General features: G+C 38.4%; 2 long non-coding RNA genes and 2 pseudogenes across 5 annotated transcripts; 2 read left to right on the plus strand and 2 right to left on the minus strand.

The window, feature by feature from the left end:
* Positions 1-39,191: 39,191 nt before the first annotated feature.
* LOC133052749 (dnaJ homolog subfamily B member 6-like) lies at positions 39,192-42,213 on the minus strand (annotated as a pseudogene).
* Positions 42,214-45,620: 3,407 nt separating this feature from the next.
* LOC133051945 (uncharacterized) lies at positions 45,621-166,706 on the minus strand. 4 transcript variants are annotated; one of them, XR_009691972.1, is made up of 5 exons: positions 166,500-166,706; positions 102,904-102,959; positions 65,365-65,483; positions 52,288-54,704; positions 45,621-48,898 (listed from the first exon to the last, which is right to left on the minus strand). It is a non-coding gene; the product is annotated as an uncharacterized LOC133051945 (long non-coding RNA). The 4 variants fall into 4 exon arrangements; XR_009691974.1 differs by having other exon boundaries at positions 45,621-51,543; XR_009691973.1 differs by having other exon boundaries at positions 45,621-52,449; positions 54,572-54,704; positions 166,500-166,699.
* A 50,098-nt stretch (positions 166,707-216,804) lies between these two features.
* LOC133051901 (uncharacterized) lies at positions 216,805-235,911 on the plus strand. The gene is made up of 7 exons (XR_009691938.1): positions 216,805-219,803; positions 221,224-221,312; positions 222,795-222,931; positions 224,105-224,314; positions 224,608-224,895; positions 227,355-227,485; positions 228,564-235,911. It is a non-coding gene; the product is annotated as an uncharacterized LOC133051901 (long non-coding RNA).
* A 16,685-nt stretch (positions 235,912-252,596) lies between these two features.
* LOC133051971 (52 kDa repressor of the inhibitor of the protein kinase-like) lies at positions 252,597-254,884 on the plus strand (annotated as a pseudogene).
* Positions 254,885-288,358: the final 33,474 nt, after the last annotated feature.

The following is a 288,358-nucleotide window of genomic DNA, read 5'->3' on the forward strand; positions in this document are numbered from 1 at the left end:
ATTCGAAGCATAGGAGTCCCAGAAGAAGAAGACAAAAAGAAAGGGCATGGGAAAATATTTGAGGAGATAATAGTTGAAAACTTCCCTAAAATGGGGAAGGAAATAATCATCTAAGTCCAAGAAACCCAGAGGGTCCCAAACAGGATAAACCCAAGGCAAAACACCCCAAGACACATATTAATCAAACTAACAAAGATCAAACACAAACAGCAACTATTAAAAGCAGCAAGGGAAAAGCAACAAGTAACACACAAGGGGATCCCCATAAGGATAACAGCTGATCTTTCAATAGAAACTCTTCAATCCAGAAGGGAATGGCAAGACATACTTGGAGTGATGAAAGAGAAAAACCTACAACCCAGATTACTATACCCAGCAAGGATCTCATTCAAATATGAATGAGAAATCAAAAGCTTTACAGACAAGCAAAAGCTGAGAGAATTCAGCACCACCAAACCAGCTCTTCAAGAAATGCTAAAGGATCTTCTCTAGACAGAAAACACAGAAAAGGTTTATAAACTCAAACCCAAAACAACAAAGTAAATGGCAAAGGGGTCATACTTATCAATAATTACCTTAAATGTAAATGGTTTGAAATGCCCCAACCAAAACACAAAGACTGGCTGAAGGGATACAGGAACAAAATCCCCATATATGTTGTCTACAAGAGACCCACCTCAAACCAAGGGACACATATAGACTGAAAGTGAAGGGCTGGAAAAAGATATTTCATGCAAATGGAGACCAAAAGAAAGCAGGAGTAGCAATACTCATATCAGATAAAACAGACTTTGAAATAAAGGCTGTGAAAAGAGACAAGGACACTACATAATGATCAAAGGATCAATCCAAGAAGAAGATACAACAATTATAAATATATATGCACCCAACATAGGAGCACTGCAACATGTAAGGCAAATGCTAACAAGTATGAAAGGGGAAATTAACACTAACACAATAATAGTGGGAGACTTTAATGCCCCACTGACACCTATGGATAGATCAACCAAACAGAAGATTAGCAAGGAAACACAAACTTTGAATGATATAATGGACCAGTTAGACCTAATTGATATCTATAGGAAATTTCACCCCAAAACAATGAATTTCACCTTTTTGTTCAAGTGAATACAGAACATTTTCCAGGATCCTGGGCCATAGATCTAGCCTTGGTAAATTCAAAAAAATTGAAAGCATTTCAAGCATCTTTTCTGATCACAATGTGGTAAAATTAGATGTCAACTATGGGGGAAAAACTACTAAAAATACAAACATATGGAGGCTAAACAACACGCTTCTGAATAACCAACAAAACACATACAAAATCAAAACAGAAATAAAAATATGCATATAAACGAATGAAAATGAAAACATGACAACCCAAAACCTATGGGATTCAGTAAAAGCAGTGCTAAGGGGAAGGTTCATAGCAATACAAGCTTACCTCAAGAAACAAGAGAAAAATCAAATAAATAATCAAATTTACATCTAAAGCAACTAGAAAAAGAAGTAATGAAGAAACCCAGGGTTAGTAGAAGAAAAGAAATCATAAAAATTAGGGCATATATATGACCCAGCAATCCCACTGCTGGGCATACGCACCAAGGAATCCAGAACTGAAAGAGACACGTGTACCACAATGTTCATCGCAGGACTCTTTACAATAGCTAGCACATGGAAGCAACCTAGATGTCCATCAGCAGATGAATGGATGAGAAAGCTGTGTTACATATATACAATGGAATACTACTCAGCTATTAAAAAGAATGCATTTGAATCAGTTCTAATGAGGTGGATGAATCTGGAAGCTGACAGAGTGAAGTAAGTCAGAAAGAAAAACACCAGTGCAGTATAATAACACATATATATGGAATTTAGAAAGATGGTAATGATGACCCTATATGTGAGACAGCAAAAGAGACACAGATGTAAAGAACAGACTTTTGGACTCTGTGGGAGAAGGCAAGGGTGGGATGATTTGAGAATAGCATTGAAACATGTATATTACCATATGTGAAATAGATGACCAGTCCAGGTTCGATGCATGAGACAGGGTGCTCAGGGCTGGTGCACTGGGACAACCCTGAGGGATGGGATGGGGAGGGAGGTGGAAGGGGGGTTCAGGATGGGGGACACATGTACACCCATGGCTGATTCATGTGAATGAACGGCAAAAACCACTACAATATTGTAAAGTAATTAGCCTCCAATTAAAATAAATTAATTGTTAAAAAAGAACGCATTTGAATGAGTTCTAATGAGGTGAATGAAACTGGAGCCTATTATACAGAGTGAAGTAAGTCAGGAAGAAAAACATTAATACAGTATAATAACGCATATATATGGAATTTAGAAAGATGGTAATGATGTCCCTATACATGCGAGATAGCAAAAGAGACACAGATATAAAGAACAGACTTTTGGACTCTGTGGGAGAAAGCGAGGGTGGGATGACTTGAGAGAATAGCACTGAAACATGTATATTACCACATGTGAAATAGATCACCAGTCCAAGTTTGATGCATGAAACAGGGCACTCAAAGCCGGTGCACTGGGACAACCCTGAAGGATGGGATAGGGAAGGAGGTGGGAGGGGGTTTTAGGATGGGGGACACATGTACACCCATGGCTGATTCATGTAAATGTATGACAAAAACCACTATGATATTGTAAAGTAATTAGTCTTCAATTAAAATTAAAAAAGAGAAAAACAAATTTGGTATATTAATGCATACATATGGAATCTAGAAACAAGGTACTGATGAACCTATCTACAGGGTAGCAAAGGTGATGCAGATGTAGACTTCTGGACACAGCAGGGGAAGGAAAGGGTGGGATGAATTGAAAGAGTAGGAGTGAAACATATATATTACCATATATAAAATAGATAGCTAGTGGGATGCTGTTATATAGTACTGGGAGCTCAGATAGGTGCTCTGTGACAACCTAGAGGGGTGGGATGGTGTGAGAGGTGGGACGGAGGTTCAAGGGGGAGAGGATATATGTATACCTATGGCTGATTCATTTTGCTATATGGCAGAAACCAACACAATATTGTAAACCAATTATCCTCAAATTAAAAATAAACAAATAGGGACTTCCCTGGTGGCCCAGAAGTTAAGACTGTTCTCCCAATGCAGGGGGCCCAAGTTCAATCCCTGGTCAAGGAACTAGATCCCACATGCTGCAACTAAGTGTTCACATGCCACAACTAAAGATTCTGCATGTCCAAAGGAAGATCAAAGATACTACATGCTGCAACCAAGACCCATTGCAGCCAAATAATTAAAAAATAAATAAATATATATGATATTTTATAAGTTTCAGCAAAGCAAAAAGCCTATTTGATCAACTATAGTTATATAAATTATTATCAGGCCAAGTTTACTAAAACCAGACTTTTTTATTTGCCAGAATTTAGTTTTAATTTGGATATATTTGGTAGAAATGAGAGAAATTTTAGAGACAAAAAGATTATGTTTCAATAAACATTAAATACAAGTTACACTAATGATGGGGAAACAGTGGAAACAGTGTCAGACTTTATTTTTTTGGTCTCCAAAATCACTGCAGATGGTGATTGCAGCCATGAAATTAAAAGACGCTTACTCCTTGGAAGGAAAGTTATGACGAACCTAGATAGCATATTAAAAAGCAGAGACATTACTTTGTCAACAAAGGTCCATCTAGTCAAGACTATGGTTTTTCCAGTGGTCATGTATGGATGTGAGACTTGGACTGTGAAGAAAGCTGAGCACCGAAAAATTGATGCTTTTGAACTGTGGTGTTGGAGAAGACTCTTGAGAGTCCCTTGGACTGCAAGGGGATCCAACCAGTCCATCCTAAAGATCAGTGCTGGGTGTGCATTGGAAGGACTGTTGCTGAAGCTAAAACTCCAATACTTTGACCACCTCATGCGAAGAGTTGACTCAATGGAAAAGACCCTGATGCTGGGAGGGATTGGGGGCAGGAAGAGAAGGGGACGTCAGAGGATGAGATGGCTGGATGGCATCAATGACTCGATAGGCATGAGTCTGAGTAAACTCCAGAAGTTGGTGATGGACAGGGAGGCCTGGCGTGCTGTAGTCCATGGGGTTGCAAAGAGTCAGACACGACTGAGCAACTGAACTGAACTGAACACTAATGGAGGTCTGTATTTACTGACTCATTTCACAGATAGTTCTTTGATGTTATGCTTTAAGTTAATTAAATTATTTAAAGGACACTCTAAGTTTTGTTTCTGAAGCTTATCTCAATAATCTCTGGATGAAGATCAGATGCCTCATGACCTGCAAGCAGGGGATTATGTATACTGGAAAAGACACAATTTAAAATACTGTCTCCAACCTGGATGGAAGGACTTTTTATCATGTACTCTTAACTAGCTCATGTACAATGAAACAAGGGAAACTGACTCTTGGATTAATTGCCACTTCTAAACGCCCCTGCACCAAACTGGTCTATAGAGAGGACTACTGACCTCAAACTCACCTTGAAACAATGCTCAAAGGAAATGACATTTAAAACAGGCCAAGAAGAAGACAACATCAGAAAATAGCTTACCCAAGATGCTGGACCTGATTCATATGATCATTTAGTTTATAATGTTTTCTTGACTTCTTGGACCTTTGCATATAGATCAAATGTTTTCTATCATGGACACAATCCTATGCTAATTTTAAAAATCAATAAAATTGCGGCTTCTGGCAAATTACCTGTATGTAATACGTATCTGCTCTGACCCTGGCCATAAATATGACTTTTCCTCTAAGTTACTCAAGCTCAATCAGAGCAACAAGCAAAAATTCAGCCAAGGAATAAAACTTCCCACAATTATGGGATGGATTTTTGTGGTTAACACCAGGCTGTGGTCATTTAAGTTTTAAGGCCCTCCTTTATCTGAGAACAATCAAATTATACTAAGGATAACCAGCCTAGTGACACTGGGAAATTGGGCTGGGATCCTTATGAACAATGCCAATGTATAATTTCCCTGAAAGATAAAGATTGGTATAGAATAGACAAAGTTAGATGATCTGAGTATAAACGGGGCTACACTTGGCCACCTGATGTGAAGAGCCGACTCACTAGAAAAGACCCTGATGCTGGGAAAGACTGAAGGCAGGAGGAGAAGGGGAAGACAGAGGATGAGATGGTTGGATGGCATCACTGATTCAACGGATATGAGTTTCAGCAAACTCTGGGAGATAGTGAAGGACAGGGAAGCCTGGCATACTGTAGTCCAAGGGGTTGCAGTCAGACACGACTGAGCAACTGAATAACACCTAATGGAAGTTCTTGGCTTAATTCTTACTTATGACTTTAATAATACTGCTAGCTTTGTCAGTTTTATAAGATTGTTGTTTCTTATATTACCAAATGTGTGACACAGCCTCCTACAAAAATAGCTTTATATTAGATCAATGATTGTAATAGTATAACTCTAGATATGAATACAACAAGAGGGCATTTTTCCTGGACCATAACAAACTGAGTAAGACAGGTTGGCCTAGAACCCTTTGATTACTGTTGATAAGACCTAGTCCAGTAATAGCATAATGAGGGGACTATCAGCAAAACCATCGCCAAACATAGGAATGAGACTCCCTAGGACCATGGAATTGAAATGGTCATGAAATGTCTCCCAAAGTATGGTCAAATTTAGGATCAAGAGGGGGCCCTGTCAACTACAAATTGGCACTTGCCATGGGTACTTGTCATCTGCCTCGACAAGGATTAAATCATGTGCTGCTATAGCTGCTGATCCTCAACACCCCCTGAAAGGAGTTCATTGTGTAGAGTAGAAAATGCGGTACTTTGTGTTCAAGGAAAAACTGGCAGGACAGATTTTCAGTTAGATATTTTCAGGAACTGATTTTATGAACCCAATTCTTGTATCTCTGCATATATAGAAAAGCACTAAAAAATCCCTTATGGAGATGACTATTCCACATGACTAGCAAAAACTTCATGAGACTGGTAGAAACCTTCTAGAAAAGTATGTGCTTAATTGCATGTATTCTTTAATTGCATGCTTTCTTTATAATACCACACAGGGGATGAATTCCCCAGTGAAACATGCCTATTCTACAATATAATTAAACAAAAGAGATGTAATCATCTTATTTAAGGTGCATTCAAGTCTACCAATTTTATACACTTTTATCTCAATTCTATCAACTTTTATATCATTAACTTTACTCTTCATTAGGATCATATCAACAAGCTTTCATCTTACAGGAGGAGTTTTAAGACTTCTTTTTTCTTCTTTATTTCATTTCCTGCCCATTTTATCCACTTTTATATAAAAGGCTCCAGGATCCCCACAGGGGTATTGAGCGAAGGAATTCAGGCTCTTTGGCCTAATTGTTGCCCCAAATAATTGCTGGTCAGGCATCTCAGTGTAAATTTTTTTAGCCTCTTAAATATTTTAAAACTGGGATAAATAGAATGCTCTTGTCTAGCTTTCAATGCTAGGGACCAGTAGGGAGTCACTTTCGGCCCATTTAACTTTAAGTAGTGTAGTAATATTAAAACCTTCTATTTTAATCACATAAACGTCCATTTTGTTTGTCTCATTTTAAATAACCATCTAAAGATTTCATTATTCATTTGAGATAATTCTTTAAAAATTTCTGCCTTGGACACGTGTACCCCAATGTTCATCGCAGCACTGTTTACAATAGCCAGAACATGGAAGCAACCTAGATGTCCATCAGCAGATGAATGGATAAAAGCTGTGGTACATATACATGGTGGAATATTACTTAGCTATTAAAAAGAATGCACTTGAATCAATTCTAATGAGGTGGATGAAACTGGAGCCTATTATACAGAGCAAAGTACGTCAGAAAGACAAACACCAATACAGTATATTAACGCATATACATGGAATTTATTTTAAAGATGGTAACAATGACCCTATATGTGAGACAGCAAAAGAGACACAGATGTACAGAACAGACTTTTGGACTCTGTGGGAGAAGGCGAGGGTGGGATGATTTGAGAGAATAGCATTGAAACATGTATATTTATCATATGTGAAATAGACCACCAGTCCAGGTTTGATGCATGAGACAGGGTGCTCAGGGTGGTGCACTGGGATGACCCTGAGGGATGGGATGGGGAGGGCAGTGGAAGGCGGGTTCAGGATGGGGGACACATGTACACACATGGCTGATTCATGTGAATGTATGGCAAAATCCACCACAATATTGTAAAGTAATAAACCTCCAATTAAAATAAATTTAAAAAAAAAGAAAGAAAAAATCTCTACCTTGTTGGAAATAGCATCTAGACTTTCCTTACAAGTTTTTCCTGTTAACATTAACTATTCTAACACTCTTATTAGCATCTATAAGACCCACTGAGGGGAAGCAAAGACCACAAAGGAAGCTTCCCAAGCCAGTTTTTCTTACTTCTTTTAAACTAAAGAATTTCTTAGGTTAATCATTAGATATATTTTTTCAAAGTGTAATTTGATTTTTGTTTTCATAGGTGCCAAGAAAACAGCTGTTTACAATGAGTGCTCTAAATTCACTGATTTGTTAGTGTTGCCAACATGTGGCCATTAATAAAACCATTATATATATACTATAGTGATTCAAACCACTAAGACGCAAGAGATTTCTTCATAAGAGAGTGATGGAGGACATAACCTAAGTAAACTCTGGAGAGTTTACTTTCAAAAATAATATGGCAGAGGTCAAGTTTTCAAAACAAGTACATACAAATGCACACGTACAAAGAAAGTCCTAGGAAAGTCATTTACATCTCAAAGACACTGAGAAACGCAAGCTCCCCTTAGAAGGCCTTTGTTTAAAGTGAGAATTCTGAAATGATATTTTTACCAAGTCAACTTTTTAACCTTAACTGTGTATGTAATAAAAGAGCTCCCTCATTTTTAGGGCAAAATATCCTTTAATTTCCAAATGAGTAAATACTAATTGATACTGATGGAAAAACCTGGGTTTGAAGGTCTGGATAGTTAATTCAAAATCCTTAGCAAATCCCAATGGATTTTGACTCAGATGGGGAAATTCTTTAGCCAAGACTCTAAGTTCTGCTAGGGTCCAGGGTGTGTATTTAAGCACCAAGGACAGTTTACCTCTCCCTGTAATGGGTTTCACCTTAAAGGGAGATATAATCACTTCTGATTTTTTTTTTTTTTTTTAATATTCCCTTGCTGGGGAAGGGAGCAACAGGAGGCAAAGGAGTTGGAAGAGAAAAAGAGCATCAGAGCCAGGTAATTCAAATAGAAGAGGCTACACAGAAGAAGCAGAGGGACAGTCAGTGCTAGTGATCTTTTTTAGTCTTCATATAGTTTCAAGCAATTTCTTGTTGGTTTCCTGCAAAGAACTTACCCTATCATCTCCTCCTCTAGATGCTTCTAAATGCCAATCAAAATAAGCATTCTATTTAGCCTATTTGATCTTATGGCCAGCTGTTTCTAATTGTGTGTGCAAAAATATCAATTTTGAAATATCAAAAGAATCCCAACTTAGCCATTTTAAGTTGAGATCTCCTTTAGTATATTTTTCCCAAATAACTAGGTACTTGCAAGTATGAGCTCCGTATATATTGTACATGAATCTGGCTGAGGTGTTAGTCAGAGGTTGATTTCCTAGTGTTCCTTGTTTCTCCACTTGAGAGATCCTATTTCCCATTTTACTTGAATTTGTTAGGGATAAACTTTACAAATGAAGTTGTGTGGTGGGCCAATGAGCTGCTGTGAGCTTCACTCCTCTAAGGCACCATAACAGCATTGTTTCAGCTTTCTTATGTGTCTTAGTTTTCTCCCTTTAGCAGTCTAAAATCACTGAGGTTTCTTGGATCGTTAAATGGCCAATTCTTACTTTAGATTCCTGGCAAGCAAGTGTTTTATTTAATGAATGGGTTTCCCTATGGGACCACTGCACATTATAAGGACTCTCCTCCACCACTCCTGTAAATTTCTCAATCATCTGAGAAAGCTGTAACCAGCCAGGAAGAGTCTTGCCCCTTTGCTTCAGAGCAAAGCTCTCATGTAACATCTTCACTTTTCAGTTCAGTTCAGTTCAGTCGCTCAATCGTGTCCGATTCTTTGCTACCCCATGGACTGCAGCACGCCAGGCTTCCCTGTCCATCACCAACTCCCGGAGCCTACTCAAATTCATGTCCATTGGGTCAGAGATGCCATCCAACCATCTCATCCTCTGTCGTCCCCTTCTCCTACCACCTTCAATCTTTCCTAACATCAGGGTCTTTTCAAATGAGTCAGCTCTTCACATCAGGAGGCCAAAATATTGGAGTTTCTGCTTCAGCATCAGTCTTTCCAGTGAATAGTCGGGACTACTTTCCTTTAGGATAGACTGGTTGGATCTCCTTGCAGTCCAAGGGACTTTTAAGAGTCTTCTCCAACACCACAGTTCAAAAATATCAATTATTCAGCACTCAGCTTTCTTTATAGTCCAACTCTCACATCCACACATGACTACTGGAAAAACCATAGTTGACTAGATGGACCTTTGCTGGCCAAGTAATGTCTCTGCCTTTTAATATGCTGTCTAGGTTGGTCATTACTTTTCTTCCAAGGAGCAAGCGTCTTTTAATTTCATGGCTGCAGTCACCATCCACAGTGATTTTGGAGTCCAAAAAAACAAAGTCTGACACTGTTTCCACTGTTTCCCAATCTATTTGCCATGAAGTGATGGGACCTGATGCCATGATCTTAGTTTTCTGAATGTTGAGTTTTAAGCCAACTTTTTCACTCTCCTCTTTTTCATCAATGGGCTCTTTAGTTCTTCTTCACTTTCTGCCATAAGGGTGGTGTCATCTGCATATCTGAGGTTATTGATATTTCTCCCAGAAATCTTGATTTCAACTTGTGATTCATCCAGCCCAGTGTTTCTCATGATGTACTCTGCATATGAGTTAAATAAGCAGGATATTATACAGCCTTGACGTACTCCTTTCCCGATTAGGAACCAGTCTGTTGTTCTATATCCGGTTCTTATTTTTGCTTCTTGACCTACATACAGATTTCTTAGGAGGCAGGTCAGGTTGTCTGGTATTCCCATCTCTTGAAGAATTTTCCACAGTTTCTTGTGATCCACACAGTCAAAGGTTTTGGCATAGTCAATAAAGCAGAAATAGATGTTTTTCTGGAACTCTCTTCCTTTTTCGATGATCCAACGAATGTTGCCAATTTGATCTCTGGTTCCTCTGCCTTTTCTAAATCCAGCTTGAACATCTTGAAGTTCATGGTTCATGTACTGTTGAAGCCTTGCTTGGAGAATTTTCAGCATTACTTTGCTAGCATGTGAGGTGAGTGCAACTGTGCAGTAGTTTGAGCATTCTTTGGCATTGCATTTCTTTGGGATTGGAATGAAAACTGACCTTTTCCAGTCCTGTGGCCACTGCTGAGTTTTCCAAATTTGCTGGCATATTGAGTGAAACACTTTCACAGCATCATCTTTTAGGATTTGAAATAGCTCAGCTGGAATTCCATCACCTCCATTAGCTTTGTTCATAGTGATGCTTTCTAAGGCCCACTTGACTTCACATTCCAGGATGTCTGGCTCTAGGTGAGTGATCATACCATCGTAATTATCTTCACTTTTATCCCCACAATTTCTATTAAGGCAGCAGAATTGAGGGAAAGCATCAGATTGGTTTATCTAAGCACTCAGCAAAGACCACTCAGTCTCCTACAATGGAGCCAAACACTGCTGTCTTTTAACCAGCCCTCACTCCCAGTATCTTCACCTGGGCAGGCATTCCCTGGTATCTCTCAACTGGGTTTCCAGTATCTTTCAACTTGGAGTGGAAAAGTACATGCTATACACTACCCAATAAAACTCAGGATCACTGAACAATACAAGAGATCTGAGAACCAGGGGAAACTTACTCAGTTTGTCTGGAATCCCCAAGGAGATGGAAGAGGGCTGGTACCAAGGCTCTGGTTCCTTGTGGCGTTCAAGTGAAAGAGGGAAGTCCACTCTGGGTCACTTCATTGGTTGCCATAATGGTTGAAAACAAAATTTTGCACAACATGAGAATTCTATTTGGGGCAAAATGAGGACTGCAGTCTGGGAGCCCAAGTTTCAGATAGCTCTGAGAAACTGCTCTGAAGAGGCAAGGGGTGGGGTAAGGTTATATGGAAATTTTACAACAAAGGGCAGGTAGTTTGAACAACAAAACATTATTAAAGAAAACCAGAGACATCAAAGGGCTTCCCTCATAGCTTGTAGCTCAGTCAATAAAGAATCTGCCTGCAACGCACGAGACCCGGGTTCGATTACTGGGTCGGGAAGATCCCCTGGAGAAGGAAATGGCAACCCACTCCAATATTCTTGCCTGGAGAATCTCATGGACAGAGAAGCCTGGCAGGCTACAGTCCATGGGGTTACAAGAGTCGGACACAACTTAGCGACTAAACCACCAAGGAATTTAGTGCTTTTCTATGTATGGAAAGATAAGTGTCTGGGTTCATGGAAATCATTCCTTTGATATGCACATCACCTATCTGGAGCCTGAGTCCTGTGTTTACACATCCTGAGTTTCCTCAGGGCTCACTGTAGCAAGTGGCTACAGTCTGATTGCTGCTAGATGGCAGGTATTTTTTCCTTCCTGAGTTCCCTCAGGACTCACCAGGCTCACCATCTGTGGTGGCTGCATTTGCTGGAGACTGTGACATCCTTGTTTACTGCTATGGCAGGAAATATTTTATTTCTCACTCTAACTCCAGTTCCTGCCCATGTACTTTGAAAGCTTTTCTCCTTGTAGTCCCTAAGAAGGAGCAAGATCAGATTCCCAGGACTTCCTTCCATCCCCTTCCAGAGGGTGCTCTTATTCAGAGCAAATAAAAAACATTGGGAAAACCTCCTGAGTGAATCTTTCAGCTTTTCTTCCCCCAATCCATGAATATATCAGGGATCCTTAATTGGGATCCTGAACTGGCCCTAGGCTCAAGGAGGAAGTAGGGACAGGAGTGGGAGTAGAGGGAAGGAAGCTCAAAGGGCAGAAAGGAAATAAGAAAGCAGGGAAGAAAAAACATTCTTAGTATGAACACCCTTCCCTTCCCACCAGCCCTACCAATAACTATACACAGACATCTATATAACTTTCTATAGACCCTACAAGTCCCAGCCTTATCAGGCAACCTCTTCTCCTAACACTCTCCCTCTTCCTCTTTTTCCTCTCATTTCACAATTTTTGCCATAGAAATGAAGTACACTTTACATTTCTAGGTTTTATTTATACTCTGGCCACTTTATAACCTCACTGAGGGCAATAAGAATTGAACCTTGAGGCTGAGAAGGATGGAGGCCCTGGAGAGGTTGAAAAGTTGTGCCATACTGGTCACACCTCATCCCCAAGTTATTATAGCTAACAAACATCAATTTAATGACCTTGAGAACACAGAGATCATTTTAAGGGAGCACAAGAGTCTGCCTGCAACTTTCTCTTCCCCAAGGAGGGCTCTTTTCTCTTACCACTTCACAGGCTATAGAAGATCAACCCACAGAAAGTGGCAGGGAGCACTTTGGAAGATTGGTCTACTTAATGAGATTCTAGAGTCCATATAGCTGCCATTTTCTTCCTATATGTGTCTGCTGGTAAGCTTTTGTAGTGTTTGAATGCAGATCTTATAATATGTGTTTTCAAATAAGGTGTCATGGCCCCATCCCCTCCCTCCAGCAGTTTCATTTTAAAGCTCTAAACCGCTATGGGTGGTGGGGGAGGAAGGAACAGTTAGGGAATTTGAGATGGACAGGTAGACATTGCTAAAGCCTTTGACTGTGTGGATCAAAGTAAACTGTGGACAATTCTGAAAGAGATGGGAATACCAGACCACCTGACCTGCCTCCTAAGAATCCTGTATGCAGGTCAAGAAGCAACAGTGAGAATCGGACATGGAACAAGGGACTGGTTTAAAATTTCGAAAGGAGTAGGTCATGGCTGTATATTGTCATCCTGCTTATTTAATTTATATGCAGAGTACTTCATGGGACATGCTGGGCTGAATGAAGCACAAGCTGGAATCAAGATTGCCGAGAGAAATATCAACAACCTCAGATAGGCAGATGACACCACCCTAATGGCAGAAAGCAAAGAGGAACTAAAGAGCCTCTTGATGAAAATGAAAGAGGAGAGTGAAAAAGTTGGCTTAAAACTCAACATTCAGAAAACTAAAATCATGACATCTGGTTCCATCACTTCATGGCAAATAGATGGGGGAAAATGGAAATTGTGACAGACTTTATTTTCTTGGGCTCCAAAGTCACTGCAGATGGTGACTGCAGCCATGAAATTAAAAGATGCTTACTCCATGGAAGAAAAGCTATGACAAACCTAGACAGCATATTAAAAAAAAAAAAAAAGACATCTCTCTCTTTTTTTTTTATTAGTTGGAGGCTAATTACTTTACAATATTGTAGTGGTTTTTGTCATACATTGACATGAATCAGCCATGGATTTACATGTAATCCCCATCCCGATCCCCTCTCCCACCTTCTTCTCCAACCGATTCCCCTGCGTCTTCCCAGTGCATTTGAATCAGTTCTAATGAGATGGATGAAACTGGAGCCCAGTATACAGAGTGAAGTAAGCCAGAAAGATAAAGACCAATACAGCATACTAACGCATATATATGGAAATTAGAAAGATGGTAACGATAACCCTATATGCAAAACAGAAAAAGAGACACAGATGTACAGAACAGAATTTTGGAATCTGTGGGAGAAGGCGAGGGTGGGATGTTTCGAGGGAACAGCATCGAAACATGTATATTATCTAGGGTGAAACAGATCACCAGCCCAGGCTGGATGCATGAGACAAGTGCCAGAGACATCTCTTTGCCGACAAAGGTCCATATAGTCAAAGCTGTCGTTTTTCCAGTAGTCATGTACAGATGTGAGAGTTGGATAAAGAAGTCTGAGCGCCAAGGAACTGATGCTTTTGAACTGTGGTGTTGGAAAAGACTCTTGAGAATCCCTTGGACAGCAAGGAGATCAACCAGTCAATCCTAAAGGAAATCAACCCTAAATATTCACTGGAAGGACTGATGCTAAAGCTGAAGCTCCAATATTTTGGCCATCTGATGCGAAGAGTTAACTCTTTGGAAAAGACCCTGATGCTGGGAAAGACTGGAGTCAGGAGGAGAAGGGGACAACAGAGGGGATGGTTGGATGGCATTGCTGAATTAATGAACATGAGTTTGAGTAACTTTGGGAGATAGTGAAGGACAGGGAAGGCTGGTATGCTGCAGTCCACAGGGTCACAGAGTCAGACACGACTGAGTGACTGAACAACAACAATGTACACACTGCTATATTCAAAACGGATAACCAACAAGGACATACTATGTAGCACATGGAACTCTGCTCAATGTTGTCTGGCAGCCTGGATGGGAGGGAAGTTTAGAGGAGAATAGATACATACACATGCATGGCTGAGTTCCTTCAGTGTTCACTGGAAACTGTTACATCATTCTTAATTGCCTATAAGTGCACACATGCTCAGTTGCTCAACTGTATCTTACTCTGTGACCACTTGAACTGCAGTTCACCAGGCTCCTCTGTCCATGGAATTCTCAAGGCAAGGGTACTGGACTGGGTTGACATTTCCTACTCCAGGGGATCTTCTTGACCCAGGGATCAAACTTGCATCTCCTGTGTCTCCTGCATTGGCAGATGGATTCTTTACCACTGAGCTACATGGGAATATCCCAGTACAAAGTAAAATGTCTAAAAAAAAGTAAAAGCTCTGAAACTATATGGTGCATGTACTAAATTCACAAAGTTTTTATCAGGTATAAAACAAACTGTAAGGATATTTTGTACAACTTGCAGAATATCCATGGAAGGGCAGTAATTAAATTGTTCCATTTGCCTGAGGGAAAAACCACTGGTGATCATTAATCTTAAGCCCATACATCTGGTCCTCGGTAAAATGGCCAGGGGTCATGAAAAAGTAAGATGACTTAATCCAAGGATCAAGAGAAGCCATAAAGATGTTAAGTATCTTGACCTTTAAATTGATTGGTTCAAAAGGATGTAAAAACTGCTGTTAGGTCCTGCCTTGGGGGGACTCTTTACCCACTCTCAGTGTCTATGCTGAGAGCTTTATACTTTCCTCCTGTTTAATAAATCCTATTTGCTTGCTACCATGAGTGTTTACATGGTCATGGATTCTGGTTCGGCCCGTGGATAAGAACTTGGATTCCCGTCTCACTAGTAGGGTTACATTTTACTCCTGGACAATACTGCTGACGTTTTTGAAGTTTCCTTGGTTCAATCCCTTCTTTTCCCAGCTATGCTGAATTTGCATCACAATTAATAATGAACCCAAGGTCTCTTCATTTACTTTTGCTTGAGGGAGAAGAGGAAGCCCTTGGGCTGGAAGTGACTGAGTCTCAGGAAGCTTCTATGGAACAAAGAGGCTTCTAAATCTGTGCCTTCACCTGCTAGAGTGTGTATGGGGAGGTGGTATGAAAAAATGGATGGGATAGATAGCAAATCCCTCACCCCAGGTTCTGTTCAGATGAATCCAGCATGACCATTTTAAACCTCAGATTTAAAAAAAAATAAAAAAATAAATGAGAACATACATTAAAAAAATAAATAAATAAACCTCAGGTTTGCAGCAGCAGACTAAAGTGGTGCAGTGTTTTGTGCTTTGGATCTAGAGGAGAAAATAGAAAAGCCTGTGAGGGAATGGCCTAGGTAACTGCTGGTCTGATTTTGTTTGCCTGTTTAGTTTAGCTAGTTCTGGTGAAATAAAAATTCATATTTTAAAGAAAGTCAAGGAAAATTTAAACAAATTTTTTCACTGCCCTTTTGCCTTTTCTCTCCCTTCTATGCATTTTGTATCTGCATTATGCATTGACTAGACCTTCCCAAAGGCAGAAATACCTGCTCAACTATATACAGCAATACTCTCCTAATACTAACAAGATAACTGTTTAGAAGATAATATATAAGGAGTCATGATGACCCACTACTGTGTTCATGCAGATCTTTATTGTGTAAACTGTCAATATGCCATGTGGTATATAACTTTCTATCTCAAAAAACTATGTAACTGTGCTTTGACTTCTTAACAGGTAGAACAGTTTTCAGAGCGCTCTGAAAGACTATCTCCTAGGTTATACTTTTCAGGCTGGCATGAATAAAATATTTCACTTCTTCCATACATGGAATATTGATTACTTTTTCACTGACATTTGCACAGCATTCCTGTCAGGATATCAGAAACACCCACCAGAGAATACCTGGAAGATACCCCTAACTGGCTCTTTATACCAACATGGGCCCTTTGAGACTCACTGGCTTCTCCTAACATTTTGATCTCACTGTTTAAGTGATCCCAAAATTTTTATTTGAGCTGTTTAAAATTAAGACTTCGAGTCTTAAGAGGCATTGGTGCATTTTCTTAGGTATGGACCAATGGGAATCTGGGCAGGTGGTCCAGGGAAACATAGGTTGTTGGTTTTAGTTAAATTTGGCTTAACTTTAGAAAAGCAAGTTGATATATGGCCTAAACAAACCATTTGCTAGTGAAATGAAAGACTGAATTATTCAGCTTCAAAAAACAAGGGACAGTCGCTCCTTCCAGCGACAAGACATCTTGAGGTGATTAAGAACCAATCCAAGTATCTGAGGATTAATCCTTGTGATGTTTAGTGGTCCCACAAGGATTCTCACTACACTCATTAAGTAAATACTGCCCTTCCAGGGAGTATGACAAAGGCTAATCACCTAGTGCTCCAAGCACCCATGGCAGTTTTAGATTGTCAGAGGGAAAAACCAAAACACATAAAAGAATTGAACTGATTGAAGGGTAACTCCTTGAGGAGCTAGACTCAGAAGTAGCACACATCCAATTAAACATATCATCCTCAGAAAGTTTATTCAGTTCATAACTCATGTCTGAATTAGGCCACCAAACTAATAGTGAGTGGGAAGCTGTGCCTCGAAGGCCAAACAAATCCCAAACAAACAGGCACCTATGGGAAACCCAGTTGGGTTCATGTATAACATCCATGGAATTGACGCCTTCAAGTATTTAACCAAATGGTAAGGTCTGACCAAATATAATTTGCCCCTGAGTTGGCCAAGGTGGGGCACTTTAGATTTACCTAAGCCGATTTATTTGCAAGCTCAATTAGAAAAATCCAGCTATAAGATCAAATGGCCAGAATAGGAAGTGTATTTTAATTGGTATTTAATCACTTTGAAAGCCTCAAAGTGAGAGAATGATAAAATGGTCTCACTGCAAGAGACAAACCAAAAATTATTAGAAACAGTGGCCTAATAAGAAAGGAACTCAGAAACCATTGCTTATTCTCCCACTCTTTTTCCTCTCCTGTCTGGTTCTTCAAATTCTCTTCTTTTTGAACTTCCTTGTCCTGACCCTCCTGCTCTTCCACCTTCAATTTAAAAGGAAGAACTTATTGAGTCTAAGGGAAAGGATAAAGACAGCCCTAAAAAACAGCTGCCCCCTTTAAGGAGAAAGATACAAGTAAAGGGGAGCTTGCTCTTATCTATATCCCTTGGACTGAGACAGAAACTAAGAACTTAACTGAGGATTTTCCATATCCTTTATAGGATCCTTTGAAGTTTGCTAAGTAATATAACCTTATAGTAACAACTGAAGTGGCTTGCCATTCCCTTCTCCAGGGGACCACATTCTGTCAGACCTCTCCACCATGACCCAACCATCTTGGGTGGCCCCACACAGCATGGCTTAGTTTCACTGATTAGACAAAACTGTGGTCCTATGATCAGATTGGTTAGTTTTCTGTGATTATGGTTTTAGTGTGTCTGCCCTCTGATGCCCTCTCACAACACCTACCATCTTACTTGGGTTTCTCTTACCTCGGACGTGGGGTATCTCTTCATGGCTGCTCCTTACTTTGGAGGAGGGGTATTTTCTCATGGCCGCCCCTCCTGAACTTGAAGGTGGAGTAGCTCCTCTCAGCCCTCCTGGGCCTGGCAGCAGCCACTCCTTGGAGGAGGGGTTGCTCCTCTCGGCCGCTGCCCCTGCCCTCGGGCGTGTGGTAGCTCCTCTTGGTCGCAGCCTCTGACCTGGGAATTGGGGTAGCTCCTCTCCGCTTCATGAGAAGCCCATGAAGAGTAAGAGAAGGCAAAATGAGGGGATACTGAAAGAGGAACTCCCCAGGTCGGTAGGTGCCCAATATGCTACTGGAGATCAGTGGAGGAATAACTCCAGAAAGAATGAAGGGATGGAGCCAAAGCAAAAACAATACCCAGTTGGGGATGGGACTGGTGATAGAAGAAAGGTCCGATGCTGTAAAGAGCAATATTGCACAGGAACCTGGAATGTTAGGTCCATGAATCAAGGCAAATTGGAAGTGGTCAAACAGGAGATGGCAAGAGTGCTGATTCTAGGAATCAGCAAACTAAAATGGACTGGAATGGGTGAATTTAACTCAGATGACCATTATATCTACTACTGTGGGCAGGGATCCCTTAGAAGAAATGGAGTAGCATTCATAGTCAACAAAAGAGTACGAAATGCAGTACTTGAATGCAATCTCAAAAATGACAGAATGATCTCTGTTCGTTTCCAAGGCAAACCATTCAATATCACGGTAATCCAAGCCTATGCCCCAACTAGTAACCCTGAAGAAGCTGAAGTTGAACGGATCTATGAAGACCGACAAGACCTTTTAGAACTAACACCCAAAAAAGATGTCCTTTTCATTATAGGGAACTGAAATGCAAAAGTAGGATGTCAAGAAACACCTGGAGTAACAGGCAAATTTGGCCTTGGAGTATGGAATGAAGCAGGGCAAAGCCTAATAGAGTTTTGCCAAGATAACACACTGGTCATAGCAAACACCCTCTTCCAACAAGAGAAGACTCTACACATGGACACCACCAGATGGTCAACATCGAAATCAGATTGATTATATTCTTTGCAGCCAAAGATGGAGAAGCTCTATACAGTCAGCAAAAACAAGACCAGGAGCTGACTGTGGCTCAGATCATGAACTCCTTATTGCCAAATTCAGACTTAAACTGAAGAGAGTAGGGATAACCACTAGACCATTCAGGTATGACCTAAATCAAATCCCTTATGAATATACAGTGGAAGTGAGAAGTAGATTTAAGGGACTAGATCTGATAGACAGAGAGCCTGGTGAACTATGGACGGAGGTTTGTGATATTGTACAGGAGACAGGGATCAAGACCATCCCCATGGAAAAGAAATGCAAAAAGACAAAATGTTTGTTTGAGGAGGCCTTACAAATAGCCGTGAAAAGAAGAGAAGCAAAAAGCAAAGGAGACAAGGAAAGATATTCCCATTTGAATGCAGAGTTCCAAAGAATAGCCAGGAGAGATAAGAAAGCCTTCCTCAGCAATCAATGCAAAGAAATAGAGGAAAACAACAGAATGAGAAAGACTAGAGATCTCTTCAAGAAAATTAGAGATATCAAGGGAACATTTCAGGCAAAGATGGGTTCAATAAAGGACAGGAATGATATGGACCTAAGAGAAGCAGAAGATATTAAGAAGAGGTGGCAAGAATACACAGAAGAACTGTACAAAAAAGATCTTCACTACCCAGATAATGACAATGGTGTGATCACTCACCTAGAGCCAGACATCCTGGAATGTGAAGTCAAGTGGGCCTTAGAAAGCATCACTACGAACAAAGCTAATGGACGTGATGGAATTCCAGTTGAGCTATTTCAAATCCTGAAACATGATGCTGTGAAAGTGCTGCACTCAATATGCCAGCAAATGTGGAAAACTCAGCAGTGGCCACAGGACTGGAAAAGGTCCGTTTTCATTCCAATCCCTAAGAAAAGCAATCCCAAAGAATGCTCAAACTACCGCACAATTGCACTCATCTCACACGCTAGTAAAGTAATGCTTAAAATTCTCCAAGCCAGGCTTCAACAATACGTGAACCAAGAAATTCCAGATGTTCAAGCTGGTTTTAGAAAAGGCAGAGGAACCAGAGATCAAATTGCCAATATCCGCTGGATCATCAAAAAAGCAAGGGAGTTCCAGAAAAACATCTATTTCTGCTTTATTGACTATGCCAAAGCCTTCGACTGTGTAGATCACAATAAACTGTGGAAAATTCTGAAAGAGATGGGAATACCAGACCACCTGACCTGCCTCTTGAGAAGCCTGTATGCAGGTCAGGAAGCAACAGTGAGAACTGGACATGGAACAACAGACTGGTTCCAAATAGGAAAAGGAGTACGTCAAGGCTGTAGATTGTTACCCTGCTTATTCAACTTACATGCAGAGTACATCATGAGACACGCTGGGCTGGAAGAAGCACAAACTGGAATCAAGATTGCCAGGAGAAATATCAATAACCTCAGATATGCAGATGACACCACCCTTATGGCAGAAAGTGAAGAGGAACTGAAAAGCCTCTTGATGAAAGTGAAAGAGGAGAGTGAAAAAGTTGGCTTAAAGCTCAACACTCAGAAAACTAAGATCATGGCATCTGGTCCCATCACCTCATGGGAAATAGATGGAGAGAGAGTAGAAACAGTGTCAGACTTTATTTTTTGGGGCTCCAAAATCACTGCGGATGGTGAATGCAGCCATGAAATTAAAAGACGCTTATTCCTTGGAAGAAAAGTTATGACCAACCTAGATAGCATATTAAAAAGCAGAGACATTACTTTGCCAACAAAGGTCCATCTAGTCAAGGCTATGGTTTTTCCAGTGGTCATGTATGGATGTGAGAGTTGGACTGTGAAGAAAGCTGAGTGCCGAAAAATTGATGCTTTTGAACTGTGGTGTTGGAGAAGACTCTTGAGAGTCCTTTGTACTGCAAGGAGATCAAACCAGTCCATGCTTAAGGAGATCAGTCCTGGGTATTCATTGGAAGAACTGACACTGAAACTGAAACTCCAATACTTTGGCCACCTCATGAGCTGAGTTGACTCATTGGAAAAGACCCTGATGCTGGAAGGGATTGGGGGTAGGAGGAGAAGGGGACGACAGAGGATGAGATGGCTGGATGGCATCACTGACTCGATGGACATGAGTTTGAGTAAACTCCGGGAGTTGGTGATGGACAGGGAGGCCTGGCGTGCTGCGATTCATGGGGTCGCAAATAGTCGGACACGACTGAGCGACTGAACTGAACTGAACTGAACACTAACAACTTATGAGCCTGGATATTCAGACTTGTAACATCTTATACAATTACTAGTCTCTGAAAATAATGCAAAATAAAGGCTCCAAGAGATGGGTTAGAAGACACTTACAGACGATTTTCATAAACCTTCACCAGAAATACAGAGAAATTGCCCACAACCTATATTAATCTATATGTAAAATCTTTCCAAAGGAAATAGATTGGGCAAAAATCCATCACTGTAAACAAAAGTCGGAAGAGACTTTTCTTGATTATTCCAAAAGATTTGAAAATATAGTCAAACAGCATTCTGGCACTCACCCAAAGAGTTTTCTAAACCATCAGAATGATCCACTATTTTCCTTGAAGGAATAGATGAATTGATATGACTGGTAAAAAGATATGGACTTGATTGAGCTACTACACTTACTAATACACTTGTCACTGTTGCCGACAAACTCTCCAAAACTTTACACATAAGAGAAAAGGAAAAAGCTGCTAAGATTATGAATATGCAGTTACGACAGCTCAGCAGTCCACTGAGACTACCTAGCCCAAATCTCAGTCAGTCTCAAAATAACCACACCTGCCTTTGGAACCAAGCAGAACCATTCAGGTTTCCCCTCCAAGTACAAAGGCCCCTTTGATGTTCCCTGCTTTTTGTTTGTAGAAAAGCTGAAATCTCCCAGGCCTCTGTGAGTCACAAAAAAACAAGCTCAAGTAGTTAATGATAAGGCAATAAAGACGCAGATTCAGTATCTGATGCACATTCTTGAGTTGTTTTACAGATACTATTACTGCCACCAGAAGGAAAAAGCTGACTGCATGATAGCCAGACTTTAGCCATGGCAGAAGATGCTCTATCTTGATGATGCCCTGAATCTATGTCTACCACAATTCCAAGAATTATCCTTAAGAGAGTAGGATTAATACTGTTGCTCGAGTAGGATTAATACTATTGCTCATAGGTATCACCTCACAACAGTTAGAATGGCCATTGTTAAAAAGTCTACAAATAATAAATGCTGGATAGGTTGTAGACAAAAAGGAACTCTCCTACACTGTTGATGGAGATGTAAATCAGTGTAATCATTATGGAGAACAATATGGAGGTTCTTTTCAAAACTAAAAATAGAGTTACCGCATGATCCTGCAATCGCACCCCTGGCCATATATCCAGAGAAAATTCTAATTCAAAAAGATACATGAAACCCAATGTTCATTCAGCACTACTCACAAGGACTTCCTTCGTGGTCCTGTGGTTAAGACTCTGCACTTCCACTGCAAGGGGCATGGGTCACAGTAGCCAAGACATGGAAGCAATCTAAATGTCCATTAACAGATAAATAGGTAGAGAAATAGGGAGATACACACACACACACACACATAGACACACAGACACACACATAATGGCATATTACACAGTAATGAAAACAGAATGAAATAATGCCATTTTCAGCAACATGGATGAACCTAGAGATTATCATATTGAGCAAAGTAAATCAGACAAAGACAAATACCATGATATCATCTACATGTGGAATCTTTAAAAAAAAAAGGTATAAATGAACTTATTTACAGAACAGAAACAGACTCACAGACATAGAATACAAACTTATGGTTACCAAAGGGGAAAGGTCAGAAGTAGGGACAATAACTTAGGAGTTTGCAATTAACATATACACACTATAATATATAAAATAGGTAGGCAAGGACCTAGTATATAGCACAGGGAACTATACTCAATATCTTGTAATAATCTATAATAGAAAATAATCTGAAAAAGAATATATGTATGTATGCATGTATAACTGAATCACTTTACATTTGAAACCAATACAACTTTGTAAATTAGACTTCAATTAAAAATAGGAAAGGAAAAACAAAACAAAAAACACTTTTGCAAAAAAAAACAAAAAACACTTTTGCTCATGATAAATATCTTTGTGGGTATCAAAATAATTGCACCTTGTTCTGCCCATATAAGTAAATGGGCAAACTAAAACTGTCAGTGAAGAGATGCTACAGAACCACATTGACATCTTCCACTCTAAGAATACAGCACCCTATGTTAGCATGAAGAGATGGACCTTCACCCATAATCCCACAAAAAATGGAATGATGTTCTGACAAGTGGGGATTTGTATGCAGCTTTTGGCAAGAATGAGCTCTTCGCTTGAAAGAGCTCTCTGCAAGAAGCCCCTTTGTTCTGTCCCTTTAACAAAGCTACATCGTAACTAATGTTAAAGCAGGCACCACCATGCTCTACCCATCTCTGGCCCTATCATACCCATAGATCAAAGAAGTAGAAATGAGGAAAAAGTAATTAATACATGCTCAGTTTGTTTCCCTAGCTTCCCTTAACCTCTCAAATACCAAGGGAACTGTGTGAACAAGAAAGCATCTAAATGGCAAAACCCATCACAATATAGCAATTATCCTCCAATTAAAAAAATAAATAATGTTTTTTAATTAAAAAAAAGAGAAAGATCAAGAGAAGTCAACAAGCCTGCATGCATTGGGAGACAGACATGACTCAGACCCATTGTGTCTGTCATTAACTGAATTACTTGCCCTTTTCCCTTTAAAACCTTTCATGGCCATGCAGAATCTTGGGAGTTAGTTTTTAGAGGACAAGAGTCTGCCTTCTCTCCAGATTGTCAGCATTCTAATTAAAAGCAACTTTTCTTTCTACCAGTAACTGCCTCTTGGGTATTGACTTTACAGTTGCAAGCTGCCAGACCTGAGTGTGGTAACTCCTTTATTGTGGAAAACCTGGACATTTTAAAAGAGACTGTCACAAATTTAAACAAGATTTAGAACAAGGCAGGATTAACAAAGAATACGGGTGCTCTGAGGATTATGAGAAGGCATTCCCTCTCCTAACTACCTTAGGGGAAATTAAAATAACAATCATATGGAAAACTTCTAAAGCCCTTGGATACATGGGGGCTACTTTATTTATTCTTAATCCTACCCTTATTCATTGCTATCTTCCTCAAAGTAAACAGTGCATTCACATGATAGGGGTTTCTAATTTACCTGTACAAGTTTTTAAATCAGAACAGTTACTTTTCAGTTAGGAACTATCATTGAAAGACATGTGTTCCTTTTGGTAAAATGTGCTCCAATTCACTTGATGGGATGAGACCTTTCAGAGGCATACAATGCCCATATTATCTTTTCACCAAAGGGTGGAATGATTTTAGATTTATAAAACTTAGATACAGACAAGAACATAATTACCAAGAAATTGAAGGCAGTGAAAACAAGAGTACAGACAGATGGAGAGAAAGTTAACCATTTACTGTTACAAGTGCCTGAGGAATTGAGGTCATCCTCAGGCATTAGGAAAATCAACTCAGCTATTCCAGTGGTTTTTCCAGTAGTCATGTACAGATGTGACAGCTGAGTGTCAAAGAATAGATGCTTTTGACAAGGGCAGCAGGGGAGGAAGGAGAGGGTGGAGGACTGGAGAAAATAGCATGAAGCGTATACACTACCATATGTAAAATAGATAGCCAATGGAAATTTGCTGTATGACTCAGGGAATTTGCTGTATGACTCTGTAGAAACGTAGAGGCATGGGAAAGGGTGGGAGATGGGAGGGAGGTTTGAGGGGGAAGGGACATATGTACATGTATGTACAACATGTGTATCAAATTCATGTTGATGTATGGCAGAAATCAAACCAATATTGTAAAACAATTATCCTTCAATTAAAAATAAATAAATTTTTTAAAATCTTGTTTTCTTCTTCCATTTTTGTTTTTTGTCTTCTGGGACTAATAGTTGAACCTGTAGGGGAAGTTTATTAACAGTTAAATTGGGGTCAAGTTTAAGTAGTGGACATTCTCAGGATTGGGGATAAATAGAACTTAAAGCAGCCTGTTTAGGTGCTGAGTCAGCAAATTGATTCCCTTTAGCCTCTACTGAATCAGATTTGGAATGTCCAGGTATTTAGATAATGGTCAATTGTTTGGATAATTATGGAGTCTAATAATTCTTAGACTAATTTCCCATATTTTTATGAATTGCCCTGAGAAGTAAGAAATCCTCTTTCCTTTCAGAGCATTCCAAAATCTTGACCCAGTCCAAAAGCATCAGTGTAAATATTTGTTATTTGATCTTTGCCTAGTTGAAAGCCCTGATTAGAGCAATTAATTGAGCTTGTTGTGCCAACTTTGGTTCTGATAAGTAAAAACTTCAATTATGTCAAAAATGGACATTATTGTATATCCAGCTTGGTAACGTTCCTGTTCATCCTTTAAGTAAGATGCATCTGTAAACCAAATTAAGTCAGCATTATTGATAGGATTTCTTGTAAATCATTCCTAAGAGTAAGAAGATAATCCATTAGTAAAATGCAGTTGTGGCTGTTTTCTTCCTGTGGTTCTGGAAGCAAAGTTGTGGGGTTAAGATTAACTCATTCAGTCAAAGTAATATTAGGCAAAGAAAGCAACAGTACCTTGAAAGAGGTGAGTGTACTCACAGAATAGCACTGAGTACAATGGAAGTTTAAAGGAGATTCCACTGAATGTGGAACATAGACAGTCAAATGAGCTCTTAAGTAGTTTTGAACAAGACAGCTGTTGTTAAAACAACTTTCAAACAACATAGGAGTTCTTTTCCCTGAATTTAGGTGGTGGCTGTACTATCCTATGGGTTGATGCTGGTCACCATGTTTCTGAGTTAACACACCTCTAGGGCATTTCCTTTATCTTCATGTTCAAAGAGAAAAAACGGTAATTTATAGTTAGGAAGGCCTAATGTCCAAGCCTGAGTCAATGAAAATTTTAAGATATCTATAGCCTTTTCTCTTTTCTATTGTCCATTCAATTAGGCTTGATTGGTTGTACTTAAGTAACACAAAGAGGCTTCCCTGGTGGCTTAGATGGTAAAGAATCCTCCTGCAATGCAGGAAACCTGGGTTCGATCCCTGGACTGGGAAGATCCCCTGGAGGAGGGCATGGTTATTCACTCCAGCATTCTTGCCTGGAGAATCCCCATGGACAGAGGAGCCTCGTGGGCTACACTCCATGGGGTCACAAAGACTCAGACACGACTGACAGACTAAGCAAACACACACACACAAGCATAGACAGAGGAGTTGAGAAATTAGGGGGGAAGTAGGTACTCAATTCCTATAATATCCAGTCAAACCTAGAAATCCTCTCAGCTATTTCTTTGTTTCAGGGAGCAAGAAAGCCAGAATTCCCTTAATTCTTTCACAATCAATTAACAATTCTCCCTTGGATATCAAATGACCCAAATATTTCACGACTGGTAAACAGAACTGCAGTCGGTCTTTGGACACTGTATGGCCCTCAGAGGCTGATTGTTCTAACAGACAGAGTCCTGTTCAGTTTTAGAACAAAAAAGGGAATTCTTTACATATTGAATTAAAACAGAGCCATTAGGGAAGTGAGCAGTCAAATCAGGCTTAAGTATTTGAGAAAAATAAGTGGAACCTTCAGTATAGCCTTATGGCATAACTATCCAGGTATACTGAAGACCTTCCCACACAATGGCAAAACAGTATTGGCTTTCTTCTTTCACTGTAGTACTAAAAAATGCACTACACAGTTCTATTACTGAGAAATAACAGGTAGTTTCTGGAATGGCTGAGAGTAGAGTGTGAGGATTAGGAAACACAGGGTGGCGAGGGATCACAACACAATTTATAGCTTAATGATCACAATGCTATTTATAGCTCTCAGGTCCTGAACAAACCTCCAGTCTTCCTCATTTGACTTTCTTGCTGGTAAAATCAGCCTATTATAAGAATTGGCACAAGGAATTATAAATCCTTTATCAAAGAATTCCTGAATAATAGGAATTCCATTTAATGCCTCCAATGTAAGTTCAGTTCAGTTCACTTCAGTCGCTCAGTCATGTCCGACTCTTTGTGACCCCATGAACTGCAGCGCGCCAGGCCTCCCTGTCCATCAACAACTCCTGGAGTTCACCCAAACCCATGTCCATCAGGTCGGTAATGCCATCCAACCGTCTCATCCTGTCATCCCCTTCTCCTCCTGCCCTCAATCTTTGCCAGCATCAGGGTCTTTTAAAATGAGTCAGCTCTTTGCATTACGTGGCCAAAATATTGGAGTTTCAGCTTCAACATCAGTCCTTCCAATGAACACCCAGGACTGATCTCCTTTAGGATGGACTGGTTGGATCTCCTTGCAGTCCAAGGGACCCTCAAGAGTCTTCTCCATCACTATAGTTCAAAAGCATCAATTCTTCAGTGCTCCGCTTTCTTTATAGTCCAACTCTCACATCCATACATGACCACTGGAAAAACCATAGCCTTGACTAGACGGACCTTTGTTGGCAAAGTAATGTCTCTGCTTTCTAATATGCTATCTAGGTTGGTCAGAACTTTCCTTCCAAGGAGTAAGTGTCTTTTAATTTCATGGCTGCAGTCACCATCCGCAGTGATTTTGGAGCCCAGAAAAATAAAGTCAGCCACTGTTTCCCCATCCATTTGCCATGAAGTGATGGACCAGATGCCATGATCTTAGTTTTCTGAATGTTGAGCTTTAAGCCAACTTTTCCACTCTCCTCTTTCACTTTCATCAAGAGGCTCTTTAGTTCTTCTTCACTTTCTGCCATAAGGGTGGTGTCATCTGCCTGTCTGAGGTTATTGATGTTTCTCCCGGCAATCTTGATTCCAGCTTGTGCTTCATCCAGCCCAGCGTTTCTCATGATGTACTCTGCATATAAGTTAAGTAAGCAGGGTGACAATATACAGCCTTGATGTACTCCTTTTCCTATTTGGAACCAGTCTGTTGTTCCATGTCCAGTTCTAACTGTTGCTTCCTGACCTACATACAGGTTTCTCAAGAGGCAGGTCAGGTGGTCTCGTATCCCCATCTCTTTCAGAATTTTCCACAGTTTATTGTAATCCACACAGTCAAAGGCTTTGGCATAGTCAATAAAGCAGAAATAGATGCTTTTCTGGAACTCTCCTGCTTTTTCGATGATCCAGCAAATGTTGGCAATTTGATCTCTGGTTCCTCTGCCTTTTCTAAAACCAGCTTGAACAATGTAAGTGGATATTGTCAAATATTGAGTAGAGTCTAGGAATTATCAATAGTTACTTTATGGGACTTGTTGTTCTTGTCTTTTTTTAATTAATTTATTTAATTGGAGGATAATTATCTTATAATATTGTGATGCTTTTACCATACATCAACATAAGTCAGCCACAGGCCCACCCATCCTGAACCCCCCTCCCACCTTATCCCTCTGGGTTGTCCCAGAGCACTGGCTTTGGGTTCCTTCTTCATGCATCAAACTTGCACTGGTCATCTATTTTACATATGGTAATGTACATGTTTCAATGCTATTCTCTCAAATCACCCACCTTCACCTTCTTCCACTCAGTCCAAAAGTTTGTTATTTACATCTGTGTCTCCTTCGATGCCATGCATGTAGGATCGTCATTACCATCTTTCTAAATTCCATATATATGCATTAATATACACTATTTGTCTTTCTCTTTCTGACTTACTCTCTATAATAGGCTCCAGTTTCATCCAGCCCATTAGAACTGCCTGAAATGCATCCCTTTTTATACATGAGTAATATTCATTGTGAATATGTACCACACTTCCATATCCATTCATCTGCTGATGGACATCTAGGTTCCTTAGTTACAAAGTCATGTCCAACTCTGCAACCCCATCGATTACAGCACACCAGGCTTCCCTGTTCTTCACTATCTCCCGGATTTTGCTCAAATTCATATCCATGGATTCGGTGATGCCATCCAATGATCTCATCTTTCGTTGCCCCCTTCTCCTGCCCTCAATGTTTCCCAGCATCATGGTCTTTTCCAGTGAGTCAGTTTTTTGCATCATTTGGCCAAAGTATTAGAGCTTCAACGTCAGCATCAGACCTTCCAATGAATATTCAGGGATGATTTCCTTTAGGATTGACTGGTTTGATCTCCTTGTTGTCGAAGGGACTCTCAAGAGTCTTCTCCAGCAAAATTAAAAAACATCATTTCTATAGTGCTCAGCCTTCCTTATGGTCCAACTCTTACATCTGTACATGACTACTGGAAAAACCATAGCTTTGACTATATGGACAAAGTGATGTCCACATTGTTGGAAAAGTGATGTCTCTGTTTTTTAATATGCTGCCTACGTTTGTCATAGCTTTACTTCCAAGGAGCAAGCTGTCTTTCAACGTCAAGGCTACAGTCACCATCTGCAGTGATTTTGGAGCCCAAGAAAACAAAATCTGTCATTGTTTCCATTGTTTCCCCAACTATTTGCCATGAAGTGATGGGACAGGATGCCATTATCTTAGTATTTTGAAGGTTGAGTTTTAATCCAGCTTTTTCACTCTTCTCTTTCATTTTCTTCAAGAGGCTCTTTACTTCCTATTTCCTTTCTGCCATAAGGATGGTTTCATCTGCATATCTGAGGTCATTGATATTTCTCCCTGCAATCTTGTGCTTCATTGAGCATGGCATTTCACATAATGTGCTCTGCATAGAAGTTAAATAAGCAGGGTGATGATATAGAGCCTTGACATACTCCTTTCCCAATTTTGAACCAGTCTGTTGTTCCATGTCCAGTTCTAACTGTTGCTTCTTAACCTGCATACAAGTTTCTCAGGAGGCAGATAAGGTGTTCTGGTATTCCTATCTCTTTATGAATCTCCCAGAGTTTGTTGCGACTCACATAGTCAAAGGCTTTAGTGTAGTCAATGAAGCAGATGGTTTTATGGAATTCCCTTGCTTTTTCTATGATCCAACAGATGTTGGGAATTTGATCTCTGCTTCCTCTGGCTTTTCTAAATCTAGCTTGTTCATCTGGAAGTTCTAAGTTCACGTACTGTTGTAGCCTGGCTTAAAGAATTTAGATCATTACCTTGCTACCTTGCTAGCATGTGAGATGAGTGCAATTGTGCAGTGTTTTGAACATTCTTTGGCACTGCCTTTCTTTGGGATTTGAATGAAAATGGGCCTTCTCCAGTCCTGTGGCCACTGCTGAATTTTCCAAATTCGCTGGCATATTGAGTGCAGTGCTTTCACAGCACCATCTTTTAGGATATGAAATACTAAGCTGGAATTCCATCACCTCCACTATCTTTGGTCGTAGTAATGCTTCCTAAGGCCCACTTGACTTCACATACCAGGATGTCTGACTCTAGTCCAGTGATCACACCATCGTGGTTTTCTGGGCCATTAAGATCTTTTTTTGTACAGGTCTTCTGTGTATTTTTGCCACCTCCTTTTAATATCTTCTCTTTCTGTTAGGTCCATACCATTTCTTTCCCATATGGAGATGAAATTTTTGTGGGCCTTTATGGTGGGTAAATGTATTTTGCATGTAGGAAGATTGTATATAATTTGTGGCCATGTGGGGAACCTACAGCATTTTAAAATTCACATGTACTTTACATGACATAAAATTAATCATTTCTGTGGTTTGGGGGACATTCACTAGGATGTCCAAGTAGCACCACTAATTCCAGAATATTTCTGTTGACAACCTCACCCTCAAAACCAAGCCATGCCTATTAGCGGTTAGTTTTAATTTGTCTCACCTCCCACATCCTAGCCATTACAACTCTATAGATTACTGTCTCTACAGATTTGTCTATTCCAATTATTTGATATAAATAGAATCATATGATACATAATGTTATAAATGGTTTCTTTCAGTCAGCATGTTTTCAAGATTTATTCATGTTGCAGCATATATCAGTTCATTTTATTGCTGTATAAAATGCCATGGTATGGTTATGCCTCATTTATTTGTCCACATCCATTTTATTTGTTCATCCAAAAGTGAATGTGTATTTGCATTGTTTTTATTTTTGACTATTGTGAATAATGCTCTTATAATCAGTCATGTTTAAGTACTGTATGGAAATATGTTTTCATTTCTCTAGGGTATATACCTAGGAGTGGAATTTCTGTATCATAAGGTAACTTTATGATTTTGAGGAAGTGCCAAACTTATTTTCCACAGCAAAAGCACCATTTTATATTCCCTTACAGTGTCCTTTTTAACAAACTGATCAGTTGGTGTTGTTGATTAATTTCCACATTTTTTTTTTCAAAATTTCCTTCTGCTATAAATTTCACATTTTATTTCATTTTAATTACAACACTTATTTTGTGTGACTAAAATCCTTCTTTAAATTTATTAAGACATGTTAATGACCTAAGATATAATCTATCTTGGACAATATTCCAGGTTCACTTGAGAATAATGTATATTCTGATGTGATTGCATTAAGTGTTCTACAGGTAATGATTAGGTCTGTTTCATAATTAGGGATGTTCAAGTTTTCCATTTCCTTGCTGATCTTCTATCTACTTTTTCTTTCCAATATTGAAAGTAAGGTATTGACATATCCAACTATTGTGATTGAATTACCTATTTCTCCCTTCCATTCTTTCAGTTTTTACTTTATATGTTTTAGAGCTCTATTGTGAGATACATATAAGCTTAAACTGCTAATTTTTTTTAAACCATGGATTGATGATTTCATCATTATATAATGTTCTTTCTCTCTATTGGCAATTTTATCTCAAAGTCTATTTTGTATTATATTAGTATAGGAACTTCAGCTCTCTTTTGAGTACTGTTTCCATACACTATCTTTTTACTTTCAAGCCATTTGTGTCTTTAAAACTAAAGTATCTGAAGACAGTATTCAGTTGGACCATTTTTTAATAATCCATTCTGCCATTCTCTGCCTTTTAATTGGAGAGTCTAATCCACTTACATCCTAAGTAATTATGGATAAGGAAAGACTTATTGGATACTTAATGTTCCATATATCTTACGTCTTTTTAGTTTTCCCATAACTTATTTTGTTTCATTTTTTAGTACTGAATATATTCTAGTGTATTATTTTCATTCCTTTTACTTTTAGTCATTATTTGACTGGTTGCCTTAGGATTACAATTAACATCTTAATTTATAACAATCTAGTTCAGGGTAACACTGACATAATTACAATATTATACATTTTGCTTCTGTATATCTCCATTCCTTTCCCAATCTGTATGCTATTAATGCCACAGACTACATTTTTATCTTTTTATTCTTTTATTGAAGGATAATTGCTTTACAGAATTTTGTTGTTTTCTGTCAAACCTCAACATGAATCAGCCATAGGTATACATGTATCCCCTCCCCTTTGAAACTCCCTCCCATCTCCCTCCCCATCCCAGTCCTCTAGGTTGATACAGAGCCCCCGTTTGAGTTTCCTGAGCCATACAGCAAATTTGAGTTGGCTATCTATTTTACATATGGTAATGTAAATTTCCATGTTACCCTTTCCATACATCTCACCCTCTCCTCCCCTCTCTCCATGTCCACAAGTCTATTCTCTATGTTTGTTTCTCCACTGCTGCCCTATAAATAAATTCTTCAGTACCATTTTTCTAGATTCCGTATATATGCATTAGAATACAATATTTATCTTTCTTTTTCTGACTTTATTCACTCTGTATAATAGGTTCTAGGTTCAGCGACCTCATCAGAACTGACTCAAATGAGTTCCTTTTTATGGCTGAGTAATATTCCATTCTGTATATGTACCACCACTTCTTTATCCATTCATCTGTCAATGCACATCTAGCTTGCTTCCATGTTCTAGCTATTGTAAACAGGGCTTCAATGAACAATGGGATGTATGTGTCTTTTTCAGTTTTGGATTCCTTGCGGTATATGCCTAGGAGAGGGATTGCTGGGTCATATGGTGATTTTATTCCTAGTTTTCTAGGGACTCTCCATATCCTCTATCATAGTGGCTGTATCAATTTAAATTCCTAACACTGTAAGAGCATTCCTTTTTCTGCACACCCTCTCCAGAATTCATTGTTTGTAGACTTTTTGATGCTGGCCATTCTAACCAGTCTGAGGTGATATCTCCTTGTACTTTTGACTTGCATTTCTCTAATAATGAGTGATGTTGAACATTTTTTCATGTGTTTGTTAGCCATCTTTACGTCTTTTTTGGAGAAACGTCTGTTTTGGTCTTTTCCCCACATTCTGATTGTGTTGTTTGTTGTCCTAACACTGAGTTGTATGAGCTGCTGGTATATTTTGGACATTAATTCCTTGTCAGATGTTTCATTTGCTGTTATTTCGTGAGGGTTGTCTTTTCACCTTCTTATAATATCCTTTGCTGTGCAAAAGCTTTTAAGTTTAATCATGTCCCACTTGTTTACTTTTATTTCTGTTACTCTAGGAGATGGGTCATAGAGGATCTTGCTTTGATTCATGTCACTGAATGTTTTGCCTATGTTTTCCTCTAAGAGTTCTATAGTTTCTGGTCTTCCATTTAGGTCTTTAATCCATTTTGAGTTTATCTTTGTGTATGGCATTAGGAAGTGTTCTAATTTCATTCTTTTACATATAGCTGTCCAGTTTTCCCAGCACCATTTATTGAAGAGGATGTCTTTGCCCCATTGTATATTCTGGCCTCCTTTGTCAAAAATAAGGTGCCCATAGGTGCATGGGTTTATTTCTGGGCTTTCTAGCCAACTGGTCTATATTTCTGTTTTTGTGCCAATACCATACTGTCTTGATGACTGCAGGTTTGTAGTATAATCTGAAGTCAGGAAGGTTGATTCCTCCAACTCCATTCTTCTTTCTCAAGACTGCTTTGTCTATTCATGGTCTTTTGTGATTCCACGTGAATTGTGCAATTTTTTGTTCCAGTTCTTTGAAAAATGCCATTGGTAATATGATAGAGATTGTATTGAATCTATATTTGGTAGTATATTCATTTTCACAATATTGATTCTTCCTACCCAGGAACATGGAATATCTCTCCATTTGTTTATGTCATCTTTCTTTCAAAAGAAATTGCAACTTCTGTGTGCAGTTCTTTTGTCTCCTTAGGCAAGTTTATTCCTAGATATTTAATTCTTTTTGTTGCAATGACAAATGGGATTGATTCCTTAATTTTTCTTTCTGATTTTTCATTGTTACTATACAGAAATGCCAGTGATTTTTGTGTATTAATTTTGTATCCTGCAATTTTGCTAAATTCACTGGTTAGCTCTAGTAATTTTTGGATACTATCTTTAGGGTTTTCTATTTACAATATCATGTCATCTACAAACAGTGAGAGCTTTACTTCTTCTTTTCTGATCTGAATTCCTTTTATTTTCCTTCTCTGATTGCTGTAGCTAGGAATTCCAGAACTATGTTGAATAACAGTGGTGAAACTGGACACCCTTGTCTTGTTCCTGAGCTTAGGGGGAATGCTTTCAGTTTTTCACCATTGAGAATAACGGTGGCTCAGATGGTAAGGTGTCTGCCTACAATGTGGGAGACCCAGGTTCAATCCCTGGGTCAGGAAGATCTGCTGGAGAAGGAAACTGCCAGGAGCCGGCACACAAGATCCCACCCATGACAAGGTCATGAGGGAGAAAACCTGACAGGCAAGGTGGATCAGGTTTTCAGGGATTTCTAGAAGGCCAGCTCACGAGATCCCACCCATGACAAGGTCATGAGGAGAAAACCTGACAGGCAAGGAGGATCAGGTTTTCAGGGATTCCAAAAAGCTGCCCCCGGTGCTCACCTTAAAGATGATATCTGTCTTTCTGATGCTTGCTCCAATAGACTACTCCCTAATTTATGTGACACAGGCAGAAGGCCTTCCTCGATCTCTTTCCAAATAAGAATCAATTTAGAACTTTAATCAATAAGTTTCCCGGGTGGTGGTATTTTATGATATTATCCAGGGTGAAAGGAGTGTTTTAATTTAAACTCCTTTGCTGGTATTTTAGTTTGTCTGGCAAATGCATTTATGCCCTTGGTACTAATATGCATGACCGCTCATAATACCCTAATCATAAAACAGCATAAAGAACCTGATCATATAAAGGCCCTAATAGACATAGAGCCTTTTTGGGGGTAAAGGAGTCCTATTAGAAAACATAAGAAAAATTATTCTAAAGGTGGTTATTGGGTTAACATTTGCTTGCTGTGTTTTTGCTCTTAATGTGCTAAGGTTGTGTTATGGAAACCATTGTTAATATAGTTAAAGATCTAAAAAAATAAGAGCTTAGCCCTAGTGTAGCAATAATGAGATGGTTTTTAATTGTCAGCCAGGAGTGCTAGGCAGAGGCTGCCTCACTGAAGCCGCAGAGTCTGTGTGGGGTAAACCTCTTAGATAAATTCAATTGACAACTTCTGCAGAAGAATTAACTTTTATGTTAACAAGGTTATACTTCTACTATGTTGTGACATGCTGTACTATTGCCCTATGAGACTGTAACTTTTCTGTTAAGATCACCACAGAAACAGAAAATAGGTTTACATTCACCTGACTTGCATAAAATGTTAATAGGCCCCAAGGCCAGAAGATAATGTACAAGACCCTCATAAACAAAGAAGTATGCAGAAAACACCCTGGTTTCATGAAGAACAAGCTGATGTAATGTTAAACTATCTTCCCCTTAGAAATGTACTAATTTAGGGTATAAAAGCCACGGTAAAAAATAAAGCATTGCCAGACTCTGCCAGACCCTGCAAACACCCCCGTCTGGTCTCTCTCTCTCACACCCCCATCTGGTCTCTCTCTCTCTCCCTTGCAGACTTGGCCCTATCAAGGCTGGTCTCACGTGTCTTCTGTCGCTGACACCGTTCATCCCGAGGGTACCCCCTGGATCCTGCCGAGGCTGGACCCCGGCAGGAAATGGCAACTCACTCCAGTATTCTTTCCTGGAAAATCCCATGGACGAAGGAGCCTGGTAGGCTACTGTCCGGGTCGCAAAGAGTCGGACATGACTGAACGACTTCACTTTCTTTCTTTCTTTTCTTTCTTATCATATATGGCCTTTTTTATGTTGAGGTAGGTTCCTTCTTTGCCCATTTTTTGAAGAGTTTTAATCACAAATGAGTGCTGAATTTTGTCAAAGGCTTTTTCTGCATCTGTTGAGATTATCATATGGTTTTTATCTTTCAATTTGTTAATACAGTGTATCACACTGATTGATTTCGATATATTGAAATCTCTTGGATTGATCCCTTGATCATTATGTAGTGTCCTTCCTTATCTCTTGTAATCTTTCTCTTAAAGTCTATTTTGTCTGATATGAAGATTGCTACTCCAGCTTTCTTTTGCTTCCCATTGGCATGGAATATATTTTTCCATCCTCTCACTTTTAGTATATATGTGTCCTGAGGTCTGAAGTGGGTTTCTTGTATACAGTCTATATGTGGGTCTTGTTTTTGTGGGTCTTGTTTTTGTATCCACTCAGCTAGTCTCTTTTGGTTGGGACATTTAATCCATTGACATTTAAAAATAATTATTGATATATATGTACCTATTGTTATTTTCTTAATTGTTCTGGGTTGATTTTGTAGATCTTTTTCCTTCTCTCGTATTTCTTGCCTATATAAGCCCCTTTAAAATTTGTTGTAAAGCTGATTTGGTGGTACTGAATTCTCTTAATTTTTTCTTGTGTGAAAAGATTTTTATTTCTCCATCAATTTTGAATGAGATCCTTGCCAGGCACAGTAATCTTGGTTGTAGATTTTTCCCTTTCAGTATTTTAAATATATCCTGCCATTCCCTTCTGGCCTGCAGATATCAGCAGAAATGTATGGTGTTTCCCTTGTATGTTACTTGTTGCTTTTCCCTTGCTGCTTTTAATGTTCTTTCTTTGAACCTAAAAGTGGAATTGCTGTGTCATTTGGCAATTCTATATTAAAACTTTTGAAAACTTGCTGAACTGTTTTCCGTAGCAATTGCACCTTTTTACATTCCCACCAGAATCTAAATTCTTCATATTCTTGCCAACCCTTTTCTTAAAAGAAAAAAAAAATTATATACATCCTTTGTAGCTGTGAAATGGTATCTCACTGTGGTTTTCACTTTGCAGTTTCTATACCTTTTTGGAGAAATGTGTACTTAAGTCCTTTACCCAATTTCAGGTGGGTTTGTTTAACTGTTCTTGAGTTTTAAATGTTTTAATCCAAGGTATTAATCTCTCTTCAGATATATAGTTTGAAAATATTCTACAATATTTCTTAGATTGTCTTTCTTCTTTCTTCATAGCTTCTGATGTACAAAATGTTTTAATTTTCATTAAGCTTATTGTTACATTTATTTCTTGTGTGTTTGGTGTCATACTCATGAAATCATTACAGAATCCAATGTCATTAGTATTTTCTGCAAAGTTTTTTTCCTAAGAGTTTTAAAGTTTTATCATATAAATGTAGGTCTCTGATCCACTTTAATTTATGTATATTATATAGGAGCCTGGTGGGCTACTGCTCATGGGGTCAGAAAAGAATTAGACAAGACTTAGCAATTAAACAACAACATATATGGTATATGGATTGAATTTCATTCTTTTACATGTGAATATCCTAGACTGTCCTTTCCCTACTAAATGGCCTTGGCACCTTTGTCAAATATGAGTCAGTCATATATGCTAGGGTTTCTCTTTGACCTTTATATCCTATTCCATTTATCTATGTCTCTCCTTAATAGCAGGACCATCCTGTTTTACCTACTGTAGCTTTGTAGTAAGCTTTGAAGTTTGAGATTGCAGGTTCTCAAATACATTTATCTCCTTCAAGATGGTTTTAGCTAACATGGAGTCTTTGAGATTCCACTTGAATTTTAGGATAGGATTTTCTATTTCTACCAAAAACAGTCTTTGAAATTCTGATAAGGATTGCACTGAATCTGTAGATCATTTTGGGTAGCATTCTCATCTTAACAGTATTAAATTTTAAAATCAATGAACATAGAATATCTTTGCATTTATTTAGGTCTTTTTAATTTCTTTCAACAAAATGTTTTGTAGTTTTCAGAGTAGTAGCCCTTTACCTTCATGGCTAGATAAACTACTGAGAATTTCATTTGGAAATTAATTAATTTAGATTTTACAAGTTGCATTCAGAAAAGAATGCATCAAACACATTCACATTTCCTTTCTCTTTTTAGGCAAATGACACCCAGTATACTGGCTTCACTTTTTTAAGCCTAAACTTAGCATGACATATTTAAACAACTGTCAAAGTATACTAAGTTGCCAGCACTCATGCACAAGTATAAAACATCCTCAATTTATATCAGAAAAGTATTACCATTAATGCCTTACTATCTTTCACTACTAAATACTGAGATCTTTTAAATATTTTTTGGTGGAAGATTCATCCTGGAAATTCTGACTTTAAAGCAGACTGATACTACTTGGTTCATGCTTTAAACACAATGGAAAAGAAGGTCTGTGTTGATGTTAGTGTAGAAAAGAATCACAGCCACCTTATATCATTGGAAGGACTGATGCTGAAACTGAAGCTCCAATATTTTGACCATCTGATGCAAAGAACTGAGTCACTGGAAAAGACGTTGATGCTGGGAAAGATGGAAGGCAGAAGGTGAAGAGGATGAGATGGTTGGATAGCATCACTGACTCGATGGACGTGAGTTTAAGCAAGCTCCAGGAGTTGGGAGGACAGGGAAGCCTGGCGTACTTCAGTTCATGGGGTTCCAAGGAGTCGGACATGACTGAGTGACTGAACTAACTGACTGAAAGAGTATATACCAGCTTCCCAGGTAGCTCAGTGGTTAAAAAAAAAAATTCTCCTGCCAATGTAGGAGCCGTGGGTTTTGATCCCCAGGTTTAGAAGAACCCCTAGAGGAGAAACTGGCAACCCACTCCAGTATTCTTGCAGGGATAATCCCATGGACAAAGGAGCCTGGAGAGCTACAGTCCATGGGGTTGCAATGAATTGGACACAACTGAAGCATCTGAGCACTCACACAAAGTGCTTGTACAGATTTAGAACAATTTTAAAGACCAAAACATATGAAACTATTACGAGGTCCCAACAATAAACTTTAAAGTCTATGACAAATAGCGGCTCCAGTGAACTGTTCATAAATAGTTTAGATTAGGTACAGTTGACTTCATTTTAAATCTTCAACAAATGTTCCTATTAATCCTCAAATATGTATAAAATGGGCTTCCCTGATGGCTTCGTGGTAAAGAATCCACCTGTCAATGCAGGAGATGTAGGTTTGATCCCTGGGTCAGGAACATCCCCTGAAGAAAGAAATGACAACCAAATCAGTATTCTTGCCTGGGAAATGCCATGGACAGAGGAGTCTGGCAGGATACAGTCCATGGGGTCACAAAGAGTCAGAAACAACTTAGCAACTAAACAACTTTAAACAACAAGTTTAATATTTCAGTTAAATGCATGCAATTACTTCTTATTCAAGCGTATCTGCTGCTCCTTGCCATTTTATTGTTAAGGACTTGAATTGACCATCTTTTTCAACTTCTACTCTTTCTTGACCATTCTTGACAATTCTCTTTGTAATGATTTTTCTGTCATTAATTTAGTAGAAGTTGATAAAAACTTAATGTCGCCCATCCCACTGCCACTAAATGATGTGGAAGAGAATAAAGTGAGGTCCCCGTGACCTAGTGAACTGAAGAATGTAAATCTTGTGTCAAAAGAAGAAATTCCACCTCCAAAACTTGGAAATCCACCTATAGCTAAGAAAAATGACCCTGGGCCCGTTATTGTTTCCATGGGGCACCTTGAATCCCCCAAAATGTCTTCAGATGGGTCTTTGAAAAACTTTCCAGGACTCTCCACCAAATAATTTCCTGACGACAAAATTTGGATTATGAAATGTGTAGCCAAACTCAAATGGCCTGTCAAAATGACTTCTACCTCCATCACTTGTTTTTGGTGAACTTGTCATAGATGTCCCATTTTTTACTATCTGATGAGTTAAGTGAAAGTCACTCAGTCGTGTCTGACTCTTTGCGACCCCATGGACTATACACTCCACTGAATTCTCCAGACCAGAATACTGGAGTGGGTAGCCTTTCCCTTCTCCACGGAATCTTCCAACCCAGGAATCAAACCCAGGTCTCCCACATTGCAGGTGGATTTTTTTACCAGCTGAGCCACAAGGGAAGCTCAAGAATACTGGAGTGAGTTGCTTATCCCTTCTCCAGCAGATCTTCCCAACCCAGGAATTGAACTGGGGTCTCCGGCATTGCAGGCGGATTCTCTACCAACTGAGCTATCAGGTAAGCCCTAGTATCTGATAACACCTCATATGCCTCAGGTATTTGAATTTTCTCTCCTCTTCTTTATTCTCAAGATTTTTATCTGGTTGCTATGCTGTTGACAGTTTCCAAGTTGCTATGCTGTTGACAGTTGCCAATATGCCGTTTTAATATCTTTGACTGAAGCATGTTTTTGCATTCCTAGAACGTCACAGTACTCCACTATGTCTCAGCAAGCTGTTAGAAGGAGTCCAAGGATATGGAAGCAGGTGGCAAGAAGAAGTAATGGTGGGGTGGTGGACTTTGGTCTCCTGTTGGTTGAATCTGGCATAGCTGCACTGGTGATGGCAGTGCAGATGGTAGCTCCTCAAGATCTCCTTTCTCTCCTTGGATTTAATTGTTTAGATATTATTATAAATGGAATTGCACTCTTAATTTCATTTTTGGATTATTTAGGCCATACAGAAATACAACTAGTTTTTGTTTTCATCTGTACCCTGCAATTATGAACAACTTGTTTTCTAGCTCTAGTATATTTTTTGTGGATTCTTTTGGATTTTTTAAAGGTTAGGTCATATAATCTGTGAACAGAGGCAGCTTTAGCCCTTCATTTTCAATGCTGATGCCAAAGTTTTGTCTCACATAATAGTAAGAAATGAATGGCAAATGATGAAAGTGCAAATCCTTCTCTTGTTAGCGATCTTATGGGTAAAATTTGCAGCCTTTCAGCAATGAGTATGATGTTAACTGTGGGGTTTTTCATAAATGTCCTATATCATGTTAAGAAATTTTCTCTATGTTCTTAGTTTTCAGAGAGGTTTTCTCATGAAATGATACTGGAATTTGTCAAATGCCTTTCCTGCATCAACTGAGATGATCATGAGGGCGTTTGTCCCTTTGCTGTAATCATATCAAGTACTACATTGATTGATTTTCTTATGTTGAACCAACTTCACATTCTTGGAATAAATTTGACTTGTTCATTATGAGTAATCTATTTAATACGCACCTGGATTTGGTTTGATAACATTTTATTGAGTTCTATATCTATTTTCATAAGGGATATTGAACTTAAGAATTTTCATGATTATTATGCCTTTATTTGGTTTGGTATCAGAGTAATGCTGCTCGCACAGAATGAATAGGCAAGTGTTCCCATCTTCTTAATTTTCGAAAGAGTTTTATAAGTATTGTTTTATGTCTTCTTAAATGTTTGGTGGAAATACCACCAAAATTAATTCAGGACTTAATTTTGTTTTCACATGTTATGTTAGTGATTCATTCTTTTTACTTGTTATGGGTCTGTTGAGATTTTCTATTTCTTCCTGAGTTAGTTAAGGTAAATAGTGTATTTCAAGAATCTATCCATTTCTTCAAAGTTATCTAATTTGCTGGTGTACAATTTTTCATACCATTTCATTTTTTACAAACCATTTAATTTTTTTAAGGTTAGTAGTCATGTCACCACTTTCATGTCTCATCTTATTTATACGTATTCTTGCTCTTTTTCTTAGTGATGGACAGGGAAGCCTGGCATGCTGCAGTCCATGGGGTCGCAAAGAGTCGGACATGACTGAGCAACTGAACTGAACTGATGGAAGTTGAACTGAACTGATGGACATTGTATTCTGAATTGATTGAGGAATCTCCATAGCATTTTCCATACTTGGCTGCACAATTCCATTCCCAACAAAGTGTATGAAGGTTCCTTTTCACTATAACCTAATCAACATTTGTTAAGTCTTACTTTTTTAATAATAGCTATTCTAACAGACATGAGGTAATATCTCATGGTTCTGCTTTTCAATTATTCATGCTGAACATGTCTTCATGTACCTATGTCTTCGTTGGGAAAATGTCTTCTGTATGTCTCCTTTGGGAAAATGTCTATACATTTCCTCTGTTTTGTTCATGATTTCCTTTGATAGGCAGACTATTTAGTTTGATGTAGTCCCATTTGTTTATTTTTGTTTTGTTCCCCTTGCCCGAGGAGACATATTCAGAAAGATAATGCTGAGACTGATGTCAAAGGGCATACTGTCAGCTTTCATCTAGGAGTTCTATGGTTCCAGTTCTTGCATTCAAGGCTTACATACAATTCATTTCCAGTTTCAGTCTGGTTTCATTTTTTTCACCATGTGATTGTCCAGTTTCCCCAACACCATTTATTGAAAACAAGATTGCTTTTCCATCGTACATTCTTGGCATCTTTATCATAAATAATTGTCCATATATGTGGGTTTCTGCCAATACTATGATGTTTTCATTAACATAGTTTCATAATACACTTTTAAATCAGTGAGTGTTATACCTCCAAGCTTGATCTTTCTCTCAGGATTGCTTTGGCTATCTGGGGTAATCTGTGGTTCCACATAAATTTTACAATATTTTTTGTTCTATTTCTGTGAAAAAATGTCCTTAAGATTCTGATAGGAATTGTACTGAATTTATAGACTGCTTTAAATAATATGGACATTTAAACAATATTAATTTTTCCAGTCTATGAGCAAGAAATATCTTTCCATTTATTTGTGTCTTCTTCAACTTCCTGCAACAATGTCTTATACTTTTCAGAGTACAGGTATTTCACCTTATTAAATTTATTGCTGAGTGTTTTATTCTTTTTGGGCTTCCCTTGTGGCTCAGCTGGTAAAGAATCCTCCTGCAATGCAGGAGACCTGGGTTCAATCCCTGGGTTGGAAAGATCCCCTGGAGAAGGGAAAGGCTACCCACTCCAGTATTCTGGCCTGGAGAATTCCACGGACTGTATAGTCCACGGGGTAGCAAAGAGTCAAGACACAACTGAGAGACTTTCACTTATTCCTTTTTTTTTTTTTTCATTTATTTTTATTAGTTGGAGGCTACTTACTTTACAATATTGTAGTGGTTTTTGTCATACATTGACATGAATCAGCCATGGATTTACATGTATTCCCCATCCCGATCCCCCCTCCCACCACCCTCTCTACCCGATCCCTCTGGGTCTTCCCAGTGCACCAGGCCCAAGCACTTGTCTCACTTATTCCTTTTTGATACAACAGTAAATGGGACAGTTTTCTCCACTTCTCTGACAGTTCATTATTAATGTACAGAAAGTCAACAGATTTCTGTATATTAATTTTGTATCCTGAAACTTTACTGAATTCATCTTTTACTTATAATAGTTTTTTGGTGAAGGCTTCAGGGCTTCATGATCTGTGGTTGATGAAAATGGTGTCTTAGGTCTGCTATTATTACTATATTGTCAATTTCTCCCTTTATGTCTGCTAATACTTGCTTTATATACTTAGGTGCTCTTATATCAAATTCATAAATGTTAACAAGTAAAATATCCTATTCTTGTGCTGATCCCTTTATCATACTATAATGTCCTTCTTTGTTGTCTGTTAAAGACTTTGCTTTAAAGATGTCTTCTGATATGAGTATTGCTATCCACCCTTTTCCTGACATTTCCTTTTCCATAAAATCTTTTTTCCATCCCCTAATTTTCAGCATCTATGTGTCTTTAGCTCTGAAGTGAGTCTCATGTAAGCACATATATATGAGTCTTGTTTTTTACCCAATCAGCCACCCTAATGTCTTTTGATTGGAGCATTTACTACACTGACATTTTAAGTAATTATTGATAGGTATGTACTTACTGCCATTTTATTACTTATTATTTTTGTCAGCCTTCCCTGTTTTTTTTATGTTTTAGATTCTTCCTTTTTGGTTTTTTATTTACTTTTGTGGTATGCTTGTTTCCATTTCTCTCACTGACAGTAACACAATAATAGTACGAAACTTTAACACCCCTACTTACATAAATGGATAGATTATCCAGACAAAAAATAAAACACTGGTCTTAATGACACATAAGACCAGTTGAACTTAATTTATATATTTATAATATAATATTAACATTCTTCTAATAATATTAATATTTGATATTAATTAATTAGAAGAATATTAATATTCTCAAGCAGGTTGTTTGTATCAATTTTTCTCTGGTTAATGTGCCATATTTTCCTTTATTAAAATGTCATATAGTTCTTCTTAAAAACTGGATGTTTTGAATGTTATAATATAGCAACCATAGAAATTAGATTGTCACCCCTCCCCAGGATTTATTATTGCTGCCTATTGGAGAAGTTGTTGATCATATAGTGACTGTTTTTTTTTTAATGTAAGAAAAATAATTCTCAATTATTTTAAATGGTAGCCTTTTAATATGAGCATTCTTTTTTCATAAGTTTTGTAAGTTTCATAAGTATAGTTAATTTACAATGTGTTAATTTCTGCTGAACAGCAAAGAAACTTGGTTATACATACATTATTATGTATTCTTTTCAATTACATTTTATCATAGGATATTGAATATAGTTCACTGTGCTATACAGTAGAACCTTGTTTACCCATTCTATATATAATAGTTTGCATTTACTAATCCTAAACTCCTGTATCTTCCCTCTTTTATCCCCTTCCCTCCCCCTTTACAACCACAAGTCTGTTCTCTATCTCTGTGAGTTTATTTCTGTTTTGTAGATGTGTTCATTTGTGTCATATTTAAGATTTCACATATAAACAATATCATATGGTATTTGTTTTTCTCTTCCTAATTTACTTCACTTAGTTAACTTAAGCTTTCTTAATAATGTTTTTTCTTTCTTACTAAATCACATTGTATTATTTTTATATTTTCCCCAGTTCCTCTCAACAGTCATTTGAATCTACCTGTGGTTCTTTTATTTCGTAGACATTAATATGCACGGTTCTCTACTACAGGATTCTGTTCTTGAATTTTAGTCTACTTTTATTTTCTCAATAATAATAATAATATTTGGATGGATTTGTAAATATTCAATCTCCTCTTTATAGCATTAATAGAGATTCTACAGAAACTGAACCAAGTATAAGACCAGGTCCACAGAGCATAGCAGTGCAGGTGGATGTCAAAGATATAGAGACTTGCTGGAATGTGATTAAACTTTTCTTCAGGAATGGCTCAAAGCTGAGATGCTTAGAGAAAGGAAAACATAAAACACCACTCTGTATAGCTATATGATTGTGTTTCTTCAGACTCCACAATCTTTCAATGAGTTTACTAACCACGTTACTAATATATGTGGTAACCTGCTACTTATAACTAGACTTATAACTAGTCTTCTATTAATGTCCAAACTTTTTAACTGGAGCTGGAATGGAAAAACACTGTAATGACCAAGTTACTCAGTTACCTAACTAAGCTACAACCAGCATAGCACTTAAGTAAATAATTTCATGCTTTTAAAATTTAAACCAAGCATGCTATTTTTCCACACAAATTAAATCTATTATCCCACAGTTTGTTGAGTTTAAAATAATGATTTTAAAAAGCTACTAAAAATATACTAGCAAAACTGTATAAGAGCATGAGTGTGTGTTAGGGGGAGGGAAGAGACAGAGTAGTTATATGCATAGCTACATAATTATTTCAATATTCTTTTGATTTTACCAATTTATTTTTTATAGATGTCTCATTATAACAAATACAGCTGACTCTTGAACAATGTGCAGGCTAGGCCACCAAACCCTCATGGAGTCAAATACCCGCATATAAGTTTTGACTCCCTAAAAACTTTACTAATAGCCAACTGTTAACCAGAAATGGTGCTGATAACATAAACAGTCAATTAACATATATTTGTATGCCATATATATAATATACTATATTCTTATCATAAAGTAAGCTAGAGAAAAAAATCTTATGAAAGTCATAAGGAAAATGCATTTACAGTACTGTATTAATGATATCATAAGTTAACATCTGTTTACAAGATGAATTGTCTGTCAGTACCCACATCAATATTGTTTTATATGATACAAAACACTACAGATATAATACATATTGTTAACATCAGACATCAAAAATTAAATAATGTAAAAAAATAAATTCATATTTATAAGTATGATTGATACATTGATAACAGAATCAACGATATGACTGCTTTATGTTAGCCTAGTGTAATCAATATAAGACTATATACTAATGAATGAAATGTTATAAAAATTTCATAGCACACAATATTACAATCATACTAATAATACAGTATTGGAAACATTGTTACACTCTTAAAAAGCCATTTATCTGTGATGATAAATTGATACACGGTTTCTTCAATGATGAGAGATATAAGTATACTGTAATACAATGTATTTCTTTCAAAGTAAAGTTATAAAACAGTAAGGAAAGTAACCAATTATTAACTTTATATTAAGGGTCATTCACATTATGCCTACGTAAGGATAGGTTATCAGATCAATACAAGTCTTGTATAGGATGTTCTATACAATGAATACTTATGGGATGATGACAAAAAAAGGTCTCATATAGTGTTTGCTGTAAGTTTATTAGATATTCATTTGAAGACTCTAATAGGCACACAACAGTTAAGTTTCTATAGAGAATTATGATTACTATCATAAGTGGAAATGGATCATCATAAACTCTTCATCCTCACCATTTATATGTTGAGTAGACTGAGGAGGAAAAGGAGCACCATTCCTGCTGTCTCAGGAATGGTAAAGGCAGAAGATGGAGGAGGCAGAAGGGGAGGCAGGAGAGGTGGGCACTTTACAGGTAACTTTACAGAAGTACATCATAATTTCTGTCTGAAATTTTTACCTTTTCATTTCTATAAAACTGTTTCTATAGGGTACAAATCCTTCTTCCACTGTTTTAGTTTCAGCACCTGTATCATGGAAGGGTCCATGTTATCAGTTCAGTTCAGTTCAGTTGCTCAGTCGTGTCCGACTCTTTGCGACACAATGAACCGCAGCACACCAGGCCTCCCTGTCCATCACCAACTCCCAGAGTCCACCCAAACCCATGTCCATCAAGTCGGTGATGCCATCCAACCATCTCATCCTCTGTCACCCCCTTCTCCTCCTGCCCTCAATCTCTCCCAGCAGCAGGATCTTTTCAAATGAGTCAGCTCTTCACATCAGATGGCCAAAGTATTGGAGTTTCAGCTTCAACATCAGTCCTTCCAATGAACACCCAGGACTGATCTCCTTTAGGATGGACTGGCTGGATCTCCTTGCAGTTCAAGGCACTCTCAAGAGTCTTCTCCAACACCACAGTTCAAAAGCATCAATTCTTCAGCACTCAGCTTTCTTTATAATCCAACTCTCACATCCATACATGACCACTGGAAAAACCATAGCCTTGACTAGATGGACCTTTGTTGAAAAAGTAATGTCTGCTTTTTAATATGCTGTCTAGGTTGGTCAGAACTTTCCTTCCAAGGAGTAAGCGTCTTTTAATCTCAAGGCTGCAATCATCAGCTTAAGTGATTTTGGAGTCCAGAAAAATAAAGTCAGTCACTGTTTCCACTGTTTCCCCATCCATTTGCCATGAAGTGATGGGACTAGATGCCATGATCTTAGTTTTCTGAATGTTGAGCTTTAAGACAACTTTTTCATTCTCCTCTTTCATCAAGAAGCTCTTTAGTTCTTCACTCTCTACCATAAGGGTGGTGTCATCTGCATATCTGAGGTTATTGATATTTCTCCCGGCAATCTTGATTCCAGCTTGTTCTTCTTCCAGCCCAGCATTTCTCATGATGTACTCTGCATATAAGTTAATAAGCAGGGTGACAATATACAGCCTTGACGTACTCCTTTTCCTATTTGGAACCAGTCTGCTGTTCCATGTCCAGTTCTAACTGTTGCTTCCTGACCTGCATACAGATTTCTCAGGAGGCAGGTCAGGTGGTCTGGTATTCCCAACTCTTTCAGAATTTTCCACAGTTCACCGTGATCCGCACAAAGGCTTTGGCATGGTCAATAAAGTAGAAATAGATATTTTTCTGGAACTCTCTTGCTTTTTTGAGGATCCAGCGGATGTTGGCAATTTGATCTCTGGTTCCTCTGCCTTTTCTAAACCAGCTTGAACATCTGGAAGTTCACGGTTCATGTATTGCTGAAGCCTGGCTTGGAGAATTTTAAGCATTACTTAACTAGTGTGTGAGATGAGTGCATGTTATAAAAGAAGTCAAAAGTAGTCGAGTAATTGGACACTTTGCTAGATTGTCTAATGTCAATATGTTTTCTGGCATTGCTACTAAGTCTTCTTCCTTGTCGTCTGGTACTGGTTCAGAAACACTCATCTCCATCAAGTTGTTCTCTGTAATTCTCTGGTGTGGTGTCTATTAGCTCTTGAGTTTCTCCAAGATCCATCTCTTAAAACACTCACCCCTTCCCATTATTTCTTTTTTCTTTTTTTGGTCATATCCACAATCCATTTCATGATTTATTTGATTGGCTCTGTAATAAATCCTATGAAGTCATGCAGAACATCTGGACACAGTTTTCTCCATCAGAAACTTATTGGTTGGGGCTTAATGGCTTTTTATATAACAATGATGACATCTCCAATGGTGTAATTCTTCCACACTTTTATGACACTCTATCGTAAATCTCTTCCATAGCACTGGGAAACTTTTCCATATAGTACTGTGTGTGTAACGAGCTTTAAAGGATCTTATGAACCTCTGATCTATAGGCTGAAGTAGAGACATTGTGTTTGGGGGCATAAATCACTCACTTTGATGCCTTCAGTATTGAACTAATGGGGTTCTGGACCACCAGGGGCATTGCCCAATATCAGAAGAACCCTAGAAGGCAGTCCCTTACTGGCAAAGTATTTCTTGACTTCAGGGACAAAGTATTAATGGAACCAATCCACAAAAAAGGGTTTTCATCCAGTCCTTCTTCCTGTACAACCAAAAGAATGGCAGATGGTGTTTATCCTCTCTTGTCAAGGCTGAGGGGTTAGCAGCTCTATAGGTAAAGGCAGTCCTATTCATAAACTAAAATCCATTTGCACAAAACAGAAGTTATCCTATCCCTTTCTTCCTTAAATCCTGATGTTTGCTTCTGTTCATTACTAATAAAAGTCCTTTGTGGTATTCTCCCCTCAGGATAGGGCACTTCTGTCTATATTTTAAAAACCTGCTCAAGAAGGTATCCTTTCTCCTCAGTGATTTTCTTAATGGTATCTGGGGACTTGTTTGCAGTCTCCTCAATGGCAGAAGTTGCTTCTGTTGTTATCTTGACATTTTTATAAGCTAACCTCTTTCTAAAATGATCAAACCATACTTTGTGGGCCTTCACCTTGCTTTCACTTTGCCATATACTGACATTGCTTTATTTTGAATATAGAGTCTATAGGTGGTGACTTACTAATATCCTGCACCTACACAGAATTTTTCAATATGAGATTAAATTTTCAATTTAATTTTCAATTAATCTCAATTTTCAATTTAATCTCAATTTTCAATATGAGATTTAAAAAAAAGTTATTTCACAAAAAGTGGAAGGTTTTTAGGTTTGCTGTTAGCCACAGCAATGACTTTCCAAATTTCCTTTTTTTTTTTTTACAATGGATTTTTATACTGGATTTATCTTGAAATGGCAAGTATATGTAATGTCATTCTTATAATGTAACAACTTTTCCCTGCTTCTTGGGAGCACTTCCAGCATCACTAGTGGCATTTCAAATCAGTACCATGATGTTACAGTAATACAAGGTTTACAGTATTGCACTAATATGAAAAATACACAAAAACAAGGAAAAATCACTTTTTACTGTGATACATAATTTGTTGGAGACAAACTGCTCACACGAACACGATTAACATCACACAGTGTTTCAAACAGATCCTTCCAACACTTCCCTCACTGCCATAGCAACAGGTGTGTTGTGTGCCCAGTCCCTGAGTCGTGTCTGCCTCTTTGCAACCCTATGGACTAAAGGCCATCAGACTCCTCTGTCCATGGGTTCTCCAGACAAGAATATTAGAGTGGCTTGCCACATCCTTTCCTAGCAGATCTTCCCAACCTAGGGATTGAACCCAAGTCTATGCTGTCTCCTGCACTGGCAGATGTTTTTGTTTTTGTTTTTAACCACTGAGCCACCTGAGAAGTCTGCAACAGGAGGTGGCTGCAAAACAGAAGTGATCGTACACGACTCAGGAGGACTATATCACAAAAGGTATTACATGTTTCTTCCTTGATCTCTCTCTTGGATTATTCACTCTGAAAAAATCCAACTGCTGCACTGATGCCCACATAGAAGGAATGAAGTATTCCTACCAAAAGCAATGTGACTCAGCAATGTTACAAGTGAATCCTACAACCCAGTTAAACCTTCAGATGATTCCAGTCTCATCAGACTTCCTGGCTCCCATATTCTCAGAACTGCTGTGCCAGAGCTATTAGCTAAACTACACGCAAAGTTCTCACACCTACAAACTGCAAGGAAATTAATGTTTGTTGGTTTAAGCCATCATATTTTGGGGCAATGTTTTCTTTTTCTTTTTGGTCGCTCCAGACGGTTTGCAGGATCTTAGTACCCTGACCAGAGACTGAACCCAGACCCCTGGCAGTGAAAGTGTGGAGTCCTAATCGCTGGACCACTGGGGCAAACTTTTACACAACAGTAGATAGCTCATAAACATACTTGTATTGAAAACAAAAGTATTAAAATTTTTAAAGCAATTCTAAAAAATATACTAGATGATAATCCTTTCCAATGGTAACCAGAAAAAGATATTTGTAGAACAGGTCAAAGAGTATTCAAAAGGATTCAAGATATAGACAGCTTCTCTGTTAAAACTCTGACCTCTACAGAAAAGGAGACATTTAAAAGCTTAGTGTCAATTTCTAGCATGAAACTCTGAGCTTCAGGGGGTTTCTGAGGTTGAGGAAAAATATGTGACCACAAGGTGGCAGTAACATACAATGAGCTTTATTTGCGTGCTTCTTTAATAGACTCGTATGAACGATAGGGTATGTGGAAGTTATTCAGAGCATGAGACCTTCCAGAGGCCCATCAATCAGAAGGATAAGAAGGCAAAATAACTCCCAGGAAAAAAAGAGACTAGGAGAAGGGACTTATTGTCGAGATGGTATCACTCAACAGCAAGATGGGGCATCTGGTTCAGAGACCTGTGAAGGGCATAAGTGGCTCGGGCATCATTCATACTACCAGGGTTTACCTTATTTGTGGCCAACAGATTTGTAAGTGCAGTTTTTCCAAGTATACAATCAGGCAAGCCCTAAAAGTCTAAAAAATATGCTTATAAGGGCACATTTAAAGCAATTGTGTACAATGTATTATTTGTAAAATGTGTTAATAACTGAGTTAAACACTGGTGGGCTTTCATGTTAGGTATTCTGGACCGCTGTGAAGGAAAAAATGTAGGGCCAATGTACTGGGACTATCTTTGGCTTATTTATGTAACAGCATACCCTACCACTTCACATGTTGACAATCTTGGTATGTTGTTTAGAAAATGTCATTCAATACAACATAACCTTTTTCCATCTTAGGTCACAGGGATTCTTCATTGGGTTCTCTATAGGTTAAATAAATTAAATAAGGATTAAACTCTGACCTTGGAGAAAAAACTTGAAAGATAGGTTATTTACAATCAACTAAGTTTCACTTTAAATCTTGTATTTGTTTTCTATTCCTGACTAGAATTACCATGAACGTAAAAGCTTTAAATAACACACATGTATTTGATCATGTTATCTGTGTGCCAAGGATCCGGGACACCTTAGCTGCCTCCACTTAAGAGTCTCACTAGACTGTAATCAACATGTTGGCTAGACTATACTCTCATATGAAGGAATAGTTAGGAAAGAATATACTTCCAAGTTCATTCAGGTTGTTGACAGAAATCACGTTATTGAATTGAAACCAAACTTCCAGACATTTTGCTGGCTGCCAGCAGGAGACTGGTGCACATAGTATCTGTTTCCCATGTGTCGCCCCAACATACTGCTTATATTTTCAAAACAGTAATGAGTTTCTTCCTGCAGTCTGATAAGATAGTTTTATATAACATGATATAATCATAGAAGTGATTCTGGATCATATAATATAACCTAATCAAGCCAATGACATTCCATTACTTTTGCCATTGTTTACAATTTGTTATTGGTAAAAAGTTACAGGTACTGTGTGCACACAAGGGGAGGGGAATAAACAAAGACGTGAACACTAGTGGACAAGAAATCATTAGGAGTTATCTTATGGTTTGTCTGCTACAACTTATTTTTTTCTAAAAATTGGAATAAGAGAGGCTGTTACTTACACATGATATCTCCCAGGGCTTCTCTGGTGGTTCAGACGGTAAAGAATCCACATGCAACGCAGGAGACCTAGGTTTGATGCCTGGGTTGGAAAGATCCCCTGGAGGAGGGCATGGCAACCCACTCCAGCATTCTTGCCGGGGAGTCCCCATGGACAGAGAAGCCTGGTTTAAGAAGATACCCAACTACTATGAATTTTATATACATATTTGTATGTGTGTGTGTGCATATATATACATATATATATGCACACACACATATACACTTGTGCCTCTGTGGTTATATGGGCTTCCCAAGTGGCCAAGTGGTAAAGAAGACATCTGCCATTTGTAAGAGATATAAGATATAAGCCCATAAGAGATGGGATCTTTCCCTGGATCAGTAAGATCCCCTGGAGTAGAAAATGGCAACCCACTCCAATATTCTTTCGTGGGAAACCCCATGGACAGAGGAGCCTGGCAGGCTACAGTTCATGGGGTTGCAACAAGTCAGACTGAGTGGTTGAGTACATACATAGACAGTTGTTATATATGACATGTATTCTTGGGAGAGGCCAGTGTCAGTTCAAGCCCTTGCAAGAGACTGAACCATACAAAATGGAGGCTGAGGAAGCAAAATTGCACAGTAGTTTAAATGTTCAACAACATATGAAACTAATCCTCACAGTAATCAACTTCATAATACTATATCTCGTTCTTTATACATTTTAAAAAATACACCAATAAAAGGAATATAGAGAAATATAAAAGTTTGGGGGAACCAAATAAGAAAATGTATAACAGAATATCATTTATAAAAAGTTTGAAAATATAGGATTATGTCATATGTCAATTAAATATGTTTTATATCTATATGATACCTTGTACTGAATCATTTTAAAAAATTAAGATCTCATAGTTGTTAAATTAATTTGACTAATGGAAAACTGATCTTCAGAGGAGCCTCAAGCTGAAGAATAAGTTCTGCAAAAAGATTATTTGTAATGTATTTTTTGGTCACTAATTTCAACAGTCAATCATACAAAAATAACTGAAATTATTTAGTAGGTAGACAGTGTACTAACTGCTTGGATCAAGTTTGGAATACTATTAATTCTACAGATAAATTTGAGAATTGACATCCTTACTATTGATGAGTCTTCAAATCCATAAAGTACGTTTCTCAATTAATTGACTGCTTTTTAGTTTTCCTTCCCATTTATGTCACCACAGAGCTCTGAGTAGAGTTTTCTGTGCAATACTCAAGGTTCACATTAGTTATCTATTTTACATTTAGTAGTGTATATATGTCAATCCCAATTTCCCAATTCATCCCAGACCACCCCTTCACCATTTCCCACCTTGGAAAACATGTCAGTTTTCTACATCTGTGACTCTTACTTCTGCTATGAAAATAATTTCATCTATACCATTTTTCGAGATTTCACATATAAGTGATATTATACAATATTGTTTTTTTCTTTCTGATTCACTTCACTCTAAATGACAATCTCTAGGCCTATGCAAATGCCATTACCTCGTTCCTTTTTTTTTACAGCTAAGTAATGCTCCATTCTATATATGTTCCACGTCTTTATCCACTCCCCTGCTGATGGACATTTAGGTTGCTTTCATTTCCTGGCTATTGTAAATAGTGTTGTAATAAACACAAGGGTACATGTATCCTTTAGAATTATGGTTTTCTCCAGATATATGCCAAGGAGTGGGATTGCTAGGTCATATGGTAGCTCTATTTTTAGTTTCCTATGAAGCTTCCATACTATTCTACACAGTGGCTATACAAATTTACATTCCCACCAACAGTATAGGAGGGTTTCCTTTTCTCCACAAGCTCCCCAGCATCTATTGTTTATAGATTTTATGACAGCTATTCTGACTCATGTGAGGTCACATACCTCTCACTATAGTTTTGATTTGTATTTCTCTACTAACTAGTAATGCTGGGTGATTGATTTCCTCCACCAAAATTTACAATTTGAAAGATTATTTAAAAACAAATTTTAATTGATTCGTAAGTATAGGTTTATTCAAATAATATATTTTGAGGGAGGTTAAACTAGTTGGTGTCTTAATATCTTTAAATGTCTTTACAATTTGTAATAATGTCACTTATTTTATTCATGATATTGATAATTTTATCATCTCTTTTTTTCTTGGAGATTATAGCAGGTAGCTTATCAAATTAATTGATTTTTAAAAGGTTTGCTTACCCTCACTAACACCAATGGACACATCATCTACACTGAAAACTAATAATGAAACACAAGCCTTAAATGACACATCAGACCTTATAGATTTAACTGTGATATAAATCCTGTGATTTATAGGACATTCCATCCAAAAGCAGCAGAATACACTTTCTTCTCAAGTAAACATGGGACATTCTCCAGGGATTACAACCTGGGCCACAAATCAAGCATCTGTAATTTAAGAAAATGGAAATCATATTAAGCAGCTTTTCGAACCACAATGCTATGAAATTAGAAATCAATTACGGGGAGGGGGGTGTAAAAAACACAAACACATGAAGGATAAACAATATGTTTCTAAATGACCAATGACTCACTGAAGAAATAATAGAGGAAATCAAAAATACCTAGAGATGAATGACAACAAGAACACAATGATGCAAAACCTATGGGATGCAGCAAAAGTTCTAAGAGGAAAGTTTATAGCAATATAATTGTACCTTGGCAAACAAGAAAAATCTCAAATAAATAGCTTAACCTTATACCTAAAGCAACAACAACAAAAAAGAACAAACAAAACTGAAATTTAGCAAAAGCAGGCAATTCATAGCAGAAATAAATGAAATGGAAATGAAGAAAACAATAGCAAAAATCAATGAAAAACAAAAGTTAGTTTTTTGAGAAGATAAAATTGATAAATCTTTAGCCAGACTCATCAAGAAAAAAAGGAGAGAACTCAAATCAATAAAATTAGAAAAGAAAAAGGAGAAGTTACAACTGACACCACAGAAATACAAAGGCTCATAAGACAAAACTACAAGAAACTATATGCCAATAAAACAGACAACCTAGAAGAAATGGACAAATTCATAGAAAGGTCAAATTCACAGAAAAGCAGGGAATGCCTTTGAAGGAAAGCTGAGCAGCCATGCTGAGTCACACAATGGGTAGAGCCACCACTGTAGCCTCTCTCTCTCTCCATACACCAGAACCAGCAATTGAGCAATAGTGAAAGAGAAAGTCACTCATTCACGTCTGACTCTTTTGGACCCCACGGACTGTATAGTCCATGGAATTCTCTAGGCCAGAATACTGGAGTGGGTAGTCTTTCCCTTCTCCAGGGAATCTTCCCAACCGAGGGATCGAACCCATGTTTCCTGCATTGCAGGCAGATTCTTTACCAGCCAAGCCACAAGGGAAGCCCAAGAGAAAGATGCTAAAAAAAGGTGGCCCTTGAGTGCCTGATGCACTGAGCAATAGACAAAGATGAGCCAGGGAAGCTCTTTGAGCACCAGCTGCCAGAGGCTAGAAAAGAATCCTAACAGAGTGATACTTCCTGCACCTGTGACCACCAACTTCCCTGTGCTTCTGATGCCACTGGGGTCCCTACAATCCAAGCAGCTCTGCAACCTTCACATCCAGAACTTACTGGGTCAACCCAAGTTTTCCACAGCAGCATCCAGAGGAAACTCCTATGAGTAACCCATGTATAGAGGTAGGAATAAAACTATAATTGAGCACCAGAAGCAGAGAGACTAAGGTAGAAAATAGAAAACTTTTCCATCAGCTGCACAAGCTGCAGACTAAATCCACACGATCAACTGTGTAGACTCTGTGTCTGAAGAATACATAAAAAGACAATCAGTGTTTCCACAAAAGAAAACATTCTAGCTCTGTCACCTACGAACATTGGAGGCAAGCACACATGGGAGTAGGGTCAAATTAGAGTCCAAGCTGTAACCACAGGGACCACAGCAGGTCCAGAGACCAGCCCACCTCAGCACTGAAGGTCTTTCTAGGGAGGCAGAAATGGGCTGTGGCTCACAAAGGGGACAAGGACACTAACAGTTGAGACCCTAGGAAAACATTTATTATTATTTTTTGTTGGGATTCATTGTTATTGATTCGGGATTTCCTTTTTTTTTATTTTTACTCCCTTCTTTTTTCTTTGTTGTTGTGGTTGTTTTTATTATGATTATTTCTACTTAGGCTCTTGGGAACTTTTTTCTAATCACACTTTCATTTCCTTAATATATCTCCGTCTACTTTGGCCTTCTGCTCTTCTATGTATTCAGGGGTGTTCTCTATTTGTTGTAGCTTTTCTTTAATATATATGGCTCTTTTTTATATTCTTCTACTTAACTTCGCCTTTTTATTTTTTTCACCATTTTTATTTATGTGTTTTGTTTTACTTGCTTTATTCCTCACTTGGCACTCGTTTTTCATTTCATGTTCTGTTTTGTGTTTCAGTTTTGTTTTTAATTGGTTGATATCATGTTTAGTTTCTTTTGTTCTCCGGGTCACTCTCTTGTACTTTTGTCTTCTTTGGTCTTTCTTTTCTCTTTGTTTCTATGTATATATCTGTGTGTGTTATGTTCCTTTCTTTTTGTTTCTGTTTGTCTGATTTCGCTTTTACTATTTGGGCTTCGTTTTTTGTTTCTTCTACTGGGTTTATTGTTCGTTTGTTTTAATCCCCTTTATTGATATAACAAATGGCTCATGCGGTCTTGGTACCCTGACCAGAAGTCGGGCCTGACCATCTGGAGGTGGAGTGCTCAGATCAGGAAGCTAGTGCCAGAGTAATCCTGACCTCAGAGATTATTAATCATGAGAACTTCCACAAAGGCTTCCATCTGAATCAAAGACCTGAAACCACAAAACTGCCTGCAGCACCCAGGGCTGAACACATCACTGAAACAACAAGCAAGACGGTAATATAAAACCATTTATGAACAGACAGGCTGACAGAGACACCACCATACACATCACCTCACAAAGTCCTGCCCATCAGAGGGGGGGGAAAACTAACCTCCATCCATCAGAACGCAGGAACAAGTGCCTCCCAACACAAAGCCTACACAAGCAACTAGATGAACCTCACCCACCAGAAGCAGAGACCAAAAGCAAGAAAAAGTATGACCATATAGCCTGAAGAAAGCAGACCTCAAACACAGTAATTCAGACAAAATGAAAATACACAAAAATATGATGCAGATAAAGAAATAAGGTAAAACCCCACAAGACCAAATAAAGACAAAATAAACAAACTACCTGAAAAAGAATTCAGAGTAATGATAGTAAAGATGATTCAAAGTCACAAAAACAGAATGGAGAAAATGAAAGTATCATTTAACACATTTCACAAGGACCTAGAAGAAATGAGAAATAAGCAAACAGTAATAAACAACTTAATTACTAGAATTAAAAACATCTTAAAAGAAATCAATACCAGAATAACTGAGGCAGAAGAATGGATAAGTAAGCTGGAAAACAGAATGGTGGAAAAAACTGCTGAAGAGCAGAATAAAGAAAACAGAACAAAAAGAACTGAAGATAGTCTCAGACACCTCTGGAACAATATTTAATGCAACAACATTCTAATTATTGGGGTCCCAGAAGAAGAATCAAAAGAGAAAGGGTCTGAGAAAACATTTGAAAAGATTATAGTCAAAAACTTCCCTAAGACGGGAAAAGAAATAGTCAATCAAGTCCAAGAAGGACAGAGAGACCCGTACAGAAAAAACCCAAGGAGAAACACACTGAGATATATATTAATCACAGTAATAAAAATTGAATACAAAGAAAACGTATTCAAAACAGCAAGGGAAAAGCAACAAGTAACATAAGTAACATACAAGGGAATCCTCATAATGTTCAGAGCAGATCTCTCAGGAGAAATTCTGCAGGCTAGAAGGGAGTGACAGTATACATTTAAAATACTGAAAAGGAAAACCTACAATCAAGTTTACTCTATCCAGCAAGGATCTAAATCAAAATCAATGAAGAGCTGTCTACAAGAGACCCATCTCAAAACAAGGGACACATACAGACTGAAAATGAAGGGCTGGAAAAAAATATTTCACGCCAACAGAGACCAAAAGAAGGCAGGAGTCACAATACTCATATCAGATAAAATAGACTTTAAAATAAAGGCTGTGAAAAGAGACAAAGAAGGACACTACATAATGATCAAAGGATCGATCCAAGAAGAAGATATAACAATTATAAATATATATGCACCCAACATAGGAGAACTGCAATATGTAAGGCAAATGCTAACGAGTATGAAAGGGGTAATTAACAATAACACAATAATAGTGGGAGACTTTAATATCCCACTCACACCTACGGATAGATCAACTAAACAGAAAATTAACAAGGAAACACAAACTTTAAATGACACAATGGACCAGCTAGACCTAATTGATATCTATAGGACATTTCACTCCAAAACAATCAATTTCACCTTTTTTCTCAAGTGCACACGGAACCATCTCCAGAATAGATCACATCCTGGGCCATAAATCTAGCCTTGGGAAATTCAAAAAAATTGAAATCATTCCAGTCATCTTTTCTGACCACAGTGCAGAAAGATTTGATCTCAATTACAGGAAAAAAACTATTAAAAATTCCATCATATGAAGGCTAAATAACATGCTTCTGAATAACCAACATATCATAGAAGAAATCAAAAAAGAAATCAAAATATGCATAGAAACGAATGAAAATGAAAACAGAACCACCCAAAACCTATGGGACACTGTAAAAGCAGTGCTAAGGGGAATGTTCATAGCATTACAGGCTTACCTCAAGAAACAAGCAAAAAGTCAAACAAACAACCTAACTCTACACCTAAAGCAACTAGAGAAGGAAGAAATGAAGAATGCCAGGGTTAGTAGAAGCAAAGAAATCTTAAAAATTAGGGCAGAAATAAATGCATAAGAAACAAAAGAGACCATAGCAAAAATCAACAAAGCTAAAAGCTGGTTTTTTGAAAAGATTAATAAAATTGGCAAACCATTAGCCAGACTCATTAAGAAACAAAGGGAAAAGAACAACAAAATTGGAAGAACAACAGAATTAGAAATGAAAATGGAGAGATCACAACAGACAACACTGAAATACAAAGGCTCATAAGAGATTACTACCAGGAGATCTATGCCAATAAAATGGACAACTTGGAAGAAATGGACAAATTCCTAGAAAAGTATAACTTTCCTAAACAGAACCAGGAAGAAATACAAGATCTTAACAGACCCATCACAAGCAAGGAAATCAAAACTGTAATCAGAAATCTTCCAGCAAACAAAACCCCAGGACCAGATGGCTTCACAGCTGAATTCTACCAAAAATTTAGAGAAGACCTAACACCTATCTTACTCAAACTCTTCCAGAAAATTGCAGAAGGTAAACTTCCAAACTCATCCTATGAGACCACCATCACCCTAATTCCAAAAGCAGACAAAGATGCCACAAAAAAAGAAAACTATAGGCCAATATCACTGATGAACTTAGATGCAAAAATCCTTAACAAAATTCTAGCAAACAGAATCCAACAACATATTAAAAACATCATACACCATGACCAAGTGGGCTTCATCCCAGGAATACAAGGATTCTTTAATATCTGCAAATCAATCAATGTAATATACCACATTAACAAATTGAAAGATAAAAACCATATGATTATCTCAACAGATGCAGAAAAGGCCTTTGACAAAATTCAACATCCATTTATGATAAAAACTCTCCAGAAAGCAGGAATAAAAGGAACATACCTCAACATAGCTATCTATGACAAACCCACAGCAAACATCCTCAATGGTGAAAAACTGAAAGCATTTCCCCTAAAATCAGGAACAAGACAAGGGTTCCCATTCTCACCACTACTATTCAACATAGTTTTGGAAGTTTTGGCCACAGCAATCAGAGCAGAAAAAGAAATAAAAGGAATCCAGACACCAGCCCAGGTTGGATGCATGAGACAAGTGCTCAGAGCTGGTGCACTGGGAAGACCCAGAGGGATGGGATGGCGAGGGAGGCGGGATGGGGGATCGGGATGGGGAACACATGTAAATCCACGGCTGATTCATGTCAATGTATGGCAAAAACCACTACAATATGGTAAAGTAATTAGCCTCCAACTAATAAAACTAAGTGGAAAAAAAAAAAGGAAAAAGGATAGGAAAAGAAGAAGTTAAACTCTCACTGTGTGCATATGACATGATCCTCTACATAGAAAACCCTAAAGACTCTACCAGAAAATTACTAGAGCTAATCAGTGAATATAGTAAAGTTGCAGGATATAAAATGAACACACAGAAATCCCTTGCATTCCTATACACTAACAATGAGAAAACATAAAGAGAAATTAAGGAAACAATTCCGTTCACCATGGCAACAAAAAGAATAAAATACTTAGCAGTGTATCTACCTAAAGAAACAAAAGACCTACACATATAAAACTATAAAACACTGATGAAAGAACTCAAAGAGGAGACAAATAGATGGCGAAATATACCATGTTCATGGATTGGACAATCAATATTGTGAAAATGACTATGCTACCCAAAGCAATCTATAGATTCAGTGCAATCGCTATCAAGCTACCAATGGTATTCTTCATAGAACTAAAACAAATAATTGCACAGTTTGTATGGAAAAAAAAAAAAAAAAAAACTCGAAAAGCCTAAGCAATCTTGAGGAAGAAGAATGGAACGGGAGGAATCAACCTGCCTGACTTCAGGATCTACTACAAAGCCACAGTCATCAAGACAGTATGGTACTGGCACAAAGACAGAAATATAGATCAATGGAACAAAATAGAAAGCCCAGAGATAAATCCACATACCTATGGACACCTTATCTTCAACAAAGGAGGCAAGAATATACAATGGACAAAAGACAACCTCTTTAACAAGTGGTGCTGGGAAAACTGGTCAACCACTTGTAAAAGAATGAAACTAGAACACTTTCTAACACCATACACAAAAATAAACTCAAAATGTGTTAAAGATCTAAATGTAAGACCAGAAACTATAAAACTCCTAGAGGAGAACATAGGCAAAACACTCTCTGACATAAATCACAGCAAGATCCTCTATGACCTACTTCCCAGAATATTGGAAATAAAAGCAAAAACAAACAAATGGCACGTAATTAAACTTAAAAGCTTTTGCACAACAAAGGAAACTATAAGCAAGGTGAAAACACAGACTTCAGAATGGGAGAAAATAATAGCAAACGAAGCAACAGACAAATGATTAATCTCAAAAATATACAAGCAACTCCTGCAGCTCAATTCCAGAAAAATAAATGACCCAATCAAAAAATGGGCCAAAGATCTAAACAGACATTTCTCCAAAGAAGACATACAGATGGCTAACAAACACATGAAAAGATGCTCAACATCACTCATTATGAGAGAAATGCAAATCAAAACCTCAATGAGGTACCATTATACGCCAGTCAGATGGCTGCTATCCAAAAGTCTACAAGCAATAAATGCTGGAGAGGGTGTGGAGAAAAGGGAACCTTCTTACACTGTTGGTAGGAATGCAAACTAGTACAGCCACTATGGAGAACAGTGTGGAGATTCCTTAACAATCTGGAAATAGAACTGCCATATGACCCAGAAATCCCACTCCTGGGCATACACACTGAGGAAACCAGATCTGAAAGAGACACGTATACCCCAATGTTCATCGCAGCACTGTTTATAATAGCCCGGATATGGAAGCAACCTAGATGCCCAACAGCAGACGAATGAATAAGAAAGCTGTGGTACATATACACAATGGAACATTACTCAGCCATTAAAAAGAATACATTTGAGTCCGTTTTAATGAGATGGATGAAACTGGAGCCCATTATACAGAGTGAAGTAAGCCAGAAAGATAAAGACCAATACAGTATACTAACGCATATATATGGAATTTTAAAAGATGGTAACGATAACCCTATATGCAAGACAGAAAAAGAGACACAGATGTATAGAACAGACTTTTGGACTCTATGGGAGAAGGCGAGGGTGGGATCATCTGAGAGAACAGCATTGAAACATGTATACTATCAAGTGTGAAACAGATCGCCAGTCCAGGTTTGGATGCATGAGACAAGTGCTCGGGCCTGGTGCACTGGGAAGACCCAGAGGGATGGGATGGGGAGGGAGGTGGGAGAGGGGTGCAGGATGGGGAACACATGTAAATCCCTGGCTGATTCATGTCAATGTATGGCAAAAACCACTACAATATTGTAAAGTAATTAGCCTCCAACTAATAAAAATAAGTGGAAAAAAAAATCAATGAAGAGATTAAAAGCCTTACAGATAAGCAAAATTTAAGAGAACTCAGCAACACCAAACCAGCTTTACAACAAATGCTAAAGGTACCTCTCTGGGCAGGAAACACAAGAGAAAAAAAGACCTACAAAAACAACCAAATCCAAAACAATTAAGAAAATGCCAGCTGGAATAGACTTATTAATAATCACTTAAAATGTAAATAGATTAAACACTCCATCCAAAAGTCACAAACTGGCTGAACAGACACAAAAACAAGACCTGTATATATGCTGTCTTCAAGAGACACGGAAAGTGAGGGGATAGAAAAAAAATTCAATGCTAATGGAAATCAGAAGAAAGTCAAAGGAGCAATTCTAAAATAAGACAAAACAGACTGCACAATGAAGAATATTACAAGAGATCAAAAATGACACCACAAAATCATGAACAGATTAATTCAAAAAGAAGACAGAAAAATTCTGAATACTGATGCAAAGAAGAGCATCTCAAAACATAATGCTAAAACTCACAAAAGGGGAAATTAACTGTAATACAATAATAGTAGGGTACTTTAATACTCAACTTACACTAATGGACAGATGATTCACACAGAAAATCAGTAAGAAATTAAGTGGTGTTAGTGGTAAAGAATTGCCTGACATACGAAATTTGCCTGACATATGGATTCGCCATACATACAGACAGACATACAGACCAAAGGAACACAGTAGACAGCCTTGAAATAAATCCACATACCTATTGTCAATTAATCTTTGACAAAGGAGGCAAGAATATACAATGGGAAAAACTCTCTTCACTAAGTGGTGTTGAGAAAGTTAAACAGCTGCACGTAAATCAATGAAGTTGGTGATGCCATCCAACTATTTCATCCTCTGTCGTCCCCTTCATTGATTTACATCACTGACTCAATGGACATGAGTTTGAGTAAGCTACAGGACTTGGTGATGGACAACAGGGAGGCCTGGCATGCTGCAAAGAGGCCTGGCATGGGGTCGCAAAGAGTCAGACACGACTGAGCAACTGAACTGAACTGAATCAAACTTAAAAGCTATTGCACAACAAAGGAATCCATTAAAAAGAAAAAAAAAAAAAAAAAAAACAAGAAGAAAAACCATAGGGAAGAAAAATAAATGCAGGAATTCCCTAGTGGTGCAATGGTCAGGACTCTGTACTTTCACTGCTCAGGGTATGAATTCAATCCCAGGTCAGGAAACTAAGATCACATAAGCTGCATGGTGCAGTCACAGAGAAAATGAAAATGGTTCCTAATCAAACTTACAAGCTTTTTCACACTCTAAGAAAACATAAACAAAACAAAAAGACAGTCTATGAATGGGGAAAATACTTGAAAGAGATGCAAGTGACTAGGGCTGAATTTTCAAAATACAGAAACAGCAAACACAGCTCAACAACAAAAACAGACAACCCAATCCAAAAATGGGGAGAACACCTAAAGAGACATGCCGCCAAAGAAAACACAGAGATGGCAAATAGGCACATGAAAAAATGCTCATCATCACTATGTATTCAGTTCAGTTCAATTCAATCGCTCAGGCGTGTCCGACTCTGTGACTCCATGAATCGCAGCACACCAGGCCTCCCTGTCCATCACCAACTCCCAGAGTTTACTCAAACTCATGTCCATCAAGTCGGTGATGCCATCCAGCCATCTCATCCTCTGCTGCCCCCTTCTCCTCCTGCCCCCAATTGCTCCGAGAATCAGGGTCTTTTCCAATGACTCAACTCTTCGCATGAGGTGGCCAAAGTACTGGAGTTTCAGCTTCAACATCAGTCCTTCCAATGAACACCCAGGACTGATCTCCTTCAGGATGGACTGGTTGGATCCACTTGCAGTCCAAGGGACTCTCAAGAGTCTTCTCCAACACCACAGTTCAAAAGCATCAATTTTTCAGTGCTCAGCTTTCTTCACAGTCCAACTCTCACATCCATACATGACCACTGGAAAAACCATAGCCTTGACTAGATGGACCTTTGTTGCCAAAGTAATGTCTCTGCTTTTTAATATGCTATCTAGGATGGTCATAACTTTCCTTCCAAGGAGTAAGTGTTTTTTAATTTCATGGCTGCAGTCACCATCTGCAGTAATTTTGGAGCCCAAAAAATTAAGTGTGACATTGTTTCCACTGTTTCCCCATCTATTTCTGATGAAGTGAGGGGACCAGATTCCATGATCTTAGTTTTCTGAATGTTGAGCTTTAAGGCAACTTTTTCACTCTCCTCTTTCATTTTCATCAAGAGGCTTTTTAGTTCCTCTTCACTTTCTGCCATAAGGGTGGTGTCATCTGCATACCTGCAGATATTGATTATTGGGGTTATTGATTGATTACTGATTATGGGGTTATTGATATTTCTCCCAGCAATCTTTTTTTTTTTTCTAAAATCCCAGCAATCTTGATTCCAGCTTGTGCTTCTTCCAGTCCACCGTTTTAGAGAAATGCAAATCAAAACTGCAATGAGGTACCAGCTCACACTGGTAAGAATGGCCACTATTAAAAAGTCTACTTGCCTGTGCTATACACTAGGTCCTTGTTGGTTACCCATTTGAAGCACAGCAGTGTATATATATCCATTCCAAATTCCCAAATTATCTGTTCCTCCTAATGTTATGTGACAGCCTGGATGGGAGGAGAGTTTGGAGAAGAGTGGATACATATATATCTATGGCTGAGTCCCTTTGGCTGTTCACCTGAAACTATGACAACACTGTTAATCAGCTAAATCCCAATATAAAACAAAAAGATTAACAACAACAACAAAAAAACAAATAACAAGGACATAGGAACTTACCTGGTAGTCCAGTGGTTAAGATTCCACACTCTGACTGCAGGGATCATGGGGTTCGATCCCTGGTTGGAGAACAAAATTCCAGAGGCTGTGTAGAGCAGCCAAAACAAAACAAAAAACACCTAAAAGAGAAAAAAGTCTACAAATTACAACTGCTGCAGACTACATGGAGAAAATGGAAACCTCCTATAGTGTTGGTGGGAATGTAATGTGCACCCACTGCGCAATATATTATGGAGGTTCTTCAGAAAAGTAAAAGTAGAAATACCATATGACCCAGCAGTCCCATTCTTGGGCATATATCCAGAGAAAATTATAATTGAAAAAGATACATGCATAAATGTTCATGGCAGCACTAGTCACAATAGCAAAGACATGTAAACAACCTAAAGATACACTGACAGATAAAAGTATAAAGATGGTATGGTACACATACACAATGGAATAAAACTCAGCCATAAAAAAAATGAAATGCTGCCATTCACAGCAATGTGGATGCAAATACAGATTATCAGACTAAGTGAAGTAAGTCCGACAAAGACAAATATCATATGATATCTATATGTGGAATTAAAATATGACACAAATTAACCTATCTATGAAACAAAAACAAATTCAAGGACATAGAAAATAGAATGGTTGCCAAGGGAGAGGGTTAAGTTAGGGTTTAGGGGGTTTAGGGGAGGCATAGAGTGGAAGCTTAGGGCTAACAGATAAAGACTATTATATATAGAATGAATAAACAAAAAGGTCCTACTGTATAGCAAGGAGAACTATATTCAATCATAATGGAAAATAATATTTTTTAAAAGGCATGTACATATAACTGAATCATTTTACCGTACAGCACTGTAAATCAACCACATACTTCAATTTAAAATTTTTAAAAAATAAAACACTAGAAAAAAAGAAACTAGCCAAGCATAGAAAATGATTTCAAAAAAGGATATAAATTTGATTTGATTTACCCATTAAGAATGTATGAGAGTTTCAGTTTTTTCTCATCTACCTCAGGATTTCATATGGTCAATATTATGTATTTTAGCTCTTCTATCAAGTAAATGATGGTATCCAATCCTGCTATTAATTTGCATTTCTCTAATTGTTAGCAATTTTAAATACCTTTCCATGTCCTTGGTGATACATCAGTAAAATGTTCCTACGTGCATTTTGCCCAATTTCTAATTATATGGTTTGCATTTCTATTGTTGAACATTGAATATATAAATAGGAACATGCCCAGTGACACACTAGTGGTTTGTGGATATTTCCTCTGAGAATACAAATTATCTTTCAATTTTCTTTATAGGGACTTATGCAGAGCAAAAGTATAAAACTTTAATGTCATCTAATTTATCAATTCATTTTATTGAATGAATATTTTTTTGGCTGTCATCATTAAGAACAATTTGCCAAGTGCTAAGTCAAACAAATATTGTCCTATAGTTAAGTTTAAATGTTTTATACATTTGGGCATTTTACATTTAAATCCATGATCCATTTTGAGTTAATCTGGGCAGATGTGAGGTTTAGGTCAAAGTTCACTTTTAAAATTTATGCCTGTTTAACTGATCCAGAAACTAGTATAAAAAAGTGATTCATAAAATTATCCTTCAATTAAGAAATAAATAAAAATTTTTAAAAGACTGTCTTTCATCCAGTAATTTGATTTTAGACATTAGTCAAAAATAGGCTGAGTATATTTCTGAAAATCAATTTCTGGTTTCTTCTTTTTTTTTTCTTTCATTGATATAATTGTCTCTTTTCCTCCACCAAAACCATGCAGACTTGATAAATGATAACAGTTTAATGACATAAAATCAGGTAGAGAACTGTTGCTGGGAATGAAATTGGTATTGCCCCTATGGAAAATTATATGGAGATTTCTTATGATCCAGCAATCCTGGGCACACAGTCAGAAAAAACATAAACTATAATTTGAAAAGATACATGCACACCAATGTTCATAACAGCACTATTTAAAATAGATAAGACATGGAACCAAACTAAATGTCCACCAATAGATGAATGGATAAAGAAGATGTGGCATATATATGTGTATATATATATATATATATATACACACACACATATATATGGAATATGAGTGAACCATAACAAATAAAACAGTGCCATCTGCAGCAACATATACTAAGTGAAGTCAGACAAAGAAAGATAAATATCATATGATATCACTTATATGTGGGATCTTTTTTAAAAATGATACAAATCACCTTATTTGCAAAACAGTAATAGACTCAGAAAACTACGTTATGGAAATCAACACAAAATTGTAAAGCAGATTTCCTCCAACTAAAAAAAAAGATAAAACTAAGTTATGGTTACCAAAGGGGAAATGCAGGAAGGATTAATTGCAAATCTGGGATTAACAAAAGCAAACTACTATATATAAAATTATCAACAACAGTCTACTGTAAAGCACAGGGAACTATATTCAATATCTTGTAATAACCAAGAAAGAAAAACAATTTTTTAAAAAACCATAAATACACACATAACTGAATCACTTTGCTGTAAACCAGAATCACTGTAAACAACTATCAGTTCAGTTCAGTCGCTCAGTCGTGTCCGACTCTTTGCGACCCCATGAATCGCAGCACACCAGGCCTCCCTGTCCATCACCAACTCCCAGAGTTTACTCAAACTCAAGTTCATTGAGTCGGTGATGCCATCCAGCCATCTCATCCTCTGCTGCCCCCTTCTCCGCCTGCCCCCAATCCCTCCCAGCATCAGGGTCTTTTCCAATGAGTCAACTCTTCGTATCAGGTGGCCAAAGCACTGGAGTTTCAGTTTAGGCATCAGTCCTGCCAATGAACACCCAGGACTGATCTCCTTCAGGATGGACTGGTTGGACCTCCTTGCAGTCCAAGGGACTCTCAAGAGTCTTCTCCAACACCACGGTTCAAAAGCATCAATTTTTCGGTGCTCAGCTTTCTTCACATTCCAACTCTCACATCCATACATGACCACTGGAAAAACCATACCCTTGACTAGACGGACCTTTGTTGTCAAAGTAATGTCTCTGCTTTTTAATATGCTATCTAGGTTGGTTGTAACTTTCCTTCCAAGGAGTAAGCGTCTTTTAATTTCATGGCTGCAGTCACCATCTGCAGTGATTTTGGAGCCCCCCAAAAATTTTTTTTATTGAAGTAAACAACTATACTTCAATAAAATAAATTTTAAAAATCAGGTAAAAAGGTAATGCTCACTGTAGAATTCTTTCAGTAAATTGTTTATTCTACTTACATTGTCTCTCCTATTGAGGGACATCTTAACTGCTTCCACATTTGGTAATTAATGAATTAAGCTGCTAAAAGTATACATGAGCAAGTGTTTCTGGGGACACAATTTTACAACTCCTATGGGTAAATACCAATAACCACAATTGGAGAACTGAGTGTTAACGGTATGCTTACTTTTGTAAGAAGCAACTGAACCATCTTCAAAAGTGGCTTTAATACTGTGCATTCCCACCAGCAATCTACAACAATTCCTGTTACTCCAGGCCCTCACCAGAATGTAGTTTTTAAGTGTTCTGATTTTCATCAATCTAATATGTGTACAGTGGTATCTCCTTTTTATGTTCATTTGCATTTTCCTGGTAACATATTTTCCACCTGTATATTTTCTTTGGTGAGATGTACATTAGTTCTTCTATTTACTATTTAATCAGATTGCATTCTTACTATTGAGCTTTTATTAGAGTTTTTGTACAACCTGGATGATAGTCTTTTACCCGATGTTTCTTTTGCAAATACGTTCTACCAGTCTCTGGCTGATCTTCCTATTCTCTTAACATTATCTTTTGCAAATACAACTTTTTAATTTTTTTTTAAACTTTTTACTTTCTATTGGAAAATACCCAATTAACAATACTGTGATAGTTTCAGGTGAACAGCTAAAGGGTTCAGCCATAGGTACACATGTATCCATTCTCCCTCATAGTCTTCCCTAGTGTCTCAGATGGTAAAGAGTGTGCCTGCAATGCGGGAGACCTCGGTTTGATCCCCGGGTCAGGAAGATCCCCTGAAGAAGGGAATGGCAACCCACTCCAGTATTCTTGCCTGGAAAATCCCATGGACAAAGGAGTCTGGTGGGCCACAATCCATGGGGTCACAGTGTCAGACATGTTGAGTGACTAGCATACATTCTCTCTCAAACTCCCCTCCCATCCAGGTTGCCACATAACAATGAGCAGAGTTCCATGTGCTATACAATAGGTTCATGTTGGTTCTCCATTTTGGATATAGCAACAACTTTTTAAGTTTAATGAAATCCAGCTTTTCACCTATATATTTCATGAATTGGGCCTTTTTTGGTGTTGTACCAAAAATACACTGCCAAATCAAAGATCATCTAGGTTTTCTGCTAGATGACATGACTGAGTGAATAACACTTACTGTTTAGAACACGGAACTCTATTCAATGTATTCTAAAATCCTACAAGGAAAAGGAATCTTAAAAATATACATATATTCAGTTATACATATATATGTATATATTTATGTATAACCATATCACTGCGCTATACAAATAAAACTAAAACAACATTGCAAATCAACTATTTTTCAAGTAGAAAAAACAAAATAGAAATAAACCCATGCACTTATGGTCAATTAATCTACAACAAAAAGGGGCAGGAACATAAAATGAAGAAAGTCTCTTCAATAAGAAATGCTGGAAAAACTGGAGAGCTACAAGTAAAAGAATGAAATTAGGGACTTTTGTGGTGGTTGAGTGGTCAAGAATATGCCTTTCAATGCAGGTTCAATCCATGGTTGGAAAACTAAGATCCCACATACCAAGGGGTAACTAAGCTTGCATGCCCCAACTACTGAGCTCCTGTACTCTGGAGCCTGCAAGCCAAAACTAGAAAGCCCACATGCCACAACTAAGACGGAATGCAGCCAAATAAAGAAGGAATGAACTTAGAACATTCTTGAACAAGACATACAGAAATGAACTCAAAATGGATTAAAGACTTAAATATAAGAGTGGAAACCACAAAATTCCTAATGGAAAACATAGGCAGAACAGTCTGAAATAAATCAATAGTAGGAATATTCGAAGATTTTTGTATTTCCATACAAATTGTGAAATTATTTGTTCTAGTTCTGTGAAAAATACCGTTCGTAGCTTGATAGGGATTGCACTGAATCTATAGATTGCTTTGGGTAGTATAGTCATTTTGACAATATTGATTCTTCCAAACCATGAACACGATATATTTCTCCATCTATTTGTGTCCTCTTTGATTTCTTTCATCAGTGTTTTATACTTTTCTATATATCGGTCTTTCATTTCTTTAGGTAGATATACTCCTAAGTACTTTATTCTTTTTGCTGCAATGGTGAATGGTATTGTTTCCTTAATTTCTCTTTCTGTTTTCTCATTGTTAGTGTATAGGAATGCAAGGGATTTCTGTGTGTCAATTCCACAATTCCAGAAAAATAAATGGCCCAATCAAAGAGTGGGCCAAAGAACTAAACAGACATTTCTCCAAAGAAGACATACAGATGGCTAACAAACACATGAAAAGATGCTCAACATCACTCATTATCAGAGAAATGCAAATCAAAACCACAGTGAGGTACCATTACACGCCAGTCAGGATGGCTGCTATCTAAAAGTCTACAAGCAATAAATGCCAGAGAGGGTGTGGAGAAAAGGGAACCCTCTTACACTGTTGGTGGGAATGCAAACTAGTACAGCCGCTATGGAGAACAGTGTGGAGATTTCTTAAAAAACTGCAAATAGAACTGCCATATGACCCAGCAATCCCACTTCTGGGCATACACACTGAGGAAACCAGATCTGAAAGAGACACGTGCACCCCAATGTTCGTCGCAGCACTGTTTATAATAGCCAGGGCATGGAAGCAACCTAGATTCCCATCAGCAGATGAATGGATAAGAAAGCTGTGGTATATATACACTGTGGAATATTACTCAGCCATTAAAAAGAATTCATTTGAATCAGTTCTAATGAGATGGATGAAACTGGAGCCCATTATACAGAGTGAAGTAAGCCAGAAAGATAAAGACCAATACAGTATACTAACACATATATATGGAATTCAAAAAGATGGTAACGATAACCCTATATGCAAAACAGAAAAAGAGACACAGATGTACAGAACAGACTTTGGGACTCTGTGGGAAAAGGCGAGGGTAGTGAGAGAACAACACTGAAACAAGTATACTATCAAGGGTGAAACAGATCTCCAGCCCAGGTTGGATGCATGAGACAAGTGCTTAGGGCTGGTGCACTGGGAAGACCCAGAGGGATTGGATGGGGAGGGCGGCGGGAGGGGGGATCGGGATGGGGAACACATGTAAATCCATGGCTGATTCATGTCAATGTATGGCAAAAACCACTACAATCTTGTAAAGTAATTAGCCTCCAACTAATGAAAATAAACGAAAAAAAAAAAAAAATAGTAGGAATAGTTCACTGGATCTCCTATCCAAAAATAGAAGGATATAAAAGCAAAAATAAATGGGATCTAAGTAAATTAAAATGCTTTTGCACAGCAAAGGAATCTATAATGAAATGAAAAGACAACCTAGAGACCGGGAGAAAATATTCGCAAATGAAATGATGCATAAGAAGTTAATATTCAGCATGTATAAACAGTTCGTACAATTCAACACAAAAGCAACCTGATTTTAAAATGGGCAGAAGAACTGAACAACCATTTTCCAAGGAGGAAATGCAGATGAGCAACAGACACATGAAAGGATGCTCAACATTGCAAATCATCAGGGAAGCCCAACACAATGCTTCACAATGTGTTGAAACTCCAACACATCACAACCACAATGAGATATCACCTCATACGTTTCAGAATGGCTATCATCAAAAAGTCTATAAATAACAAACATTGGTAAGGAAGTGGTAAAAGAGAACCCTAGTACACTGTTGATGAAAATGTAAATTAGGGCAGACACTAATGGAGAATAGCATGGTGTTTTCTTAAAATACTAAAAAATTAGAGTCACCATATTATTCAGTGATTCCACTCCTAGGCATACATCCAGAGAAAACTCTAATTTGAAAAGATATATATTCACCCCATGTTCCTGGCAGCAGTATTTCTAATAGCAAGACATGAATGCAGCCTGTTTCATTGGACAGATGTACACATAATGTGGTATATATAATACAATAGAATGCTACACAGAAAAACAAAAGAAAAAAATGCAATTTTCAGCAACATGCATTGGCCTAGAGATGATCATACTAAGAAAACTCAAAGACAAATATAATGCTTATATACGTAATGTAAAAAATTATACAAACTAACTTATTCCAAAACAGTAATAGATTCACACAGAAAGAAAACTTATTAAGGATACCAAAGGGGAAAGGGAGAAAGAAGGATCAATTAGGAGTTTGGGATTAAAATATACACTAATATACATACTTTATTGAGCCCATCTTTGCATGAAATGTTCCCTTGTTATCTCTAACTATCTTGAAGAGATCTCCAGTCTTTCCCATTCTACTGTTTTCCTCTATTTTTTTGCATTGATCACTGACGAAGGATTTCTTATCTCTCTTTGCTATTCTTTGGAACTCTGCATTCATATGGGTATATCTTTCCTTTTCTCCTATGTTTTTCACCTCCCTTCTTTTCACAGCTATTTGTAAGGCCTCCTCAGACAGCCATTTTGCTTTTCTGCATTTCTTTTTCTTGGGGATGGTCTTGATTTCTGTCTCCTATGCAATGTCACAAACCTCTGTCCATAGTTCATCAGGCACTCTGTCTCTCACATCTAGTCCCTTAAATCTATTTCTCACTTCCACTGTATAGTCATAAGGGATGCAAAAATGGCAGGGATCTAACAGAAGCAGAAGATATTAAGAAAAGGTGGCAAGAATACACAGAAGAACTGTACAAAAAAAATCTTCATGACCCAGATAATCACGATGGTGTGATCACTCACCTAGAGCCAAACATCCTGGAATGTGAAGTCAAGTGGGCCTTAGGACACATCACTACAAACAAACCTAGTGGACGTGATGGAATTCCAGTTGAGCTATTTCAAATCCTGGAAGATGATGCTGTGAAAGTGCTGCACTCAATATGTCAGCAAATTTGGAAAACTCAGCAGGGCCACAGGAATGGAAAAGGTCAGTTTTCATTCCAATCCCAAAGAAAGGCAATGCCCAAGAATGCTCAAACTACCACATACTTGCACTCATCTCACACGCTAGTAAAGCAATGCTCAAAATTCTCCAAGCCAGGCTTCAGCAATATGTGAACCGTGATCTTCCAGATGTTCAAGCTGGTTTTAGAAAAGGCAGAGGAGCCAGAGATCAAATTGCCAACATCTACTGGATCATCAAAAAAGCAAGAGAGTTCCAGTTAAACATCTATTTCTGCTTTATTGACTATGCCAAAGCCTCTGACTATATGGACAACAATAAACTGTGGAAAATTCTGAAAGAGATGGGAATACCAGACAACCTGACCTGCCTCTTGAGAAACCTGTATGCAGGTCAGGAAGCAACAGTTAGAACCAGTCATGGAACAACAGACTGGTTCCAAATAGGAAAAGGAGTACGTCAAGGCTGTATATTGTCACCCTGCTTATTTAACTTATATGCAGAGTATATCATGAGAAACGCTGGGCTGGAAGAAGCACACACTGGAATTAAGATTGCTGGGAGAAATATTAATAACCTCAGATATGCAGATGACACCACCCTTATGGCATAAAGTGAAGAAGAACTAAAGAGCCTCTTGATGAAAGTGAAAGAGGAGAGTGAAAAAGTTGTCTTAAAGCTCAACACTCAGAAAACTAAGATCATGGCATCTGGTCCCATCACTTCATGGCAGATAGATGGGGAAACAGTGGAAACAGTGACAGACTTAATTTTTCTGGGCTCCAAAATCAGTGCAGATGGTGACTGCAGCCATGAAATTAAAAGATGCTTGCTCCTTGGAAGAAACATCATGACCAACCTAGACAGCATATTAAAAAGCAGAGACATTACTTTGCCGACAAAGGTCCGTCTAGTCAAGACTATAGTTTTTTCAGTGGTTATGCATGGATGTGAGAGTTGGACTGTGATGAAACTGAGTGCCGAAAAATTGATGCTTTTGAACTGTGGTGTTGGAGAAGACTCTTGAGAGTCCCTTGGACTGCAAGGAGATCCAACCAGTCCATCCTAAAGGAGATCAGTCCTGGGTGTTCATTGGAAGGACTGATGTTGAAGCTGAAATTCCAATACTTTGGCCACCTCATGCAAAGAGTTGACTCATTGGAAAAGATCCTGATGCTGGGAAAGATTGAGGGCAGGAAGAGAAGGGGATGACAGAGTATAAGATGGTTGGAAAGCATTGTTGACTCAATGGACATGGGTTTGGATGGACTCTGGGAGTTGGTGATGGACAGGGAGGCCTGGCGTGCTGTGGTTCATGTGGTCGCAAAGAGTCAGACACAACTGAGCGACTGAACTGAACTGAATATACACACTACTTTATATAATGTATAAATAGATAGTAAAGGAACTACTGTATAGGACAGGGAACTATAGTCAACACCCTGTAATAATTTTTCATGGAAAATAAACTTGAAAAGAAAATATATATATATATATAAGTAACTTTGATGTATACCTGAAGCTAACACACTGTAAATGAACTGTATTTCAATATCACTTAGAAAAATACAATTAAAAAAAATTGCCTGTGTCGGATTTTTTAATAAGTTCTTTCTTTTTTCTTTTGAAAAAAAAATTATTTACATTGGAGGATAATTACAATTGGAGGTATTGTAATGGTTTTTGCCATAGATCAATATGAATCAGTCATAGACATACATATGTCCCCTCCATCCTGAACCCCCCTCCCAATGCCATCTACACCCTATCCCTCCAGCCTGTCACAGAACACTTGCTTTGGGTTCCCTGTGCCATATACTAAATTCACACTGGTTATCTATTTTACCTATGGTAATGTATATGTTACAAAAGTATTCTCTCAAATCATCCTGCTCTGTGCTTCTTCCAGTAAGTCCAAAAGTCTGTCCTTTATGGTTGTCTCCTTTGCTGCCCTGCATGTAGGAGCATCACTACCATCTTTCTAGATTCTAAATATATTTGTTAAAATACAGTGTTTGTCTTTCTCTTTCTTACATTGCTTTTCTTTCACTCTGTTTCACAGACTCTAGGTTCATCCACCTCATTTGAACTGACTCAAATGCATTTCTTTCTATAACTGAGTAATATTCCACAGTGTAAATGTACCACAACTTCCTTATCCATTCATTTATCAAAGGACATCTAAGTTGCTTCCAAGTCCTAGCTATTGTAAACAGTGCTGCAATGAACATTACGGTCTATGTGTATTTTTCAATTCTGGTTTCATCAGGGTACATGCCCATGAATGGGACTGCTGGGTCAAATGGTAGTTTTATTTCTAATTTTGCAAGCAATCTCCATACTGTTCTTCATAGTGACTGTATCAGTTTGCATTCTCATCAACACTGTCAGAAGGTTCCATTTCCTGCACATCCTCTCCTGCACTTATTGTTTTCAGTTTTTTCTGATGAGGGCCATTGTGACCAACGTGAAATGACACCTCACTGTGGTTTTAATTTGCATTTCTCTAATAATGAGTGATGTTGAGGATCTTTTCATGTGTTTACTAGCCATCTACATTACTTTGCCAACAAAAATCCATCCAGTCAGAGCTATGGTTTTTCCAGTAGTCATATACAGATGTGAGAGCTGGACCATAAAATAGGCTGCATGGCAAAGAATTGATGCCTTCAAACTGTGGTGCTGGAGAAGACTCCTGAGACTCCCTTGGACTGCAAGGATATCAAACAAGTCAATCCTAAAGGAAATCAACCCTGAATATTCACTGGAAGGACTGATGCTAAAGCTGAAGCTCCAATACTGTGGTCATCTGATGCGAAGACCCAACTTACTGGAAAAGATCCTGAACTGGGAAAGATTGAGAGCAGGAGAAGGGGACAACAGAGGACAAGATGGTTGGATGGCAACATGGACTCAAGAAAGAAGAACTAAAGAGCCTCTTGATAAAAGTGAAAGGGGAGAGTAAAAAAGCTGGCTTAAAACTCAACATTCAGAGGGAGGAGCTAAGATGGCAGATGAATAGGACGGGGAGACCACTTTCTCCCCCACAAATTCATCGAAAGAACATTTGAATGCTGAACAACTACACAAAACAACTTCTGATCGCTAGCAGAGGAAATCAGCCACCCAGAAAAGCAGCCCATTGTCTTTGAAAGGAGGAAGGACAAAATATAAAAGATAAAAAGAGAGACAAAAGAGTTAGGGATTGAGATCCGTCAGAGGAAGGGAGTCTTAACAGAGGAAGTTTTCAAACACCAGGAAATCCTCTCACCGGCAGGTCTAGGGGAAGTTTTCGAATCTCGGCGGGCAACCTAACTGGGAGGAAAAATAAATAAAACCCAAAAATTACAAGCCTAAAAGCAACTCCCAGCAGAAAAGTACCCCAGACGCTCGCATTCGCCACCAGCAAGTGGGGGCTGAACAGAGAGGAGCGGGCGGCATTGCTTAGGGTAAGGACTGGACCTGAATGCCTTGAGGGCAATCTGAGGGAGCTAACAAGAGATAGCAACTTTAACTGTGGGATAGCAAGAGAGACAGACAGAGAATTAACCTGCGAAAAGCCCTAACCTAAGGCACAGCTGGCCCATTCGCAGAACAAAGGAGTGAGCAATACCAGAAAAGAGCTATCCAGCTATGGACCGGCCCATCCCCCACCAGAGGCAGGAAGTAGGAGGGAGGCAGGCGCCAGCCAGAGCCGGAAAGGGGAAAGGGTCAAACTTGGCCCCAGAGACAGCATCCCCTACCAAAGTGCAAACAGGCTTCCAGTTTCTAACCAAAGACTTCCTGAGATTCTGGATGGTTGACATCCGCCGGGAGGGTCACAGAGAGATATCAGCTCCCCAGAAGAGACACAAGGCACACCTGACCGGGCATGCCCGGAAGCTGAGGCAGGGACGGGGAGGGGAGAAGTTGTTCTGCACCTGAACAGAGTGCACTCGTCAAGCTAATGGTTGCCTAAGCTGCTCGGACCAGGGAAGGCACAAAACGAAGGCCCAACCAAGTCTGCGCCTTTGTGGAGTACCTGAGAACCTGAACCTGAGTGGCTTAGGCCTGGGAAGTGCACATAACTCAGGGCCCACTCCATGGAGAGCAACCTGGAGCCTGAGCAGTGTAGATGGGGAAAGTACACATGCCATTACGGGGGGGCTGGGGGGGGGGGTGGGCGCAAACCCAGTGTGGCCAGAACATTGTGAGTGCTCCCCACACACACCAGTGATATTTGCTTGCAGTACCCCTCTCTCCCCACAGCACTACTGAACAAGTGAACCTAAACAAGAGACCACCTCCGCCCCCTAGTGTCAGGGTAGAAATTAGACACCGAAGAAACCTGCAAACAGAAGTCAAATAAACAAGGGAACCGCTTTAGAAGTGACAGATGCAACAGATTAAAATCCATGTAGTTAACACCAATTGCCCTGGAAGGGGCCTATAGATATTGAGAAGTATAAGCTGGAAAAAGGAATTATCTGAAACTGAACCAAATCCAAACTGCCTGCAACAGCTTCAGAAAAATTCCTAGATATATTTTTACTATTATGATTTTTTTTAATTAAAAAAATTTTTCTTTTTTTTAAAAGTCCTCTATTGCTCCTATATTACTGCTTAATTTTAATTTTTTTAACCCACTATAACCATGCAAAAAAAAAAAAGACCCTATTATTAAAGCAAACTTCATATATATTTCTTAAATTTTCTGTGTTTTTATTTTTTTTAATATGGTATTTTTAAGAGTCTAACCTCTACTCTAGATTTTTAATCTTTGTTTTTTGTATTTGATATTAATTTTGGACATTTAAGTATTCAATCTTCAGTACCCATTTTTACTCAGGAGTGTGATTACTGGTTTGATTACTCTCTCCCCCTTTTGACTTTGCTTTTTCTCCCCCAGATCACCTCTATTTCCTCCCTCGCCCTTCTCTTCTCATTCCAATTCTGTGAATCTCTGTGGGTGTTCTGGGCTGCAGAGAACACTTACAGAACAGAGTACCACCTAGATCGGTTTCTCACTTCTTGAGTCCCCCCTTTTCTCCTCCTGCTCACCTCTATCTCCTTCCTCCCACTCCTCTTCTTCATGTAACTCTGTGAACCTCTCTGGGTGTCCCTCACTGTGGAGAATCTTTTCATCATTAACCTAGAAGTTTTACTATCAGTGCTGTATGGATGGAGAAGTCTTGAGGCTACAGAAAGAATAAGACAGAAATCCAGAGGCAGGAGGCTTAAGCCCAAAACCTGAGAACACCAGAGAACTCCTGACTACAGGGAACATTAAGTAATAAGAGATCATCCAAAAGCCTCCATAACTACACTGAAACCAACCAGCACCCAAGAGCCAATAAGTTCCAGAGCAAGACATACCATGCAAATTCTCCAGCAACACAGGAACATAACCCTGAGCGTCAATATACAGGCTACCCAAAGCCACACCAAACTCACAGACCCATCTCAAAACTCACTACTGGACACTCCATTGCACTCCAGAGAGAAGAAATCCAGCTCCACCCAGCAGAACACTGATGCAAGCTTCCCTAAACAGGAAACCTTAACAAGCCAATCGTCCAAACCCACCCACAGGGAGAAACTTCCACAATAAAAAGGAACCACAGACTACCAGAACACAGAAAGGCCACCCCAAACACAGCAATCTAAATAAGATGAAAAGGCAGAGAAATGCCCAGCAGGTAAAGGAACATGAAAAATGCCCACAAAGCCAAACAAAAGAGGAGGATATAGGGCATCTAACTGAAAAAGAATTTAAAATAATGATAATAAAAATGATCCAAAATCTTGAAAACAAAATGGAGTTACAGATAAATACCCTGGAGACAAGAATTGAGAAGATGAAAGAAATGTTTAACAAGGACTAGAAGAAATAAAACGAGTCAATTAAAAATGAATAATGCAAACCTTCTATAGAGACACAGAACTTCAGATGTCTTCAAAGATTTCAAAAGGAGGAAAGGAAGCCAGGTTGGAAGAAGAAGGACGAGGAGGCGGGAAAGGGGGGCAAAAGGGGTGGCCTTACAGACATCTCCTGCCACCTGCAGACACCCAGGCGTTACGGGACTTTTCCCTGGGCTTCCAGGGAAGGGAGGAGTGGAACTCGGCCCTACCAGAAACCAGACCAGAATTCGAGTTCTCTGCCAAGAGGAGGTGATCAGTCTCCAATCCACAGCTCAGGCTGAGGCCCTTCGACCAGATTCCTGCATCCAGGACCGGGGGACTAGAAAAACGGGAAGGATAGGAAGGGCTAAGGAGAGGAAAGAGAGAGGGAAGGGGAGAGAGGTCAATAAAATCTCTTGTTCCTTACTGGTCGGGGCACTCTGGCCAGTTGTCCGCATCAGGAAGAGACCAGGGACAAAAGGGTCCCAGTCGCGGCCGCTGGGTCTGGTTCATTGGCAGGCAAGCTGGCCCCTGAGTACCCTGAGTGGTCAGGATGTCAGTCTCAGCGAAGAAGATGTCCCTTTGTGGTTGCCATTTGTTGCAGGAAGGGGGACCCTTTCCAGGGCCTGAAACTGGACTCTTGTCTAACACTCGGAAATGAATTGTCCGAGGAGACACATGCTGACAAAGCAAGAGATTTTATTGGGAAAGGGCACCCAGGTGGAGAGCAGTAGGTAAGGGAACCCAGGAGAACTGCTCTGCCGCGTGGCTTGCAGTCTTGGGTTTTATGGTGATGGGATTAGTTTCCGGGTGGTCTTTGGCCAATCATTTTAATTCAGAGTCTTTCCTGGTGGCGCACGCATCGCTCAGCCAAGATGGATGCTAGCAAGAGGGATTCTGGGAAGTGGACAGCCAGGCAGTGCCTCCTCTCGACCTTTCCGGAACTCTTCCGGTTGGTGGTGGCTTATTAGTTCCATATTCCTTATCAGGATCTCCTGTCATAAAACAACTCATGCAAATGGTTACTATGGTGCCTGGCCAGGGTGGGCAGTTTCAATCAGTGTGCTTCCCCTAAAACATCCATTTACAAATTTTTAAGTTATTTTATTACAGCACTCATGCCCTCAGCTGTGTTTTACTCCCTCCAAATATTATAATTCCAGTCTTCTGCCAGGGTGAGAGAGGAGAAATAATGTGGAGTGGGAGGAGGGAATTATTTCTCACACAGCTTTCAACTAAATCCTCCCAATTTCTAATTTTAATCTCCCACCTTTACTTTCATTTCTAAAGGTATGTGGTGCCACCATTTCCTGAGTCTTTTGAATTTTCTCCACATTCCCCACTGCCAATTTAGAATTTGGCTTCCTTCTGTTTGTCAAGTTGATTAACACTCATCTGTCTGCTCTCTGGGCTTCCAAGGTGATGCTAGTGGTAAAGAACCCACCTGACAATGCAGGAGACATAAAAGATGCCAGTTTGATCTCTGGGTCAGGAAGGTCCCCTGGAGGAGGGTCTGGCAACCCACTCCAGCATTCTTGCCTGGAGGATCCCATGGGAAGAGGAGCCAGGTGGGCTATGAGAGGGTAACAGGCAGGAAGGCCAGGGGTCTCCAAACAGAGGAAATAGGCTACAAGTGCCAGACATTTTTATCTCTCTTAAGCGGCAGGAGGAAACAAACCAGTGATATTTTTTTTCTTCTCTATAAAAAAAGAAAAAAAAAATTAAAAAAAAAAAAAAAAGAATAATGCAATAAATGAGATCAAAAACACTCTGGAGGGAATCAGCAGTAGAATAATGGAGGCAGAAGATAGGATAAGTGAGGTAGAAGATAAAATGGTGGAAATAAATGAAGCAGGGAGGAAAAAAGAAAAAAGAATCAAAAGAAATGAGGACAACCTCAGGGACATCTGGGACAATGTGAAATGCCCCAACATTTGAATCATAGGAGTCCCAGAAGAAGATAAAAAGAAACGCCATGAGATAATACTCGGGGAGATAATAGCTGAAAACGTCCTCAAAATGGGGAAGGAAATAGTCACCCAAGTCCAAGAAACCAGAGTACCAAACAAGATAAACGCAAGGTGAAACACCCCAAGACACATATTAATCAAATTAACAAAGATCAAACACAAAGAACAAATATTAAAAGCAGCAAGGGAGAAACAACAAATAACACACAAAGGGATTCCCATAAGGATAACAGCTGATCTTTCAACAGAAACTCTTCAGGGCAAAAGGGAATGGCAGGACATACTTAAAGTAATGAGAGAATAACCTACAACCCAGATTGCTGTACTCAGGAAGAATCTCATTTAGAAATGAAGGAGAATTCAAAAGCTTTACAGACAAGCAAAAGCTGAGAGAATTCAGCACCACCAAACCAGCTCTTCAACAAAAGCTAAAGGATCTTCTCTAGACACGAAACACAGAAAGGGTGCATAAACACGAACCCAAAACAACAAAGTAAATGGCAACGGGACCATACTTATCAATAATTACCTTAAATGTAAATGGGTTGAATGCCCCATCCAAAACACAAGACTGGCAGAATGGATACAAAAGCAAGAACCCTATATATACTTTCTACAAGAGAACCACCTCAAAACAAGGGACACATACAGACTGAAAGTGAAGGGCCGGAAAAAAATATTTCACGCCAATGGAGACCAAAAGAAAGCATGAGTCGCAATACTCATATCAGATAAAATAGACTTTAAAATAAAGGCTGTGAAAAGAGACAAAGAAGGACACTACATAATGATCAAAGGATCGATCCAAGAAGAAGATATAACAATTATAAATATATATGCACCCAACATAGGAGCACCACAATATGTAAGGCAAATGCTAACGAGAATGAGAGGGGTAATTAACAATAACACAATAATAGTGGGAGACTTTAATACCCCACTCACACCTATGGATAGATCAACGAAACAGAAAATTAACAAGGAAACACAAACTTTAAATGACACAATGGACCAGCTAGACCTAGTTGATATCTATAGGACATTTCACCCCAAAACAATCAATTTCACCTTTTTCTCAAGTGCACACGGAACCTTCTCCAGCACAGATCACATCCTGGGCCATAAATCTAGCCTTGGGAAATTCAAAAAAATTGAAATCATTCCAGTCATCTTTTCTGACCACAATGCAGTAAGATTCTATCTCAACTACATGAAAAAAATTGTTAAAAATTCAAACATATGGAGGCTAAATAACACGCTTCAGAATAACGAACACATCATAGAAGAAATCAAAAAAGAAATCAAAATATGCATAGAAACGAATGAAAATGAAAACACAACCATCCAAAACCTATGGGGCACTGTAAAACCAGTGCTAAGGGGAAGGTTCATAGCATTACAGGTTTATCTCAAGAAACAAGAAAAAAGTCAAATAAATAACCTATTCTACACCTAAAGCAACTAGAGAAGGAAGAAATGAAGAACCCCAGGGTTAGTAGAAGCAAAGAAATCTTAAAAATTAGGGCAGAAATAAATGCAAAAGAAACTAAAGAGACCATAGCAAAAATCAACAAAGCTAAAAGCTGGTTCTTTGAGAAGATAAACAAAGTTAACAAACCGTTAACAAGACTCATCAAGAAAGAAAGGCAGAAGAACCAAATTAATAAAAATAGAAATGAAAATGGAGAGATCACAACAGACAACACTGAAATACAAAGGATCATAAGAAACTACCACGAGCAGCTATATGCCAAAAAATGGAAAACTTGGAACAAGTGGACAAATTCTCAGAAAAGTATAACTTTCCAAAATTGAACCAGGAAGAAATAGATCTTAACAGACCCATCACAAGCAAGGAAATCAAAACTGTAATCAGAAATCTTCCAGCAAACAAAAGCCCAGAACCAGATGGCTTCACAGCTGAATTCTACCAAAAATTTAGAGAAGAGCTAACACCTATCTTACTCAAACTCTTCCAGAAAATTGCAGAAGGTAAACTTCCAAACTCATCCTATGAGGCCACCATCACCCTAATTCCAAAACCAGACAAAGATGCCACAAAAAAAGAAAACTACAGGCCAATATCACTGATGAACTTAGATGCAAAAATCCTTAACAAAATTCTAGCAAACAGAATCCAACAACATATTAAAAACATCATACATCATGACCAAGTGGGCTTTATCCCAGGAATGCAAGGATTCTTTAATATCTGCAAATCAATCAATGTAATACACCACATTAACAAATTCAAAGATAAAAACCATACGATGATCTCAATAGATGCAGAAAAGGCCTTTGACAAAATTCAACACCCATTTATGATAAAAACTCTCCAGAAAGCAGGAATAGAAAGAACATACCTCAACATAATAAAAGCTATATAGACAAACCCACAGCAAGCATTACCCTAAATGGTAAAAATTGAAAGCATTTCCCCTAAAGTCAGGAACAAGACAAGGGTTCCCACTCTCACCACTACTACTCAACATAGTTTTGGAAGTTTTGGCCACAGCAATCAGAGCAGAAAAAGAAATAAAAGGAATCCAGACAGGAAAAGAAGAAGTGAAACTCTCGCTGTTTGCAGATGACATGATCCTCTACATAGAAAACCCTAAAGACTCTACCAGAAAATTACTACAGCTAATCAATGAATATGGTAATGTTGCAGGATATAATATTAACACACAGAAATCCCTTGCATTCCTATACACTAACAATGAGAAAACAGAGAAATTAAGGAAACAGTAGCGTTCACCATTGCAACAAAAAGAATAAAATAGGAGTATATCTACCTAAAGAAACAAAAGACCTATACATAGAAAACTATAAAACACTGATGAAAGAAACCAAAGAGGACACAAACAGATGGAGAAATGTACCGTGTTCATGGATTGGAAGAATCAATATTGTCAAAATGACTATAATACCCAAAGCAGCCTATAGATTCAGTGCAATCCCTATCAAGCTACCAACGGTATTTTTCACAGAACTAGAACAAATAATTTCACCAATTGTATGGAAATACAAAAAACCTCGAATAGCCAAAGCAATCTTGAGAGAGAAGAAGGCAACTGGAGGAATCAACCTGCCTGACTTCAGGCTCTACTACAAAAGCCACAGTCATCAAGACAGTATGGTATTGGCACAAAGACAGAAATATAGATCAATGGAACAGAATAGAAAGCCCAGAGATAAACCCACATACCTATGGACACCTTATCTTCAACAAAGGAGGCAAGAATATACAATGGAAAAAAGACAACCTCTTTAACAAGTGGTGCTGGGAAAACTGGTCAACCACTTGTAAAAGAATGAAACTAGAACACTTTCTAACACCATACACAAAAATAAACTCAAAATGTGTTAAAGATCTAAATGTAAGACCAGAAACTATAAAACTCCTAGAGGAGAACATAGGCAAAATACTCTCTGACATAAATCACAGCAAGATCCTCTATGACCCACTTCCCAGCACATTGGAAATAAAAGCAAAAATAAACAAAGGGGACCTAATGAAACTTAAAAGCTTCTGCACAACAAAGGAAACTATAAGCAAGGTGAAAAGAAAGCCTTCAGCATGGAAGAAAATAATAGCAAACGAAGCAACAGACAAATGATTAATCTCAAAAATATACAAGCAACACCTGCAGCTCAATTCCAGAAAAATAAATGACCCAATCAAAAAATGGGCTAAAGATCTAAACAGACATTTCTCCAAAGAAGATATACAGATGACTAACAAACACATGAAAAGATGCTCAACGTCACTCATTATCAGAGAAATGAAAATCAAAACCACAACGAGGTACCATTACACGCCAGTCAGGATGCCTGCTATCCAAAAGTCTACAAGCAATAAATGCTGGAGAGGGTATGGAGAAAAAAATGAACCTTTCCTCTTACACTGTTGGTGGGAATGCAAACTAGTACAGCCACTATGGAGAACAGTGTGGAGATTCCTTAAAAAACTGGAAATAGAACTGCCATATGACACAGCAATCCCACTCCTGGGCATACACACCGAGCAAACCAGAACTGAAAGAGACACGTGTACCCCATGTTCATCGCAACACTGATTATAATAGCCAGGACGTGGAAGCAACCTAGATGCCCATCAGCAGACGAATGGACAAGAAAGCTGTGCTACATATACACAATGGAACCTTACTCAGCCATTAAAAAGAATACATTTCAGTCAGGTCTAATGAGATGGATGAAACTGGAGCCCATTATACAGAGTGAAGTAAGCCAGAAAGATAAAGACCAATACAGTATACTAACGCATATATATGGAATTTTAAAAGATGGTAACGATAACCCTATATGCAAGACAGAAAAAGAGACACAGATGTATAGAACAGACTTTTGGACTCTATGGGAGAAGGCGAGGGTGGGATGATCTGAGAATAGCATTGAAACATGTATATTATCAAGTGTGAAACAGATCGCCAGTCCAGGTTGGATGCATGAGACAAGTGCTCAGGGCTGGTGCACTGGGATGACCCAGAGGGATGGGATAGGGAGGGAGGTGGGAGGGGGGTTCAGGATAGGGAACACATGTAAATCCATGGCTGATTCATGTCAATGTATGGCAAAAACCACTACAATATTGTAAAGTAATTAACCTCCAACTAATAAAAATAAAGGGAAAAAAAACCCTCAACATTCAGAAAACTAAGATTATGGTATCTGGTCCCATCACTTCATGGTAAATAGATGGGTAAACAATGGAAACAGTGACAGACTTTATTTTTTGGGGGGCTCCAAAATCACTGCAGTGACTGCAGCCATGAAATTAAAAGAGCTTGCTCCTTGGACGAAAAGTTATGATCAACCTAGACAGCTTATTATAAAGCAGAGGCATTACTTTGCCAACAAAGGTCCATCTAGTCAAAGCTATAGTTTTTTCAGTAGCCATGTACGGATGTGAAAGTTTGACTATAGAGACAGCTGAGCGCTGAAGAATTGATGCTTTTGAACTGTGGTGTTGGAGAAGACTCTTGAGAGTTCCTTGGACAGCAAGGAGATCCAACCAGTCCATCCTAAAGGAAATCAGTCCTGAGTTTTCATTGGAATACTGAAGCTAAAACTTCAATACTTTGGCCACCTGATGCGGAGAACAGACAAATTTGAAAAGACCCTGATGTTGGGAAAGAGTGAAGGTGGGAGGAGAAGGGGATAACAGAGGATGAGATGGTTGGATGGCATCACCAACTTGATGGACATGAGTTTGACTAAGCTCCAGGAGTTGGTGATGGACAGGGAAACCTGGCGAGCTGCAATCTATGGGGTCACAAAGAGTTGGACACGACTCTGTGACTGAAATAAACTGATACTTCCCAGGCGGTGCTAGTGGTAAAGAACTCACTTGACAGTGCAGATGACGTAAGAGATGCGAGTTCAATCCCTGCATCAGGAAGATCCCTTGGCAGAGGGCATGGCAACCTACTCCAGTATTCTTGCCTAGAGAATCCCACGGACAGAGGAGCCTGGCAGGCTATGGTCCACAGGGTCGCAAAGAGTCAGACACGACTTAAGTGACTTAGCATGCAAATATACACACATACATAAAAATTATTTTCCACGATATCTTATTACAAGATATTGAATAGTTTCCTGTGCTATACAGTAAATCAATGTTGCTTATCTATTTTATGGGTAGTAGTAGTTTGTATCTGTTCAGTTCAGTTCAGTCGCTAAGTCGTGTCCAACTCTCTGCGACCCCATGAATCGCAGCACGCCAAGCCTCCCTGTCCATCACCAACTCCCGGAGTCTACTCAAACTCTGTTAATCACATACTATTTTTTCTAATTTTTTAATTTTTAATGAGGTATAGTTGATTTACAATGTTGTGTTAGTTTCTGATATACAGCAAAGTGAATCAGCTATACATACACATATATCCCCTTTTCTGGGTTTCTTTCTTATTTAGGTCACCACAGAGCACAGACTTCCCTGTTCTATACAGCAGGTGTGCATTCGTTATCTATTTTAAAAATTGTTGTTTAGTCTCTAAGTTGTGACCAACTCTTTTTTGATCCCATGGACTGTAGCCCACCAGTCTTCTTTATCCATGGGATTTCCCAGGCAAGAATACTGGAATGAGCTGCCCTTTCCTTCTCCAGGCTATCTTCCCAACCCAGGGATCGAACGCACATCTTCTGCATTGGCAGGTGGAATTTTTTTTACCACTGAGTCACCAGGAAAGCCTATTTTATACATGTGTGCTCAGTTGCTTCAGTCATGTCCGACTGTGCTACCCTATCGACTATAGCCTGCCAGGATCCTATGTCCTTGGGATTCTCTAGGCAACAATACTGGAGAGAGTTGCCATGCCCTTCTACAGGGGATCTTCCCAACCCAGGGATCAATCCCACATCTCTTACATCTCCTGCATTGACAGGAGGGTTCTTTACCACTAGTGCCACCTGGAAAGCCCATTTTATACACAGTATTGTATATATGTCAATCCCAATTTCCCAATTTATCCCACACCCACTTCCTCCCTTGGTATCCATACATTTGTTCTCTATTTCTGTCTTTATTTCTGCTTTGAAAATAAGTTCAACTGCTTTATTTTTCTAAATTAATTTTTCTATATTAGCAATATCATACAATATTTTTCTCTTTCTGACTTAATTCACTCTGTACGACAGTCTATATGTCCATGCACATCCTGAAAATAGCACAATTCCATTTTTATGGCTGAGTAATATTCTATTGCATATATGTACCACATTTTCTTTATCCATCCCTCTGCTGATGGACATGTAGGTTGCTTCCATGTCCTGGCTATTGTGAATAGTGCTGCAATAAACACTAGGGTGCATGTATCATTTTGAATTATGGTTTTCTCTGGATTTATGCCCAGTAGTGCAATTCCTGGGTCATATGGTAGCTCTATTTTTAGGTTTTTAAGGAATCTCCATACTGTTCTGGATAGTGACTGTATCAATTTACTTTTCCACCAAAAGCGGAAAAGGGTTCTGTTTTCTCCATACCTTCTCCAGCATTTATCATTTAAAGATTTTTTTGATAATGACTATTCTGACCAGTGTAAGGTGACACCTCATTATAGTTCTGACTTGCAGTTCTCTACTTAATTAGTGACGTTGGGCATCTTTTCATGTGTTTGTTGGCCATCTGTATGTCTTCTATGGAGAAATGTCTATTTAGGTTGGCCGTTGATTTTTTGATTGGGTTGTTTTTTTGAGACTGAGCTCCACGTGCTGTTCCTACATTCCTAATTTATCCATCGCCAGCCTCCCCTTGCCCTTAAGTAACCATAAGTGTCTTTTCTATGTCTGTGGACCTATTCTGTTTGGTATACAGATTCATTTGTATTATTTTTAGACTGCACATATAAGTGGTATCATGTAGCATTTGTCCTTCTCTGACTTACTTTATGAAATACATTATTCTCTATGCCCATTTGGGTTACTGCAAACGTCAAAATTTCATTCTCTTCTACGGCTGAGTAGTTTTCTATTGTGTATATACCACATCCTCTTTATACATTAATCTGTTGATAGACACCAAGTTTGCTTTCTTATACCTACTGTAAACAATGCTGCTATGAACATTAACTTGCACATATATTCTCTAATAGTTATCATTTTCTTTGGATATATATATATATATACCCAGGAGTAGGGTTGCTGGATCATACAGTAGTTCAAAATAACTGGTCTGACAGTATTTAGTAGCTTGATATTTCAGTAATGAGACATATTTATTATGTTCTCTACTTGCCCATCCCCACTGACATCAACTTACAGCCTATTTTATAAATAAATTTTGATTGGAACACATATGCATTCATTAATCTGCATGCTTTCCATGACTATAGAGTTCAGTAGTATGACAGATACCATATGGTTTAAGACACAAGGTTTAAGACATTTACCATCTGGCACATTAATGGAATAAGTTGTTGGTCTCTCTAGTAAGATATGATCAAAGAAGAATTACATTGATTTATTTAAATAGTACCAAGCATCAGGAAACATTTTGATAACCAAAAAAATCACTTCTTTTTTCTGCTTCATTTCACACTTAACCTCAGGAAAACATCACTTTATTTGCTCCTGTTATACTTCCATGTGCCAAAACATCATCTCTGTATCTGCACTTTCACTATGGACACTTCTATATAACAAAATCCATTTGCGATTCATCTATATTGTTATCAGTTCAGTCGCTCAGTCGTGTCTGACTCTTAGCAACCCCATGGACTGCAGCACGCCAGGCCTCCCTGTCCATCACCAACTTCCAGAGTTTACCCAAACTTATGTTCATTGAGTCAGTGATGCCATCCAACCATTTCATCCTCTGTCATCCCCTTCTCCTCCCACCTTCAATCTTTCCCAACATCAGGGTCTTTTCAAGTTAGTCAGTTCTTCACATCAGGTGGTCACAGTACTGGAGTTTCAACTTCAACATCAGTCCTTCAATGAACACTCAGGACTGATCTCTTTTAGGATACACAAGTTGGATCTCCTTGCTGTGCAAGGGACTCTCAAGAGTCTTCTCCAACACCACAGCTCAAAAGCATCAATTCTTCAGCACTCAGCTTTCTCTATAGTTCAACGCTCACACCCACACATGACTACTGGAAAACCATAGGTTTGAATAGACGGACCTTTATTGGCAAAGTAATGTCTCTGCTTTTTAATAAGCTGTCTAGGCTGGTCATAACTATCCTTCCTAGGAGTAAGCGTCTTTTAATTTCATGGCTGCAATCACCATCTGCAGTGATTTTGGAGCCCAAAAAAATAAAGTCTGCCACTGTTTCCACTGTTTCCCCATCTATTTGCCATGAAGTGATGGGACCAGATGCCATGATCTTAGTTTTCTGAATGTTGAGCTTTAAGACAACTTTTTCACTCTCCTCTTTCACTTTCATCAAGAGGCTTTTTAGTTTCTCTTCACTTTCTGCCATAAGGGTGGTGTCATCTGCATATCTGAGGTTATTGTTATTTCTCCCAGCAATCTTGATTCCAGCTTGTGCTTCCTCCAGCCCAGCATTTCTCATGATGTACTCTGCATATAAGTTAAATAAGCAGGGTGACAATATACAGCCTTGACGTACTTCTTTCCCTATTTGGAACCAGTCTGTTGTTTCATGGCCGGTTCTAACTGTTGCTTCCTGACCTGCATACATATTTCTCAAGAGGCAGGTCAGGTGGTCTGGTATCCCCATCTCTTTCAGAATTTTCCAGTTTATTGTGATCCACACAGTCAAAGGCTTTGGTATCAATAATTCATTATGCTTTTTTTTAGACAGTAATGCTACTCTGGAGAGTAATGGATGGAGAATATTTTATAGATCTACTAACCTGTTGTGGGCCATTTGACTTCTTTCAAGTTTGGGCTGACAAAATAAAGCTACTAATTCTAAGGGTATACATTAATGAATAGTTCTATACGAGAAGAAATGCTGTTATTTCAACTTAGATAAATACATATGAGAGCAATTGCTTGGTTATACCATAGCTATAGAATTAATTTTATTTAAAAAAACTGACAAATTGCTTTTACAAGGTACCTGTTCCATTTGACAAACAATACCTAAAACTTCCATTTATTCTATATCTTTAGCAGCACTTGGAAATACTGGGTTTTTTTTTTACTCAGCCACTCTAGTAGAGATTTATATCACAGTGATTTCTAGTTGGCATTTCCTTACTGACAATTGATGTTAAGTATTTTTTGATTTGCTTACATATCATTTTATCTTTAATGAAGAATATTTCCATCTTTTGCATATTTATTTTATTGTAACTCATGTACAACAAAGTTCAATTTTTAAGATCCTTCTAGCCTCTATAAACTACTCTGTCTTTATAACTTTTTGCATTTTAGACATATCACATAAATAAATCATGTAGAAAGAAGCATCTGAATCTGGCTTCCACTTGAATAGTTTTTTCAAATTCATCCATGTTGAACAATGTATCAGTACTTCATTCTTTTTATTATATTTTATTTCACTTTCTTGACAGTATCTCTTCAAGGACAAACACTACCGTATTTTGATTTTACTGTTTGTGGTTTAGACTTAATATCAAATCTAAGGTCCTATAGCTGTACAACTATGTTTTCTCTTAAGAGCTGTGATGTTAGCCTTAAAATTTAAGTCTTTGATTCATATTTTACTCATCTTTGCAAAGTATGAAGTTGCTGGACCAAAATTATTCATTTCTATGGGGATATTCACTTGTCCCAACATTATTTGTTGAAAAGACTGATATTCCCCACTGTAGTGTCTTGACACTCTTGTCAGGAAATTAATCAATCATATATAAGTGGGTACATTTGTGGATTTTCCATTTCTGTCCTTCCATATACTTATATAACCTGTTTGTTTACCCTTACAATTTTACCATGAGGTCTTAATTATTGGATCTCTGTGCTAAGCTTTTTTAACAGTTTACTGTTTTCTTTTTTTAAATTTTATTTATTTTTGGCTGCATCGGATCTTAGTTGTGGCACACAGGATCTTTGTTGCAGCATGCACGTTCTTTTGTTGTGGCATGGGCTCCAGAGTGTGTGGGCTCAGTAGTTGTGGCATGTGGACTTAGTTGCCCCATGGCACATGGGATCTTAGTTCCCTAACCAGGGATCAAACCCATGTGCCCTGCACTAGAAGATGAATTCTTAACCACTGGACCACCAGCGAACTCCCTGTACTGAGATCTAAAATCAGGAAATGTGAGTTCTCTAATGCACTTTTTCCCCTAGACTGCTTTGTCTATTCTGTATCCATATTTCCATATGAATTTTATACTCAGCTTGCCAATTTCTACAAAAATCCAAGTTGCGACACTGATAGAGGTGTCACTAACTCTCTAGGTCAATTTGAGGACTAATGTCAATTGTATTCATTTCTGAAAGCTGCCTAACAGTCAACAACTGGAAAGCTTAGCATCGACAGTTCTGGAGACTGGAAGTCTGAAATTAAACTGTCATGTTAACACAAGTAAAATTAATTATCTCAAAGTTCTAGAAGTCTGAAATAAAAGCACTCATAGAGTCATGTTTCCTGTGAAGGATCTAGGAGAGAACATATGCCATGTCTTTCTAAGCTTCTATTGTGGCCATCAATCCTTTGTGCCTCTATTATTGTAGACACATCACGTCAATCTCCGCCTTTGTAGTTACACAACATTTTTCCTGTATATCTGTCTCTGTGTGCCCTTTCCTCTTATAACAACACCAGACACACTGGATTAAAATTCCACTCTCCTCAGTATGACCTCAGATTAACTTAATGACATCTGCAAAGTCCCTACTTTCAAATAAGGTAAATTCATAAGAAGCAGAGATTAGAACATTAACATATCTTTTAGGGATACATAATTCAATTGATGATACCATTTTAACATTACTAACTCTTCCAATCCATGAGCATGAGGTATGTTTTGAACTGCTCAATTCTTCTTAAATTTCTTGCAATATGGTTTTTCTGGATCTCAATGTAAGTCTTACACTTATTTTGTTCAGTTCATGCCTAAGCATTTTATTCTTTTGGATATTATTGCAAACTGAATTGGTTTTGTATTTATTTATTCAGATTATTCATTGCTACTATACAGAAAAATAACTCATTTTTCTATAGTTTCTTATATCATGCAATCTTTCTGAATTCATTTTTTAGGTCTAATTACGTAATGTGGGTTACCTAGGATTTTCCATACACAAAATCATTTCATCTGTGAATAAAGTTTTCGTGCTTCAGTACCAATCTAGATGCAATTTGTTTTTCTTGCCTAGCTGACCTGGATAAAAGTTCTACTATAATGTCAAACAGAAGGAATAAGAGTAGACATTCATATCTTGTTCCTAAACTCAGGGGAAAAATACACAGTCACTGAGTACATTAAGTGTAGGTTATTCCTAGATATATATTATCTGGTTAATAATGTGTATTACCTAACTTCTCTTCCTAGTTTGTGAAATGTTTTCAATGTGAATAGGAACTGGATATTTCCAAATGCATCTATTGAGTTTATGTGCATTAAAGAAAAAAAACAGGGTTACTTCTTTTAATGTCATATTTTAAGAGTATTTCATAAATATGTTGGAAATATACTCTTTCACTCTATGACTGCTTTTTCTCATTTTCCTAGCACCTTCCTTTGAGAGAAAAATTTAATTTTTGTGAAATCTAATTTACTTATTTTCTCACTTATGGGTAATCCTTTTGGTGTGCATGCATGCATGCTAAGTCACTTCAGTCATATCTGACTCTGCACCCCATGGACTGTAGCCAACCTGGCTCCTCCGTCCACGGGGATTCTCTAGGCAAGAATATTGGAGTGGGTTGCTGTGTCCTCTTCCAAGGGATATTCCCAACTCAGGGATCAAACGTGCATCCCTTATGTAATACCGTAAATGGTATTAACTAAATTTTTTTCCCAAATATTCATGGCTAGTATACTGAAATGCATGCCCTTTATTGGTTTTTCTTACCTTATAGTATTGGCTAAAACTTCCAGGGCAAATTTGAACAGTAATGGTGAAATGTGATACTCGCCCAGTTTCTGTTCATAGAAGGGGAAACCATTCTGTCTTTAATGATTAATACTACAAGTGTTTCTGAGATTCCACTTATGACATTAATGAGGTTGCCTTCTATTCTAAATCTGCTAAGCATTTTTATTATGAATAGGTTTTAAATGATGTCAAATGCTTTTCTTTTTGCACCTACTGAGATATGCTTTCTTTTCCAGTTATATGATTGCCTTCCAAATACTGAATTACTCTTTCAGTTCTGAACCAAATCATTCTATTCTCCTTTAAATAGGCATGCTCTCAAAGGAAACTATTTTATCACAGTCAAACAAACCTCATGAAAGGGAAATACCCAACTTTTGTTCCCTACAGCCTTTGATATAGAGAAAAGAAAATACCTAACTCCAGAATCCTTGAGCTTCTGACAGGAGGAAGTTCAGTTCAGTTCAGTCGCTCAGTCCTGTCCAACTCTTTGCGACCCCAGGACTACAGCATGCCAGGCTTCCCTGTCCATCACCAAGTCCCAAAGCTTACTTAAACTCATGTCCATCAAGTCACTGATGTCATCCAACCATCTCATCCTCTGCATCCCCTTCTTCTCCTGCCTTCAATCTTTCCCAGCATCAGGGTCTTTTCAAATCTTTCCCAGCATCAGGGTCCTCCAGCGTCTAACGAGAGGAAGGGAAGCACCCAAATCCAGCCCTTTCTAGCCTTCCTGTCCAATCTGAAGTGGGAAAAAAGCAAGAATCATTTGGGAAGGTCACAGACAAGGGATATAGGTCAACTAAAAGACTAAAAGACTGAGACTTTATAATCACTTATAACCATAGGATTATAAACGCTACTCTTCTCCCCTATATACCTCACCAGTATATTAACAAAGCTCCTATTTACACTTCTCAGAGGTCTCCTTGAGTTGCCTCCTATTTCCAAGGATTATAGTATACTTAAGAGTAAAGAAACGGGGGGAAATGTTTCTATGTCACCCTTTCTAAAACAGAAGTCCTGGTACCTGCTTTATAAATAAAGGCTTAATGGAAAATAGTCACACTCATTCATTTACTGTCAAAGGTGACTTGTGCTACAAAAACAGAGGTAAGTAGTGTCAGAGATCAGGTTGTAAAAAGCTTAAAATACTTTTGATTTGGTCTTTACAAGAAAAGCTTTCTGATCTCTGTGTTAGAGGGCATAATGATGAAATCCCAAATACAATAGTAACAAAAAGGATAAAATATTACAAATAAGCAGAACAAAAATGTTTAAAATATATATTAAGATAACTATAAAATACACATTAAAAATTCAAAAAGAGCCTTCGATAAATAAAAAACCATCCTTTGTTTTTGGATTAAGCTGTCCCATGATCTTCAAGACATTATTTATAAGTTTATAAATTTTACAAACATAATTTTATAAATGTAATGAAATCCTCCCAAAAAAAAATCCCAATGAATTTTACAGAGGTACATGAATTGATTCTGAAGTTCAAATGGAAAAATAAATTCACATTAATTTCAATGGAAAAGAACAAGAAATTCCAGAAAGAGATCCAACTATATGTAAAAGCTTACTGTATCACAGTCCATATGCAGTTAATAATGTATTGCTTTACATCTTGCAGTGTTATAAGCTCATATCTCTCTGTTCTTTGTTACTTTTTTATATATAATACATGTATAAATGTTATAGACCTCATAAGACAATGTTACAGTTTTAATTTTTAATAAGGTATCCATCTTATAAAGCTATTAAGAGAGAAAAGGGGGAAAAAATGATTTTATATTTACCCAGATATTTACCAGTTCTAATGCTCTTCATTTTTTTTGAAGATCCAAGTTTCCATGAAAGTTCATTTACTTCCATCTTAAGAACCTCCTTTATCATGTTATAATATAGATCCATTTGTAACAAATACTCTTATAGCTCTCCTTTATTGAAAATACCTTTATCCCATCTTCATTTTCGAATCTTTTCACTGGATATTCATCAAGGGTTGACAGGTTTGCTTCTTTCTTCCCCCCTAACAACTTAAAGTTGCTGTTGCATGCAGTTTCATTGAAATGGCTTCTAATGAGAAGTCAGAAAGTAATAGGATCATTGTGACTGATTATATGTAACTTTTCTGTTGCTAAGATTTACACTTTGTGTTTTGTTTCAGACACTTTAATTATGATGTGCCTCAGGTAGACATCTTTACCTTTATCATACTTAATATTTAACATATTCTATCTGCAAATTTTTACATTTATTCAAGTTTGAGAATTTTTCAATCACTAACAAAAAGTTTTTCCCCATCTCCCTCTCTATCTCTTCTGATATCCCAATTACACAGGTTTCTGTGGCTCTGTTCAGTTTTTCTCACTCTTTTTTAACTCTTTTCTTCACATAAGATAATTTCTATTGATCTGGCTTCAATTTCACTTTTTCTTCTGTCATGTCTATATATATATATGTAAACAAAAGTTAAAGCCCTTCAATGAACTTTATATTTCAGAAATTATATTATTCCTTTCTAAAAATTTCACTTATTTCCTCTTCATGAGTTCCTTTCTGAGAGTTCCCATTTTTCTGCTGAGATTTTCATGCATTGAAAATATGTAGTTTCACTTCTTTGAGAATAGTTTAAAATGCCCACTTTAAAATTCTCAAATCCTAGTTTACAATTTCGGTTTACCTTAGAGTAGAAACTTTCTTTTCTATAAAGAATGTGTAACATTTTTTTTTTTTTGGTTCTTCATAAGAATGAACACTGTAATCCATAGAAAGGCCACTATAAAAATAATGCACAAAATATAAGCTAAATATTAAATAGAAAAACTCAAATAGAATTTTAAAAATATTCAACTGTTCCCAGAAAAGCAAGAAAGGAGAAACAAGGAAATTAATAATAGAGGAAACAAATAAAAAGCCAAAAATAAAATGCTAGACTGCAGCTGAGGCACATCAATAACTATATTGAATGTTAATGGAATAAATGCTCCAATTAAAAAGCAGAAACTGTTAAGAACAGATATAAAAATTAAGATAAACTAAATATGAAGTACAGAGATTAACTTTAAATATAAAACACAAACAGAATGAAATGGATGGAAAAATGGTATCACAAGGAAATGATAAGCATAAGTAGACTAGTTGTATTAACAGTAGATAAAACAAATTTTAAAACAAAACTTATTACTAGAAATCAAGGATTCAGACTGGGACTTCCCTGGCAATTCAGTGGGGAAGACTCTGCACTCCCAATGCAGGGTGCCTGGGTATGACCCCTGGTCGGGGAGCTTGTTGCCATACGCCACAACCAAAAGATTCCACAGGAGGCAACAAAAACCCCAAATGCCGCAACTAAGACCCAGCACAGCCAAATAAATTAAAAAAAAAAAAGGACTAAGGTCTAAAAAAGGACTGATTCAACAAGACAGAACAATCACAAATGTATCTGTACTCAGTAACAGAGGATCAAAGTACTGGAAATAAAGACTGACAAAAGACAATTCCACACTCATGACTGCTAATTTTAAACCCCTCTCTAATGGAATTCCAGTGGAGCTATTTCAAATCCTGGAAGATGATGCTGTGAAAGGGCTCCACTCAATATGCCAGCAAATTTGGAAACTTGAGCAGTAGCCACAGGACTGGAAAAGGTCCATTTTCATTCCAATCCCTAAGAAAGGCAAAGCAAATGAGCACACAATTGCACTTATCTCAAATGCTAGCAAAGTAATGCTCAAAATTCTCCAAGCCAGGCTTCAACAGTACATTAACCATGAACTTCCAGATATCCAAGCTGGATTTAGAAAAGGCAGAAGAACCAGAGATCAAACTGCCAGCATCTGTTGGATCATCAAAAAAGCAAGAGAGTTCCAGAAAAACATCTATTTCTGCTTTATTGACTATGCCAAAGCCTTTGACTGTGCGGATCACAATAAACCATGGAAAATTCTGAAAGAGATGGGCATACCAGACCACCTGACCTGCCTCTTGAGAAACCTGTATGCAGGTCAGGAAGCAACAGTTAGAACTGGACATGGAACAACAGACTGGTTCCAAATCAGGAAAGGAGTACATCAAGGCTGTATACTGTCACCCTGCTTATTTAACTTATATGCAGAGTATATCATGAGAAATGCTGGACTGGATGAAGCACAAGCTGGAATCAAGATTGTCGGGAGAAATATCAACAACCTCAGATATGGAGATGATACCACCTTTATGGCAGAAAGCGAAGAAGAACTAAAGAACCTCTTGATAAAAGTGAAAGAGGAGAGTGAAAAAGTTGTCTTAAAGCTCAACATTCAGAAAACTAAGATCATGGCATCTGGTCCCACCACTTCATGGCAAATAGATGGGGAAACAGTGGAAACAGTGTCAGACTTTACCTTTGGGGGCTCCAAAATCACTGCAGATGGTGACTGCAGCCATGAAATTAAAAGACACTTACTCCTTGGAAGGAAAGTTATGACCAACCTAGACAGCTCATTAAAAAGCAAAGACATTACTTTGCCAACAAAGGTCCGTCTGGTCAAGGCTATGGTTTTTCCAGTAGTCATGTATGGATGTGAGAATTGGACCATAGAGAAAGCTGGGTGCAGAAGAATTGATGCTTTTGAACTGTGGTGTTGAAGAACACTCTTGAGAGTCCCTTGGACTGCAAGGAGATCCAATCAGTCCATCCTAAAGGAAATCAGTCCTGAATATTCATTGGAAGGACTGATGCTGAAACTGAAACTCCAATACTTTGGCCACATGATGGGAAGATCTGACTCATCTGAAAAGACCCTTATGTTGGGAAGGATTGAAGGCGGGAGGAGGAGGGGATGACAGAGGATGAGATAGTTGGATGGCATCACTGACTCAAGGGACATGAGTTTGAGTAAACTCCGGGAGTTGGTAATGGACAGGGAGGCCTGGCGTGCTGCAATCCATGGGGTTGCAAAGAGTCGGACACGACTGACCAACTGAACTGAACTGAACTGAGCTGAAACAACTGAGAGACCCACAAAAGAATTTAGCAATTTATACATGCATAACATATATGAACAATATTATCAATCACCTAGATTCAATTTATATTCTTAGATAATACACCAAAAGTGACATAATGCACATTATTTCCAAATGTACCAAGTAGGTTTACCAAGATGGACAATATTCTGGACCATAATACAGTCCAAGTATAAATAAAAACATTAAGACCATACAAAATATAAAGTAAACAGGAAACCCCCGAATATATGGAAGTTAACCATTCCTTTAAATGAACACTGACTCGGTGAAAAAAATTATAGGAAAAACTAGATGACATTTGGCATTGAACAATAATGAAAGATATTTTAAATCCTTGTGTGTGTGTTAAGTTTCTTTAGTCATGTCTGATTCTGTGCTACCCTGTCAACTATAGCCTACCAGACTCAGATGTCCATGGGATTCTCCGGCAAGAATAGTAGAATGGGTTGCCACTCCCTTCTCCAGGGGATCTTCCCTACGCAGGGAAGACCCACATCTGTTACATGTCCTGCACTGTTGTTACATGTCCTGCATTGGCAGGCAGGTTCTTTACCCCAGCACCACCTGGGAAGCCCTTTAAATCTGCGAGATCAGCTAAATAGAGAAATTTATGACTTTAAATGTCTATGTTAGAAAAGAAGGAAGGTCTCTGATCAATGCTCTAAGCTGAGGGCTAGGGTGGGCGAAGGGCACTGATCTACAACTCCCAGGCCTGTGTTGTCTTTGTAAATAATGTTTTATCAGAACACAGCCACATTCACTCATTTAAGAATTATCTATGGCTGACTTCTGCCACAATGCCAGCTCTAAGCAATTGTGAAAGGCCACATAGTCCATAAAGCTAAAATATTATCCTGTCCTCTAATAAAAATTTTGCTTAAGCTTCTACCTTATGAAAGTAGGAAAAGAAGACAAGTCAAATTCAAAGCAAGCAAAAGGAAATTATAAAGAACAGAAATCACTGAAATAAAAATTGAAAAACATTAGAGAAAATTTAAAAAAAAAACTCAGAACTGATAAACTAGATAAAAAAAAAACAAATGTCTAATATCAGGAATTAAAGAAGGAATATCACTACAGATGTTTCATACATTCGAAAAATAATACAGGGATATTATGAACTGATATGTAGTTTCCAAGAAGTACTATTAAAAGGAAAATTCAAAGTGCGATATATTAAAGAACAAATATATCATGCTACCTATTGTGTGAGAAGGGAAAATAAGAAAACACGTTATCTGTATTGGCAGAATAGAGCAGAAAACGATGAACCTGGTTACCCATAGGGATGAAGAGACAAATGAGGTAGAAAGGATACAGGAGAGAGTGATTTACATTTCTCTGAGTGTAACCCTTTGTATATTTTCTACCTTTTGAAGCACATTACTATCCTAAATATTCAAAAAATAAAATTATATCAATAAGAACATAATGGAAGGAAAACTAAAACTAAACAAATGAACACAGTACATTTTGAGTTTAGACCATAACCACAGGGAAAAAAGGAAAGGAGGCAAATGAGATGGGAAAAAGGAAGAGAAAGAGGAAGGATCACGGCAATGGACAAGGAAAGGGGAAGAATGGAAGGAAGGGAGGGAGGGAGGAAGAAAGGATGGATTCAAGTATCTTATAAACATAGTATCTGATAATATACCCTTAGTCTTGGGGGATGCAGCGGGGTGTCAGGGGGTGAGCAGCCGGAAATGTGAAAATTAACCCTTAACTATTTTTAATAGGTTTGTTTATTGACTTATGTGAAGCAGTTTTGAAAATATTTTAGATACATTGTAAGATTGCACAACTGAGTAAATATTTTTGGTGTTTTAGGAGCCAGTTTTCTCACTGCGCACAGACAGAAAAGACAAACATGGGGTGAGGTAAAGCAAGAAAGAACACTATAAGGATGGATTAGAACTAAAGGTACAGTATGAACACATGAAAATATGTATATGTTTGTGTGTATATATATTTATGTATCTGTGTGTATATATGCATATACCTTCTAACTCTATACACTGAAAGGGCTAAGAAGAAAAGACCTCAAGAGCAATGAGCAACCAAGCACTGAAGTCTTGGTTTGTAAATACTAACCCTCCATTAAAAGGAACCAAGGCGCCTAGAAAAAACAGACAATTGCAGGATGAGTCAGGATAGGTATAAGATGAATCTTATGACAACAAAAGTAAGGAAAGGTTCAAATAAATGTTGGGGACATTGCAAGCACATAATAAACAGTTTTCAAGGGCTCCCACTGGCCATATCTAGAACATTTTGAACACAAAAATAATTAAGAAATATAATGAATTATAAACCATTGAAAAAAGGCTAATTTCAATCCCTCATAATAATAAATAGAGGAGAGGGTAGGTCTTGTTCTTATAGTATTATCCTGAGGCCTGACTGGTAAATGTGAAGGCAGTACTAGAGTTACAAAACAATCACAGTAAAGAATGGGCAAGGAAAAAGGCTACAGGGGGATATTTTTATGGTATGCAAGATATTTTCATGATCTCAAAATGTCTCACTACATTTTGATGGAATCATTAACAATGTGAATATTCTAGTTGCCATACTGTACTATAGTTTTGCAAGGCTGTAGAAATCCTGCCGATTGTAGAAATGCTGCAGATTAAAGAAGACTAAAAAGATTATGACAACTAAATTTAATATTTACCCATAAGCTGGATTTTGGAGAAGGAAAAGGCAACCCACTCCAGTATTCTTTCCTGGAGAATCCCATGGACAGAAGGAGCCTGGCAGGCTACAGTCCATGGGGTAACAAAGAGTCAGACACAACTTAGCAACTAAGCAGCAGCAGGCTGGATTCAGGACTAGATGGGATAAAAATGCTATAAAGAACATTGTTATGAAATGTGAAGAATAGTTTAGAAATATGAGGTTGACAAATGTACTGTAGTTATTAAAAAAAAAAAAAAGTTTGTTTAGAAAGTATCCACTGAAGTATTTAGGGGTAAAGGACCAAATATTCTAGAAAAAAAAAATTATACAGAGTGGAAAGGGAGGAGCACAAAAGATAAAACTAATAGTGGAAAATGTAAACAACAGACAAATCCTGATAAGAGAATACATGTGTTCCTTATACTACTTTTGGTATGTTTCTGTAAGTTTAAAATTATTTTCAAGTGAAAAAAATTTTTAAAAGGAATGATATCCAGAACACTTTTAAAAAACTACTATAGACTGGAATCCAGAATATTAAAAATAATACTGCTACAAATCAATTAACAAAATTAAAAGACAAAACAACCTAACAGATAGCATTAAATGATCAAAATAGAAACATTCAGAAAAAGTAACCAGAATTTTAATAAGCATATGAAAAGATCTTCAACATCACTAATAATTAGTGAAAGGCAAATTAAAGCATGACATAATTTCATATCAATCATATTGGCAAATTATAAAAATAATAACAAAGTTTGCAAAGAATAAGCAGAGGGGAAAGGAGATATGGAGAGGAAAGAAAAATGTTACTGAGAAACCAATATTTTCATATTCTTTGGTGAGAGTGTAAATTGGGACAATCACTCTGAAGAGTAACACATATTTCAATTTACATACTACATAATTTCACTTTAATAAAAACACTACAGAAATTCTCATCTATGCATAAGAAGTCCTCTAAAGATTTTACTATAGCCTGGTATTTCATAGTAAATAACTGGAAACAACCTAAACATCTATCAGTGGGATAACAGATCCACTGTATTTTCACCCAGTGCACTACGATACAGTAATTGAAATGAATTTGCTAGACTAATATACTTATCAATATAGATGAATCCCACAAAAGATACTGTAAATAGCTACTATGGCTACACTGCTCCACAGTTACTGAATATCCTGTATCTCAAAAATAATGATGAGTGAAAAAACCAAGTTGTGGAATACATAAAATATGATAGAATTTTAATAAAGCTTAGTAGCATGGAAAAACTATTACTATATATCTAAGCAGTGAAAGTATTTTAAAAAGCACATGGTAAGGACATACAACTTCAGAAGAGGACTTACTTGTGGCATGTGATGAAGAGGAGGCTTTGACTGCACTGTTTAAAGTTTTTAAAAATCTGAAACAGAATACGATAAGGTTTAAGATTTGTTAAAGAAGGGTGGTGATAACAAGCACTCAGTTTGTCATTCTCAATATATTCTGTTTGAAATATTTCATTTAAAAATTTCACGAAACTCAAACAGGGACTTTGTGTCAACCTAGAGGGGTGGGATGGGGAAGGAGATGGGAGGGAGCTTCAAAAGGGAGGGGATGTGTGTATACCTATGGCTGATTCATATTGAGGTTTGACAGAGAACAGCAAAATTCTGTAAAGCAATTATCCTTCAATAAAAAAAAATTAATTAAAAAAAAATTTAGATGGCTTACTTTCCAGGAGAACCAGAGGGTAGAAGAGATTCAACTCTTAAGGGGCACACCCAAAATCTCACATACTCAGATTCTGGGAAGAAGCAATAATGTGAAAGGATCAGATGCTCCTGCTGATCCTGCAGAGGCTCTGGGAGAGGCATGAGGCAACTATAGCTCACCCTGGGGTCACACATGCTGGCAGTAACTGTTTTGGGGAGCTCCTTCTGTCAGGAGGATACTGGTACTGGAGAGTACCATTTTTGAATCTTCCCTCTAGCTTATTAAGGGTTGAACTGGCCCCACCCACCAGCCTGTCACCATCAATACTGGGATGCTTAAGGTCAAGCAGCTAACCAGATGGCAACACAGACCCACCCACCAGCAGGCCTTAGGACCCCTTGAGCACCTAGCCACCTTCAGACATAGGCCACTCACCAGTGCACCAGCACTAGTCCAGGCACTCTGAGGGCTTACAGTCAGCCATAGAGACCCAACTCACCTACCAGTGAGTGGACCGACACCAATTCTGAGACCCCAGGTTCCTGCTCACCTACCAGTGAGTGGGCAGACACCAACTCTGAGACCCCAGGTTTCTGCAGCCAGATACCAGGACCCAGCTCTGGCTATCAGCAGGCAGGCATTAGCCCCAGGACATCAAGGGTCCAGGCTGCACCCACCAGTGGGTGGACACTAACCCTGGGATCCCCTGCACCCTGGTTGTGCCCACCAGTGAGAAGACATGAGCCTTAGGACTACCACAGCCCCACAGACTATGACTGTCAAGACTCACCTATGGTGCACCAGAGGTCGCACCAACTCTGGGACCTGCTGGGCCCCAGCCTTATGCACCAGAGAAGTTGACATCAGCTTCAGGATTTCCCAGGGCCCTGTAGTCAAAAACCGTGGGACATGGCTCTGCACACAAACAGATTGGCACTAGCCCCAGGAAGACTGGGATCCAACCTCGCCTACCAGCAAGCCAACAGCTGCACTAAGACACTGTGGGCCCTTCAGTCAGCTACCCCAGGATCCAGCCCATTCATCAGCTGACCAACACCAGGTTTGGGATACTCCAGGCCCTTCAATGGATGAATGGATAAAGAAGATGTGGTATGTGTACAAACACACACACACACAAACACACACACTAAACAGACTATTACTTAGCCAAAAAAAAAATGAAATCTGACCTAGAGGGTATTATGCTATAGTTCAGTTCAGTCACTCAGTTGTGTCCAATTCTTTTTGACCCCATGGACTGCAGCATGCCAGGCTTCCCTGTCCATCATCAATTCCCGGAGCCTACTCAGACTCATGTCCCTTGAGTAGGTGAAGCCATCCAACCACCTCATCCTCTGTCATCCCCTCCTCCTCCTGCCTTCTATCTTTCCCAACATAAAGGTCTTTTCAAATGAGTCAGATCTTCCCATCAGGTGGCCAAAGTATTGGAGTTTCAGCTTCAGCATCAGTCCTTCCAATGAATATTCAGGACTGATTTCCTTTAGGATGGACTGATTGGATCTCCTTCCTGTCCAAGGGACTCTCAAGAGTCTTCTCCAACATCACAATTCAAAAGCATCAATTATTATTATGCTAAGTGCAATTTAAAAAATAAAACAAATGAACAAATATAACAATACAGAAATATAAATACAGAGAACAGATGGTTGCCAGAGGGGAATGAGTGGGCAGAAGAGATAGATGAGGGTAAGTTTAAAGGGGCAAACTTACAGTTTCAAGATAAATGAGTCACAGCTATGAAATGTACAGTGTGGGAAATGTAGCCAATAATTAAGTAATAGCTTTGAATGGTGACAGATGCTAAGTGAAGTTATCATGATGATCATTTTGAAATATACAGAAATATGAAATCAGTATGTTTGCTGTACAACAGGAACTAATAGCATTGTGGGTGAATTATACTTCAAAATAAACTGACTCATACAAAAAGGCACCAGATTTTTGGCTACCAGAGATTGACAGGATGGTGTTGGGGGGACTGGATGAAGGCAGTCAAAAGTACAGTAATTTAGTACTTATATAAGATAAATAAGTTCTAGGGATGTATGTTACAACAAAATAAATTAACACTGATATATGTTATACATGGAAACTCTTAAGAGTAAACCAATCCTGAGTCCTCAACACAAGAAAAAATTTTATTTCTTTAATTTTGCATCTATATGAGGTATGGATAGTCACCAAATTCACTGTGGTAATCATTTCATGATGCATGTAAGTCTAATCATTATGCTATACACCTTAAACTTATATACAGTGCTATAGTCCATTATATCTCAATAAAACTGAAAGAAAAATATAGAAAAAATAAAACAAAAATGAAAAATATTGGTAAATCAAAAACATTTACAAATAATTTCATTAACCTAGAATTAAATCACTGCTGTTAGGTAGGGAGAGGTGAATTGATTGGAAAGGAGCACAAGGAAACTTTCATAGGTGATGGAAATGAAACACTTAAGATGCAAAATTTGCCACCTCAAAATGTTTCTCTTTGGCATGAGGATTAATTTTGGCTGATTATTTATAAATAACAGAAGACTCTGGAAGACTTTCTTCCTACCTATCCTGAAACTACCTAAAGAACATAGATTAAGGGCCTGTTCCTGGAATAGAGCTATCACCAGAAATATCTGCAAATAATATGGACTAGCTGTGATGGGAGGAAATTCAGCAAGACCTAGAGATCAAGGGTCTACTCCTTGTCAGGTTGTCTGCATTTACATACCAAATGTTTGCTTTTCCATGTGAATTGCCTTCCTTCCCTGTGAGGTCCCAAACCACTACCCCCAACAACCTCTTTTGTCTTTAGCTATGAGAAACTGGGCTGGAAGAAGAACAAGCTGAAATCAAGATTGCCAGGAGAAATATCAATAACCTCAGATATGCAGATGACACCACCCTTATGGCAGAAAGTGAAGAGAAACTAAAAAGCCTCTTGATGAAAGTGAAAGAGGAGAGTAAAAAAGTTGGCTTAAAGCTCAACATTCAGAAAACTAAGAACATGGCATCTGGTCCCATCACTTCATGGGAAATAGATGGGGAAACAGTGGAAACAGTGTCACATTTTATTTTTTTGGGCTCCAAAATCACTACAGATGGTGATTGCAGCCATGAAATTAAAAGACGCTTACACCTTGGAAGGGAAGTTATGACCAACCTAGACAGCATATTAAAAAATAAATAAAACTTGTAGAAACAACATTTTCACCTTCTCTAAAAGATCATAAAATATAGTTAACACTCATTTTGCTAAGGGGTGTGAAAATGATTAAGTGATTAATCAAGCCAATGATGCAGTAATATAGGTGTATGCTACCTGTCTTATTGCATTTTATCATTTAACCAGTAAAAATGCACTATCACACTATGATACAAACTTTTTTTTATCAAAATCTTTCCTATTTTCCTTTTCCCTGAGCTTGCAATTGCTGTTACAAACCATCCTGAAATAAATATCTCTCATTGAAGTCAACAACAACAAAAAAAAAGGCAGAGACATTACTTTGCCAACAAAGGTTCATCTAGTCAAGGCTATGGTTTTTCCAGTGGTCATGTATGGATGTGAGAGTTGGACTGTGAAGCTCAGCACTGAAAACTTGATGCTTTTGAACTGTGGTATTGGAGAAGACTCTTGAGAGTCCCTTGGACTGCAAGGAGATCCAACCAGTCCATCCTAAAGGAGATCAGTCCTGGGTGTTCATTGGAAGGACTGATGTCGAAGCTGAAACACCAATACTTTGGCCACCTCATGCGAAGAGTTGACTCATTGGAAAAGATCCTGATGCTGGGAGGGATTGGGGCCAGGAGGAGAAGGGGACGACAGAGGATGAGATGGCTGGATGGCATCACCAACTCGATGGACAGAGTTTGAGTAAACTCCAGGAGTTGGTGATGGCTAGGGAGGCCTGGCGTGCTGTGATTCATGGGGTCGCAAAGAGTCAGACACAACTGAGCGACTGAACTGAACTGAACTGCTATGAACTGAACTCAAGATGGTATTCAAAGTGAAGGCTTCAGCCATTTTGACCAGTTACTCAATATTCCTGGCTCTGTCACAAGTACACATATTCTTGAACTTTTGATTTTCTCCTGTTACTCTCCTATAAATGAATCATGTCAATTTAATTATTAGACAGGCCAGAAGAACCTATAAGGTTACAGAAAAATTTCTTCCCTATATTTTAATATATGTAAACTATACTTCAAAGTTTAAAAGTAGGATTATATGAGCTTTTATTTTTTTTCAACCTTACTTTACTTGTTTTAAAAAAGAAGAGAAAATGACACTGAAGGACTTGCTGAATTTCAGATGTTGTTTCACAAGAAATGTAACTTTCAAAATGACATCTTAAAGTCTTTTTGGATAAAAAAGCATTAGTGTATAAAACATATTTTTATCACATATTAAAGTTGTCAACTATAAATTGGCACTTGCTATCTACAAGGATTAAATCATGTGCTGCTGCAGCTGCTGACTTTCAACACCCCTTGAAAGGAGTTCAGTGTGGAGAGTAGAAAGGAGGACAGGACTGAGCGACTGAACTGAACTATGCCGGTGGCGGGGCGGGGTAAGGGTGTGGAGACTGGTAGGACAGGTCTTCAGATAGGTATTTTCAGGAGCCAATTTTATGAGCCCAATTCTTGTATCTCTTAATATCTAGAAAAGCACTAAAATCCTTCATGGTGACACAACTGTTCCTTGTGACTAATGTTTCACGAGACTAGCAGAAATCTAGAAAAACAGGTACTAGATAGCACGTACTCGCCCTTCACCAAAAATCACGTATATACTGTCCATCCCCTGAACTCTTCCTTCTCCCGGAGCAGTCTCTTGAGTTCCCTGAGGTGCTATCTCCTGGGCTGCAGTCCTCATTCTACTCCATATAAAACTTAGCTCACAACTCTTACATTCTGCATTTTTTTAAAGTCTACAAAGTACTGACACCATACAGTGAAGAATGAGGATAATTACTTCCACAACTCCTCACAAAAGGACAAATTTCGGTGACTCATGCATTTCTATTTTCTTTTATAACACATTTTGTTGTGTAACCTTAACTCCCTCAGTTTTTCCTCTATTTACCATGGATTCAATGTTTACCACCAGCCCATTTATAACAGTTAATTCTATTCCTATTGTTGACCAAAAAATCAACAGTCAATCTATGAAGGGAAAGGAAAATTTTACTCAAATCAAATTGAGGAGTATAACCCAGTAACAGCCTCTCAGAAAGCTTGGAGTACTGTTCCAAACATAAGAGGTCAAAACTTTTGGGACAGAAAGGTGTACATTAAATGACATACATAGTTTGCACAATTCAGATCTCTAAGCAGGGGACACTGTGACTCCATACAAGATTAAGAAGGAATGTTATCTTTTAAAGAGTTATCTGGTTGGTGCTAGGAGAATGTTGCTCCTTATGATTAAACAGGTATTTCTGCTGATGGAGAGGTTTGGTCGATGCGTCATGCAGATACACAATGCACAGCAGACAGGAGAGAGGAGGCCAGACAGCAGAGAAAAAGTTTTAGTTTTAAATATTCCTTGACTTGCCTTAAAATACGAATTTTTATATTTTTATTTACTTCTTGATTGACTATATTTCACTGTTAAATATCTTTTCCAACAAAGGTTCATGGATGCTAATTTCATGAATTACTTTATATTTTATTATTTCTATCTCCTTAATACTTGAAAAGACAGCTTTCCTCTTTTGAGTGATATGGTAACAAATTTGGCGACATTTTTAAAGATGAATTCCAATCACTATGGTGAACTTAAGAGTTCTATGGGAAACTGTCCCTCACACAACTCAAAGTAGAAAGTGAAATGGAAAGTCGCTCAGTCCTGTCCGATTCTTTGCGACCCCATGGACTATACTATTCTCCAGGGCAGAATACAGGTGTGGGTAGCCTTTCCCTTCTCCAGAGGATCTTCCCAACCCAGGGATCCATGTCTCCTGCATTGCAGGCAGATTTCTACTCAAAGTAGAAATGCTGGATAAAACAGAACATACTGATAAAAGATCAAAGAGAAAAAAATAAATTCCTCAGATACCAGTAACAAAGACAGAACTCAAAGCCACTGATGTGAAGTCTAGGTAAGAAGTGTGGTCTCCAGAAAGTAGAAGAGCTTGGGGCGAGGCTTCCTGAGTGGAAGGTCTTACAGGTCAGACAGTGACAATTCACAGTTCCACAGCCAACATATAAAAGTACCCTTCTCCCACCACTGCCATTACTAGTTGTCTATTTAGTTTTATTCCAATCTAGCAGGTAAGAAAGTATCGCACTTAAAATGTAATTTGCATTTTCTTCAGTATATTTTCTATATTTACTATTGATTTGGACAGGCACTTCCATGGAATTATCTACTCATATCTTTTACCCATTAATTGACTATTTTTCTTTTTTTTTTTTTCCAATTTAAAACTTATGAGTTTATTTCTGGAATTTTCCTAATTGACTATTTTTCTTACAAACTCTTTGAAATAGCAGAGATAGAAACCCTTTATCTTTTATGTGCAACACAAATTAGTTTTCTTTCAAATTCTGTTTAAGGTGTATTATACCATAAAAGTTATTTCGGAACTTAAATTTATCTTTTAAAAGGGTTCAAGTTCTGCTTTAGCTGGGGTCTGTAATTTTCACAAGTGAAAAAAGCTGAATTTTCCTATATATTAAAAAATTCAAAGGCCTCATATCTTCATCAACTCTTCTACTTCATGCACTCACAGCCTAACCTTAACAAGTTAAATATCAACAATCATCTGGATTGTATCCTCTCCTCAATTTTCTCCAAGTTTGTTTTTTCTTCATGGCTCAATTTGCTAGAAACCAAGGACTTTGGGGCAGACAAAGCAGACTTCTGACTAAAGAATATTCCCTACCATAGATGAAAGTCATCTCATAATGATAAAGGGGTTAAGAAAGACTTAACAATGACGAAAGCCTCAAAACAAATTAAGCAAAAATTTACAGAACTTCAAGAAGAAATGGACTGACTGCAACTATATGTAGAGATTTCAATATATTTCTCTCTATGATTGATACCAAAAATGGATAGGAAATCAGTAACATATAGATTGAACAACTCAATCAACTAACTTGACCTGGCTGATATTTCTGTAACACTTCAGCCAACAGCAGAACACATGTGCTTTTTTTAAGTACATACTAAGCATTTTAAAGATAGATCATAATCAGGACTATAAAACAATCTTAAGTAAATTTAAAAGAATGCAAATAACATAAAGTTTATTTTTTGACTATAAGAGAGTTAAAATAGTTAATAATCCAGAAACATCTCTGGAATATCTCCCAAATATATGCAAGCTAAACAGCACACTCATGGATCAAAGAAGAAATTAATGCAAAAATTAGAAGTAGATTAAACATAATAAAAAATTAAAATAAATAAAAAGTTATGGGGTGCAACCATAGATGTACATAGGAGAAAATAGCATAAAACCCCTATATGAAGTCTTAACTCAGTGACCTGACCTTAACAAATTATCAAAAGGGCAAATAAAACTAAAGGTAAGTAGGAGGCAAAAATCAGCATAAAAACAAACAAAAAAATCAATGAAATTGATAACATAAAATAATAAAGAAAATCAATGAAACCAAAATGTAGATCTTTGGGAAGATCAATGAAATTAATAAACCTCTGGCCAGGCTGATTAGAAAGCAGAGAAAATGAGAGAAAGCAGGACAGCATTACCACAAAAGAGAAAGGTGACATCACCCTATTATATACATATAAAAAAATGATAAGTGAATTTTAAGAACAAGTTCTTGTAAATAAACTCAATGACTGAGATGAATGGTCATATTCTTTAAAAGATGCACACTATCAAAGCTCACTCAAATATAAGTATATAACTTAAAGATATACCTTAAATGTTAAAAGTCTTCCCCAAAAGAAAACATCATGCTAAAGTGAATTCACTGGTGAATTCTACCAAATATGTAAGGATGAAATAATATGGATTCTACAAACATTATTTCAGAAAATTAAAGAGGTATTTCATCCCAACTCATTTTAATGAATTAGGCCACAATCATGTTGATACTAAAACCTCACAAAGATATAAGAAAAATACAAAGGAATCTCCCTCATGAAAGTAAATGCAACAATTAACAAAATTTGAGCAAATCTAATCTAACAACATCTTGACAAAGTAAAGTTTATCCCAGAAACTCAGACATGTTTCATAATTCAAAAATCAATATACAGAGTGAAGTAAGCCAGAAAGATCAAGACCAATACAGTATACTAACACTTATATATGGAATTTAGAAAGATGGTAACGATAACCCTATACGCAAAACAGAAAAAGAGACACAGATGTACAGAACAGACTTTTGGACTCTGGGGGAGAAGGCGAGGGTGGGATGTTTCGAGAGAACAGCAATCGAAACATGTATATTATCTAGGGTGAAACAGATCACCAGCCCAGGTTGGATGCATGAGACAAGTGCTCGGGCCTGGTGCACTGGGAAGACCCAGAGGGATCGGGTGGAGAGGGAGGTGGGAGGGGGGATCTGGATGGGGAATACATGTAAATCCATGGCTGATTCATGTCAATGTATGACAAAAACCACCACAATATTGTAAAGTAGCCTCCAACTAATAAAAATAAATGAAAAAAAAATGTATGACAAAAACCACTACAATATTGTAAAGTAATTAGCCTCCAACTAATAAAAATAAATGGAAAAAATAAAAATAAAAAAAAATCAATGTAGTTAAATACATTGAATTCCAAAAGAAAAACCACATAATCATCTCAATGAACATAAAAATAGCACTTGACTAAATTCCAAGGTCATTCAATACTTTAAAATTCAAAAATCTAAGAATGAAAAGAAACCTAATAAAGGATATCTACAAAACAAAAACCTATAGCTACTAATATCCTTCAGGTGAAAGACTAAATGCTTTCTCCTAAAGGGAATAAGACAAAAATGCCCACTCCTACCACTTCTATTCAACACTGTATTGGAAGTTCTAGGCAGTAAATAAAGGGGAAAAACTAAAGAAAATGAGATTAGAAAAGAAGAAGTAAAATTTTACTTATCTGTAAGTGAAATAATCTTATAAGTAGAAAGTTCTAAGGAATCCATAATAAAACAAAAAAAAACTAACAAAAAAGATTAGGAAGCAATAGATTACAGGATTTAAACCCCCAAATCAATTGTATTTCTATACTACAGTAAGTCATCCAAAAATGAAATTGAGAGCTCTGTTCTGAATAGCATCAAAAAGAATAAAATATCTAAGAATTTTAACAAAAGAAAAGATTTATACTTAAAAACTACAAAACACTACTTGGAAAAATTGAAGGATATATACAAATGGAAAGAAAGTTATGAAAATCTATGTTTGGATTAGAACACTCTCATCAAACTGATCTACAAAGTCAATACAATCTATGTCAAAATCCCAACAGGCTTGCTTTCTTTTTTCTTTTTGGTAGAAAATGGCAAATGATCCTAAATGCAAAGAATACAGAATACCTGAAACAATTTTGAAAAACAACAAAACTATCAGGTCTTTCATCACAGATTTTTTTTTTTTTTTTGTGACTACACCCCAAGGCATGTAGGTCTTAGTTCCCCAACTAGGGATGGAAGTCTTACCCCTGCATTGGAAGCATGGAGTCTTAACCACCACTGGACCATCAGGGAAGCCCCTCATTACCAGATTTTAAAACTTACCTTAAATTTACAGTAAACAAGACAGTGCAACATTGATAAATGATTAGATACAGAAAATAACTGCTATATTGGGCTTCATCAAAATTAAAAATCTTAGTGCTATGGATAAACACTATAGAAAATGAAAAGACAAGCTACATAGTGGGAGAAAATATTTGAAAATCTTATATTTGCTAACTTTGTGTTCAACTTCTATAGATACAATAAGAAAAAAATTAGAAATGCAGAAAAGGTTTAAATGTTATTCCTTCAAATACATATAAATGAACAATAAGCAAATGAAATGATGCTCAACCTCATTAAGCTTAACGAAATGCAAAATAAAACCACAACAAAACACCACTTCACACAAACTAAAATGGGTATAATAAAAAACACAGGTAGTAACAAGTGATGATGAGGATGTGGAGAAATGTGAACTTTCATATATTGTAGGTGGGAATGTAAAAGAGTACAGACAGTTTGGAAAACAGTTCACAGTTTCTTTAAAAGCTAAATAAATATGACCCAGATAATCTACTCCAAAAAAATCTACACAAGAGAAATGAAAATATACAAGAAGATATACATCAATATTCACAGCAACATTTATTAACAGACAAAAGAAAAACAAAAAGGGGAAACAAATGAACTTTGTCAAGTGCAAAATGGAAAAAAAAATGTAGTGTATTTATAAACTGAGTAATAGTCAGCTCTAAAAAAGGAATAAAATATTGTGATATGCTACCACAAGGATCAACCTCAAAAAGATTTTGAGAATTCCCAGGCAGTCCAGTGGTTAGGACTCAGTGCTTTCAAGGCCTTGGTCCCAGGTTTAATCCCTGGAGGAATTAAGATCCTGTAAGCCTTGCAGCATGGCCAAAAAAACAAAGAAAAGAAAAAAGACTTTAAAAAGCGAGGGGGGTCAAACTATATAAACATCATATAATTTCATTAATATGAAATATCCAGAAAAGGCTCATTTTAGATAGATCAGTGGTAGCCAGGGGCTGAGGACAGAACAGGACTGATGGAATTTTTGGAAATAGTGAAATGTCCTAAAACTGGATTGTGGTAACAGCTGCACACTGTACACAAATTTAATGAAAATAAGTGAATTGTGCACATAAGGTGAATAATTTTTTGGTATGATATTATATCTCAATAACACTTAAAAAGAACCAAATTGAAAATTTTTTAACTAAAAAAAAAAAATCACCTACAACAACAAAAAAATTCACTTAAGATCTCAATAGCAGAAATGGAGACAGGGAAAAAGAGTCACTGAATTTGAAGACAGAAATTACCCAATCTGAACAACAGAACAACAACAAAAAAAGGCTGAAACAAAACAGAGACTCAGGCCCTTTGGGGCAATATAAAAAAGTCTAGTATACAAGTCTTCTGATACCAGAATGAGAAAAACAATATACTGCAGGAAAAAATATTTGTAGGAGCCAAAAATTTCCCAAATTTGATTGAAAGATAAATATATATATATATGTATGTATGTGTGTGTGTATATATATATATATATATATTCAACCACCTCAGTAAGCCCAAACAAGATAAGCTGAAAGAAAAATCATTCAAAAATATTAGTCAAACTGCTAAAAAAGAAAAATAAAGAAAAATCTTACAGGTAGCTGCAAAAATCAACACTTTTCCTATGGGGAAACAATGATTCTAAACAACTGCAAATTTCTCATGAGAAACAATGGAGGAGATAGATGGTAGAAAAGTATCTTTATTTAAAGTGCTGAAAGAATAGATTAATGGTTTCCTTATCTAATATCTCCTTATCCAATAAAAACGTCCTCCAGGAATGAAGGTGAAATGAACACATTCTTAAGATTCAGGAAAATGAAGAAAATTCATTTCAAGCAGCGTTGAGATGAAATGATACAGTTCTTTAGTCTTGAAGATAAATAATGACCAGAGGGAGCTAGGATCTTTAAGAATGAAGGAAGAACAGAACTGGTAAGTGACTAAATGACCATTTTTCTTCTCCTAAATAAGTTCTTTAAAATATATAAGACTCTAAAATATGAAAGGAATCATAATACAGTCTGGTGGGTTTTCAAAACATATAAAAGGAAATCAGTCCTGAATATTCACTGGAAGGACAGATGCTGAAGCTGAAACTCCAATACTTTGGCCACCTGATGGGAAGAACTGACTCATTTGAAAAGACTCTGATGCTGGGAAAGATTGAAGGCGAGAAGAGAAGGGGATGACAGAGGATGAGATGGCTGGATGGCATCACCGACTCAATGGACATGAGTTTGAGTAAACTCTGGGAGTTGGTGAGGGACAGGGAGGCCTGGCATGCTGCAGTCCATGGGGTAGCAAAGAGTCAGGCATGACTGAGGGACTGAACTGAACTGAACTGAAGACACATGGCAACTACTTTTTAAAAAATGAGGGAGTTTAAAGAGATCTAAGTGTGTGTTTTACCTGAAAGTGGTAAAACATTAAATCTATACAAACTGTTAGGTGATTATTACTAGGTTTGTATATTGTAATCTCTACAGCAACAACAACAAAACAAATTGAAGAGATGCAACCAAAAGTTTTTAAAGAACATTAAGTTTTGAAGTGAAGTTGCTCAGTCATGTCCATGGAATACTAAAAAAAAGTTGAAATTGTCAGGCGAGTGTATGCTCCTTGGTTCTTTGTCTCATCACAACAAAGATTTGGAGTGATGAAATAATGCAAATGAAAAAATATCAACAAACAAAAGTAACAAAGATGACAAAGCTCAGATACATTAGAATCAGCATCACTATGTTCCTTAAAAGAAGAAAAAAAGCTTGACAACTGCAAATTAGTGATTTTTCTGACCTTAAAGTTAAGCCACTGTGGCAAAGAGTTATGAAGAAATTTAGAGAAGAGAAGGTGCCTACAGGGAATGATAGAATCTGAGCAACTGATTAGTGGAACAATGCCACAGAAAGTCATATAAAAGCAGGTAGGAATATTATAGTAAAAATTATAATCAATCATTAATGGCCAAATGCAGGGCTCCATGAGAATGAGAAGTCCCTCAAGGTTTCAAAAACAGGTGTCAGGCTGTACTGGCCTGCAGTCTTTATCAACAGGTGGCCCCAGGGAAGATCACAAAAACACATTCCATTTGTGCTGTATGGGGAAGGGGGAGCAGCAACTATGGGTGAAATCCTGCCAGAGATATAGTCTTTATCATCAGGTGGCCCCAGGGAAGATCACAGAGACAGATTCCATTTGTGCTGTATGGGGAAGGGGGAGCAGCAACTATGGGTGAAATCCTGCCAGAGGTATCTCTTCTATCTCTCTTACAAAAAAGAAAAAAAACAACCTTAATCTCAAAGTAAGCTCACCAAAACCTGTGGCCTGAAACACTGGGCAGAATAATAGAGGGCAGACCAAAATTAATACCAGGCCCATCTTCCCCAAGGAACAAAAGCCTAACTGCACAATGTGGGGAAACCCAGTGGTGGAAACCAACTACATCTGGGTAAGGGAGGAAAAAAAAAACCTTTAGCCCTAGGGAAGGAACATGAATACAAGCTGGGAGCAGCATTAAATATGAAGGTGCAAGAAAACGTGTACAGGCCATACTCTAAGACCCAGAATCAAAGAACCAGTTTAAAAGTAAAATAATATACAGTGGAAAACTGAAGAGGAAAGACCCTCTCTGGGAAGAAATGCAATGGGGGAAACCCAAAGCCAAGCAGGAACAGAGAAACAAGCTATCATTATATGCTTCAAAATCTCTAATGCACTGAGATAACATAGGAACAAGCTTCAGAAAAAGCCCAATTCTCACTAATGTGATACAAAATTCCACATTAAAAGCCTAGACAAAGGAAAGGTGTGTTTTTCTCAAAGAATAAAACATATTTACTTCAATATCCACTATCTTATATAACATATCTGACTTTCAATAAATTATTATGTAAATCACGAGTGATAAAAATAAATGTCTGAAAAAGTGTAATCTTTAAAACCAGACTCAGATACAAGCTGTGTGAACTAACAGAAAATAGGAGAACATGTTTGAAACATAGGCAACAGACAAGATCACATAAGTAATATCAGAAGAGAGGCAGAAACTATAAGAAGCAGTCAAGTTAAAATGATAGAAATTAAAAACACATTAACAGAAATGAAGAATGCCTTTAATGGGCTCATAATTATATTCAACACAAATGAATAATCAGGTAACTAGAATGCCGGGGTCCAGCCTCAGCAGGATCCAGGGGTACCCTCAGGATGAACTGCGTCGGCGAGAGAGAGACCTGAGACCAGCCTTGATAGGGAGAGGGAGAGAGGGAGAGAGGGGGAGAAGGGGAGAGGGGGAGAGGGGGAGAGGGGGGAGGGAGAGGGGGGAGGGAGAGGGGGGAGGGAGAGGGGGAGGGAGAGGGGGAGGGAGAGGGGGAGGGAGAGGGGGAGGGAGAGGGGGAGGGAGAGGGGGAGGGAGAGGGTATTTAATGGTATTTAATGAGATTATCCAGGGTGAAAGGAGTGTTTTAATTTAAACTCCTTTGCTGTATTTTAGTTTGTTTGGCAAATGGTACTAATGCCCTTATGGTACTAATATGCATGATGGGGGTGTTTGCAGGGTCTGGCAGAGTCTGGGAGTCTGGCAATGCTTTATTTTTTACCGTGGCTTTTATACCCTAAATTAGTGCATTTCTAAGGGGAAGATAGTTTAACATTACATCAGCTTGTTCTTCATGAAACCAGGGTGTTTTCTGCATACTTCTTTGTTTATGAGGGTCTTGTACATTATCTTCTGGCCTTGGGGCCTATTGACATTTTATGACCTAGGTGAATGCAAAGCTGTTTTCCGTAATCTATTCTTTAATGAACACAAAGGTCAGTCCTTTTGCAGAAGTTATCAGTTAAATTTATCTAAAAGGTTTACCACACAAAGACTGCAGCTCCAGTGAGGCAGCCCCTGTTTAGCATTCCTGGTTAAAATTAACAGGTTTAAACTCTTATTTTTCTAAATCTTTAACTATAACCACTTTTAGAATAATATTTTTATGTTCTCTAATAGGGCTTCCTCACCCCCGAAGGGCTCTATTAGGGCCTTTATGTGATCAGGTTCTTTATGCTGTTTTATGATTAGGGTATTATAAGCAATCATGCATATTAGTACCATAAAGGCATTAGTACCATTTGCCAAACAAACTAAAATACAGCAAAGGAGTTTAAATTAAAACACTCCTTTCACCCTGGATAATCTCATTAAATACCACCACCTGGGAAACTTATTGATTAAAGTTCTAAATTGATTCTTATTAGGAAAGAGATCAGGGAAGGCCTTCTGCCTGTGTCACAGAAATTAGGGAGTAGTCTAATATAGCAAGCATCAGAAAGACAGAGATCATCTTTAAGGTGAGGCAGCTTTTCGGAATCCCTGAAAACCTGATCCACCTTGCCCGTCAGGTTTTTTCCCTCATGACCTTGTCATGGGTGGGATCTCGTGTGCTGGCTCCCAGCACTAGAACACAGGTTGACAGAAACTATCCAAAATAAAATACAAAACTAAGAGGGGAAAAAAAAAAAAAACATTCAGGACAAAACTACGGAGACAGTAAAAGGATCAGTGGGTTGCCAGAGGTTAGGGGATGGAGGGAGGGATAAATAGGCAAAGTACAGAGGATTTTTTTAGGGCAGAGATTCTGATTAATAGTTTAATCTTGGGTATACTGTCATTATCAATTTGTGCAAACCCACAGAATGTGCAACAGCAAGACTGAACCCTAATGTAAACTGGACTTGGAGGACGATGGGTTAATGTAGGTTCATCAATTGTAGCAGAAGTACCAAGGTGGTGGGGAATGTTGATAATGAGAATGGCATTATTTATGTGAGGGAAGGGAATATATGGGAAATCTCTGTACCATCCTTTCAACTTTACTATGAACCTAAAATGGCACTAAAACAGCAAATTCTGTTGTTTTTTTTAAATGACTTTAACTCAAATCCATACAAAGAAATAAACAGGACCAGAAAAGTTTAACTATATAGGTAAAAATAAATGATAGAATATAATGCTTTACTCTTTAAATTCTAAAATGATTTAAAAGAGAACTGATAGAGACTTTCCTGGCAGTCCAGTGGCTAAGACTCCATGTTCCCAATGCAGGGGATAAAGGTTCCATCCCTGGTCAGGGAACTGAGATCCTGAATGCTGCACAGTGCGGCCAAAAATAAAAATAAAAGAGAGAGAGAGCTGCATAAAAGATACAAGGATAGAACAACTATAAAACAGTACTTTGGGTTATAACATGTAAAGACCTCATTTGCACGGCAATAGCACAAAGAAGAGAGGATGCAAAAAAAAAAAAAAGAAAGAAAGAATAATACTGGAAGATTTCACACAGTATTGAACATGAATTAGTATTAACCTGAAGTAGATGGTTTCAAGTTAATCTGCATATTATAATTTCTTGAGAAAAATTTAAAAGTACACTAAAAATAAAGTTTCCTATCGCCAGCAATTGGTATGTATAGGTTTTAAAATTTTTAAATCATTCTAATATGGGAATAGGGATAACTTTTTTTAAATTGAATTCCCCTAAGGAAGATGGGCTTCCCTAGTGGCACTTTAACCAAAGTGCCTGCCTGCAATGCAGGAGACCCGGGTTTGATCCCTTAGTTGGGAAGATCCCCTGGAGAAGGAAATGGCAACCCACTCCAGTATTCTTGCCTGGGAATCCCATGGAGGGAGGACCCTGGTAGGCTACAGTCCATGGGGTTGCAAAGAGTTGGACACGACTGAGCGATTTCACTTTCACTTTAAGGAAGATGGGTCCTGAGTGTTCATTGGAAGGACTGATGCTGAAGCTGAAACTTCAATACTTTGGCCACCTCATGCGAAGAGTTGACTCATTGGAAAAGACCCTGATGCTGGGAGGGATTGGGGGCAGGAGGAGAAGGGGATGACAGAGGATGAGATGGCTGGATGGCATCACCGACTCGATGGACATGAGTTTGAGTAAGCTCCGGGAGTTGGTGATGGACAGGGAGGCCTGGCGTGCTGCAATTCGTGGTGCTGCGAATCATGGGGTCGCAAACAGTCGGACACGACTGAGTGACTGAACTGAACTGAATTGAATTGCAAATGAGCACCTTTTCATTGGCTCATTTGCCATCTCTGTATTTTCTTTGGTGAAGTGTATGTTCAGATCTTCTGCCCAATTTTGTCTTCTTTGTTTTCCTATTGTCAAGTTTTAAGTTGTTGTTTAGCTGCTAAGTCCTGTCCGACTCTTTGCGACCCCATGGACTGGAGCCAGCCAGGCTCCTCTGTCCATGGGATACTCCAGGCAAGAATACTAGAGTGGGTTTTAAGAGTTGTCAGTATGTTAAAGTCCTTTATCAGAAAGGGGTTTTGCAAAATGTTCTCCTGGGTGTGTTAGTCACTCAGTCACGTCTGACTCTTTGCAACCCCATGAACTGTAGTCAGTCAGGCTCCTCTGTCCATGGGATTTCCCAGGTAAGAATACTGGAGTGGGTTGCCATTTCCTTCTCCAGGGGATCTTCCCAACCTTGGGATCGAAACTGGGTCTCCTGCATTGCAGGCAGATTCTTTACCGTCTGAGCCACCAGGGAAGCCCCAAAATGTTCTCCTAGTCTGTGGCTTTTGTCTTTTCATTCACTTGACAGTGTTTTGTCAGAGCAAACTTTTTTTGGCTGCACCCCACGGCTTATGGGATCTTAGCTCCCCAACCAGGGATTGATTGAATCCAGACTACCTGCACTGGAAGCATGGAGTCCCAACCACTGAACCACCAGGGAATAACCAGAGCAAATATTTTTAATTTTAATTAAGCCCTACTTATCAATTTCTTTTTTGATGTCGTATCTAAAACTCATCACCAAACCCCAAATCACATGTTCTCCTGTATTTTCCTTCAGAAGTCTTACAATTTTCCATTTTCTACTTAGGTGTATGTTCTATTTTCAGTTTGCTTTTGTAAAAGGGTGAGGGTCTCAAAGTAGGTTCACTTTTTAACCTGTGGACATACAATTATTCCAGTACTTGTTGATAAGACTATCCTTTTACCATTTTACAGCTTTTCTGCCTTTCTCAAAGATTAGTTTGCTATATTGTATGGATTATTTCTGAGTTGTCTATTCTGTTCTATTGATGCATGTGCCTATCCTCTTACTAGCTGCATGATGCTGTCATAACTACAGCTTTATATATACAGTAAGTTTTTAAACCAAGTGGTATTGAAACCAACTTTGTGCTTCTTCTACACTGTTACCAGTTATAGATAATTAGCCTTTCCATAAAAGGTTGGTTTAGTCAGCTTATCAACAAAATATTTTGGTGGAATTTTGATGCAAATTACATTGACTCTATAGCTCAAGGTAGGAAAATTTGACATTTTAACAATATTGAGTTTTCCAAACCATGAACAGAAAGTATCTCTCCATTTATTTAGATCTTATTTAATCTCTTTCCTTAGTATTTTCTGGGTTTTCATCAACAGATCCTGTACATATTTTGTTAGATTTATACCTAAGTACTACATTTTTGTTTGGTGCAACTGGAAATGGTACTGTTTTTTAAATTTGACTGCACTGGGTCTTAGTTGTGGCATGCAGGATCTTTGATCCTTGTTGCAGCATGCAAACTCTTAGCTGTGGCATGTGGGGTCTAGTTCCCCAACCAGGGATCGACCCAAGGCCCCCTGCATTGGGAGTATGGAGTCTTAGCCACTGGACTACCAAGGGTGTCTCTGGAAATGGGAATTTTTTTTTTTAATTACAAATTCCAATTGTTCATTCCTGGCATATAACCAAATTATTGACTTTTGTATATTCAAAATGTATCATGCATCCTTCTTATTCTTATTAGGTGTACATTTGGGGGTTAGTTTTATTACTGTTTCATAACTTTGCTTTAAAGAAATACATCACTAATACTTATCTCTCTTATATTAATAATTAGAGAAAATGTGCATCTCTTTTTGACATCAGAGGTGTATTTAAATGCAATGTTTCCAGTACTGTATTATGAATATGACTGTAATACTGTACACCATAAAGTTTTAATAACACTTCATTCAGTATAATAAAGGTTATCATATTGATTACACTAGGCTACCATAAAGCAATCATACTGCTGCTTCTTTACTGTCAAGGCATGAATCATTATACCTGTAAATATATATTAACTTTTGTTTTTACATTATGCTTTCATTTTTGGTATCTATTGTCAGTAATATGGAGGAGGGCATGGCAACCCACTCCAGGATTCTTACCTGGAGAATCCCCATGGACAGAAGAGCCTGGCAGGCTACAGTCCATAGGGCTGCAAAGTCAAATATGACTGAAGTGACTTAGCATGTCAGTAATATGTATAACATTTATAGTGTTTTGTATCATACAATACTGATGGAGATACTGATAGAAATCTTGTAAACAGATGACATATGCTTACAGTCTTGATAAATACAGTAGAGTACCATAGATGTATTTTCCTTATGATTTTCTTAATAACATTTTCTTTCTTTTAGCTTACTTAATTGTAAGAATAAGTATATAAAACATATATCATATACAATATATGTTAACTGTTTATGCTATAGGTAAGGCTTCTGGTTAAGTTCTTGAGAAATCAGAAGTTAATATGTGGATTTTCAACTGCCTGGAGGATTGGTGCCCCTAACTCTTGCACTGTTCAAGGGTCAACTTTACCTGCAAATCACATATCTGCTAAGAGCCTAATATCCAAATTATACCAAAAGTTATAATAACTCAATAATGAGAAGGGAAACAATCTACTTAAAAACTTGACAAAATATTTAAACAGACATTCCAGCAAAAAAAAAGATATATAAAAGGCTGATTCATGTCAATGTATGGCAAAAACCACTACAATATTGCAAAGTAATTAGCCTCCAACTAATAAAAATAAATGGGAAAAAAAAAAATGGAGGGAATTCCCTGGCAGTCCAGTGGTTAGGACTCCTCACTTTCACTGCCAAGGGCACAGATTCAATCCCTGGTCAGGGAACTAAGATCCGGGAGGCAGCAGGGCAGAGTCAAAAAAAAAAAAAAAGGAAACATCCCGTAATTCATTAGTCATTAAGGAAATGCAAATTGAAAGTACAATGAGATGTAATTTTCCTACAACAGAATGCAGTAACACACGTAGAGAAAAATGTAAAAATCATTAACCATACTACACTGCTGGTGGGAATGTAACATTAAGGTTAATTTGAAAAAAAAAATTGGAAATTCCTTAAAAAGTTAAAGATAAATTATCCAACATGATCCTAAAATTCATACATAAGAGAAATGAAAATATCCACACAAAGATTTCCATGTGAATGCTCACAGAAGAATAATCTATAATAGCCAATAAAATAGAAACAATCTAAACTCACAAGTGTTTAATGCAAAAGCAAAAACTGGCATACTCATACAACTGAATATTATTTACAAACAAGTGAAATGTTGATACATATAAAAATACAGATGAATTTTTTAAAAAATAACCTATGTAAAAGAAATCAAATACAAAGACTACATATTATATTATTCCAGTTGTATAAAAGGTCCACAAAAGGCAAATCTACACATGCCAAAGTAGATTAGTGTTTGCCAGTAGTTAGAGGTAGGAACAGAAATTAAATGTAAACTAATATGAGGAATGCTACTGGGATGGTGAAAATGTTATAAAAAGGAATTAGGGTAATGCTTGCAGAACTCATTAAATTTATTTTAAAATACTTAATTGTATACTTTAAATGATCAAATTAAATGGTGTGTAAGTTTTATCTAAAAAAAAAAAAGTCGATTTTTAAAACTGGAATGGTATAACACCAAAAGAAAGATGGACACTATCATATGGATAGCCAAGCCACGTATCTATTTACTCTAATTATTTGACTTAAAAAGTGGCTCACATGGTAAAGAATCTGCCTGCAGTGTAGGAGACCTGGGTTTGATCCCTGGATTAGGAAGATCCCCTGGAGGAGGGCATGGCAACCCACTCCAGTATTCTTGCTTGGAGAATCCCCATGGACAGAGGAGCCTCGCAGGCTACAGTCCACAGGGTTGCAAAGAATTGGACATGACTGAGCAATTGAGCACACACACAAAAACCCAACCACCAACTTACTGTGAAACACACACACACAAACTTTGCATATACACAAAGATTAAAAGTGATGAAACAAGATATAGCATGAAATATTAACCGAAGTAAAAAGTTGAGAAGCTATACTAATTTGAAACAAACATCAGAACAAGAAGGATTATCAGAGAATAAAGAGGAATAATATGGAAAGATAAAGGGATGACATCTCTCAAAAGATGTAATAACTCCATATGCATATGCACCTAACAAGATTTTAAAAATACAGAAGACAATAAATGATAGATGTGAAAGGGAAAAAAATTAAAAAGTATTTTGACATTTCAACATTGCTCTCTCAAAAGTTCACACAGTTAGAAAACCAGAAAAAATATGGAAGGCCTGAACAAAACTATCAACCAACTTGATATAATTAAAGAACACACCAAACAACACAATAAAATACATACTCTTCTAAAATACATATGTTTAATACTGATCTATAAAAATCACGTTCTGATCTATAAAACAAATCTCACTGAATTAAAAAAACAGTAATATAAAGGGCATTCTAGAACATAAAATTAATCTAGAAATCAACAACAGAGACACATCTGGAAAATTCCCAAATAAATGGAAATTAAACAACAAATGTCTAAATAACAGATCAAAGAGAAAATCTCTAGGAAAATTAAAACTGAAGACACTGAACTAAAAGACAATGAAAACATAATACATAAAAATCTGTGGGATGCAGCTAAAGCAGTGCTAATAGAGAAGGGGCTTCCCTGATAGTTCAGTTGGTAAAGAATCCGTCTGCAATGCAGGAGACCCCGGTTCAATTCCTGGGTTGGGAAGATCCCCTGGAGAAGGGAAGGGCTACCCACTCCAGTATTCTGGCCTGGAGAATTCCATGAACTGTATACTCCATGGGGTTGCAAAGAGTCGGACACGACTGAGTGACTTTCACTTCACTTCATTTCACTTCACAGTACTAAATACCTATACTGGAAAATAATAAAGACCTAAAATCAATAACCAAAGTTTGTATTAAAGAAACTAGAGAAAGAAGAGCAAATAAAGCAAGCAAAACGAAGAAAACAGTAAAATCTAGAACAGATATAAAAACAAAAACACCAAAAAAAAAAAAATCAATAAAACCAAAAGTTGATTCATTAAAAGCCTTGAATAACACAGGTTTCAACTGCATGGCTCCATTTATACAAAGTTTTTTTCAGACTTTCCTAGTGGTCCAGTGGTTAAGAAGTGAAAGTGAAAGTCACTCAAAGAGTCGTGTCCAACTCTTTGCAACTCCATGGACTATACAGTTCATGGAATTCTCCAGGCCAGAACACTGGAGTGGGTAGCCTTTCCCTTCTCCAGGAGATCTTCCCAACCCAGGGATCGAATCCAGGTCTCCCGCATTGCAGGTGGATTCTTTACCAGCTGAGCCACAAGGGAAACCCAAGAATACTGGAGTAGGTAGCCTATCCCTTCTCCAGGGGATCTTCCTGACCCAGGAATCGAACTGGGGTCTCCTGCATTGCAGGCAGATTCTTTACAAACTGAGCTATTGGGGAAGCTGACTCCACCAGTCAATTCAGGGGACACAGGTTAGATCCCTGGTCCAGGAAGATTCCACATGCTGAGGCAATTAATCCCATGCCTCGCCACAACGACTGAGCTCACGTGCCACAATTACTTAAGTCTATGCACCCTAGAGCCCGAGCTCCACAACAAAAAAAAAAGCCATAGCAATGAGAAGCCCACACATCACAACTAGAGTAGACTCTGCTCATCGCAACTAGAGAAAGTCCACACGAAGCAACAAAGACCCAATGCAGCCAAAAATAAACAACAAATAAATCTTTGGAAAGCAAAAAAGTTGTTTTTCAATAGTAAATACAACAATACCACATGATCCACAACTGGTTGAATTCGCAGATACAGAGGATATAGACAACTGGCCTATAAGTTATACATAGATATTCAACTGTGCCCAGGGTTGGCTGACCAAAATAAACAACAAAAAAGAAACCACAGATCAGAGAAAGAAACTATAAATTATCAGTATTACAAATAATGCCAAAGACTTTCTTTATAAGGAAAATAAAGTAGTACTACAAACAACTTATGCTTATGAATTTGATAAATTACATGAAATGGAATAATTATTTGAAAGATGTAGACTACCAAAACTTGCTCAGGAAAATCTGAATAGCCCTATATCTTGTAAATAAATTGGACTGGGAAGTTAATAACCTACTAAAGGTGAAAAACCCAAGCCTAGATGGTTTCATTGGTGAATTCTACCTATCAAAAAAGAAATAACACCAATTCCACACAATCAATTCCATTAAAAAGAAAAGGAGTGAACAGGATCCAAATATGAAACCAATACTACTACCCTGTTCACAAATCCGGAGAGAAACATTATCAGGTTATTACAAATCAATATCTCAGCAATCTTTTTGTAGATTTTTTAAAAGGTATTTTTGCAGATAACAGTAGGACAGTAAAATGGAAAGAGACCTCAAAGACACAGCACAAAGGGAAAATTTACCTAAAGGGTGACAATCATTTAGGAAAACCAGAGGCTACTACCCTAGGTAAGCACCCCTCCTCACTCAGTAGGTATGTCACTCAGAAAAGCAAGCCACTTCCTCTATGCTCAGCTCCAGATTAGTGCAGAGGTTTTGCCAAGGGGTAGGAATAGGCTATAATAACAGAGCACAGAGGTATCGCCAAGGGAACCAAGTTAATTTGGAACACACTGGGGGAAAGTTGAATCCAAAAAGTACTCTTAAAAAGAATAGAAATTTTGGTGGTAAGCAGCTAAGAGGAGACTGGTAACTGCATGAGAGCAACACACTGAAAGAACACCAGTTATAAGTTTACCAGAGAGAACCAGGGAAAGAGATAGGTAAGAATAACCCTTCTGAGATCTTTACATATGCTCTCAGACTATAGTAAAATTAAACTAGATCAATAACTAAAAGAAAACTGAGAAATTCCCAAATACATGCATTTTATTTATTTTTTTTGAATATATAGTTTATTTTTTTCCATTTATTTTTATTTTATTTTAAATTGTCTTGAGATTTCTTCCTTGATCCATGTGCTACTTAGAAGTGTGTTATTTAAAATGCATGTATTTGTACCTCATTGAGGTTTTGATATTTTCAAAATAGCAAAAAAAATTAATAAGCCTCCAGTAAAGATAACTTGGGCTTCCCTTGTGGCTCAGCTGGTAAAGAATCTGCCCGCAATGCAGGAGACCTAGGTTTGATCCCTGGGTTGGGAAGATACCCTGGAGAAGGGAAAGGCTACCCACTCCATTATTCCGGCCTCGAGAATTTCATGGACTGTACAGTCCAGGGGTCGCAAACAGTCAGACATGACTGAGTGACTTTCACTTTCAAAGATAACTATGAATTAAAAAAGGAGAAGACACTAATTACTAGTATCAGAAATGAATGGGGCGGGGGGGGGGGGTGGGCATCACTATAGATTCCATGGAAATTAAGAGGATAAGAGAAAAGTATTGTTAGGGGAAGCACACTGATTGAAACCACCCACCCTGGCCAGGCACCATAGTAACCATTTGCATGACTTATTAGGTTCTGGTAAGGAACATGGAACTAATAACCCTCCACCACCAGAAGAGTTTGGGAAAGGTCAAAAGGAGACACCACATGACCAGCTACCTCCCAGAATCCTCCTCTCTGGCATCCATCTTGGCTGAACAAGGTGTACACCACCAGGAAGGACTCTGAGTCAGAATGACTGGCTAAAGACAACCTGGAAACTAATCCCACCACCATAAAACCCGAGACTGCAAGCCATGTGACAAAGCAGTTCTCCTGGGTTTCCTTACCCTCCTGCTCTCCGCCCAGGCGCCCTTTCCCAATAAAATCTCTTGCTTTGTTAGCACATGTGTCTCCTAGGACAACTCATTTCCAAGTGTTAGACAAGAGCCCAGTTTCGGGCCCTGGAAGGGGCCCCCTTCCTGCAACACTATGAGTTAATTATAACTACAAACTTGATAATCTAGATGAAACAGACCAAATTTCTTAAAAGAAACAATCTGCCAAAACTGATAAAAGAAAAAAGATGATTTCATCAGGCCTATATCTATTCAAGAAATGGAATCAATAATTAATAGCCTTCCAAAACAGAAAGCACCAAGTTCAGATGAGTTCACTGGTGAACTTAATCAAACATTTAAGATATTATACCAATTCTCTACAATTTCTTCCAGAAGATAGAAGCAGAGGGAGTACTTCCTCATTCTATGGAGGCCAACATTATCTTAATACCAAAATCAAAGACATTACAAGAAAACCATACACCAATATCTCTCATTAATGTAGATACACAAATCCTCAACAAATTAGCATTCTGAATCCAACAAGATAAGACAAGAATTATACATCATAAGGGGCTTCCCTGGTGGCTCAGATGGTGAAGAATCTGCTTGTAATGCAGGAGACCCAAATTCGATTCCCTTGTTGGGAAGATCCCCTGGAGAAGGGAATGGCTACTCACTCCAGTGTTCTTGCCTGTAGAGTTTGATGGACAGAGAAGCCTGGCAGACTACAGTCCATAGGGTTGCAAAGAATTGGCCATTACTGAGTGACTAACACTTTCACTTTTTTCACATGCACCATGACAAAGTGGGGTTTATTCCAAGTATGCAAAGCTAATTCAATGTTAGAAAAATCAATGAATGTAAACCACTGAATTGACAACTAAAGAAAAATCATATGATCATATCAATAGATACAGAAAAAGCATCCAACAAAACCCAATATCCATTCATGATAAAAACTCTGAGCAAACTAGGAATATAGGGGAACTTCCTCAACTTGATAAACAGCATCTACAAAAAAAAAAAAAAAAAAAAATACAACTAACACAGTTAATGGTGAGAAACTAGAAGAATTTCCACAACAATCAACAAGAAGTCAAAGAAGGCCCCTCTCACCATTCCTTTTCAGCACTGCACTGGTAGTTCTAGTTAATGTAAACAACAACAAAAAAAGATAAAGAAATGGAAGTAAAAGGAATACAGATTGGGAAGGAAGAAATATAACTTTGTTTGGAGATGACATGCCCAGCCATGCAGAAAATCCTAAAGAATTAACCCCCCAAAATAAATAAATTTTAAAAACCTGGAACTAGTAAGTAATTACACCAAGGTTGCAGGATACAAGGTTAATATACAAAAGTCAATTGCTTTCCTATATACCAGCAATAAAGAAGTGGAATTTGAAGTTAAAAACACAATAATATTTACATTTGCATCCCCTCAAAATAAGGATATAAATCTAAATATGTATAAGATCTATATGAGGAAAACTACAAAACTCTGATAATGGAAATCAAATAACTAAGTAAGCAGAGTTACATTTCATGTATATGGAGAGCAAGAGTAAATATCGTCAACATGTCAGTTCTTCCAAACTCAATAAAGGTTACAGCAGGCAGGTAGCTAGGTAGGAGCAGAGAAATGGGGGCAGGGGCCAGGTGGCAGGAAATCATGCATCTTGTAAACCGCAGGGGTCCATAGAAAGACAAAGAAAAGCAGGAACCTTCAGAATGACCGGAAATAGGATGATTAGGGTCCCAGTAGTAGACAAAAAAGGTGGGGAAAGGCAGGAATCTCCTGAGTCCAAATGCAACCTTTTTCTCATTGTGCTCCTATTTTGAGAATGGTAACATTAGCCTTACAGATAAGTACGCATCATTCACCAACACCATAATACTTCTGATATAAGCTAAATGAGGACAAAAATCCCTCCTGCCCTCAGGAAAATGGAGCTGGAATGAAAACTCCGCCCCTTCATTTCTTTGCCCCTCATAACCCACTTGCCAAAGAGGCCAAGAGCGGCAGCTCCTCACCTGCCAGCCCACTCTGAGAGCTTATTCATGCTTAAATCAATCTTCTATACTTTCTCAAAATCTCTGCCTCTTCTCTGAATTCCTTCTAGAGGAAGAAAGAACCTCAAATTTACCAGCAACAAACAGACTCAACCAAATCCAAATCAAAATTTCAGCAAATTATTTTAGGGATATCAAATACTGATTTTAGATTTTATATAGAGGGGCAAAAGAGCCCAAATAGCCAGCACAATACTGAAGAACAAGGTAATGGGACAGACACTCTAACTAAAGACTTCCTGTAAAGCTATAATAATCAAGACGCTATGCTACTGATGAAAGAATAGACAAAACAGGTCAAAAGAACAGAATACGGAGCGTAAGCCCAAAACTAGACCCACATGAATGCAGTCAACTGATCTCTGACAAAGAAGTAAAGACAATAGAAGAGTAAAAAATCTTATCAATAAATGGGATGGAACAATTGGAAATCCACATGCAATAAAATGAATCTAGACACAGACTTTACACTCTTTACAAGTGAAAAGTTTATGTGAAGTCGCTCACTCTTCTCCGACTCTTTGCGACCCCATGGACTGTAGCCTACCAGGCTCCTCCATCCATGGGCTTTTCCAGGCAAGAATATTGGAGTGGGTTGCCATTTCCTTCTCCAGGAGATCTTTCCAACCCAGGGATTGAACCCAGGTCTCCTGCATTGTAGGCAGACGCTTTACCATCTGAGCCACCAGGGAAGCCACCACTCTTTACAAAAATTAACTCAAATAGATCATACACATAAATATAAAATACAGGTAAGTCTATGAAATTCTTCTAAGGAAACAGGAGAGAATCTAGATGATCCTGGATATGGTGATGACTTTCTAGCTACAATATCACAGGCAAGATTCATGAAAAAATAATAGATAAGTTGGACTCAGGAATGGTTTCGGGTATCTCCTCCTGTATGAACCTCCATCCATAGGTCTTCAGGCACTCTATCAGAGCTAATCCCAGACAACAAGGAGAGACAAGAAAGCCTTCTAAAGGGAACAATGAAAATAAATAAAGGAAAACAACAGAAGGGGAAAGACTAGAGATCTGTTCAAGAAAATTACAGATACCAAGAGAACATTTCATGCAACACTATGGACCTAACAGAAGCAGAAGTTATTAAGAAGAGGTGGCAAGAATACACAGAAGAACTGTACAAAAAAGGTCTTAATGACTTTCAAACTACTGTACAACACTCTTAAAGAATGTTCAAACAACAGCATGATTGTGCTCATTTCACATGCTAGCAAGGTAATGCTCAAAATCCTTCAAGCTAGGCTTCAACAGCACATGAACCGAGAACTTCCAGATGTTCAAGCTGGATTTAGAAAAGGCAGAGGAACCAAAGATCAAATTACTAACATCCACTGGATCATAGAAAAAGCAAGAGAATTCCAGAAAAACATATACTTCTGCTTCATTGACTATACTTAAGTCTTTGACTGTGTGGATCACAACAAACTGGAAAACTCTTAAAAAGATGGGAATATCAGACAACCTTATCCACCTCCTGGGAAATCTGTATGCAGGTCAAGAAGCAACAGTTAGAATCAGACATGGAACAATGGACTGGTTCCAAATTGGGAAAGGAGTACGTCAAGGCTATATATTGTCACCCTGCTTATTTAACTTATATGTAGAGTACATCATATGAAATGCCGGACTGGATGAAGCACAAGCTAGAATCAAGATTGCTGGGAGAAATATCAATAACTTCAGATATGCAAATGACACCACCCTAATGGCAGAAAGTGAAGAGGAACTAAAGAGCCTCTTGAAGAAGGTGAAAGAGGAGAGTGAAAAAGCTGGCTTAAAACTCAACATTCAAAATACTAAGATCATGGCCTCCTGTCCCATCATTTCATGGCAAATACACGGGGAAACAATGGAAACAGCGGCAGACTTTATTTTCTTGGTCTTCAAAATCACTGTGGATGGTGACTGCAACCATGAAATTAAAAGACGCTTGCTCCCTGGAAAAAAGCTGTGATAAACCTAGATGGCATATTAAAAAGCAGAGATATTACTCTGCCAACAAAGGTCCGTATAGTCAACCGAGCTATGGTTTTTCCAGTAGTCACGTGTAGATGTGAGAGTTGGACCATAAAGAAGGTTAAGCACCAAAGAATTGATGGTTTCAAACTGTGGTACTGGAGAAGACTCTTGAGAATCCCTTGGACAGCAAGGAGATCAAACCAGTCAACCCTAAAGGAAAACAACCCTGAATATTCATTGGAAGGATACTGAAGCTCCAATACTTTGGCCACCTGATGTGAACAGCCAACTCACTGGATAAGACCTTAATGCTGGGAAAGACTGAAGGGAGGAGGAGAAGGGGGGAACAGAGGACGAGATGGTTGGATGGCATCACCGACTCAATGGATATGAATTTTACCAAACTCTGAGAAACAGTGAAGGACAGGGAAACCTGTTGTGCTGCAGTCCGTGGGGTGGCAAAGATTTGGACACAACTGAGTGACTGAACAACAACATAGTTGGACATCATTAAAATTAAAAACTTCTGCTCTGTAAAATACACTGTCAAGAAAAGAGAGAAGAGAAGGCATAGACTGGAGGAAATATTTATAAAGACGTATCTGATAAAAGATTGTCATCCAAAATATATAAATATGTTTGAAACAATAAGGAAACAAATAACCCAATTAAAAACCAGGCAAAATGCTTGAACAGAAACACCTCATCTAAGATATACAGAAGGCAAACAGCATATAAAAAAATGCTCCACATCATGTGTCATTAAAGAAATACAAATTAAAATAACAGTGAGAAATCACTATGCACATACAAGAATGATCAAAATCCAAAATACTGATAACACCAAATGCTAGCAAGGTTGTACAACAACAGGAATTTTTTCATTCACTGCTAGTAGGAATACAAAATGGTAGAGCCACCTTACAAAACATTTGGGTAGATTTTTACAAAACTAAAGATATTCTTACAATATGATCAGCAATGAAGTTTCTTGATATTTACCCAAGGGAGTTGAAAATTTATGTTCCCACAAAAACCTACACACTGATGTTTGAAGCAGCTTTATTCACTAATTGCCAAAACTTGGAAGCAGTCGAGATGACTTTCTGTCATTGAATGAATAACTAAACTGGTATATTGACAAAATGAAATCTTCTTCAGTGCTAAAAAGAAATGAGCTATCAAACCATGAAAAAGTAAGCAGAACCTTAAATGCATATTACTAAGTGAAAGAAGCCAATATGAAGAGGCCACATATTGTATGATTCCAGTATCTGACACTCTGGAAAAGATAAAACCACTGAGATAGTAAAAAGATTGATGGTTGCCTGGGTCTAAAAGGGAGAGAAGTATGAACTGGCAGAGCACAGAGGATTTTTAGAGCAGTTATAGAAAAACCAAGAAACTAGGATAGCCAAAACAATTTTGAGGAAAAAAAAAAGATTAAAGCTGGAGCACTGACACTGCTGCTGCTGTTGCTGCTGCTGCTAAGTCACTTCAGTCGTGTCCGACTCTGTGCGACCCCAAAGAAGGCAGCCCACCAGGCTCCGCTGTTGCTGGGATTCTCCAGGCAAGAACACTGGAATGGGTTGCTATTGCCTTCTCCGGAGCACTGACACTACCTATTTTCAATGTTTACTTCAACACTTACTATGCAGTATCAGCCAAATGACTGACACATGGATCAAGGGAACAGAAATAGGGTATCTAGAAATAAACCCATATATATATTCAACAAAGAGTACTTGAATTATTAAAGGATAAGGGAATAGGTTGACTTCAAAAGAGCATGAAAGAAACGTTTTAGGTTATGATACAATTCCATATTTTGATTGTAGTGATGTCTATACTATGGAATGTAAAAACTCAAACAACTGTAAACTAAAGAAAGTGAATTTCGCATTATATAAATCATACTTCAAAAAATCTAAATAAAAAATTTACCAGACACTGCATAGTAAGAAAATCAAAATCATGATATAAATATATTAAGATAACAGAAAGGAACAGCAGTGAATTCATACCTGAATTCAAGATGGGAGTAAGAAGGATATGTACATGAAGGAGAGTTAAATCATCTAGAATGGGCAATTAATAGATAATGGCTGAAACTTAAAAATAAAGCTATACTAGCATATTATTTAGATATATGGATCTAAGTAATCAACAGATCAAAGTTCAAAGTGATTTAGTTACCTTTGAGAATGGAAAATTAAGGGGTAAGGGAAATAACACGTGGATTTTTCTCTTTTTTTAAACAAACTTAAAAAACTATATAATTCTACTATATGCATATAGAACTTTTATTTTTAAATTTAAATTGTTCAAAGTATATCCACTTGGTGAATATGTGCCACTAGTTCACTGGTACATTAAACTACTGTCTAGTTAACCTATAAACTGCATTTTACATAAAGGTAGCTTCCCCAGTAGCTCAGTGATAAAAGAATCTGCCGGCAATGCAGGAGACACAGGAGATACTCAGGTTCAGTTCCTGGGTCAGGAAGATCCCCTTGAGAAGGGAATGCCTACCCACTCCAGTATTCTTCCCTGGAGAATCCCACAGACAGAGGTGCCAGGCGGGCTAGAGTCCGTGGGGTTGCAAGAGTCAGACACGACTTAGCCACTAAACCACCACCACCAAGAATTCTTTAAAGTATCCCCAGATGGGGATGAGGATACTTCTAAATATGAATGAAAAGCATCTTCCCTAAAACCAAACATTAACATAAACAGCAGGCAGCCATCTAGAATAAAATTGCAACTTCATCAGCTGTAACCTCTGAGACTGAGCACTATCTACAAAAGTAAATCTTGAGTTTCACCCCAACCAATGGGTAGGACTGAAAATATTTCACTATAAAAACTTGATATGTAGTATCACAAAGGTGGGCCCTAATTACCTATACTTCCACCAAACTGGAGCTTTCCTCTAACCTACACTGTCAGTCTTTATGAATAGTCCTCACACCTATTAGGATAGGAATCTTGTTCTGTATCATCAGTTCTTTAGTTCAGGTCCTGACCAATAAAGAACAGAACTGGTACGGACCTAACAGAAGCAGAAGATATAAAGGAGAGGTGGCAAGAATACACAGAACTATACAAAAAAGATCTTCATGACCCAGATAACCATGATGCTGTGATCACTCACCTAGAGCCAGACATCCTGGAATTCAAAGTCAAGTGGGCCTTAGGAAGCATCACTACGAACAAAGCTAGTGGAGGTGATGGAATTCCAGTTAAGCTATTTCAAGTCCTAAAAGATGATGCTGTGAAAGTGCTGCACTCAATATACCAGCAAATTTGGAAAACTCAGCAGTGGCCACAGGACTGGAAAAGGTCAGTTTTCATTCCAATCCCAAAGAAAGACAATTCCAAAGAATGTTCAAACTACCACACAATTGAATTCATTTCACACGCTAGCAAAGTAATGCTCAAAATTCTCCAAGTCAGGCTTCAACAGAATGTGAACTGTGAACTTCTAGATGTTCAAGCTAGATTTAGAAAAGGCAGAGGAACCAGTGATCAAATTGCCAACATCCACTGGATCATCAAAAAAGCAAGAGAGTTCCAGAAGAACATCTATTTCTGCTTAACTGACTACGCCAAAACCTTTGACTGTGTGGATTACAACAAACTGTGGAAAATTCTTAAAGAGATGGGAATACCAGATCACCTTATCTGCCTCCTGAGAAATCTATATGCAGGTCAAGACACAACAATTAGAACTGGACATGGAACAACAGACTGGTTCCAAATCGGGAAAGGAGTATGTCAAGGCTATGCACTGTCACCCTGCTTATTTAACTTATATGCAGAGTACATCATGAGAAATGCCAGGCTGCATGAAGCACAAGCTGGAATCAAGATTGCTGAGAGAAATATCCATACCCTCAGATATGCAGATGACACCACCCTTATGGCAGAAAGCAAAGAAGAACTAAAGAGCCTCTTGATGAAAGTGAAAGAGGAAAGTGAAAAACTTGGCTTAAAGCTCAACATTCAGAAAACTAAGATCATGGCATCTGGTCCCATCACTTCATGGCAAACAGATGGGGGGACAATGGAAACAGTGAGAGACTTTATTTTGGGGGGGGGGGGGGCTCCAAAATCACTGCAGATGGTGACTACAGCCATGAAATTAAAAGATGCTTGCTCCTTGGAAGAAAAGCTATGCCCAACCTAGACAGCATACTAAAAAGCAAAGACATTACTTTGCCAACAAAGGTCTATGTAGTCAAAGCAATCATTTTTCCAGTAGTCATGTAGGGATGTGAGAGCTGGACTATAAAGAAACCTGAGTGCCAAAGAATTGATGTTTTTGAACTGCAGTGTTGGAGAAGACTCTTGAGGGTCCCTTGGACTGCAAGGAGATCCAACCAGTCCATCCTAAAGAAAATCAGTCCTGAATTTTCATTGCAAGGACTGATGCTAAAGCTGAAACTCCAATACTCTGGCCCCCTGATGTGAAGAACTGACTCACTGGAAAAGACCCTGATGTTGGGAAAGATTGAAGGCGGAACGAGAAGGGGACGACAGAGGATGATATGGTTGGATGGCATTACCAACTCGATGGACATGAGTTTGACTAGGCTCAAGGAATTGGTGATGGACAGGAAAGCCTGGTGTGCTGCAGTCCATGGGGTAGCAAAGAGTTGGACACAACTGAGCGACTGAAGTGACTTGACTGCTCCAGTCTACACCAACCACCAGGGGACCATGATGCTAATATCTGTCTGCCTTAACAACATAACTACCTAGAAGTTTCCTGCTAAAATGTTCTACTTACCGTTTTGGATTCCATGTATCGGAAAGCCAGGCCAGATCAGGCACACATCTGCTCTGTCTGCTACCCTTCAAACATGAACTTCAAGCCAGTGGTTTTCAAGCCTTTAGAAGAGTTTACACTCTTAAACCTACTGAGCACCCAAAAAACTTTAGTTGATTTATTTACATTAGAAAGTAAACTAAAAGGCTCTAAAAATATTAGAAGAAATGGAGTAGCCCTCATAATCAACAAGGGTCCAGAATGCAACCTCAAAAATAACCGAATGATCTCAGTTCATTTCCAAGGCAAGCCATTCAACGTCACAGCAATTCCAAGTCTATGCCCCTACAACCAATGCTGAAGAAGTTGATCAGTTCTATGAAGACCTAGAAGACCTCCTAGAACAATCACCAAAAAAAGATGTTCTATTCATCATTGGGGATTGGAATGCAAAAGCAGGAAGTCAAGAGATACCTGGAGTAACCGGCAAGCCTGGCCTTGGAGAACAAAATGAAGCAGGGCAAAGACTAACTGAATTCTGCCAAGAGAATGCACTCATCATAGCAAATATCTTTTTCAGCAACACAGGAGACAACTTTACACATGGACATCACCAAATGGCCAATATTGAAATCAAACTGATTACATTCTTTGTAGCCAAAGATGGAGAAGCTGTATAGTCAGCAAACACAAGACCTGGAGCTGACTGTGGCTCAGATCATCAGCTTCTCATAGCAAAATTCAGGATGAAACTAAATAAAGTGGGGAAAACCACTAGGCCAGCCAGGTACGACTTAAATGCCCTATGAATATGCAGTGGAGGTAACAGACAGATTCAAGGGATTAGAACTTTTAAACAGTACGCCTGAAGAACTATGGACAGAGGTCCATAATATTGTACAGGAGGCAGTGAACAAAACTCTACCAAAGAAAAAGAAAAGCAAGAAGACAAAGTGGTTATCTGAGGAGGCCTTCAAATAGATAAAGAAAGAAGAGAAGTGAAAAGTAAGGGAGAAAGGAAAAGGTATACTCAGCTAAACACAGATTTCCAAAGAACAGCACGGAGAGAGACAAGAAGGCCTTCTTCAATGAACAGTGTATAAAATTACAAGAAAACAACAGAAGGAGAAAGACTAGATATCTCTTCAGAAAACCAGAGGTATCAAGAGAACATTTTGCGCAAAGATGGGCACAATAAAGGACAGAAACATAAAAACTTAATTGATGCTGAAGAGATCAAGAAGAGATATAAAGAATACACATAATTGTACAAAAAAAGATCTTAATGAACCAAATTATTATGATGGTGTGGTCAGTAACCCAGAGCCAGACATTCTGGACCTTAGGAAGCACTGCTGTTAATAAAGCTACTGGATGCAATGGAATTCCAATAGAACTATTCAAAATCCTAGATGATACCATCAAGGTGTTGCATTAATATGTCAACAAACCTGGAAGATGCAACAGTGGCCACAGGACTGGAAAAAGTCAATCCTCATCCCAATTCCCAAGAAGGGTAGTACTAAAGAATGTGTTAACCATTGGACAATTGCATCTCCCATACTAGTAAGGTCATGCTTAAAATCTTGTATGCTAGGCTTCAGCATTATATGAATCAAGAACTTCCAGATGTCCAAACTGGGTTTAGAAAAGGAAGACAAACCAGAAATCAAATTGCCAACATTTGCTAGATCATAGAGAAAGCTAGGGAACTCCAGAAAAACATCTACCTCTGTTTCATTGACTATGCCTAAGCCTTTGACTGTGTGGATCATAATAAACTGTGGAAAGCTGTTAAAGAGATGGGAATACCAGACCATAGTACCTGTCTCCTGAGAAACCTGTATGTGGGTCAAAAAACAACAGTTAGAACCCTGTATGGAACAATTGACTGGTTCAATATTGAGAAAGGAATACGACAGGATTGTCTGCTGTCACCCTGTTTGTTTAGTCTATATGCTGAGCACATCATGAGAAATGCCGGGCTGGAAGAGTTACAAGCTGGAATCAAGATAGGCGGGAGAAACATCAACAACATCAGATACGCAGATGATACCACTCTAATGGCAGAAAGCAAAGAGGAATTAAAGAGCCTCTTGATGAGGGTGAAGGAGGAGAGTGAAAGAGCCAGCTTAAAACTAAATATTATGAAGAAGGGCATGGCAACCCACTCCACTGTTGTTGCCTGGAGAATCCTACAGACAGAGGAGCCTGGCAGGCTACAGTCCACGGGGTCACAAAGAGTCAGACATGACTGAAGCGACTTAGTATGCACCTATCTTCCATAGCTTGATCAAAAATAAATAAATAAATATTAAAAGATAAAAAATAAATAAAAAACATTTAAAAAACTAAGATCATGGCATGAAGCCCCATTACTTCATGGCAAAAAAAAGGGTGAAAGGTGAAAGTAGTGACAGATTTCCTCTTCGTGGGCTCTAAAACCACTGCAAATGGTAACTGCAGTCATGAAATCAGAAGACGTTTGCTTCTTGGCAGGAAAGCTATGACAAACCTAAACAGTATGTTGAAAAGCAGATATTACTTTGCTGACAAGGTCCATATAGTCAAGGCTACACTCTTCCCAGCGGTCACATGTGGTTATGAGAGCGGGACCGTAAAGAAGGCAGAGTGCTGAAGAATTGATGCCTTCAAACTGTGGTGCTGGAGAAGACTCCCGAGAGTCCTTTGGACAGCAAGGAGATCAAACCAGTCAATCTTAAGGGAAATCAACCCTGAATATTCACTGTAAGGACTAATGCTGAAGCTGAAGCTTCAGTATTTTAGTCATCTGATGTGAACAGCTAACTCACTGGAAAAGTCACTGATGCTGGGAAAGACTGAGGGCAGAAGGAGAAGAAGGCATCAGAAGATGAGATGGCTGGATTGCATCACTGATGCAATGGACATGAACTTGGGCAAACTTCAGGAGATGATGAGGGACAGGGAGGCCTGGCATGCTGCAGTCCACGGGGTTACAAAAAGTCAGACACGACTGGGTGACTGAAAAGCAACCACAGAGGTCATCTGGAAAATACTGGTTCAAAGAGTAACATAGATCTTCAAAATGTTGGCATATTTCATTAAATAGTATTTTAAAAATCACATTCATCAAAATCTCATCTTATGTCATCAAAAAGTCTTCTAATATTGGGAAGCTATAAAGTTCACACAGGTGGATACAAGTTTACAAAAATTCTAAATTTTGTTTGAAAGCTCCAATTTAAGATGGGTAACAAGTAGTATCAGTTGTTTTCCTTGAAGAAATAAACTTATTTCATTTATTTAGGAAAGATATATATGCCTAATACCCAAATATGAAAGAAAACTCATAGTTCGTCTATCAGTAATTCTTACAAGTAAAACGCTGAAAATGAAAAAACTTAGTAACACAGTTTGCAATGCTTCAGGCGATTTTCCTCAAGGTGATCATCACAATTCAGTTTGCAGATGTGCTTCAAGTGTACTTCCCTTTTCATCACACAATATTAAGACATACAGTTAATAAAATTTTTAACATTTATTGTTCAAAGGTATTTTTTAAAGAGAAACTGGCTTTTTTATTAAACTACAGGTACATGGTAAAGAATACCATGTCTACTGGTAGTTTGCTTCATACTCAGGCAGAAACAGATTTATTTTCTGCTGCTCTGACACCATCACTGCAGATGTCAACAAAGCAAAAACAAATTTAACAACTTAGTACTGTTATAACTTTTTCCCCCACTTTGCAGATCCTTCAAAAGCTGAAAAATGTTTTATACTGTTGGCCACCACCTCAGGTGATACATTACCCTAGATTTACTCTCACCCTCTTATGACTTATTGCCCATTCCCAATAGTACTACTGATGTCTAAACGAGTCTAAACAATGACAACTTCACTATAATTTAACTTAGTATCTTACAGGAAGCAAGGGATCAAAACAGACAATCCACTCATTCCCAAATCAATAAACGTCTGCCACCTCTCCCAGAAGCTTAAGCTGTGTCGTCTGAATTGTGTTCTCAATTAGCTGAAGGTTTTAGACCATTACCAAACTTCCTTTTTTTTTTTAACTTTGGAAGGGAATCCTAAATATATAACATATATTTCTACCTAACAAAACAGAAAATGTAACTATAACAACCTTTTCTGGATGCCCCCTACATTAAACTGCCTCAGATAACTCTGTTTCATATGTTTGTCTCCTCACTTGCAGTCAGACTTATGAGCTGCTATTTGTAATGATGATTGCTGTATCATGCTATCAACCCTCTTCTAAATCTGCCATGAACTTAGAAACCAGATTTATTAGAATCATGTAGATTGCTGTATCATGCTATCAACCCTCTTCTAAATCTGCCATGAACTTAGAAACCAGATTTATTAGAATCATGTATTAAAGGCTCCAAGTGAGGGATACATTGAAATGTATTCAGTACATTGAATATAGCTGATTTTCTTTCAGCTGTCCAAAATCCTTTTTATTCTACATTTCTGTGGTGTGCAAGACAAGTTAACTGGCTAAATAGATGAATTCCAGATACTAAGATACCGTACTTGTGTTTAAAATGAAGGTTTATCTAGATAACTCGAAATCCACACAAAAAGAGGTTTCACAAATCAACAACTGAAGACCAGTGTTTTAAATAAACCTTCAAGATAACTGCAAATTCACATAGTTTAAAGAAACAGTAAAAGATAACCCTTTTATTATTTATCCACATTCTTCCAATCCATCAGTATCCACCAGGATATCGATAGTCAAGATGCTGAACATCTCCATTAACACAAAGATACTTCATGTGATCTTTTATAATCACATCCACCACTCTCCTTTATCCAACCTCACCACTAAAACTTAAAAATCACTACTCTACTCCCCGTTTCTATAACTCTGTCATTTCAGAATATTATACAAGTGGTAGCATACTTTTGAAATTGGATTTTTTTTTCCCCCACTCAGCACAATTCTCTGGGGATTCATCCAGAGAACTGTGTGTCATCAATTTCATTCTTTCTTATTCCTGAGTGGAATTATGTGTGTTGAGAGTTTGGCTAAGCTATTCCAGAGGTTTAATGCCCTGGCATCCATTTTGTTTGGACAAGAGGCCTAAAGGTGCCTTGAACTGACACTAGCCCCTCGTGCAAGCACATGCCCTAAATAACAGTCTGTGGAGTCACAAGCAAATTTAAGTCCTGATACAACTGCTCTAATGATCACTGTAATAAACAGTCCCCCCTGCTTCCCAGGGTTTTTCCCTTGTATACCCCTTGAATTACACTCTTGCTCTTTTTGCTTTGTATTGATCAGTCCAGCCTTAACCCAGAAACCCCAAAAGCACTCTACCTATAAACCCTAATAAAGGCAATTACCTCAGGTCCTGCTCCACTCTCTCTGCCTGCACCCTGCCTTGACCTTGACTTCTCCCCATGTGGCCCCTCAAGACAAGATCTGTACTTTTCCTCCAGGATTTGTGAGTGATAAACTTCTCTATTTCATTTTCCCTGTGGTCTCTTGTTGAACCTTGGCTCATCACCCAACAACACCCTAAGGGGCTCCACTTAACAAATGTTAATTTAGCAAAGTCACAAGCATGTGTAATGAATGTACCACAGTATATTTGGCTATACAACCAGTTAAAGACACCTGGGCATTTCTATATTGTTACTATTGAGAATAAAGATGTTATGAATATTCATGTACAGGCTTTTATGTGAACATAGATTTTCGTTTCTCTGGGATTTAACTTTTTTTTTTTTACACTCAAGAGTATAAATGCTGAATCACATGGTACCTTCATGCTTGCTTTAATAAGAAACTGTAAAACTTTTCCAGAATGGCTATACCATTTTACATTCCCATCAGCAGTATATGAGTAATCCAGATTCTCTGTATCCTAATCAGTACTCGGTGTTAGAACTATTTTTCATTTTAATCATTCCAACAGGTAAACAGTTATATTTTTTGTGGTTTTATTTCAAACACGGCTAATGAGTGAATATCTTTTCTTTTTTCTGATTTATCTGCATATCTTCTTTTGTGAAATGCCACTTCATGTCTTTTGTCCACGTTCTAATTGGATTGGTTGCTTGGCTTTTTACTATTTGACTTCCAGTTTATGTATTCTAAATATTAGCAACTTATGAGATATACAGTTTACAAATAACTTCTGCCACTTTTTAGCTTCTTTTTACATCCTCTTAAGAGTGTCTTTGGCAGAGTAAGAATTCTTAATTTTATTAAGTTTACTTCATCAATTTTTCCCTTTACAGGTCATGTTTTTGATATCAAGTATATGAACTCCTTGCCTAGTCAAATATTCTAGACTTTTTCCTATGTTTTCTTCTAGAAGGTTTATAGTTTTAAGTTTTGTGTTTTACCCTAAGTCTGTAATTTGTTTTCAGTTCATTTTTATATGACGTGTGAAACTTGGGTCAAAGTTCGTTTTTTTGCCTATGGATATCCAGTCTTCCCTAGTGGCTCAGACGGTAAAGAGTCTGCCTGCAATGCGGGAGACCCAGGTTCAATCCCTGGGTCAGAAAGGTCCCCTGGCGAGGGGAATGGCAATCCACTCCAGTATTCTTGCCTGGAAAATCCCATGGATGGAGGAGCCTGGCAGGCCCCAATCCATGGGGTCACAAAGAGTTGGACACGACTGAGCAACTAACATACTCACATCCAGTTGCTCAAGCACTACTGTTAAAAAGGCTCTTTTCACAGTGAACTATTTTTCCACTTCAGTCAAAAATTAGTTGGGCGTAATTAATTATTTGTCTATTTCTCAGTTCTCAGTTTTTTCCTGCATTGATCTATGTGTCTATCCCTCTACCAATATAAAACTCTCTTGATTATTGCTAGGTATTAATAATAGTTTGATGGACATGAACTTGGGCAAACTCCAGGAGATGGTGAGGGACAGGGAGGCCTACGTACTGCACTCCACGGTGTCACAAATAGTCGGAAATGACTGGGTGACTAAACAAAAACAATTGATAACAGAATGATTCCATCAACTTATTCTTGTTCAAAATTGTACTAGCTATTCTAGGGCCTAAGCCTTTCATTATACATTTTATAATAAACTTGACTATACCTATAATAGAAAAACATACTAGGTTTTAAACAGGGATCCCATTATACCTATATTACTCTGCAGAAGGCTGACTTCTTTACTAAATTATCTAATTTATGAACATGGTAGGTATCTTCAGTTTTTTTAGGTTTTCCTTAGTTTATTGCATCACCATTTAATGATTTCCAGAATACAGATCCTATATGTGTTTAGTTAACATGAACAAAGCTAGTGGAGGTGATGGGATTCCAACTGAGCTATTTAAAATCCTAAAAGATGATTCTGTTAAAGAGCTGCACTCAATATGCCAGCAAATTTGGAAAACTCAGAAAAGGCCACAGGACTGGAAAAGGTTAGTTTTCATTCCAATCCAAAAAAGGGCAATGCCAAAGAATGTTCAAACTACCGTACAATTGCACTCATTACACATGCTAGTAAGGTAATACTCAAAATCCCTCAAGCTAGGCTTCAACAGTGTATAAACCAAGAACTTCCAGCTGTACAAGCTGGATTTAGTAATGGCAGAGGAACCAGGGATCAAATAGCCAAAATCTGCATAATATAAGAGAATTCTAGAAAAAAACATCTATTTCTGCTTCATTGACTATGCTAAAGCCTTTGAATGTGTCGATCACAACAAACTGTAGAAAATTCTTAAAGAGCTGGGAATACCAGACCACCTTACCTGCCACCTGAGAAATCTGTATGCAGGTCAAGAAGCAACAATTAGAACCAGACATGGAACAATGGACTGGTTCAAAATTGAGAAAGGAGTACATCAAGTACATCAAGGCTGTCACAATATGTTACCCTGTGAGATGGACCATAAAGAAGGCTGAGCGCCAAAGAATTGATGCTTTCAAATTGTGGTGCTTGACAGGACTCTTGAGAGTCTCTTGGACTGCAAAGAGATCAAACTAATCATTCCTAAAAGAAATCAACTCATTGGAAGGACTGATGCTGAAGCTCCAATACTTTGATCACCTGATGTGAAGAGCCAATTCATTGGAAAAGACCTTGATGCTGGGAAAGATTGAGGGCAGGAGGAGAAGGGGACAACAGAGGATGAGATGGTTGCATGGATCATCGACTCAATGGACATGAGTTTGAGCAAACTCTGGGAGATAGTGAAGGACAGGGAAGCCTGGCATGCTGCAGTTCATGGGGTCACAAAAAGCTAGACAGAACTTAGCAACTGAACAACAACAAATATCTAAGTATTTTATTTCCTTAGAGTAGTTGCAAATTATATTCTACTTCTAAATTTCACTTTCCACACATTCACTGATAGCATACAGAAATAAGAGTAATTTTCTGTATTGATCTTGTAGCCTGTGACATTGCTGAAATTACTAAATCTAGGAATTTCTTGGGCTTCTGTAGATTCCTTGAGATTTTCTACACAGACATATGTTATCTGCAAATAGGAACAAATTTCTTTCTTTCTTACTAGGTTATCTTTTATTTTCTTGCTTTACTACAGTGGCTTGAATTTATGGTACTCTGTTGAATAAAAGAGGGGAGAAAAGACATCTTTTTCCATTTTCTTGACTTTAAAGGTAAGTGTTCAGTCTGTCATCATTTTGTATGATAATAGCTATGGGGTTTCTATAGATGCTATTTATCAAGTCAAGGGAGTCAGCCTATATTCCTCATTTTCCAAGAATTATCATGAATGGGAATTTGATTTTGCCCTATGACTGTCATCAATATAATCATATAATTGTTCTTCTTTAGCCTATTTATAAAGTGTGTTATATTGATTGATTTTCAAATGCTAAATTACCCTTGCATATACTTGGGAAAATTCCACTTGGTTATCATGTATAATTTTTTTTCATATCCTATCAGATTCAATCTGCTAATGTTGTGTGTAAAGTATTTTGGATTTAAAATGATGAAAGATACTAGTCTGTAGTTTAGTGACTAATTTTGAAGTTTTGTGCTAATTTTGAATGTTTTTGTACCCTAATTTCATATCATGGTAACACTAGTATCAAAATGAGTTCTATATTTTAATGAGATTGTGTAAACTTGGTTTTCATTATTCCTTAAATAATTTGCAGCATGTAACAGTGAAGTCATCTGGGTCTTGAGATATCTATTTTAGAATCTTTCAAATTACACTTTCAATTCCTTTAATTGCTGTGGGACTATTCAAGTTGTTCATTTCACCTTGATTTAGATTTCATAGTTTGTTGATTTTGAATAATTGGCCTTCTATGTCTAAGCTGATGAATGTATGAGTATAAAGTTGTTTGTATCATACCCTTATTCTTTCAATGGCTGCAGGATCATTCCTAATACCATGGCTTGTCTTCTCTGTCTTTGTTATTCTTGCAAGAAGTTTACAAACTACATTAAACTTTTATTCTGCTTAGTTTCTCTATTGTTTTCCTATGCTCAGATTCATCCATTTCTTACCTTATTTTTTCCTTCCTTTTGCTGGTTTTGGTTAAATTATGTTTTTACTAGTTTCTTGAGATAGGAAATAGATTACAAAATTGAGACCTTTCCTCTTTTCTAATGAAAGTATTTAGTGGTATAAATCCCCCTCCATACAATGTTTTAATACTGTGTCACATATTTTTGATAGCTGAGCTTACATTTCTTTCAGATACATATATATGCACATAACATGCATGCACACACATACATAAAAATTTCCCTGTTGAGACTTCATCTTTGGCCCACAGATTATTTTAAAAATTATTGTTTAATGTCTAAGTGGTTAGAGAGCTTCCTGTTATTTTTCTATTATTAACTTTTAGTTTGAGTCCACTGAAATCAGAATATACTCTTTATGATTATGATTACAATTGTTTTAAATTTGTTAAGGTTTGTTTTATGGTTAAGGTTTGGCCTATCTTGGTAAATCTTCCAATTACTATGGAAAATATTATATACTATAAAACAGAATGTATTATTCAGGAACAAAAAGAAATGAGCCATCAAGCCAAGAAAAAACATGAAGGACCCTTAAAATGCACATTGCTAAGTGAAAGAAGTAAAGTGAAAAGGCTACACATAATGTATCAATATGATTCCAACTGTGTGACATTCTGGAAAAGGCACAACAATGGAGGTAGTAAAACTGTCAGCGCTTCTCAGGAATTTGGGGGGTGGGGTAGGATGAGAAGGCAGAGCAGGAAGGATTTTTAGGGCAGTGTAACTACTCTTATATGAAACTGTAATGATGGATGCATGTATCTATATATATTTGTCAAAAACAAATGAAGTGTATAATACAGAGTGAACCCTAATGTAAGCTTTTGTTTTTTGTTTTGTTTTGTTTTGTTTTTTAATTTTTTTATTAGTTGGAGGCTAATTACTTCACAACATTTCAGTGGGTTTTGTCATACATTGATATGAATCAGCCATGGGTTTACATGTCTTCCCCATCCCAATCCCCGCTCCCACCTCCCTCTCCACCCGATTCCTCTCGAAACATCCCACCCTCGCCACAGTGTTCAAAAGTCTGTTCTGTATTTCTGTGTCTCTTTTTCTGTTTTGCATATAGGGTTATCGTTACCATCTTTCTAAATTCCATATATATGTGTTAGTAAGCTTTTGGTTTTGTTGTTTTTAGTCACTAAGTCCTGTCCAACTCTTTTGTGACACCATGGACTGTAGTCTGCCAGGTTCCTCTGTCCATGGGATGTCCCAGGTAAGAATCCTGGAGTGGGTTGCCATACCCTCCTGCAGGGGATCTTCTTGACCCCAGGGATCAAACCTGAGGCTCCTGCATTGCAGGTGGATGCTTTTAGCCTGGTGGGCTGCTGTTCATGGGGTCTCACAGTCGGACACGACTGAAGCGCCTTAGCATGCATGCATGCATTGGAGAAGGAAATGGCAACCCACTCCAGTATTCTTGCCTGAAGAATCCCAGGCACAGAGGAGCCTGGTGGGCTGCTGTCTATGGGGTCATACAGAGTCAGAAACGACTGAAGCGACTTAGCAGCAACAGCAGCAGCAGCTTTACCACTGAGCCACCAGGGAAGCATGTAAGCTTCAGTTAATAACATATCAATATTGGCTCAATTGAGATAAATGTACTGTGGTAATACAAGACAGCAATAGAAGAAACTAGTTTTATGGGGTGTGGGGTGCTAAGGGGACACCTAGGCATTTTCTGTACTTTCTCCTCAATTTGACTGTAAACTTAACACTGCTCTAAAAATAAACTCTATCAATTAAAAAATAATAGTGCAGATTCTTCCGTTGTTGGGTAGAGTGTTCTATGAACCCCAATTAGATAGACCCTGTTGATTTACAGTGCTATTGAGTTCTTCTGCATGACTACTGATTTTCTAATTGTTCTCCCAGTTTCTGTGAGAATATTGCTGAAACCTCCAACTGTACTTATAGATCTGTCTATATCTCATTTCGGCTTTATCAGTTTTGCTTCACATATTTTACAGTTCTATTGTTTGGAATACACACTTTAAGATTGGCGTATCTTCTAAGTGAACTTAATCACGAAAAAGGTCCTTCTCTTTAGTAAATTATTTTGTCTGAAGCATATTTTACCTGATATTAACACAGCCACAACTGCTTACTCTTGATTAAGGTGTACATGGTATATCTCTGCCTATTCTTCTACCTTTGTTGTTGTTGTTCAGTCGTGTCAGACTCTTTGCAAACCCATGGACTACAGCACACCAGGATTCCCTGTCCTTCACCATCTCCCAGAGCTTGCTCAAACTCATGCCCATTGAGTTGGTGACACCATCCAACCACCTCATCCTCTGTTGTCCCCTTCTTCTCCTCCCTTCTACCTTTAATCTACCTAATCATATTTGAAGTGAGTTTGTAATTAACATATATAATTTCAGTCATGGTTGCTATTTCATTCTGACAACCTCTTGTCTTTTAAATGGTACCTTTAAGCCATTTAAATCTAATAGAATTAATAATATATGAAGACTTAAGTCACCTTTCTTATTTTTCTTCTGTTCTCTTAGCTTTCTACTTCTCTGTCTTCTTTTACCTACCTCTCTATAGGTTACTTGAACATTTTTTTTTGGGGGGGAATTCTGATTTATCTCTTGTGTTTTTTTTAGTATGTTTCTTCATATAACTTTTGAGTGGTTACGCCATATTATATATACATTACATATCACAGTCAATACTGTCAACACTTTACTACTTCAAGTGTAGAAACCAACCTTCCTTTATGTTCCTTCATCCTCCCCCACTTATAATTATCTTAAATATTTCCTTTAAATACATTTTAGATACAACAACAAAGCATGATTCATTAAAGCAAAAATTGCTAAGTTGGACTTAAATTAAATAGCACTACTCTGTGAAAGTGGCTCAGCAGTAAAGCATCCACCTGCAATGCAGGAGACACAGAAGGAGCAGGTTTGATCCCTAAGTCAGGAAGATACCCTGGAGAAGGAAATGGCAACCCACTCTAGTATTCTTGCAGGAAAATCCCATAGACACAGGAGCTTGGTGGGCTATATACAGTCCATGGGGTCAAAGAGTTGGAGATGACTGACATGACTGAGCATGCACACATTCACTTTGTGAAAGAGTGCAAAGAGGATGGAAAGACAAGGCAGATTTGGAGAAAATACTGCAAAACATATATGAGATAAGGAACTGGTACTCAAATAAACAGAGACCTCTAAAAACTGAATGATAAAGAAACCCAGTCAAGAAAATGAACAAAATACCTGAAGAGTTACCACACCAAATAAGATACACAGATGGAAAATAAGGACATGAAAAGATGCTCAACATCATAGGTCACAAGAGAAACTGAAAGTCACTCAGTCATGTCCACCTCTTTGCGACCCCATGGACTATACAGTCCATGGAATTCTCCAGGCCAGAATACTAGAGTGAGTAGCCTTTCCCTTCTCCAGGGTATCTTCCCAACCCAGGGATCAAATCCAGGTCTCCCACAATGCAGGTGGATTCTTTACCAGCTGAGCCACAGGGAAGCCCAAGAATACTGGAGTGAGTAGCCTGTCCCTTCTCCAGGGGATCTTCCCAACCCAGGAATCAAACCGGGGTCTCCTGCATTGCAGGCAGATTATTTACCAACTGAGCTATGAGGGTAGGTCGTAAGAGAACTACAAGTTAAAACAATGAAATGCCACTACATTAGAATGAGTGATTAAAAAAAAAAAAAAAAAAGACACATGCTAGCCAAAACAGCAACAGAAACTCTCATTCATTGCTAGTGAGAATGTAAAACACAACAGCCACTTTGAAAGATAGTTTGGCAATTTATAAGGAAATTAAACATACTCTTAACACACAATCCAGCAATCATGTTCCTTGGTATTTACCCAAAGGAACTGAAAAGGTTTTGTCTACACAACAATCTGCAAATGACTGTTTACAGTAGCTCTATTCAAAAAGCTATGGAATTTAGTTAATAATAATAAATAAATCACCAAAATTTGAAAGCAACCAAGAGGTTCTTCAGATGGTGAATGGTAAGTAAACGATGGTATGTCCAGACAATGCAATATTCTTCAATGTTTAAAAAAAAAAAAGTGAGCTATCAAGCTATAAAAAGACATGAAGGAACCTAAAATGCATATTGTTAAGTGAAAGAAAACAGTCTGAAAAGGCCATATATTGTATAATTCTGACTATGACATGGAAAAGGAAGGCAAATCTACAGAGGCAGTAAAAGGATCAGTGCTTGTGAGGGGTTGGGAGGGAGGGGTGCACAGGAGAAGGAGGGATGAATAGAAGGAGCACAGGGGAAACTATTCTCTATGATACTGTAATGCTGGATACATGACATAATGCATTTATCAAAACCCATAGAGCTGTACAACACAAAGAGTCAACTTTAAACTATGGACTGTAGTTAATAAAATATATGAACTGAAAGATGATACTGTGAAAGTGCTGCACTCAATATGCCAGCAAATTTGGAAAACTCAGCAGTGGCCACAGGACTGGAAAAGGTCCGTTTTCATTCCAATCCCTAAGAAAGGCAATCCCAAAGAATGCTCAAACTACCACACAATTGCACTCATCTCACACGCTAGTAAAGTAATGCTCAAAATTCTCCAAGCCAGGCTTCAGCAATACGTGAACCGAGAACTTCCAGATGTTCAAGCTGGTTTTAGAAAAGGCAGAGGAATCAGAGATCAAATTGCCAATATCTGCTGGATCATCGAAAAAGCAAGAGAGTTCCAGAAAAACATCTATTTCTGCTTTATTGACTATGCCAAAGCCTTCGACTGTGTGGATCACAATAAACTGTGGAAAATTCTGAAAGAGATGGGAATACCAGACCACCTGACCTGCCTCTTGAGAAACCTATATGCAGGTCAGGGAGCAACAGTTAGAACTGGACATGGAACAACAGACTGTTTCCAAATAGGGAAAGGAGTACGTCAAGGCTGTATATTGTCACCCTGCTTATTTAACTTATATGCAGAGTACATCATGAGAAACGCTGGGCTGGAAGATGCACAAGCTGGAATCAAGATTGCCGGGAGAAATATCAATAACCTCAGATATGCAGATGACACCACCCTTATGGCAGAAAGTGAAGAGGAACTAAAAAGCCTCTTGATGAGAGTGAAAAAGTTGGCTTAAAGCGCAACATTCAGAAAACTAAGATCATGGTATCTGGTCCCATCACCTCATGGCAAATAGACGGGGAGACAGTGGAAACAGTGTCAGACTTTATTTTTTGGGGCTCCAAAATCACTGCAGATGGTGATTGCAGCCATGAAATTAAAAGACACTTACTCCTTGGAAGGAAAGTTATGACCAACCTAGATAGCATATTAAAAAGCAGAGACATTATTTTGCCAACAAAGGTCCGTGTGGTCAAGGCTATGGTTTTTCCAGTGGTCATGTATGGATGTGAGAGTTGGACTGTGAAGAAAGCTGAGTGCCGAAAATTGATGCTTTTGAGCCGTGGTGTTGGAGAAGACTCTTGAGAGTCCCTTGGACTGCAAGGAGATCCAACCAGTCCATCCTGAAGGAGGTCAGTCCTGGGTGTTCATTGGAAGGACTGATGTTGAAGCTGAAACTCCAATACTTTGGCCACCTGATGCGAAGAGCTGACTCATTGGAAAAGACCCTGATTCTCGGAGCAATTGGGGGCAGGAGGAGAAGGGGGCAGCAGAGGATGAGATGGCTGGATGGCATCACCGACTCGATGGGCATAAGTTTGAGTAAACTCCAGGAGTTTGTGATGGACAGGGAGGCCTGGCGTGCTGCGATTCATGGGGTCGCAAAGAGTCGGACACAACTGAGCGAGTGAACTGAACTGAACTGAATGATTCATTAGTTGGAACAAATAAACCACCCTAATATAAGCTGAGCAAACATGCAATCTCTGTGATTGGGGTGAGGGGTAGTATCACAACACTATCCATACAGAATTTCCACAGGAACTCTCTATACTATCTGCTTGCTGTTGCTGCTGCTGCTAAGTCGCTTCAGTTGTGTCTGACTCTGTGTGACCCCATAGACGGCAGCCCACCAGGCTCCCCCATCCCTGGGATTCTCCAGGCAAGAACAGTGGAGTGGGTTGCCATTTCCTTCTCCAATGCATGAAAGTGAAAAGTGAAAGTGAAGTCGCTCAGCCGTGTCCGACTCTTAGTGACCCCATGGACTGCAGCCTACCAGGCTCCTCCGTCCATGGGATTTTCCAGGCAAGAGTACTGGAGTGGGGTGCCATTGCCTTCTCCGACTATCTGCTTGATTTTTCTATAAATCTAAAACTCTTTATAAAGTAAAATCTATTAATCTTAAATGTTTTTAGTTTAAGAAAAAAGACAACTACGTAACTAGTAGGGAGAAGGGGGACAGGTTTTCTCCAGAATCATCCACAGCAATATTGAAAGGCCTAAGAAAAACAGAGTAAGTATAAAAAAGTTCTGAGAAAAAGAAAGCATGAACTAAACTTATTATGCTCATTGCTATTTAAGTATAAACACAAAAGAAGTCATTGTCCAACTTTAAAAATACTCAAAAACACCTATGAGAATTTTATGGAAGAAAAACACAAAATTATTTTTAGATGAAATAGACAGACAGCTACTAAAATTTATATGGAAGTGAGAAGTCTAGAATAGTTAAAGTAATTTTTTAATAACATTTTTAAATTTTCTCCTGTTACTTTTTTTTTTTTTTTGGTTGCACTGGGTCTTCTTTGCTGTACATGGGTTTTCGCTAGTTGCAGAGAGCAGAGGCTATTCTCTAGTTGAGGTGCACAGGCTTCTCATTGTGGTGACTTCTCTTCTGGAGCACAGGCTCTAGGCACATGGGCTTAGTTGCTAAATAGCATGTGGGATCTTACCAGACCAGGGATCAAACCCATGTCCCCTGCACTGGCAGGCAGATTTTTATCCACTCTATTACCACGAGGGAAGTCCCTAAGCAATTTTCTTAAAAGAGAAAAAAGTTGGAAGGACATAAAGTACTTGACATCAAGAGTTAATAAAAAAGCTACAGTAATCAAGAGCATCGCATTGCTTGCTTAATCGATCAGCTGTGTCCAACTCTTTGCAATCCTTTGGACTGTAGCCCGCCAAGCTCCTCTGTCCATGGGATTCTCCAGGCAAGAATACTGGAGTGGGTAGCCATTCCCTTCTCCAGGGGATCTTCCTGACCCAGGGATTGAAGCTGTGGTCTCTTGTGTCTCCTGCATTCCAAGCAGATTCTTTACCCACAGAGCCATTTCTTGGTATTTCTTGGTATTAGTAAGAGAGAAAAAACAAAGATCAGTGGAACAAAATGAAACAGAGCCAGAGCAACAAATATGCAACAAACTGTTTCTGACAGAGGTATCAAATCAATTCAATAAGAAAAGGGAAATCTTTTCAAGCAATAATTCTAAAGTAGCTGAATATCCATATGCAAGAATAATAAGCATTGACCTTAACTTAATGCCAAATGCAAAAATTAACTTGAAATAGATCAAAGACCTAAGCATAAGTAAAACTATAAAACTTCTAGAAGAAAACATTGAATATTTTCCCCATCTTGATATTATCTAAGTATTTTTTAGATAAAACACAAAAAAAAAAACCATTAAAACAATTATAAAATTAATTTTATCAAAAAAAATTGATTTTTGAATGACATCCTTTAAGAAAACCAAAAGGCATACCAGAAAATGAAAGAAAATATTCAAAATACATATATCTGAGAAAGGACTTCTATCTGGAAAATATAAAGAAACTTTCTACTTCAACATTAAGACAGACAATCCAATAAAAAATGGACAAAAAATTGGGACATTTCACCAAAGAAATAGATTTCAAATAACACATGAAAAGATACTTAACATCACAGTCACTAGGGAAATGCAAATTAAATTGACAAGATACTACTACACACCTATCAGAATGGCTTTAAGAAAAAAACATGAAGTGCCAGTGAGAATGGAAACTCTCATATATTTCAGGTGGAAATATAAAATGGTAAAGTTTTTTTTTTGGAAAACTGTCAGTCTCTTATAAATATACTCTTACTACATGACCCAGTAATCCTACTTCTAGATATTTCCCAAGATAAAAATTAAAATATATCTCTATACCAAAACTAGTATCCAAATACTCATTGAGGCATAAACTGAAGACACCAAAAAGTCCTTTGGCAAGTGAATGAATAAACAAAAAATAGTGCAATAAAACTATGGCACTGTCAATTTTAAATTATTTGTAAATGATATCTAAATTGAAAAAAAGACAAATAACAAACTTGGAGAAAATATTTGCAATTTATCCCTTTAAACATATAAATAATTACTTGAAATTACAGCAAAAAAATAACCAAAAGCCCAATAGATAAATGGGAAGAAAAGAAGCAACTACTTGCAAAAAAAAAAAAACCTATAAAAATGATACTTAAATGCGAAAAATTCAAACCCCAAAATTTTTTAAAAAACACTGGGATGTCATTCCTCACCAGATTGGCAGTATTTTTAAAATATGAAAATTGGGAAATCTGAATAAGAACAATGGGCTGTATCAATGTCAATCCTTGTTTTATTTCCTCAAGTTTTGCAAAATGTTACGATTGGTAAAAACTGGGTAAACGATACATGGGCTCTCTCTTTATTATTTCTTACAACTATATGTGAATTTACAACTATTCCAAAATAACCACACCACTGTATATGATAGTGAAAAGACTAAAAAAAGTTTAATTAAGAGAGCCTTTGTTGAATATGGTAAACACATATAAAGGAAAAGTAAGAAGCCACTGCAAATAGAAGCATGTATGCATATCTAATGCATTATGTATGCATATATATGTACTTATAATCATGGTTTATTTTTAAATGCAAAAAATATAAACAGCATGTTTGATAAGATCCTACATTTGCTTAAAACAAATACAAACATACATGCACATTCATGTATATATTATGTATAAGGAAAACACATTCAGTTGGTGAAGCTGTGAGGACATAGGCACTCTCACACATGGCTGGTACAAATGCAAACTGTACAATCATTTTGGACGGATATTTGGCAATACTTAAAACAGCAAAAGCAATTAATAACTCTTATACGAGTGTCTACCCTATAGATACATCTTCAACAATATAAAAATTTATATACACAATTGTATTCATTGTAGCCTTGTTAGCAGTTGGAAAACACTAGAAAGAATCTGAATGCCTATACATAAGAGATTAGCTAAATAAACTATACTTCATGCAATCAATGAAGTATATGGCAATATAACTACCAGCTAAAGAACCAGCCAACCAATGCAGGAGATGTGGGTTTGATCCCTGGCTTGGAAAGATCCCCTGGAGGAGGGCATGGCCACCCACTCCAGTATTTTTGCCTGGAGAATCCCAAGGACAGAGGAGACTGGAGGCTACAGTCCGTAAGGTCACAAAAGAGTGGGACACTAAATAACCAACTCCAAGCAGGAGCCCATGGGGCCTTCCCAGAACAGACCCCTCCCCCATACACTCCTGCTGTAGCTCCTCTCTGAAGTACCCAAATAATAGTACCTCACGCATATTTCCTAAGTTTTTCAGATGCTAAATATCACCACCAAATGGAAGCAATTAACCAGTTGATCATGCAGATATGGAGCCTAAGGACTGGTAATGTTGACCTAAACCAAAGAATTGTGCAGGAGCTGATCCCAAACCCTGGAATGCCCCTCCCTCACCCTGCCTTTAAAAATGCTTTGCTGAAACCCTTGGGGAGTTCAGTATTTTTTGAGCAGGAGCCACCCATATCTCCCTGCTTGGTCCTGAAATACACTTTTCTCTGCTACAAACTGGACATTTTGGTTTCTTTGGCCTCACCGTGCACCTCCTTCAGTAACAACAACAAAACTGAAAATATACAAAGTATTTTCTCAAACAATAATATAATTCAACTAGAAATTAATAACAGAAAGATGACAGGAAACTCCTTAAAGAAGTTAAAGACTATTACATTTTTCATCCTCAGAAGTTAAATCTTTCTTATATTTTTCATAATTCAACTTAACATTTTTAGTCGTTCTTCTACATTCATAACAATTGTTTTATGCTCAAAATTCTCCAAACTACACTTCAACAGTACATGAACTGAGAACTCCCAGATGTTCAAGCTGGATTCAGAAAAGGCAGAGGAACCAGGGATCAAATTGCCAACATCCGTTGGTTCATGGAAAAAGCAAGAGAGTTCCAGAAAAACATCTACTTCTGCTTTGTTGACTAGGCCAAAGCCTTTGATTGTGTGGATCACAACAAACTGCAGAAAATTCTTAAAGAGATGGGAATACCAGACCACCTGAACTGCCTCCTGAGAAACCTGCATGCAGGTTAAGAAGCAACAGTTAGAACCAGACATGGAACAATGGACTGGTTCCAATCTGTGAAAGGAGTAGGTCAAGGCTGTATATTATCACCTTGCTTATTTAACTTATATGCACAGTACATCATGAGAAATGCCGAGCTGGATAAAGCACAAACTGGAATCAAGATTGCCAGGAGAAATATCAATAACCCCAGATATGCAGATGACACCACCCTTATGGCAGAAAGAGAAGAGGAACTAAAGAGCCTCTTGATGAAGGTGAAAGAGGACAGTGAAAAAGCTGGCTTAAAACTCAACATTCAAAAGACGAAGATCATGGCATCTGGTCCCATCACTTCATGGAAAATAGACAGGGAAACAATGGAAACAATGAGAGAATATTTTCTTGGGCTCCAAAATCACTGCAGATGGTGACTGCAGCCATGAAGTTAAAAGATGCTTGATCCTTGGAAGAAAAGCTAAAATCCTGCATGATAGGCTTCAGTATTTCGTGAACCAAGAACTTCCAGATGTACAAGCTTGACTTAGAAAAGGCAGAGAAACCAGAGATCAAATTGCCAACATTCATTAGATCATAGAGAAAGTAAGGGAATTCCAGAAAAACATTTACTTCTGTTTCATCGACTACACTAAAAGCTTTGACTGTGTGGATCATAATAAACTATGGGAAACTCTTTAAAGAAATGGGAATACCAGACCATTTTACCTGTCTCCTGAGAAACCTATATGCCAGTCAAGTAGCAACAATTAGAACCTTGTATGGAACAACTGACTGGTTCAGGATTGAGAAAGGAGTATAAGGCTGTTTATTGTCACTCTGTTTATTTAACTTATATGCAGAGCACATCACATGAAATGCTGGGCTGGAGGAGTCACAAGTTGGAAATCAAGACTGCCGGGAGAGAAACAAAAAAGATTGCTGGGAGAAATATCAACAACTTCAGATATGTGGATGATATCACATATACTTAGTGAAGAGGAACTAAAGAGTCTCTTGATGAGGGTGAAGGAGGAGTGAAAAAGCTGGCTTAAAACTAAATATTAGAAAAACTAAGGTCATGGCATCCAGCACATTACTTCATGACAAATAGAAGGGGAAAAGGTGGAAGTAGGGACAGATTTCCTCTTCTTGGGCTGTAAAATCCCTGTGGATTGTGACTGTAGCCATGAAATAAGATGACAATTGCTTCTTGGCAGGAAAGCTGTGACAAAGCTAGACAGTATGTTAAAAAGTAGAGACATCACTTTGCCAACAAAGGTCCGTATAGTCAAGGCCTTTCCAGTAGTCACGTACGGTTGTGAGACCTGGACCATAAAGAAGGCAGAGCACTGAAGAATTGATGCTTTTGAACTGTGGTGCTGGAGAAGACTCTTGAAAGTCCCTTGGACAGCAGGGAGATCAAACCAGTCAACCTTAAAGGAAATCAACCCTGAATATTCATTGGAAGGATTGATGCTGAAGCTGAAGCTCAGCTGAAGCTCTGGCCATCTGATGCGAAGAGCCAACTCATTGAAAAGGACCCTGATGCTGGGAAAGATTGAAGGCAGAAGGAGAAGATGAAGACAGAGGATGAGATGGTTGGATGGCATCACTCATGCAATGGACATGAACTTAGACAAACTCCAGGAGACGGTGAGGAACAGGGAAGCCTGGCATGCTGCAATCCATGGAGTCACGAGGAGTCAGACACGACTTGCCAACTGAAGAAAATAAAAAGACTAACTTGAAAAGACATTTGCTCTCCCATGATCACTGCTGCATCATTTACATAGCCAAGGCATGGAAACAACTTAAATGTCCACCAATAGATTAATGGATAAAGAAATTGTGGGATGGGTATGGGTGTGTGTGTGTGTGTGTGTGTGTGTGTGTGTGTGTGTATGTTTGCTTGCTCAGTCGTGTCCAACACTTTGTGACCTTATGGACTACAGCCTGCCAATCTCCTCTGTCCATGGGATTTTCGCTGCAAGAATACTGAAATGGCTTGCCATTTCCGCCCCCCCACCCAAGATATCTTCCCAACCCGGGGATCTTCCCAACCCAGGGATCAAACTCACGTCTCCCACATCTCCTGCATTGGCAGAGAGATTCATTATCACTGATCCACTGGGGAAGCCCATGCCTGCCAATGCAGGAGACAAGGGTTTGATCAGTGAATTGGGACAATCCCCTGGTGAAGGAAATGGCAACCCACTCCAGTATTCTTGCCTGGGAAATCCCATGGACAGAGGAGCCTGACAGGCTATAGTCCATGGAGTTGCAAGAGAGCCGGAACTTAGCAACTAAACAACAACAATGTGTATATATAGTATATAAATACAATGGAATGTTAGCCATAAAAAATAATAAAATCTTGCCATTTGTGACAATATGGATGGACCTCAAGGGCATTATGTTAAGTGAAAGAAGTTAGACAAAGACAAACGCTGTATGATCTCTTATATGTGAAATCATTTTTTTTTTAAATCACAGATACAGGGAACAGACTGGTGGTTGCCAGAGGCAGGGGTGGAGGGTGGGAGAAATGGGAAAAGAAACTAAGAAACCTGTAGACAGCATCAAACATACCAACAAAATGAGGAAAAGAAAAAGAGGGAGAGAAAGGGATATCAAGAATATTTGAAGGAAAAAAAAAAAGAAGTCAGTGTTAACATACTCACTAAGAGACCAGACACGTTCTCCAGCATCACATCTTTGAAAAATTTTCCCTGGGATGTGTCCAGCAAGGCTTGCAATTCTTGATTGAAATCCACACTTACTTCCTTGCTTTCTAAAACATCATGGATACTTTACTTCTAAGAGGGCATCCCTGACAAGTTCTAAGGGAGGGTAGTTGACTTGATGGCATTGTAGAAGGGGATTATATGCATAGCATTTGGTATTTCAGGCATATGTGTCTTTCTGCTGACTTTCCATGTGTCCTTTAGACATAATCAGGGATATAGATATATACATTCTAAACAACAACTATTTATTGAAAAGAAATATCACATGAGGTATAGTGTAAAATAACCTGGAAATGTTCAAATCAAGTCATAATTCTCACTTCCAGACAGGTTATTATAAAATTTGAGAACACAAAACAAAACTGTTTTCCCCATCCATTTCAAGTACATCTACAGATACATAATAAAGCAAACAAAATCCCTGAGCTGCCAATATTTAGCCATGACTATAGGTGAATCAGTCCCCAAATAAACTTCAAGTTCCTCATCTGTGAAATGGTTTACCAATTATTTAGAATTTTTAAGAGTTTCAATGAGTCGGTGAGTAAAGTATATCGAGTGTAGCAAATACGAAACAAACAGAAGTGACAGATCTATTTCTATTAAAAATGACAGAGAACCTTGAAGAAATATTCAGAATCCTGCAGAACTAAACAGGCTTCATATATAACTTGGGATCTGAAGTTGTAACCTCTCTCATCTCTATATAACTCAGGTGTTCATTATAAGTTTTAAGACATACAATTCAGAAGCACAAGCCACGAGACTTCTGTATTGAAAGATGGGCCCAGTCTGACTCCTCTCAATTTTCTCAGTGATCTCCAAGTATCAGTTATCATTGTCTGCTTTGTATCTTCATCTTATCAATCTGTGAAAAGGTTACAGATTTAGTCTGATTTAGTCTAATTAAAGCTGTTCTAATTCTTCAATATTCTTCACAGGTCCCCAAATTATATTTCTGTATGCTATTTTCTTATCCAAAATGCAGACCAAAACTAAGGAAGCAATATTCTCTGTTCTTCATTCAGTTTTCAAATTTGAATAAAGGGTAATTATGAAAAAGGAGTGTTTGAAGAAACAATGCCCAATCTACATATCTAGAATAAACTCAAAGGGATCCACACTGAGCCATAATATAATCGAAATGTTGAAACCCAAGAAAAAGAGAGAATTTTAAAATTAAGAAAGGTAACTCACCAACAGAAACCATGGAAGCCAGAGGCAATGGAATGACATATTTTAATTACTGGGGGGTAAAAGAGCTCTGAATCAATGAATCTATTTCTGATAAAACAATCCTTCAAAAAGAAAGGAAAGAGATTAACTTATGGCAAGACAGCATGAGGCGCTAGAGTGTCCTGTTCCCCACTGAAACTGATAAAACAGTATTAAAAAAAAAAAAAAGGCAACCGTTTAAACCCTCTGAAAGTGGTTTTAAGGACAAACAACAAATGAAGAAATATCTACTCAAGAACATCGTTTAAAATTCACTAAGAAAGGTGAGCCTATGGTATCTGAACCAAGACTACTTTCTCCCTCCCTCCCTCCCTCTCCCAACCCAGCTCAAGGAGGGGAAGACTCTACTCAAGACTCCTGAATTCAAGGCAAAAAACTCCCTCTCCACCACCACCCCTAAGTCCTATTTAAAGGGCATTCTTCTCTGGAAGAACAGGGCATTGGAGTTTCCCATCCAGCTACCTAGCCTGTTGCCAGGGCTGAGTCCTGAACAACTGTGGTTTAGAGGTAGGGGTTCCTTTCTGCCACCTAACCCCCAGTGGTGGGATGGAGACTTTAACTGGATGTGGTATGTGGAGAACACTGGGGCCCTGAACATCCTTGCCCTGGGTTGTGAGGAGTAAACGGTAAATTGAGAGGACCTCTGGTTGCACTCTCCCCTCCACTAAGCACTCACCTAGCAGAACCGAACTGTCACTCAGAAAGTTGCCACTGTCCCTACCCCCACCTCCAGAGACCAGACTCAAAGCTTTTGCTTGAGGGAAAAAGTAGACTTTAAAACAGATAGCTCCTATTCTCTTCTCAAAGGAACCGAACTGACTTCATTTGCAAGACCAAGGAGAAAGTCAAGCCTAGAAGAACACTAAAAGAACAGCAAGGTTGTAAAGAAAATCTGTATGTAGGTCAGGACGCAACAGTGAGAACTGGACATGGAACAACAGACTGGTTCCAAATACAGAAAGCAGTATGTCAAGGCTGTATGTTGTCACCCTGCTTATTTAAATTACATGCAGAGTACATCATGAGAAACACTGGGCTGGATGAAGCACAAGCTGGAATCAAGATTGCCGGGAGAAATATCAATAACCTCAGATATGCAGATGACACCACCCTTATGGCAGAAAGCAAAGAAGAACTAAAGAGCCGCTTGATGAAAGTGAAAAGGTGGCTTAAAATTCAACATTCAGAAAACAAAGATCATGGCATCTGGCCCCATCACTTCATGGCAAATAGATGGGGAAACAGGGGAAACAGTGACAATTTTGGGGGGCTCCAAAATCACTGCAGATGGTGACTACAGCCATTAAATTAAAAGACGCTTGCTCCTTGGAAGAAAAGTTATGACCAACCTAGACAGCATATTAAAAAGCAGAGACATTACTTTGCCAACAAAGGTCCATCTAGTCAAAGCTATGGTTTTTACAGTAGTCATGTATGGATGTGAGAGTTGGAAAGCTGAGTGCCAAAGAATTGATGCTTTTGAACTGTGGTATTGGAGAAGACTCTTGAGAGTCCCTTGGACTGCAAGAAGGTCCAACCAGTGCATCCTAGAGATCAGTCCTGGGTGTTCATTGGAAGGACTGATGAAGCTGAAACTCCACCTGATGCGAAGAGCTGACTCATTGGGAAAAGACCCTGATGCTGGGAAAGATTGAGGGTAGGAGGAGAAGGGGACAACAGAGGATGAGATGGTTGGATGGCATCACCAACTCAATGGACATGAGTTTGAGTAAACTCCAGGAGTTGGTGATGGACAGGGAGGCCTGGCGTGCTACAGTCCATCGAGTCGCAAAGAGTCAGACACGACTGAGCGACTGAACTGACTGACTGAACTGTAAAGAAAAGCAATTGGGAGAAGATTCAAAATATACTCCATACTGTATGTCAACGAGTTTGCAGGTGAGAAATGGGCAATAAGGCAACCGGGAAGAACCCTCTTGGAGCCAAAACAAATATCAAACACTAACCTCTGCTAACTATTTCGTCAAAGGACCCACAATTTGACTGAATTACTTTTCAGAGTAGTTTATGCCCTCGGGCATTATGGAAAACAATTAAAGGATCAGTAAATGGAGCTTGGCTGCTGGCTGCTGGGTGTGGTCAGAGAAAGACAGCTCTAACAAAACTCAGTCATCCCAGGGTGATGGTAGGCATATTCAAATTGCACCTCCCTAAACAACAACATCAGGGACCTAACCTTGTGGGGAAGGAAATCACAGTGAGATACATTAACACCCTCTAGAATGGCCAGAATTGGATAAAGTCGATAGTGACAAGTGCTGGTGAGAATGTAAACCAGTTAGAGCCCTCATACTGCTGAGTGTAAAATGCTGCAGCCATTTTGAAAAAAAGTCTAACAGTGTCTCAAATTATTAAACACAGAGTTGCTATATGATCCAGCAATAACTCTTAAGTATACACCTATAGAAATGAAGACATATTTCTCTACAGAAACTTGTACGTGAATGTTTTAGCAGAATCATTCTTGATAGCCTAAAGGTAGAAACAACCCAAATGTCCAGATGGATGAACAAAGGAAATGTAGTATATCCATTCTATGAATGGAAGTCATAAATGGGATACAAAGTACTGATACATGCTACAACATACATGAACTTTGAAGCAGTATGCTAAATGAAAAAAGCCAATCACAAAAGGCCATATATTATGATCCTATTCACATGAAATATTCTAAACTGGAAAATTTATAGAGATAAAAGTAGATTAGTGGTTACCTAGGGCTGGGCAGGTGGGGTTCAAGGGGGTATTCAGTTCAGTTCAGTCGCTCAGTCGTGTCCAACTCTTTGCGACCCCATGAACCACAGCACTCCAGGCCTCCCTGTCCATCGCCAACTCCCGGAGTCCACCCAAACCCATGTCCATTGAATCTGTGATGCCATCTAACCATCTGGCTTATGGCTAAAGCATATGGACTTCCTCTTGAAGTGATGAAAATGTTGTAAGAATTGATGGTTGCACATATACTAAAAACTATTGAACTGTACACTTTAAATGGGTGAACTGTATGGTACGTGAATTATATTTCAATAAATCTATCAAAAGAGAACTGAAAGAGACATTAAGACATTCTGAGATAAACAAAAGCTGAGGAAGTTCACTGCTAACAGACATGCCCTACAAGAACTGCCAAAGGGAGTTCTTCAGAATAAAATGAAAGGATAATAGATGAACTCAAAACTATATGAAGAAATAAAGAACACAGGCAAAGGTAACTACAAGGGATTCCCAGGTGGTTCAGTGGTAAAGAATCTGCCTGCCAATGTAGGAGACCCAAGAGACTCAGGTTTGATCCCCTGGGTCAGGTAGATCTCCTGGAGGAGGAAATGGCAACCCACTCCAGTATCCTTGCCTGGGAAATCCCATGGACAGAGGAACCTGGCAGGCTACAGTCCATGGGGTCACAAAGAGTTGGATACAACCAAATGACTGAGCATGCATGCAGCAGCAGCAAAGGTAACTACATAGGTAAATATAAAAGTTAGTATTATTGTATTTTTGGTTTGTAATCCCTCTTATTTTTTTCTATATGACTTAAAAAGAAATGGACAAGCTAATCCTAAAATTCATATGGAATTACAAGAGGCCCCGAATAGCCAAAACAATCTTGAGAAAGAACAAAGTTGGAGGATTGACACTTCTCAATTTTAAAAATTAACACAATCAACAGTAATCAAAAGTATGGCACTGGAATAAGGATAGGCACAGAGACAAATGAAATAAATTTGAAAGACCAGAATAAACCCATACACCTAAGCCAACTGATTTCAACAAGGGTGCCAAGACCATTCAATGGGGGACAGTCTCTCCAATGTGTGGTGCTGGGACAACTGGCTATGCACATGTAAAAGAATGAAATTGGATCTCATATCATATATAAAAATAATTCAAAATGGATATATGACACAAATACAAAAGCTAAAACCATAGAACACTTAGAAAAATACATAAAGATAAATCTTCTTAGATTTATTTGGTAAAGAATTCTTAGATTTGCACCAGAAGTACAAGCAACAAAAGAAAAAATAAAGCAGACTTTAAAAATCTGTATACCAAAGGACAGTACCAAGAATGCATAAAAAACATATACAGAATGGGGGGAAATTTGCAAAATTCTACATATTTTATATATATATATATATATATATATATATATATATAATCAGACTACTATCCAGAATACGAAAGAATTTATAGCCCAACAACAAAAAGACACTCAAATTTTTAAAAAAGGGGGGGTGGTGGCAAAGGACTTGAATAGACTTTCTTTTCTCCGCAAAGAAAATACACAAATGGCCAATAAGTGCATCAAGGTGGCCAAAATCATTGGTGATTAGGGAAATTCGAATCTAAACCACAATGATATAACACTCCAAACACACTAGAATGGTTGTGATTTTTAAATTTAAAAAAAAAAAAAGGAGATAACAAGTGTCGGCAAGGAAGTGTGGTAATTCTATGTTTAACTTAGAGAGAAACTGTCAAACTTTTTCCACAGTGGTTGCACCATTTTACATCCCAGCAGCAATGTATGAGAGCTCCAATTTCTCTACTTTCTTGCTGACACTTGCTTCCTGGTTTATTTTCTTAAAAAAAAAAAAAAAAATTAGATTCTGCCCTCAAATTTAGAAGAAATTTCAATTGGTCCCTGTTACTGCAGCCCAACACTTAAAATTCAACTTTTAAAAATTTCCGTTTAAAATGTATAAAAAATAACCCATGCTAGAAAAAGTTCATTACATCACAAAAGTTTAAGAAATGCATGGGAAAAAGAATCACTTTACTTTTTTTCTTAAATATTTATTTTGCTGTACCTGGTCTTAGTTGCTGCAGATCAATAGAGGTAAATATGCTTCCACAGTTGCAAAATATTTCATAATATGATTGTCACAAGATTTATTCAAACACTCTCCTACTGACGGATATACAGGTTGTTTCCAGTTGTCACAAAAACAAAGCTACAAAAGCATCCTTGTTCATATATCATTACACATTGGTACATTTATTTCTGTAGAATGGATTCTTAAAAGTCAGAATATTAAGTTCCAGTATTTAGTCAAGCAGTATTTGTATTTTTTATCTCCTTACATATTGTCAGATCATTTTTTCAAAAGGCTGCAGCAATTCATAGTCTTTCCAGCAATGTATGAGTGAGATGTGGGCATTTCTTGAGGCAAATTTCTTTTAACCACATAAGCATTTAATAGATAAAATTCAGTTTTACTGTCTTCCCATACAGTAAACATGTAATGATATAATGCTTAACATAAATTTATTTTCACCAAGAGATCTGAACACGGGAAATTTAGCTCTTTTCTTACTTAGTGAGTAAACAAGCTAACAATTCACAATATAATGCAGCAACTCCCTGATATATTATCTATACACACACACACACCCCTCGATCTCTAAGATGTTCCCGAACAAATGTTAAGTATTATAAGACCAAAAGTCCTCATTTGAAGTATATATAAAGGGCATAGAACAAAATTATTTTATTCTAGCCCACCATGAATATATTACAAACTGATTGGTTTATCAAAACTAAGTTTGCACATGGAAAGGCAGCCCTTAGGAATTAAGGACCCGCAGGCCCAACAGGTTAGGCAGTTCCTGAAAGCGCTTTAGGGAGAGAGAATTTTGCGGCGGCATGGTGTCAATAAAAACCCATTTAAACAAGTTAAAAAAAAAAAAAAAAAAGGAAAACGACCCAGAATACCCACTAGGAGCTAGTTTCTGCAACCACCTATCCTCATCCGTGATAGTAAGGTGATTAAGTAGAGAGCAATTATTCTCCAATATTTTGAAGAGAGAGAAAAATGAAATGTAGGCCGGCTCCTCCCCCACCCAGTCAGGCCATGCGATGCCGAAGTGTGTAACCTTACTAATGGTCACTTTTCAACTCGATGCGAGGTTCAGCACTCACCACAACGCAAATATCCGCAAGTTTCTGGACATTCCTTAGGAGACTCGTCCTTTGGCCGTCTTTTCACATAAAGTATGCCTGCAGCGCTTACACCCTATGCAAATGCCGCCATCTTAGGTTTTAGATGAGCCCTAGGGCATAGGACGGTAGAAACCTGGGCTAGGCGTCACAGCCAAATAGGCCCCGCGCCGATCCGCCGTGCACTCCCAAAATGGCTCCCCCGGCAACGTGACCCAGCCGCCTGCGGCCCCTCCCCCAATATTCTTGAGAGCTTGCGCTTCCTGTTACAGCCTTTATCGCCGCTGAAATTACCTCGTTATTCCTCGTTTTCTTTTCCTTCATTTCTTTTTTCTTTTTCCATCCCAAATTTCTTTTACCTTTGTCCCGACCGCTTTCCACATTTCTATATATCTCTCGTTCTAGTCAACTTTCACCTCACGCATGTGTGACATTTTTTAATACACAAATTTATCTGTTATTTTACCAAAGTATCACAAAATGATAAGGTAAACTGAGATCTGATTTTTCGTATTTTATAGATGAGGAAAATAAGGCTCAGAAAGTGAAAGTGTTAGTCATTCAGTCCTGTCCAACTTTTGTGACCCCATGGACTGTAGTCCATCAGGCTCCTCTGTCCGTGGAATTCTACAGGCAAGAATACTGGAGTGGGTTGCCATTTCCTTCTCCAGGGGATTCCTGACTTAGGGATTGAACCCAGGTCTCCCACATTGCAGGCGGTTCTTTACCATCTGAGTCACCTGAAAAGCCCAAGTCTCAGAGGTGAACCAATTTTCCAAAAGCTGCAACAGCTAGTGAGTGTTACAGTGTACAAAACCGAATTCTTTTCACTCCACTGAGTTCTGTGCTCTTACAGATCACGGTCTATTTCAACCAACAAATTGAAAATACGAGAAAACTGAAGACAGAGATGGGAAGACTTTAGGTCTAAACTCATACAGTAGATCAATAACAAAATTGAATTTAAAACAAGATACTTCCTTGTTTATGAATAATTCTGTAACAGATAACATCTTTGTAAAGGGGTTGGGATGCTATTCTCCGCCCCAGACTCCTTTTAGACTTTAGCTCAAGTCTTGATTCCTCTAAGATGCCTCTGTATTTATCAAAACGTTTATCTTTTTTGGTTCCTCTCCATGAGGGAAAATGTACTAGCTGGATGTAAGCCGCCAAAACATTTTTTAAAACCCAGGCTGAAACTTGTTTGTAATGCATTACACGTGAATGGTGTGAAAAGTTAGTGGGGGAAAGTTTGTGCGGCACAGTTAAGGAAAAGACAATTTAGAGGTCTTAATTCCTTTCCAAAAGAATAGTTTCTACATTCTAAAGTTATCTCTAACTTTCTCCAAGAACTCAGCATAGAACACCTCATTCTATTCATATGCATCATTACTTTCTCTTTGTTTATATTGATATTGTCACCCTCAAATAGGAGGTAATGGCAGAGAATTGTTTAAACACCTGGGCCTTGATGTGTGGCCATTCTTATGTAAAATACAGCATAGAGCCAATTTGTGTTGTCAGTAAGGTGTGTAGAGAGGTGAGACGGTCTTAACTTAAGCTTAAAGTACCTCCTTTCCTGGGGTTTAGACATATTTGAGCACGATTTGGAAACTGGTCGGTAGACACCAGAAATCAATTGCAAGAGGAACTGCTGAACTCTTGAGAAACAAGTCACTTTAAGAGAGGATGGAGTCAGGCAGGCAACCTAGGATAAATGGAAGATCAATTCTGGGTATTGCAGAGAATCTGTGGCTTTAATTAACTTTTTTCCATCAAGTGGCATATCTCTCAGTTGTACAACAAAATGTATTTATTTTAAGCTAAGTACACAACATCTCTCTACAGTGATTTAATTATAAGTAGAAAGGTAGTGAAGCCTATGACAGGTTTGCTCTGATACTCTCAGGATGTTTTCTGTCTGGAACAAATGACCATTTAGATTTTAAAGAAATACATATAAGTAATCAGCAGGACTTATTATAGAACAATAGGCTTGTGAAGCTGCTAATCAATTTTAGATGGGGAAAAGATCTCTGGATGCACTGGTTTTATTCAGTGGTGTTTCAAACTGAAAGGTGCTGGACCCAGAGATGTAGGGGCGTAAAAGCCCTATTAATTCCAAGGTGGAAGCCAAGGTGAAAGCTTCATACCCCTGTCCCCACCCACTCACATTATCCCTAGTTGGCCTGCCTTCATTCCAACAGGAGAAAAAAATGCCTCCAGAAAAACACGGAGACAGAGTTTGGTTTACTCTTCGAGGCTGATCCTCTGAGCTTTCTGGATTCTACTGGTCCAGTCAATACCTGTTCCATTCTCTATGAGAGTCTAGTTTTCCTCTTTCATAAGTAATTGTTCCAAAAGTAATAAACTGTCTCCTGCAAAGATATAAAATTCAAGTAGGCAAAAGAAGGGTTGGAGTTTCACCATTATCCAGCCATGTTTAGCCAGCACTTGCAAAGAGCTCTCAGTTGGAGAATTTACGAAGAAAATTGCACAGACCTCTGAGACAATAGTTTGTTATCTTTGAATTCATAATCTAAGACAAATAAGTGAGCAATGGCTCTATAAGTGACAATCAAAATAATTGATGCATGCAAAGTTAGACTCTGCATTTGATTTGAATACATTCATTTTGAAACATGAATTTGATGTGGCAACTGGGAGAGTAGATATAAGTTTATTCATTCATTAGTAAGAACTTACATGTAAAGAATAGGGCTACACAAGAGGATAGGGAAGAGTATTAATAGTACAAATATAAATGCACCCAAGTATTGGTGCTCAAGGCGATTAGATTCAGGTTGGAGAGGGGAAAATAAGAGGAGTTCTAAGGAATTATGAGCAGTATCATTGTATCAGGCATTGAACTAGATACAAGGTGGGAATGAAAGAGGCTTGGATGTGTTAGCTGCAAGGAATTTACAGGTTACTGGGGAAAAATAAAACCTGAAGTTTGGTAATATTTTTATTAGGGGACTCAAAGAGATGAAAAGTATTTAATACATACATCTCAACACATAAAATGATGTATAAAATTATACATTTTGCAAGGCCGAACTAAATGATGTAGTAAATGGAAAGAACAACAACAACAAAAATCTTTTGAATGTACTGCAAACCAATGAGGGCAATATATTAGAAGGAAAATATATCATGTTTTTGTTCAGCTGCTCCGTCGTGTCTGACGCTTTGTGACCCAAAGGACTGCAGCACGCCAGACTTCCCTGTCCTTCACTATTTCCTGGAGCTTGCTTAAACTCATATCCATGGAGTCTATTGACTCAGTGCGCCACCCCCCCCCCCCAACCATCTCATCCTCTGTTGCCCCCTTCTCCTCCTGCCCTCAATCTTTCCCAGTGTCAGGGTCTTTCCCAGTGAACAGGCTCTATGCATCAGGTGGCCAAAATATTGGCACATCAGCTTCATCAGCAGTCCTTCCAATGAATATTCAGGGTTGATTTCCTTTTGAACTGACTGGTTGATCTCCTTCTTGTCCAAAGGACTCTCAAGAGTCTTCTCTAACACCACAATTCAAAAGCATCAATTCTTTGGTGCTCAGCCATCTTTTTTTTTTTTTTTTCATTTATTTTTAATAGTTGGAGGCTAATTACTTTACAATATTGTAGTGTTTTTTGTCATACATTGACATGAATCAGCCATGGATTTACATGTATTCCCCATCCCGATCCCCCCTCCCGCCTCCCTCTCCACCCGATTCCTCTGGGTCTTCCCAGTGCTCAGCCATCTTTATGGTCCAACTCTTACATCCATACATGACTACTGGAAAAACCATAGATTTGATTAGATGGACTTTTGTCAGCAAAGTGCTGTCTTTGCTTTTTAATATGCTAAGTTTGTCATATCTTTTCTTCCAAGGAGCAAGTGTCTTTTAATTTCATGGCTGCAATCATCATCTGCAGTGATTTTGGAGCAGAAAAAAATAAAGTCTCTCACTGTTTCCATTGTTTCCCCATCTATTTGCCATGAAGTGAGGGGACCAGATGCCATGATCTTAGTTTTCTGAATGTTGAGCTTTTTTTTATTTCTATGTACAGTAGATAAAAGTTTTATTAGACTTGCAGAGTGTTGTTGCATGGAAATTAAGATAAACATGGTTCACACAAGACATTTTGCCATGAAGTCAAGTGAAGTCGCTCAGTCGTGTCCAAGTCTTTGAGACCCCATGGACTGTAGCCAACTAGGCTCCACAGTCCATGGGATTTTCCAGGCAAGAGTATTGGAGTGGGTTGCCATTTCCTTCTCCATGAACGCTGAGTTTTGAGCCAGCTTTTTCACTCTCTTCTTTCACTTTCTTTTTTTTTTTTTTTCCCCTTTTTTTTCCTCTTTCACTTTCATCAAGAGGCTGCTTAGTTCTTCTTTGTTTGCTGCCATAAGGGTGGTGTCATCAGCATATCTGAGGTTATTGATATTTCTCCCAGCAATCTTGATTCCAGCTTGAGCTTCATCCAGCCTGGCATTTTACATGATATACTCTGCATATATGTTAATAAGCAGGGTGACAACATACAGCCGTGTGCATGCATGCTAAGTCACTTTAGTGGTGTCTGACTCTGTGCTACCCTATGGACTGCCAGACTTCTCTGTCCACAGGATTCTCTAGGCAAGAATACTAGAGTGGGTTGCCATACAGTCTTGAGACATCTAAAAATCCACTATTTACATTATGTGTAAAGTTAACTTATCCTAAAGTCCTTTTATAAGTTTTTTTAAAATTTTTAAATTGAAATATAGATGACTCACAATATTATATTAGTTTCAGGTGTGCAGCAGAGTAATTCAATGTTTTTTATGGATTATACTCCATATAAAGTTATTTAAAAATATTGGCTATATTCTATGTGCTATACATTGCATCCATAGAAGCAGAAGATATTAAGAAGAGGTGGCAAGAATACACAGAAGACCTATACAAAATAGAACTTCATGACCCAGATAATCACGATGGTGTGATCACTCACCTAGATCTAGACATCCTGGAATGCAAGTCAAATGGGCCTTTGGAAGCATCACTACGAACAAAGCTAGTAGAGGTGATGGAATTTCAGCTGAGCTATTTCAAATCCTAAAAGAAGATGCTGTGAAGGTGCTGCACTCACTATGTCAGCAAATTTGCAAAATTCAGCAGGGCCACAGGACTGGAAAAGGTCAGTTTTCATTCCAATCCCAAAGAAATGCAATGCCAAAGAATGCTCAAACTACCACACAATTGCACTCAAATCACACGCTAGCAAAGTAATGCTCGAAATTCTCCAACAAGGCTTCAACAGTATGTGAACCGTGAAATTTCAGATGTTCAAGCTGGATTTAGAAAAGGTGGAGGAACCAAAGATCAAATTGCCAATATCCACTGGATCATCAAAAAAACAGGAGAGTTCCAGAGAAACATCTACTTCTGCTTTCTTGACTATGCCAAAGCTTTTGACTGTGTGGATCACAACAAACTGTGGAAAATTCTTCAAGAGATGGGAATACCAGACGACCTGACCTGCCTCCTGAGAAGCCTGTATGCAGGTCAGGAAGCAACGGTTAGAACTGGACATGGAACAACAGACTGGTTCCAAATCTGGAAAAGAGTACATCAAGGCTGTATATTGTTACCCTGCTTGTTTAACTTAAATGCACAGTAAGTGAGAAATGCTGGACTGGATAAAGCACAAGCTGGAATCAAGACTGCCAAAAGAAACATCAGTAACCTCAGATATGCAGATGACACCACCCTTATGGCAGAAAGCAAAGAACTAAAGAGACTCTTGATGAAAGTGAAAGAGGAGGGTGGAAAAGTTGTCTTAAAACTCAACAGTCAAAAAACTAAGATCATGGCATCTGGTCCCATCATTTAATGGCAAATAGATGGGGGGACAGTGGAAACGGTGAGAGACTTTATTTTGGGGGGCTCCAAAATCACTGCAGATGGTGACTGCAGCCATGAAATAAAAGATGCTTGCTCATTGGAAGAAAAGTTATGACCAACCTAAACAGCATTTTAAAAAGCAGAGACATTACTTTGCCAACAAAGGTCTGTCTAGTCAAAGCTATGGATTTTCCAGTAGTCATGTATGGATGTGAGAGTTGGACTATAAAGAAAACTGAGTGCCGAAGAATTGATGCTTTTGAACTGTGGTGTTGGAGAAGACTCTTGAGAGTCCCTGGTCAGCAAGGAGATCCAACCAGTTCATTCCAAAGGAGATCAGTCTGAGTGTTCATTGGAAGGACTGATGCTGAAGCTGAAACTCCAATAGGTTGGCCACCTGATGCAAAGAACTGACTCATTGGAAAAGACCCTGATGCTGGGAGGGATTGAAGGCAGGAGGAGAAGGGGACAATAGAGGATGAGATGGTTGGATGGCATCACCGACTCAATGGACATGAGTTTGAGTAGTGGGTGATGGACAGGGAGGCCTGGCGTGCTGTAGTCCATGGGGTTGCAAAGAGTCAGACACAACTGAGTGACCGAACTGAGCTGAACTGAAATGTGAAGGCTTATTTCTGAACTCTTGATTCTATTGCATTGATGTATGTGTCTAACTTTATGTCAGTATCATGAGTCTTAATTTCTGTAGCTTTGAAATAAATTTTAGATTGAGTGCTACATCTTTATTTCTTTTTCCTCAAATTCTTTTAGCTATTCTGATCTCTTGCAGTTCCTTTTGAATTTTAGGATTAGCTTGATAATTTTTGAAGTAATCAAGGTGGGGTTTTGATAGGGATTGTGTTGGATATGTAGAAAATTGGGGGAAATAATGACATTAAGTCTTCCAACCCATGAACAGGAAATGAATGTTTTCTCATATACACAGGTTTTCTTAATTTTTTTTCAGTGACATTTGGAACCTTTCTATGAAAAAGTTTTGTAATCTTTTGTTGAATTTATTCCTAAATTTTGTTATGCTATTTTAAATGGAATTTTCCTAATTAATTTTCAGATTTTTCATTGCAAGTGTATAAAGCTACAGCTGATTGTTATATATTGGTTTCATATTGTACAACCTTGTTAAAATTGTTTCTTAGTTCTAGTTGCAGTAGTTTTGTATGGATTTTTTAGGGCTTTCTATATACGAGATTACATCATCTAAAAATCGATATAGTGGACTTCCATGGTGGGCCACTGGCTTAGACTCTACGCTCCCAATGGAGAGGGCCCAGGTTTGATCCCTGGTCAGTGAACTAGATCCCACATACCTCAACCAAGAATTTAATGCTGCAACTAAACATCCTGCATGCTGCAGCAAAGATTGAAGATCCCACATGCCACAACTAAGACCCAGCATAGCCAAATAAATAAATAAAATTATTTAAAATAAAAAATAGATATAGCTTTTATTTCTTTCTTAATTTGGATGCCTTTTATTTTTTTTTCTTGCTGAATTGTCTTGAACCTCTACTGCAAAGCTGAATAGAAGTGGTGAAAGCAAACATCCTTAGCTTGTTCCTGATCTATGGAAGAAAGGGATTTCATAGGTGCTGTATTAACTTCTTATTGCCACTATAACAAATTACTGCAGTTAGTGACTGAAAATAATACAAATTTATTCTCTTAACTCTTTTGGAGGCCAAAAATCTGAAATCAATTTCACTTAGTTAAAATCAAGGTGCTAGGAGGCCCATGTTCCCTCTGGAGGCTGCAGGGGACAATTCGCTTCCTTGCATTTTCTTCCTTTAGAGACTGCATGCATCCCTTGGTTTACAGGCTCTTTTTCCATCTTCAAATCTAGCAGTGTAGCATCATCTCTAATCTCTCACCTCTGCTTCCTGTCTCTCATCTTTTCTCTTTGACTCTGATCCCTTGCCTCTCTTTTAGAAGGAACCTTGTGATTACACTGGGCACATCTGAATAATCCAGCATAATCGCCCCATCTCAAGATTTTAGTCACATCTACAAAGTATCTTTTACCATGTGAGATAACATGTTTATAGGTTCTGGGAACTAGGACAAGGACCATTATTCAGCCTACCAAAGATACCCTTTGTGGGTAAGTTCCCTTCTATTCCTAGTTAGGTGTTTGCTTTTTTCATGAAAGAGTTTGAATTTCTTTAAAGGTTTTTCTACATTTATTGAGATGATCCTGTGGTTTTAGTGCTTTTTCTATCAGTAGGGTGATTGACTTTCCTGTGTTGAACCAACTTAGTATTCCTGCAATATATCCCACTTGGTTGTGACATATAATCCTTTTTATATTTCCAGGTCCAATTTGGTAGTATTTTGTTGAAGATTTTTGTGTCTATATTCTTAAGAGATATTGGTCTGTAGTTTCCATTTTACATGTTTTTATCTGGTTTTGGTATTAGGGTAATTCTGGTCTCAGAGATTCAGTTGAAAATTGTTTCTTCCTGTCCTGTTTTTTGGAAGAGTTTGTGAAGGACTGTTAATTCTTCAAACATTTAGTAGAATGACCAGTGAAGCCACCTGGGCCGGGGTTTATCTTTATAGGCTTTTCTTTGATTACTGTTTCTCTCTCTTCACTTTTGAAGGTCTATTCAGATTTTCTATTTCTTCTTAAATCAGTTGTTGATAACTTTTCTTTTTTCATGCTACCTATCTATTTCAGATGAAATTTCTACAGGACTTAAGTTATCAGAATGTTTATGAGCCAAGTCATTGGTTGCTTTTTTTTTTAAGTCAGAAGTATTCATAGAAGATAACTTTTCTCTGCTTAAAAATGAGGATTGGACTTCCCTCATGGCACTGGAGAAAGAAATGGCAACCCACTCCAGTATTCTTGCCTGGAGAATCCCATGGACAGAGGAGACTGGCAGGCGACAGTTCATGGGGTTGCACAGAGTCAGACACAACTGAAGTGACTTAGCAGATAGGAAGGCATGGCACAGTGGACAGGAATCCACCTGCCAATGCAGGGGACACTGGTTCAATCCCTGGTCCAGGAATATTCCACATACTGAGGAGTGATTAAGCCCGTGTACCACAACTACTGAGCCCCACTCTAAATCCCATGAGTCCCAACTACTGAGCCTGTGTGTTGCAACTACTGAAGTCCACACATCTAGAGCCTGTGCTCTGCAAAAAAAGAAGCCAACACAATGAGAAGGCCATGCGCCACAACAAAGAGTAGTACTGCTCACTGCAACTAAAGAAAATCCATGAAAAACGATGAAGACCCACTGCAGCCAAAAAAAAGAAAAAAAGATTGTGAGGATACTTTATTTTTTCATAGCTCCACTTCAAATGTGAAATTAGGGCATCTATAATTTCCTCAATTTCTATTTGATATGCATTTTCTCCAAAATAATTGATGCTCTCATCTGGCAATTTGAACATTTACAAATTATTTACTATTTTTCATTTATTGTTGATAAAGTTTTACATTTATAAAGCATACTTTCCAAGTTGTTTTTTTTATTAGCATTAAAAATATATAGAAAATGTATATGTGAACACACAGATTTTCTTTTGCTTCAGGCTCATATATGGCTCAGCACAGCACTGCCAGTTTCTGGCTTTACTTAAAATTTCAATATTTTGCTTACCATGGATCTATTGGGCTAATTTTATTTTTTTAATATTGCATTTGCAACTTCATGTCCACTAGGATGACTGTAATAAAAAAAGACAAGCATTGGTAAGAGTGTAGGAAAATTAGAACTCTGATATATTGTTGGTGGGAATGTATAAGGAAGGGTAGTTTGGCCCTTCCTCAAAAAGGTAAACCATGAGTTACCACATGACCCAACAGTTCTACTCTAAGTATATGCTCAAGACAAAATATGATATCTTTGGGCTTCCCTGGTGGCTCAGATGGTAAAGAATCTGCCTGCAATGTGGGGGACTCAGAAGGGAATGGCAGTCCACTCCAGTATTCTTGCCTGGAGAATTTCATGGACAGAGGAGGCTGGCAGGCTATGGTCCATAGGGTTGCAAAGAGTCGAAAGTATATGCCCAAGACAAAATATATGTCCACACAAAAATCTTGTTCATAACTGCATTATTCATAAGTCAAAAAAAATGTCCATCAACTCATGAATGGATAAACAGAATGCAGTATATCCATTGAATGGATGAACCTTGAAAACATTATAAAAAATTAAAGAAGCCAATCCCAAAAGTATAATTTAACTTACATAAGATGTCTAGAATAGGCAAATCCATAAAGACAGAAAATACACTTGTGGTTGCCTAAAACTTAGAAGAGAGGAGTTGAGATTGAGGAGAGGGGGGACTGTCTCCTAATGGGTACAAGTTTTCTTTCTGGAGTAATGAAAATGTTCTTAAAATATATTATGGTGAGGGTTGTGCAACTCTATAAATATGCTAAAAAACTATTTTACTGTGCACTTTAAATTTAAAATAAAGCTGTAAAAATATATTATCATTTTACATATGATAAAAAAAGAAGTTAAGCTGAATGATAGTTAAGACTAGAATCCAGGTCTCATTGTGTTTTCACTGCATCCTGCAATTCCTGCACACAGATCCCTGTTTATTCTCATCAGGTCACATCCTCAAAATTTGCTCTCCTAGATATTCCCAAAGCCTCAGCCAACACTAGAAAAGGATAAGGGAGGCAAGAGTGAACACCTCTTTAGCCAAAGGATATATATATACTATACTGGATATACTAGAGTTCCCCATAATGAGCTCTGGGCCAGCTTCTTGCTTTTTGTCAGGTAAACTAATAAATGGCATTATTGATCATCTCTAAACAAAAACAGATAATCACAATGGTGCGATCACTCACCTAGAGCCAGACATCCTGGAATGTGAAGTCACGAGGGCCTTAGAAATCATCACTACCAACAAAGCTAGTAGAGGTGATTTCCAGTAGAGCTATTTCAAATCCTGAAAGATGATGCTGTGAAAGTGCTGCACTCAATATGCCAGCAAATTTGGAATACTCAGCAGTGGCCACAGGACTGGAAAAGGTCCGTTTTCATTCCAATCCCTAAGAAAGGCAATCCCAAAGAATGCTCAAACTACCACACAATTGCACTCATCTCACATGCTAGTAAAGTAATGCTCAAAATTCTCCAAGCCAGGCTTCAGCAATACGTGAACCGTGAACTTCCAGATGTTCAACCTGGTTTTAGGAAAGGCAGAGGAATCAGAGATCAAATTGCCAGCATCCGCTGGATCATCAAAAAAGCAAGAAAGTTCCAGAAAAACATCTATTTCTGCTTTATTGACTATGCCAAAGCCTTCGACTGTGTGGATCACAATAAACTGTGGAAAATTCTGAAAGAGATGGGAATACCAGACCACCTGACCTGCCTCTTGAGAAACCTGTATGCAGGTCAGGAAGCAACAGTTAGAATTGGACATGGAACAACAGACTGGTTCCAAATAGGAAAAGGATTAGGTGAAGGCTGTATATTGTCACCCTGCTTATTTAACTTATATGCAGAGTACATCATGAGAAACGCTGAGCTGGAAGAAGCACAAGCTGGAATCAAGATTGCCGGGAGAAATATCAATAACCTCAGATATGCAGATGACACCACCCTTATGGCAGAAAGTGAAGAGGAACTAAAAAGCCTCTTGATAAAAGTGAAAGAGGAGAGTGAAAAAGTTGTCTTAAAGCTCAACATTCAGAAAACTAAGATCATGGTGTCTGGTCCCATCACTTCATGGCAAATAGACGGGGAAAAAGTGGAAACAGTGTCAGACTTTATTTTGGGGGCTCCAAAATCACTGCAGATGGTGATTGCAGCCATGAAATTAAAAGACACTTACTCCTTGGAAGGAAAGTTATGACCAACCTAGATAGCATATTAAAAAGCAGAGATATTACTTTGCCAACAAAGGTCCGTCTAGTCAAGGCTATGATTTTTCCAGTGGTCATGTATGGATGTGAGAGTTGGACTGTGAGGAAAGCTGAGCGCTGAAAAATTGATGCTTTTGAACTGTGGTGTTGGAGAAGACTCTTGAGAGTCCCTTGGACTGCAAGGAGATCCAACCAGTCCATCCTAAAGGAGGTCAGTCCCGGGTGTTCATTGGAAGGACTGATGTTGAAGCTGAAACTCCAATACTTTGGCCACCTCATGCAAAGAGTTGACTCATTGGAAAAGACCCTGATGCTGGGAGGGATTGGGGGCAGGAGGAGAAGGGGACGACAGAGGATGAGATGGCTGGATGGCATCACCGACTCGATGGGCATAAGTTTGAGTAAACTCCAGGAGTTGGTGATGGACAGGGAGGCCTGGCGTGCTGCGATTCGTGGGGTCGCAAAGAGTCAGACACGACTGAGCGACTGAACTGAACTGAAACAAAAACCTCAATCTATTCAAATATGAATTGAAGCTCTCTGCCTGTTACACTCTATGTAATTTCAAGGAAATCCAAAATATATGTTTCTGATTTATTTGCATTTACCTCATAAAAATGTTTAGAAAGAGTTATATGCTGCCCCAATGCCTCCTTTGGCTTCTTAAAGAGAATTTTAAGTTATCTTTTGCAATTCTTAAAAGTAGACCCTTCTATGCCAAGGATGGCTATTTGTTTTTGATATGCCAAAGTGCTGCACTATGACTCAAATAGGCCTTGCAATTTGAATAATGTTCAAAAGCTTCAACCAAAGATTGAAAAGCAAAATCCTAAATTTTGTCAAAATAACCTTGCTCAGATCTTGGGCTTCCCAATCAGATCACTGTCACACTTTGAAATTAGATCTAGGCATACCCTGGAGACTCAGATTTTAAAACATCTCCAGGTTTACGCTCCTCACCTTTATACTCTTCTACTTAAACATACAAGAATTGCTCTTCCTCAGTGATCACACAAAAAGATACTGGGCTTCTAGTGAGGCAGATAGGGTTAGGCCTTAGACTAGAGAAACTTTGGCTGAAATGGTTTAAGGATGGCCCTAATATTCCAAGACTGTAAATGCCTGGATGCTAAAATAACTGAGGTTTTAGAGATTACCTGATTTAGACTAGCTGGTAGGGCTAAGGAAATTGAGAGACAAAAGAGACTATAAAAATGTTTGAGAACTTCCCTGGTGGTCCAGTGGTTAAGAATCCACCTGCTAATGCAGGGGACATGGGTTTGATCCCTGGTCCAGGAAGATCCCAATGGCCAAGAAGTAACTAAGCCCATGCACCACATCTACTGAGCCTGAGCTCTAGAACCTGAGGGCCATAACTACTGAGCCTACCTGCTGCAACTACTGAAGCCCGTGCATCCTAGAGCCCATACTCTGCAACAAGAGAAGCCACCACAATGAGAAGCCCACACAACTGCAACTAGAGAAAGCCAGCACAGAGCAACAAAGATCCAGTGCAGCCATAAATAAATAAATAATTTTAAAAGGTTTCTAAGGATTTATAACAGCAATAACTAATGCTTATATAGTATGCCAAATATTAAAGAGATTTACATATATCTGCTTATTTATTTGTGCAGCAATCCTATGAAATTGGTACAATTATCCCATTTTATAGATGGAAACCAGAGGTTAAGCAATTGCCCCCAAAGTCAAACAATTATCAAGTGACAGAGACTAGGATTTAAAAACAGGAAACTAGGATCTGGGGCTTCCTAGGTGGCTCAGTGGTAAAGAATCCAGCTGCCAATGCAGGAAATGCTGGTTGGATCCCTGGATTGGAAGATACCCTTGAGAAGGAAATGGCAACCCATTCCAGTATTCTTGCCTGGAAAAACACCATGGACAGAGCAGCTTGGTGGGCTGAACCCAGTACACAGGTTCGTCAAGAGTTGGATATGACTTAGTGACTGAATGACAACAACAACTAAGATCTAGATCCATGAAATGTTATCCTATATATGACTTTCCTAAGAAACTAGTCCCTCCCTTCACCCTCCCAAATACCAGCTCTCAGGTGCCTGGAACTCTACAGATAGATATCGAGATCTCCTTTTAACTTAAGGCTTTATATTCTATTAAAATGAGTACAGTCTCTTTCCAGAATGAATGAGGTTTGTTTCAAAGGCTTGTTTTTAAGTTCTTAGGAATTTAGAGTGCATTTTCCTGTAGAAACAACATTATACATAATAGTTAAGTTCTTACGCCAGACTGTAGAAATCTAACTTTTGGAAAACAGAACCATAAAAATAATATAACTGACATGAGCCTCAGGCATCAGAAGAAGAAAGCTCTGCTGTTTATGGCATGGAGTATAGAGGGAGGAAAGGAAGAGAGTTACTTTTCCTTCCTTGAGCATAAAGCCAGTCCATCAGCACAAAATTCAGATAAGTAGTGTTGCTTTTTGTAGCCCCTTGCTTTATAGAGCTCCTCCCCCTAAACTCTTTCTTTCTTTCTTTTTTTTTTTTTTGTACCTACAGAATTACTTTATTTGTAAAATAACTCTTTATTTAAATACACAACTTCAGGTTCAGTATATTTTTAACAAATGAAAACTTGGTTTTCTGAGTTACAATCACAAACAACTGTTAGGACGTAAACAACTGAAAAAACATAAATCAAAATTATAATCTAATAAGCAAATACCTTACAAGAAGAAATCAGCACAAGTTAATGCAGTGCATCCTTAAGGAACCAGAAATGTCACGGGGGCTGCTACTCACTTCTCTAAACATTTACTGTATCGTCTGCTGCTACTTGGGAAGCTGAGGGAGAGCAGTTTTAATTTGCAGTTAATCAAGTGTTCTGAAACAAGCTGAAATTTCCTTAAATGAAAAATAAACATATATAGATTTCAGTTTTTATCATACGATACTGACACTGCTGGGAAAACAAGGCATGCATGAAATATGAAAAGATTTAAATTACATGACAGAGGAAAAAACAAAAAACAATTGTTACAAAATCAAACTGCAGGAAACAAATTTGAAAGAACTATTCACTTCTTTGTACAGAAGTCTTTCTGAGCACCTGAAATAAATCTAAAGAGCAGCATAAAGACCACTGGAATTGATTAGTTCAACATACAGTGAAGAAAATAACATTTTAAAAAATCTCAATTGAAAAAACTACTAATTATCTAATACTTTAGATTTCCTAACTTTTTTTTCTACAAGTTTTGTGGTTCATACTCAAAGTTCAATCTGTGTTTAACATTTTTTAGTTCAGACATGTCAAAGCCTAAAAGTACAGAAGGCTTGTGATTTTTTATTGCTTTCATGCAAATATACCTTCTTTCTCCAAAAAATGAAGCCACATCAATTTTCCACACCCATAAGAGTGAGGATAACAATTATATTTCCTTTTTACTGGGATATGGTCTCTTGTGGAAATAATCCCTAAGAAACTGCTTTTTGTCTTCGTAAGAACGGTCTTTGTAAGAACGGTCTTCGTACTTTACAGGATTTAATGCTAAAATCTGAAGAGTGTTTTGAGTACCAAAACCTTCAGGCTCATCCTAGGAGATCACATGTGTACTTTTACTACAAAACAAATATGTACTTTTGCTACACATAGTAGCTTAAAATAACAGCTATTTATTAGCTCACAGTTCCTCTGGGTCAGGAGTCTCGTATGGTTTAGCTGGATCTTCTGCTCAGGGTTCACATGGTTAAAATGAAGCTGTTGATCAGGGCTGCAGTTCTCATCTGGGCTTCAGGATCTTCTTCCAAGCTCACTCAGGTTGTTGACAAAATTCAGTGCCTTGCATGTATAGGACTGAGGTTCCTGATTTCTTGTAAGCTGTCAACCAGGGTCCACTCTCAGTTCTAAGAGGCTGCTCGCATGCCTTCTCACTTATCCTCTTCTATTTTCAAACCAACAACAAAACACCTCTCAGTGCATCCAATCCCACTAGCAGTTCAATTTTCTGACATGTTTGCCACTAGTTGGAGAAACATTCTACTTTTAAAGAATTCATTGATTAAATCAGGCCCAACTATAGATAATCTCTCTATTTTATGGTCAAGTGATATAGGACTTTATTTTTTTTTCCACTTTTTTTCCCATTTATTTTTATTAGTTGGAGGCTAATTACTTTACAATATTGTAGTGGTTTTTGCCATACATTGACATGAATCAGCCATGGATTTACATGTATTCCGCATCCCGATCCCCCCTCCCACCTCCCTCTCCACCCGATCCCTCTGGGTCTTCCCAGTGCACCAGCCCTGAGCACTTGTCTCATGCATCCAACCTGGGCTGGTGATCTGTTTCACCCTTGATAATATACATGTTTCAATGCTGTTCTCTCTAAACATCCCACCCTTTAATTTCATCTGAAAAATTCATTTACAGCAGTACCTAGATTAGTATTTGACTGAATAACTGGCAGAAGGTGTGTGTACAACAGGAATCTAAGAATCTTGGGAGACTAACTTAGAATCCTATTATACCACAGAAATCTGTTAGGCCTCACAGAGTGACCTACCCTCTCGACCAGAACCCAAACTCCCACCCTTCTAGAGATACATGTATACATAGAAAGAAGATACTTATTAATCTCGACATATTTCCATATAGTGTATTTTCAGGCAGCATAACAAATTTATGAGAAAAACTCAGGCCATTTGGTGAAGGGTATTTTGGGGCAGAGGGCCATCATGAAGTCAGGCAAGACCTATTTGGGAACTTATTCCTACCCTCTTCCTGTCCCACAAGCTGTTCTTATTTATTACAGTTTCCCCACCCCCATCCCCACACAGATATTTTCTGTAAATTTATTTCATTTTCTTCTTTATGGTTCAACTGCTCGTTGCATCAGGGGCCCTGGAGAAGAGGGAGAGAGATAAAAGAATGATAGAACGGAGATGATAGTAGATGCTTGTGTGAAAGTGTCATTTGTGAATCAAGCATTTATAAGTTAGAAACTGTACAAAATATGATTTCGGATGTTGCAGGAAAGCTCCTTGTCCTACATGGTTTCACGTAACAGTTCGCAAATGCTCTAGAATGACAAGTCATAAGACCTGTCTTATCACCTTTAATTAGGGCCTTGAGAGCAAAGCTTGAATTCCTTAAGGATACTTGTCATTCCCTGAAGAGGCCTTGATTTCATATGTAGGCAAATGATCTCTCTCTCTGTCTGTCTGTCTTGTCTCACTTGCTCTCACTCTCACTCAAAGTTCAACTCAAATTTTCAACTGTTTTTCATTTATCCTGTACTTTCAAGAGGATAGTAGGACCTATTTCCGTTTCATATACCTAATTTAACATATGACCACAAGCATAATCAGGATTTTAACTCATAAACCAACTACCAATTCCTTCATATTTCTGATCCTTTTATTCACACTGCTAAGCACTCTGGAGTTATAAAAATATAGGATACCATACTCACCTTAAAGTAGCTTAGAGTCCAGTGTTGTGTGTTAGTCACTCAGTCATGTCTGACTCTGTGACCCCACGGACTGTAGCCCACCAGGATTCTCTGTCCATAGGATTTTCCAGGCAAGAGTACAGGAGTGGGTTGCCATTCCCTCTTCCAGGGGATCTTCCTGACCCAGAGATTGAACCCAGGTCTCCTGCATTGGAGGCAGATTCTTTACCGTCTGAGCCACCAGGGAAGCCCTGGTAGAAAAGTCCCATAGAGGAGCCAGAACATGTAGAAGCAAACATGCAATCAAGATTGTAAATACCAAACAGCTATCATTGCTTCCTGAATGAAGTCCAAGCTCTTTAGCCTAGAGGTCAAACCGCCTCTGTGTGCTTATATCTACTCCAGGCTCATCTTTTTCTATTCTCTATCTATTTCACCAAAACCAGTTTACACAGTATCCTATTATACCCATGCTGCATATCTTACTTTTGCCTGAGCTGTCTTTGCCTCCCACTCCTTACTTTTCACCACTTCAAATTATACACATCCTTTGAGACTTGAGTCTTGAAAATTTTTGTGACCACAGCAGTCTTTCCCTTTTCTGAACTGCAGCATTGGCTATCAGTACCACTCATTTCACCCTTGGAATACAACTGTTTTGGGTGAAACTTAAAATATATATATATTCTCTTTAGTCTTTACTCCCCCATCAGATTCTAAGAGGATTAAGAGTATAAATTTTTAAATTTCTATGGTTCTCATAACATAGCCTGGCTCAGTGATAAGTTAAAACTTGGTTAGTCTACTGATTAGAGTCAGGAGAGGGAATAAGAGTGGTGGGAAATGACTTTCTAAGGGACATTGAGGCCTCTTAGAGAAGTGTAACCATTGCTCATGAAACACTCACTCTAGGTAGCTATTTTAGGTATAAAAATCACAAAAAGATCATTTTTTTCCCTCAGAAAAGAATAAGCTTGTCTCTATAGTAAATCTGGCCAGGTTGTCCTGAGGAGGCTATACAGACCTGAGGTTATGTAATTTCTTGACTCGCCACTTCCATCCCTCAGGAAAGACAATGAAAGCCTAGATCTAAAAAAGCTCATTTCTAGAAAGAAAATAACTTTAATAGAAATTTAAAACTTGTACAGTAACTCTCAGAAATGGGTCCAACCTGATTTTTTTTTCCATTTATTTTTATTAGTTGGAGGCTAATTACTTTACAATATTGTAGTGGTTTTTGCCATACATTGACATGAATCAGCCATGGATTTACATGTGTTCCCCATCCCAATACCCCCTCCCGCCTCCCTCCCTATCCCATCCATCTGGGTCTTCCCAGTGCACCAGCCATGATCACTTGTCTCATGCATCCAACCTGGACTGGCGATCTGTTTCACCCTTGATAGTATACTTCTTTCAATCCTATTCTCTCAGAACATCCCACCCTTGCCTTCTCCCCCAGAGTCCAAAAGTCTGTTCTATATGTCTGTGTCTCTTTTTCTTTCTTGCATATAGGGTTATCATTATCATCTTTTTAAATTCCATATATATGCATTAGTATACTGTATTGTTCTTTATCTTTCTGGCTTACTTCACTCTGTATAATGGGCTCCAGTTTCATCCATCTCATTAGAACTGATTCAAATGAATTCTTTTTAATGGCTGAGTAATATTCCATAGTGTATATGTACCACAGCTTCCTTATCCATTCATCTGCTGATGGGCATCTAGGTTGCTTCCATGTCCTGGCAATTATAAACAGTGCTGTGATGAACATTGGAGTGCCTGTGTCTCTTTCAGATCTAGTTTCCTCCATGTGTATGCCCAGGAGTGGGATTGCTGGGTCATATGGCAGTTCTATTTCCAGTTTTTTAAGGAATCTCCACACTGTTCTCCGTAGTGGCTGTACTAGTTTGCATTCCCACCAACAGTGTAAGAGGGTTCCCTTTTCTCCACACCCTCTCCAGCATTTATTGCTTGTAAACTTTTGGATAGCAACCATCCTGACTGGCGTGTAATGGTACTTCATTGTGGTTTTGATTTGCATTTCTCTGATAATGTGATGTTGAGCATCTTTTCATGTGTTTGTTAGCCATCTGTATGTCTTCTTTGGAGAAATGTCTGTTTAGTTCTTTGGCCCATTTTTTTATTGGGTCATTTATTTTTCTGGAATTGAGCTGCAGGTGTTATTGTATATTTTTGAGATTAAGTCTTTGTCACTTGCTTTGTTTGCTATTATTTTCTCCCATGCTGAAGGCTTTCTTTTCACCTTGCTTATAGTTTCCTTTGTTGTGCAGAAGCTTTTAATTTTAATTAAGTCCCTTTTGTTTATTTTTGCTTTTATTTCCAATACTCTGGGAGGTGGGTCATAGAGGATCTTGCTGTGATTTATGTCGGAGAGTGTTTTGCCTATGTTCTCCTCTAGGAGTTTTATAGTTTCTGGTCTTACGTTTAGATCTTTAATCCATTTTGAGTTTATTTTTATGTATGGTGTTAGAAAGTGTTCTAGTTTCATTTTTTTTTTTACAAGTGGTTGCCAGTTTTCCCAGCACCACTTGTTAAAGAGATTGTTTCTCCCTTGTATATTCTTGCCTCCTTTGTCGAAGATAAGGTGTCCATAGGTACGTGGATTTATCTCTGGGCTTTCTATTCTGTTCCATTGATCTATATTTCTGTCTTTGTGCCAGTACCATACTGTCTTGATGACTGTGGGTTTGTAGTAGAGCCTAAAGTCAGGCAGGTTGATTCCTCCAGTTCTATTCTTCTTTCTCAAGGTTGCTTTGGCTATTCAAGATTTTTTGTATTTCCATATAAATTGTGAAATTATTTGTTCTAGTTTTGTGAAAAATATTGTTGGTAGCTTGATAGGGATTGCATTGAATCTATGGATTGCTTTGGGTAGTATAGTCATTTTCACAATATTGATTCTTCCAAACCATGAACACGGTATATTTCTCCATCTATTTGTGTCCTCTTTGATTTCTTTCATCAGTGTTTTATAGTTTTCTATGTATAGGTCTTTTGTTTCTTTAGGTAGATATACTCCTAAATATTTTATTGTTTTTGTTGCAATGGTGAATGGAATTGTTTCCTTAATTTCTCTTTCTGTTTTCTCATTGTTAGTGTATAGGAAAGCAAGGGATTTCTGTGTGATAATTTTATATCCTGCAACATTACCGTATTCATTGATTAGCTCTAGTAATATTCTGGTAGAGTCTTTAGGGTTTTCTATGTAGAGGATCATGTTGTCTGCAAACAGTGAGAGTTTCACTTCTTCTTTTCCTATCTGGATTCCTTTTATTTCTTTTTCTGCTCTGATTGCTGTGGCCAACACTTCCAAAACTATGTTGAATAGTAGTGGTGAGAGTGGGCACCCTTGTCTTGTTCCTGACTTTAAGGGAGATGCTTTCAATTTTTCATCATTGAGGATAATGTTTGCTGTGGGTTTGTCATATATAGCTTTTATTATGTTAAGATATGTTCCTTCTATTCCTGCTTTCTGGAGAGTTCAACCTGATGTTTTAAGTGAAAGAGAGAGGATAGGGTCCCAGGGCTTCCCCTTCACTCTTTTTCCTGCTTCCAGGTACTTCTAACAAAAACTTAAACTGTCTAAGTACAAAAGCATTATCTTACTTACAGTTTTAATTTGCAGAGCAGGGCTTAGCACAATGCCCTGCATTGTGCGTGTGTGTGTGTGTGTATTATATATTATATATATACAAATATATTCACACTCAGCAAAGAAAGGTTTCTTGAAATGGAAAGTTAAACATGGACTCTTAGAAGTTACAGATAAATGATATCTAGTATTGGGAACAAGACAGAGTGGGTGTTTTGATTAATCAGTCAACCACCAACAATTAATAAGTATCTCATAAAAGACTCTGAAGCTGCTACTTCAAGGGATACAGAAATGAAAAATACATGATCTTTGCATTCTATAACCTTATTGAGGTGTGATCAATACACAAAGTCTTTACATATTTAATGAATAGGACTTGATGAATTTGGAGAAAGAAATGGCAACCCACTCCAGTATTCTTGCCTGGAGAATCCCATGGACAGAAGAGCCTGCCAGTCTATAGGCCATGGGGTCGCAAGAGTTAGACACGACTTAGTGACTAAACTACCACCACCACTTGATGAATTTGGAGGTAAATATATACATGCAGCCATCACCATGATCTGTGTCATAAACATATACATCAACTCTAAAACTTTCCTCCTGTCTTATTATTTTTTGTGTGATAAGAACACCTAACGTCTACTCTCTTAGCAAATACAGTACAGTATTGTTAACTATGGGCACTATGCTGCACAGTAGATCTCTAGGACTTACCCATCTTGCACAACTAGAACTTTGTACCCTTTAACTAATACTTCCTCATTCCTCTAACCCCTGAAAGCCACCAATCTACCCCCTGCTTCTGTGAGCTTGACTATTTTACAGTCCTCATATAAATGGTGTCATGTAGTATTTATCGTTCTGTGTCTGGCTTCTTTCACCTAGCATAATATTATCCAGGTTCATGAAAGAGGACAACTATTAATAAGCAAATCATTCCCTGTTTCCTCCATTTTCTTTCCTGGCATCCTCCCTCGATACACACACATTTATATTCAGATGAAATAAATTTTTATTAAAGGTTAAATGTAGTCTTTAAAAGTTGTAAATGTCAGTCACAAAATGATAACTTCAGGATCATGGATGCAAATTCCCAAAGTCATCTCCCTACCATTTCCCATTTGGAGATAAAATGATACTAAATTTGGCCTAGTCCTTGCCCTCAAATAACCCTAGCTGGCCAATTGAATATCTCCCAGGGAACAGAGAAGTAACATAAATCAGTTAAATTATTGAATAGAAGACAATAAGGAGTTATAGAGACTATGGGCAACTAGACAATGCATGTTCCACATGATGATATTTTTTACTTAAAAATCGACAAAACAATGAACTTGAACACAAAATCTCAAAAGACCTATCTACTTACTCAAAAGGTTACCCTAAAAAAGCACTTAGTTGCTCTCTTGTCTTTTTCTTGGCCAACTGGTACCCACCAGGCCTAATCTCTTTTCAGCTCTCTGCACATTTTTCATTTAAAGAAAGTGGATCTGGCAGTGGCAGTGAGGACCACTCTGGATAGGGAAACTGGAAATCTGATTTTTAGTCTCAGTTCTGACTCTCTTTTCCCACTTGCCTGTTCCCAAGTACCCATCCTGAATATACTGCACAAGATGACAGTAGGTCTTTGAGCCTTGGTCTCATTGACTATAGAAGTAAGACTTGGATTCTGACCCATAAAATGCCCTTCAACTGAGATGTTCTGTATTTAAACTTGGGCTGAGGAAGATGTAGTATTGGTAGCTCTTTTTCTGTTACTCATGCCAGAATTCCACATGTCCCTGGTCCTGGGAACAGCCACATTAAATTTGGATTGACTTAGACTCAGAGGAGTCAGCTTTCTTTGGATAAAAAGTTTCTTTCTGACAACTTTGCCTTTAGTCAGAGAAGAGGGCTACCTTTGCAGGAGGAAACCAATTAATACCTCTTTGATCCCCTGCCACTGATGGAAGCAAGGAAGAGGGATTGGGTGCAAGAGGTGAAAGCCAAGAAATGACATCTAAGGAAAGTGGCAAATGCTAGCAATAAAGATATCTGAGAGATCTTTGGCCTTTGGCCCTCTTTGCTTTGCAATGAAGAGATATGTGGCCCATATCTATCTCAGTCATGTCCTAGTTTTCTATCAACTTTCACCTGGTGCCTATCCCAGAGTATCCCACCCTGGACAGCCCACTCAACAGGAACATCAAGATAGTGCTGTTGGGGGGAAGCCATGTGGGGGTCACTGTGAGTATGTGTGTTTGGGGTAGGAGGACAGAGGGCAATAAAATTCTGGGGTCACATCTCCTCACAATATAGTAAACAACTGAGAGGTCTGGCTGATGAGGGAGACTGAGAGGAGAAAGACAAAGGCATTTCACCAAGGATGCTGCCAATCAGGTTGAAGGGGGTTGTGTGGTGCCAAAGCCTATGGGTAGGATATTTACATAGGAAAAACAGAGAGGAGGGAGTTTGGGGCTGAAAAAGAGGAATTAGGTAATTACCCCCTGGTCCAGGGAACAGTAACTTGGGGAGATGGAGTTGCAGCCCCTCCCCTCCAAACTCAATCAACAGGTGGCTCAGCTGCATAGGCAAAAGAGCTAAACTCAGTGATGCTCTTCACTACCCCACCACCCAGGCACCCTCTACCCATGGAGGGGAAATGTATGGCTTTCCCTACTGCTACTGTCACTTTTTTCCCTCTTTTTCTGCTCTCTAGCGCTTGGCTTAGAATTTTTTGAGGGAGGTGGGGTGGGGAAGTTACCATTCTCCAATTCTAAGACAGATGCCTGTCTTAGAAAGGAACAAAAGTCTACTCAGGACCAAACAAGTCAATCCTTCAACCCAAGAAACTGTCCCACCTCCAAGGGCTCTTAAAGCAAGAAGTCAAGAGGAGGGTAGGGTAGCATAAGATGTCTTTACCTTGCTTTACAGCTCTGGTGGTCGGCTTTTTCACTCATCATTTCACTGGAGGATATGAGGCCAATGCTGGTAAGTGGTTCCTGAGTCTCTTCTCATCACTACTCTCCTCGAAAAAAGGAAACAGATGCCTTGTGGAGAAAGAAAAACTCCCATTAGTTCCTTTTTCACCCCCTCCCCACACCCCATATCAGAATTCCACCAATTTACTCCTCTTCTTTTTCTCTAACCTTTGTCTTTGTCCTTCAGATGAAGCCAAAGCATCAAGAGATGAGGCATTCAAGCCTGAACCTTCCAAGGGAGGGGCAATCTCCCCCTATATTTCCATGGGCCTCCCTCTTTCAGAAAATCTATCCAAAGATGTGAAATTAAAGGAGAAAATCTGAGAAAGTAAGGATGGCATAAGGTAAAAGTACACTTTTTCAATCAGAAAGTGCTGTCTAGGAAAGACAGAAAAAACAGATATTACATACACATTTTTCCTCTCTATGTTTGTCTCTATCTTCTGTGTGTGAAAATGTATGTAATGTGTATATGTGTGCATTTGAAGTATAATGAATGTGATTATGAGAGAAGAATTTATTTTTTTGGTTGTCATATTTATTGAATAATATCTTAATTGATTTTTATTGCAGTATAGTTGCTTTTTACAATGTTGTATTAGCTTCTACTGCACAGCAAAATGAATCAGCCACACATTTATATATATTCCCTCCTTTTTGGATTTCTCTCCTATTTAGGACACCACAGTGCATTAAGTAGAGCTCTCTGTGCTTTACAGTATGTTCCCATCAGCTAAGAATTTAAACTAAGCTGCATATAGCATTACTTTCCTGGCACTCTAGGAGTTATGCCAATCGTTTTCCCAGGAAGTGATTACATGACTTCAAGAATTATTTTTCTAAGATTTTCTAGGTTATACCATGGCAAGCTGGCAGAAGATGTGCTAGCATTTCCAAGAGACAAGAGAAGTGCTGTGCTAGAAGCCCCAAGGGCAGTAAGTGAGTGATATGTTCACTGTACCCAAGCTCAGCCAGCCCTCTCCTTTATGAAACTTTCCTCCCTTGGACCTTGGTTCTGGCTGATTAAAGCACTACTATTCACTGAATTTTCTGTGACAGATCAAGGGGGAGCCTAATTATCTAGATGCCATTTTACAGAGTATCAGCCTAGGCATTACATGCCCAAGTGATAGCCATGTATCCACCCCTAAGACTAGACCAAAGGCAGGGTATTGGTAGCAGTGGGCAAGAGGGAGAAGTAAGCCTTCAGAAAAATTAGAAAGCAGGTTAAGCTGAATCCTTGCACCTCTCCATTTCTGAAAGATGTATCCTTCTCAGGTGTTCTGTCTACCCCTATCCCAACTTTCTCACCTGACATCTAAAACCTGATCCATTTCCATTAATGAATGGATTGCAAACCGTTTTCCCACTCAAACAGCTATTTCAGTTCTGAAGACCCTTAGAGATTATGTGTTCACCAGTCTTGATTTTCAACTAGGAAACTGAGTTCAACAATATGGAAGTGACTTGCCCACAGTCACACAGCAAATTGTAGAACTGGAAATCACTCCTAATTCCTTGATCCATGTTTTCTACTACAACCCAGTGAATCTTAATTTCTGTTCTGTTAGTTAGGTGCCTTATAGTCCCACTGTGTTTCTATAAAGTGGGGAGCAGATCTAGCTCCAGGTTCAAGGTATATGTTTTTACATGTAAGAACTCTTTCTCCAACCTCCTTATTGGTTTATCTGTATGTATGTCACACTGGCTCCAGCAAAACTACCCTGTCAACGTTCAACTTCCCAATATGATGAGGGAGAACTCATCATATTGGCAACCTGGTAGGAGGATTCTGACCTGTATAACTCTTCCAATGGTTTGAGTCCCTACGTATTTAATAGACTGGCCGCTGGAAGATCAATTGTTTTTTAAATTACAAGAAGTGTGATAGTGAGTTGAAAGCCACATATATAGGCCCAGATACCCCAATACTAAAGCTGAATAGCAAGCAGGAAGGCCAGAGATTCCAGAAAGAAAACAGGAGATATTTCCTGTTTGAAACCTCCTTGGCATTGTTATTCCTTATGCCTATCTCACAAAGTGTAAAAATGACACACCTCTCACATGTCTGAACAAGGTCTTCAGATTTGTGTGGGTATTTCCACACCAAGAAGTCAGCTTCTTCATTACTTGAAAAGATAAAATGAAATCAGAAAACTTAGAGTGACCTCCAAAACTACATAGAATCCATTTAATGCCAAAAAAATCAGATGTGTTCTTTTCATTCGAGTATTTTAGTGTATCTCCACATTAATCAACTCACTGCCTTTGTAAACAAATTCTGTTTACACCACCCATTTAAACTCTTAACCATGGCCATTGGTAAGAAAGTCATATAATAAAGCATTTATTTCTTAGGCATTTGCTATTAGAATGGTATTATATTTAACACTAAGACTTTCAAGACATCATATTTCAGAATCTTATAATATCACAATCATTTTGAGAGAATTCCTTTAGATAATTCTTCTAGAGTTGAATCACTGTAGGTGAGATTTAGTGGGGAAAATGAATGTGAATATATTTGATTAATAAATTTAATTTGCCATCAAATGTATAAAACTAATACACAGCATCTTTCTCAAAACAATGCTAAATATTCAAAGATATTTCAGGAACAGAAAGATAATAACAACTTGTTCATTTCATAATTAGTTCTGAGACTGCTATGAAAGCCTTTGGTCATTATCTACTTTTAAAAAATGGTACTCCTAATTTTATAAAAGACAAACTAAAGTTCCAGAGAGTTTCAGTATATTGTCTACAGACACACAATAAGATTCCAATTTCTTCTGAATCCCAATCCACATCACACTTCCCTTCAGGTTTACCTCCTAATTTACTCATTCAAAATTTTTGTTCATTACTCATTAACCAAAAAAAAAAGGGGGGGGGGGAGGAGGCTGAGATGCATGTCTGAGTGTTTGTTCTACTTATCCTTTTAAAAAAGATTTTTATTTATTTATTCATGGCTGCACTGCATCTTCGTTGCTGCCCACGGGCTTTCTCTAGTTGCAGAGATTGGGGGATACTCTTCATTGACAAGCGTGGACTTCTCATTCTGGTGACTTTTCTTGTTGTGGAGCACAGGCTTTAGGTGATCAGGCTTCAGTAGTTGCAGCTCATGGGCTCTAGAGCACGGGCTCAGTAGTTGCGGTGCATGGGTTTGGTTTCTCTGCTGCATGTGGCATTTGCCCAGACCAGAGATCAAAGCCATGACTTCTGCATTAGCCGGAGGATTCTTAACCACTGGACCACCAGGGAAGCCCTGTACTTATCCTTGACTTCTCCAGCTACATCTTCACGTGTTCTTTAGTTCTTTTTTATGACCATGGCTTGGGGCTTGTGGGATCTTAGGTCCCCAACCGGAGGTAGAACCTGAGCCCTAGGTCGTGAAAGAGCAGAGTCCTAACCACTGGACTGCCAGAGAATTCCCTGTTCCTTAGTCTTTAATGCCTCAACCTTGATTTTAACAAACAATGCCATTTGTAAATGAGACTTGGAGAAGGAATGCAGAGGAGAGAAGATAAAAGGAAAGGAGACTTAGTCTGGAATGTGTTTATCTTTCTTCTTGGATTGATCTTTCTGATGAAGAGGAAAATTGCTACTTAGTTCAGCTCCTAAAGAAGGCTAGAGATTTGGGATTGTGCTGTGAGGGGAAAGTAAGGGATGAGAGAGAAAAGATAGGAAAGAAAAGAGGAGTAAGTGAAGACAAGTAGTAGGTGAATGTGGGTACAAGTGTGGGAAATGAGTAGGGTCAAAATATTAGGGTAGAATGATAGAAGCAAGTGCTGAGGTGAGTGTCAAGGAGTGGGAGGGAAGGTGGGGAGAGATGAGAGTTGAAGGAGAAGCCCTAAGGTTTTAGTCCCAAGTGCTGCACATTTGAACTACTGCAGTTCAGAAGTATGTGTGTTCATTTGTGCGCACATATGTGATTAATAGCTGGCATCCCAGAATTCTGTGCTCACACTAAAAAATGAATCTCTATTCACATGTTTTCCCAAGAAGCAAAACAAGAGAAAATAAGTTAGGTGGATCTTTGTGGTTTTTTAACAGAGATTTTCACCTGAGATTGGCCCCCAGAACTTCCAAAACCATGCACAGCTGATCAGAGTGTTAATGGTGGAAAATACCCCATTAGTAAATGTAGCCTTAAGGACTTTGCAGAGAAGTTGTTTAGTGTTTATTCAGAGTAGCAACCTCTAATCTTCCTCACTCAAGGAATCTGGAGGTAGAGGGCAAGCAAAAAGTATGAATATGGACCTTTCAGACATTCTTCTTCCTTAAAGTGGTAAGGATAAACTCAGCTTTGTCCTATCAACTGATTTTTCTTTCCCCACTATTTCCACCCAGTATGACCCTACCTTCATCTGTATTTTTCCAACTCAGGTATTTGGACAGCTTTGCCTATAAGAGCTCCAGGCCATAATCATGCTGTTCCCATGTTTGCCCCTACAAACCAAACTCTCTGGCATTCATCCATATTTCATTCTACTTCTCAGCCTCACCTTTTTCCATTTATGCAAAGAATAATAATGTTGTCATCTTCCCTGAGCAAATCAATTGTTCCTTCTCATGAGTCGATGACTTGGTTTGTGTCTACATTGTCACAGACTATAAAAGCTACCATCTCATGCACCTCCTGTTCCTTGATCGACATGAGCCTCAACATCCCTATGCAGCTGGTAGCCAATGAGCCTTTCTTGCCTCTTTCGCTTTTCCCTCTTCCCTCATTCTTACTGTCCTGAGAAGGCCTTTCCCATAGAAGGCATTAACTCTTAATCCTTGCCCACGTCTCTGTTTTCTAGGAAAATTCAGATAATAAAAATACTGTTTACCTTACAGCAGCGGTCCCCAAACTTTTTGGCACCAGGAATCAGTTTCAGGGAAGACAGTTTTTCCAAGGACCAAGGTTGGGGGGATGGTTTCAGTATGATTCAAGTGCATTGAATTTATTCTGCACTTTATTTCTATTATTATTACATTAGTTCCATCTCAGATCATTAGGCATTAGATCCCAGAGATTGGGGACCCCTGTGCTGTGGAACCATCTTCTGTCATCAGAAGACATTGTACAGATTCCCAGTGACTCAGACAGCAAGCTCTCTGCCAGGGAGTATGTTTGATACCTTCCAGAAGTTGTGTCAGGAAGTGAACCCAGAAAACTCAGCTTGGTGACAGGGTCAACTACAGTACTCAAGTCAGTGGGGAAGGGTGGGGCAGTAATAATAGTGTGAACAGCAGCAGTGTGGGCAATGCAGAAAAACAGAAGGTGGTTCATTTTTCACCTAAGTCTCCCAAGTCTTCCAAAATCTCCCAACATACAAACAGGCACTGACCTCTAAGAACAGGGCATCTACTACCCATACTTGAAAAGTCAGAAATAGTGAGCTGAGAATTAGAGTATTTTTTTCTTTCTCTTCCTGTATTATTTAACTTCTTGGTTTCTAAATTTGTGACTTTCTGCTCTCATTAATTATTTCTATGGAAGCAGAAACTCTCTGAGAAGATCCATCCCTTCATACTCCTGGATGCCTCTTCATCAGATTATGTCTGCCCTTAGCTCAGACAAGGTAGAATTGGGTCCCCTGAAATTGTTACTACTGCTTAGTACTTTAGGGAATACACCACTTGTGGCTGGTCTTTAGGTCTGTTTTTCCTCCTCTCCATCTTATTCATTTATTTTTTTACTTAAAAACTATTTATTTGGCTGTGCTGGGTCATAGTTGTGGCACATGGGGTCTTCAGTCTTCATTGTAACATGCAGGATTTTTAGTTGTTGCATGTGGGATCTAGTTCCCTGACCAGGGATAGAATCTGGGCCCCCTACCCTGGGAGCATGGAGTCTTAGCCACTGGCCCACCAGAGAAGCCCCTTTTCATTTATTTTTAAAGTCTAATAAGTAACCTTGCTCCTAAGATTTTGTTTGGGTTTCTCTTCTTTTCCCCAAGATGATCCCAGAGACTTAACAGCTATGTGTAAAAGAATGAAATAAGAACATTTTTCTCATACCATATATGAAAATAAACTCAAAATGGATTAAAGACTTAAATGTACGGCTGGAAACCATAAAACTAGAAGAAAACAGGAAGTCTTAATATATTTTTTGAATCTCTCTCCTAAGGCAAAGGAAACAAAAACAAAAATAAAAAAAAATTAGAACAAACTAAACTTAAAAGCTTTTGCACAGCAAAGGAAACCATCAGCAAAAAAAAAAAAAAAAACAAAAAACAAAAAACACAACTACTAAATGGGAGAAAAATATTTGCAAATGATATGTCCAGTAAGGGGTTTGTATCTAAAATAAATAAATAGCTCATATTCAAAATGAAAAAACCATATAAAAATGGGCATAATACCTGACATAGACATTTTTCAAAAAAAAATATATAGATGGTCAACAGGCACAGGAAAAGTGTTCAGCATGGCTAATCACCACAGAAATACAAATCAAAACTACAGTGAGATAGCACCTCACATCTGTCAGAATGGCTATTATTAGAAAGACAACAAATAACATATGCTGGAGAGGGTGTGGAGAAAAGGGAGTCCTAGTATACTGTTGGTGGGAATGTAAATTGGTGCAGCCACTGTGGAAAACAGTATGGAGATTTCTCCATTTTGGCTACCGTGAATAATATTTTAAATTTTCTTCTGAAATTGTTCATTGCCACTGTATAGAAATACAACTGATTTTACATCTTTCACTACTGCTGAATTGATTTATTAGCACTAGCAGTACTTTTCTGGATGTTTATGATTTTATATACACGTGTAAAAGGTCGTGTCACCTATGAATGAAGTAAGCTTACTTCTATTTTTCCAGTTTGGATATCCTTTATGTCTTTTTCTTGCTTAATTGCTTGGTTAGAACTTACAGGACAATGTTGAATAGCAATGGGGGAAGTAAGCACCTTTGTCTTGTTTTTGATCTTTGGGGGAAAACTTTCAGATCTTCACTAATAGTCTCCTGTTTGCTGGGTTTTTTAAAAAATAAATGCCCTTTATCATGTTGAGGAAGTTCCTTTCTATCCTTATTTTGCTGACTTTTATGATGATAAAGCATTGGATTTTATCAAAAGCTTTTTCTGCATCAATTAAGATAACCATGTTGTTTCCTACATTTCATCAATGTGCTATAGTATTACATTGATTGATATTCATATGTTGAAGCACTGTTGCATTCCTGGGATAAATTCTGATTACTCATGGTTATAATTTTTTTAGTAAGTTGCTGGAGTCAGTTTGCTAGTATTTTGTTGAAAATTTTTGCATTTTTGTACAGAAGGGATCTTGGTCTGTAGCCTTTTTTAAGACGTCTGTCTAGCTTTGGTGTCATGGGATGAGATAGCAGGTATTTCCTACTCTTTTAACTGGTATTAATTCTTGAAACTTTTGGTAGATTTCACTAGTGAAGCCATCTGGTCCTGGGTTTTTCTTTTGACATAACTGATTTAACTGCCTTACTTGGAATAGGTTTGTTCAGGTTTTCTATTTCCTCTTGAACCAGATTTGGTAGCTTGTGTGTTTCTTAGAATTTTCCCATTTCATCTGGGTTATCTAATTTTTGGCCTTCAATTGATCATAATAATCACTTATTACTATGTAATTATAGTAGTCACATTATTATAATAGTAATCACTTATTATAACCTTACAAAAATAAAGAAGGTAAAGTCTTTTTCTGTTAGATTGTAGCAATGTCTATAAGGTTGTTTTTTAAATTATAAAACAAGGTCCATTTTCTTCCCCCTGACACAAGTAAGCCACAATAGTTGTGCATGCTGCCACCCGCATAGCAGATGTCCAGCTGAGAAATGGGGAGTGGTAAGTGGGTACAAAAAAATGACATAATACTCTCTCTCTTTTTTTTTTAAAGCAATCTTTCTTCATTAAGCACTCTTCTGGTTGCTCTTAGTTGTTTCTTTTTTTTTTTTCCCCCTTAGATTCCAGAGTTCTGAAAAAGTTGATTCTAACAGTTTCCCCCAACCTAATGGTGGTTGCTTTAGTGGATGGATAAATCCTTGGAGTTTCCTCTCCTTCATTCTTAGTGATGTCATCCCTCCCCCCAACATTTCATTTTGAGTATGAAAACTTTCAATCACACAGAAAATATAAAAGAATAGTACAGTGAAGACCTACCACAAAAATTGTACCATAGACATGTTGTTATACTTGTTTTAAATCTCATAACCATTTCTCTATGAATCTCTCTATCAGTCTATTAACTTTTCTTATGCTTTGATGCATTTCAACATAAATTGCAGACTTCCATAAACCCTCTTGTTCTTTTTTGATAAACATAAAAACCTCTGCCAACATCCTGATCTACACTTAAAGGACACTATAAGTGGTATGTGTGTGTGTGTATGCGTGTGGTGGGACAGGACTACAGGAATGTCCCACATACTCTGATGAGGTTAGTAAAATCTTGAGCTAGTTAAAAGACCCTCAGGGCATGTTGCCCAACTTTTTATCTGATCAATCTCTCCATAGCATCCCCATAGAATCCACCGTTGGCTTATATACCTTCAGGGATTGGCATCTCACCAATTCTGGAAGTAGACTGTTCCATCTTTGGACAACTCAAAATATTCAGACATGGGGCTTCCCTGGTAGCTCAGCTGGTAAAGAATCCGCCTGCAATGCAAGAGACCCAGTTTCGACTCCTGGGTCGGAAAGTTCCCCTGGAGAAGGGATAGGCTACCCACTCCAGTATTTTTGGGCTTTCCCTGGTGACTCAGATGGTAAAGAATCCACCTGCAATGTGGGAGACCTGGATTCCATTCCTGGGTTGGGAAGATCCCCTGGAGGAGGGTATGGCAACCCACTCCAGTTTTCTTGCCTGGAAAACCCCATGGTCAGAGAAGCCTGGCAGGCCACAGTCCATGGGGTCACAGAGTCGAACATGACTGAGCAACTAAGCACAGCACAGCACGGAACTACACAGAAGATTAATCATCTCTTTCCCACTGCAGACAGTTCTGATGAGTTGTAAACAGTCCTTCCTCAAGTATTCCCTTCTCCAAAATATGCCCTGATTCCTTTAACTACTAATTTCCCCATTGGCCTGCTAATTCAACTCTGAATGCTTTACCAAAGTCCTCTTTAAATGGCACGAGTCGAAGCGAAGCCATGGACAAACTCCCATTAATGTGGGCTGTTCAGATTAGAGGTAGTTGAGTACTTTTCTTTCACTCTTAACTGAACATGTATAAGACGTTTTCTCCTTTGACTCAGACCTTAGGCGGAGCTTGGTATAAGACGTTGGCTCTTTCCCCGCAAGCGACTCAGTGTTTCTTTGATTATTCCATGCTGCCATCTGGTGGCTCAATCAGGTAGTTCCTGCCTGCCTCTCCCCCTCGCCTCCGAACTAGGAGAGCAGGGGAGAGGAGGTATAGGTTAACAAAATAACGAGCCAAGAAATAAAACAATCGAAGTCTTTTAAAAAGAGAACTTGAATCCTCTCCCCACCCCCATATAACTCCTGCTGTGTGTTCTACATTTGGGAGAACCAAAGTAGAGGGAGTGGGCAGAGCTAGGGTACAGCCCCAGAAAATATGCTGAGACTATCCCATTTCGGTCCAACTCTTGACTTTCAGCAAGTCACCTTTTCTTCTAGTGTCTCTGTATCCACACCTGTGATCCCAACAGATTTATCAAATGAAGTCAAGCAGAACTGAAGGTAAAGCCAGGCTGTGAAAGGAAGAAAGTGAAGTGGGCTGAAAGTGCGGGAGGGAGACAACAGGAAGGAGATAAATAAACCATGAACCTGATAAACAGCAAGACAGTGCTGGGTTGCTGCAGGGTATGCTGGACCCTAAGCATGTATTTCGGGGGCTTACCTTTCTATATACATAGTTCTTTCTATAAAACTCATTGGCCCAAGAGAGATGTAGTGATTTAGCAATGAAGATTTAGAATGATGGGTAGAGAAGAGGTACTTATATACTTGTTTATTAAACAGTTCATGTGGAAATTCTCCATAAGGGCTGAGTACCATCTCTTCATTTTTAGGTCTCGAAACCACTTCTTCATGTTTTTTAATGTCAAATGAACCATACTTGTCTAATTTCACGTCTTCCTTTACTAGAAAAAGGTAGCAACACTTACTACTTCCAGAACAAAGGCTCTTTAGAAGCTGTTTGTGTCTTCTGCATTTCTTTTAGCACAAGTCTTGGCATCGGACCTTGGTAATCTAGAGCCTTAAAATGTCTTGTGCCTGATGTGAATGAGAGTACCCCAAATTAGCATGTCAACACCAATTGGGGGCCTAATCTCACCCGATCCAATGAAAGATTACTGTGACAGCCAATGGGAATAATCTGGAGACCCTCGTGGAACCCGGGCCTAGCTGAAGAACTACAGGACAACCAGTTTATACCTTTTCTTTTCACCTTTTAAGGTGTTTTTGTGAAACAAAAGGTTTTGATTTCAAAAATTCAAATTTATCAATTTTTTTTGTAGTCAATGCTTTTTGAGGTTTGTTTTAGAAAATTTTCTCTAATCCAAGGTCTAAAAAGTATAGAACATTTCCACAATTGTAGAAGATACAATTGGACAGGCCTAGTTACCCTAATTATTGGTAGCCTGTGTAAAAGACACACTAAGTTGAAACAGGTTAAATTCTATAGTGAGGTCAGATTCGGGACGATACTATTAGTTAGTGTCCTATGCAGAAGGAGCTTAGGACTGCTCTGCATAGTGTCGCTACTAGTTACAGTTGACTTGCTATTTACCTCCTGCTGATTAGTCTAGGTTGAAATCACAGGTGTTATATAATAACTACTTATATAATCAAATCATTTTTTTGTGTGTGCTGACTGAACATTATCAAAGTGGTTGTAGCTATTTATTGCCTTTTTCAGGTATGGTTTCCCTGGTAGCTCAGTTGGTAAAGAATCCGCTTGCAAAGCAGGAGACCCAGGTTCAATCCCTGGGTGGGGAAAAATCCCCTGGAGAAGGAAATGGCAACTCATTCTAGTATTCTTGCCTGGAAAATCCCACGGACAGAGAAGCCTGGCAGGCTACAGTCCATGGGGTCTCAAAGAGTTGGACACAACTTAGCGACTAAACCACCACTAGCTTTTAAATCAAAACCAAAGAAAACAACATTCCTCAACCTCAATTTACTACTCTATGCAATGAAAGACTCTTTTTCTCTGTTTGTCTCATTAGAAACTTGTGAAAGATTAAATTAAGGTGAAATCTTAAAGACTTACAGAAATACATATACCATATATATGAATCCCATTTCCTGCCCCAAATCTGGAGAGTATAGCAGATTTGTTTGAAGGCATTTGCTTCATAGGTTAATTTCTGAGTGTTCAGGAAGGGTTCAGTGGAAAATTACACCACTTTTACAATATAATATTCCTTATTCGGAATGACAAGTCAGAGTACCATTTTGTGTGAACCAAAAGCACTTAGAAGATGGAGTGTGTCCTTTAAGGAAGAAAATTTTGCATACTTTAAAACTTACTTGGAGACTGGAGGTCATAGTTACCTGTTAGTATTTGGGTTAAGTCACACTTTCCAGTTCAGCCACTGGGAGGGCAATGTATCCTTTGATTTTCTAGGAGTTGTGTGGAATAGTTAGTTGTTTCCCTCAGTTCAGCCGCTCAGGTTCTCTGTTATTTCTCTGATAAACAATATAGGACAGTTTATGAGATTAATTGCTTCTCACCAAAATAGCTATGTTTCTGGGGGCGGCTTTGGCTTTTATATGAGCATTTTCCTACCAGTTACTAGCAGCGGGTGAACTTCACTACTGTATTCTTATGACTACTTCAATGTTGGGGTCATCAGATTCACGGAGGAAGTAGAAAAAATACTGAAGATTAAGGTTTCACAGTTTAAAAGTTACAACTAATATAGATTAGTTAGGGGCTAAATCAGCATTCTGTGAAATGATTTTTCTTTCCTCTCTCTTGCTCACTTAGAAGCACTTCCATTCTTATATTTTCAGGGGCCACAGAAATGCAGAGTGCTGGAGTAGAAAATACACTGACTCAGAATTACAGTGTGTGACTTTGAGCACATCATGTAACCTTTATAGGTCTCTTCCTTTATAGGTCTCTTCCTTTATAGGTCTCTTTTCCGAGTAAACCTTCACTATCACATTAGATAACGGAAGGGAAAGTCCCTTGAAGAGGGTTCTAACCTTAATGTATTACCCCTTCCTAGCTTCTTTGGTTCCTATGTCTGGTGGAGAAGTTCTACATTCTGACTAAATGAGGTATTTGGATAGTTTATTAACATATCAAAGCTCTACCCCCCTCCTTCCTCCTATTTCAAAACCAAATTAAACTAAAACGTTTTCTTTTGTTACACTGTTTGGGAGAATTTTAGCATAAGTTATCTAATTTGATTTACTTAACGTCCCTATTTTACAGACACGAACCCATTGAAAACCCTTTGAAGTCATGGCTCCTGGACTAGAAATGAAGCCTACTTCCAGTACAATGTTCTTTTTAGTATGTTGCTATTTTCTTGAGCTCTCTTTTTCTTGTTACTGGGTAAATTTTTGAACAGGCTAAACTACAAATATGTCTGGCTTTCAATCTTCTAGGCCACGCCTCTTCTACTCCCTCCGCCCTCAGTCCCCTCCCTCTCACTTCTTAAAGCGCTGCACTTTGCTGCGACCGCCATATTTCTTCTTTTCTGAGGTGGAAGCTTATTAATATTGGATCTCTTTGCCCGTGTGGTTCTTTCTGGAACATTTTCCAGACCCCAACCATGCCTTATGGTGTATTTCTTGGGAAAAATTACACCAAAAATTCATAAAATATTTTTAAAAACCTGAACTTTCTTCTAGCATTTTCTTGACACCTTCTCAGTATTTTACAGATACTTGGGGATATTTTTAGGCCATTTTCCATTTTAAAGGACGTTTTCTTTGGAATGATTTTTGGTTGACTCCCCTGGTTTTTTGTGGTTTCTTTTTCTTTTTATCCTCTTTTTCTATATTTTTTGCCCATCGGGGCTGTGGATACCTGGTTTTAGTGCGTATATAGATAGGTAGATAGATATATTATTATTGTTATCATTTTTTACCCAACGGGGTCATGGATACCTGCTTTTTAATTTTTTTTTTTTAATTTGCCCATCGGGGCCACGGATACCTGCTTTTATTTTTTTTTTTTCTCCTTAGCCCATCGGGGCCTCGGATACCTGCTGTGTACCCCCTCTCTCCCTAACCCTCTGGCCCATCGGAGCAATGGATACCTGCCTCTTTTTTAAATGTGGTTTTCCTTTCTTTTTCTTTTTTTTGCCCATCGGGGCCTCGGATACCTGCTTTAATTTTTTTTTTCCCCTTGCCCATCGGGGCCTCGGATACCTGCTTTAATTTTTTTTTTCCTTGCCCATCGGGGCCACGGATACCTGCTTAGATTTTTGTTTTACATCACCCATCGGGGCTTTACATGCTTGGAAAAGTGTTGGGTTTTGTGGTTCGTTGTACTATCTGCAATGTCTACAAAATTTTGCTGCTAATCGTTTATGTTGTGTGAGTGTACCTACAGCCTTGGTTGGAGATGACTTTGCAGTTAGGCTAGAGGGTTGGTTAGGGTGGGGAGGAAAGATGGCGGCCACTTCAGATTTGCCGCCCAGTTGCCGCCCAGCTTGGCTGAGGGTAACTGTGCTAAGTATCAACTAGGAAGTTAAGATGAATAATGGGACAGGCAAAGGAAATGGTATGCATTGCATGAGTTAAATATTTTGAATGAGTTGACTTTGGTCATGTTAGGAGCTTGACATGAATTGTGGTATCATGAGGTGGAAAAACATAGGATCATCCTATGTCATATTACAAGGGTCTAATGGAAAATGAGCGGGAGAAGAATTAGGCGCAGTGTTCAAAATGGCGATTTTGACCTTGCAGCATTGCTTAGCATGGCTCTCTGCTTTGTTAGAGTGTTCAAAATGGCGGATCCATTTTGCTGCAGTGTTCCAGTGGCGGGAAGCCACATCATGGATGTCTTTGTTGTAGTGTGCAGCATGGCAGTGGAAATATTCTGTTACATAGTAAAAGATGGCCGCTTAAGTACTTGCCGCAGTCTGAAACATGGCGGGCTTTTGTCTCTGCCGTGTGCGTTTCCTGATAGATTTTGCTGCAGGGACAATATGGCTGACCTTGTCATGTGGCTGTCATGGCAGTTTATCACGTGGATATCGTGGCAGGGGTGTTTGACCGTTACATTCTTGCCGGGCTTTGCAGCAGGAGGCCCTGCCGCATTGTTAAAGATGGCGTCCTTTGCCGCGGAAAAAGTGAAAGGAGGGATTGGCAGTGTTAGATTGCCACGTGACCCACCCAATCAGAAAGGGTGGTAGAATTGGTCACAGCCAGTTAGTGGAGGATGGAATTAGATGAGTTAGCATAGCACCTCGCTACCGTCTCTATTCAGCCAGTCAGGACTGGCCACATTTGTACTAATCTCAGTGGGTGGTACCAAAGTCTTTCCAAGGACATTTGGCCTTTCCACCTCCTCCCTCCCCTCTCACTGGCTCCCTTCCCTCCTTCACTGCCACTTGCAGTGCTGATATTAGGTTGTGCAGGCAGAACCTCACGCCATTCCTCTGCATTGGTGCCGTGGCCGAAGCCCTTCCCCCACTTCCCCTTCCCCTGCCCCCTGCTCTTCCTCGCTGTGGCCAGAGGCAGTGCTCCATGCCTGCTAAGTGTGAACTTGGCGGTGAGTCGTGGCAAGGACCAGAATGGATCGCAGATGATCGTTGGCCAACTGTTGGCAGAAGAGGAATCCCTGCCTTCCTCAAGAGGAACACCTACCCCGTGGCTAATACTGGGGTCGGATTTTGATTTCTATTTATTTATTGGATGTCAGTGGTACATAGTTTGATTATGTGGTTTGCTAGTGTTCGATTTCAGCCTTAAGTGACTAGTCTGGAAATGTGTTTAGGGGCTTTATTTGTAGAATTCATTTTAATTACATTTAATGGGTTTTCATATTTGGGTTCCTTTAAAATTCCTTAAAGTTTTCAATTTCTTTTTTACAAACCCCTCAAACTTTTTTTGTATTTAGATATTCAAAGTCAAATAATATAGCATTAAGAAATTTTTTTTTTTTTTTACTATTTTTTTACTTTGAAATTGACTTCATAAACTACTTCCCTTTGGATTTTTGAAGAGTCTTATAGCATAGAAGTAGTTAATTAAAAATTTAATGTTATGACCGAATGTGAAAAGGAATATTTGAAAGTCCACTCAGGTCCAGGCCTTGCTTTGTCCCCACACTTAATGCTGCACTAATTGACTAATGATCCACCTACCTGCAGGAAACCAGTTGCTATGAATTTGCTTCTTCTATTTGAATGTATTATATTGAAGAATTATTTTTCATAATTTCAATTTTTTGTGGTCCCCTGCCTCCACAGCCCCTAGCTCCTCCTCAACCCTGTTCCCAGCAATCCCCTTTCTCGCCCCAGCCCCTGCCCCTGCCCCAGCCCCAGCCCCAGCCCCAGCCCCAGCCCCAGCCCCAGCCCCAGCCCAGCCCCTGCCCCAGCCCCAGCTCCAGTCTCTGGCCCTGCCCCAGCCCCAGCCCCAGCCCCAGCCCTAGCCCAGCCTCAGTCCTGTTTCTGCTTAAAGCCAGTGCAATTTTTGTTGGTTCAGTGAAAAAAATTAAGTTGTCCATTGCTCATCCGTTAGACTGGGATACCCTGTATACCTATAGCATTCCTGATCTTGAGTGCTGGCTATCCAAGTCATCATTTTCAGTTAATGTACAGAATCCCATTTGTCCCTTGGCCCATGTTAGAAGAAAGAATCCCTTCATCCTTTGCGTTAATGTTAAGAAACGTTAATTAACTGAGAGCTTCACATCAGACAATTATTGCCCATAAGTCTAGTTACTCATAATCTTCTCCATCCCCTGTCTTTAAGGGAGAAACCATTCCTCTGTCATTGCTGCAGTACTCACAATCCTAGTTTTCTGGACAGTGCATATTTACTGAGCTGACCACCTAAACTCTGTACTGAGTGAAGTTGTAATTGCCCATAACCCTGCCTATTGGATTAGATTCCAGTCCAAAACCCTCTTTCATTCAGCAAAGGGCACAGAAAACCCAATTTTTTTGGTTAATGTGCTCAGTCCCAGTTGTCATAGCCTTGTCCATTAAACAAAGGCATCCTACCAGTTTTGCCCTGCTTCTGGGGAGTCCTGTTCTTGGACAGTTAAAGCACCAAATTGTAATTTTACACTGTTTCCCCCATTAACCAATGATCCTCCATCTTATTTGCATTGCTCTTAGGCATTGCTGACTACCTGAGACCATGTTCCTTGAATTATTAATGTGTAGAATCCTAATTGTTCATTACACAAGTCCTTTGCAACTTCTTTGCACTGTAACAGAAGTGCTCATCCTAAAAGTCACTTACTTTGGAATATTAATAGATTCAGTTGTTGTTGATCACGGTCCTGCCTAACAGGTAAGACCCACCCACGCTCTTTTCATTGCCTCTAGGCACTACCTGCCACCTTACATTAATATGTAAAATTCTCATTTCCCATGATCCTACCCATTAGTCTAGGATATCTCTTATCTCGATGCCATTTCTTCTGAGTTCTGATTACCCAAAGTCCCTTCTCTTATTAAAAAATTGACGTGCATAATTGCATATATCCATGGTCCCATGCAATTAAAAAAAAAAATCCCACACTTGGTGGAATATTGCTGGGTCGTGCAGATCATTCAAGAACTCAGCTCTTGAACAGTTAATTTGCATAGTTGCAGTTGTCCAGAGTCCTGTCCATTTTAATGGGCCATTGTTATCCTATTTGCAAGCTACCTGGGTTGAACTCTCAAGGGCCCTTCTCTTGAATTTATAATGTCCATAATTGCTTTTGTCCTGTAAATTAGTCACACCTGCCCACGTTGTCTTCCACCAGGGCACCCTTACTACTTAAGAATCTGAACTAGAACAGTTTATGTGCGCAAACCTAATTGATTACACCTCAGCCTTTTGTATCAGGAACTCTGTATCATCTTTACTTCTGAAAGGTGCTAATTACCTAAGGCCATTTCCTAAAATTGTTCACTTGCAAAACTGGAATCCCTAGGGACTCCTTCCTTCTAACTAGAAGCCCGTCCCCAACTAACTGTCTTTGCATTACAGCAGAGGCTACTTGGGGCAGTTAATGGGCTTAATTGCACGTAGAGACCTTTTGGCTAGTTTAACATCCATTCCCCTACTGAATGATTTGCATTACCACAGGCAGTACAAAGGAATGATAATGGGTTTATACAGCTACAGTCCCTTATGTTAACCTAGAAACCCATCCCCACCTAACTCTGTATGACTGCATAGGGTACTTGGGACTGTTAATGAACTATATTGCAGCTACAATTCCTTTTGTTAGTCTAGAACCTGTTCCCTTCCTGCTTGATTTGTATTACCCCAAAGGGTACAAGGGACTGTTAATGTGCTTAAGTGGAGGATACGGTCCTTTAGGTTAACCTAGGATCCCATTAGCACCTAACTCCCTTTTTCTTAATGCACAGCATATGTGGGACTTATTCATGGATTTAATTGCACTACTGTCCCTTTTGTTAGTCTAGAATTCCATCACTCTACCCAGTTTGCATTACTCTAGAGTGTACCAGAGACTGTTGACATGCTTTTAAATGCATCTGCAGTCTCTATGTTTACCTATGATCCCATTCCCAACTAAATCTCTTTGTATGACTGCAGTGGATACTTGGGACTGTCAAAAGGCTCTGTTAGAGTTACAGTCCCCTCAGTAAAGACTCCCATGCCCTTCTACTTTATTTGCATTATCAAAAGGGGGACAATGGACTTGTAATGGGCTTTATTACAGCTACCATACCTTCTGTTAAACCGGAATCAGTTCCTTTCTTAATGAATTTGCATTACCACAGAGGGTTCAGGGACTGTTAATGTGCTTAAAGGCTGCTGCAGTCCTTTATGTCAATCTAGGCTTCCATCACCAACTATCTCCCTTTCATTACTGCAGAGCCTACATAGGACTTGTTAGTGGATTTAACTATACTACTGTCCCTTATCTTTGGTGGATAGTCCATGCATGCAGTTGTGTCCAACTCTTGTGACCCTGTGGACTGTAGCCTGCCAGGCTCCTCTGTCCATAGGATTCTCCAGGCAAGAATACTGAAGTGGGTTGCCATGCTCTCCTTTAGGGGATCTTTCCCACCCAGGGATCAAACCTGCATCTCTTAAATCTGCATTGGCAAGCGGGTTCTTTACCACTAGCCTTGGACCCCATCCCCTCTTAATTCCCTTTACATTACCAAAGAGGACAAAGGGACTGTTAATGTGCTTAGATGCAAGTATAGTCCCCCTCCTCCGTTTTTTAACCTAGGATCCCATCCCCCACCTGACTCCCTTTTCCTGACTGCAGATTACTTGGGACTGTTACTGTGCTTAAGAGTAACTACAGTTCCTTCTGTTAGTCTAGATTTCTATCCACTCCTACACAATTGCATTAACACAATGGACTGTTAATGTGCTTAAAAGCAGCTACAATCTCTTATATTAACACAGGATTCTGTCCCCAGCTAACTATTTCATGACTGCAGAGGGTATTTGGGACTAGTAATGCACTTACCTGCCTATACAGTCTCATCTGTTGGCCTACTTTCCCATGCCCTTCTACTAATTTGCATTATAAAGAGGGTATAAGGGACTGTTAATGTGCTTTACTGCAGCCACAGTCCCTTTTATTAATCTAGAATCATTTTCGTTCTTGCTGGATTTGTATTACCACATAAAGTAACTGGGACTGTTAATGTCTTAAATCCAGCTGCAGTCCTTTCTATTAATCTAGGACCCCATTCCCACCTAATTCCCTTTTTATTACTGCAGAGCCTACAGGGACTTGTTAATGGGCTTATATGCACTGCTGTCCTTTTTGTTAAGTCTAGAATCCCATCTCTCCTACTCAGTTTCCCCAGACTGTTACTGTGCTTAAATGCATCCACAGTCTGTTATGTTTACCTGTGACCCCACTCCCAAAAGTTAGTGACTCCCTTGCACTACCACAGAAAGTGGAAGGGACTGGTACTGTGCTTAAAAATAATTGCAGTCCCTTATGTTTACCTAGGACCCTATCTCACCCAATTTGCTTTTAATGACTGCAGAATGTACTTGGGACTATTGATGGGCTTAACTGGAGCTACTGTCCCTTCTATTAACCTAGAGTCAATTTCTTTCTTACTGGATTTGTAGTACCACATAGAGTAACCAGGATTGCTAATGTGCTTAAATGCATCTACAGTCCTTATGTTAACCTAGGACCCCATTCCCACCTGACTCCCTTTTTATTACTGCAGAGCCTACAGGGACTTGTTAATAGGTTTAATTGCACTGCTGTCCATCCTGTTAGTTTAGAATCCCATCTCTCCTACTCAGTTTGCATTACCCCAGAGTGTGCAAGAGACTGTTACTCTGCATAAATGCATCCACAGTCTGTTGTTTGCCTATGACCCCATTCCCAACAGTCAGTGACTCCCTTGCATTACCACAGAAAGTAAAAGGGACTGGTACTGTGCTTAAAAGCAACTACAGTCCCTTGTGTTTACCTAGGACCCTATCCCACCCAACTCCCTTTTAATGACTGCAGAGGTTACCTGAGACTATTAATGGGCTTAACAGCAGCTACAGTTCCTTCTGATAATCTAGAATCAGTTTCCTTCTTGATGGATTTGTATTATTACATAGAGGAACTGGGATTGCTAATGTGCTTAAATGTAGCTACAGTCCTTTATGTTAACCTAGGAGTCTGTCTCCATCTAACTAGTTTTCATGACTTCAGAGGGTACTTGGGACTGTTATTGCCCTTATCTGCTTATACAGTCTCATCTGTTGGTCTAGATTCCCATGCCCTGCTACTTAATTTGCATCATAAAAGAGGGTATAAAGGACTGTTACAGTGCTTAAATGCAGCTACAGTCCCTTTTAGTAAGGTGGGATCCCATTCCCACATTATTCCCTTTGCAGCATCTCAGAGGCTCCCAGGGACTTTCAGTGTACTTAAGTGCAAACCCAGTCCCTTATATTAACCTTGGATTCCATTTCTACCTAATTCCCTTTTTACCACTGCAGAAGGTTCTTGGAACTGTTAATGCACTTCCTGCCTATACAGTCTCCTCTGTTAGTCTAGATTTCCATGCCCTTCTAGTAAATTTGCATTATAAAAGGATACAAGGGACTGTTTATGTGCTTAAATGTAGCTATAGTCCCTTATGTTAACCTAGGATCTCACTCCCACCTAACTCCCTTTTCATTACTGCAGAGCTTATATGGAACTTGTCAGTGTGCTTAATTGCACTGCCATTCCTTCTATTATAAGTAGCCCATCCATCCTAGTGGATTGGCATTATCCCAGAGTGTTTGAAGAGGCTGTCACTGTGCTTAAATGCATCCACAGTCTATGTTTACCTATACCCCCATTCCCACCTGACTCCCTTGCACTACCACAGAAGGTAAAAGGACTGGTACTGTGCTTAAAAGCAACTACAATCTCTTATGTTTACCTAGGACCCTATTCCCACCTAACTCCCTTTTAATGACTGCAGAGGGCACTTGGAACTGTTAATGTGCTTTACTGCAGCCACAGTCCCTTTTGTTAATCTAGAATCATTTTTGCTCTTACTGGATTTGTATTACCAAATAAGGTAACTGGGACTGTTAATGTGCTTAAATCCAGCTACAGTACTTTCTATTAATCTAGAATTCCATTCCTATCTAACTCCCTTTTCATGACTGCAGAGGGTACTTGGGGCTGTTAATGCATTTACCTGCCTATATAGTCTCATCTGTTGATCTAGAGTCCCATGCCCTGCTACTCAATTTGCATTGTGAAAGAGGGTACAAGGGACTGTTATGGTGCTTAAATGCAGCTTCAGTCCCTTATGTTAACCTAGGATTCCATTCCCACCTGACTTCTTTTCATTAATGCAGAGCCTATATGGGACTTGTCAAAGGGCTTATTTGCACTGCTGTCACTTCTTAGTCTAGGAGCCTATCCCTCCTACTCAATTTGTATTATCCTGGAGTGTAAAGACTGTTAACATGCTTAAATGCATCTACAGTCTCTTATGTTTACCTATGATCCCATTCCCATTTAAATCTTGTTGCATTACTGCAGAGGTTACTTGGAATAGTTAATGGGCTCAATTAGAGCTACTGTCCCTTCTGTTAGTTGAGATTCCCATGCCCTCCTACTCAATTTGTATTACCAAGGGAGATACAAGGGACTGTTAATGTGCCTAAAAGCAATGACCTAGGATCCCATCCCCCACCTAACTCCCTTTCCTGACTGAAGATTACTTGGGACTGTTACTGTGCTTAAAAGTCCCTAACAGTTCCTTCTGTTAGTCTAGATTTCCATCCACTCCTACATGATTTGCATTAACACAGAGTGTTCATAGACTGTTAATGTACTTAAAAGCAGCTACAGTCTTATGTTAACCTAGGATTCTGTCCCCAGCTAACTACTTTTTCATGACTACAGAGGGTATTTGGGACTGGTAATGCACTTACCTGTCTATACAGTCTCATCTGTTGGTCTCCTTTCCCACGCCCTCTGATTTATTTGCATTATAAAAGAGGGTATGAGGGACTGTGCTTTACTGCAGCTACAGTCCCTTATGTTACATAGGACCCTATTCTCACCTAACTCCCTTTTAATGACTGCAGGGGGTACTTGGAACTGTTAATGTGCTTTACTGAAGCCACAGTCCCTTTTGTTAATCTAGAATCGTTTTCTGTTTTTACTGGATTTGTATTACCACATAAAGTAACTGGGACTGTTAATGTACTTAAACAGAATTACAGTCCTTTATATTAATCTAAGATCCCATTCCCACCTGACTCCATTTTCATTATTGCAGAGCCTACAGGGACTTGTTAATGGGCTTAAATGCACTGCTGTCCTTTTTGTTAAGTCTAGAATCCCATCTCTCCTACTCAGTTTGCATTGCCCCCAGTGTATAAGAGACTATTACTGTGCTTAAATCCATCCAGTCTGTTATGTTTACCTATGATCCCATTCCCCAACAGTCAGTGACTCCCTTGCACTACCACAGAAAGTAGAAGGGACTGGTACTGTGCTTAAAAGCAACTACAGTCCCTTATGTTTACCTCAAACCCTATTCCCACCCAACTCCCTTTTAATGACTGCAGAAAGTACTTGGGACTGTTAATGGCCTTTATTACACTTACAGTTCCTTCTGTTAGTCTAGATTCCCATCCACTCCTACATGATTTGTATTACTACTGACTATACAAGGAATTGTTAATGGGCCACAGTCCCCTCTGTTATTCTGAAATTTTTACTTTTACTTGATTTGCATTACTGAAGATGCTACAAGAAACTGTTAATGTGGAGCTACAGAGTCTTACATTTATCTAAAATCCTGTTCCCACCTCACCCCCTGGACATGATTGTAGAGGGTACTTGGGACAGTTCATGGGCTCAATAAGAGCTTAGCCCCTTCTGTTAGTCCTGATTCCCATACCCTCATACTTGATTTGCCTTACCACAGTGAGTACAATGGACTGTTAATGTGCTTAAAAGGACCTACAGTCCCTCACATAACCCAAGATCCCATTTCCGCCTAACTCCCTTTCCTGCCTACAGATGGTATTTGGGACTGTTAATGAGGTATATTGCAGCTGCATTCCCTTCTGTTATCGTACATTCCTATGCCCTCTCACATCATTTGCAGTACCACAAATTGTACAAGGGACTGTTAAATGGGATTAAATGCAACAGCAGTTTCTTATATTAATCTAAGATCCTATTCCCACCTAACTCATTTTCATTAATGTAGAGCCTACATGGACTTGTTAATGGGCTTATTTGCACTGCCTTCCCTTCTGTTAGTCTAGATTCCCAGGCCATCCTCGATTTGCATTACCAAAGAGGATATAATGGACTGTTAATGTGCTAAAATGCTGCTGCTGCTGCTGCTAAGTCACTTCAATCTTGTCCGACTCTTAGCGACCCCATAGACAGCAGCCCACCAGGCTCCCCTGTCCCTGGGATTCTACAGGCAAGAGTACAGGAGTGGGTTGCCATTTCCTTCTCCACTGCATAAAAGTGAAAGTGAAGTCGCTCAGTCGTGTCCGACTCTTAGCGACCCCATGGACTGCAGCCTACCAGGCTCCTCCACCTCTAATCCCTCCTCCATGGGATTTTCCAGGCAAGAATACTGGAGTGGGGTGCCATTGCCTTCCCTGAAAATGCTGCTACAGTCCCTTATATTAACCTAGGATCTTATCCTCAACTAAGTCTCTTTGCAGGATTGCAGAGGATGCTTGCGGCTGTTAATGGCCTTAAATACCACTATGTCCCTTATGGTAACCTAGGATCCCATTCCCAACTATTAATATCTTCCTTTTAATTACTGCAGAGCCTACATAGAACTTGTTAATGAACTACCATTGTTCCTTCCCTTTGTTTAGATTCCCATTTCCTAAATATGTACATTACCACAGAGGATACAATGGACTGTTAATGTGCCCATACAGTTCTTTTCCCTTCCCCTTCCTTTTAAAACCCAGGATCCTATTTCCACCTAACTCCCTTTGCATTACCAGTGACTGTACAAGTGCCTGCTAATGTTTTTAAATGCAATTACAGTCCCTTATGTTAACCTAGGATCCCACCCCCAACTAAGTCCCTTTGCATGATTGCAGAGGACACTTGGAACTGTTAATGTGATTCACTACAGCTACATCCCCTTATCTCATCTAAGATCCATTCTCTTCTTGATTTGCATTATCAGAGAGGATAGAAGGGATGGTTAATGCACTTAAATGGAACTGCAGTCCCTTATGATAATCAGGATCCTATTTCTACCTAACTCTCTTTGTATTACTTCAGAGCATACATAGGACTTTTTAATGGGCTTAATAGCACTACTCTCCCTTCTTTTAGCCTAGATCCCCATCCTTCCTACTCCATTTGTGTTACTCCAAAGTGTACAAGGGACTATTATTGTACATAAATGCAGTTACAGTCCCGTGCTTTAGTCTAAGATTCCCTCTCACCCTTTAATTCCCTCTATATTACTGAAGGGAATACAAGGGACTGCTAATGTGCTTAAATGCTGCTTGCAGTCCTTTATGTTACCTAGGATCCCATCCCCACCTAACTCACTTGCCAAAGAGGCTACAAGGGACTGTTAATGTGTTTAAATGCAGGTATAGTGCCTTAAGTTAACATCAAAATCCATTCCTGCATAACTCCCTTTTTCAGGACTACAGATGGTAATTGAGACTGATAGTGAGCTTTATTGCAGTTACAGTCTCTCTTAGTCTAGGATCCCATTCTCTCCTACTAGATTTACGTTACCACGACTGTACAAGGGACTTTGCTGCTGCTGCTAAGTCACCTCAGTCATGTCCGACTCTGTGTGATCCCATAGATGGCAGCCCACCAGGCTCCCCCGTCCCTGGGATTCTCCAGGCAAGAACACGAGTGGGTTGCCATTTCCTTCTCCAATGTGTGAAAGTGAAAAGTGAAAGTGAAGTCGCTCAGTCGTGTCCGACTCTTAGCGACCCCATGGACCGCAGCCTACCAGGCTCCTCCACCCATGGGATTTTCCAGGCAAGAGTACTGGAGTGGGGTGCCATTGCCTTCTCCGACAAGGCACCTTAAATGTGCTTAAATGCAGCTGTAGTCCCTTATGTTAACCTAGGATCCTATTCCCACCTAACTTCCTTTTCATGACTGTTGCTGCTGCTAAGTCACCTCAGTCATGTCTGACTCTGTGCGACCCCATAGACGGCAGCCCACCAGGCTCCCCCGTCCCTGGGATTCTCCAGGCAAGAACACTGGAGTGGGTTGCCATTTCCTTCTCCAATGCATGAAAGTGAAAAGTGAAAGTGAAGTCGCTCAGTCATGTCCGACTCTTAGCGACCCCATGGACTGCAGCCTACCAGGCTCCTCCTCCTCTAATCCCTCCTCCATGGGATTTTCCAGGCAAGAATACTGGAGTGGGGTGACATTGCCTTCTCCATTTCATCACTGTAGAGGGTACTTAACGACTGTTAATGCGTTTACTTGCCTATACAGTCTCATCTGTTGATCTAGATTCCCATGCCCTCCTACTCAATTTGCATTATAAAAGAGGGTACAAGAGATTGTTAACTTGCTTAAATGCAGCTACAGGCCCTTATGTTAACCTAGGATCCCATTCCCACCTGACTCCGTTTGCATCATCCCAGAGGCTACAAGGGACTTTCAATGTGTTTAAATGCAGGTAAAGTCCCTTATGTTAAAGTTCAAAGTCCATTCCCACCTAACTGCCTTTTTATCACTGCAGGGGGTACTTGGGACTGTTCATGGGACTGTACTTGCTTATCCAGCCTCATTTGTTGGTCTAGATTCCCATGCCCTTCTACTCAATTTGCATTATAAAAGAGGGTACAAGGGACTGTTAATGTGCTTAAATGCAGCTGCAGTCCTTCTAGGATCTCACCCTTCTCTTCTCACTTGTGTTACTTGTTGGTATTTGGGACAGAAAGGTGCTTAAATGCAACTGTGGTCCATTTTGTTAACCTAGGATCCCATGCCCTCTAACTCTTTTAACATTACCTGGGAGTGTATTTGGGACTGTAGAACTGCTTAATTGCAACTGTGGTCCCTTCTCTTAGTCTGGAGTCCATGCCCTCCAGCTTTGTTTTTATTACCACAGAAGGTACTTGGAACCTGTGAATGTGCCTAAATGCAGATGTGGTCCCTTTTGTTAGTTAGGATCCCAGGACTTCCTTTACATCTGTGAAGGCATTTGGGACTGTCAAGGTGATAACTGCTGCTGTGTTCCCTTCTGATGTCTAGGATCCTGTTCCCTCCTACTTTTTCCTTTGCGTTACACGGAAGGATGCTTAACTGTAGCTATGGTCCCTTCTGTTAGCCTAGTTTCCATTCCCTTTCTACTCCCTTTGCTTACCACAGAGGGTACTGACTACTGTGGTGCATCTCATCCTCTCACATTACACCTTAGGGTCCTGAATACTAAGGCCCTTCTTTTTGTGCATTTTAATGTGCAGTTGCATTTGTTCCTCTTCTTCTGCAGTGTATAAAGACTCCACTCATTTCCCTTGTATTCAGTGGTGGATGTCCTTTACTCAAGACCTTTGTACTAGAATAAAGTGAACCGTGACAATTCACCACCAATATATTCTTTCACTTCAGTCCCTTGTATTCTGTTTTATAAAAATATATATTAATCACCTCCATTGCTTTTTTCCTGGGAGTATTTACATGCAAAATTCCAGTGTTTAAGGTCCTTCTCTTTAAATTAATATCCCTCCCTTTTTGCATTATATCAGGGGATAGTAGTGACCCAAACTCTTTCTCTTGGGACTCAATGTGCATGTGCCCTCATGATAAGCTAATATATTGAGTTTTTAGTATTAAAGCAGGGACTACTGACTAGTTTTTCTTTTGGACAGTTAATGTGCAGAATTACACTAGAAACCTATCCCATTCCACCTCCTTTGCATCAGGAGTCCTAATCAACTGGCTGCTTCTTCTGTACAGTTTAAATGTGCATAATTTCAGTAGTCCATGCTCCCTTATGTTAGACTAGGATCCCATATCCTTGCCCTGTTTACATTACTGCTTCTGACTAGCTGAGATTCACTGTCTTGGACTGTTAATGTATGTACTTAGGTTTGCTCCTGTACCTGTACCTCAGGTAAGGACCCTCCCCATTCTATTTATGTTTCAGCAGGAGGTGCCTCCTATTTAAGATCTTACACACTATTGCAGTTAATGTGCACAATCTTAGTTGTCTTGTACACATTCTCAGTTGTCCACAGCTGTGCTTTTTAGATCAGGACCCTTTCACTTATTGAAGCACAGGTTAACTTACCACCTTAAAGCCCTTGTTCTGGGACTGTGACTATGTGTAATTACAATTGTCTATGGTCTTCTGAGTTAACTTGTCTCCCTGACTCTTTTCATCCTCTTTGCTTTACTGCGTGGGGTACTGTCCACTTAAAGCCCCTCTCTCAAATATGTGTAATGACAATTACATTATAGGGGCTTCATACTCCCTTTAAGATTCTTATATTTGTACAAGGTATATGATTTTAATTGACCACATCATGTCCCTTCAACATTAATTTACATAATTGCAACTTAGTTCATCTTATCCTGTTGCCTTCCCTTTCCTTAGCTTGTGAATGTGCATTCTTGTGCACTAGACAAGGACGCTCCCCCTCACTTCCTATGCCTTCCAGTAAGTTTGCCCATTGCTAAGACCTTTCCATTTGGACAATTAATGTGCAGAGTTGCACTTTCCCATAACCCTATTACTTCTAGGACTATTGTATCTCCTTTGTAATAGTGCAGGGGATACTGTTTCCCTGCCAAGATCCCTTACTGTTAATGTACATAATAGAAATTCTTGGCTTTATCAGTATACTTCAGTAATACTCCCTCAGTCAGCCATCATGACCTCAGCTCTTGGACAATTAATATGCACCAATAATATATCAAACGTATGATCTTTAGATAGGATCCCTGTACCCTCACTATGGATCAGGAGTACTGACTTAAGGCTTCTTTTTTTGACTCTGGGTGTGAATATTTATCTATACACCCTTCTATTAGAGTAGCACATCATTCCCTCATACTCCCTTTGCATTACTGCATGGGCTGCTGATGACACAAAACTTTTACTGGGACTGCTGATGAGCACAATGGCAGTTGGCAATGGGTTTTTCCTCCCTGGTCTTGTTAGGCAGGCACTCTCAGCTCCAATTTCTCATGGTATAATAAACTATAAACACTGCACTGTGCTATGAACTTGTCCATCAAAGGGTGACCCACATTCCCACTCCTTTTGCATTGGCTCCAATGTATCAAATTCCAAGTAATCATGGCCTTGCCCTTATCTTCCCTCTTCAAACCCCTTGCCTGCCCTTGGACCCTTCTTATGGATTTTTAACGTTCATAATTTCAGGTGTCCATCTATCCAGATAAGATTATGCTCCCTCACCCCTCCCACCCCTGCCCTGCCCATTTTTCACTGTTGCTGGGAAATGTTGACTGAGCAAAACTTTTCTCTTGGATTTACAATGTTAACAGTCCCAGATGTCATTGTTCTGCCCACTTTGAATTTCTATAATTCCCTGTTGCGCTTTCCTTGGTCCCACCCATCAGTCACGGACTCTTCCACTTCCTTCTTTGCGTTACTTCTGAATAGTGCTGACCACCCACAGCCCCTTCTGTGTTATTAACACAGTATTGATTGTCCCATTTTTTAGCCCATCAGCCCAAGATCTCCACACCATTTTGATGTTATATTTGTGCAGTATGGACTACCAAAAGCAGACCTGAACTAGGTGACTGGGCTTTCACTCCTTTTCCTGCATTTGTTAATGATCCCAGTTCCAATTATTGTTATACTCTGGGGACAGAACCGTTCCTGATCCCCTCTGTTACTGCTTTACTAGGCAAAATGCTCAAGGCAAGTCAGACCCAAGGGAACTGGATTGCTACCCTTTATTTTGGGTTTTCATTATATATAAATATCATTTGAAAATTGACTTCCCAGGAAGGAAGGTTAGCACTATCTGTGCATTCTTCCTTTCAAAGCAGATTGCCTGGCTATGTCTCTCCTTTCCTCTTGTATATTGCCACTTTATAGTGCCAATTGCCAGGATACAACCAAAAAGTTTTGGTTTTTTTTTAAATTTTTTAAGAAAGACATCTGGATTGCAGGGTGGAATTGATAACCTGGTCATTGAAATTTTGAAGTCGGTAAACCCATTTATATCATGTACCTGATGACCAGTGTCTCTCATTTTACTAAGGGTGGTGAGTCTGTGGATAGACTACTGTGACTTTGATATTTTAGTATATTACCAAAGGAGTTTTAGAGTGGAACTCTTAAGACCAGTGTCTTTGGGCTCTACCACTATTTTCAAACCATTCCTTATTTGGGCTTTACCAGTATTCACTTCTAGGAAAAACTACCTAAACTTCCTAATCGTTAAATTTCTTCATCTGGAGCTCCAATTAGTCCGTACTTATTTCAAGAAGATTGCTGTAAAAGGATAAAATGAGAGAACATGCTGAGGTGCTTTTGAAAACCATAGATCACTTTGTTTGATTAATTAATTACATTTTATGTACCCTGTTTAATTCTGCTATTTTAAAGTTACCTAAAGCACCACACTGAAGTGAGGACTTAGAAATGATGGAACCAGTTTCCCCATTTTATATGAAAAGAAAAATAAGCCAAGGTCTAATCAGTCTTTTGGATATAAATTTCAATAGTGAAAATGAATACAAATGAATAACATCCCAGCCTCTAGTGTATAAGGTGTTTGGCAGAGAATTATTTGATATGGAACTGCTGAAGCAAGTAACTATCACCACAGCAGTTCTTTGTAATCACTGAAAAAGGATACTGTTGTCTGAGAAGGATGTCAAAAGATCGGCCCAGCTCAGGGTGCAGTTTGCACTACTAGCTCCTTGGACAGCTGTAAGAAGAGTCTCTGGCTCTTTAGAATACTGTAAGTACTACTTTGTAGCTATTAAGTAATCTTTTCCCTGTTCCATTTTCTTTCTCTTAGATGCTACCCACACAAAAATTGGAGGGTCCTATAAGTCTCCTTCCATGTTTCTACCTCATCTGTAATTTATATATCACCATATGAGTTAACACAATTACAAAATTAATATTGTGTATCTGGCCCTATGCTAGACTATATTGAAGTGAGGGATTGAAATGCTATGGTCCTATATAATCTCATCCCCAATATGGTTATATTGTTTAAAAAGCTAATATAAGCACACTTGAAATAACTGTAGAACATAATAATCAAGTGCTGTCTTGTGTGAAGTATATGTTATAGAGTTTTAAAAAATGAGCACACTAGGGTTTGAAGTTGATAGGGTGAACTTAAGGAGGTGGGTTAACTTTTGTCTTTGGTCCAGGACATGATTACTATTACAGCCACCTGGGTAGTATAATTGGTTTATTTTAATGTCATTTGGTTTTTGCCTTTTTTGAACTCACGAAAAGTGATTAGAAATAACGCCTGGCCATTGTGTTTCGCTATATCCAGGCTGGCAAATTGTTGATTGTTTTAAGCTTGAGTTTTTCAAGCTCTAGGGATTGGGAGTATAAATCTGATATGTTAGAACTTTTTACGCTTCTTATTCTCTCTCTGCCCAAGAACAGATGAGAGTAGCCATGTCTTTTTAGTTTGAGAGATTTGTGGATCCTCTTTGGCAAGAGGGCAATAGAGAAATATGTTCTATAAGAAGACCATGACCTTCCCCTCTTCCCTTTCACATTTTTCAACAAATACTTTTATGAGCTAAAAAGATTAGCCTCTCTGGTGTAAAAAGAACAAATATCGAACTGAAAAAATATTAACATCAAATTTGAAAACTTTTTTTTTGTGTATGTCCATGTATCCCAGTAAGAGCAAGAAGAATTATATTAATGAGCTGGGCTTCTCTTACTGCCCATTTTAATTCATATCCATATTTCCTCACAGCTTGTTTCCCCCAGCCAGTGCCTAAAGATATTTGACTGACTGGAGGTAATATATGAATAGTCCTGAGCCTTCTTGTTTCTCAAACTGAAGTAATTTGTCAGGATGCAGCACCTTTTAAAGAAACAAGTTTTCTTGAGATCCTAAAGAGTAAATGTTTTGAGTAACACTGACTTAAGTTATTTGAAAAGTAAACATGGTTTCCATTTTCAAAATAGCTTTGTCAAAGATACAATATTTTATATAACATTTTAAATAATTTATATAGAACTTGGAGATCGTGTGAATATATCCACAAACCCCCAGGGTTCTTATCACCCCAATTTGAGAAACACTGGTCTGTGCTTCTGAAATCTTTTATTGTAGTTAATCAAGTTATCATTCAATACTAATATACAGCTATAACTATTCATTGGAATTTGTTTTAAAGGGATGAATTCTGAGCTGGTTCCCCCCACTCAAGAGGAAGTATGGATCAAGTTTAGGTGGACTGAAGCCTGCACTGGACAGCATCCAAAGGTGAATCTTGGAGTTGTATTTCAGTTCATTGCCTGAAATAAAATCTCTAGCAGTTGTAGAAAGGGATGCTCTGGGAATGTGGGCATCTTCAAACTCAAGATAATCCTTTTGCTAATTCAACAAATATTTATTAGACCAGGCACTGGAATAAATAGTAAAATCAAAGACATAGTTCCTATCCAGGAATCTGCTATCTCATGGTGGATACAGAAGTGAACAAATTATTATGGTGTTGGGCAATTTGATGAGTACCATAAAATTTTGGGGAAATTCTGTGGTTCATAGAGGAAGAAGAGTGGAGGAAAACACTGTTACTAAGCAAAGTGATCAGTTCAGTTCAGTCGCTCAGTCGTGTCCGACTTTTTGCGACCCCAAGCACGCCAAGCCTCCCTGTCCAACACCAACTCCCGGAGCCTACCCAAACTCATGTCCATCGAGTTGGTGATGCCAGCCAACCATCTCATCCTTTGTCTTCCCCTTCTCCTCCTGTCCTCAATCTTTCAGGGTCTTTTCAAATGAGTCAGCTCTTCACATCAGGTGGCCAAAGTATTAGAGTTTCAGCTTCAACATCAGTCCTTCCAATAAACACCCAGGACTGATCTCCTTTAGGATGGACTGGTTGGATTTCCTTGCAGTCCAAGGGACTCTCAAGAGTCTTCTCCAACACCACAGCTCAAAAGCATCAATTCTTCAACACTCAGCTTTCTTTATAGTCTAACTCTCACATCCATACCTGACTACTGGAAAAACCATAGCCTTGAATAGATGGACCTTTGTTGGCAAAGTAATGTCTATGCTTTTTAATATGCTGTCTAGGTTGGTCATAACTTTCCTTCCAGGGAGTGAACGTCTAGGATTTGTTTGATGTTATAATAGATCCTTATAATGTGGTAATTCTTGATCAGGGATCTGGAAGCCATTGCTGGTTCTTTCCACACTATATCATAACATAAAAAATACTTTCAAGATTGCAAACCTGACTTAGACCTTCTTCAGTGACCTTCTATCCTATAGTAAGGGCAGGTAACTAATTATTAAAAATGATCAAGGCAATTATACTTCCAGGCAGCAGTAGCTACTCCTCTGCTGCTTTGCATCTTGAAGTATTTTTAGCACCTTTAGGCCACAAACTTAGACAGCCCTTAAGGTGGCTATTGCTTTGACTCATACTTTCATTTAGCTCTTTTTTCTATACTTGCTTAGTTCTTCTGTGATACTGCGAGTGCTGGCCATTACAGGAACTTAGGGAGACAACAAGCTAGAGATGAAAGACAGGAGATACCTATATCTAATACTTCAGGTTAATGCTTCTTAGTGGGTTTTTGTTGTTGTTGTTGTTGTTGTTGTTGAGGTTTTCTCAGCATTTAAAAAAATTTATTTATTTTTTTAATTGAAGGATAATTGCTTTACAGAATTCAGTTGTTTTCTGTCAAATCTCACCATGAATATTATATTGAGCCCTGCCCTGTCTTTCTTCTCAAGGACATTCCAAGCATATCAAACCTGAGAACTGCAAGCAACTTTAAGAAGCTCCATATTCAGCAGGTCTTTCCTTTTGAGAATCTGGATAAGCTCCAACCAATCTAATAGGATGGCTTGCAGTTTCCCTGGAGAAAGAGGTAGTGTAAGGAGCTTATTGTGTGAATTCTGTCTTTGGGTTTAAAGGCTTTAACTTCCTATAGGTCTCCTTTTAAAAATAGAACATGAGCCAATTTTCATCAATTTCTATACATTTTTTTTTCTTTTTGAGTGTAAGAGTAGAATAATAGAGACCCAAGGGCCTGTGTAAGCTACATTATTGGATCCTTGTTTTTCCTTTTGCATAGATTTGCTTAGTTGTTGTAATAACTGGGGTTTTATGTGCCTGTAGCAATTCTTGATTTTTTTAATATCCTGGTACTTTGGTGGTACCTCATTTATATAAGCTATTCAAGAACTGTACCATGTAGATTGAGGAGAAAACAATTCTGTTTACCTTGGCAATGCTCCAACATCTTACTGCTTAGTTTACAAATTATTAATAAAAGAAGGGAATGCTACAAAACTAGGTGAGAGAGACGTGCTTTTGTTGAGATGGATTGCTCAATTCTTACAATAGTACTTTATAAAAGAAGCCTGAGGCAACGTCTTACAGAATTCACATGGTCAGACCACATTGGAATTCTTCTCAAGTGGCTTGATGGCTCTCTTGATAGAGAAAGCTAGCTCCTCCTTTTGTTATTTTCAATCCCTTAATTTCTTGATGTCTACTTTATTTTTTGAGAACACAAGGACATTAAAAATCCATGCTCTCAAGTAGGGTCCCCAACCTCCAGGATCTAATGCCTGGTGATCTGAGGTAGAGCTGATGTAATAATAATATAAATAAAGTGCACAACAAAATGTAATGTACTTGAATCATCCCAAAATCATTTCCGCAACCCTGGACCACGGAAAAATTGTCTTCCATGAAACTGGTCCTGGTGCCAGAAAAGTTAGGGACCACTGCTCTAGAGGATTATTCATCAGTAGAGACTGGTGACTAAAACAAAATATGGGAATTTTGGTAATTATTCAGCTCTAAATTGCTCTTGGAAATGAGGGGAAGTACAGGGAATGGAGCTTGAAAGAATAGAGGAATTTGCATGTTGCTAGGCTGGTAGCTATTAATAGAATATAAAGTTCTAAATCTCCAGTCCTTACTCTGAAGAAAAGGGTAGATATAGTTTAATTTAACCCCTAGTTACTCTTTGGGACAGACTTTCGCAGTATACTGCATTTCAGTAATTATTTTTCTTTTATCTCTTTTCCAGATCTACCTCAAAAGAATAGGCCTGTTGCTTTACAGTGTTAGTGACCCATTCCCTTTGACGATTCCTAGGTGGAGATGGGGCATGAGGATCCTCCAGGGGAAAGACTCACTACCACTGAGCAACAACTCTAGGCCATGAGGTTCTACCAAGATTCTTTCCTGGGCCCCGTTAAGAAGGTGAAGTCTCAAGACAAACACCACACATCCAGAGGTGGGTAAACTGTCCCTAAAAGCGTAATAAACAGTCTTTAATTTCTTGTTTTTCAGTATACATTGCACTTAGCTTTTCATTTAGACTGTTTTAGTCATTGTCATCTATGTCTGCTTTGGTAAAAAAAAAAAAACAAAAAAAAACCTGCCTCCTAATTAACCAGGGAAGTAACTGAGTGTGACATGGGTTAGAATGACGATGTGAAGAAAATAGCAGGCTGCATTAGTTAGGGTGTTTAGGATGGGACTGTAGTATGTGGTAGAGGCTTACAGCTAAGTTTTTCTTTCTTTTAGGGGAACATGGATGATGACTGACACATCTGTGACACTGATCAAAGTCTCCCTTGAGGCCCTGTCGGAGAACTTTGCCAATCATTTACATACTTCAAGATGCCTTGGGAAAGCTGTGCGACAAAACAAAAAACAAGCTGTTTGAGAAGATAAAACAGAGATTTATCTTTTTATGCTCTGCCTGATAATTGACAGAAGCTTCACAGCTATGAATGGGAATGTGATTAGAAGTGGCACAAAGTTGTCTATCATCAGACTGGATCTAAAGGACTAGCACACTGTGTACTCTAGGTCAGTGATGAGAGAGGATGGTTAGGGGGATGCAGGTTGGGAGGTAGAGGTAACTGTTCAGTGTAGAAAGTCCTGATTGTATAGGCTTTGTACAGATTACTATCCAATTAAAGGAATAAGGTTGTGATTGATGATGTTGTTTCCAGAGCCTCACCAAGTGTTATTCAGTTCAGTTCAGTCGCTCAGTCGTGTTCAACGCTTTGCGACCCCATAAACTGCAGCACACCAGGCCTCCCTGTCCATCACCAACTCCTGGAGTTTACTAAAACTCATGTCCATTGACTTGGTGATGCCATCCAACCATCTCATCCTCTGTCATCCCCTTCTCCTCCTGCCTTCAATCTTTCCCAACATCAGGGTCTTTTCAAATGAGTCAGCTCTTCGCATGAGGTGGCCAAAGTATTGGAGTTTCAGCTTCAACATCAGTCCTTACAATGAACACCCAGGAATGATTTCCTTTAGGATGGACTGGTTGGATCTCCTTGCAGTCCAAGGGACTCTCAAGAGTCTTCTCCAACACCACAGTTCAAAAGCATCAAACTTTGGTGCTCAGCTTTCTCTATAGTCCAACACTCACATCCATAGATGACCACTGGAAAAACCATAGCCTTGACTAGATGCACCTTTGTTGACAAAGTAATGTCTCTACTTTTTAATATGCTGTCTAGGTTGGTCATAACTTTCCTTCCAAGGAGTAAGCGTCTTTTAATTTCATGGCTGCAATCACCAGCTGCAGTGATTTTGGAGCCCCCCAAAATAAAGTCAGCCACTGTTTCCACTGTATCCCCATCTATTTGCCATGAAGTGATGGGACCGTATGCCATGATCTTAGTTTTCTAAATGTTGAGCTTTAAGCCAACTTTTTCACTCTCCTCTTTCACTTTCCTCAAGAGGCTCTTTAGTTCTTTGCTTTCTGCCATGAGGGTGGTGTCATCTGCATATCTGAGGTTATTGATTTCTCCCAGCAATCTTGATTCCAGCTTGTGCTTCATCCAGCCCAGCATTTTTCATGATGTACTCTGCATATAAGTTAAATCAGCAGGGTGACAATATACAGCCTTGACTTACTCCTTTTCCTATTTGGAACCAGTCTGTTGTTCCATGGCCAGTTCTAACTGTTGCTTCTTGACCTGCATACAGGTTTCTCAAGAGGTAGGTCAGGTGCTCTGGTATTCCCATCTCTTTCAGAATTTTCCACAGTTTATTGTGATTCACACAGCCAAAGACTTTGGCATAGTCCATAAAGCAGAAATAGATGTTTTTCTTGAACTATCTTGCTTTTTCAATGATCCAGCGAATGTTTCCAATTTGATCTCTGGTTCCTCTGCCTTTTTTAAAGCCAGCTTGAACATCTGGAAGTTCACGGTTCACGTATTGCTGAAGCCTGGCTTGGAGAATTTTGGGCATTACTTTACTAGCATGTGAGATGATTGCAACTGTGCAGTAGTTTGAGCATTCTTTGGCATTGCCTTTCTTTGGACTTAGAATGAAAACTGACCTTTTCTAGTCCTGTGGCTACTGCTGAGTATTCCAAATTTGCTGACATATTGAGTGCAGCACTGTCACAGCATCATCTTTTAGGATTAGAAATAGCTCAACTGGAATTCCATCACCTCCACTAGCTTTGTACGTAGTGATACTTCCTAAGGCCCACTTGACTTCACATCCAGGATGTCTGGCTCTAGGTTAGTGATCACACCATCATGATTATCTGGGTCATGAAGATCTTTTTTGTATAGTTCTTCTGTGTATTCTTGCCACCTCTTAATATCTTCTGCTTCTGTTAGGTCCATACTATTTCTGTCCTTTATTGAGCCCATCTTTGCATGAAATGTTCCCTTGGTATCTCTAATTTTCTTGAAGACATCTCTAATCTCTCCTATTCTCTTGTTTTCCTCTATTTCTTTGCATTGATCGCTGAGGAAGGTTTTCTTATCTCTCCTTGCTATTCTTTGGAACTCTGCATTCACGTGGGTATAGCTTTCCTTTTCTCCTTTGCTTTTCTTTTCACGGCTATTTATAAGGCCTCAGCCATTTTGCTTTTTTGCATTTCTTGGGGATGGTCTTGATCCCTGTCTCCTGTACAATGTCACAAACCTCCATCCATAGTTCATCAGGCACTCTGTCCATTAGATCTAGTCCCTTAAATCTATTTCTCACTTCCACTGTATAATCATAAGGGATTTGATTTAGGTCATACCTGAATGGTCTAGTGGTTTTCCCTGAGTGTTATTAGGCAAGACATTTTCCTGTTTATGCCATAGTTTCCTATTCTGTTGAATGAAGCAGTTATATTAGTTTTATCTCTAAGAATCGAAAAGTGTCAACTTTATATTTTTCTCAGCTCTGTAGAGACAGTTTCTGTAGCTCATTAATTTGGATATTCCCATAACTCTAACACAGTACTCAGTTAATACTTCATGGCATTTACATGGTTTCTTTCTTGTTTTCTTTTGTAGCTCGTGGTTGTTTCCTTCATATTTGCCAAATCATTATCTTTCCCTGAAGCAGTGCAAAGAGCAAGAAATGTGAACACACCAAGGAAGATCAACATGCCTGGCATGCTAGCATTTTAGAATACCAAAGTGAAGTAAGTTGTTGTTGGTGTAATCCTATGAGGATTACTTTAGAGCTAATGGCTGTTTGATGGAGGTTTGTGTTGGATGACGTATAATGATCTATGGTGGAAGAGGTGCTGAATGTGAGATGGGAGGATGATCAGTAACCTACATTAACAGTTGGTTTCACTAAAGCAACTCAAAAGATAATATAGTCTGTGTACCAGTTGTGTCATAGGGTAATTTAGTTTCACCTTGTCTGTTTATCTCTTCTACATAGATCTTTTGCCACCCTTAGAGGCCTAAACATAGAAACTTAAGCCAAAAACGTTTTTGTTTTTTGCTGAAAGGCTGGCCTCTCTCACTCTTGTCAGCAAATCTGCAGTTAGGATTTAATATTAAAGAAAACCTAGTCCCTGAAGCAGCCACTATAATCATCAAAAGTATAAAAATCAAGTCAATTTTATAAAGGAATGGGGAAAGGTGAAGATATAAAATGAGAGGACTAACTAGGTGCTCTCTAAAGGCCCTTTACTATGTATAATATTCACTTATGTGTGGCACCTTATTTGGCTGTCTTGGAAATCTTGGGAAAGTTGTAACAGAATGTTGAGGCACATATTCTGTGTTTACCTCTGCCACTCACTACGTGAACAACCTTTTGGCAATTTAGAGTCTGATTAGACTTGTCTGTTTGTGAAGCTTAAATGAAATAATTTATGTAAAGTGCTTAGCACAGTGCCTAGTACATGGTAGGTAAAAGGTAACCTAAGAAGTTCATTTGACACAATACAAGTGACCACTGATACCATCTAGTAGCACAGAGTTGATGTGGTTTGGTTCTATGTAAAAAATTCCCAAATTAAAAGTTTGTAAGTAGAAGAGTATCTGTGCTGGTGGTAATTGTTGCTATTATAATTATTATTGCTAGTAGTAATATAAATAGTATGGACACTAATAACAGATTATTGCAATTATTAATGAACTTTTTTGTTTTCTTCTCTTTGTGATGCTTCTTGTGCTTATCATGCTCGTCACTGTATTTTGTCTCTTCTGTTTCTTACCCTCTTCTACGAATGTCTGCCTTTGCTTATCTTTTAAACTCATAAGTGTGTATTTGTTTGCTTGTCTATTTCTTCTCTGAATGTCTTTGGTCTTTCTTGTCTAAAGTATGTCTTACCCATTTCCATGATTCTCTTGCTGGTTTCTTCTCTGTGTATCTTTGTCTCATTTACTTTTTCATACTCAGGAGTGGTCTGTGTCTTGTCTTAGATGTCTCTCTCTAGTTTTCTTCATTTTGTTACTGATTCTCCTTGCTCTGCTAGATCTAGCTCTTCTTTCACTGTTTTCTTTGAGCCTCTTGGGTTGTGTGTGCCTTTTGCTCATTTCTTGCTATGCCTGCCTCTCTTCTTTTTCTCTTTGTGAATTCTGTCACCTGTTCCCCTTGTTGGTTTGACATTTCACCTTTTCTGATACTGGCTACCCTTCTGCTGTTTCTACTCTTTATCTTGCGTATTTCTCTTTTCTACATGTTCTTTGTGTCTTTCTTCGGCCATTTTCTCTTTTTTTCCCCATGCTTTGTGTGCCCCAGTGTCTCTTTGTTCTTTGTGATTTTCAATTTCAGCATTCATCTCTGTTCTCCTGATTCTTCTCTTCTTTTGCCTTTCTATTCACTTTTGAGTATTTCTTGAGTCTATGTCTCCCCCTCTTTGATTTCATGCAATTCTCTCTCCTGCATGTTTTTTTGTGCATGTGTGTGTGTACTCTTGTGTGTGTTTGTAAAGGGGTCTCCTAACCCCTTCCAGTAGGTGCAGAGTGTCAATTATCAAAATAAGCATGGCAGAGCTGTTCCTTATGCCAGACCGCCCTGTGAGATGATCCAAAACCAACAGAAGGTCCAAATGTCTAGACTGGAGTTGGATTGAAGACTCAAGTCTCAGTGAGACAGAAGGCCAAAGACTCAGGATGGGATTAAAAAACCTTGACTTGAAGACTTGTGACCCAAAAGATGGAAGTAACCAAGCACACATAAAGACCCAGGACTCAAACCTATCTATATAAGACAGAAGGCCCAAGAGAGACAGATATTTCAAGACTAAATTAGATGGGAAACTGGAGGTTCATGACAGAGATACCAGGAAGGAAAGAAGCCCCAGGACCAAAGGAAATTCCAAGATGAGAATCTTAAACCCCAGCTCTTCTCTATTGCTCTTTTCCTTACTCTTGGACATTTTTAGTTCTCCCTTCCTTCTTCTCATGTCTCCATTTAAATCTACTTCTTTTGAAATATCCTTTTTGATGTTGCTGTTACCTTTAAAAAAAAAACACATATCTTTAGATCAGTAATATTATGCTTTGGCCTGTTTTTATTACAGTTTTGAGCTACTTATTAATTTTTGAAGTTTTAAACTTCCATTTCTCTTCACCTCCTCTCCACTTGAGAGGGACACATAGCTGACATTATATTTCAGTCCCCTCTTTCCTCAGCAGCTCTAGGCTGATGAGAGAAGGAAAGTATCAGGTTCAGTTACTGAGGGGAAACAAAGTGCCAAACTATCTAGAGAAAATGTGAAGAGATGCTCCAGGCCAATGAGAAGAATTAGATAAGAAATACACAGATGTGCCAGTTTGCTGAGAATTGCCAGCCAGCAACATCTTACTTATTTGAGCTTGAGTGATCAGGATACCTGAGGTTTGGGGTTCTTACTGATGGTTATGAAGGAGGATTGGACCTAACACATAGTGAGGCCCCAAGGAAGGAGCATGAACTCCCTGTTCATAGTAGTGGCCTAATAATGTAGTAAGCTGCATCAATTCTGTCCCTGGGTTTAATACCCACCTCTAGGCTTAAAGGTGAGAAAATTTGGGAATATTTAGCAGGCTTAATCCTTTCCTTGATTTTTTTCCTCTTACCATAAATAAAGATAATTTTAGTGATAATATATATGAAAGCACTATAAAACACAGAAAAAAAGAAAGGCATTCTCATTAATAATGTATTGGCACCCATACACAGCTAACATTTGAAAATGCGTTGTCAGTTGCGAAGCATTACGTAAATCAAGGGTTATCACACCCTTTTTGTAAAGGGTCAGATGGCAATTATTTTATACTTTGCAGGCCATATGGTCTCTCTTTGCTTTTTTTTTAAAAAGTAAATATGATCTGTGGGCCACAGTTTATCACCCCTGATGTAATTGCCAGGGACTGTGTGCTGAACGATATTAATTTCTTTGTGCCTGTCCCTGTATGCACTAAGGATGCAGTGATTACTTATGGTCATATCCAGGTGATATGAAGAAAAATATGTGAATGTGAGTTATAAACTATTATGCACTTTAAAAGCTTGTCACAATTTTCAGAGTTGATGAATGAACATTGATTACATGGTATATATATTTCTAGGCACTGTATATACAAAGAACAAAAGCGTGAATAAAGTGCTTTCTCAAAAGTATGTATTACTGTACAGATATTAGGAATTAAGTCTATGATAAATGAGCAATTCATATATATGTGGCCACTGTGTTTCTGTGGCTATGGTGATTTTGAGTAAAGACGTAGTATTCCAAGTCACAGAAAACATTGTTCAGTCGCTAAGTCGTGTCTGACTCTTTGTGACCCCATGAACTGCAGCATGCCAGGCTTCCAAACCCTTAAACTATAAAGTATACTGTAAACACAAGGGATTTAAGCTATTGTGATTACTTATAATGTGCCAGATAACATCCTGGGCTCTACAGATGTCAAAGGAAAAAAATGTTCTTATTATAGAATAATTAAAATTTTTAGGCAGTACATTTTAAAGTGCTTTGTACTAAAGCACTGTATAAATATCAATGGGCTATATGTTCATGAATGAATGAATAAGTATTAATTTCCTTATATATGCCAGCTATTGTTTCAGGTACTGTGAAATCCAAGACAATGCTCCCAAGTAATAAGAGGGATGTTTATGTCCTATACTACTTAGATATAAGGAATTAGATATTATGTATTTTAGTCAATAAATACTTTACTGGTCATGTTGAACCAAGTTATTACCAGTATATTTTCCAGGGTAACAGGAAAATGTAATGAATGAGATTGAGCTTTCTAACTATAAAATACTACATAAATATAAAACATTAGGTGTTTTCTCTGTGAACAAAACTTACGTGAGACAGACATTTGTGTGTGTTAGTCGTTCAATCGTGTCTGACTCTTGTGACCCAATGGACTGTAACCCACCAGACTCCTCTCTCCGTGGATTTTTCCACACAAGAATACTGAAGTGGGTTGTCATTCCCTTCTCCAGGGGATCTTCCTGACCCAGAAAGTGAACTGAGGTCTCCTGTATTGCGGGCAGATTCTTTACCATCTGAGCCACAGATTCTCATTGTGTGCTTGACCGACTATGAGAAAGGTAGTATAAATAGTTATATAAACTGAGAGTTTAAATACTCGGTAAGTGAATGGGTCATTAATATCAGTTGCCTACTATGTGAACTCACTGTTATAGGCACTAAAGAGACACACAAATTTATCATTTTATTGTGCCTGCAGCTGAGAATAAGCAATATATATGTTAGTATTTTGTGAACTCTAAAGCACCATATAAGTGTAACTATTGATTTCCTCAGTTGGTATGCCTAATACTAGGCTTACAAAATTGTATCATAGTTATTATACCATGAAAAAAGTCAGAAAAAATTTGAGCAAGGATTGTTAATTATTGAACACTCCAAATATGATACATAAAGGACTAAATGTCTGATGAATGCAAGACTGGATGATAATTATGTGCCAGTCTCCTTGATAAGCATAAAAGATATGAAGATAATGCATCTTTATTGTGTTCTGGGCAGCAGAAGGTAATGTATAAAATCAATTTGTAGGTCTTAAACTGGCATACATATATAAGCCATATCTGCTGAATGAACATTGATTACTTTTTCTTATTCCAAGAGATAGCAACTAGGGATGCAAAAATTCATTGTCATTATTGTTGAACCTGCAACAGAGATCTGTGTAAATTTTACAAAGCTTACTGTTCTATACAGATCTAAAGAATTAACTGTTGGCTTAATGAATGGTTACTGATTACTTTCCATCTATAAAGCTCAGAACTGTGTATGCTCTAGGATATAAAAATGACTCTCCTTATCAGATGGAGTAAATAACATGTGTGGTAATCCAGACTAAAAGTTACTTAACCATTGCTTAGCTTATTTGATGATAAAAAACATGGGCAGAATGGAATTGTGCAAGGCAGTATGCTGAATGCTGAGCTAGGTGGAAAGATAAAATCCAGACCAGAAGCCACTTGCTCCCTGGTTTGACTGAAGGAATGAAATTTTTTTGTTTCTTTGTTTAAAGAGCAAGATGTTGTCATTCTCCTTTGATTTTTTAAATGCTGAATGCTGAAGATGGAGGTGAATTCGATCCACTCTGGCCTGGCATAGAGACATTGAAAGAGTAAAAAATGGTTCAGGTTGGCTTTTAGATTAATTTGATGAACAGCATCTTTTATATAAAATACATCATTCTAGGTCCTGAGCATAAGAGAAGTGAAAGGGGCCTAGTCTAAAGGACTTTAGATAGACCAAAGATCATAGCTGAAGATCCAAAAACATCTTTGAGTTTTGAGTAAATATTTGAGTTCCTGTTCTCTAGATCCTATTCCTGTTCCTTGAATTCTTGTTCCGGTTTTCTTGGTTAAGTCTGGTCCAGAAAACCTATTAATTTGCCTTGAAAATTAAAAAAAAAATAGAAAAAAAATATGGTTCTTTCAATGTAAAATGAAGATATTTTTCTTGGCTCTAGAAAATATCAATGTCATGTGCTCATTGACCTAGATTGAAGCCAGGAGATTGTTAAAAAGGCCTCAGGGTTTGTCCTTTAATTCATTAATATTCTGTTTTTATTATAGTTAAATGGGTAAGATGAGAATTAAGATTATTATGGCATAGAGCCAGGAAGACAATAAAAAAGATCCTTCCTAAATTTTCCATATTTTGTAAAGTATTCACTTGAGTGAAGTACTGTTCATAAGTGCTGAGGAGAATAAAGAGGTTTAAAAGACCTAGACCAGAATATAATTTCACTAGTTCATGGAGGACACACAAGAACAAATTTAATAGGAGATTGCAGTTCTTTCATTAGTTGAGAAAACTAAAGTAGCTGTGATGTTAAGATACTGAGATGGAATGATTAAACAGATCACCTTCTCTTTGGCATGTTTTGTAGAGAAGGAATAAGAAAGCTTTTCAGTTATTCATACAAACATTGAAGAAGGTGATGCTAAATGAAATAGATGTGGTAAAAAGGTAATTGTCTTGGAGATGCAGTTAAAAAAAAACCAGGAAATGGAGTGAAACTTCATTGAATGAGTGTGCATTGTGCTAATTCCTAGACAGAAAACAAAAAAGATCTTGACTGAAAGACACTTACTTGACTTGGAAACTGGTATGTAAGAGAAAAGGTTATTGTTAATTAATTTTTAAAATTTATTCATTCATTCTACAAGTATGTTTGAATGCCTATTGTGTATAAGCTCCTTAGCTGGGTTCTAGCTAGGTTCTCTAGCTAGCCCCCGGAGACATGAGAAAATGAATGCCTTCCCGGAGAACTTAAAATGCCGTTTGGCCTGTTTTCTGATTAGGGCTATGGCTTACTTCCTCAATAATATTGTGTGGTTTAATTCTGACTCCATCTTCAACCACTCTGGCCACTACAATAAGCAGGGGTTTTTACTGAGCTTGCTCCTTAAGTTGCAGGGTCCTTCCTTATAATAAAACACTTCCGTTTTCCTAACCCATCCCTCATGAAAAATGGTTGTGACCATAGTAGGCCAAAAGAGGGATGAGAAGCAACTGATTTCCAAACCTCGGTCTCATTGGTACCAACCTTGAAGAACCACTCATACTCAAATCACAATTGGTTTTGAAACACACTTACAGTTTTGTCTATGACAAACATACACTGCCCAAGTCTTTTTAAAAAACAATCCTCTAATATTACTTAGCAAGTTTGGAGATGGAGACATGATTTGTGTTTTGCAACAACAGCTTCTCAACTTACAACTTAGAAATCTTTTCCTTTTCACTATCAAAACCTGCTTAAGATAAGACTTGAAAATAGCCTAACAATTTTACCATGCTTAAATCTTAAGAATAATAGAAATTGAAAGTATTTGGCAAATGTTGGAGGGAAAAATCTACATCTAGGACCAAATGGGCTTTGGCCTTTTCTATTTTTAAATCACTCACAGAGGGTGGGATAGGAGGAAGAGTGAAAGAAAAGGCCAAGCCTGATTCTAAAAATGGGTTGGTCTTAAAAGCATTGCTACCTCCAGATCTAACTTGGGGATTGCTGTTTTTAGTGTAATTCAATTTTAATAACTGGTCACTGTTAAAATGAAGACAAAGCTTTTGTCCCTACTCATTTCTAAAAGTGTTTCAAGTGCTCGGGCATGGTGCATTGGGAAGACCCAGAGGGATTGGGTAGAGAGGGAGGTGGGAGGGAGGATCGGGATGGGGAATACATGTAAATCCATGGCTGATTCATGTCAATGTATGACAAAACCCACTACAATATTGTAAAGTAATTAACCTCCAACTAATAAAAATAAATGGAAAAAAAAAAAAGAAATAATTTTTGGCTTAATGGCTATCAGTTAAGCCTGGGGTTATATAATTATGGAATTTATTAAATCTATGTGACCTCTCCATCATAAGGTAGTCTTAAAGCTAAAGTCAGTCCACCACAAAGAAAGAAGACTTTATCGTTCACTATAATTCATACATACTTTCAAAGCATCTAAACTTTGAAGTTTACATGGCAAGACAACAATACCATCTGTAAATATAGAAGGAAATAGAAGAATGGCAGGGGATAGTTGCTGGAGGGAGCAAATTTGAAGGGGATTTGGGGTAATGTTTGTAGTTTTTGCTTTATACATTTTTATTTAGGCATAAGGTATATCTGATATTAATAATGTTTGGTGTTTAATATGTACTATTAGCTGGATTCAGTAACTCCCCTTTCTCCAGGTAGGGATGAGAGATGCATTATTGGAAAGGAGAAAGTAACAATCTTCATTTAACAGTTTTTGGCATCCCAAGGCCACCACTACTGATGAACAAAAATAATAGAACATTCTGTCATCTGATTTTTGTGGCATAAATGAAGTTGTGAACAAATTTTTTTTTTTCTTAAGAAAAAGAAACAGCTTTGCATCTACCCGTTTACCTTAAAGGGATCTATGCCAAAATGCTCTGATGAATGGAAGACACACTTGGACTTGTGAACTGATGTGAAACATATAATATCTGAACCTTGGTTGTTTAGAAGATTGAAAAGTCTTGTTCAGTTCAGATGACCACCAAAAAAGCAACCTAAAGCTGTCTATATGTCACAACTGAGACAAATTGGGGAGTTTGTTGTTTAATGTCAAATAAAAATGTACTGTTCGAAAGCTTTGTTTTTGATGCTAAAACAAGTTCTACCTCACTGTCTTTTCCTAACCACACTAGTTACCTCAGTTTTTAAAAAAAATTATCTTAACCACCCAGCTTGGGTAAGTGATTTGAGGTCTCATTTTTTCCCCCTAGCTTCAGTTGCTTTGGTTAGAAATTCTGAGAAGCACAGAGCCAATTTTAAAGATGTGCGAAGCAAAAAAAAAAAAAAATATTGAAGAACAAAGGCGGGATAGGAATAGGGCATAGAAATTTTAAGGCTGTGGGAAGTAGGATGTATCCAGGAAGGTAATCACTGTAATTAAAGTAACAGGTCCAATCCTTGAGTAGCTGAAGGGATCTTTGATGTTCTTAAAATTAAATACCAAAATGTTAGATTGGTGACTTCAGAGGCATATGACCCCATGCAGTGTTTATAGGCAAGAGTTTCTACTCCTTTGTTGGCATTTTATGCCATTCTTAATTTGGCTAGAGACAGTGCACAGCTCCCTCTTACAGAACTCAATCACCAAGTTTTTTCACCATCAAAGGTTTTTTTTTTTTTTTAAACATGTCCATCTTTGGAATAAGACTTGCTGGAATAATGGCCAGTGTAGAGGAAATAAACCTGTAAGGGAACTCACGGAAGAGGCTGCAAGATTTAGGATAGTACGGCATGGAAGGAATCTGTTATCAGGCAGGGGCTCTCATATCCTAGAGTTCCAAAACAGATGTTAATCTGGTGGGGAGGTCTGCACATTATGTGATGGGCTGATTGATCAGATACCAATACCAAGCAACCTTTAGTTGCTTCTGTGATCCTTGCCTATATTCCAGTCCTTTGTCATCTTAGTGTTTGCACCTATTCTGTCAAGTGCTCTCGATTTCCTAATGTCTCTGAAACATCACATTCTCACTTTTATTAAATTAGTCTGTGATGTGATTTCTAAGGTACACGAAGGCTTTATTTCTCAAGCCTGTATCTCCCTTTATTGGTAGCTGATGTCTGATGTTCCATTATCTGGAGTTGAGTTTCTGATTCTTTAATATATGATAAAGCAGGAACAGTTTTTCTTTTTTTATCTGCTCAGAAACAACAGTGCCTTGCCCATATGAGATGCTCAACAAATACCTGTTGAATTATACTTAAACTTCAGGACCCTCTACGAGAGTAAACATGATATTCCATACCTAAGGCAAGAACAACTAATAACATCTCTCCTAATCCATAGCAGATGGTATTAAAAGAATCCTAATATTCCTTCTATGCCTAGTCCCAGGAGACTGCTGGTTGCCCATCAAAATATATTCTCCCCTTGTTTAACATGTGTTTGCTAAGCTAGACTACATTTCTCAGCTTCCTTTGTAGTTATGTGTTGCCAGATGATTATAATCAATGAAAAGTGAATGCAAATGATGGGTGCCATTTATGGGCCTGGTTTAGGGTATGTTCCCCTCTACCTTCTCACCACCTACAAACTAGACAATGGCTATCCACCTTCAACCTTTCAGATGACGAATCATTCCTTATGAGATGGAAGTACAATGACTTGAGAAAAAAGGAAGTTGCCCTTCTGCTCTGAACTTTTTAAATTGAGAATGTCATGTCCCAATGACAGGAAATACTATTTATTTAAACATTGAATTGTTGATTTTCATTCTTACAGTAGTCTATTCTTTTCTCCATAACTCAAAACAACAGGATGCAGCACCACAATCCTTTACACAGCATTTCATATAATTGCTACTAGTAATAAACTTTCAGTTATGACCTCAAAAAAATTTCTGTTTTGTTCCTCACCCTACTGTCTTTAAGATACATAAGATTTTAGTTGTGCTGTTGAGGCCTACTGCTAAGTTTTCCACTTTGTTTCCCAACAAAATCAGTAATTTCAGAACTCAGCTGTGGTAACTTTTACAGGTTATAGATCTACCATCAAGTTGTTGTCCATGATATGCAAAGGGGAAGCAAATGGTTTTATGTTCATCAAGCCATAGACTTGGTACTGCTTAACATAATTAAACCTTCCAAATATCTTCAGTAAGCCCATAATTAAAACAGTCAGATGGATCACCACCTTCAAATAAACAAAGCCAAAAGGGAAAATGAGGTTGAGTAGTACATTTAAGAAATGTTTATTTAATCCTTACTAAATGTTAGTGTTAGGCACTCGTGAATAAAACTCTAATAGACATTGTCCCTGACCAAAGGTAACTTAAAATCTATTAGAGGAGACCAGACAAGAACCAAGGAAATTTAAACATAGTTATACATTGTGATAAGAACATTAATAAGAAATAGGGTGCAGTGATAAGTGAGAGGGGCATATTTACTTTAGAAAAGGTGGTTAAGAGAAGGAATATATGAAAAGGTCATACTTAAAGACAAACCTCAGGATAAAGAAGTCAGTCCAAAGGGAATGGATTGTACTTGCCAGGTAAGGTAATTAAACTACAATCAGCAAACTACAGGTCATGGGTCAACTCTGCTCTGTTTTATATATATATATATGTGTGTGTGTGTATACACACATATATATACACACACAATGGCCTGAATCCTAAGAGTGGTTTGTACACCTTTAGATAGAAGGAAAAAAATGAATATTTTGATATATATGAAGTTCAAATATCGGTGTCCATATATAAAGTTATTTTTGGATACAGCCAAAGTAATTAGTGTTGTCTATAGTTTCTTGATGTTAAAATAGCATAGTTGAATACTTGTAACTGAAACCATATGACACAAGTTTAAAATAATTGGTATCTGGCTTTTTACAAAGAATTCTTGCCAACCCTTGTGCTAGACTATAGAAAGTAAGGAGGATAATGGCATGAGATACAGTTGGAAAGGTAAGAAAGAACAAGATCATGCAAGACCTTATATGAAAGAGAGAGAGGAGATGAGTAAATTAGTTTGAAATGTATTAATTAAAAAAACTTGCTGTACAATGTGAAACCACTGAAAGTTAGGTAGCAAAGGAGTATCTACATTTTAGGAAGATTATTATGACATTTGATTTTCAATCATAATGTAGAAGATAGTTAAAAACCATCAGGCCCATTGTAACAACTATAGAAAACCTAAGCAAATAAAACACAGACATCGAGAATTCCTAGATTCCATATAAGACATAGCAGGCTGGAAAAGATATTACTCTCACAATAACAGTAAGAAAAAGCCAAAAAAAAAAAAAAGAAAAGAAAAAGCCAGATAAACTATAAAATCATAACTTGAATCCATTAGAGAGCTGAGATTACAGGGCAAACAATTAGCCTGATTTTTTTAGGAAAGATGTGTGCATTCTGGAGAGAACATGAGCTCTGGCTGACCTCTGCCAATGGAAAGAAAATGAGATATCCTTATAAGCAGGTTATAGGAATTTGACTAAAAGTTTCAACAAATTTCTAAATGTGGGTTAGTATGAAACTATAGACCCCCTGGGAGCCACAGACAGAGGGTAAATTCATAACATTGCAGGTTCTTTCCTGTAGACTTCTTTGAGAGCTTATGAGAATAATTAGGGAATGGACAAGAGAGTGAAAATAACCAACCTTGGGTAAAAGATTGGAAGAGAGTAGCAGACATGTTTATGTGAATGGTATGAAGCCCCACCAAAACCACTCCCAATAAGAAAGAAAAGTCTTTGTGACTCTAAGAAAGGAGAGTAAACTATTGCTTTTAGGTGACCCAAAGCAACTGCAGAAAGAAAAATTTTCTACTCCTGAAGAGGGCCAAGAAATGCTCCTAGGACCAAAGCACTAGAGATTTTCCCTACCACTGGAGATTACCATGAAGGTACTACCTTTTAAAAAAGGGAAATAGTGTCTGTTAATGTTAAAGCTATGGTTGAATGAGAAAAATGGAAACTCTCTCACTCCCTACCCTCAACCAGATAGGAAACACTGAGCAGAAAGAAACGGCAATCTACACTGGTGGAAGGGCAAGAGATCTCACATATGGAAAGGAACACTTAGGGAAGGCCTTAAAGCCTTCTCTTAAAGCATTCAAGCTTTAAAGGGGAAGGAGTACTGAGAAAAATCTGGTAAACCACCACCCTAGGAACAATGTGATGCTAGAAAAATTCGCAGCTGATGGTGAACTGAAGGTGGTTAAAACAATAACAAAACCAACTCAACTCCCAATTAAATTGAGTCAACATGTACTAAAGTCCTAACAGAAGGGTCATGCCAGTTTCTAGATAACCTTTACTTCTATCTCTATTGTTCTATATATTGTATACAGCAATCAATGTAAATTGCAGCATGTAGGGGAAAAAAGCAAACAAACAAACAAACACACACACACAAACAACTCAAGAGAGAAGTCTCTCAACAGAACCTGAGTCAGAGATTGCCCAGAATCTAAAAAGTACTAAAATCAATATGTTAAAGGGTCTGATGGAAAAGGAAGTTGGTGTGAACAAAAGGAGAATTTTAGGAGACAGTTGAAAATCATCAAAAAGTTTCTAATAATGCTAGAAACAAAGACGGGAACAGAGATGAAAAATGCCTTTTTAAAATATAATTTTATTTATTTATTTATCTATCTTTGTGTTGGGTCTTCGTTGCTGTGTGGGCTTTTCTCTAGTTGTGGTGAGTGGGGGCTACTCTCTAGTTGCAGTGTACAGGCTTCTCATTTGTGGTGACTTCTCTTATTGCAGAACACAGGCTCTAGGGCACATGTGCTTCAGTAGTTTTGGCAGGTAGTATCAGTAGTTGTGACTCCTGGGCTCTAGACCACAGGCTCAATAGTTATGGCTCAGGAGCTTAGTTGCTCTGCAGCATGTGGGATCCTCCCGGAACAGGGATCTAACCTGTGTCTCCTGCATTGGCAGGTGGATTCTTCACCACTGAGCCACCAGGGGAGCCCTGAAGAATGACTTTTTATGAGCTCATAAATATATTAGACAAAGACAAAAAGAAAAAAAAAACCGGTGAACTTTAATATAGGTAAGCAGAAAATTACAAAAACTGAAACAGAAAAAGAAAGTGCAACAGTAACAACAAAATCCCCAGAAACGTGCACCTAAGAATTGTGGAACAAAGTAAAAGAGTTTAACAAATGGTTAAATTCTTTTCTCTAAAGAATGAAATAAGCTAACCCACCGAACCAAAAAATAAAACAAAATCCAAACAAAATAACCCCCTTAGTACCCCAAGCAGGATTAAAAAAGAAAAAATCTAGATATATTATATTCAAATTGTTGAAAGTCAAAGGTTAAGTATATTTGAAGGCATTCAGGAAAAAAGTGACATTGTATACAGAAGAAAAAAAGAATTATAGCAGACATATCAGACATCTTTCAAGCCAGGAAACAGTGGAGAAGAATTTTTAAAGCACCAAAAGAAAAAAAAAATGTCAGACCAAATTTTTCCACACAATGAAACTATCTTTCAAAAGTGATAAAGAAATCTAAAAAATAGTTTGAGAAAATCTGCTACTACAAAATTACACACAAGAAATATTAAATGAATTTTTTTTTTTCATGAAAAAGGGCTAAGATACCAAACAGAGCCCTGAATCTATTAATACAGAGAGAAAACAAGATCACCACAAATGGATAGAGTGTAGGCAAATTTTTAAAAGTATTTTTACTCATTTTATCACTCTACCAGAAAATTGACAGAAATGATATCATTTCAGATCAGTCTTCATGAACATTTTACTAGCCATCCTAACGAGGGCAGTAAGGTGAGAAGAACAAAAATAATACATAGTAAAGGAAAAAAAAATGAAAATGATTTCTATGTTTTTATGACATGAATCTTAATGTGGAAATTCCCATAGAGATTACACAGATCTATTAGCTCTAATAAGAAAATGTGTCAAGATAATAGGATACAAGATTCACATAAAAAAATCAGTTTGTAATAAACAAACTGAAATGGAATAGTACACTAAAATGTAGCTATTTTGATATGTCTAAGAAAATATGTGGAAGATCTGTATGTTGAAATCTAAAAAAGTATTGATTAAAGAAAACAAAATAAATGGAGAGGAATGCAGTCATTAGGAATTGGAAAAGTCAATACTGTTGAATGATGTCACATTTTTCAAAATTCAATGGAATCATGTATTATTCACTCTTGTGTAAATCTTCTTTGGTTCAGCATAAATTCTGTGAATTTTACTGACATATAGTTACATACACTCAATGATATCCATTTAAAAGTTTACAACTTGGGGAATATGGACATATATGCACACAGAAATTAATCCATAGCCAGAAAAAAAATCAGACCAGTGGTTACTCTATCAGGGTAGTTATGGAAATTTTAAGGGTCATGAGCAAACTTACAAGAGTGACAGTTATGCTCTCTATCTTGATAAGGGTCCATGTTGCATCAGTATATTCATTTGTCCAAAACTTTCTGAACAATATCATGTTGTTTTACCTTGTTTAAACAATAACTGCAAAAAAGAACTAAAAAAACCTGAATTGTACTTAATAATACTAAATTGAAATACAAGACAGAGGAACCAGAGATGAAATTGCCAACATCTGTTAGATCGTAGAATAAAACAAGAGAATTCCAGATGAGCATGTACTTCTGCTTCACTGACTACACTAAAGCCTTTGACTGTGTGGACCACAACAAACTGGAGAATTCTTAAAAAGATGGGAGTACAAGACCACCTTACCTGCCTCCTGAGAAATCTGTGTCAGGTCAAGAAGCAACAGTTAGAACTGGACATGGAACAATGGACTGCTTCAAAATTGGGAAAGGAGTATGTTAAGGCTGTATATTGTCACCTGGCTCATTTAATTTATATGCAGAGTACATCATGAGAAATGCCAGGATGGATGAGGCACTAGCTGGAATCAAGATTGCCGGGAGGAATATCAATAACTTCAGATATGCAGATGACATCACCCTTATGGCAGAAAGCTAAGAACTAAAGAGCCTCTTGAGGAAAGTGAAAGAGGAGAGTGAAAAAGTTGGCTTAAAACTTAACGTTCAGAAAACTATCATGGCATCTGGTCCCATCACTTCATGAGAAATAGATGGGGAAACAATGGAAACAGTGACAGACTTCATTTTTTTGGGCTCCAAAATCACTGCAGATGGTGACTACAGCCATGAAATTAAAAGACACTTGCTCCTTGGAAGAAAAGTTATGACCAACCTATACAGCATATTATAAAGCAGGGCAATTACTTTGCCAACAAAAGTCCATCTAGTCAAAGCTATGGTTTTTCCAGTAGTCATGTATGGATGTGAGAGTTGGATGATAAAGAAAGCTGAGTGCCAAAGAATTGAAGCTTTTGAACTGTGGTGTTGGAGAAGACTCTTGAGAATCCTTTGGCATCAAGGAGATCAAACCAGTCAATTTTAGCATTTGAAATAACTCAACTGGAATTCCATCACCTCCACTAGCTTTGTTTATAGTGATACTTCCTAAGGCCCACTTGACTTCACATTCTAGGATGTCTGGCTCTAGGTGAGTGATCACACCATCATGATTATCTGGGTCGTGAAGATCTTTTTTGTATAGTTCTGTGTATTCTTGCCACCTCTTCCTAATATCTTCTGCTTCTGTTAGGTCCATACCATTTCTGTCCTTTACTGTGCCCATCTTTGCATGAAATGTTCCTTTCGTATGTCTAATTTTCTTGAAGAGTCTCTAGTCTTTCCCATTCTGTTGCTTTCCTCTATTTCTTTGCATTGATCACTGAGGAAGGGTTTCTTATCTCTCCTTGCTATTCTTTGGAACTCTGTATTCAAGTGGATATATCTTTCCTTTTCTCCTTTGCCTTTTGCTTCTCTTCTTTTCACAACTATTTGTAAGGCCTCCTCAGACAACCATTTAGCCTTTCTGCATTTCTTTTTCTTGGGGATGGTCTTGATCCATACCTCCTGTACAATGTCATGAACCTCCATCCATAGTTCTTCAGGCACTCTGTCAGATCTAATCCCTTGAATCTATTTGTCACTTCCACTGTATACTCTTAAGGGATCTGATTTAGGTCAAACCTGAATGGTCTAGTGGTTTCCCCTAGTTTCTTCAATTTAAGTCTGAATTTGGCAATAAGGAATTCATGATCTGAGCCACAGTCAGCTCCCGGTCTTGTTTTTGCTGACTGTAGCAAGCTTCTCCATTTTTGGCTGTAAAGAATATAATCAATCTGATTTCAGTGTCGACCATCTGGTGATGTCCATATGTAGAGTCTTCTCTTGTGTTGTTGGAAGAGGGTGTTTGCTATGACCAGCGTGTTCTCTTGGCAAAACTCTATTAGCCTTTGACCTGCTTCATTCTGTACTCCAAGGCCAAATTTGCCTGTTACTCCAGGTGTTTCTTGACTTCCTACTTTTGCATTCAGTCCCCTATAATGAAAAGGACATATTTTTTTGGTGTTAGTTCTAGAAGGTCTTGTAGGTCTTCATAGAACCATTCAAATTCAGCTTCTTCAGCATTACTGATCGGGGCATAGACTTGGATTACCGTGATAGTGAATGGTTTGCCTTGGAAATGAACAGAGATCATTCTGTCATTTTTAAGATTGCATCCAAGTACTTCATTTTGGACTCTTGTCTTTTGCTGACTATGATGACTACTCCTTTTCTTCTAAGGGATTCTTGCCCACAGTAGTAGATATAATGATCATCTGAGTTAAATTCACCCATTCCAGTCCATTTTAGTTCACTGATTCCTAAAATGTCAATGTTCACTCTTGCCATCTCCTGTTTGACCACTTCCAATTTGCCTTCATTCATGGACCTAACATTCCAGGTTCCTATGCAATATTGCTCTTTACAGCATTAGACTTTACTTCCATCACCAATCCCATCCACAACTGAGTGTTGTTTTTGCTTTGGCTCCGTCTCTTCATTCTATCTGGAGTTATTTCTCCTTTGATCTCCAGTAGCATATTGGGCACCTACCGAGCTGGGGAGTTCATCTTTCAGTGTTCTATCTTTTTGTCTTTTCATAATGTTCATGGGGTTCTCAAGACAAAATTACTGGAAGTGGTTTGCCATTCCCTTCTCCAGTGGGCCACGTTTTATCAGAACTCTCCACCATGACCCATCCATCTTGGGTGGCTCTACATGACATGGCTCATAGTTTCATTGAGTTAGACAAGGCTGTGGTCCATGCGATCAAATTGGTTAGTTTTCTGTGATTGTGGTTTTCAGTCTTTGTGCCCTCTGATAGAGAAGGATAAGAGGCTTATGGAAGCTTCCTGATGGGAGAGACTGACTGAGGGGGAAACTGGGTCTTGTTCTGATGGGCAGGGCCATGCTCAGTAAATCTTTAATCCAATTTTCTGTTCATGAGTGGGACTGTCTTCCCTCCCTATTATTTACCTGATGCCAGACTATGGTGGAGCTAATGAAGATAATGGTGACCTCCTTCAAAAGGTATGATGCACGCACTGCTGCATTCAGTGCCCCTGACCCTATAGCAGGCCACTGCAGACCCACGCCTCTGCTGGGTACTCCTAGACACTCACGGGCAAGTCTGGGTCAGTCTCTTGTGGGGTCACTGCTCTTTTATCCTGGGTCCTGGTGTGTGAAAGGTTCTATTTGTGCCCTCCAAGAGGCTGTTTCCCCAGCCCTGTGTTAAGTTCCGGCTGCTCAGTTGTGGGGTTAATGGCGACCTCTTTCAAGAGGCTTATGCCATACCCAAGTCTGGTGCACCTAGAGCCCCTACCCCTGCAGCAGTTCACTGCTGACCCGTACCTCCATAGGAGACACTCAAACACAGTTCTGTTTTGGTCTCTGTGGGGTCTCTGGGTCCTGGTGCACACAAGGTTTGTTTGAGCCCCATGAGTGTCTCTGGCAGGTCTGGGGTTTGATTCTAAACGTGATTTACCATCTTGCTTGGGTTTCTCCTTTGCCCTTGGACATGGGGTATCTCCTCAAAGTTGCTCCAGTGCTATGCAGCTGCCGCTCCAGTGCCTACTGTCAGAGTGATGCTAAAGCTGAAGCTCCAATACTTTGTCCACCTGATGTGAAGACCTGACTCATTAGAAAAGACCCTGATGCTGGGAAAGATTGAAGGTAGGAGAAGTGATGACAGAGGACGAGGTGGTTGGATAGCATCACCGACTCAATGGACATGAGTTTGAGTAATCTCCGAGAGATGGTGAAGAACAGGGAAACCTGGTGTGCTGGCATGGGGTGGCAAAGAGTCGGATATGACTAAGAGACTGAAAAACAACAACAATATCTGTTTTGGGTTGTCTTGTTTTTATTGCCATTTGTTTCTAGGCATATTTTGACTTCGTTTTTGATTTCTTCAGTGATCTCTTGGTTATTAAGAAAAGTATAGTTTAGCCTCCACGTGTTTGTGTTTTTTATAATTTTTTTTACCTGCTGTTGATATCTAATCTTACTGTACCATTGTGGTCAGAAAAGATGCCTGAAATTATTTCAGTTTTTAAAATTTACCAAGGCTTGATTTGTGGCCCAAAATGTGATCTATCTTGGAGAATATTCCATGTACACTTGAGATAAAAATGAAATATATTGATTTTGGATGAAATACCCTGTAGATATCAATTAGGTCCAAATGGTCCAATGTATCCTTTAAAGGTTTTGTTTCCTTGTTAATTTTCTCTCTGAATGATTCGTCCATTGGTGTGTGTGGGGTATTAAAATCCCCCATTATTATTGTGTTATTATTGATTTCTCCTTTAATACTTATTAGCATTTGCTTTGTAAATATTAAATATCATGTATTGAAGTGCTCCTATGTTGCGTGCATATATAATTGTTATATCTTCTTGGATCCACCCCTTGATCATTATGTGGTGTCCTTCTTGTCTCTTTTAATGGTCTTTATTTTAAAATCTATTTTATCTGATATGAGTATTGCTACTTCTGCTTTCTTTTGATTTTTGTTTGCATGGAATATCTTTTTCCAGCCCTTCACTTCCAGTCTCTATGTGTCCCTTGATCTGAAGTAAGTCTCTTGTAAACAGCATATAGGGGTCTTGTTTTTGTATCCATTCAGCTAATCTGTGCCTTTTGGTTGGAGCATTTAGCTGATTTGCATTTTAGGAAATTATTGATATGTATGATCCTATACGGAGAAGGCAATTGCACCAATACTCTTGCCTGGAAAATCACATGGATGGGGGAGCCTGGTAGGCTGCAATCCATGGGGTTGCTAGGAGTCAGACATGACTGAGCGACTTCACTTTCACTTTTCATTTTCATGCATTGGAGAAGGAAATGGCAAACCACTCTAGTGTTCTTGCCTGGAGAATCCCAGGGACGGTGGAGCCTGGTGGGCTGCCATCTATGGGGTCGCACAGAGTTCGACACGACTGAAGTGACTTAGCAGCAGCAGCTTGATCCTGTCATCATTTACTGTATTGCTTTGGGTTTGTTTTTGTAGTCTTTTTCTTTTTATATTTCCTGTCTAGTAAAGTTCCCTTAGCATTTGTTGTAGAGTGGATTTATTGGTACTAAATTCTCTTAGCTTTTGCTTGTCTGTAGAGCTTTTGATTTCTCCTTTGAATCTGAATGAGATCCTCGCTGGATAGAGTAATCTTGATTGTAGGTTTTTCCCTTTCATCACTTTAAGTATTTCCTGCCATTTCCATGTTTCCTGCAGAGTTTCTGTTGAAAGATCAATAGTTAGCCTTATGGGGATCCCTTGTATGTTATTTGTTTCTTTTCCCTTGGTGATTTTAATATTTGCTCTTTGTGTTTAAATTTTGTTAGTTTCATTAATATGTATCTTGGCATGTTTATCCTTAGGTTTATCCTGTTGGGACTCTCTGAGCTTCCTGGACTTGCCTGGCTATTTCCTTTCCCATTTTAGGATTATTTTCCAATATAATCTCCTCAAACATTTTCGCATGCCCTTTTCTTTTGTCGTCTTCTTCTGTGACCCTATGATTCAAATATTGGTACACTTAATGTTGCCCAGAGGTCTCTGAGACTGTCATCATTACTGTTTAGTTTTTTTGTGTGTGTGTTCTGCTGCAGTTATTTTCATCATTCTGTCTTCCAACTCACTTATGCATTCTTCTGCTTCAATTACTCTGTTGTTTGCTCCCTCCAGTGTATTTTTAATCTCAGTTATTCTGTTGTTCATTGTTAACTGTTGATTGTTTATTCTTTAATTCTTCTATGTCCTTGTTAAACATTTCTTGCATCTTCTGGATCCATTACTTCAGTCTATTTATCTGTGCCTCCATTTTATTTTCAAGATTTTGTATCATCTTTACTTTCATTACTCTGAATTCTTTTTCAGACAGATGGCCTATTTCCTCCTAACTTGTTTGATCTTGCAGGTTTTTATCATATTCCCTCATCTGCTGCATGTTTCTCAGTCTTTTCATTTTGTTTAATTTACTGTGTTTGAGGTTTCGTTTCTGCAGGTTGAAAGGTCATAGATTCTCTTAATTGTGGAGTCTGTTCCCTATGGGTGTGGTTGGACCAGTGCTTTGTGAAGGTTTCCTGGTTGGGTGGACTTGTGCCTATGTTCTGGTGGATGGAGCTGGATTATGTCTCTCTGAAGGACAGTGCCATGTCCAGTAGTGTGTTTGGGTTGTCTATGAGTTTGGTATGGCTTTGGTCATGTCTGTCTGCTAATGGGCAGGGTTGTGCCCCTGTTTTGTTGAAGGATTGGTGTGGGGGCATCTGGCACTGAAGTTTGCTGGCTTTTGTGTGGGGTTTGTTTTTAGTGTTGAGAGATGGAGGCCTTTGGGAGAGCTCTTGCCAATTAATGTTCCATGGGAACAGGAGTTCTCAGTTGGTCCAAACTCTTGGAGTTGAGTCTCTCTCCTGTATGATTCAAGCTCTACCCCTTACTGTGGCACCAAGACTTCACAGGCCACACAGCACAAAAGATAACAACCTTAGACTAATTGTGAAGCAACCCTCAACAGCCAAGAACACCCAATGAGATGCACACACTTATACAGAGAAAAGAAAAGAGGAAAGAAAGAAAAATTTTAAAAAGGATAAAAATAAGAGTCAAAAGAGAGGAGAGCAATCAAGCCAACAATCAAACTTCTTGGTGAAAATGGATACTAAAAATTAAGATTCTTAAAAATGCAAAATCGAAAACAAAACAAAAAACACAGAGTTTATTTAAAAATAAGACTTCTTTAAAAAAGGAAAATGTAGGTTATAAAAAATAAAAATTAAAGGAGGAATAAAGAGCTACATTAGGACTATATAGGTAAAAAAGGGACAATAAAAGCAGGGAGATATATAGAGAGTGGTAGTGTGAGTAATGTTCAAGTGATCCTTCTGCTTTCCTGCTCTATTCAATTTTCCTACTCAGAAAGTCCTCCAACATGTGTAGGAAGGTCTCTGGACCTGTTGTGGGCAGTGTGAAGGTAAGCTCAGGCGCAGATCTTTCCTTGTTCCAGCTTGTTCATGCATGCTTAGTCACTCAGTCATGCCTGACTCTTTGTGATCCCATGGACTGTAGCATGCCAGGTTCCTCTGTCCATGGGGATTCTCCAGGCAAGAATACTGAGTGGGTAGCCTATCCCTTCTCCATGGGGATCTTCCCAATCCAGGAATCAAACCGGGGTCTCCTGCATTGCAGGCGGATTCTTAACCAGCTGAGCTGCTAGAGAAACCCCATTCCAGTTTCTACTTGCTCTCAAAGTCTACAGTTGCCTCTGAAGTTAAGTCTCAGGCTAGCTGGGAATTTAGACCACTGTACTTGCAACTTCCATGACAGTTTCCCCCTTTTTTGTTTTCTATCCCAACACCTGGTGTTCTCCTTTGGTTTTGGGCCAGCAAATACTTGGAAAAGAAGAGAAGCAAAAGACAAAGGAGGAAGGGAAAGATATACTGAACTGAATGCAGAGTTCCAGAGAATATTAAGGAGAGATAAGAAAGCCTTCTTAAGTGAACAATGCAAAGAAATAGAGGAAAGCGATTGAATGGGAAAGACTAGAGATATCTCCAAGATAATTGGAGATACCAATGGAAAGTTTTATGCAAAGATGAGCAAAATAAGGGATAGAAACAGCAAGGACCTAACAGAAGCAGAAGAGATTAAGACGAGATGGCAAGAATCTACAGACGAACTATACAAAAAAGGTCTTAATGACCCGGATAACCATGACTGTGTGGTCACTCACCTAGAGCCAGACATCCTGGAGTGTGAAATCAAGTGGGTCTTAGGAAGAATTACTGCAAACAAAGCTAGTGGAGGTGATGGAATTCCAGCTGAGGTATTTCAAATCCTAAAAGATGATGTTGTTAAACAGATCACGATGCTGTTAAAGTGGTGCACTCAATATGTCAGTAAATTTGGAAAACTCAGCAGTGGCCACAGGACTGGAAAAGGTCAGTTTTCATTCCAATCTCAAAGAAAGGCAATGCCAAAGAATGTTCAAACTACCATATAATTGTGCTCATTTCACATGCTAGTAAGGTAATTCTCAAAGCCCTTCAAGCTAGGCTTCAGCAGTATGTGAACTGAGAACTTCCAGATGTACAAGCTGGATTTAGAAAAAGCAGGGGAACCAGAGATCAAATTGCCGACATCTGTTGGATCATAGAAAAAGCAAGGGAATTCAAGAAAAATATCTACTCCTTCATTGACTACACTAAAGCATTTGACTGTGTGGATCACAACAAACTGTGGGAAATTCGTAAAAAGATAGAGACCACCTTACCTGTCTCCTGAGAAACCTGTATGCAGGTAAAGAAGCAACACTTAGAACCGGGCATGGAACAACAGACTGGTTCAAAATTGAGAAAGGAGTACGTCAAGGCTGTATACTGTCACCCTGCTTATTTAACTTATATGCAGAATATATCATGTGAAATGCCAGGCTGGAAGACTCAGAAGCTGGAATCAAGATTGCCAGGAGAAATATCAGCAACCTTAGATATGCAGATGATGCAACCCTATGGCAGAAAGCGAAGAGGAACTAAAGAGTCTCTTGATCTAAAGAGGAGAGTGAAAAAACTGGCTTAAAACTCAACATTCAAAAAATGAAGATCATAGCATCCAGTCCCATCACTTCATGGCAAATAGATAAGCAAAAAGTGGAAACAGTGGCAGATTTTATTTTCTTGGGCTCCAAAATCACCATGGACGGTGACTGCAGCCACGAAATTAAAAGATGTTTGCTCCTTGGAAGAAAAGCAATGATAAACCTGGACAGAGTATTAAAAATCATAGACATCACTCTGCCAACAAAGGTCCATATAGTCAAAGCTATGGTTTTTTCAGTAGTTATGTATGGATGTGAGAGTTGGACCATGAAGAAGGTTGAGCACTAAAGAACTGATGCTTTTTAACTGTGCTGGAGAAGACTCTTGAGAGTCCCTTGGACAACAAGGAGATCAAACCAGTCAATCCTAAAGGAAATCATCCCTGAATATCCATTGGAAGGACTGATGTTGAAGCTGAAGCTCCAGTACTTTGGCCACTCTGTATGGAGGGCCAACTCATTGGAAAAGATTCTGATGCTGTGATAGATTGAGGGTGAGAGGAGAAGGGAGTGACAGAGGATGAGACTGTCTGATGACATCATCAACTCAATGGACATGAGTTTAAGCAAACTCTGTGATAAGCTGAAGGATGTGGAAGCCTGGAATGCTTCAGTCCATGGCGTCAGAAAGAGTTGGACACAACTTAGCAACTGAACAACAACTATTTATGTCTCTCTCCAGTGTCTGTTCTCTGCCTGGACATGAAGAGGTGAATGTAGCTGCTTATTAGGGCTCACTTTCTCAGTTTTGCTGGGTTGAGGGAGGGGTACAGAAGTAACAGCTGGGGTGTGTGGGGAGTGCCTGCCGCAGCTGGAATCTGCAGGAAGTTGCCACAGTCTGAGGTGGGAGGTGCACTTCTGCAGGGTAACTGGTCCTGGGTTTTGGTACCCTCTTCAGAATCAAGACACTCAGGCTCTCAGGAAGATGTGGTAGTGACCCGCAGCCACTCACAGCTTGGCGGTAGCTGTGATCTCTGGGCCTGAGAGGTGCGTCAGTCGTGTCCGACTCTGTGCGACCCCACAGATGGCAGCCCACCAGGCTCCTCTGTCCCTGGGATTCTCCAGGCAAGAACACTGGAGTGAGTTGCCATTTCCTTCTCCTAAAGCACTGCATATATATCCAAATGATTTTCCAAAATGGTGCAAGGACCTCCTCCAAAATGGAGGAAGGGCATTTTTCCAGCAAATAATGTTGGGAAAACTGGATGCATGTGTGCGTGCTCAGTCATTTCAGTCTTGTCCGACTCTGAGACTCCATGGACTGAAGCCCACCAGGCTCCTCTGTCCATAGGGTTATCCAGGCAAGAATACTAGAGTGGGTTGCCATGCCCTCCTCTAGGGGATCTTCCTGACCCAGGGATCAAACTGGCATCTCCTGAATCTCCTGCATTGCAGGCGGATTCTTTACCCACTGTGCTACCTGTGAAGCTCAGGAAAACTGGTTGTCCACATGGAAAATAATAAAACTGGATCCCTAGACAATATATGAAAATTAAGTTTGATCAAAGACCTAAATGTAAGAAGTAAAATTATAACATTTTCAGAAGAAAATACAGGGAAAATCTGTATGATATTGGATTTGAAAATGATTTCTTGAACATGACACCAAAAGCATAGGCAAGAAAAGAAAAATGGACAAATTATACTACATTAAAATTTTTTAGCCTGACGAGCTGGCCGGCCGGCCTGGCTCCCCTCCGCGGCCCTGACGGGTGGGCGGGCTGCCCTGAGGAGGCGGGGAGGGGAAGGCTGGGTCGGCCGGCCGGTAGACAACGATGCCGAACTTCTGCGTGGCCCCCAACTGCACGCGGAAGAGCATGCAGTCGGCCCTGGCCTTCTTCAGGTTTCCTCGGGATCTGGCCAGATGCCAGAAGTGGGTGGAGAACTGTAGGAGGGCAGACTTAGAAGATAAAACACCTGATCAGCTGAACAAACATTATCGCCTGTGTGCTAAACACTTTGAGACCTCTAAGATCTGCAGAGCTAGTCCTTACAGGACAGTTCTCCGAGATAATGCCATACCAACAATATTCGATCTTACCAGTCATTTGAATAATCCACATAGTAGACACAGAAAATGAATAAAATAATTGAGTGAAGATGAAATCAGGACACTGAAACAGAAAAAAAAATGATGAAACTTCTGAACAGGAACCAAAACATAAAAAAGTAAACAACAGCAATGCTCAGAATCCCAGTGCAGAAGAAGGGGGTGAAGAGCAGGATGAAGACATTTTACCTTTAACTCTTGAAGAGAAGGAAAACAAAGAATATTTAAAATCTTTATTTGAAATTTTGATTCTTATGGGAAAACAAAACATACCTCTGGATGGACATGAAGCTGATGTAATCCCAGAAGGTCTTTTTACTCCTGATAACTTTCAAGCACTGCTTGAGTGCTGGATCAATTCTGGTGAAGAGGTTCTGAGAAAGTGCTTTGAGACAACAGCAGTGAACACACTGTTCTGTTCCAAGACACAGCAGAAGCAGATGCTGGAGATCTGCAAGAGCTGCATTCGGGAAGAGACCCTCAGGGAGGTGAGGGACTCTCACTTCTTTTCCATCATCACTGATGATGTGGTGGACATCTCGGGGGAAGAGCACCTGCCTGTGTTGGTGAGGTTTGCCGATGAAGCTCACAACCTGAGAGAGGTATTTGTAGGCTTCCTGCCTTATGAAGCTGATGCAAAAATTTTGGCTGTGAAATTTCACACTACAATAACTGAGAAATGGGGATTAAACATGGAGTACTGTTGTGGCCAGGCTTACATTGTGTCTAGTGGATTTTCATCCAAAATGAAAGTTGTTGCTTCTAGACTTTTAGAGAAATATCCCCAAGCTATCTACACACTCTGCTCTTCCTGTGCCTTAAATATGTGGTTGGCAAAATCAGTGCCTGTTATGGGAGTATCTGTCACATTAGGAACAATTGAGGAAGTTTGTTCTTTTTTTCATCGATCACCACAACTGCTTTTAGAGCTTGAAAATGTAATTTCTGTCCTCTTTCAGAACAATGAAGAAAGGGGCAAAGAACTGAAGGAAACTTGCCATTCTCGGTGGATTGGCAGGCATGATGCTTTTGAAATCTTAGTGGATCTCCTACAAGCACTTGTTTTATGTGTAGATGGTATAAATAGTGATACAAATGTTAGATGGAATAACTACATAGCTGGCCGAGCATTTGTCCTCTGTAGTGTGATAACAGATTTTTATTTCATCGTTACCATTGGTGTTTTAAAAACGTTTTATCTTTTACGAGAGCCTTTGGGAAAAATCTTCAGGGGCAAACCTCTGATGTCTTTTTTGCAGCTAGTAGCTTGACTGCAGTGTTACATTCTCTAAATGAAGTGATGGAAAATATAGAAGTTTACCATGAATTTTGGTTTGAGGAAGGCACAAATTTGGCAACCAAACTTGATATTCAGATGAAACTCCCAGGGAAATTTCACAGAGCTCAGCACAGTAACCTGGAATCTCAGCTAACCTCTGAGAGTTACTATAAAGAAACTCTAAGTGTTCCAACTATGGAACACATTATTCAGGAACTGAAAGATATATTCTCAGAACAGGACCTCAAATCTCTTAAGTGCTTATCCCTGGTACCCTCTGTCATGGGACAGCTCAAATTCAATACATCAGAGGAGCACCATACTGACATGTACCGAAGTGACTTACCTAATCCTGACACACTCTCTGCTGAGCTGCATTGTTGGAGAATCAAATGGAAACACAGAGGGAAAGATATAGAACTTCCATCCACTATTTATGAAGCCCTTCATCTACCAACATCAAGTTTTTTCCTAATGTTTATGCATTGCTGAAGATCCTATGTATTCTTCCTGTCATGAAAGTTGAGAATGAACTCTATGAAAATGGGCAAAAGTGTCTCAAAGCATACTTGAGGAACACTTTGACAGATCAAAGGTCAAGTAACTTGGCTTTGCTTAACATAAATTTTGATATAAAACACGATTTGGATTTAATGGTGGATACATATATCAAACTCTATACAAGTAAGTCAGAGCTTCCTACAGATAATTCAAAAACCATTGAAAATACCTAAGAGACTTTTAATCTAAACTTTCTCTTATATTTGATATTTGAAAAAAAAACTTGTAAGAAATTTAAAAATATCTTACAGAAAAGTTGTAAGTGTAGGTCACTTAGTCACTGAATATCTTGACCTGTAGGCCTCCCATTGAGTACATTAGTCATTGATAATCTGCCTGTTTAAATGGCCTGTTCGAATGCCCATGCTTTGGAGACCTAACTTTTCTTCCAGAAGATAGCACTGAAAGTACCATATTACAGTTTTATGTGATCTCTGCTAATGGCACTTTGGAATTGTTTTAGCTAAGTGATTTTAGACATTACGTTTATCACTGTGGATCAAATTGTCGGGTATTAAGTTATCAGATCTTTGAAAAAATAAAATTAGAGGAGGTATGGGAGGAAGGAATACATTTTGTAAAAGTTACAGTGAAGCTCATGACTAACTTTTTGAATAGTAGGAGTTATAAGTATGCTATTAAAAATCTGTAAAGGACAGTTAAGAAAATTATCAGACTATAAGAGAAACGTGTAAGCTTGTCAAACAAGGATTTCAGTGTAGATTTTCTCTTTATCAAATGAAGTTAAAGCAACAAGTTAAAATTTGAATGGAAGAACCTGCCATTGTTGTTCCACATCTGGTTATTGCTGTTTACATTCCTTTATTGAGCCTACGTCTTCGTAAGCTTTTTGGCAGGTATATGTTGAACACTTCAGTTTCATGGTCAAGAAAGGATCAGAGGCCATGGATACTGACAACTGATTTGTCTGTTTTCTTCTGTCTTTTTCCATGACTGTATCTACTGCTTCATCTTGATTTACAAGCAAAACCTAAAAAGCCTACAAAAATAAATGTTTTGTAGTTTATCTAGGAATAATACAGAAAATATTGCTGTTATTTTTGGTGAAGAAAATCAATTTTGTATAGTTTATTTCAACCTAAATAAAATGTGAATTTTGCATAAAAAATTTTTTTAAAAAGCGTTTGAGCATCAAATGATGCTAACAATAGATTAAAGAGATGATTAGTGAAGGGGGAGAAAATGTATGCTGATCACGTAGCTTAGAAATGGTTAACAGTGAGACTATATAAAGAACTCCTACAAGTCAACAACAAATACAGAAACAACCCAATTAAAAAATTAGGAAAGAGATTAAACAATTCTCCTAGGAAGATACACAAATGTCCATTAAGCCACTGAAAAGATGCTCCTCACTAATTATGAGGGAATGCAAATCAAGATCACAATGAAATATTGCTTCATATCCATTGTTTTCCAGTCGCTCAGTTGTGTCCGACTCTTTGAACCCCATGGACTGCAGCATGCCAGGTTTCCCTGTTCTTCACCATCTCCCGTCTCATCCTCTATTGTGCCCTTCTCCTCCTGTGTTCAATCTTTCCCAGCATCTGGGTCTTTTCTAAAGAGTCAGCTCTTCACATCAGGTGGCCAGAGTATTGGAGCTTCAGCTTCAGCATCAGTCCTTCCAATGAATATTCAGTCACTGTTTCCATTGTTTCCCCATCTATATGCCATGAAGTGATGGGACTGGATGGGACTGGATGCCATGATCTTTGTTTTTTGAATGTTGAGTTTTAAGCCAGGTTTTTCTCTCTCCTCTTTCACTTTCAACAAGAGGCTCTTTAGTTCCTCTTTCCTTTCTGCCACAAGGGTGGTGTCATCTGCATATCTGAGGTTACTGATATTTCTCCTGGCAATCTTGATTCCAGTTTGTGCTTCATCCAGCCCGGAATTTTGCATAATGTATTCTGCATGTAAGTTAAATAAGCAAGGTGACAATATACAGCCTTGACATACTCCTTTCCCAATTTTGAAGCAGTCCATTGTTCCATGTCCAGTTCTAACTGTTGCTTCTTGACCTGAATACAGGTTTCTCAGGAGGCAGGTAAGGTGATCTGTTATTTCTATCTCTTTACTAATTCCCCACAGTTTGTTGTGATCCACACACTCAAACAATTTTGGTGTAGTCAATGAAACAGAAGTAGATGCTTTTCTGGAATTCTCTTCTTTTTTCTATGATTCAATGAATGTTGGCAGTTTGATCTCTGGTTCCTCTGCCTTTTCTAAATCCAGCTTGAACATCTGCAAGTTCACAGTTCATGTCCTATTGAAGACTAGCTTGGAGAAATCTGAGCATTACTTTGCTAGCTTATGAAATGCATGCAACTGTATGGTAATTTGAACACTCTTTGGGACTGGAATGAAAACTGGTTTTTCTAGTCCTGTCACCACTGTTGAGTTTTCCCAATTTACTGGCATATTGAGTGCAGCACATCCATTATGATGACTTTTAAACAAAAAGCAAATGAGAAGTGTTGACAGGGATGTGGAAGAATAGAAACTTTTGTGCATTAATGAAGGGAATGTAAAATTATGCAGCTGCTGTGGAAAATAATATGTCAGTTCCCCCCAAAAAGTTATTTTATGATATGATCCAGCAATTCCACTTCTATATACTCAGAATTGAAACCAGGGACTTGAAAAGATGTTTGTAAAACCATGTTCATAACAACATTATTCACAATAGTAGAAAGGTATAAGGAAAACATCAATAGAACAGGAATAAATAGTTGTAAACCATTTATCTGATAATGGATTAATAGCCAAAATATATAAAGGACTCCTACAACTCAATAGCCTAAATACAAAGAATCTGATTAAAACATGGGCAAAGACTTGAATCTTGTCTGGTGAAGACATACAAATGGCCAACAGGTATATGAAAAAGAGCTTGGCATCACTAACTTTCAGGGAAGGTCAAAACAACAATGAAATATCATCTGACATCTGTTAGAATGACTATGAATTTTTTTAAAGAAAAATCAAAATCACAGTGAGATACCACTTTATATTCCTTTGGATGGCTATTATTTTTTTAAAAAGGCAAAAGGTAAGTGTTTGTCATGTGGAGAAATTGTGTTGGGAATGCAAAATGGTACAACTTCTGTAGAAAGTAGTGTGGGGTTTTCTCAAAAAATTAACAGTAGAATTACCATATGAATCAACAATCTCACTTCTAAGTATATATCCAAGAGAATTTAAATCAGGATCTAGAGAGATGTATTCATGCTTATTGCAGCATTATTTGCAATAGCCAAGATATGAAAACAACCAAAATGTTTATTGACAAATGAATGGACAAGGGGAGTATATACATACAAAGTGTGTTATTCTTTCTTAAAATGGAAGAAAACCCTATCAAATTCAACAACATGGATGAGCCTGGGGGACATTCTAAGTGAAATGCACCAGTCACAAAAGGACAAATACTGCATCATTCCACTTAAAGGAGGTCTATAAAATATTCAGACTCAGAGAGAGTAAAACGATAGATGCAGGGGCAAAGTAAAACCAAGGAATTGCTGTTCAGAGGGCATAAAACTCCATTTATGCAAGATAAATAATTTCTAGAGGCCTGTTATCTCTAGATTGCACTTGTTAATAATAATGCATACTTAAACATTTAACAGGTTAGACCTCATGTGAAGTGTTTTTACCATAATAATATATATTTTAAACTACACAAAAATGAAAATACAACTCATCAAAATTTGTGAGATATAGAAAAAGCAGTGTTTAGAGAGAAAATTATAGCACTGAGTTAGAAAAGAAAATTTTAGCTATTGCTTCATTAGAAAAGAAGTAGCTAAAATCAATAATCTAATCTTCCACTTCAGTAAACTAGAAAAATAAGGGCAAATTAAATTCAATATAAGCAGAGTAAAATAAATAATCAATTTTAGAACTATGAGGATTTCTATCATCACCACTCCTACCCAATATCATACTGGAATCCCTAGCTAGTAAGATAAGAAAAAGAAAGAAAAGTATACAGTTGGGAGGAAAGAAAGAAAACAATTTCCCCAAAATTATAGGACACTTTCTGTAGAAAAATGTCAAAGAATCATCAAAATATCTCCCCAAACTAATAAGCAATCACAAGAATGTTTCAAATGCAAGTCAAATATATAAATATCAGTTCCTTTGTGATAGACCAGCTATGAACAACTCAAATTTATTTATTTATTTATTTTTCTTCCATTTATTTTTAATAGTTGAAGGCTAATTACTTAACAATATTGTAGTGGTTTTTGTGATACATTGACATCAATCAGCCATGGATTTACATGTATTCCCCATCCCGATCCCCCCTCCCACCTCCCTCTCCACCCGATTCCTCTGGGTCTTCCCAGTGCACCAAGCCGGAGCACTTGTCTCATGCATCCAACCTGGACTGGCGATCTGTTTCACACTTGATAGTATACATGTTTCAATGCTGTTCTCTCAGATCATCCCACCCTCGCCTTCTCTCATAGAGTCCAAAAGTGTGTTCTATACATCTATGTCTCTTTTTCTCTCTTGCATATAGGGTTATCATTACCATCTTTCTAAATTCCATATATATGCATTAATATTATGTATTGGTCTTTATCTTTCTGGCTTACTTCACTCTGTATAACGGGCTCCAGTTTCATCCATCTCATTAGAACTGATTCAAATGAATTCTTTTTAAAGGCTGAGTAATATTCCATTGTGTATATATACCACAGCTTCCTTATCCATTCGTCTGCTGATGGGCATCTAGGTTGCTTCCATGTCCTGGCTATTATAAACAGTGCTGTGATGAACATTGGGGTGCCTGTGTCTCTTTCAGATCTGGTTTGCTCAGTGTGTATGCCCAGGAGTGGGATTGCTGGGTCATATGGCAGTTCGATTTCCAGTTTTTTAAGGAATCTCCACACTGTTTTCCATAGAGGCTGTACTAGTTTGCATTCCCACCAACAGTGTAAGAGGGTTCCCTTTTCTCCACACCCTCTCCAGCATTTATTGCTTGTAGACTTTTGGATAGAAGCCATCCTGACTGGCGTGTAATGGTACCTCATTGTGGTTTTGATTTGCATTTCTCTGATAATGAGTGGTGTTGAGCATCTTTTCATGTGTTTGTTAGCCATCTGTATGTCTTCTTTGGAGAAATGTCTGTTTAGTTCTTTGGCCCATTTTTTTATGGGGTCATTTATTTTTCTGGAATTGAGCTGCAGGAGTTGCTTGTACATTTTTGAGATTACTCCTTTGTCTGTTGCTTCATTTGCTATTATTTTCTCCCATTCTGAAGGCTGTCTTTTCACCTTGCTTATAGTTTCCTTTGTTGTGCAAAAGCTTTTAAGTTTCATTAGGTCCCTTTAGTTTATTTTTGCTTTTATTTCCAATATTCTGGGAGGTGGGTCATAGAGGATCTTGCTGTGAGAGTGTTTTGCCTATGTTCTCCTCTAGGAGTTTTATAATTTTTGGTCTTACGTTTAGATCTTTAATCCATTTTGAGTTTATTTTTGTGTATGGTGTTAGAAAGTGTTCTAGTTTCATTTTTTTTACAAGTGGTTGAGCAGTTTTCCCAGCACCACTTGTTAAAGAGGTTGTCTTTTTTCCATTGTATATTCTTGCCTCCTTTGTCGAACAGGTATGTGGGTTTATCTCTGGGCTTTTTATTTTGTTCCATTGATCTATATTTCTGTCTTTCTGCCAGTACCATACTGTCTTGATGACCGTGGCTTTGTAGTAGAGTCTGAAGTCAGGCAGGTTGATTCCTCCAGTTCCACTCTTCTTTCTCAAGATTGCTTTGGCTATCAAGGCTTCTTGTATTTCCATACAAATTGTGAAATTATTTGTTCTAGTTCTGTGAAGAATACCATTGGTAGCTTGATAGAGATTGCATTGAATCTATAGATTGCTTTGGGTAGTATACTCATTTTCACTATATTGATTCTTCCAATCCATGAACATGGTATATTTCTCCATCTATTTGTGTCCTCTTTGATTTCTTTCATCAGTGTTTTATAGTTTTCTATGTATAGGTCTTTTGTTTCTTTAGGTAGATACACTCCTAAGTATTTTATTGTTTTTGTTGCAGTGGTGAATGGTATTGTTTCCTTAATTTCTCTTTATGTTTTCTCATTGTTAGTGTATAGGAGTGCAAGCGATTTCTGTGTGTTAATTTTATATCCTGCAACATTACTATATTCATTGATTAGCTCTAGTAATTTTCTGGTAGAGTCTTTAGGGTTTTCTATGTAGAGCATCATGTCATCTGCAAACAGTGAGACTTTTACTTCTTCTTTTCCTATCTGGATTCCTTTTGTTTCTTTTTCTGCTCTGATTGCTGTGGCCAAGACTTCCAAAACTATGTTGAATAGTAGTGGTGAGTGTGGGCACTCTTGTCTTGTTCCTGGTTTTAGGGGAAATGCTTTCAATTTTTCACCATTGAGGATAATGTTTGCTGTGGGTTTGTCATATATGGCTTTTATTATGTTGAGGTATGTTCCTTCTATTCCTGCTTTCTGGAGATTTTTTTTTATCATAAATGCATGTTGAATTTTGTCAAAGGCTTTTTCTGCATCTATTCAAATAATCATATGGCTATCTTTCAGTTTGTTAATGTGGTGTATTACATTGATTGATTTGTAGATATTAAAGAATCCTTGCATTCCTGGGATAAAGACCACTTGGTCATGATATATTATCTTTTTAATATGTTGCTGGATTCTGTTTGCTGGAATTATGTTGAGGATTTTTGCATCTATGTTCATCAGTGATATTGGCCTGTAGTTTTCTTTTTTTGTGGCATCTTTGTCTGGTTTTGGAATTAGGGTGATGGTGGCCTCATAGGATAAGTTTGGAAGTTTACATTCCTCTTCAGTTTGCTGGAAGAGTTTGAGTAAGATAGGTGTTAGCTCTTCTCTAAATTTTTGGTAGAATTCAGCTGTGAAGCCATCTGGTCCTGGGGTTTTGTTTGCTGGAAGATTTCTGATTACAGTTTCAATTTCCATGCTTGTGATGGGTCTGTTAAGATCTTCTATTTCTTCCTGGTTCAGTTTTGGGAAGTTATACTTTTCTAGGAATTTGTCCATTTCTTCCAAGTTGTCCATTTTATTGGCACAGAGTTGCTGGTAGTAGTCTCTTATGATCCTTTGTATTTCAGTGTTGTCTGTTGTGATGTCTCCATTTTCATTTCTAATTTTGTTGATTTGGTTCTTCTCCTTTTGTTTCTTAATGAGTCTTGCTAACGGTTCATAAATTTTATTTATCTTTTCAAAATACCAGCTTTTAGCTTTCTTGGTTTTTGCTATGGTCTCTTTTGTTTCTTTTGCATTTATTTCTGCACTGATTTTTAAGATTTCTTTCCTTCTACTAACCCTGGGGTTCTTCATTTCTTCCTTTTCTAGTTGCTTTAGGTGTAGAGCTAGGTTATTTATTTGACTTTTTTCTTGTTTCTTGAGGTAAGCCTGTAATGCTATGAACCTTCCCCTTAGCACTGCTTTTATAGTGTCCCATAGGTTTTGGGTTGCTGTGTTTTCATTTTCATTCATTTCTATGCATATTTTGATTTCTTTTTTGATTTCTTCTATGATTTGTGGTTATTCAGAAGCGTGTTATTTAGCCTCCATATGTTGAAATTTTTAATAGTTTTTTTCCTGCATTTGAGATCTAGTCTTACTGCACTGTGGTCAGAAATGATGACTGGAATGATTTCAATTTTTTTGAATTTCCCAAGGCTAGATTTATGGCCCAGGATATGATCTATTCTGGAGAAGGTTCCGTGTGCACTTGAGAAAAAGGTGAAATTGATTGTTTTGGGGTGAAATGTCCTATAGGTATCAATTAGGTCTAGCTGGTCCGTTGTGTCATTTAAAGTTTGTGTTTCCTTGTTAATTTTCTTTTTAGTTGATCTATCCATAGGTGTGAGTGGGGTATTAAACTCTCCCACTATTATTGTGTTATTGTTAATTTCCCCTTTCATAATCGTTAACATTTGCCTTACATATTGCGGTGCTCCTATATTGCGTGCATATATATTTATAATTGTTAGATCTTCTTCTTGGGTTGATCCTTTGATCATTATGTAGTTTCCTTCTTTGTCTCTTTTCACAGCCTTTATTTGAAAGTCTATTTTATCTGATATGAGTATTGCGACTCCTGCCTTCTTTTGGTCTCTGTTGGCGCGAAATATTTTTTTCTAGCCCTTCACTTTCAGTCTGTATGTGTCCCTTGTTTTGAGATGGGTCTCTTGTAGACAGCATATATAGGGGTCTTGTTTTTGTATCCATTCAACCAGTCTTTGTCTTTTGGTTGGGGCATTCAACCCATTTACATTTAAGGTAATTATTGATAGGTATGGTCCTGTTGCCATTTACTTTGTTGTTTTCGGTTCACGTTTATACAACCTTTCTGTGTTTCCTGTATAGAGAAGATCCTTTAGCACTTGAAGAGCTGGTTTTGTGGTGCTGAATTCTCTCAGCTTTTGCTTGTCTGTAAAGCTTGTGAATCCTCCTTCATATCTGAATGAGATCCTTGCTGGGTACAGTAATCTGGGTTGTAGGTTATTCTCTTTCATTACTTTAAATATGTCCTACCAGTCCCTTCTGGCCTGAAGAGTTTCTGTTGAAAGATCATCTGTTATCCTTATGGGAATCCCTTTGTGTGTTATTTATTGTTTCTCTCTTGCTGCTTTTAATATTTGTTCTTTGTGTTTGGTCTTTGTTAATTTGATTAATATGTGTCTTGGGGTGTATTGCCTTGGGTTTATCCTGTTTTGGACTCTCTGGGTTTTTTGGACTTATGTAACTATTTCCTTCCCCATTTTAGGGAAGTTTTCAGCTATTATCTCCTCGAGTATTTTCTCATGACCTTTCTTTTTGTCTTCTTCTTCTGGGACTCCCATGATTGGAATGTTGGGGCGTTTCACATTGTCCCAGAGGTCCCCGAGGTTGTCCTCATTTCTCGTGATTCTGTTTTCTTTTTTCCTCTCTGCTTCATTTGTTTCCACCATTTTATCTTTACCTCACTTATCCAATCTTCTGCCTCCATTATTCTATTGTTGGTTCCTTCCGGAGTGTTTTTGATCTCATTTATTGCATTATTCATTTTTAATTGACTCTTTTTTATTTCTTCTAGTTCCTTGTTAAACATTTCTTTCATCTTCTCAATCCATGTCTCCAAGCTATTTATCTGTAACTCCATTTTGTTTTCAAGATTTTGGATCATTTTTATTATCATTATTCTAAATTCTTTTTCAGGTAGATTCCCTATCTCCTCCTCTTTTGTTTGGTTTGGTGGGCGTTTTTCATATTCCTTTACCTGCTGGGTATTTCTCTGCCTTTTCATCTTGTTTAGATTGCTGTGTTTGGAGTGGCCTTTCTGTTTTCTGGTGGTCTGTGGTTCCTTTTTATTGTGGAGGTTTCTCCCAGTGGGTGGGGTTGAACGATTGGCTTGTCAAGGTTTCCTGGTTAGGGAAGCTTGTGTCGGTGTTCTGGTGCATGGAATTGGATTTCTTCTCTCTGGAGTGCAATGGAGTGTCCAGTAGTGAGTTTTGAGATGAGTCTATGTGTTTGGTGTGACTTTGGGCAGCCTGTTTGTTGATGATCTGGGCTATGTTCCTGCGTTGCTGGAGAATTTGCATGGTATGTCTTGCTCTGGAACTTACTGGCTCTTGGGTGGTGGTCGGTTTCAGTGCAGGTATGGAGGCTTTTGGATGATCTCTTATTATTTAATGTTCCCTGTAGTCAGGAGTTCTCGGCATTCTCAGGTTTTGGGCTTAAGTCTCCTGCCTCTGGATTTCAGTCTTATACTTCCAGTAGCCTCAAGACTTTTCCAACTATACAGCACTGATAATAAAACTTCTTGTTTAATGGTGAAAAGATTCTCCACAGTGAGGGACACCCAGAGAGGTTCACAGAGTTACATGAAGAAGAGGCGAGGGGGGAAGGAGATAGAGATGGGCAGGAGGAGAAAAAGGGGGACTCAAGAGAAGAGAGACAGATCTTGGCAGTACTCTGTTCCCTAAGTGTTCTCCATAGCCCAGAACACCCACAGAGATTCACAGAATTAGATTGAGAAGAGAAAGGTGAGGGAGGAAATAGAGGTGATCTGAGGGAGAAAAGGGAGAGTCAAAAGGGAGAAAGAGTAATCAACACACTCCTGAGTAAAAGTGGGTACTGAATATTGGATTCTTAAATGTCCATAATTGATATCAAATACCGAAAAACAAAGATTAAAAATCTAGAGTAGAGGTTAGACTCTTAAAAATACAATATTAAAAACAAAAACACAAAAAATTTAAGAAATATATATGAAGTTCACTTTAAACATAGGGTCTTTTTTTTTGCAAGTTTATAGTGAAATTAAAATGAAGATTAGGGAATAATAGAGGAGTACTAGAGGAGTTTAAAAGAAAATAAAAGAAAAAAAATTTTTAATTAAAAAAATAGTAAAATTATATGAAAGTGAACATTAAAATTAAGGGGTAATAGAGGAGTAATAGAGGACTTTAAAAGAAAATAAAAGAACAAATTTTTTAATTAAAAATAGTAAAAATATATGAAAATGAAAATGAAAATTAAGGAGTAACAGAGGAATAATAGAGGACTTAAAAAAAAAGAAAATGAAAATTAAGGAGTAATAGAGGAGTAATAGGGAATTTTAAAATAAAATAAAATATTTTTTAATTAAAAAATTAATAAAAATATATCTAAGAATTTCTCTGTAGCTGTTGTGGGCAGTGTGGGTTCGGTTCAGTTTCAGATAGCTCCTTGTTCCAGCTTACACTTCTCCATATCTATGGGCCCCTTCCAGTGTAGTCGGTGTTAACTACAGGGATTTTAATCTGTTGCACCTGTCACTTCTGAAGTGGTTCCCTTTGTTTATTTGGCTTCTGTTTGCAGGTCTCTTCAGTGTCTAATTTCTGCCCTGACACAAGCAGGCGGAGGTGGTCTCTTGTTTAGGTTCGCTTGTTCAGTCGTGCTGTGGGGAGGGAGGGGCACTGCAGACAAATATCACTGGCCTGTGTGCAGAGCACTCGCAGTGTTCCAGCCACACTGGGTTTGCCCCCACTCGCGGCCTGTCTACACTGCTCAGGTTCCAGGCTGCTCTATAGGGAGTGGGCCCTGAGTTGTGTGCGGTTCCAGTTTTCTGGTACTCCACAAAAGCGCAGACTAGGTTGGGCCTGCGTTTTGTGCCTTCCCAGCCCAAACAGGTCATGCAGCCAGGAGCTTGACGAGTGCACTCTCCCCGGGTGCAGTGTGCCTTATCCCCTCTGCAGTCCCAGCCTCAGTTTCCGCGCGCACACTGGTCGTGTGTTCCTTGTGTCTCTGCTGGGAAGCTGGTCTCTAGCTGTGACCCTCCCGGAGGAGATCAACCATCCAGAATCTCAGGAAGTCTTTGGTTAGAAACTGGAAGCCTGTTTGCAGTTTGGTAGGGGATGCCGTCTCTGGGGCCGAGTTTGCCCCTTTCCCCTCCCCCCTGCCTCCTGCCTCCGGTGGGGGATGGGGTGGTCTGCAGCCGACTAGCTCTTCTCTGGAATTGCTCAGTCTTTTCTTTGTTCTGCGAACGGGCTGGCAGTGTGTTTGGTTCACAGGTTAATTTTCTCTCTCTCTTGCTATCCCACAGTTTAAATTGCTATCTCACGTTAGCTCCCTCCGATTGCCCTCAGGGCATTCAGGCCCGGTCCTTACCCTAAGCAATGCCGCCCGCTCCTCTCTGTTCAGCTCCCACTTGCTGGTGGCGGATGTGAGCATCTGGGGTACTTTTCTGCTGGGAGTTGCTTTTAGGCATTAGGCATGTAATCTGTGGGTTTTATTTATTTTTCTTCCAGGTTAGGTTACCCTCCAAGATTCAAAAACTTCCCCCAGACCCGCCAGTGAGAGGGTTTCCTGGTGTTTGAAAAATTCCTCTATTACGACTCCCTTCCCAGACAGGTCTCCGTCCCTAACTCTTTTGTCTCTCTTTTTTACATTTTGTTCTACCTCTTTTTGAAGACAATGGGCTGCTTTTCTGGGCGCCTGATGTCCTCTGCTAGTGATCAGAAGTTGTTTTGTGGAGTTTGCTCAGTGTTCAACTGTTCTTTTGATGAATTTGTAGGGGAGAAAATGGTCTCCCCGTCCTATTCCTCTGCCATCTTGAACAACTGAAAATTTAAAATAAGTATACAATGTCATTTTCATTAGCAACAATAATGTAAAATACTTAGGTATAAATCTAATAAAATACACAAAAAATCTTATGAGAAAAACTATAAAACACTAAATGTAAGAAGCTAAAAACACTTAAATCAATATTGGCTTATCAATTGTTTAATAAAGAATTAACCTCAATTCTTAATTTCAAATAACAGATGTGATTGAAACATTCTCTAACTTATTCATGAAACCAGTATTTATCTGATACAAAAGCTAAACAATGGCATCACAAGAAAAGAAAACTATAGACCAGTACCCTTTATGAATATGGAAGCAAAAATCTGGAATGAAATTCCAGTAAATGGCGTATAACATTATGTTAAAAGAATTATTCACCATGACCAAGTAGGATTTATTTTAGGACTGAGTGCAAGGGTGACTCTGTTTGGGGAAGCACATTGACTGAAACCACCCACCCTGGCCAGGCACCATAGTAACCATTTGTATGAGTTGTTTTACGACAGGAGGTCCTGGTAAGGAACATGGAACTAATAAGTCACCACCAACTGGAAGAGTTCAGGAAAGGTCAAAAGGAGACACTACATGTCTGACCACCTCCCAGAATCCTTCTCTCTGGCTTCCATTTTGGCTGAACAAGGCTTGCACCACCAGAAAGGACTCTGAGTCAGAATGATTGGCTAAAGACAACCCGTAAACTTATCCCATCATCATAAAACCTGAGACATCAAGCCATGTGGCAGAGCTGTTCTTCTGGGTTCCCTTACCCTACTGCTCTCCACCTGGGTGCCCTTTCCCAATAAAATCTCTTGCTTTGTCAGCACATGTGTCTCCTCGGACAATTCATTTCTGAGTGTTAGACAAGAGCCCAGTTTTGGGCCCTGGAAGAGTTCCCCCTTCCTGCAACAACTCAATATACAAAAATCAATGAGTAACATACCACATTAACAGAATGAAGGAAAAAACCCAATATGGTCATCTCTATTGATGCAGAAACAGCATTTCACTCTATTTAATACACTTTCATTGTAACTGTCACTTAAAAAATGAATAGAAAATATGTCAGTTTGCCAGGGCTGTCACAACAAGATGTCACAGACTGGTTTAAAATATTCTCACAGTTCTGGATGCTAGAAGTCCAAATTTAAATGTAAGGTAATTAGCCTCCAACTAATAAAAATAAATGAAAAAAAGAAAAAGAAAAAAAAAATATTCGCACAGTTCTGGATGCTAGAAGTCCAAATTTAAAATGTTGGCAGGTATTTTTTTGTTTGTTTTTATCTGTCTTTTCTTAGCTTGTAGATGGTTGAACTTCTCACTGTGTCTTCACATGGTCACGTTCATGCACATCCCTGGTGTGTCTTTGTGTGTACGAATTTCCTCTTCTTATAAGGACACTAGTCAAATTGGATTAGGACCCACCCTAATGGCCTCAGTTTAACTTAGCTACCTCTCTAAAAGGCTTTGTCACCAAATATAGCCACATTTTGATGTACTGGGATTTAGGGATTTGAGTTATAAATTTAGGGGCTACATAATTTAGCCCATAACAGTTAAGAACTTACACAACCTGATAAAGTACATCTATGAAAAACACACAGCTAACACAGTGGTGAAAGACTAACAGCCTAATTCCTTAAGGTCAGGAATTATTATTAGATGAGAATGTTAATTTTCACCATTTCTATTCAATATTGTTCTATAAGATAAAGTCAGAGAAATCAACCAAAAAAAAAAAAAAAAAAAGCATCCAAATTTGAAAAGGAGAATGTAAAACTATCATTATTCACAGATGAATTTTTTATTTTTAAAATTTTTATTGGAGTATTGTTGATTTCTGGCCTGGAGAATTCCTTTCTTTTCACTTTCATAGTTGATTTAGTGTTGTGTTGGGCTTCCCTGATAACTCAGTTGGTAAATAATCCACCTGCAGTGCAGGAGACCCCCGTTCAATTCCTGGATTGGAAAAATCTCCTGGAGAAGGGATCGGCTACCCATTCCAGTATTCTGGCCTGAAGAATTCCATGGATTGTATAGTCCATGGGGTCGCAAAGAGTTGTGTTAGTTTCTAACGTACAGCAAAGTGAATCAGTTATGCATATGCATATATCCACTCTCTTTCAGATTCTTTTTCCATGTAGGTCATTACAGGGTATTGAGAAGAGTTCTCTGTGCTATATAGTATGTCCTGATTAGTTACCTATTTATATATAATAGTGTGTATATGTCAATCCAAATCTCTCAATTTATCCCTCTCCCCCGACATCCTGATAACCATAAAATTGTTTTTTACATCTGTGACTATTTGTTTTGTAAATAAGTTCATTTGTACTATTTTCTTAGATTCCACATATAAGTGATATCATATGATATTTGTCTATCTGACTTACTTCACTCAGTATGACAATCTTTAAGTCCATCCATGTTGCTGCAAATGACAATATTTTGTTCTTTTTGATGACTGAATAATATTCTGCAGTATATATGTGCCACATCTTCCTTATCCATTCCTCTGCTGATGGACATTTAGGTTGCTTCCATGTCCTGGCTATTGTAAATAGTGATGCAATGAACATTGGGGTTCAACAGATGACATATTCTTATACAGAGGAAACTTAAAAATCCACAAAACTATTTCAGATTATGAATACATTCAACAATGTTGCAGGATACAAGATCTACATACAAAAATCAGTTGCATTTCTATGCACTAGAAATAAGTAATATAAAAATGAGTTGAGGAAACTAGTCCATTAATAATAGCATTAAAAGAGTAAAATATTTAGAAATAAATTTAACGAAGGAGATGCAAGACTTGTACATTGGATACTACCTAACATTGAAAGAAATTAAATAATATCTAAATAAATGCAAGGACATCCTATGATTATGGATGATAAGAGTTAATACTGTAGATGGTGCTACATCCCAAAGTGATCTAGAGATTCAATGCAATTTGTGTAAAAATATCTACTGCCATTTTTACAAAAATGGACAGGTTGATCTTAAAATTCACATGGAGCTGTCAGGGACCCCAGATGGCCAACACAATTTTGAAATAGAATGTAGTTAGAGTACTCATAATTCTTGATTTTAAACTTACTGCAAAGTTCAGTAATCAAATCACTGTAATACAGGCATAAGAATAGACATAGATCAATGGAATAGAATTGAAAATTCAGAAACAAACCCATATATCTCTGGTCAATTGAGATTTTAAAAATTGGTGTATTGTTGCTTTACAATATTGTGTTACTTTCTGCTGTACAAAGAAGTGATTAAGCTATACATATACCAAATATATATATATATATATATATATATATATACAGATGGTGATGCAACCATGAAATTAAAAGTCGCTTGCTCCTTGGAAGAAAAACTATGACCAACCTAGACAGCATATTAAAAACGAGAGACATTACTTTGCCATCAAAGGTCCGCCTAGTCAAAGCTATGGTTTTTCCAGTAGTCGTGTATGAATGTGAGAGTTGGACCATAAAGAAAGCTGAGTGCCATAGAATCGATGCTTTTGAACTGTGGTGTTGGAGAAGACTCTTGAGAGTCCTTTGGACTGCTAGGAGATCCAACCAGTCAATCCTAAAGGAAATCAGTCGTGAATATTCATTGGAAGGATTGATGCTGAAGCTGAAACTCCAATACTTTGGCCACCTGATGTGAAGAACTGACTCATTGGAAAAGACCCTGACGCTGGGAAAGATAGAAGTCAGGAGGAGAAGGGGATGACAGAGGATGAGATGGCTGGATGGCATCACTGACTCAATGAATCTGAGTTTGAGCAAGTTTCAGGAGTTGGTGATGGACAGGGAAGCCTGGCATGCTGTAGTCCATGGGGTCACAAAGAGTCGGACACGACTGAGCTACTGAACTGAACTGATATATATATATATATATATATATATATATATATATATATATATATCAGTATACACACACACACACACACACACACACACACACATTTACCCTCCCTCTTGGACATCCTTTCCACCCACCCATCACATCTGTGGGTAGAGACCAAATTAACCAAGATGGCCTGTTCAGGCTCTCTCACACTACGTTTTGTAAATAATGACTATGTAACAGCTGAGAGCATTTGTAGCACTGCACATATGAGCCACGAGGTACTTGTTGGTCATGGGTGTTGAGGGAGACTATGTGACTGCCTTGAGGAGAAGGTCCTCACAAGGAACTGGCAAAGGGCCAGGGCCACCAGGCATGTCTCCATGTTTTGCCCTGAGAAACATTTCCTGAATATACGGCTTTTACGACTGCATGAGAATAGTGTTGAGAATAACAAGCTGGCCTTGAGGAGAACAGATTGTCTTTTGATCCTGAGAAAATAGAGTCTATGTGTCTCATTAAACTTGGTAAACTTGCTGTTATAACTTTGTACGTGCTCAAGCTCCATCTGTGTAACCTTGATTTTTGTAAGTTTTTCCCTTGCTCCCATGCATAAAACGACTCGCTGTAGAAGTAAAGTTTTGTTAGTTTCCCAGAGAGGCTGTCCGTGTCCTTTTTTCAGAATCTACTCTGCTGAGCTTTCCACAAGTGGTGCCCAATGCGGGACCTCGAAGTCACGACAAGTTGAACACGGAGAAAGATTCCTGCAGAAAGAGGTAAGCAGACAATGGGACACCAGGCAAGTAAGATACCTTTTGTTTCACCTATGCATCATTTTTTGAAACAAGTCGGCACCAACGTTTCTGTTAATCAGTTAACTGAATGTTACCAGCTTGTTTTAGAATACAATCCTTGGTTTCCTGAGGAAGGGACTTTAGATGAGCAGGTATGGCAACACGTTCGAAATAATGTCTTAACCGCATATCGCCAAGGTGCTCAAATTCCTCCCCGATGGTGGGTTACTTGGGCATTGATTTGGACCGTTGTCGAACAACTTGATGGCAAAAAGGTTGATGTAAAAGTAGAAACGGTGCAATCTTTACATGAATATGAATTAGATGAAAAGGATATGCAAGGTGATTTGCATCATAAGAATGTTCTTTTTAATCAGAAAAGACCCACTGATGTTGGCTGTGAGAACAAACAGCCATCTGCTACTTGTGATTTTTGGTCTCCTAAAACCGAAAGCAATTTTCTCCCACCGCCGAAGGAATTCCCTAGCACCACTCTTCCGTCCGCTCCTGCTCTAACGCTCCCTTCGCATGTTTCCCTTGATGTCTTGCCACCACGGGACCTAATTAAACGCGCATTCCCCATCGTATTTAACCAACCGCAACCAGGTCATGTTACCTGGAACCCTGCTGATTTTACTGTAGTTTCTGCTTTCAAAAAAGCATGCACTCTTTATGGGCCCACTTCTCCATACTGTCTTGAATTCCTTCGGAATTGGGCGGATCATTGGCTTCCTGCCGACTTTGCAGCGGTAAGTAAAATGGTTTTGACTCGTCAACAATTGTTGCAGTGGCAAATGTGGGTTAACGATGAGGCAAATGAAATTTTACAGGAACAACAAAGTCGTGGAAATCCTGCTTAACTAACTTTTGACATTTTAACAGGAACTGGCACTATGGCTGAGGTAGGGGCTCAATTACAGAATACTGCCCCACCCATGGTATATTGGATAAAGAGGTTGCTTTGCATGCCTGGGCAAAGGTTGACAGTGCTCTGTCTGATGGGTCTTTTGTTAAAATATTTCAAGGACCACGGGAGGAATAAGCCCAATTTCTAGAAAAACTTAAAGATGCTATAGAGGAATCCATTAAGGATGCTAATTTGCAGCAGATGTTGCTAAAACAGTTGGCCTTTGAAAATGCTAATGAAGATTGTCAAAATGTAATCTGGCCAATTCGAGAAACCGGATCTATTATGGATTATATGAAAGTCTGTCGAAACATTGGCTCCATTCAGTACAGAGCTAAAGTTGCAGCCATGGAAACTCGCTGCACAATAGGTTATGAATTTGAAATGTTTTAATTGCGGGAAGCCCAACCATATGAAAAAGCAGTGCCGCCTCCCAATTAGACCAAGGCAGCCTCCTACTGCTACGAATTTCAAAGAGAAAGGAAAACCTCCCGGACCTTGCCTGAGATGCAAAAAAGGGAATCATTGGCTAAATGAATGCAAGTCGAAATATGACAAAGCGGGGAATCCACTATCACAAAAGAAAGACTGCCAGTCTGGAAACTAGAAACTGGGCTGCCCTTCAGCCCGGCACACAAAGAAGGGAATCTTCCTAATATTCTTCAGTTGCAGGCAGCTACATAACATAGTGCTTGTGTTGATTCCTTGTCCTAAAGATATGGAACTTTTGATGATAAATTCCCCTTAAAAAATCAACACTGGTTATTATGGCTCGATACCCTCTCAGACCATGGGACTAATTTTAGGTCGCAGCAGCTGTACCATGCAAGGTCTCACGGTCATGACTGGAGTTATTGATGAGGATTACGTAGGGGAAGTTTCAGTAATGGTTCAATCACCCGGAATTTATATTTACAGAAAGGAGAGAGGTTTGCTCAATTGCTTCTTCTACCATATATAAAACCACAAAAGACTTCCACTGCTGCCAGAACGGGGGGTTTCGGCAGCATTAACATTACTGCAGGATTAAGTACTTTATTACATGAGCTCTAAAAACCCTTACTACGACTTAATATTCGGGGAAAAATTTTTGAAGGTATATTAGACACTGGAGCAGATATCTCTATTATACGCCACTCTGAATGGCCCCCAGAATGGCCCATACAACCGGCTTCTAATAGAATAATTGGTGTGGGAGAAGCTAATTCCTTGACCACTTTTGAAAGTGTTTCCTATTTACAAGCTCATGGTCCAGACCAAATTACAGTTTACATAAAACCCTATATTACTGAAGTTCCTATTAATCTTTGGGGCTGAGATTTCTTACAACAAACTAAAGCAAGACTTGTACTTAATGAACCTTTTTGATTGGGGCCACTGAGTTATTGCCACTACAATGGAGATCTAATGAACCTGTGTGGACTGCCCAGTGGCCCCTGACTACAGTAAAATTAGCGACTTTAAAGGATTTAGTGAAGGAACAATTGAATTATGGGAGAATTGAACCTTCTTTTTCTCCATGGAATTCTCCTGTATTTGTTATTAAAAAGAAGTCAGGTAAATGGAGAATGCTTATTGACCTGCAAAATGTTAATGACACCATGGTAACCATGGGAGCATTGCAGCCTGGTCTTTCAAATCCTGCTATGATTCTAAAAAATTGGCCTGTTATCATTATAGATCTTCAAGACTGCTTTTTTACACTGCCTCTTCATGAGGAAGATAGACAACGTTTTGCCTTTTCTATTCCCACGACAAATAATAATCATCCTGTTCAGAGATATCATTGGAAAGTTTTACCTCAAGGTATGAAAAATTCCCCCACCATCTGCCAATATGTTGTCACCCAGACTTTGCAGCCCGTGAGGGACGCATACCCTAATGCTTATATTATACACTATATGGATGATATTCTGCTGGCTGATGCTTCGTCGCTCCAATTAGACAAGATTTTTTCAGACACTGTTCAGCAGTTACAAAGTCATGGCTTAATCATATCAGAAGAAAAAATCCAACGTACAGAGCCTTTTAATTATTTGGGCTATCTTTTAACAAAAAACAAAGTGAAACCACAGAAAATATCCATTAGAATGGATTTCATTAAGACTTTAAATGATTTTCAGAAATTGTTGGGCAACATTAATTGGTTGCAACTCTCCTTGGGCATTCCCACATATGCTTTGCAAAATCTTTTTAAAACTTTAGAGGGACCTTCAGACTTAAATAGTTCTCACCATCTGACCTCTGAGGTGAAACAAGAATTAGAATTAGTAGAAAAACGTATTGCTGAAGACTTCATTCATCATATCCAACCTAATCTTCCAATTTTTTAATATGTTTTTCTCACTATCAGATCCCTTACTGCTGTTATATCACAAGAAAATTCTCCATTAGAATGGGTATATCTCCATTCGAAACAGGCCAAGAAAATTGTCTCTTACCTTGAGCTTATTGGTACTATTGTCCATCAGGGTCGTGCTCATATACAGACATTAACTGGATATGATCCTGATGGTATATACATTCCCATTTCAAAGTTAGAATTTAATGCAGCATTGCAAAACAATATTATGATACAAATTGCCTTTTCTAATTTCCAGAGAACTTTACTTCCAAATTTGCCTAAAGGTAAACTTTGGGACTTCCCAAAAACAACTCCTTTTGTTGTCAATTTCATCATATCTGAAACCCCTATTCCAGAAGCACCTACCTATTACATAGATGGAAATAAACAAGGATATTCTGGAATAGTGGGTCCTCACTGGATGAAACGAGTAAAAAGTCCTTTTTCCTCTGTCCAGAGAGCTGAACTTTATGCTTTATATCTTCTACTAGAATGTGAATCTTCCCCTTCTAAGGTACTTACAGATTCGTTATACATTGCCTCCATGTTTCCCAATTTCGTCACAGCCCCGCTTTCTTCTTCCGATTTGGAATTGACTCAATTGTTTTTGTCTGTTCAAACTCTCATTCAATCACATTCATGCCCTTTCTATATTACACATATCCGTGCTCACTCAGGCCTTCCTGGACCTTTGGCAGCTGGAAACAACAAGGTTGATAAATTAATAAGTGCTCTCTTCTCCTCTCCAAAAGAAGAACATGAGCTTCTTCATACCAATGCTAATCTCCTACATGGCCACTATCATATTCCTTTATCTGCTGCTCGCGATATTGTGCGATCTTGTTCTGTCTGTTCCCCATTACATCAACGGATGTCACCATCAGCAGCTAATCCTCGTGGCTTCCATCCTAATGAATTGTGGCAAGCTGATTTTACCCACTTTTCTTTACCCCGTACCTCTCTGCTTTTTGTTGTAGTTGACACTCATTCAGGTTTCATTTGGGCTGTCCCTGCCTCTTCTGAGTCAACCAAAGCAGAATCCAGGGTTTATTGTCCACTTTTTCAGTGATGGGCCTACCTCATACCTTGAAAACTGATAACAGTCCCGCTTTTACTTCGAAAGGTTTTGCGACCTTTCTTTCGGATTGGAACATCCTTCATCTTTGTGGAATCCCTTATAACCCTCAGGGGCAAGTCATTATTGAACGGGCCCATAGGACCCTTAAATTAACTTTAAATAAATTAAAAGAGGGAACACTCTATACAAAATATGGCCCAAAAGGATATTTACCTCTTACTTTATTTACCATAAATTTTTTGAACGAATCTTCAGAAAAGATGACTAGAGATAGAAGGCATTTCTTGAATATGTCCAAAACTAACGTTTCTGAGCAATTTTTGAATTTGGATGTTTGGGTGAAACGATTCAATAACTGGAAGCCAGGGGTGCTAAAGCTCCTAGGCAGAGGATATGGTCTTGTCCCCATAGATGGAGAAGATATCTGGGCTCCACAGCGATGTATACGTCCTCAACAACCAGGACCCATCGGGAGCAAAGAAATGGGTGACCCACATCACCAAGAGAATGGCCACAATGTCACTGGAGGAAGAGAAACAACAGAAAAGAAGGAGAACTGCTCCAGCTCAACCATACCCCACTTGGGCACAGATCAAGAATCTGACAAGGAAAGCTGAAGATGTACTGAAAGAAACCAGAACCCCTTTAACTCCTGATAAACTTTTCTTGGGTATGCTAGCTGTATTGTCCTGTACATCGGCATTGAGTGCTAGTTATACATACTGGACTTACATTCCTGCTCCGCCTTTGTTGCAATTTGTTGACTGGAGTGAACCTAGCCCTCTGGTCTTCACTAATGATAGCCAACACTTCCCTCCTCCATGGTCTAGAGCTGGACCTACTCATCCTGATCAAGAGAGGAAAGCAATCAATATATCCATAGGGTATAAGGTTTTACCTATTTGCTTTGGTGCAAGTCCTCCCTGCATGTCTATACTTCCTCAATGGTGGGGTTATTCCTATAATAATGGCACAGGTTTTAGGTTGGGGTTTTTTTCTGCCGCTTCATTTCTGTTAAATCAATCTGAAAGGTACTATCATGGGCAAATTTTTAACAGTACAAAGGCTTTATTTTTACCTGAGGAGCCTCCCTCTGAAGCAGTATCCTGGCAAAGAAAACATCAGGGCCCTCCATTATTTTGGTCTGAGTGCCGGGGAGTTGTTAGAAAAATATCTCATTATTTGAATGTTACATTTATTGATTGGGGACCACATGGAATGTTTGTTAATTGCTCTGATTGAGAAGAGGGAAATTGTAATGGGACAAAAAATATTAGATTTAATCATTCTTTGGGGGGACTATGGCATCAACAGAATGATATCCTCAGTTGGTATAATGGTGGCCTGTTTCCACCCAGGCCCCGTATGATCCATCCTCAACTCGGGCCTGGACATTGGCACATCTGGAAAATACCTGCCTCTTTACACCAATTTGCTACCCTTGTAGGACATGCTCGTACTTCAGGCCCCCAAAATTATACTATCACTTATAATAGCACTGGGTTCATTCAAGCATGTGTACACCCTCCTTTTCTGTTTGCTATAGGATAATTCATTATTACAAACTCCACACAACTTGTCAATTGCACAAACTGTAAACTCTACACTTGCTTAAACCATAGTTTGCCATTCAATCATAGTAGGGAGGGAATTTTCCTTATGAAACAGAGAGCAGAATTATGGATACCTATTTCTCTTGATGAACCATGGTCTGACTCTATGTTTCTATCATTTTTACTAGAAAGAGTTGTCAAAAGAACTAAACACTTTGTCGGTTGGATTATATTAGGCATTATTAGTCTCATAACAGTCGTGTCTCTTGGCACTGTGTCAGGCATGGCCTTATATAATTCCATTCAAAATCGTGAGTTCATCACTTCATGGCATAAAGATTCCCATGAGCTGTGGGCACAACAAGCAAAAATTGATCAGCAAATCCAGGCCCGATTAGATGAAATACAGGATACTTTTTTTATATGTAGGAGATCAAGTAAATCGATTACAATTACCACTCAAACTGAAATGTCATTGGAACTTTACACACTTTTGTATTACTAATTTACCCTACAATGCCTCTGAGTACCCTTGCGACACGATTGAAGCTCATTTACAATTATAAAAAACTAACATGAGTCTTAATATTGAAAAATTGAAGAAACAAATAAGTGACAGTTATTCTCACTTACCCCCAGAATTATATAGTTTGCAGTTTTATGATGCATTAACCTCCGCCTTTTCATCACTAGACCCTCGATCTTGGTTTTCATCTTCTCATATTATCTCATATGTTCTAATAATTCTCATTATATGCATTGGTGTTATAAGCTTTCAATGCCTCTGGATCAGATCCTCCCTAACCCAAGCTACAGGAATAAAAATGATGGTTGCAGTCCTAACACTAAAACAGAAAAGGAGGAAATGTTGAGGGAAACTACGTGACTGCCTTGAGGAGAAGGTCCTCACAAGGAACTGCCGAAGGGCCAGGGCCACCAGGCATGTCTCCATGTTTTGCCCTGAGAAACATTTCCTGCATATACGGCTTTTACGACTGCATGAGAATAGTGCTGAGAATAACAAGCTGGCCTTGAGGAGAACAGATTGTCTTTTGATCCTGAGAAAATAGAGTCTATGTGTCTCATTAAACTTGGTAAACTTGCTGTTATCAACTTTGTACGTGCTCAAGCTCCATCTGTGTAACCTTGATTTTTGTAAGTTTTTCCCTTGCTCCCATGCATAAAACAACTCGCTGTAGAAGTAAAGTTTTGTTAGTTTCCCAGAGAGGCTGTCCGTGTCCTTTTTTCAGAATCTACTCCGCCAAGCTTTCCACAATGGGTTATGTGCAGTATGCATGTGTGAGTTCCACTTGAAGTGTGGTGGTGTTGCTTCTGCATCACAGCTGTGTCTATTGGGTCAGCCACGAGAGGAGAGAATATAGTATGTCTACTGCTATGGCTGCTGCATCAGCTAGGAGAAAGGTTGTGTTGTGTGAGATTTTGGAATGGTTGCTGCTATGGCTGCTGTGTCAGTCAGGAGAGAATAAGTGTGTGCGCAGTTCCTACGGCTCCTCGAGTCTTTTTCCAGCCTCTTGGCTTGTGCCTTGCCTACCCTGGGTTCAGGGAACAGTGTGGATAATGTGAACAGTGAGACATTTGGTGTCATGAACAGAATCAGCAAAACAACATCCATCTAGGTCATGACAAAGCACCGAGCTGAGCTCCCTACACTAGACAGCAAGTTCCCAATAGCTATCTGTTTTACACATGGCAGTGTAAGTATGTCAGTCTCAATCTGCCAATTCATCCCATGCTCCCCCCATGTCCACGTGTCCATTCTCTATGTCTGTATCTTGATTCTTGCTCTATAAATAGGTTCATCTGTACCATTTTCTAGATTCCACATACATGTAAATATATAAATATATATTTATGTAAATATACCATATTTGTTCTTCTCTTCCTGACTTTACTCTGTGTGATAGACTCTAGGTCCATCCACCTCTCTACAAATGACTCAATTTCATTCTTTTTTTGACTGAGTAATATCCCATTTTATATATCTACCACATCTTTATCCATTCCTCTGTTGATGGACATTTAGGTGGCTTCCATGTTCTGCCTATTCTAAATAGTGCTGCAATGAATATTGGGGTGCATGTATCTTTAAAATATGGTTTTCTCATAGTATATGCCAAGTAGTGGGATTTCTGGGTCATATGAAAGGCCTATTTTTAGTTGTTGTTTTTTTTAAAGGAACCATTGTTGCAATGGTAAATGAGATTGTTCCCTTGATTTTATTTTCTGATCTTTCATTGATGGTATACAGGAATGCAAGAGATTTGTGTGTATTAATTTTGTATCCTACAACTTTGCTAAATTCATTGATTAGTTCTAGTAGTTTCTAGTGTCATCTTTAGGATTTTCTGTGTATAATATCATGTCATTTGCAAACAGTGACATTTTTACTTCTTATTTTCCAATTTGAATTCCTCTTATTTCTTTTTCTTCTCTGATGGCTATGACTAGGACTTCCAAAACTATGTTGAATAATAGTAGTGAGAATGGACATCCTTGTAAAGTTCCTGATCTTAGAGAAAATGCTTTCAGTTTATCACCATTGAGAATGATGTTTGCTGTGGGTATATCATATATGGTATTTATGTTGAGGTAGATTCCCTCCATGCCAACTTTCTAGAGAGCTTTTTAAAAAATCATAAATAGGTATTGAATTTCATCAAAAGCTTTTTCTGCATCTATTGAGATGATCAGAGGTTTTTATTATTTAATTTGTTAATATGGTATATCACATTGATTGATTTGCTTATATTGAAGAATCCTTGCATCACTGGGATAATCCCACTTGATCATGGTGATGATCCTTTTAATGTGTTGTTGAATTCTGTTTGCTAGTATTTTTTTGAGGATTTTTGTGTCTATGTTAATCAGTGATATTAGCCTATAATTTTCTTTTTTGGTAATATCTTTGTCTGGTTTTGGTATCAGGATGATGGTGGCTTTATAGAATGATGTGTGGCAGTTTTCCTTCCTCTGCAATATTTTTGAACATGCGTTTGAGCAAACTCTGGGGGATAGTGAAGGACAAGGAAGCCTGGCATGCTGCAGTCCATGCGGTCACAAAGAGTAGGACATGACTGAGTAAGTGAACAACAATAACAACAACAAAATGTTTGGCAGGACACACCTCTGAAACCATCAGGCCCTGCACTTTCTTTGGTTGGAAGTTTTTAAATCACAGTTTCAGTCAGAGTGCCTGTGATTGGTCTGTTCATGTTTTCGATTTCTTTCTGCTTCAGTCTTGGAAGGTTGTACCTTTCTAAGAATTTGTCCACTTCTTCCAGATTGTTAATTTTACTGGCATATGGTTGCTTGTAATAATCTCTACAAGATATAACTTTGTATTTTTGCAGTGTCAATTGCAATTTCTCCTTTTTACATTTATAATTTTATTGATCCAAATTCTCTCCCTTTTTTTCTTGAAGGCTGACTACAGGTTTATCAATTTTTTAAACCTTCTCAAAGAACCAACTTTTAGTTTCATTGATTTTTGCTATTGTTTTATTTGTTTTTATTTATTTCTACTCTGATCTTTATGATTTTTTTTCCTTCTACTAACTTTGTGTTTTTCTTGTTCTTATTTTTCTAGTTGTTTTAGGCATAATGTTAGGTTGTTTATTTGAATATTTTTCTTGTTTTTTTTTTTCTTAGCTGATATAAATATCACCTTTATTTTCAAAGCAATGAAACATGGAAACACTCATTTACAAGAGAATTTTTCATAATATAAATCTCAGCCACAGTCTTACAACTAACTTTGACAAAAATGGTTCACTATAAACCTGTAATTGCCCAATACTGTGCAATTCAAAAGATTTTGTACCATTACTGTTGACATTAAAATGGCCTGTCTTCATTTGTTCAACATGAAAAAAGAAAATGGGATAAGTGTTTAGAACTGAGCATCTTATTATACTTCACTAAAGTGACAATAATTTATTTATTAAAACCTCAATAAAGCTAATGGAAAAGAGATGTACAGGGACTTTGCTCTTACCTATTGGATAACACACAATGGAATATTTATTTATTCAATACAAATTTATAAATCTCTTAATCGTATTTCAAGGTTACAAATGTTAGTACATTAATTCTGCTTCTGTACTATTTAGCTGTTCACGTTTAGTTATTTATTGATAATTTGGTGGCCTCAGTTTTTCCAACTATAAAATTATTTCATTTCCTTTATAAAACTATGATCTGTGGTAAACAGTTAGAGGTAAAAAAAAAAATTTTTTTTTCAATTAAACCACAGACTGTATTTGAGTATCATCATTTCCCCTCTACTGTTCCTTTTGTGTCCCAGGATATGACTCAAGACCCCATGCTGCATTCGGTTTCTGTGTCTTCCTAGTCTTCTCCACTCTGAACAAGGGCTTTCCTTGTGTTTCCTTGTCTCCCATGGACTCTCATTTTACTTTTTTTAATATAAATTTATTTATTTTAATTGGAGTTTAATTACTTTACAATATTGTATTGGTTTTGCCATACATTGACATGAATCTGCCACGGGTGTACACGTGTTCCCCATCCTGAACCCCCCTCCCACCTCCCTCCCCATCCCATCCCTCTGGGTCATCCCAGTGCACCAGCCACGAGCACCCTGTATCATGCATCAAACCTGGACTGGTGATTCATTTCACATATGATAATATAAATGTTTCAATGCCATTCTCCCAAATCATCCCACCCTCGCCCTCTTCCACAGAGTCCAAAAGACTGTTCTATACATCTCTGTCTCTTTTGCTGTCTCACATATAGAGTTATCATTACCATCTTTCTAAATTCCATATATATGCATTAGTATACTGTATTGGTGTTTTTCTTTCTGGCTTACTTCACCCTTTATAATAGGCTCCAGTTTCATCCACCTCATTAGAACTGATTCAAATGTACTCTTTTTAATGGCTGAGTAATATTCCATTGTGTATATGTACCACAGCTTTCTTATCCATTAGTCTGGTGATGGACATCTAGGTTGTTTCCATGTCCTGGCTATTATAAACAGTGCTGTGATGAACACTGGGGTACATGTGTCTCTATCAATTCTGGTTTCCTCAGCAGTGTGTATGCCCAGGAGTGGGATTGCTGGGTCATATGGCAGTTCTATTTCCAGTTTTTTAAGGAATCTCCACCCTGTTCTCCATAGTGGCTGTACTACTTTGCATTCCCACTAACAGTGTAAGAGGCTTCCCTTTTCTCCACACCCTCTCCAGCATTTATTGCTTGTAGACTTTCGAATAGCAGCCATTCTGACTGGCGTGAAATGGTACTTCATTGTGGTTTTGATTTGCATTTCTCTGATAATGAGTGATGTTGAGCATCTTTTCATGTGTTTGTTAGCCATCTGTATGTCTTCTTTGGAGAAATGTCTGTTTAGTTCTTTGGCCCATTTTTTTATTGGGTCATTTATTTTTTGGGAATTGAGCTGTAGGAGTTGCTTGTATATTTTTGAGATTAAGTCTTTGTCACTTGTTTTGTTTGTTATTATTTTCTCCCATTCTGAAGGCTGTCTTTTCACCTTGCTTATAGTTTCCTTTGTTGTGCAAAAGCTTTTAAGTTTAATTAGGTCCCTTTTGTTTATTTTTGCTTTTATTTCCAATACTCTGGGAGGTGGGTCATAGAGGATCTTGCTGTGATTTATGTCGGAGAGTGTTTTGCCTATGTTCTCCTCTGGGAGTTTTATAGTTTCTGGTCTTACGTTTAGATCTTTAATCCATTTTGAGTTTATTTTTATGTATGGTGTTAGAAAGTGTTCTAGTTTCATTTTTTTTTTTTTTACAAGTGGTTGACCAGTTTTCCCAGCACCACTTGTTAAAGAGATTGTTTCTCCCTTGTATATTCTTGCCTCCTTTGTCGAAGATAAGGTGTCCATAGGTGCATGGATTTAATTCTATGCTTTCTATTTTGTTCCATTGATCTATATTTCTGTCTTTGTGTCAGTACCATACTGTCTTGATGACTGTGGCTTTGTAGTACAGCCTGAAGTCAGGCAGGTTGATTCCTCCAGTTCCACTCTTCTTTCTCAAGATTGCTTTGGTTATTCAGGTTTTTTGTATTTCCATATAAATTGTGAAATTATTTGTTCTAGTTCTGTGAAAAATACTGTTGGTAGCTTGATAGGGATTGCACTGAATCTATAGATTGCTTTGGGTAGTATAGTCATTTTCACAATATTGATTCTGCCAATCCATGAACACGGTATATTTCTCCGTCTATTTGTGTCCTCTTTGATTTCTTTCATCAGTGTTTTATAGTTTTCTATATATAGGTCTTTTGTTTCTTTAGGTAGATATATTCCTAAGTATTTTATTCTTTCCATTGCAATGGTGAATGGAATTGTTTCCTTAATTTCTCTTTCTGTTTTCTCATTGTTAGTGTATGGGAATGCTAGGGATTTCTGTGTGTTGATTTTATATCCTGCAACATTACTATATTCATTGATTAGCTCTAGTATTTTTCTGGTGGAGTCATTAGGGTTTTCTATGTTGAGGATCATGTCATTTGCAAACAGTGAGAGTTTTACTTCTTTTCCTATCTGGATTCCTTTTATTTCTTTTTCTGCTTTGATTGCTGTAGCCAAAACTTCCAAAACTATGTTGAATAGTAGTGGTGAGTGTGGGCACCCTTGTCTTGTTCCTGATTTTAGGGGAAATGCTTTCAACTTTTCACCATTGAGGATAATATTTGCTGTGGGTTTGTCATATATGGCTTTTATTATGTTGCGGTATGTTCCTTCTATTCCTGCTTTCTTGGGGGGTTTTAAATCATAAATGGATGTTGTATTTTGTCAAAGGCTTTTTCTGTATCTATTCAGATAATCATATGGTTTTTATCTTTCAATTTGTTAATGTGGTGTATTGCATTGATTGTTTTGCAGATATTAAAGAATCCTTTCATTCCTGGGATAAAGCCCACTTGGTCATGATGTATGATCTTTTTAATATGTTGTTGGATTCTGTTTGCTAGAATTTTGTTGAGGATTTTTGCATCTATGTTCATTAGTGATATTGGCCTGTAGTTTTCTTTTTTGTGGCATCTTTGTCTGGTTTTGGAATTAGGGTGATGGTGGCCTCATAGAATGAGTCTGGAAGTTTACCTTCCTGTTCAATTTTCTGGAAGAGTTTGAGTAGGATAGGTGTTAGCTCTTCCCTAAATTTTTGGTAGAATTCAGCTGTGAAGCCGTCTGGCCTGGGCTTTTGTTTGCTGGAAGATTTCTGATTACAGTTTCAATTTCCATGCTTGTGATGGGTCTGTTAAGATTTTCCATTTCTTCCCGGTTCAGTTTTGGAAAGTTGTACTTTTCTAAAATTTGTCCATTTCTTCCAAGTTGTCCATTTTATTTGCATATAGTTGCTGGTAGTAATCTCTTATGATCCTTTGTATTTCTGTGTTGTCTGTTGTGATCTCTCCATTTTCATTTCTAATTGTGTTAATTTGATTTTTCTCCCTTTGTTTCTTGTTGAGTCTCGCTAATGGTTTGTCAATTTTATTTATCTTCTCAAAGAACCAGCTTTTGGCTTTGTTGATTTTTGCTATGGTCTCTTTTGTTTTTTTGCATTTATTTCTGCCCTAATTTTTAAGATTTCATTCCTTCTACTAACCCTGGGGTTCTTCATTTCTTCCTTTTCTAGTTGCTTTAGGTGTAGAGTTAGGTTATTTATTTGACTTTTTGCTTGCTTCTTGAGGTAAGCCTCTATTGCTATGAACCTTCCCCTTTGAACTTTTTTTTTTTTTTTTTACAGTTTCCCATAAGTTTTGGGTTGTTGTATTTTCCTTTTTATTCATATTTTGATTTCTTTTTCGATTTCTTCTGTGATTTGTTGGTTTTTCAGCAGCGTGTTGTTCAGCCTCCACATGTTGGAATTTTTAATAGTTTTTCTCCAGTAATTGACATCTAATCTTTCTGCACTGTGATCAGAAAAGATGCTTGGAATGATTTCAGCTTTTGTGAATTTACCAAGGCTAGATATATGGCCCAGGGTGTGATCGCTCCTGGAGAAGGTTCCATGTGCACTTGAGAGAAAGGTGAAATTCATTGTTTTAGGGTGAAATATCCTGTAGATATCAATTAGGTCTAACTGCTCTATTGTATCATTTAAAGTTTGTGTTTCCTTGTTAATTCTCTGTTTAGTTGATCTATACTTAGGTGTGAGTGGGGTATTAAAGTCTCCCACTATTATTGTGCTATTGTTAGTTTCCCCTTTCATACTCATTAGGATTTGCCTTACATATTGCTGTGCATATATATTTATAATAGTTATATCTTCTTTTTGGATTGATCCTTTGATCATTATGTAGTGTGCTTCTTTGTCTCTTTTCACAGCCTTTGTTTTAAAGTCTATTTCATCTGATATGAGTATTGCTACTCCTGCTTTCTTTTGGTCTCTATTTGCATGGAATATATTTTGCCAGCCCTTCACTTTCAGTCTCTATGTGTCCCTTGTTTCGAGGTGGGTATCTTGTAGACAACATATACAGGGGTCTTGTTTTTGTATCCACTCAGCCATCTTTGTCTTTTGGTTGGGGCATTCAACCCATTTACATTTAAGGTAATTATTGATAAGTATGATCCCGTTGCCATTTACTTTATTGTTTTGGGTTGGAGCTTATATACCCTTCTGTGTTTCCTGTCTAGAGAAGATCCTTTAGCATTTGTTGAAGAAATGGTTTGGTGGTGCTGAATTCTCTCAGCTTTTGCTTGTCTGTAAAGCTTTTGATTTCTCCTTCATATTTGAATGAGATCCTTGCTGAGTACAGTAATCTGGACTGTAGGTTTTTCACTTTCATCACTTTAAGTATGTCCTGCCATTCCCTTCTGGCCTGAAGAGTTTCTATTGAAAGATCAGCTGTTTTCCTTAAGGGAATCCCCTTGTGTGTTATTTCTTGGTTTTCCCTTGCTGCTTTTAATATTTGTTCTTTGTGTTTGATCTCTGTTAATTTTACCAGTATGTGTCTTGGGGTGTTTCGCCTTGGGTTTATCCTGTTTGGGACTCTCTGGGTTTCTTGGACTTGGGTGATTATTTCCTTCCCCATTTTATGGAAGTTTTCAACTGTTATCTCCTCAAGTATTTTCTCATGGACTTTCTTTTTGTCTTCTTCTGGGACTCCTATGATTGGAATGTTGGGGCGTTTCACATTGTCCCAGACGTCTCTGTGTTTGTCTTCATTTCTTTTAATTCTTTTTTCTTTTTTCCTCTGTTTCATTTATTTCTACCATTCTATCTTCTACCTCACTTATCCTATCGTCTGCCTCCATTATTCTACTGTTGGTTCCCTCCATAGTGTTTTTGATCTCATTTATTGCATTATATACTGACTCTTTTTTATTTCTTCTAGGTCCTTGTTAAACCTTTCTTACATCTTCTCAATCCTTGTCTCCAGGCCATTTATCCATAACTCCATTTTGTTTTCAAGATTTTGGATCATTTTCACTATCATTATTTAGAATTTTTATCAGGTAGATTTCCTCTCTCTTCTTCTTTTGTTTGGTTTGGTGGGCATTTATCCTGTTCCTTTACCTGCTGGGTATTTCTCTGCCTTTTCATCTTGTTTATATTGCTATGTTTGAGGTGGTCTTTCTGAATTCTGGCAGTTTATGGTTCCTCTTTATTGTGGAGGTTCCTCACTGTGGGTGAGGTTGGACAGTGGCTACTCAAGGTTTCCTGGTTAGGGAAACTTGTGCCAGTGTTCTGGTGGGTGGAGCTGGATTTCTTCTCTCTGGAGTGCAATGAGGTGTCCAGTAGTGAGTTTTGAGCTGTCAGTGGGTTTGGTGTGACTTTGGGCAGCCTGTATATTGAAGCTCAGGGCTATGTTCCTGTGTTGCTGGAGAATTTGTGTGGTATGTCTTGCTTTGGAACTTATTAGCCCTTGGGTGGTGCTTGGTTTCAATGTAGGTATAGAGGCGTTTGATGAGCACCTATCAATTAATGTTCCCTGGAGTTAGGAGTTCTCTGGTGTTTTCAGGATTTGGGCTTAAACCTCCTGCCTCTGGTTTTCAGTCTTATTCTTACAGTAGCCTGAAGACTTCTTCATCTATACAGCACCAATGGTAAAACATCTAGGTCAGTGATGAAAAGTTCGTCCACAGTGAGGGACACCCAGAGAGGTACACAGAGTCACATGGAGAAGAGAAGAGGGAGGAGGGAGATAGAGGTAACCAGAAGGAGAAGAGGGGGAATCAAAAGGGGAGAGAGCAAGCTTTCCAGTAATCACTTCCCTACGTGCTTTCCACAGTCTGGATCCCTCAGAGATGTTCACGGAGTTACAGAGAAGAGAAGAGGGAGGAAGGAGACAGAGGTGGCCAGTAGGATAAAAGGGGGAATCAAAAGGGGAGAGACAGATCCAGCCAGTAATCAGTTCCCTAAGTGTTCTCCACAGCCCAGAACACAGAAATAGATTCACAGAGTTGGGTAGAGAAAATTAAAATAACAAATACCAAAAAGCAAAGATTAAAAATCTAGAGTAGAGTTTAGTTTCTCAAAAATACAACAATAAAGAAAAAAACAAAGTCACAAGAATTATGAAATATATATATATATATACATATATATGTATATATATATATATATATATGAAGTTTGCTTTAAAAATAGGGTCCTAAAAAATAAAATAAAATAAAAATAGGGTCTTTTTTTGCAGCATAATAGGTTATAAAAATGAAAATTAAAGGAGTAATAGAGGACTTAAAAGTAATAAAAAATTTTAAGAAATTAAGCAAATGATAATAGTAAAATATATCTAGGATTTTCTCTGGTGTTGTTATGGACAGTGTGGGGTCAGTTCATTTTCAGATAGTTCCTTGATCTGGCTTATACTTCTCAAGATCTATAGGCCCCTTCCTATGCAATCAGTGTTAACTGCTACTGCTAAGTCACTTCAGTCGTTTCTGGCGCTGTGCGACCCCATAGACGGCAGCCCATCAGGCTCCCCCACCCCTGGGATTC

This window comes from Dama dama, chromosome X (assembly GCF_033118175.1).
Source record: "Dama dama isolate Ldn47 chromosome X, ASM3311817v1, whole genome shotgun sequence".
Classification (NCBI taxonomy): Eukaryota; Metazoa; Chordata; class Mammalia; order Artiodactyla; family Cervidae; genus Dama; species Dama dama.